The sequence below is a fragment of the Falco cherrug genome, chromosome Z (genome assembly GCF_023634085.1).
Source record: "Falco cherrug isolate bFalChe1 chromosome Z, bFalChe1.pri, whole genome shotgun sequence".
In the NCBI taxonomy this organism is placed as follows: Eukaryota; Metazoa; Chordata; class Aves; order Falconiformes; family Falconidae; genus Falco; species Falco cherrug.
In genome coordinates, this window is record NC_073720.1 from 57,528,440 (window position 1) to 57,816,797 (window position 288,358).

At 38.0% G+C, this 288,358-nt stretch overlaps 1 protein-coding gene and 1 long non-coding RNA gene across 4 annotated transcripts; both read right to left on the reverse strand.

The window, feature by feature from the left end:
• Positions 1-23,930: 23,930 nt before the first annotated feature.
• Positions 23,931-79,655, reverse strand: LOC129734778 (uncharacterized). Of its 3 annotated transcripts, none has more exons than XR_008730381.1 (5): positions 79,494-79,655; positions 52,918-53,014; positions 44,436-44,585; positions 30,102-30,205; positions 23,931-28,222 (listed from the first exon to the last, which is right to left on the reverse strand). It is a non-coding gene; the product is annotated as an uncharacterized LOC129734778 (long non-coding RNA). The 3 variants fall into 3 exon arrangements; XR_008730383.1 differs by having other exon boundaries at positions 23,931-28,510; XR_008730382.1 differs by lacking the exon at positions 52,918-53,014.
• A 10,014-nt stretch (positions 79,656-89,669) lies between these two features.
• ST8SIA4 (ST8 alpha-N-acetyl-neuraminide alpha-2,8-sialyltransferase 4) lies at positions 89,670-148,277 on the reverse strand. Its single transcript, XM_005446853.4, has 5 exons — positions 147,778-148,277; positions 143,124-143,255; positions 133,177-133,434; positions 120,155-120,448; positions 89,670-94,463 (listed from the first exon to the last, which is right to left on the reverse strand). Exons 1-5 carry the CDS (start codon positions 147,888-147,890, stop codon positions 94,181-94,183), a joined length of 1,080 nt encoding a protein of 359 aa, XP_005446910.1. The 5' UTR covers positions 147,891-148,277; the 3' UTR covers positions 89,670-94,180.
• Positions 148,278-288,358: the final 140,081 nt, after the last annotated feature.

A 288,358-nucleotide genomic window follows, 5' to 3' on the forward strand; every position in this document is an offset into this window, starting at 1 on the left:
TTTTAACAGTGGTGGATGTAGGCGCAGAAACTGCCAGTAACTCAACTACTTGGACAACAACTTACTCTGGGTTTTTTTGTTGTTGTTTTTTGGGGTTTTTTTCTGACCAAGTTGTTGCAGATTTAGTAGTTGTCTCTCTTGTGCTTTACTAGATGTCTCTTGATGTTCTACTTGGTAAAAGCTCTGTCTTCTCTACCTCCACCTTGCAGATCGTAGGTTGGTGCACCATACTGGCTCAATGAGGTTTGTGTGCACATTGAAAGTAAATGGCAGACAGAGCTTAAAAACCCCTGCGTGACAGATGAGAGAGGTGCTGATGTGTTGGTAGTGAGAAGAGGCCCAGAACAGACTTGCCAAACTTGGAGCAAATCTTGTAAGTTTTGCTGTAGATCATGCCTTCTTCATGCTTAAATCTTGATTTACAGTCCCTCTGTGGTTTATTAGTGTAGGTATGAATGGAGATACATTGATAACTTGCCATGTGTTAATGTTATGTGCATATAGGTGAAGGTGTATAGCGTAAATAAATCCTTGAGGATAATGTGGCAGATGGACCTGGACGGCATGTGCAAACAGGACCATTGTGTAAGTCATTGTCAAGTATTTTTGTAGGTGAATGCACCTGGGCAGGCAAGTTCATTTTACATAGACATAAGCACAGACAGCAGATAACATTTTCATTTCAAACCTAGTTTTGATGTGAAGGAACAATCTAGGCATGATGATTATACCTCATTACAATGTATTTCACTCCTTCTTAAGGAGCTCTAATTGAGATCAACCTTCTCAATAGCGTGTACTAAGGGGAGAAACAGTTTATTTACAAGCAATGTACACATTTAACTCTGGAATAACTACACTACTCACACTCTGCCTGGCAATATTTTTACTATACATTAATATTGATGTTTATTTAAAACAAACAAACTTATCGGAGCACTTAATTATATGCTTAATTTGCACAGATTTAACCTATGTCTAACACCTCTGGATTTAACCTATATCTAACACCTCTGCTTAGCTAAGATTTTGAAGCATAGTGAATTACAGTACTGGAATTCCAGTTTGGCTGGAAAAATCAAGTAACTGTACTTGATTGTACTACTGGAAAACCTTTACCTGTGGAAATATGCACGTAGGCATAATACCCAGTTCACATCATTAAATTATGTGTTAGTAGTAGTAAGCAAAATTTAACAAACCATGAAGTTTTGGCTCGCTCTGAAACAGATGTATTTAAATGATCACTTGCAATATACGAAGAACTTGCAAACCACTGTCATCATATGTTCAACAACAGACATTCAGCAGGTTAGATGCTTCAGTGTACCAAGAACAGGAGCAGTCATTCAACTTAAAAATTACAATTACATTTTTAATGGCAGTATGCAATATTGAAAATTCAACTATATGCTGTGCTATGTTGTCTTGTATTAAAGTAAAAAATTAATCATTTCACTAGGCAATCAAATTCATTTATATCTTAAAAAATAAACTCATTTGCTTGAAGGTTCTTGTTTGATATGAGTCTATGTTTAAGACAGATGTAAATCTTTACATGGATTTGATACCATCTGTTCCGAATAGTCTTTAATGTTACTAACCATAAGGGGTTTTTGGACCTTCTTCATGATCTTAATTTGGTTTTCCCTTTTTTGTGTTTTGCATTGCCTTAGAGTAACAATGGTCTGGTTTTACACACCTCTTTTCAATCTTGAATCCTTTTCAATAACATAGTTGATTTTTTAGTTGAGAACTGATTGTCAATATTGATATAGGCAACATTTCAAATAGAAGTTGTCCAACTCTTGTTAGCTTGTCTCACAGCTTGTGTGTATATGTGTCCACATTGCGTACGAAGTTGTTAAAAATAGCTCAAGTTACAATTAAGATCAAGTGCTTAAATGTTGGAAAGTATCACACATGTTTTCTGCACAACCTTAATTTAATTCTCGTGTATAAACATAATGATATTATCATTACTAAATATGTAACTTTTTTCCACAGGACTTTCTTTGCTTACTGCAGGGTGAAGAAACTCAGTTAATAAATAAGCTTTCAACACATTGTTTTCCTCACATATTTGTATGATTTAGGCCATATTCATGCACTGAAATATTTTTCTACACAAACAGTGACGACCTTCCTCAGCATTCTTCCAAGACACCCATGCCGATAGTGTCTTAGACTTTCAGATAAACAAAACCAAATAATTTTTCAGATACAGCAGAAGTTCTTATTCCCATTTTACAGATAGCGTACTGAGACTGTGAAACTCTGAAATGTTACTGATTTTAGTAAGCTTGCTCCAGTTAAAACAGCTAGAAATTATTTTTCGGGGTATTGAGGCATTTCACATGTTCTAAGTATGTTGTTTTATTCATCATTGTGTTGTAAGAACTGTTACAGATTAGAGCCAGAATCATAATTTGATCAATCAGAAAATGAGTAATACATAACTAGTGACAAACTGGACAAAATTCAATTTAAAATACTTGTTTAGCATCACCTGGAATACTCGGTGCCAGAGCCTGGAGTATAATCTCTTTTTGTAAAGTGTTTTTCAATTTTGTTTCCCTTTCTTATTCCTTTTAACCTTGTAGTAGAGCACATAGATCTTTAATCACCATGTATCCCTAATTCATTCCTTAAGCGTATTCCATCTGGTTTGCTGAATGAAGCAGAGTCCTTTGGGAAAAATGTAGTTAAGGACTGTATTGCAGTCCTTACTATGCACAAGTATGCACAAGGGGTCAACTTTCTTCTGCTGTGATTAAACAAAAGTTATTAGTCTTTGGAGAACTGGGGTAGTAATCAGGAGAAAAAAAAAACAGGATGAAGGGGGAACTGTTAAATTAAATTTGGGATTGTTTTGGAAGGGAATATTTTAGTAAAGACTCTTCTGAAGGAAAGGAGAATTCTTTGAGGGTGGAGGATGTGAGATGATGTGTTGAGAAGACCAGTCTCTGCAGAATGCTTTCTGCAGGTTTCAATTTACTTCATTCTCTAAGAGAAACTTATTCTGAGTTGATTTGCTTTGAGTAACCGGTTACAAAGCTGGATCTGTGAACTGCGTGTATTATCCATAATTCAAGTTATTGCTCAAGGATGACTGGACAGGAGTTTAGTGCTTGATAGACCGCAAGGCTGAAGGAAGCATTTATCTGACAGGAGTAAATTTTAAATTTGGTCTGCCTTACTCTGTTTTGTAATAGATTCATGTTAGCAATCTGTATGTGCTCTGTTTTGTAGATACCTGGTTTATTTCCTTCCCAAAAACTTGGATTTGGTTTTGTTCTTTACCTACAAAATGTTTCTAACAAGAAAGATAAATGTGCCTCAAACAGAATCAGGGATTTGCTACATATGGTTCAACATAAAGGGTTGAACATAAATATAATAACAGACCAGGAGCTTAGAAACTAAGCAGGTGAAGCAGACAAGGGATAATAGGCCAGAAGCAGCAGTGTCTTCATTTTACAGCTGCAAGATGTAGTGTCCACTGCTGACTGCCACAAACTGCATCAGATAGGGCAAATCATAAACTCTTCACTGGTGTAACCACTTCTGATCTTTCGCTCAAGAAAAGTGGGAGCGGAAGCTTTCCATTTATTTTTCTTATGAAGGAGTAATAAAAGGATATAACAACTTTTAAGAGTCAGTTTGTCAGTAAGTTGTCTTTTCTGAACTAGGGAAAGATGTGTCCCGTCTTACCATGTAACACAAATGAGGTGGTTGGACTTGGTTTCCTTTACGAAAAGGATTCTCTAACGAGTCTAGTTATGTGTTGATAAATGTTGAAACATAAGCATAAGAAGGGGTCATTTTTATGCTGAATGAGGAATTACTTTACCAGTAATGCCTAACCCAAGTAATGGGAACTCTGGGGATGGTGGGTTCCAGTGGGCAATGCAGAGCCTACCCACCATTTGTGCAATCCTTGGGCCAGACTAGAAGATGAGTTAGGGGACCAGCTGGTGGGCAGCGAGAGATTGCTCCAACATGTTGGTCATAGACATAACCACCAGTGTCTGAGGCAGAGAGGAGGATAAATTAATGCATCAGATTCCTATTTGCATGTCTGAGTTAGTCATACTGGGTTGAATGTGAACAGACTTGACGCTTTAGGAGGCTGATTCAGAGCAGCTGCAAGTGGAAAGCACTTGCAGCAAACCGAGAGGTGGCATTTGACTTGCAGCAGTCAGGGGTCCTGAGAAGAATTTGGATCCCTCAGCCACACAAAGGACAAACAATAAATTTCAGTTCCGCTTGGCTCTTCTGGGTCACAGCAGCTTCAGGAAGCAGAGGATGCCCAGGAATTAATGTCACCGGTGACTTAATCAGGAAGTTGAACTCCTAAAAAGGGGGGTGTATACATATCTCCACTTTGCAGATCAACCGAAATCTGTGGGAAAATTAAAACGCGTGTTTGATAATGTTTAGTTTGAGTCACTTAAATATTTAGCAATTTATGTTTGTTATTTGGTATCCAAAGTTTTCTTGCCTGAGTCTTTTCCTTCCTTTCCTTTAAACACGATTTAATTCTCTATGGGAATAAACATTTTTTTTCTCTCCTCATTCATTAAAAAAAAAAAAAAGTCCTTGTTTTCCTGTTATTCTGATGTGTAATGGCCTAGAAATTTTAGGGATCATCCTTAGCCGTTTACTTGGCCACAGGGTGGCAGCATTAAGCGTCAAGCCCGGGGCTCCCCACTTCGTAGGGTTCACCAGGAGCTGGAGCGAGGAGAACAGCAAACCCCAGATGCAGCTGTAGGGCTCTCAGTGCTTCCTTTTCATATGGAGTCTCAGTCCTTAAACAGAGTGTAAATTCTGACTACATGTTTGTTAACAAGCGGAGTCTTTGACAGATTGCTACAGCTTGACATCAGCACCCAAAAACAATGATGGAGTTAACTTTTGTTGAAAGAGGCAATAAATATGTATTCAAATGAAAGGCCTTTTTTTCAAGATGTCAAGGAGGAAATTAAATAGGATTCATAAGCAAACAGACTAGGAGAATGAGTTTTCCAAATTCAGTCCAGAATTCATGAGATGTTCTTTAGACCAATAAAGTATGACTCTACTTTTCTTCCTTTGAAGAAATATTGTTCTATCACATGACTCAAGTTTTATCAGTTAATGGAATATATTTAAGGTTCTTTGTTTCCTCTTTCTTCAAACAAGCCAGTAGTTGGGGTTTTTTTAGGCTTGCATTTGGACAACTGAAGGATGACAAGCCCCATTTATTGAAAATTTAAATACTGCTGAAAATTACGTATTTTTCTTGAATCTATTATGATTCTTCTGTTCTTTTAAAATCCTGGCAAGAATGGCACCCTGAGTTTTATTACAGTCTAACGATTTGGAATCCCGGTAAGAGTAACTTAAAGATCCCCTTAAACGCCCTGTAAATATTCACTTGAATCCTATTTTATGTAGTGTCCCTGCTGGCAGGAGTGATTTGTAACTGACCTGTAAAGGAAAGTGTATCTAAATAGAAGCACCAAAAGCCACAACTCTGCCACAATGTGCAGAACAGTATCCTGTATATTATGTTTTCTCAGATACCTTCATTGAAGCAGACTCAGTCAAATCTCCCAGCTATGAATTTTGAAAGACATAATTCTTTTCAGAAATAAAGACATTCTCACACAATTTGGATGGCTTTTCATCATGATATAAATGACTGTTTCACAACTTATAAAGCAATCATGCTTTCACATAAAATATTTAAAACACTGTCATTCTGACTTTTATAGAAAAACAAACTTCATTAATACTCATGTTCTCCTGAACATAGGAGAGGCAGTTTTATCCTTTGTCTGTCTATGAATTACATCTTTTTAATTTAACACATCACTTGCTTGGCTGTGTTAATATTATTTCTTTAAAGCAAGCTCCCTACTCCACAGTGTTACACCAAGAAAAATATTAAACGTACAGGAGAAAGTACCATATACAAAGTTGTTTCCGTCAAAACACCAAGGAGTATCTCTGTATGTTAACATTATGTCATATGTCCATATATGACCCATACATGTCCACTGAAGAAGATAAAGGTAAAGAACATGGAAAGGAAGTGTGTGAACTCCACTGGGGTAGGTACAACAGACTGATGTGTTGCTTGAGATCAGTTCAGTAGACAAATATCTCTGAAGAAACATAGCTTGATTTTTTTTTCAGTGGGTGGACAATTTAGCTCTATTTTTGTGTCATGAAAAATGAGAATAGTCAATATACTGTATATCTCATGGTAAATTCTGAGGTAGAAATGTAGGTCAAAGTAGAGGGTAGCAAACATAAAACAGCTTAATACAGTGGACATGTTCAAATATCTATTTTTGTAAGGAAAAAATTATATATGCAATTCTTCCCTGAAGTGATTTGTACTAGTACAAAAATGCATTTATTTTCCATGTTATTAATATTTCAGTTTTACAGTAGTTTCAGCATGGAAATTCATGTAGCTCAGTTTACAGTTTTGAAATGGAAAATGGAGGGTGAAGAAAATATATGAAGATGTGGACTTAGATCTGTGAATTTGCACTAGATAATATAATGTGGCTTTGACACAGAATCTTTACAGAAATTAGTAGATAATTGTCAGTAACAGGCTGAGTTGTGAGGGGTTTGTTAGCACTAAAACCCTAACGTTTTGTGATGCCCTTTCTCCAACTGTTGAGTAGACATGGCTGAATCTTGCCATAATAGTTACAAGTGACTATAAGTACTGCAGGGGTCTGGGTCTGGTTTAACCATTCTTTTTCAGGCTATTAAACCTTTCTCCATGTTGCAGCTGTGGATCTTTAATCAAGGTATTTATTTATCCAGATTGCATCTGAAATAACTAAAAAGAACTATGTAAAATTCAACGGATTATATACATCAGAAACATGGCCTTGAAGTTAAATATTTTTCACTGCTGCTTTGTAAAACACTTTTATTCACATATGATGTAATTTTTTATTGTTTTATAATCCTTTTTATTTACAAATATCGGTATTTTTAAAGACTGACTTATGTTGTACTGATTCCTTTTGTTTCCACTGTGATAGTAAACTGAATTAACGGAAATAATGTTGCAGGTGCTTTGTCATTCATTCATGTTAAGGTAGAGAAAAATGCATTCATATTCCAAATGGATGTGAAGAACTAAAATTAATCTTAACGACATCCTAGATCAGGATAGGAAAGTTAGAATCAAGTTTAAATTGGGATCATGATGAGATTAGACCTTCTGTAGGCTTGTTGTAAGTACATAAGGAAATAAATTTACAAGCAGTATTTTAGCATCTGGTGTCCTGCATCTCTTAAAATAAGGTTTTACAGTCACAGTTATGAAATATGTATTATCAAAGTCTTTTTCTTCTCAGTAGTGTCTAAATCTGAATGACCATGTCATTGTATCAAGATTCTAACAGTGCGCTCCTATTTAAAAATATCCACCCTTATCTTTTAAATACTGTGCTGTTGGTTTTAGTTTCCTGTTTGCTTTTGATCTGTGTTCATTATTGAGAACTTGCTTCATTTTATGTTTCCTCTGGTAAGATAGATCTTTGAGAGCTATCTATTTCTTTACCAAAGTGTTTCTCTTACAGTTGTGAGACCCCAAAAGACCAGTACCTTTCTTCAGTCAGGACAAGTAACCTCTTCCATTTCTTCTTCAGTTGCTGGCAGTTTGTTTGATATCTGATCTCCTATTATTCCTCTTCTTGTGTGAACTGCTTTTAAAAGAGCATTACTTTTATAAAAATGTACAGAGTAGAGTGTACTGATGGCTGTGCAACCCAAGACAGTGGCAGGAATTCACTGAGCACAGTAATAATTAATAAATGAATCATAATTTGAATACAGCTAGTGCTGTGTACAACTGTCATACACTAGCATTCTTGCATAGTGTGTAAGCTAGTATATGCTGCTGTTGTAATGCAGGATGTTAGCAATTATTGTAATGTGCTTGGTTATATTTCACACCAGAATATAATTTGGAAACATACCATTATGATATGCAGGTGATAACTACTTCTGTATAACACTGTAGTCTGCAAATGACCAAAGTTTGACTTGTTTGCATCTTAAAAGGCTGGAAAGAGAAATACAACTAAGCAATCAGGAAAAGTTAAGAACTGGAATCTGATTAATTGTAGAATCATAGAATATCTCAAGTTGGAAGGCACCCATAAGGATCATCAAGTCCAATGCCTTGCTTCTCACAGGACTACCTAAACCCAAACTAACCTAAGAGCATCATCCAGATGCTCCTTGGACTCTAACAGGCATGGTGCCATGATCACTTCCCTGGAGAGCCTGTTCCAGTGACAGACCACCTTCTTAATGAAGAGCCTTTTTCAGTGTCCAGTCTGAACTTCCCTTGACACAACTGCATATCATTTCCTTGTATCCTGTTGCTGGTCACCAGAGAGAAGAGATCACCACTTCCTCTTCAGCTGCCCAGCTTGAGGAAGGTCTAGATTTCAATGAGGTCACCCCTCAGCCTTCTGTTCTCCAAGCAGGAAATGGTCAAGACAAAAATGAAGGAACAAGAAAACAAAAATTAAGTGAGCATAGCAACATCTTTGACTGTACATTGCATTTTCAGTCCAGCATTTTGAGTTTCATTACCATTTTGAACTCAAAGATTACTGAAGCCTAAATGTTTTTTATTGGCACTGACATTCATTGTTAATTCATTGTTAATCCATTTCTAAACTGGGATTTCTGCTTCTCTCTTATCCTTTCACTTCTCAACGTTTAGCTGATCTTCAGCTTCTTTTACACCTTCATCACTGTTATCCTTTGGCCTATGGATTCTTGACTGTCTTCGGTGATCCTAACCTAACACCTAAATGCAATATACATGAGCAAGTGATGGGAAACTTAGGTATTTTGTGGGCTGTAAAACCACTATGTAATACTCAGCGTTGCATATGAGAAACCATGTAAGGGCAAGATGTTAAATCTGTGTCAATTCCTTTGAGTTGACAGGCTCTACAGTGCAGTAAAAATGCAAACTAAAATGGTTGTTATTGTAAAGACCACCTTCTTTCATCCTGTACCCAAAATAGACCACATTAATCGCTGTCATCACACAATTCATGGCTTCTTTTCAATTTCCTTAATTTAGGCCTCTCTTTCCATGAGAAACATGGTTAGACTGTTTGAGTAAGTAGAAGACATAGTTCTGGCAGAATGTAGGTGGAAGCTTTTGAAACTATTTCTGTAAGACTATTACCCTTTTATTTTGGACTGGTACATGAAGCGTACATGCAGCTGGGACTTCATTCTCCTCCTTTTTGGCTACACAGTAAACCAGGAAAAAAATCATGAGGGCAAGAGACAGTGTCAGCTTGGGTAGAGAAAAGCGAAGTTCCCAGATCCTTCAAGCACCTGAAAGTACAATACAGAGGAAAGAGGCTGGAGAAGTGCAAGGAGGGAAGATTTAGTGGAAGAGGGGAACCCTATGGCAATAAAACTGAAGTAGGAAAATAGAAATATCAAACAGAAGACTAAAGGGAAGATCAGCACCACTGGTTAAATTTTGTTACATGAAATGTATTGTGTTCTGTGGCCAAGTTGAAAACAAAGCAGGTAATGATTCCTGTAGTCAAGGTACACTGTGAATTCTGAGAACAGGCACAGAGCAGTCATTTTCCATCTCATTAGTTCTGATGTTTACTGTAAGCGATTTTTCGGGGTGCATCATTGCCGACGCCAAGCTTTGCTAATAGGTTTCAGGCAAGACCCAGGTGATGAAAACAGGAGGATGGTCATTTTTCATTCTTCCAGAGAAAGAAAAAGACAAAGAATCAACTAGAAAGGATGCAATGCTTTTGTTTCCTTAAAACACATTTTGAAAGATTTCATAAAAAAGAAACTGAAAGATTCAAAAGTTATTTGTATTTATTTAAATTGTATTTAGTATTTCTTACTCTCTTTCACTTTATTGCTGCATAAATTATTTTCTGTGTTTTAAAATCACACCATGTTCTTTGATGACCATTTCTTGCCTGACTTATTTGTGTCACTTTTCAGGGCTAGATTCTTAAAAGGATTTAAAATAAGCCTTGAACACAATTGCTATTCTCCTTATCTTAGTGCAACATCTAGTTCCATAAAATTGTTTCCCAGTTGGTGCCCATTCCTGCAAAGACACGAAATTGGGCATCCCCATTTTCAATCTTGAAGCCAGTGAACTACCCAAAGGGTTAATGATTCTATGCAGTATATCTCTGCACAGGCTCAGGTTCTGTGCAAAAGAGCATGAAGAGATGGTACGCCACCTCTCCGAGCCAGTAGCTCCCACGGAAGGTCAGGTGAATGGCTCCTGATCATGGCAACACAATAGGCAGAAGAGTCTGAGAGCTGTGGCAGGTTTCAATTGGGTTCAGGCAATGCCATGTGCTTTGTGAAGAATGTCTTGTCCCTTTCGTACTTCACCTATTTGGTTTTCCCAAGTCTTGTTTTGTCATGGCAGTATAGTCCATGAATCTACAGTGATAGGTGATACATTTTGTCTCTCAACACTTCAGCAGTTTGTCTGGCTCCTGTGCAAGCATACCTCTGTTCTCTCTGTTGGTACAAGCTAGGACAAGGTTTTAAACTAAAAGAGGCTAGATTTCAGTAAGATATAAGGAAGAAATTTTTTTTACAATGAGGTGGTAAGACACTGGAAGAGGTTGCCTAGAGAAGTTGTGAATGATCCATCACTGGAAGTGTTGGTCAGGTTAGAGGGGCTTTGCACAAAGTAATCTAGTGAAAGATGTCCCTGGCCCATGACAGGGGGGTTGGACAAGGTGATCTTTAAAGGCCCCTTGCAACCCAAACCGTTCTGTGATTCTATGATTCTAGGTTATGATAAAAACCATTGTTAAGTCAGCTGCTTCTCCAAGGAGGAAAGCATCAATTTTGTGACATATGTAGTCCTCTGAAAGAGAAGTTTCTTCCCAAAGAAAAGTCTCTCATATCTCAGGCAGTTGGCAGCTGTCTAAAATGAGGTCATTGCTATGTTTTAGGGAAAAAATAACGCTGGTCATGAATAGGCCTCAGTGTGCTTCTGTGCAGTAAACACACCCTCAGTGATCAGGTATGTACAGTGTTGCATAATAGCTGCAGTAGTGTATTGTTTTAATACACTTATGCTGGTGAACAGTTTTGGTTTTTGAAAAAAAACTTATTGCTGACTGTGTGACATGTAGGAAGATCACAAGCTGCCTATGCATTCTCGGTACAGAATTATAAATATGAGAATTGTCTCAGGTGTGAGTATGTCATGCCAACGTCACTGAATCTTCCCATATTTAATGTATTCATGCTATTACCAACTCAAGATGGATGGAATAGGAGATCTATACTTAGAGACAGTTAAAATTCCACACGAAGTGTTTTTTACACTTTCCATAGAAAATACAGTGTCTACATAGAAGGAGATGAATGAAGGACTTGAACTATGAACACATTTTCAGAACATTTCATTCAGCAAATTGCAGAACAAACTAGATTCTCATCAGTCATGTATTGTAGCTTTTAAATCAGCAAGGACCTAAAACAACATCAGATTAAATATTCTGTAGAAACATTTCTAGATACTGGAAGTTAATAACATATCATGTTACTAATGGCCCCTGTGTTCTGCTCAGTTTATATTCTCCAGACAATTTTAAGATGTAGTTCAGGAGTTAATATGGGACATAACAGCATGGTTGTGTTTCAAACAGGTATCTTGCATGTCTCAAAGTTTTGCATAAGGAAACAAAACCCAAAAAAACCCAAAAACCTAGTTTGATAGAAAATAAGTATGGGATCATAGGAGACATTTATCAAAATATTTCAGTATGGGGATGACTATGGAAGATCCAACTGTCAGAAACCAGTAGCCATCACTGCAGACTAAAAGTATTAGTTTGGAAATGTTGCTAGCCAAACATATAGTCTGTTGAAGGTAAATTGTTACATGGAAAAATTTTTATTTCAGCAAATCTGTCTTCTGGTTTTTAAAAATGTTGTATAACTCTTTATTTTCTTTCCAAGCAAAAACAGTCACACTTTTTTCAATTCCTGATATGAAGCAAAATTTCCAGGCTGAAGTAGGCATTTGTCCTTCCATTTTATGTCTTAATTTTGATTGAAATTTCATTTGAAATAAAGTCAAATATACAAATGTTGCAAAATTAATTTCAGTGAATTCTGAGAAATAATTTCAGAGCATATTTGCATCTGCAAAATGTCTACCTATTCCCGTTTTGTTCTAATTTGAAAGAACAATTGTTGTGCTATTGGAAATTTCCAAGGAGCATAAACGCCCTTGTGTAACCTGGTCTACATTTTTTTTATTTCCCCCCAACTCCACAGGTCTGTTTCTTTTTCATGAAGCACAAGCCTAGAAAAAGTTTTCATGAAATTAAATTACTGAAGGCAAATCTAAGGTTTTGCTTGCACGAGCTTGATCCTGTGGTTCCAATAAACCTGATTTTTACACCTCAAGCAAGACATTGTTGGGCTCAGCACAGCTGGTACTAGACTTTAAGAAAATTCTCATTCCCATTTAAGCACTTAAATAGCTGATGGATTTTCAGAAAAAAATCAGCTCTTGTTGTGATACTGATGGCCAGATTTTTAAGAGAGAAGTGAGACAGAGGTTTAACAAGCATGTCAGTCTAACAAAAGAACTTTTTATTAAAACCAATAATAGTCACTTTCATTCAAAAAATGTAGCTGTAGACCTTTTTATAGGTTGTCTTGAAGAGGTTTAGACAGACTCCCAGCTGAAAAGTGAATCATTAAACATGAAATACTGAAGTAGAGCTGAATAAGCAACCAAAATATGTGCTTGGCAGCAGAGATGTCTGGAATTATATTGTTTAGGGGTTGGGTTTTTTTCACTTCTCTTTCTCTCTGCTGCATCTGTCTGTGATGGGAGATGAGATGAGCAAATACTTACAGAAATACACAGTCAGAGCAGGGTAACACACACACAAAACCTCAGCTTCCTCCTCTTTACCCCAGTGCTGGCCACACAGCTACATCAGCTGTGGCCATTCAGTCAGTAATCGAAAGATGGAAGAGAGTACAGATGCTGGAAACCCCCCAGAAATGGGAAATATGAGGGCTGGCATTTCTTTGGCTGTGTGTCTGTTTACACACAGAAAGGGCATATTCTTTTTATAGTGATCTTTTTGCTCTCTGTCATTGGCCCTATTAATTTTGTGGGCAACACATCCCTTTGTAACATACCATTTGTACTTCCACATTTAGTGGCACTTCCTAGCACTTTTTGCAGATCCTGCTTAACTCATATTTTTTTGATCTGTTCTCTTGCTCTCCCTCCCTCCTCCTCTCAAAGGGTACAGCCCTTTTCTGTATTAGCACAACACCACCCTTCTTGGACAAAGCCAGTTGCATTATTCTTGAAAATAGGCTCTGTGACTATGCCAGCTTCTCAACCAAGAGGAAAAAACTGTGAACTTTTTTTGGAGTAGGTCAGATACATGAAGACCTGTTCAAACCTTTAGCAGGCTGTATTTACAGTATTTGTTTGGTTTGCAAAGGGTGGCTGTATTGCTGGCTCAAGCACACGCCTGAAGATTCTGTTGCCACAGTATGTCTCGCATGCAAAGAATAAACCTGTTCAGCAATTACATGGAAAGCTTCTGGGGGAAGTGTTGAGAATGGCTGTCCTATGGCTGGTTAAAGGAGTTAGGCGAACCTTGGGAGCTGGGAAAAAATGGCAACTCCTTCCTTTCTGCCCCACAAAAAGCCGACAGTATTTATTAGTTCCAGCCTTCCAAAGTGCTTGTATCATTTGATTACCTCTATTTACCTCTGTAATTCCCAGATTCTCCTACTGAGTCTTGCCAGTACTCTTCTTGCTCTTTGAATCTGACCTGAAAGTGAATATTGCTACAAAAGAATGTTTGCTATATGAAAATTCAACCTGAGTGACATTGGTGAGAAAGCTTGGTCAGACACTGGCTGCAACTGTGACTCATGTCTAAGAGCTACTAATTAAACACTCTAAAAATGCCAGATTACTTTCGCTACTTCATTGTGCCAATTCTTCAGGCAAACCTATCCCTCTTTCTTCTGTCATTTCAGGAGATGGAATTATTCTGCCATAGCAGATGAAGAGTGACACTGAATCTTATGACCTTATTTTAGTTGTTAAGTAGCAGAAATTAAGGTGCTAGGACACAAACTTTTGGTAAATAGACCAGAAGAAATGTCAGACATCAATGGACTACTTTCTGCCCCTACTGCAAAACCTTGGAGATTGTAGAAATTACTGTAGATTTACCTTTGTCATGTCTTGGAATGTGACCTAATAAATGCTTGTTTCCTCTCCAGGATAAGCCCAGCATAGTAATAATGAAAAAAAATGCCAAAAGCAGCAACTCTGTATGCTGATGTAATGAAGAATGGAATAGGAAGCTAAGAAATATATATAATTTCATAGTTTAAAAATCATTAGGGTTTTACTGAAAAGGAGTAAACATTCATCAGTTTGAAAGGGTGGCTGATTGCCTAAATTGTAAGTATAAGCTTTCTTCCAGCCTTCAGATGCTTAAAATTTCAACAGCATACATTGCTACAAAGTTTGTTAAATTAGCTATTTTGGATGCCAGCTTCTCAACCAAGAGGAAAAAACTGTGCTGTAAACTCTTTTTGGAGTAGGTCAGATACATGAAGACCTGTTCAAAACTTTAGCAGACTGTATTTACAGTATTTGCTTGGTTTGCAAAGAGATGTGGTATTATTTCTGCTCACCATTTTCCTATTTCCCTCTATCACAGTTAGTCACTTCATATAAAGCAATTGTGGTTTGTTTATAATTAAGTGGGAGAAGATGTTGGGTGCATGGATGGATGGATGGATGGATGAATGCATGGATTCATGTTTGAACTACCCTAGATGGAAATGGGAGTGTTTACCTGACTGCTCTCCAGGAGATTAGGGCACAGTGAGAGCCAGTTAGGTCCATGGGTGAACACCTTAAAATTGGAACTTTTCCAACCAGCAGAATTAACCTCAGAAGATGTCCGGCAAGTTTCATATTCTTTGGCATGAGAAAATGAGTACACATCTAAGTAGCAGCCCAATTTCACCAGGTCAGTTCCACCTACCATTTTACAAGCAGATTTTTGTGCTTGCATGGAACACCAGTAAAAAGGAACTGAATCTGCAGAACACCTTGTAGGCTCAGATCCAAAATCTGTAAAATATTGTCAAGAGCTTTGAGATGAAGGTCACATATGAAACATTCATGATACACTTTTACCTCACAAGAGTTGTCAGTGCTCTTTATAATCTGAAACATCTGATCAAAACAAAGAGGTGAGACAGGAATATGTGCTTTTTAGACATTTTTCTTCAGCTTTTATTGTCTTTCTGATTCATGTGCTCAAACACCTGTACCAGCTCACCTTCCAAAGTAATTTTGTTCTCAGAAATGAATACTTCTGACTGCATAGCTTAGATGCAGACTGAAAACTCTTTATGCAGTATATTGCATTTACACTTTCATCACTAGTCTGTTGTTTCCACAGGCAGATACTTCTAATGTAAAAAATAATGACAAGGCCTTATTGGCAATGCCTGCAGCAAGCTTACAGCACTAAGACAAATTTACAGATTTTTGTCAATTGCTGCAACCAGTCTGGCAAAGATAAATTACATATTTTTGCTGAATTACCTTTGTTTCACTAAGCAATACCTCTTTTACTTAATTTTTCATGGTGAACAAAACAACATGTCTCTAATATTTTATTATTTTCCAGGTGTTTTTCCTTGTTGATTTTGTAAAGCAGATGCTCAGATTATAATCCATCCATACATGCAATGGCTTTTCATGCTTCCCCAGGGTTTAAGCCCTTTTTATACCTGGTCTTTGTTGTCCTCTGCTTGGCTTGCCTTAGACAGGACGACTAGGGAACAAAGTGCTGCATAAGCAATTTTTTTTGGTATTCCGTGGCTTGTCATACATCCCCTTTAGGACTTCGTTTTATATTTCTCTCCAGCAGGAAACAGTAATAGGCTCTATAAATATAATTTTATAATGCATTCTATTTATTACACATCTCTAATGGAGCTGCATGTCGTACTTAGTTACTTCAGTGCACATGTTTAATAACCTTTCATATATTAGAGAACAAAGATTTGTCCATGACCCTTTACTCTTCACCATTGAGTTTAGTTACATTAGTAAGGCTGAAGATGATTCTGTATGTGAGCACATGTTCAAAATTGGACATGGGTGTTAAATATTCCTGTATTCATAAAAATTCTGAGTGTCTCAGCATTTTTTGTGGTCTGTAGCTGTTTTTAAAAGCAGAACAAGTCCTTTTTTAGATCATGTGTCTTGGAAAAGGGCAGTTTTGTGAGCAGTTTGAGGTAGGCAGGACTATCATATTTATTAGAAGTCCATATTCACAAAACCTGCAATTTAATGAGGAAAAAAACCCTCATATGAGTGAGAGGGCATGTAGAAATTCATAGTCTGCCAGATAATTATCCAGACATAACCATTACCCCTTTTCCCCTTTTTAGTTATATTACTTAAACACACATATACACCTACACTATGGCATTAAGTGAGTAGCTTTGTGTGTGAATATGCCACAGGAATTAAGACTACATCAGCAACATACATATTTCAGTGAGCTATAATTTCCACTACATTTGTAATTTTTTTTCTATTTCTCTTCAAGCAAATAAACTGGCACTTCATTTTATATACAGAAGGTCACAAAGAGCTCTCTCATATCCTGCCCAGTGTCCTTCTGGCACTGTTTCTGTAGTATTCAGGAGAAACATTGCTCCTCTCTTCCAAATTCAGTAAAGGCTTCACCTACTTGTTTGATGATTGATAAAAATTGAAAAATACCTGTAACTGCCAAATTCACATTCTACTTTCTGTTCCTGTTGGAACCTTTAATATGAGGAAGATTCAGCCGGAAAAAATAAGAAACATTCAAGGAAAGAAAAGGACAAGAGTCTCCATAAATTTTAACCTTGCAGATAATAGCCATTCTTGTCTTCTTTGAAGAATACTTTGTTTATTTATTTATTTATGATATATATTTTAAACTTCATCAAACACTTGAAACTGGATTTTGGTTTCTGAGCATGAGCTTCTCTTGGATAACATTCAAAATAAGGGTTTTAACAAAAATCTGACATACTGATGTCTCATCATGATGGAGAGTATTATAACTGTGGATCTACATTACCAAAAACTGTGATATTCCAAAATATGGTTTGGAAATAAAGCAATGCATAAAAAAAAAATAATAAATACACCTAGCAAATATTTTGTGCCACTGGATGGGCTGCAAAGATTGCTGTTATGCTTGATAGAATCCTGTTTCTAAGTGTTCTTAATTGTGTGTAAATTGTACCTTTTTCAGTCATCTTTTATTTTGTTTACAATTACTGTAAAGCTGAATAGTGTCTGTCATGCAGTTTCTTGATGCAAAAAATCATTCCCAGCAGAAAGACCGACCATTAACTGAAAAAATAACATCTCTGGTTTTCTTTGGCTCTCAGTTTGATTACACTGTATTGCAAAGGAAATATTATTGTAGATATAAATGTATTGTAAATGTATTGCTCCTGCTTTTAGCCTAGCTTTCCAAGGAAACAAACTTCATGACCACATTAGCTGCATGAGTACAAAAGTCTTTTTGCTAGCCCATTTCATCTAGATATGACAGAGAGAAAGAGAGTGAGAACACATTATCTTTCTATACATTAAAAAAAAAAAAAAGAAGAAGAAGAAGAGGCAGTCAAATAGAGAAGAAGGAAAACTACAAACTTAGCCTATTAAACTGAATACAATGTGTGCAGGAGTGATACATTGGAAACCAGTGTGTATTAGTTCCACTGAATATGGAATCGCTTTTTGCCTTTGGCCAAACTAGCAGTGTGAGTTCCTAAAAAACTGGCCAAGCTGTCATTATGTATGAAGCTTCCTCTACATAAATTGGGAAAACATTGTACGCAATACTCATATTGACTTTTGAGAGCACAGCAGGTATGCAGACATTTGAAGGAAGTTTTATTCCTGTGAAATTGTTAAACTGCCTGGTCCCGGCATTTTAGGGTTTGCATGTGATAAAAATCCCAATAGCTTTCGAGTTCCAAAATTCTTTCGAATTATAACTTTGTGTAAATATGACTTTTTTGAATTTTTTTTAGAGCCATACTTCCAATGTAATTAGTATTTAGTTAAGAAGATTCTTAAGAAGCAGAAGCAAATTATATACATTTTAATAAGTCACCATTCTCTGAAGTGGTCTGAACAAACGCATAAAACTTTTTGGAGAGGCTTGTACCTAACAAGTACTCAGTGACTGTTCATCTAAAAGGAAAGAACTGTTATCCAAATAGATTTGTGAGTGTGATAAAAGGCTGTCTTCTTAGTAGGCGATCTAGTATGGCAGAAGGATCATTTATTTCTGAAGTATTAGCTTGTATTTGGTCAAGAGCATAACATATATTGGGGGTACAGTAATACATAATATTAGCAGTATCGCGTGAGACCCTCAAATGGACTAGAATGGAATATTTTGGTTGGAAAGAAGATAAACCGACTGTCTGGTCTAACTGCCTGACCAATTCAGGGCTGACCAAAAGTTAAAGTATATTACTAAGGGCATTGTCCAAATGCCTCTTAAACACTGACCGGCTTGGGGCATTGACTACACCTCTCTAAGCCTGTTCCAGTGTTTGACCACCCTGTCGGTAAAGAAATGCTTCCTAATGTCCAGTCTAAACCCCCCCGGCACAGCTTTGAGCCATTCCCAGGCGTCCTGTCACTGATAGCAGGGAGAAGAGCTCAGCACCTCCCTCTCCTCTCCCCTCCCCCCGCCCCCCCGGCAGCTATAGAGAGCAATGAAGTCGCCCCCAGCCTCCCTGTCTCCAAACCAGACCACCCCAAAGCCCCCAGCTGCTCCTCACAGGCCATGCCTTCCAGCCCTCCCACCAGCTAGGCTGCCCTCCTCTGGGCACATTCAAGTACCCTGACATTATTTTTAAATTGTGGGGCCCAGAATTGCACGCAATACTCAAGGGGAGGCCACACTAATGCCAAGTACCGTGGGATATTCACCTCTTTGGACCGGCTGGTTATGCTGTGTTTGATGCATCCCAGGATGCAGAGGTTTGCCCTCTTGGCTGCCAGGGCTCACTGATGACTCATATTGAGCCTGTTGTCAGCCAGCATCCCCCAGATCCCTTTCTGCAGGGATGCTTTCCAGTCACTCCTCTCCCAATTTATACTTGTGTCCAACATTTCTCCATCCCAGGTGCAGAGTCTGGCAGTTGTTATTGTGAAATTTCATGATGTTGATAGTTGCCCAATGCTCCAATCTGTCTAGATCCCTCTGCAAGGTTTCTTGTCTCTCACAAGAGTGAACTGCACCTCCCAGTTTGGTATCATCAGCAAACTTGCTAATGGTGCGTGCATTCAACTCCTGCCTCCAGATCATTTATTAAAATATTGAACAGAGCTGCCTCTAGAACTGAACCCTAAGGAACAGCACTGGTGACTGATCAACAGCCAGATGTAGCTCCATTCACTACAACTTGTTGAGCCCTGCCATTCAGCAAGTTCATCACCCACTGCACCATGTACCTGCTCATCTCACAGTTGGACAACTTGTTCAGAAGGATGCTGTGAGCAACAGTACAAAAAGCCTTACTAAAATCCAGAGAAGCTACATCCAGGGCCTTTCCTTCTTTCACTAGGTGGTTGGTCTTATCCTAGAAGAATGTCAGATTAGCTAAACAGGACTTCCCCTTTGTGAACTCATGCTGACTGTGTCAGTGATTGCATTGGCCTTTAAATGCTTTTCAGTAGCACCCAGTATGATTTTCCCCGTAATTTTTCCAGATACTGAAGTTAGTCTAACAGATCTGTAGTTTCTTGGGTCTTCCTTCATGCCCTTTTTGTACATTAGAATAGTGTTGGCTGCCTTCCACTCAGCAGGGACCTCCCCAGCCTCCCAAGACCTCTGGTAGGTGAATGAGAGGGTTCATGCTGTAACATCTGCTAGATCCTTCAGTAGTCTAGGATAAATCCATCTGGCCCCATGGATTTATGAACATTCTACTGATGCAGCTGGCCCCTTACAATTTCAGTGCCCACAAATGGAAATTCATCATTCCTGTAGTCATGGCCCTTCAACTCAGAGGACCACACAGCCCAAGGTCTATCATGATTGTTAAAGACTGAGGCAAAAAAAGCACCAAATGCCTCTGCTTTATCTTCATCCCTATTTGACAGGTGACCATCTTCAACAAGTATTCGTTCAATTCTTTTTTTTTAGTCCTCTTCTTGTTATTAAGGTACTTCAGAAAGTCTTTGTTGCGTGATGCAACAGTAGTCAGTTTCAACTCTTGTTCAGCTTCAGTCTTTTGTGTCTTCTCCCTGCATATGTAAACCAGGGCTCTGTAATCTTCATGTGAAGTCTGACCTGTCTTCCAGAGATGGTACAATATTTTTTTTCCTCCTGATTTCCAAAAGGACTTCCCTATTCAGCCAAGCTGGTCTTCTGACCCACTTGCTTGAATTTTGAGACAATGGAATTGCCCTCTCCTGTGCTTTTAACATGTGGTTCTTAAAAACTGACTGGTACTTGTGGACTCCTAAGCCCTCAAAAGCAGATTCCCAGGGGATTCTGCTAACTTTTTTTCCCCTGAGAAGCCAAAGTAGGAAGTGAAACACCATACACAGAACAGAGGTTATCTTTTTGAAGTCTTTCAGCTGTAATGGTACAATAGGAAATGGAGATCCCTGCAACCAAAGGAATCTAGTCTCAACATGCCTGCCTTCAAATCTCACCTTCAGTGCCTGTTGTTAATTGCAGGAATGGCAGGGTTTAGTCTTACTAGTGTTAGGGTGGCACTGTGTCCACAAATGCCCATTTATGAAAAATACAGGTAGAAGCTAAACATACATTTTAAGTACTGAAAGTAGAGATGGTAGGGTCATATATACAGTGAACAAGAAGATAAACTCAGTAGCTGAAATTTCCTGTCTGCACAAACTCACTGACTACAGACCACACCCAGCATCTAAATTTTATTTTATGGCTGGACTAGGTTTTCTTGCCTTTTCCTTTCCAGTCCTGCTTTTTTCCTATGGTTTTAACTTTTCACATAGCTATCTAATTTTTTTCCACAGGAAGTAAATGATGGTGGTTCTGTCACTCTCCTGATACATTTTCCCAGTGCCAGCTGGCACTACTAGGAGATGGCAGCTGATTTCATGGTTCATTTTGCCTAAATTCACTTTCCAACCATTTCTTCATCTTACTATGACTTTCTCTGAGAGTGTGAAAAGCTCCATGGAATCAATGGTCTTTTCCATGTCTGACATACTTACAAGTTACTTCTAAACTTTTTTTTAGAGAAACCGAGTAGACTGAACTTTAATATCCTACATTTTTTTCCCAATATTTGCATTGTTTTTCCAGTTCTTTTTTGAAATTGTTTTTGGTGTTTCTACTTCATCTGAAATTGTAGATGCCAGAAGTAGAAACAATGTCCTAGCAGGAGTCTGTTCACACAGGCAAAAGCACTTTTCTCTATTTTTTTATTACACTGAGAATTCATGTTAAGTTTGTTACCTCTGATGGTCCCCTGGTTTTCAAAGGTATGTCTCACCTTAATTACGTAGTCTTTTATCTGTGTTCTAGTTATATTACCTTTAGCTGTACTAAATCCATTTAGCCTGTCTGGGACCATTTAACCAATCATTAATGGATTGACCATTCAGAACGTTCTAACGATATTGTTAACAGAAGTAATGCAGTGTCTCTACTGCAGCTGGTGATGGCTGTTTCTTAAAATGCTTTAACTACCTTCTATTTGACCTTTAGTGTATATGCTTATGTGAAAAACATCAGTGTTACAGGAACTGGTAGTAGACGAAATTCTAGTTAAACATGTATAGTAGATTACCAGAAAATGGTAATGCTTTTCATCTTCATTTTCATGGGACCAGCTTATCCAATGTAAGGCAGAAAGGAAAAGGAGAAAAAGTGGTCAGATCTAGCAGGTCCATTGAAGGACAGAAGGGGAAAAACAAGCTCTATAAAGATGCAAGCTTTCATGTACTTTTTGATTTTTCAGATTCATTGTGGTGATTCAGGAGACTAATTATCATTTTCAAACATGGATAATGAACACAACCTGGGCTGCTTTCTTGCACTGTAGCACTGCACAGCCTACATCCTTACACCTAAACTATTTTATCACCTAAACAAAATAGCAAGCTATCTATCGGAATTGGTATTGAGTCCTTTCTAACTCCTAAACTAGTCTGAGAATTTTCTAGGAGAGAGTTTCTGGTCCACTAAATTTGCCTGTAATCATTTTAACATTGTGAGGAATACCTTGTTGAGTTTTGGTACTTGCATACTACCTGCTTAATCTACAGCATATACTAAGTACCATTGAGCATCCAAATACCATGTCAACAAGGCAACAGCTAGAGCATAAAAGCCAACAGCTGGTAGCACTCTCTGGATATTTCCTCCGAACGGTGACTGTCAAAATCTTGCTCCCATGAGATATTCACAGACCACTGTGTGAGATTAATTGGCCCTGTCTGAACAAATACCAAGCAAGTATTTGTCATTATTCTTCTGGTCCAACACTGCCTTCATAGCACACCCTGCTGTAGTCAGGGGCTGGGCTAGAGATGTCCTGAGGCCTCTTCCAGCCTGAACTATCTGTCCTATTGATGCGGGAATTATTTACTTTAAAGAAAAGAAGAAAGAATTTTTAAAACAGAGGATGTTAATCAACCCTTACACATAGTTACCACACATGGCCTTGAGAGAAGGAATAGACACCATAAATACCTCAAGCTAAGAAGTAACAAGACAAGTTCAAGAACTAAAAGGTTAATAGGACCAAATAAGAAATTACTTGAATGATTTGTGAACTATCCTAATTGGCATACTAAAAGATCTACCCTTGAGCAAAGAAAGCCCCCTGCTAACAAAGCTCCCTCCCCACAGAACGTGTGTGGTATGGAGACAAGGCTCTTAGGAACCAATAAGTAATTGTAAACAGTTGTTCGAAGTGTGTGAAAAGTTTTACTGTGTGTTAAGAGGGGCTAGCTTTGTGGCCACCCAGCACCCATCTCTGCATAGACATGCAATGAACGAATATCTCCACTCTGTGTGGATCAGTGCTTGCACACCAAGTGAAGAACCTGGATTTGGGATAACTGTGATGCAGGTCCTAAAGCTCGGTATACCTAATTTTCCATAGGCTCACAGCATAAGGCACCATGGCTGCAGATGTGGAAGTATGACAAAGCCTCTACAGCAGTGCTTAGGTCTAAACCTGCGTCCTTTTTACTTCTTTACTTCCCAACTTGTTTTACAGCTATTCAATATGTTGATTCTTCTGTTAATTTAGACTATACTGACATCAATATGTTCATTATGTTTATCTGCCTTGTGTTCATCTGTGCTGCTAAAAGAAAAGAAACCAAAAATACCAAAACCAAAAACCTAGGCTGAACTTCTGGGACATATGCAGTATGCCATGTAGTGAATATGAATAAACAGAAAGCAACATGATGGGTTTGGTGTTTGGTTTTTTTAATGTAAGATAGTCTTCAAAGGTTTTCCTTTAATAATTTTCTGAATAACTACTGCTAGGTTTATAGTTCTATAAATCTAATTAGGCACAGACATTTACCAGCCAATGATTTTCACTTCACTTGCTCTGAATACATATCTACCCTATATAACTGTTATGTTATCTAATATAGCATAAATTATTTTTGTTGTTGACAATATCTAAGGTTTATTGCACAGTAGTATAAATAAACTGTAACTTTAAAAGATGTCATTCAACCAATTTCTCTTGAGAGCAAGAATTTTTGTTTCATAACCCAATATTTACTTATCATTTGATGATATAAATGGTTAAATATTAATTTCCTATATTCATCCTCTGAATTTAGCTCTGAAACCAGACAGGATCACTTCACACCTTCCATCACTCCTAACTTTAATAGGAAAATAATTTTTTTTACTAAAATGGCTAGCTCCATTTAAGTTGTCAAACAAAGCCTACATTGCAGTTATACGGCTTTGTATGACAGAAGCCCACTCCAAAAATCAGTTTGCACAGATTAAATTGATGTCTCCTGAAATGGAGTTTAAATCACAAATTAAATTACAGCACATCCATTGTACAAGTGACTAAAGGACAGGAAGCTAATTTAATACAGCTAGGCAGACATTTCTTCAAGTGAAAATATGGATGAGAGTCTGTTATTCACAACTGCTATGAAAAATCTGTGGTATGTTGTACTTATATTTTCTCTAGGAATCTGGAGGAAAGACTTTTTTTTTTTTTCTTCTTTGCTAGAAACAATAAGAAGAAGCTGTTAAAATCTGTCCAGTACTGACAGTTGTTCAAGCCCCAAAACACAGCAGGAAAATGAGCAGTCTCAGAAGCAGCATGGGTGGAGCTGGTCAGAATTTTTTTGCATAAATATGAGTTCTTTATTAAATGCCAAATTCAAAAGCAAAACCACTTCTATAAATGCAAATCATAACACAGGTTACGTTTCCTGTTTAGTTTGATAATAGGCTGCTTCTAGCTAGAAACAAGAAGTATGAACTCAGCCAAAAAGCCAAGAGAAAGCCAGCACAGGGAATTTAAAAGAAGAGTAGCATAATTAGATGGGTTTTATAAATACTGTTACATTAAATGCTTAATTATTTTTTATGGCATTGACAACTTAGTTTGTGAACAATTAACACAATGTTTTCTTACTTCTGATTATCAAGCAAAAAGTGTATATTTTTCATGGTTATAATAAGTTAACAAAGGACATATGCTGTTTGATCGTGCACAGTGTAATCTCTATAAAATTTTATTGATACAATAGATATAATTAAGTATTAGGATGACAGAAAAAGATTGTTTCCTAAAAGAATTAGAAGACAATTTGAAATATTCAATTTTCTTCTACTATGAGCAAGATTACACAGAAAAATGGAAGTTCCTAAAATAAACTGTTGCAGTCTGTTGCCATCCTCTCCAAAGGCAGCCCAAAAACCTGTCTAAACCCTCAGTTATTCAATATCTACATTACTGAGACATGTCACATGTTCCTTCCCAGTCACTCTTGATTGATTTTGTGTGTTTTGTTTAGTTTTATGGTTTATGCTACTATATCAAGGAGTTCAAAATATTGTTGATCATTTAGTTTTAGTTACAGTATTACTGGTTATTTTATAGATCTCTTATGCGTCGTCGTCTACTCACATAAGAGGAATTTATTGAAGAGGTGAAAACACAGCACTGTATCATGTAGCATCTTGCTATGATAACATATTTGATACGAATGTCACGGTGTCTATGAATTTCAGTGACATTATGAGTTTCCAGTTGTTTTAAATGCTTTATGGAAGATACAGTCGCATTGAAACTAATGTAATAAACACCAACATTTCTGCATTTCTGAAAGTGCAATTTTTTTCTATTCTTCTATACATGTGACAAATGTTTCAGCATGGAATGAACAGTCTCAACTTTTTATGTCACTAAAAGCTATGGGGATACTGCGAATACAAAGTACTTAAGATGACAGCCTTAGAAAAAGGTTATATTGAGGAAATATGGGAAATATATTGAACATATTCTGGGCTTGATTACAAACAGTGAAACATATAGTCTGGTTGTGTACAGAAGTGATTCCAGTGCCTTCATTAAATAACACCAGGTAAGGACAGCAGTAGTGATAATGATAGTCATTTAATATTCCAGATATCGATGTGGCTATCTGTTTCTGCTGCTGTTTACCCAAGCCTTATTTAGTCTGCAAACTGGAAACTTCCAGCTCTGTGAGACTAAACATGTTTATTCTGCTTCAAAGCCATCTTTTTGCTAAGTGTCTGGGCTGCTAAAAGGAGCAATTATTAACAGGAATAAAGCTACTAACAGTAAAATATTAACACTAATAGGAAGTTCTCCCAAGTTAATTAAGAGGATTATTCTAGGTATCTGTTCCTGAACATTACCTTGAACACATACATTGCAAAGCACTCAACATTACTTTCATGAAAATAAAACCAAGCTTAGATCAGGTACTTATAAAAACCCTAAATTGCTGGGTTCTTGAAGCATTTGACTGTGATGGTTTTCTAAAATATTTTGATTCCAACAAAAAAATCCCCATTTACCCTGGGTAAATATCCCACATATGCAACTACCAGACAGAAACTGTATTTGTTTCTGAGCTATGAAAGAAGTGATACATGAAGAAAAAGGTGTATTCTGTTTGATTTAGCTTCATTCCTTCTGTACAGAAAAAAAATCTGGTAGGGACTGGACCACATCAGCTTTCCAAGACAGAAATTATTTAAACAACTACCTGTCAAAACTGAACACAAGAAGTTCATTGAGATTTCAACAAAGCCCTTCTCACAAGCTGAAGGCATGAAAGGCAAAGACCGAATGTAGGATTTCTCATTTGGCCACTAAGAAATGCTATGTTTTTAATACAACCAGGATTTATCAGAGATGATTACCTTACTAATCTGTCATAAATTCCACTAGAAAACCATAATAATATTGGAACAAGACTACACCTGAAATATGACTTTCAACTAACACTGCACTGAAGTATGCACTTGTTTTCAAGAAAGGCTTTGTAAACTGTCAAACACTGGGGAATGTCTAGGTGCAATTTCAGTCTAACTTGCTGCCTGTAGATCTTTTAATATGTGGGTATTTTTTTCTTTTAGACAGCTTACAATTTGCGCATTATAAAAAAATCCAGACCTCTCAAAGATGTGTATCTTTTAGATGCCCACAAAGGCTTCCGTATGATTAAGAAGATGGAAGTGCTGAAGCTGTTTATTTGAGAAAGTGAGAGATAAGAGTCATATCTAAGCAATGGTAGCTTTTTTCTTTTTTAGGATATTTTTGCCATTGTTGGACTTTGATTATGATAGTTCTAAAACTCAACGGGAACTCAGTTTTGATTCTATTTTCAGCTACATTTTTAGATATAAAAGTCAACATCTCTTGACAAGTTTGTGTCAAGTTTCAGAGCTTTACGGAAGAAATGCACCCAATTCTTGCAGGAACACACCTACACAGAATCAGAGATGAAGCTTTCCAGAACAGTTCCACCTGATTTCCTCTGTCACTTTTTCTGCTTTTATTGTCCCAGTCCAGTTTTGCTCACTGTCTTCCATACAGCGATTTCTTTGCAAGATTGGATGCTTAAAGCACGTCATGGCTTAAGATTTTTTCTGCATGTCCCTCTCTGCCATGACATTGATTTACCCCCCAGCAAGAGAAAGTGGTTTTGAACAGTCTGCTATCCACTTTATATGCAGAATATCCAGATATATATTAGGCTTGTATAGCTGCTCCTTTAAGAACTCAGATTAGTTCATTTTAGAATTTAATCATTTCCCTGGGATTTGTGAAGGGGCTCAAGCTGTGACTGCATCATCAGATAGATGGTGTAGGGTGGCAAAATCAAACATGTACATTTGTCTGAAGTGGGAACTTAAAAATTGCCAACTTTCTGCCACACAGCCAGAAGATGAGAAGTCCTGGGAGACTAGCAGAGCCATAGGTTCTCAGAGCTCCTTTGATTGTTTTCAAACAAAATTTGTTTGGAATCTACTTTTTGTAAAATTTAAAAAAAATAGACAGGATGCAATATTAGTTGTCATACTCAGGATAAAGTAGTCATTCTTAAGACTTTCTTAGAGAAACATACCCTTCAATCAGTGCATATAAAGTCACAAATGTGATGGAAACTTGGATAACAACTGCTCACCACTTACCATAAACCCCCTAGATTAAGACATCAGATTTCAAAGGAAGTAATTTTCTACCTAGCATAAAATTAAAATTGATTGCCAGACATTTTGCCACAGGGTGTTGTGCCTGAAAAACATACGGACTTGAAAAACTTCAGGAAGCAAAAATCCATTGTTATGGGATAACTGTGGGAACACAAGAGCCATGGTAGAATTTCCAATGGGGAAATTTCTGAATTGTGTTTTCTGGAGGAAAAGAAAGTATTTCCTATACTTGCCTGTTTCTGCCTTCTTTCTCTATAGATCCAGTTGTTCACAGTGTCTGAGATGGCATACCTAAGCAGAAGTGGCTTTGGTCTTCTTTTCCTGAGGCTAGGCTGTCCCAGAAAGCACAAATTTGCTGTGAATTGCTGGAAACAGCAAGAAGCATGGAACTCAGATTTTGTTGCAAGTGTATCTACTTTTCATTGTAAAAGCATGAAGAAATTTTAGAATCTGTTGAGATCTATTATTGCTGCTCAGCTTTACACAGCTTTTTAATGTAGCTATGCCTGTGTTTAAAGCACACATTTAAATATCTTGTTAAAGTCAGGAGCAAACATAACCAGAGGCTCCAGTTCTCAGGATCCATAAGCTTTAGTTCAGGTTGAAATTTATCTCTTTATCTTCTTGTAGGAAACAAAAGAATGGAATAATGACTGAAATACAAAAAATAATTATGTTGAAAAGAATGAGGTCTTTACTTTTTCCTGTGAATATGTAATGCATATGTTTTTAATTATGGGCTAAACTTTCAAAGACTTTAACATATCAGGTGTCAGTCCTGTTTGTGTGATTCTACACCTGCACCTATATTTACAGCACTAGAATAAGAATATATATTAAAATATAACAATGTGCTTCATTTGTGTTAGTTAAGCATGAAAACTACTACAATATAAATTATCAGGTATATGATCCTTCACATATACTGATACTACATTTGCTAAAATATTGTTCCAAATTGGTTTGTTTTTTCGTTTTGTTTTGGGTTTTTTTTTGGGTTTTTTTGTTTGTTTGTTTGTTTGTTTGTTTGTTTTTAATTTCCTTCAAATAGCTTCAGTTTTGGTGTTTAAATTGAAGCAGTAAAAACAATTTTACACCTGGCACAGGGTTTTCCATTTTTGCTATATGATAAGGAAACTAAAGAATTAATTACTTCATTAAATATAAAAACCAGGGAAATTAATATTTAAATAATTATCAGTGTTTGATATTGTATGGTTGTGAAGAAACATATTAGTATAGCGGATATTACAGCAATTCTTGCGTTGATGGGCTTCATTAAAATATAATTGATTTCAGTAACCTTTACACTCCTCAGATCAAAAGCAATGGTATGTTACACGTTAGGATTCAGTACTTGTACATATCCAAAAGAAAAGGTTTCACTATTCTTATAAAAATACATTAAAATTACAGATTATTGAACATCCCTCATGCCCCCAAATATAAAGCCTAAACAGACAACCAAAAAACAATCCCCACCCCACCCAAAAAAAACAACCAACCAAAACCAAACCAGCTAACCAAAACCAGCTGGCTTCTATGCTTTCAATGCAACTTATTTTTAAAAAATTATTTTGGCTGTTTTTTCAATATCTGAAAGCATTTCTAGCACATCTTTAAATATAACCACAAAATACAATAGGACCTTAAATTAGACGTAGCAATATGTGAATAGTAATTGCATGGAAAATGGTACCTTGGCAATAAAACTACCTTAATTTTATAGCACCTTTGACAAATGATTCAGTTCATTGCACATATGGAGTGTATTAAACTTTCTCATTTTATCTTGCTTGGAGTAATTATAAAGAATGTACAGTCTGAAAACTAATTAAAGGGAAAGTCTATACAACACCAAAGGTTAATGAATTCTAAGCAGCATTCACAGATAAGTGTTGAAGGAGTTTTTCAAATATTTTATTTAATACATGTGGACACTGAATGCTTGCTCAAGTGCACTCTTGAGCCTAAGCCAAATATAGGATCTACATCCTGTGATACAGAAACACCTAGAAATCACAACAGTTCACGTGTGTTGATTTTTATTATCAGCTCTACAACTAACATCAGCAGTGACAATACTGGCAAGCACCTAAGCAATACCAGTGGAGCTTATTATATCACTTGTCCTGCAGCCATGCAACAAGCACATCTTCTCCTCGAATCCTGTCTTAGATCCAGCATTCTTGAACCCATGCTCGGACACATCAGGGGTGCAAGCTGTTTCTCTGAGACACTCACCTTGGATAAAGCCAAAAGGGTCAGAGCTTGGGCTGTGTCGATAACAAAACACTGTCAGGATAAGGCCTGGTGCTTCCCAGCCTGGTCATGTTTTCAGCCTTGTTCTAGAGAGAATGAAATGATTGTCACTCATGTAGAGATGACCATAGCAGCTGCAGCTAGAAACTGTCAGAGAGAAATAAGGGATCTGATCCTTATGACAGACGTAAGAGCACAGTAACATCACCAGCTGGTTTTGTGCAGAATTTTACACAGTGCATACAATTTGACATATTATCTCCTCTCAGAATAACAACAACAAGAATATATCCATGCATTTTACTGGTATATTTGCCACAAAGATTTTCTATGTAAACTATTTTTAACTATCAGAATTATGTTACACAAATACAAATCCAAAAGATTTTAAAAAGACAACTTAAAAATCCAATAAGATTTCTTTGTTGTTTTTATGGAAGGACAAAAATTATTTTCTTTTAATGTGTAAAGAGTTTCTTGTTTCTTTTAATTTTGGTGTGTTTTAACTCGAAATAGGGAAGAGATTTTATACATATGACGTCTTAGTCATGCCATATAAATAAGAAATAACAGAGGGTTTAGAGAAGTTCTTGGAGCTGCCTTTGAGCAAATCAAATGACTAGGGGAGGATGACAACACACTCTTAACACTTGTTTTATCTTTCTGTGTAATCTTGCTTTTAGCAGGAGTGCACTTTTAAAAAAGACCTCCTAACATAACTGAATGCCAAGATGAAAACAAGACAGAACATGCATTCTGTTAAATGCGCCTACGTGGCTCCAGCCACTGGTGGTCATTCACTCCTTGGAACCAGAGTGGAGCTAGTCTGACATAAACCCCTGAAATGCATGTAGTATTGACAGTGGGGTGTCAGTGACAATTTTTTTTTTCTTTACAAATGCACTCCTATTTACTAAGGTGAACATAAGCTTAGAAGACTACATTTAAAGTCTTGCAACAGTAAAATGCGTTGTAAGCTGTGGATATGCAGAAACTTTCAAAAGGTTGTATGTGTTGGGTTTTCCTGATGTACAGAAACATAGCATCAGCCTACTCTCATGGATCAAGCAAGTCATCTCCCTGAGGGCAAAATATGACAACACCAATAGAATAGCTACACTATCTCAATTAGATGCTGAATAGTTACTCTTTGCTGAAGTAGAAGACAGCATCCAGGAGGGCTCTTTTCTGCCTTATAAGGGATTGGAACCAAAACTTTGATTGCTCCAGAGAATACACTGCAATGGTGTTTTGAAAGCTCTGTTAATTAACTAACTTAACAAAAATGTGAACCATGTAAGAAGTCAATTAAGTGGAATTGATGTGCATAATCTTTAGTTATGCCAACCTTTCTTTTTTTACCAAGCTCACCAAGTGCATCAACACATTTCCCGCAGACTGCATACAGACGAGCAGCATTTTATAATTTTTTTTGGCTGCACTTTAAAAAATTATTTGGTTCTTGTAGTTCCCCCAAAACTTTTCACAGCAATGCTCATTCTTAGTGAGTGTCTGCTTCTCTGAAAGAGAACAGGCTTTGGAAATTAAAAGGAAATATATGACGGAGAGCTGCCTGAATATCAGAACGTATGTAGAGACTGAGTGATACACTGCAGACATGGTTACAGATACATGTGAAATGGTTTGAAACACTGTTTACCAACAGCTATTCAGAAATGTCACTCACTAGAGGTGACAGTGCCCCCCCCCCCCCGCCCCAGATAAGGTACCACAAGGGCTCTGATGTGAGTGTGCAGTCCCTCCACACCACTTGCACTGAGCCCTCCCCTCTGGTTCATTTGATCAGCTCACCTGGGGGATCGGGAAGTGCAAGCAGGGGGTCCATAACAAACAGCTGAAGGAACAGAGGGGAGAGAGGTTCAGATATGCTATTTCAGCTGTTTCCAGTGTCAATGCGTAACACCTGGAGGGAAGTTTCTTGATACTGAAAGAGGATTTAGAAATGCTTTACTCTTCCTCATTGTCAAGAGTGACGGCTTGTTTTCTTGCCCATTTGATGCTCAGTGAATCCTTGTATCAGGCAGTGACTCAGGTATCTCTCTTTCCTTATTCAGAAAATGCCTTAAAAAAGATCCAGGAGGTGTCCTCCTCCCTGGCCTGCTCAATGCCCCATGCAAAACGGGAACTTGGCACAACTCTAGACTTCAACGCATGTCACCAAGGTGGTTTTCATACCAATCACACAGAAAGAGCCTCTGTCATGTTCAGGTGCAGAAGGCAAAGCAAGAGTGAGAGTTGGGGATGCAGAGAGGAAACTGTGGATTCAAATTTTCAGAAGAAGAAATGGCAAAGGTGAAATGGTAGAGAAGTTAAGTATTGGTTAAAAGCGTTCCTGTTGCTGCCAGAAGTGTTTTCAGAGAAAGCCCAGGCATAAACAGTTAACTTCAGAAGGGAGCTCAGGACTTTAAGTGCTAAACATCCTCTGAGGTTGAAGTGGTGCTAATCTGGAGATAGACAGGACTGCGGTCAGATCTTGTTCTCCAGGGTTTTTGTTTGTCCAAATTAACCTCTCATTTTCTGCTGCTGGCTGTTGTGGACCACCTTCTGAGACATTTATGTTGCCTGAATAATCTAGCAGCCTTCTACAATTAAGTAACTACACCAGTAGACAAGCAAATATCTATGGAATTCATCTACATAAACTGTAAGACCTTTGATACACTCTCCCCACAACACTTATCTTTGAATTGGAAAGATATGGGTTTGATGCATGTTAGATAGGTAAGGAACTGTCTGGATGGCCAAGTCCAAAGTGTTACAGTCCATGGTTCAATGTCCAAGTGGAAACCAGTAACTAGTGTCCCTCAAGGGTCTGTATTGGGAACAATGCTAATTACTATCTTCATCAGTCACATAGACAGTGGGATTGAGTGCTCCCTCAGCAGGTTTGAAGATGACACCAAACTAAGTGGTGCAGTGGATTTACTTTAGGGAAGGGATACCATCCAGAAGGACATTGACAGCCTTGAGGAGTGGGCCCATGTGAACCTCATGAAGTTCAACAAGGCCAAATGCAAGGTCCTGCCACCTGGGTTAGGGCAATCACCAATATTGATATAGACTGGGGGATAAACTGATTGAGAGCCATCCTGCAGACAAGAACTTAGGAATACAAGTGGATGAAAAACAGGACAACAACCAGCAATGTACAATGTGTGCTTGCAGCCCAGAAAAGCAATCACATCCTGGTCTGCATAAAAGGCATGGCCAGCAGGCCAAGTGGGGTGATTCTGTCCCTCTGCTGTGCTCCCTTGGAGAATCCACTTGTATATTGCATCTAGCTCTGGGGTGCCCAGTACAAGAAAGACTTGGACCTGTTGAAGTGGTTCAAAGGAGGGCAACGAGAATGATCAGAGGGCTGGAACACCTCTCCTATGAAGAAAGGCTGACAGAGTTGTGATTGTTCATCCTGAAGAAGGCTCTGGGGAAACCTTATTGCAGCCTTTCAACATGTAGAGGGGGCTTATAAGAAAGGCAGAGAGAGACTTTTTACCAAGACCTGTAGTGAGAGGACAAGGGGCAATGCTTTTAAACTAAAAGAGGTTAGGTTTAATTTGGATGTAAGGGAGAATTTTTTTTACAATGAGTAGTGAGACACTGGAACAGATTTCCCAGAGAAGCTGTGGATGCCCCACCGCTGGAAGTGTTCAAGGTCAGGTGCGAGTGGAGTGATCGGTTCCAGTGAATTATGTCCCCGCCCATGGCAGAGTGGGCTGAACAAGGTGATCTCCAAAGGTCCCACCCAACCCAAACCATTCTGTGACTCTGTGACTGTCTTTTCATGTACACAGATAGGGCCTATAAGCAGGATCAGGTACAATTTCTCCTGAAAGCAGAGCATCCTAATGGTATCTAAAATGGACCACATAAAAGATTGATCTACTAACTAACTAAATATTCTATGCAATATACGGGTTTTTTCTATTTCAGTTTTAATCCAAATTAAGTCCCCTGCCATGAGTCACTAAATGAGTAATGTTCCCAGTTATCCAAATTTTCCATGTATTTTCATGTTTTGATGTCCCCAAATCTTTCCAGACAAATGAGCTAGTCCAGTAATGCATCCTTTCCAGGGAGTCATATTTCCCTGAGTTCCATTCACAACTTCATGTGCATGAGCTTGATCTGCAGCATTGGGAGTCTAGTAGGACATAAAGAAAAAGCTGTAATGAAATGCAAGGCATCATGCAAGCACTCTTTTGGTCTTTTTTGTTAGCTGAATGTCTACTGAGAATTTAGACCATATAACATTTTAATAACTTCAATGTTATTATGATCAGGATGTATTTCTAACTAATGCATGAGAACAGAGATTACTTAATTACCTGTCCATCATTATTTGCAACAACAGGGTCAAAGTGACCACTTTCTGCTGCTATTAGTCACACTCATACCAGTCCTGTGCATTATTGATTTATAAGCTAGTGTAATATTTTTAATCCTTTGTACCACCTGTATTTAAAATGTCTGATTATAATTTTGATAGTGCCTTCTCAATTATTGGATAACAATAGTATGATTAATTAAATTGTATGATTATTACCATTTATAATATAATCTGGAAGATATACTGCTTTTAAAATGGAACCGTATCTTGTCAGTTTTGCATGATCTTGTGTAACTGTTCTGTTACAGCTCAATGATACTTAATTATTCTAGCTAAATATGTAATTTTTAAAGGCTACATTTGACAAAGTGTCATGAATCAGCTTTATCCTTTTAAATACAAGAATAAAATTCAAAAAGCCCAGCAGCTGCAATGTTTCATATGACCATGTAGTTTTATGGCATAGGTGGTTTAACAGAAACATGTCACACCCTCTAATGTAAATAAGCCTAATATATTTCAGCATTTCAGTGTTCTAGCCACACAGTAAAAGAAGTCAAGGCCTCTTGGTAGAACAGGGTTCTTGACAATAGATTTTAATTTCTTTGATCTTCACGCATCTGGCAACTCTTGTTGAAGATTTTGAGGATGCTTTATTCTCCCTTCCTGCTCTCTTCCATCACACCAGAAAACAACCTTTCTGGATACTAAAAGTACAGTGTACTTCCAGGCGGTCCAGTGATCAATAGCTCTTTTAGGTAGATAATAAGATGCTGTTAATAGTTCCTCAACTGTCTGCTAAAAAGATTTACAATAGCTTTGCAGAGTGAACTAAGGAGAAATGTGAAATAGAAATGAAAACATCAGTCAGACTTCATCACATGCCTTTCTCTAAAGTTTCATTCTCCAACAGTGTGAATCCTGGACTAATTCTTACGATTTCTAAGAGAAATCTTTTGTCTGTCTGTGTCCTACTGTGGGTATCAATATCAATACAACTGATTTCTTTAAGTAAATCTTAGCACTGAAATTTTTGTCAAATTGAAGTTTCAAAATGTTTTCCCTGTAGTTTGTGAAATCATATATTCGGAGTCTTCAGATAACCACAAGGTATATTATGATGGTTTTGTATTGTAAAAGCTTCACAAATTTTGTGGTAATGACCGCTATCTAAAATACACCTATAAGATCTGGTTTAAATAGAGATGTTAGAGCAGTCAGATAGAAAAAAATAAAAATAGAAAGCACTTAGGCTATAAATGTCTTGGTTACATTGGAGGGATAAAAATATTATTGCCAATATTGGATATTACTTGTGGGTATTGGAAAGAATTGAAAACTTTCCCACTATACTGTGCAAAGTAGTCCTGCAAAGATGTCGTATATAACACCCAGAGTGCTGGAACAGATTGAAAGACTGGACCATTGTCAACAGCATACTTATGGGTTGTTTTGCTCTGCAGTTTTTATTACTCACTGTCAGGAATAGCAAGGCAAAATGTATGTACTTATATACAGTCCACCTCTATTAGAGAGGGCAAAAATAATTTGTTCAGTTATTTATTTGTTTAATAAGGATTCAATGAACTATAAGCAGAGGTTTGAATGAACAAAATCACCACTTTTCAGAGGATCAGCACAGGACCTACACAACAGTTAAGATCATGTCAATGGTCTTTAAATGGGATTAATACAGATTTAGCGCTGCCATAGAGAAATTGTTTTTTCCATTTGCCTTGTATCTTCTTATTTGTGCTGCTGAAAAGCTCTAATACAGTGTCTGTTTTGATATGCAAACTATTTTGTGTAATTGCAAAGGCCAAAATTATCAGAGAGGCAACAACATTTAGATTGTTTTGAATGTCACAGCACATTTCAAATTGCAGTCCATCATGGCTGTAAAGTCTATCTATGTAACTTTTGAATTTAATTTTAAAATTAAGAATAACTTTTTTTTTGGTTTCACCCAATATATAATTTAACTAGGGAAATGACTAACAGACCTAGGAAAAGTAATTTCTAATAATTCATTAAATTTTAAGTAATTGTGTTTGAACATCTTTGTTTAGAAAATAAAAGAAGAATCTACATACAATGATCTATGACAGATTAATGCAGTGATGGTATGATGTCTTGTGAAGTTCACCATAATGATGAAATAGACTCAGTGGAAGAACAATGCTGTCTAAATAATGAAAGATTGGATCTGAAATCTAGTTTTGCAGGCCACTGTAAATTATTACATGAGATATTTGTCTGATAAACATTTGCAGGTAACAATAATACTGAGACTTTCCAAGAAAGTAATTGAAAGCACTTTCAAAGGAAGCTCAGTGAAAGCGTTCCTGCAAAGTCTTTGCCAGTAAGTAGGTAAGTGATCACACTGAGGTGATTACCTGCCACAACAATTTCTTTAATTTGAAGCTCCACCCATTTCCTTGGCACTACTCATGAGTTTAAAAGCAACCAAAACTGTTGCAAAAGGATTTTAAGAAGACAAGCTCTGCATATATTTTCACTGAAATATTCATTTCACTGTAATTCTCCCAAGCTCCCCAAAGCTGGATGGTCAGACTTTCTCTGTGGAAGAAACAATTCAAATAATGTATTTCCACTGCTCTGCAAAACAAGGATGAATCAAATATTTTAAAATCTTTCTATATATTTCAAAATCTGTTACCTTTGAAACACATGCACCTTTCTTGTTCATCTACATGTGGACTAAAGTCAAAAGAACATGTGAGGTGCAGTTTGCACTTTAAAGCTCTGTTTCCATAAATTGGTACAGGGCAGGTATTTTGCACAAAATGCAAAGCTCTTAATTTGCTTATTCTGTTTCAAAACATGAGAGCCTTTTTTTTTCTGAAAGATGGACTTTCCTGGAAATAGCTGAAATGTGAATTGTAACCAGCCAGTACCAGTTTGAAATTGGAATGAGAGGACTGGGTGCTATAGTTTTGCTCCAGTTTTTACAGAGACAAAGACATTCAAGCAGTGTTTTGCTTCTCCAGTTCTTTTGCACACTAAATGAGGACAGACATTTTGATTTTACAATGCATTATGCAGTTTCCTAACTAGATTCCTTTTTTCTTTTCTTTTCACCTGCCTATATTTTGTATTGCTGAAACGCTGTGGAATAGCTTTGCTTCTGTATCATACTTTGGTTCTGACTTTGAGAAAAACTTGATGATTTACTGGCTGATAGTTAGGATACAAAACAACAGGCAAGAGGGGCATCAAAGAAATACACAGATGTCTTCATTAAAGATTTTTAAATCTGTAAATATGTGATAACATTAATTATCCTGACTTAAAATTATATTCAAAAGGTATTTATGAATACTCTCCTGCCAACCACTGCATAATCTACAACTTGAAAGACATGCAGAAACCAAGTGCATTTTCTGCCTGATGCACAGGAACGTATGTTTTTTGTGTGCAAATGCTGATAAACGGACTAATGTATGTTGCAAACAATAGAGGTGTTGCAAAACATAGAGAACATGTGGTTATATGTTGTGTTAAAAAAGAATAATCACAAAGGCAAATGAATCCAGTGCTTAGGGATTTTTTCTGATTTCTTAGCTAGGATTTAAGTTTGTCCAGGACAAAACAATGGTGAGCTGCAGTCATAAAAAACCCCTGTGGCTATCTAAATGCCTCTCTAGGCTCTGTATGCTGGTTTTTGGTCTGTACATTAGTGTCCACCATTCCTTTTACTCCTTGTTGCCTGGCATAAGCAGCTCTCTGGGTTTCAATGAGAGCTAAGTGTGACAGATTACGCTGTCTGAAAGGTACAAGTCTGGGACACCAGTAGAGCTGCACTCTCTGTGTTGACTGACTTCTGGTATGGGGATTGCTCACACAGTGCTGTATCATGTAGACTTGCTCCTTTTCCAGTGCTCGTTTCAGGGACGCCTGACCTCTTGATTGCACCTGTGCATGCAGTGAGGTGGCAGACCACCAGCACAGACAGTAGGAGACCTGACTCTCATTCTCCGCTTTCAGCTCTGTCTGAGGCATGGTGAGTACTTTGTTCACTTCATTTCTTTCCATCCAAATGTTTAAGACTGAATAGGAGCTGAGAACCACTGCTCTGCTGACATGGAGCAGAGCACAGAATAAATATTCACTGAAATCAGTGGGTTTGGATGAGAACTTAAGGACATGCTTGAACCTTTTTAAGTTTGTGGCCAGCCATACATTTTTCCTAAATAGGCATCACTGTAATCAGGTTTTGCAATGTCATTGTTTCACAGCAAATTGGCACCACTAAGCTGTAAAAACTGTGGTAGCAAAAACCCTTTTGTGGATATTGCGACAAAAATGTCAACTTTCCTCCCTTAACATTCAGATGTGGAAAAACAAAGCCAAATGCTTACATTATAGAAATTCTGGGTCATGCATACACACACTTGCAAAACTCTGAAGACAACCTCTAATTCCATGCTAACTAGCTATATGAAGACAAAAATAGTGTTTTCTGCTGGGAGCTTACAAGGTCTTTTTATGTTTTATTTTTCTATAAAGGACTGGAAAGAATTAATGGAAGGAAAAGATCTGTAGTATCAGGTAAGTCTTCATTATTGAATCTCACAAGCCTCAGAATTGCATAGGATGAGGTGTTTCTTCCCATTTACCCCAGCAGTTATTATTGTAAAAAATAGATCTCTAAGTGCTTGGTAGTGAAGACACTGCTTCACTGTGTTGGTTTTCTTTTCTCTTCTCTGAAACGCAGACATGAAGGTCAGATGCCAATTCTGGATAAACAATTTTTCGTATTTATTTTTTATCAGCATCCTCTAGAATCTTGGCAGACAAGCAGTTTTGTTGGTGGCACCAGACTTGTCCTTTGGTGCAGCTACTGTTAACAGCCTGAGTAATCTCATCCTCTTAACCAAAGTTGTTTAGTGACAAGTGCTTCTCTGTCAGGGAATTCACCATGTTTCCTTCTGTGCATCAACTTTCTCAGAATACTCTGTGATATGGAAAATGCCAGAAACTGCTAGAACTTCATGACCAGCATGACCTCATATAAAACCATTTAATCCCTACCACTTTATTAGCATATGTTTGTGAACTTCTCTTTCTCCTCATTCTTTACAAATCTCACATGAAAACAATCCTTTTTGCCCTTCAAATGATTTTAATTCTTTATCTCAAACTTTGTTTATCAGTTCACACAGAAAAACAGGTTGTGAAACATTTGGTACAGAACTTGCCTGAAAGAATCGCTGTGAAATGTTTTCATGTATTATCAAAACTGCAGGCTCATTTTTTGCCCATTCCACCTCAATAAATGCTTCCATTTTGCATCAGAGATCATGCTACATATATCACATTACACCTGCTTGTGAGATACTACTGACTGTGCCATATTAATAAGGGAAGATATCTTGGGCCTATTAACTTATTTTGCTCTGAGTAACTCAATTCTAACATAATTTATTCATAATTCATCTTGGAGAGTAAGTAATCTTTGGTTTTACTAACCTTAGAAATCCCACACAGTCCTGGGATCATGGCAAATATTTAGCAATCATTAAACCATGAACCAAATGAGTGGAAATAATCTGTTAGCCTCTGTTGCCACAACTTTGCTGTTGGAGGAGGAAGAAGGGGGAGATGCAGGGTACTGGCAAGTTCCCAGTCACCCTGTAGAGGAAAATACAAAATACATTTCTGAAACCTTGGGTTTAGTGGCAAGCAATTATTAACTTGTAGACAGATTGAGAAGTGGATACTGAATTAAATATGAATTGGCTCTTTCCTGCTGAATAGATAAAAGTTTTTTAAAATAAGTTGATAGTTTTTGCTTTCAAGTGCTGTGAATTAACCTGTCATAAGCACTTGGGACAGCTGTCAGCATTAGTTGGTGCTTTGGAGATGCAGGAAGGAAAAAACACATCTGTACATGTGTGTGTGCAAGATTAATGAGATGGCAAGCCAGTTATGTCTAATAAATATCAGAAATACCAAACCTGGCAATTACTTGCATGGTTGCATTCTCAAAATCCAAACCAATAATTTTTCTACAAGGAAAAAACAGAAAACATTTACAGTGGAACCAGGAGTTTAGGAATTTTTTAGAACGCATTCAGTTAATATGACTAATATTGATCATGTAGTCACCAGTAAGCACTAAGCTACTATGCAGAAAGTGGGGGTTTCCTCTTGCATCTTTACTGGCTTTATAAAAGAGAATTGAGCCATCAGTGTGCATTTTAAGACACGACTTAGGTGCTTTACTCTGCAGGGAATTTTTGACTGTGAATCCCCATACTAGATAGCTATGTCTCACACTTTTAATTCAGGAAGAAAGAAGCAGGAAGACCTCATGCAAGTGTTTAAGTGTTGTGGAAAACATGATAAGTAAGTATTGGATGGGTCATCCTGTAATTTTGTAACCCACAATTAGATTGAATGCATGTTGCTTAAAATATATTATGTAAACTGTCCCTTTCTCTATGTACCTCTCACTGTCCCTCATGCCTTTTGAGAATTACTTCTGAGAAAACATCTATTTCCCCAGTTTTTCAGCAAGCTAAGGAATTTTCCATACCTATTTCTATGAAAAAAATAAAAATAATAAAAATAATAATAATAAAAAAATTGTATATCTTTCCGTCTTTCGCTGCAGCAATATAATCAGAACAATAATTCAGGAGCACAGAGAGACTGAAACACCCCTCCAAGACTATTGCCACATTTAACCATACATCACACTATGCCATAGAAAAATGGATTATGCAAAACTTTTTCCTTTCTTGGCTACATCTACAGGAAAATGAAGCACATAACTTGCACTCATTGCTGGAACCCAGCTATTATTAGCAATGCCCAGGCAGGTTTACATGGGACCCTGGCAGAAAACCCCAGGCCCAGATCGCTCTTTTGTTTCCACCTCTGTCAAAGGACATCACCAAGAAATTTTGTTTTATTGTCAACACAGATGAGGACTTCTTGGACTTCATCCCAGCCATATTCCCAGTCTGGTCACAAGGAAAGAACATGCCTGGGCTCAGCAGCACATAGTTGCACAAGATCCCATACCATAACAAAAGAACAAGCAGGAGGGCAGGATTCAGCTGCCTATAAACAGGTTTCTTGTGCCACTGGAGAGTCCGTGAGGAGTGAGAGTCATTTGTGTGGCCTGGCAGACATGGTACAGGCCTTGAAGGTCTTTAATGACAGGTCAGGTCTGCAGTGACAGCTCAAGGCCAGGCAAAATATCTTATATTGCCTGTAATGACAATGGGTACATGTTTAGTTAATTGAATGCTGCCAGATATATCTAGAAGGCACAGTGCAGCATCATTCATAGATACTGATCAGAACCTGAAAGCAGTACAGTTCTTTTGTTATGGTATTCCATCTCTGATGCATTGTAGAGAAAGGTGATTAACTTGCCTGTGGTGATGGGGCTGCTTTACTTATGGCGCTGGAAGTGAATAGACCAGAGCTGGCTTAGGCAATGGCATAGCACTGCACTGGGCAGTGGTACAGGAATGACACATCCGGAGTTGCTATTCAGTACATACCCAGGAAGGGAGAAGATGGATTGGGTTATTGAAAAGTATTTCACTTAACATAGGTTAGGAAGCTATTGCTTCATGATTGCTGTGCAGAAAATTAAACAGGCTAAATCACACATATGAACCACATGAAACTGATAAAATTACATGAAAAAAATTACACAGACTTCTTTCTGTAGGGTGTCACTGTGTCAGAGCTTCAATATTTATAACTTCTTCAAGCCACACTCTGAGAAGTGCTGAGCAGAAGCATGTTCTCCTAAAGCCAGAGTGAATCACAAAATTCAAGAATATGCCATTTGGATTCTGATACCGAGTATCAAGGCCTTTACATATTCTTGGGTACTCGAGGACAGCTCTTTTCATCACTGAAGCCTGAATATGCAGAGTTGAAGCCCCTACATCATCTACTCCAATTCCAACACTGTTAAAATGTCAGTTCAACCCCCTACTTTCTAAGCAATTCTTTAATCTCTAAGCACAAGGCCTCTGAAATCTGTTACTGAAAGTCAGGCTCCTTAGAACTGCCTAAAACATTTCATACATAGGTAAAACTTCTTCAGTAGCTTAAAAAGTGGAATAAGAGCACTTGAGTGATGCAGGATTTGAAAGAAACAACTCAACATTTGTAAATCCTCACATAATTACACTTTAAAAGAGAAGCTGGATATTTGTAAGTACAAAAGTTTTCATTCGTAATTAAGATTCCAGCAAATGCAGATTCCTGAGATATAATGGCAACGCAAACAACCATGGCAGTGAACCACTTTGGTACACAGAAACAAGGAGTAGTTCCTCAGTGAATTAAAATAAACAGCACAGGTGAAAGACTTAGTGTTTTTGTTTTTCCTAGCAGCCCAGCAGAGAAATGCATTTTTTTTAAAGTAGAGCAGTGACAAGTGAGCCTTGGAGCCCCAGCTCCCAGTTAAAGGAACCCTGCAGCAGCCAGGAAGAAAGCTCCTTCTGGATAAACAATGGAGTTCAGCTTGAAGCAGTGTTTTATGAAGATGGGTCATCAAACCACCAGCTTTTCCCCTGATTTTTAAACACCTGCCAGCAGCCAGCCAGTGTCCCATCATGGCTTACCACGCTAGTCTCTGAAGACTTACAGAGACTTGCAGCCTCTCTTAGCAATTTTTTTTTTTTTTAACACACATCCAAACAACAAAAAAGAACTCATGCCATGTTTTTCATTTTTCATATTTCCTATCTCTGCATCATGTACTCCAACTTCTCCCAAATGCAAGTGCTCGCTGCCCAGAACAGCACAGGATTTGTAGACCAACAGCTGATGTGCAACAGAGATGTCTTGCAACTCTGCCATGGAATACATGGCTGTGGGTACTGGCAGCTCCCCCTCAGCAGTAGCGTTTGCTCTGAAGCCAGTTCTGCTTCACAAACTGCCCTGGAGCCAGCTGCAGACTATGCCACTGACTGCCATGGTACCACCAGTGGTTTGAGAGCCATGCTAGTCACAGCTGTGATTGTGTGACATTTTTCTAAACAGGAGATTGAGACTTGTCAATTACTTTCTAATGAGCTTAACACCATTTTGTTGACATATTTACATTTTATGTCTTTCCTTTCCTCATTCTAATGAGGAAAATCAAATTTATAATTTTAAATTAATCATTTAACATAGTATCACACGACTTTCTGGATTTAATGCTTTGCTTAAAATGACCCAATCTTATTCTCTGATTCCTTTTTAGCTATATGCTATCCATATGAACTTTAAAAATATATGTGAGAGTACTCAAAATAGAGGTAAGATGTAGAGAATAATTGTCCATTTTGTGACTCATCTTTGACTCTGAATTCTAGTATTTTTAGCAGATTTTTCTAGATTTCTTTTCCTTAGGTTTTTTTTTCATTGCTCCTAATTATACTTTTTGAAGCACGTTTCATAAGGCTTTTATATAAAGTCTTGTCTTTTATATTTTAGTAGGAATGGTGTCCCAGTAGCTCATTTTTTGATATAAAATATCCATATGTTTGTGGCAGAGCTAAACAGTATAATGAAAAATTATAATTGTACCTCAAAATATCCTGTGCATTCCTTGTCACAAAGCAAATGCCAGCTCTGAGATCCTTTGGTGCAGGTATCTTGTGCCTTTATTGCACAAAACCAGGCCTTGCTAGAAATGGAAAAATCTGCATACATGGTGCTTAGTGTGTCCAAGACTACATCTTAACTGCATGGCTCTCATAAGCCTTTCTTACTCAGGCCTCTGTCACATACCCCAAACACATTACTCTTCCACCTCACATACATTCCACTGAGTTTACCATCTAAAGAGACACCCTAAGTCTTTGTGTACTATGAAACCTGGTCATTTCATCTAGTCCTATTTTTCATGGGGTTTACTGACCAAGAGTCAAGTTTTTGATCCTTTTGTAGAAGGGAGCCTGAATATATATCTGAATATATACCTGGGAATGGCTGTCCTGAAGGCGCCACGGCTGTTGCTTTAGATAGATTTAGCAGCATCATATGTATCAGTCACAGGCACGGATGACTTGTTGGCTCATGAAAACAAGCATTCTTGCCAGGATCACACAGGGTTTTGGCTGACTGGTGAGCTGTTGACAAATGGAGAGAATCAATTAACAGGCAAGAATGACTATTACTGTGAAGATCGTGTCAGCCTGTTACAGTTTGGGTATGGATGTTGCAAAACCAACTAAACAAACTCCACATGTGCCATGCTGTGCTTCCCCAAGTTTCCCACTCTGTAGGCACCCACTCTTCAACACTGTCATCCTGAGGATACAGCTGGAGGACATTGGACCAAATGAATACTATATAGCTATTCTTAAATTGACACATACACACATTGTATCATTCCAAAAGAAAAACAAAACAAAACTATCTTTCCTTGTCATTCCTTTCTTTGACCCTACAACCTTTCAAAACACATTCAACTTATTTCCTTCATTCTTACTTCTCTTCTAAAACCTTCTAGAACAAGGAAAAAAAACCACCCTTGTCCTTTCTGCCCCTGGCATGCTTTTGCAGCCCTGAAAATACTTTGCTTTCCTCTATTTAAAACTAGAGGAAAATGTGGGATTTTTTCCTCCATTCCAATCCAAAACACAGTAAGATTTACTCCACCCAGTGCTGCCCTTTTCCAACTATCCTGCACGGATTTTTACTGTTCTAGGAATCATAGCTAGATATCCTGCTAGTTAGTTATCTAGCCTTCATGCTCTTTTATCCACTTGCTATACTTTTTTTTTCCTTTTTTGCTATCCTATGTATGCATCCAGCATTGGCTAAATGGTCATGGCCACACACACCAGCCCCTGCCTTTGGACCTGAATAGTCCTGAGCCGGTCTTTCTTTGCTTAGCCATTTTAGTATGTCCTAGGGCAAGTTAATAAAACAAATGAAGTTACTGCAGGCAAAAGAGCAGAACACAGCTAAAGTAAAATGTATATCTTTATTGGATAAGGAGTGCTAAATGAGAAAATTCTGGTACTGAAGTAAAAAATAGAAGACTTTCTGTCCAACAGATAAAAAGAATAGGTCAAGGAGGAAAATAACGATCATAGCAGTGAAAATCCTGGATAAATGAGCAAGAAAGGGAAGCTATTAATAGAAATATAACCAACCATGAAATGAGTGATATCAAAAAACCTGTGGAACAAGAAATACAAACCTCTGTGGGATTCTGTAAACTGTAATAGAAATTTTTTTGCAACATAGCCCAGGAAATTGATCTATTGTATCATGGATCCATCCATACTGGATCCATTCCCAGCAGACAGAAGCCCTCTGTCCAAAGGTTACCAGGGTAGCTCTTGGCTAAGTAGGGGAATCATGAGAATAATCAGGAGGTTTGGTAGTGTGGGAATGACATTGCAATGCAGTGTTTTCTGTCTATTCCTGACCCTTCTTTGCTGGGAATCCTCATAGCGGCCTTCACCATAGATAATGGCAGGACCTGGTGTCCAGTCTGCTCTACAGCACCTGTCATCAAATACTTCTTAGCTCTCCCTTAGTGCTGTCTCATTGGCATCAGGGCCAATGCCTTGTCATTTGAAGAATCTGGGGCAAAGAGAGCAAGCATGTCTTTACTAGTGCCTGGAAACTCACAATATTCAGCTCTGTTGCCCATATCAGTCTTCCCAATAACCATTCATGTGCCAGCACCCTTTTAAGGGTATGCCTGAAGATGCCAAAACACTGGGAAGGTGTTTTAGAACATTACTTTTTTAATTATTATTTTCCTTGGCTCTGAAGAGGCAGCAGTGAGACTGCAGCTCTTTAGGGAATTTGGCCATGAACATTATCTTAGAAGATCTGCAAGAGACAGATAAGGGATGTGGTTGTGAATAACACTGTAAAAAGTTGGTAAAAGTACTTGAAACTCTTATGGATTGGCTGTCTATCAAGTATGGTATAATTTGAAGGGAGGGAAACGGATAAACTGTTAAAACTTAGCACAGTGGTAGATGAAAAAAAGACTAAAGGCAAAAATCCACCTCTAAACCTATGCTCTACATTTATGTAAATAAGATCTAGGCACAGACAGTGAAAGGAGAACCTCACCCAGCTGACAGCACAACCTCGTGTTACCACCCTACCCCTGCCTGGCCTGCTGGACTAAGGTGCTTCTGACTCCTGACACAAGAACTTTTTAGAACTGGCAAGTTTCCAGTCTCATGGACAGGTTCTGCCCTTCCTCAGTAACAATGAGCAAATTATCACCAAAATCCTGAACCAGGGGTCCTCACACTTTTTAACCAGGGGCCAGCGCGGATGCAGTGGCAGGCAGCCATCTGCGGCTGCTTGGATTCCCCCCCCAACCCCCGGCGGGGGGGGCTGGGGGGTTCTGTAAATACCGGGGGCCGTATCCAGCCCACGGGCCATAGTTTGAGGACCCCTGTCCTGAACAGAGAGAAAAGAAACAGGTAAACACCTGCAGTGTGCTTACCAGTGGCTTCAGCCCTTATTGCCCCATGTGGAGAGTGAGACAAGGCATGCAGTTAGGACTGGAACAGCCTGTTTTATACTAGTATCATGACTTTCAATAAAACTATAGCAAAGGGAACCCAGAAATACATTTATTACATTTTGGGGCAGATCATGGACTGCAATTGTGGGGCAACACCTATGTCCTTTAGGAAGAATACAGCTTGTGACTGCCTATTGCCCTGACATAAGATAGGCAGACCCATTAGAACATGACTATATTTTTGAAGCATGATAATTTTACTAACATGTCTCAGGCAGACACCTCGGGAGTGAGCAAAACAACAGGGAAAATCAGCACATGCCAAACCTAATGGTATTTCATTTCCCTTAATGGAAAATGCAGCTTTTACTGACACAGTGTGTCCTGATGCTGTCCGGAAAAAAAAAAAAAAAAATCATCCTTTTGCAGTGGAGTTCAATAAATGAAGGAATCATGCTTTCTCATTTTTGCAAAGGACATTTGTAAGTTAATCGTGGTAGAATGATGTGTGTCAACACAGAAGCCAAGATAGTTAGGAAATACTACTGGCTGATGCCAAAATGAGATTAAATGTGTAAAATTGGCAATGTCAGGGTACAGATTACTGAGGCACCACAGGGAAATGTGAAGACAGAGAAAACAATTTAGATAAATATACAGAATCTTAAAGAAAAAGTCTTCTCAGATCCAATGCCTATCCTTGTTGGTTGCACTCGCCTTTTTTTCTTTTATTTTCTTCATATGCCAAACTCTTCCATGCAAAACTTTCAGCATGTTACCCTTTCAAATCCTAAAGAACATAGTCTTTTGCTTTTTAATAAAATACATCAGTATTTAAGAATAGTAAACCAAGAATGTGTATTAATTTTAACATAGATCATTCAGGACACTTCACACATTTAATCAAGTAACTAACATAGAGGCAAGCTACTGCCCTAATAGAAAAGGCCAATAGCACACTGATATCAGATGCAATTAAACAAATTTAAGACATGTCTGCTGGTTAACAGTAGTACACAGCAGGAATGCTAGAGAAACAGCATGCCTCTGTGACTACAAGTAGAAATGCTTGGATGTGGTTAAACACATAAGGAAATCACTGACAAATAAGGAAATTGAGGATTGCTTTCTCAGATGATAAAAACCAGGGTACAGCAAACACTGTGAATCTGACCCATGTATTTAGCTTACAATTGTTTTATTTTTGGAAAGATAAAAATAAAGAATGCACAACAAAGATACTCATGTAGAAATATAACCTTAATATTGTGTTGTATCAAGCATCATATTGTAGTTACTCTTTTCAATAAAATGTAATCAGCTTGACATTTATTCAGCATTGTTCTAACCAAGTACTTATTAGAGCAGATTCATTTAAGTCTTGTGCAGAAACTGACTTCCTTTTGTAATTGCTAATTATTATTTCCATTTTTGGAAGGATTTGCTGTTCATGGTATTTTTCCTCAGCAACATGTCACTTCTTATTATAACTATTTCCTTTGACTATTTAATTAAGTATAATTGATATTCATGAAAAAAGATTAAACTGCACTGTAGGATAAATAAGACAACTAATATTTTCAAGAGCATCTTAATCCAAATTCTAAAAAGAGTTTCAAAACCTATTACTTCCAAAGAGATTAGGTACATAAGCTTCTACTTGCATTTGGCAGTAGTAGTTTTCAGACATATGTAAGAATCAAAATGCAGAAATACAGAGAAGGGCTTTAGGGGCAAATGGAACATGCATTGATTAGAAATTAGAAGCAGGCCACATATCCAGAATTACACTGGGAAAGCTGCTCACAACCTGAACTGAAATTATGTGTCTGAGTTCTGGCTTGTAGATTCCAAGTATTAGAACCCTATTAGAACCAGAGTTCTCTATAAAAAAATCCAAGTCAGGGAGAAGCTGACCTGTCTATTTCTTTATTTCATATGATTTGAAACCAATGAGTTATGAAAACATTGTAAGGAAGCATCTTACAATGCTTCTTTATGTTTTATACATTTTATTGGAATAGCAAATAATATTCGACTTCTGTTCCTCTAAACAAAATTAGTCATATATCACTCTTCCTGGACATTAAAGTAATTATGGATGTGAATATATCACATAAAAATATTTGATAAATTTCTTCCTTGTTCTCATTTATTTTCAGGTAAGCATTTCTTATAAGCCCTTTATTGTGTTTAGAATTAGAATGAGGCTAGATACTTCCATTTGAATTATACTGTATATATAGTACTGGTACTGTCAAAGGCTAAAATAAGGTTCCCTGAGTACAGAATTCTTCAAACTGATTTTTAAATGTTATCTTAATCTCAAACACTGTTTTTTCTCCTTGCAAACAGTTCTTTCTTTTTTATAGCAGCAGCCACAAAAATCAATGGAAGTGACTTATACTACAATTATAGACAATCGTATTATCCCTTTAAAGACTTCCCTAAAAGTACACCTTTGCCATGACCTGTACAAAAGTGTTTTCAATAGTAGCCAGGCATGTATTAAAGCAAATGTGACTGTAAGACCTCCTGCTGATGTTGCCTCAGAGGAGTTGTAGATGGTGTCTTTCCATGTAGAAAGTTAACAAACTCTTGCATCCACACAAGTGTGTGAAAGCCTAGTATGCCTGACGTGATAAGCTAATAAAAGTTTCTGGCTTCTATGGCAGTATAAACAGAAAAACTGATTCTGCATTTTACAGCCAATCCTCGGTGAGAGATAGAAGCCTTCAAACAGCACGGTCTGACAGAAAGGGAGTGTGTAGTACTTTCCAAGCAAAGGCGCTTTCCAGATGGATTAAAAAGAAATACTGTTGCTAGACAGACAATGAGTTATCTGTAACTCATCTTTTCACCTTAGAAAGCTGGATAGATGATGAAAAAATTTCAATATAAAACTTCTGGGAAATGTTTGCCCAAGGAGGAATTTCAGCTTACCAAAGGCATGTTTGACAGGTATCATCTAAAAAACCTTTGTCATTGTAGAGGAAAGAGAAGACTAACTCCAAAAAACTTTGGAATAACTTAAGTTATGATGAAAAAAACACTTAAAAATAACCAGTCTAAGGTATGGCAGCCATAAAGTCATAGCATTTGAGGCCAAGACAAATATCATTCTTCTTGGTGCTGCAACCAATTCAACAATACACAAAGATAAAAGTAATTTTCATTTACTTGAAGTATATTTCCCAGAAAATATGGCACATTTAGATCAGAAAATAGCAAGAGAGAGAGAACCTATCACATTCATGTCATAGTAACTTCTTAGTTCTCAAACCTTTTTTGTATCTCTGTTCTATCCTGTATCCAGTTTTTCATCACCTTTTAAAAAACATGCATCAGAATGGGCCAGTCTCATCAATTCATCTTCAGGATTAATTTCTTCCTTGCTTTTACTTCCATGCCATGTTAATAGACGAGCACTCTTATAATTTAATTGTGCACTCTAGCTATTAAAGTATTACTCAAAACCAATCCATCAGGTAGATTTCATTGAACATTTGCTACTTTGGTTTTATTATATAGCTTTATGTACCTTTGAGTCAGTGTGTTACATGGTCAAATAACTTATGACATCCATATATATCTATTTGCCTTTCTTGATTAAATCTGTTATCTCAGCAAAGAAAAAAATTAGACTTGTTTGAGAAAATCCATTTTCCATATAACGGTATCAGCTGAATTAAATTTGTATCCTTCAAACTGTTTATGAAATTATTATTGCAAGAGATTTTTCATTTCTTGTGTAAATTTCTTTAGCCCATCATTATTTAGATCAACATTTTGGGGTGTTTTATGGGGTTTTGTGTTTTGCTTTTTTTTCTTCAAAGTCAGCATAATGTTAGCATTCTCCTTTCTTAGAGGTTTTTTACTGTCTTTTAGAACTCTTAGGTGCCAATTTCAATTATGTAAAAAAAGTTTTTATTCCTTTGACACCAAAGTACTTTCCCAAATGATTAATAAACTTCATATCTTTCTGTGATAAAGTCAAATCATCCTCATTCATAAATATTTACTGGAGAAAATATCTATTTTTTTAACAGTATTTTCAACCTTCCCCTTCTGCCTAATACATTTGAATACAGCAAAACTCCAAAAATCCTTCTTCCCCTTATCTGGCTATGGAGGTTTAGCTGAAAAATCCTTACCTGCCCTAGTAACTTTCTTTATTTCAGAACTCATCTGTACCAGTTACCATTGCATATTCATTATATACTTCACATTAATTATATATTAAATTATGATAAATTATACAATATTGCTTTTAAATTTCTAATTCAATTCACAGCTAATGAGAGATGGCTTATCACCGAAGTTTCTTGATTTCCTATTGAGGCGAGCTGACATCAACATGCATTGTAGGTGTTTTCAGCAGGCACTTTGCCTTTACTTTGTTCTCTTAAGAATGCAGGAACAGGAATTAGGAATTCAGAACTGAGCCTATTTTTGAAGAAGACAATATGAACTGATGGAGTGATTAAACAGCTATGATGCAAAAGAGTAATTCAAACAGCTGGAGAAAGCCAACCCAGGAATGCACATGGCTGATATCCTCTTCTTTTATGCACAGGCTGATCTCATGAAGCTGCTCTAAGTAGTAGCTCTGGCTGAAAGTCTGCAAGTATTTACAAGATGATTTAAAGAAAGCAGAAAAATAAATTACTAAAAAAAATTATGATCTCCATACATTGGTTGGTGGAGTTAATAGAAGATGAAGAAAATTATATTATGAGTCAGCAAAGCTGAAATGTAAGTAATGTAGAAGACCTACATTCTCCAGAATAGAGATTTTCCAGAATAAACTGGAGTCTTTGAATGGCAAATGCTTAAACGAATGAAACAACAATGATTGAAAGTAGATGGATTAGAAAATGAAAGCAGGAGAAACAATTTGTCCTTCTGGCTTGCATGAAGGAAAGGGGAAAATAAGAACAGAAGAATTAACAGATATCTCTTTAAAGAAATGTTTTTACAAAATTCTATGGCTGCATCCTTTGTCATGCAAAGAACAGTGAGCAGAGCACCTGGTGGCCTCCACAGAGCAATGATAATAAAAGTTCCTTAATTATAGTAATACAGATAAGCAGTTACAGCTGGCTAGACTAAATAAAAGTCTGATTTATAATTCAGATAAGTATTGCTATTCCTTGATTGCAGTATGAAAATACAAAGGAAGCAGAATCCATAGAAACTGAGAGGAAGCTTTGGGATTATAAAATTGAGTGCTTGTTTTATCCTGCTAAACTTGAAATTGATACGCATGAAACCAGACTGTTTCTTTTATAGTACAGAAAGATTATCAGTCTTGATTTACACCAGAAAGGAATAAACAAGATTACCACTAAATGGAAGGAGCGATATCCTGAACGTCCCAGCATACTGTTTTATAGTCCTCACAAAAGTGAAGAGTCTGCAAGGCCCACTCTCAGGATTACCTCTAGATTTTATTGAGATGGTTTAAATGACAGTTTAATAGATAACACTCATGCAGGACAGAACTGCCTTTTGCATTCTTTCATCTGATTTAACATCTAATATTTTTTACATTATGATTCTCCTTTCTTAAATACCTCTCCGCTGTAGGGGTGGTAGGAAAGGGTGCATACCTGGCGTACATTTCAGTGGGCTCCTGAACTCCTACAGGCTGTGCACATGCACACATATCTGCACACACATATGCCTATACATGCACAATCACTACAAGCACTCACACTACACACACACACAGAGTCTCTTTCATGCACAATGTCTAGCACTAGTTTGAGACAAAACATGCAGTGAGGTGTTGTGGGCTGAATCCCACAAGCTCAGGCACTCACCATTCAATATACTCACTGGAGAGAAGGAGATTAATTTACAAGGCTACCATGTAAAAAAGGGATTTGATCCACAGCCAGTTGTTGGATCATTTTGAAAAAGCAAATGATGACACAATTGCCCATACTTACCTAAATGTGTGACACAGACACCAGCTACTGGAAGCAAGTTTTGCCACTGAGCTTCAACCTTACAGAGGAACTTTCCTTAAGTGTTTTTATCAGGCATCTAGGAGGGAGAGAGAATTTCAGCATGTCCACCTTTTCAGCATTTCCTCTTAGGCATATTAAGGATTTTGATGCTCAGTGTGCTGGTTTCTGTGAATGCATTTTTGAGTGTCTGAATATACCCTGCTTGCTGTGGGGAATGTAGTCATTTGAGGTCAACACTGTGATTTTGACTTCTAAGAAAGAAGTCTAACTTGGAGGCATGAGAGTAGAAAGCATCACAACATCTGATCCCCTCTTGGCATTTGACCAGAGAGCTTCACAAACATATAGAGTGGTAATTATTAAGCTGTTTTAACAGCCTCTCAGCCCAGCCTCTTGTATGTTCACAAGCTGTCTATTAGTCTTATTGGGTAGTGTTACCTGTTTCAAGTATAGGTATTCCCATTTGCAACTACATTTATGTACGATTTCTGTCTAAGAATGATGCAAGTTGAGCAAAATATTTTTGCCTTAACAATAGCTATGGACTAAATATTTCATAAATATTCCGTATTGCTGTTTCTCCTGAGGAATTCCCTGGTAGGGTGTTAATGGAAAGAGCATCTTTCACTGTGGTAACTGGGAATGCCCATGTGGATAAAGCAGCTGGGAACATGATCAGATTCTCCCAGGCTAGTTCTTCAGAGACATGTCTCTAAGCAACTTATTGTGAGCTTTATCCTGGCATGGAACCAGGTACTGCACTTGTATTCCCTAGCTTGATGCTTTATCATATGTTAAGCCTCCCCTACGTGGCAAGTAATATAATAGTCATTAATAATCTCTTCTTCTGCTTTCTGTGTTCACAATAAATTGCTGCAAGTCTTCCTGATAACCTTAGAAAAATAGAAGAGATCAATTATATGCAAAGTATTTTAAAATGACAAGTCCAAGCTGTGGTGGCAGAATGGAATTATAGCACCTCAAAGGCTGGTGTAAAGGTTTGGAGGTTTTTTTAAAGAAGAATGAGAAAGCAAATTAACAGTCATGCAAGTGAAAGTGTCTGCCAATTACAATCTCCCTTGCATTCCTGCACACACTGGATTTTGCTAGAACCCCACATCTCTAAACAGATAAGCAGACTGAAAGTATCAAAGAGCTGGACGGCCTTTAGAAGGACATGTAGCAACTTGTATCCCTTGATGGGCCAGGAGAAGATCACAAAGTAAAAGGAATCACCTTATTTACAAATAATTGTCACTTCTAGATGTACAAAGCAGACTAAAATGGCTGTATAGACATGATCATTGCAGCAAGGATAGAACAAACTGGAAGACCAGCACAGCTGGGTTGTGTGGGAAAGTGCCCAAAGGCCTAAAGGAAACCTTGGAAAACACACTCCTTCAGAATGCATTTTTTGCATATTAGCAAGTGTAATACACCACAGCTAGACTGCAAAATGCAGAGCCTATTAGCAAGCATGCAGTCAGTTTTGGAAAAGAGAAAACCAAGATGGTGAAGTCTTTATGGGACAGTATAGGTTTAACTCAAATTTTAGAATTTGTGAATCAGATTACCATGCACACACTGTAACAAATATCACTCTGCACTGTTTGTCAAAACCTTGAGTATTTTTGTAGGGTATAATTTTAAAAAATCGGAATTCTATGATTTGCGTTTTCAGTCATCCAAATGTTCTTGAGCAGTTTTGGAGTTTCGCACCATACTAGTTAGGGTATAAGGCTCAACAGACCCTCAACCTTTGGTAGCATCCTGTCACACAAACCACAAAATCTGGAAGCACTGTGATAGACAGCATTCACAGGGAAGCACTGCTTCCTCTGTAAGTAATTTACTATGCTGATTTTAAAACGTACATGATATGCTACAGAGACAGTGTTTGTTCGTGTCAGTTCATGTTTTATGCATTACCTTCTCTTTAGGCAGAACACTAAAGCTGATGGTTCAGTTATTTACATTCAAACACTGAATTTTCTGTAGACAACATACTGCTGCTTTTGTGCTCCAAGTACAGCTATCATATAAGGATATTAACAGACTATTGAGACAGGAGTTTTAGCAGTAATAATTTCAATAAAATGGAAGAAAAAGTTAAACTTACATTATCATGATCCGGTCCTAGAAGACACTGAGGAAATGCATTAGACACACACCAGCTATTTTAATTACCATTTTTAAAGCTTCACTAGTTCTTTTATCCTTTGTGCTTAATAAGCTTTCATAATAGTTTTGTATTATCTCCAAATTAAATTTTTGTTCTCTATTTTTTTGTAGAAGCTATGAAGTAACTAAAATACTTTTTTCCCAATATACAACTGTTTTAAAAAAAAATTCTTAACATCTCCTTACCATGATGTTGTTTGTCTGAATAGCTCATAAACAAGAAGAACCTCTTCCACAGGACCAGTATTTCTCATTTATTTATCTTCAGCTATGAATACAAGTAAAAATGTGTTGATATTCTAAACTACTGAGGAATTCAGAGTTTATGAGCTAATGCCTTGAGAAGAGGTCAGGATCCTGCAATATTCAAATAGTCATAATACTAATCTGAGATGACATGAATCCTTCTATGCTTGATAAAATCCTTCACAGCACTTGTATTTCATGTGCTTTTTCCAAAACCTGCTCAACAACAAAGGCAGAACCTTGCACTAGAGATTTTCTCCCAGGTATACTGCTCTTTAAATGGGAAGGCGTGTTTCAAAAAAAATTTTAAACATTAAAATGTTAAGTAAAAAATGCTAATGAAGAACATGTATGTTGAAGTAGACTTTGGTTTCAGGGTTAAATAATGAGTAATTGCTAGTTTCTGGCGGTACTGCTATTACATTGCGTAAGTCACAAGTAAATTTGTAAGCTCACCATAACGTCACTTCTTTAAAAGACATTATTCAAGACTTATCCAGCATCACTGAGATCAACAGTAAGATTTTAGTGGATTCCCAAAGTACTGCAAGTGCTTCAAATGTCTTCAAGCAAACCTCAGAAAAAAATACTACCCATAATTAAATAGTTTAGAAAGCAGTTTCACTGAGGTGTATGGTCATGGGTCTTCTGCCCAGCATAACAAGGGATAAATAGTAGAACACATATATTACAGTCAAGGAAGTAGAAGTCCGTCTAACACAGTGGGGTTTATTATGTTGGTTTCATCTCATAATTGTTTGTGGGGATTTGTGAAAACATAATCTCCCTTGCCAAAGTTATTGTTTCATTTTTTTTCTAAAAACATCTGGTAAAATCTAAAACTATCCCACTTACATATCATAAGCACAGCCACAATGCACACCATATATGGACCTAAAAATAGAAGAGCATTAAAGTAAAATAATGTAAATGTCTGCCAGGTTGAATGAAAGCCTACAAGAAGCATACAAATGCCTTTACTGCTTTACCTATCCATTCAAATTTTGATGCAAAAAATGACTTAGATGCTAACAGCTCTGATTTGAGCATTCCCAAATGGGGTAAACATCTAGGACCTTTGCCCCATCTAAAATTGTTTGAGCTTCACAGGCAGTATGTTCTTCCCATCCTGATACATTATGAAGAACCTACTCCATTGGATGGACTGATACTTAATATGATTTGGTTTCTGTATAGCAAAGGAGCATTGCTACTTTGGTTTAAAACACATATACATGAGAAGCGTGTAAGGGTTGGTCCAAAGAGAACGATATTGTCTCAACATTGCCAACAGAGACCTGGAGATGGAATGTGGTCCTCATGGACACCAAGACACAAAGACCCTGGGAAAAAGAACTGCATGGTATGAGGAGTACTATGCCATTCCCTGCTACCTGGGACTGAAAGGAACAACTACACCCTGGGAAGAAGAACTGCACAGTACGAGGAGTACTATGCTGTTCCCTGCTACCTCGGACTGAAAGGAACAGCTATGATAAAGCTGCATAGCCACTGTCCAGAAGATGGATCACAACCACTGTCGTAGCAACAAACCAGAAAAACTTGAACTTCAGGTGAACTTTCTTCATTATAATATCATTCCAATACAAAAACACACCTCCCAGTCTGGAGCTACCCACCTCTAAGGCAAACCACGCCTCAGGCACTCCTCTTTGGACATGTGTGGTAACCTTGCTCGAGAAGGTGGAGACTGGCAACAATCCATGGGCCAGAGAAGGAACAAGGTGTGTCGCTTGGCATAAAAGATGGGTCCTTAGCAACTGAACTTTGGAGATCTTCCCCACCAAGGATCACAATGATCGGAAGGACAGGTGGGACACTGCCTGCAGCTGGGACCATAGGGATGCCTTGGACTTGTGGTGGTAGCTATAATCCTCTTTTATATTTTTTTTTTCTTTTTACTTTACCTTTTTTTTCCCTTCTTGTTACTCTACTATCGCACGCCGCTTTATGGGCAAAAAATAAAACAGTTGCACTGTTTGATCAAAGCATAACTCCTTGGTGTGGTTGCCTTGATTTTTGCACTTCAAGATCATATTAAATGAACCATCATGAGTCCACTGAGTGGACCGTGACAAAGGGCTTGCCTGTTTTCTGCCTATTAATGCAGAAAAGACTCACCCAAGAAATAAGACACTTTAATAATTGGCCTGATAGGTGGCAGATTTACCTGTTTTCCAGTGATCCATCTGGAAGCTGCAATCCAGAATACAATAATAGAATTATTTAAGTTGGAAAAGACCTTTGAGATCATCAAGTCCAACTGTTAACCCAGGACTGCCAAGTCCATCACTAAACCATGTCCCTGAGCACCACATCTATGTGTTTTATAAACACCTCCAGGGATGGTGGTTCCACCACCTTCCTGGGCAGCCTGTTCCAATGCTTCACCACCCTTTCCATGAAGAAATTTTCCCTAATATCCAATCTAAACCTTCCCTGGTGTAACTTGAGGATGTTTCCTCTCATCCTGCTGCTTGTTTTCTGGGAGAAGAGACCAACCCCCACCTACCTGAAGCCTCCTTCCAGGTAGTTGTAGAAAGCAATAAGGTTCCCCCTGACTATCCTCCAGACTAAAAAAACCCTGTTCCTTTAGCCGTTCCTCATGAGGCTTGTTCTCCAGACCCTTCACCAGCTTCATTGCCCTTCTCTGGGCATGTTCCAGAACCTCTACATTCCTCTTGAAGTGAGGAGCCCAAAACTGAACATGATGTTTGAGGTGCAGCTTCATTGGGGCCAAGAACAAGGAGGACAATCACTTCCCTAGCCCTGCTGGCCACACTACTTCTGATACAGGCCAGGATGCTACTGGCCTTCTTGACCACCTGGGCACAGTGCTGGCTCATGTTCAGCCACTGTCAACCAGCACCCCCAGGCCCTTTCCCACCAGGCCCTTTCCAGCCGCTCTGCCCCAGCCTGTAGCGCTGCGTGGGGTTGTTGTGACCCAAGCGCAGGACACGGCACTTCTCCTTGTTGAATCTGATACAATTGGCCTTGGCCCATCAGTCCAGCCTGTCCAGATGCCCCTGCAGAGCATTCCTTCCCTCAAGCGGATCAATAATCACCCTCAACTTGGTGTTGTCTAGAAACTCACTGAGGGTGTGCTTGATCCCCTTGCCCAGATCATTAATAAAGATATTAAACAGGACTGACCCCATTACTGAGCCCTGGGGAACACCACTGGTGACTGGTCACCAGCTGGATGTAACTCCATTCACTGTCACTCTTCTCTTTGGGCTTGGCCAGCCAGCTTGCCTTTCACCCAGCACAGAGCACACCTGTCTAAGCCACGAGCAGCCAGTTTCTCCAGGAGGATGCTGTGGGAGATGGCGTCAAAGGCTTTGCTAAGGTCCAGGTAGACAACATCCACAGCCTTTCCCTCATCTACTACGTGGGTCATCCTGTCATAGAAGATCAGGCTTGTCAAGCAGGACCTACCTTTCATAACCCCATGCTGGCTGGGCCTGATCCCCCGGTTATCCTGTACCTGCCGTGTGATGGTGCTCAGGATATCTGCTCCTGGCACTGGGCGAAGGCCGGGCTGACAGGCCTGTAGTTTCCTGAATCCTCCCTCCTGCCCTTCTTTTAGATGGGGAATAACATCTGGAGCTGCTTATAGACTATATTACAGGCCTATGAAAAAACTTGCAAGAGCAAACTTTACTGTGAATACCTTTGCTAGCCAGGTAGCACCCATCCCTCCTTCCATAATTCTTTCATTCTAAATTAGGAAGACTTTGCATAAAAAACAGAAATAGTGAGGAAGAAATAAAACAAGACTGAAAACATACATTAGGCTTTCTTTAGGACAGCTTCACAACAGTGGTAGAAATGCTAGTGTCTGCTTCAATATTCTTTGGCATTTTTTGCTTCCATCTTCATTCATCTCCTGCATGAAGTCTATGAAGAGGACAGAAAGGTTTCAGTAGCACCCACTGACATCACTACAATATGGGCATAACAGCCATAAATAATAAAGGCCATTTCATGCCATTTTAGATCCCCTATTACTATGCTTTATTCCTGTATAATGCGTAGTTTTAGGGATAACATTCCAAGCGATGCTGTCACCTTGAGTAGCAAAATACTCTAAGACCTTAGAGCACAAAAGAGCAGGATTATAGCTGGACTGATTTGTGGGTACAAAGAGCACTGATCAGGCTGTCCACAAAGTCCCACTGACTTCATTGTCCTCTTTTCTATTTTTACAATGTGTATGATTTTCTTTTTTCTAATTCAGAAGATGGCTCAACAAAACCCCTATCCCTGAGTTTGATGTTCAGAACTATTTCATAGCCTGCCTCAAAAATGAAGTCATGTTCCAGAAAAGTGAAGTACAGCACTTAACCAAATATACCCGAATCCATGCCAAGATAGATTTCATGTCTACAAAATTTAGGTCCTTGGCTACTGTGGCAGCAGTGAAAAACTGTCATATTTAAACCGTTGTTTCTCCAACATGGTCAGAATAAAATATAGAATGATATATCCAAGGAGTACCTCTAGCCTTTATTATGTCTCTTCCTAAATGGAAATGGAATAAATGTGGCCTGAGACTATTTTAGTCTTTCTTGATTATCACATGCTGGTATTACTGCAGTCAGAAACACTTAGCTTTAAAACAGTAAGCCCTCAGAGGAGCAACAGCAAAGGGAGGTTTGTTTTAAAAGGCCCTTAAAAAGAACTGTAATTATTTGTCATTAAATCTTTTTCACTATCTTTCTCTTAGATGAAAGCTTTTAAAATCCCGTTCTCTGGAAAATGAATATTCATGTAACTGAAATAACAGCTAGAACTACCAGGAGTGAAACTTGTGTGTTATCTTTTTTCTTTTTGATTTTCTAAATTCAAAATGTAACAGATTGTCAAAGTCAAGGAACACATGCACTAACTTTTTCAGTTAATTGGATCTTTCTTGTGACAAACAGAAGTGTCTGGCAAGCTTTTTTTTTGTGTGTGTGTGTGTGCATTGAGAAATGGAAACAGCAACAGTAATGATAACTTTTCAGTAAAAACAAGAACTTAAATAACAAGATGAAGCATTTTGCTAATGTTGAAATTGCCATTGTTTCCAAAATGGTACTTCTTTTTCCTGTTTTGAATGTTCTGCTCACTGTCACTTTGTTGGCATTATCGTATAAATAATAATACACACAATGCAGAAATCAGAAAAAAATATCAAACATTATAACATGATCTGGAGTTTCTTGTGAGAAATGTCTTACTTTCTTCCAGAGTTCCATTGTGTAAGAAACATTTTCTATTTTGAAACCAGAAGTGCCAACTATACTGTCATCCCTCAGGATTTTTTGTTTTTATTCTGAGCTGAAAAATTCACTTTCCGTATATACACATATAACCATAGATAAGTATAGATATAAATTTGTGGACTTCTCAACTTCTTTCTTTCTTGGTGTTTGAGATTCTGCCTGATGGATCATCTAGCTGAGGAATGAGGGAGGAAGGCAGGCTCAGTGACAAAGGGAGAGACTGCAGATTTTATGCCAGGGGAATACAGCTTGCAACAAAGTTCCTTTAATCCTGGCGTAGTTACCCTTGGCTGACATGCAGTGACATGAAATTTTTCCAATTTTATGAATTTTTTGTCAAAATGCAGCTGGTCAGCAACCCCTGCTGTGGGAAGGCTGGAATGGTGAGGTGGGAATGGAGCCCAAGGGGCCCTATAGTATACACAAGTGGTACAATGTTGTCCTGCAGTGTACAGTTATCTTGAAACCTACACCACCTTTGGTGCTGCAGTTCCCTTCCTGGGGAGTGGGACTGTAAGGCTTAGCACATACGGAGCCACATAGACCTGCAAGCCTCCTTTGAAGGTAGCTGACAGCAGTACTAAGTCTTCTGCTCTGGGAGAAGAGCTCTACAAGGAGGTGAAACAAATGTCTTCAAGTGTTGTGCAAGAGAAGGGGATGGTGTGGTCCTGTCTAGCTGTACCTGTAAGCATGGTAACATTAGGTTATGTGATATAAGCTCATGTGCACACCGGCAGAGGAGCAGAGAAACAGCAGGTGTGGAAGAAAGAACAGTGGGTGTGGAAGCCCAAGAACACTTTGCCTTGCCTACTCCAGGCCCATCACAGGACTCATCAGCCCATCAAATGTCCATCTTCACAAGCCCAGAAGAGCTCAGAGGCACAAATAAAAGTGGGAACCCAAAGTAAGGACTCAGAAAGGACACCCTGTCTTAGCCCCTCCCAAAGCCGTCCCAGGAGACCCCGAGCTGCATTGTCATGGTTTGAAACCCTTCAAGATGACTCAACTCCAGAGCACCTTTCAGACTGAATGGTCACTGCCTAAGGGAAATAGGACACAGTATGCCATGCAGAGGAAGAGCATTTTAGGACAAGAAAACTTATGGGATGTGTAGAGTGGAACCACGGAGAAAGGGGTGGATTGAAGTGATTTCAGAGGAACGAGAGTGGGAAAGTAGAGGAATAAGGTGATTAAAAAGGTTAGTTGTGTGTAAATATTTTGCTGGTCAGTAGACCTGTCTAGCCATGCCATGTACCTGAGTAATGCAGTCCATTCTACCTTCTCTGTAGAATTAAAACGTGGAGCTGCAGCAACTTCAACTCTCTTGGGCTGTCAGATCTGGCATGACAGATTTTCCTCCTAACTACCAACTACAGTGATATATGTGAGATCAAAGGCATATATGCGAGGTTCACTTTCCTGTGGATGAAACAGTGTCTTGTGGGTGGCTTACACAAGAGCTGAGGTTTGGGACTGTTGAGCACAGGAATTGTTCCTGCTTACACCCATGCTAAGGAACAACACGATGCATATCCTCTGGCAAAATAAGGACAACTACACTAAGAAACCTACTCTATCGGAAACATTTACATGCTGGGTCAAAGGTTCAAAACAAAGATTCAAAACAAAATAAATGAATTCACAATATTTGACAAACCTAGGAAATTACAGAAGGTAACATGAATGTATCTTTTCCTCTAAAATGGGACAGGGAGGACTGTACTGGTCTCATGAGTTACTCTGTATCTTAGACAGCAAATAATTTATGTAATCCATCTCTTCCATTCACCATGTCATGTAAACAGGTGTCTCTTCTTTCCAGAGTTGACCAAACTAAAAATGTTTAGTGCCTTCCCTAAACTCCTGTTGTTTGTCCAGGAGAGACAGTTGCTCTTCCACAGTCTACCAGCAAGAGATAAAAACGGCTGACTGTGCAGATTAAGAAACAAAGGATATACCCTAGAAGATTATATAAAGCAAGAGAAAATTACAATACCTGAGCTCATCTAACAGATTGCTGCTGCTGGAAATTGCTGCTGTTAGATTGGTTTAAAGGATGTAATGTAATTTTATCCCCAATGAAATACATGTGTAGTAGCAATAAAGCTCACCAAATGTCCTCAGTTAAATCATTGTATCCAAATATATAACAGAAATGTGAGTCAGGGAGAATGGCATTTCATACAATGCATAGCTTGGATTTGTTTAACTTTATTCTAATACTTAAAAGAGACTGGCTTTGTCAGATTTAACAGAGTTTTCAGACACAGGAAAGACCGATACTTTTTTTGTATGTGTGTGTGTTAGGATTTTATTCAGTTTCCTTTCATGAGGAAAAATAGTTTACTGACTAGATCTTAACCTTAATTCAGTACCTTTATGGGTTGCAGACCAACCTCTGAAGTAAGTTTCAGGAGTTTTCATCATTTAGCTCATTTTTTCTCATTACTAAACATATATGGATACATAGAAAAAGAAACAACAAAATGCTCAGAGCACTTAGCATTACTGCCTGCCACTATTTAATTTTATGCAGCACGAAGTTCTTACGTTAAGTATGCTTGTGGATTTCGTAAGCTCTGTAGAACACAATGCTGTTTCAGAACTGAGCTTTATGGGGATATAAATGTTAACTAATAAGGTGATTGTTATATTCTTGGGGAAATTCTACATCTTGTTCTTCCTTTTTTTTATGGTGAATTAGTTCTACGTATATGCTCAAAACATGGTGAACAATGACTAAATAATTTCTAGAAATATATCAATGGACACTTCTATTTTAAAATAATTTCAATCATACTATAAAATAATTGACAGTAGTGGTAAATAAACAAAAGGTTATAAAGAACAAAGCAAGAATCATTCTTCACTTTGCATGGTATCTTAACATACATTTAGGAACAAGCATAAATAATGGATGTAGTAGTCTTTGTCAGAGCTAGTACAACATTCAAAGCAGAAAAAAAATCGAACACGTCACTGAAAGACTCCACCCCAAAGCAGTAAGCAGGGATCAAAAGCTCCCTACCTCTGCAATAAGCAAGGATCAAAAGCTGCTAATTCAGATACCACATGGCATCACTTTTAGTTAGTAACTCCAACCATGGTTTCTCTTTGGAAGAATTTGGTATTTATGAATACCTAACTTCAGAGCTGAGACACCAGGTTTATTCCTCCTCAGGGACTTCCACAGAATTCTTCAAAACAAAATAAGTGTTCAATTGTTTTGCTCTGATAGCATGAATAGCGTAAAAATTTAATTTTTAATCACATAGGCCTAGCCTAAAGATCACTTCTTTCCACTATTTTTTCTGATTATTTCTTGTTTCTGTCCGTAAAAACTGTTTCAAAGATTTTATGAACAATATCTAGAAAGGAGATGTCCTCACAGGCACAGCTTTAATGTCGTCATCCCTTTCCTCTTCCTGGTGTATAATCTGCCCGATTTTCTTTCCTGTTCTTTGTGTGTTCAGAGAGCCAATGATTAATATCTTCTCCCCCCTCCCCCCATTAGACTTCTCATATTTTCACTTATATTTCCATTACCCAAACAAATCTAAAAGTAAACGTGACCCTTTTTGGTTAGTTTGAGTAAACAGAAGTAATTTTTTTTTTTCTAAATCAGGTAAAAGTAGTTCTTTACAACACATCTCTCACTCATATTAATGTATATTTCTTAGGCATCAGTTATGTAATAAGTTAACAGTTTTCGTGGTTTAATTTTACACAGAGAAAGCCCTGCTCATGTAAGACAGCATAGACATAGTAGCACAGCTTGTAAAGTAAGATCCAAGTATCTTCTTTAGATGAGGAATATTTGATTTTGCAACACTGAGTATATATGAAAATAATAATAAAGTCTATTTCTAGGAAAAATTTCTTTAACTAGTTGTTATAGTGCTTCTATAACAGTTTTCATCCAAATAACAGTTTTATTTCATAGTTTTAATCAATATTTCACAGTATAGAACATGTGTATTCTACCTCTGCCAAGACTAGATCATAAACTAGAGGAATTTTTCTTCATTCTTACTACTCCCTAGTCAGCACAAAATATACTTTTTTATTTCATAAGGAAAGACCGTTTTCTCTGCTGAACCTACAGCTACTGATCTGATTGAGTTTTTACCCTGAAAGATACACTGTTTTAAAATAACATTTCATCTTCTTTTCAAAGTAAGGCCACCTGTCCTTTACTTTTACCTTCTACATTTAGAAAGCAACATCAAACTCTATGAGAAAAACATAAAAAAACTATGGAATTATTTTTGTTAAATATGCTGAAGAATTCTTAGTTACCCATATTTTTTTAACCCAATTTATAGTTAGACCAAAGATTACTCCTACTGAGAAGTCAAGTTTACAGCATCTTGGGGCTTCTTTACACACGCTGGTATGAACCCTGCCAAAGTTCTACTGCTGTTACAGCACAGCACATTTCAAAAGTTTTCTCAAGCCCCACAGATTTAAGTAAGAATAATTTTCGTAAGCTTAAGATGAAAAAAACCCCATGATCTTACTCTAAGATAACATGTGTTTTCAATATCAGATTAAATTTCCAAATGCAAACTCTTGCATTGCACGAAACCACCCTTCACCACACTGGTGTTTCCACATTATTCAGATAAGCTCTCGTCCAGGAAGTGAAAGAAAGAGAGAGACTCTCATTTCTGCTATATATCAGCGTGGAAAGATGTTTGCAATCTCGTCGAAACTGTTGACTTCTCCCTTTCATCTCTTTTTCTTCTGTTCCAGGAGAGTCAAATGGGACAGAAATGAAAAGTGTGTCAGTGGGAGAGTACAGACAGAGGCGTTAACCTCAGGTAGGGTAAAACATCCTTTTTTTCAGCAAAGCTCACAGATCTCTGTGAACATACCCAGGCTGAAGGACTGCTCTGTGTTGAGTAAAAATGCCAGAGAGAAGTGACCACTTAACTCACAAGGGACATGCTTGCTAAAGTTCAAATAATTGCCCTAGTAATTGACTAACAGTGCTGTAGACGATGGACAGCTAATGAAGTACCTGCTGTCTGACAGCCAATATCATAAAATGCTTCCTTTTTCATCTCAGTCTACACATCAGGGGCTTCTACACTCTTGAGGAAGAAAGGGAGATAAAACTTAGAGAGAAAAAAAATGGGATTAAATAACTGAGAACTCATAACGTATAAAGTAATAAATTGGTACCGCCTTGTAAGTAAATAAAAATGCTGCGGGAAATATCATATGCAATTCAGTTAGGTTTTATGTATATTTATATGTGTGTTTATTTAATATATACATATTTTGTTCAAAAGTTTAGTATTATATATACATATAATATCTATGTATGTATATTTTTAAACCTATGAAACAAAATAGGTGTAAATGCACATTCTTAATTAGCACAGCAAGAAACTAATTCCATGTCAGTTGGGAATTAGCAAAATTAAAAACTTCCAGGCTCAAAATAGAAAATTATGTAAAGACTCTTCTGTGTTGTAGAGAACCTGATCTGAAACAGTATCATCAGCAGGAAGACAACACTTCCCTAGTATGTCAGTTTCCTGAAGTTAAAGAAAATTAAATAACTTCATAGTTATCCTGTGTACTGTTGGGGGTCCTATGACTCCCTAGCAGACGGGTAGGAGAAAAAGCAGAAAAGCAGACCTCAGAAACCCAGTCAAGGAGTCATGGATTAAAAAAAATGAATAAACAGCAGGACATCAAAGCAAACAGATTCCACTTGGTCGCATCGTTATTTGCCATTGTAAGGGCAGAGAAACAAACCTCTGCACTTACAGGAAGTGGACATTTCCCAGTTCCCCAGAACTTCCCCTTTTTTCTTGGGGTATCAATGCTTTACAGGCCTGTCAACTAAGGTTTTATCTTATTCCATCTTAACTCTGTTTTGGGAGGTATCTATACCCTCCATATCCAAAGCTAAGCTCTGAGGCAGCCATGCTGGGGGTTGTAGAATAACATATGTCCTGCTTAGGCAGCCATTCATCCTTATCACATTCAATATTTAAAAATGTGTTATTTCTAGATTTTGAGGGTCTGTAGATTTGCAGAAATGGAACAGTCACACTTTGAAAGTTAACATCTTTGGTTACAGATGCTTGTGCAAGTCTCTGTTACAGTACTAAATTCATGCATGTACAGTCAAATGCTGAGCTGACGAAGTATAAATAGGAACTCGTCACAGAAAACAGAACAATCCTTGGACCAAAAAGTAAATGCTACTGGTTTTAAGTTTTTGTTTGCACTGTCTGCTTTTGAACATATTTGCTGCTTATCCATGTGTGAATAAAATGCAACAGCTTGTGAACAAACAAGGATTTTATGCAATTCGTAAAGGTTTTTGAACCTTTGTTTCATTCTTTTTGTGATACAAGGTGAGGCCAAGGTGATGATGACCTCTTTCTGTTTTGCTGCAGATGTGTTAAAAGGCTTTGGAGACTTTAGAGTATCAATAAGTTTTCAGTACCATGAGGGTGAACATATTTTGTTTCTCACATACACAGTCTACAATGCTGCCATTCATCTCAAGAAAGGTCCTTTCTCCCTCCATCTGTTTTGGCTCATGCACACACAAAATTCATAGTAATTCTGAAGGAAGGGGAAAAGCCTCCATTAAATATTGCTAATACCTCATTCTGTTGTTGTGTGATGTAGCCCCTGCTATATTCTTTTATCTTCATTTGGCCTTTTAGAAACTGCATTTCTTCTGACATTATAATCAACCATATTCAGTCTTAGTCAAGAAATACACATTTCCCCCAGCCAAAGATTTTTAAAGTCTCCGGAGCTGCATATACCAGTCTTCAGACAAGTCATAGTAGGAGCCTGTGAACAAACAGGGACCATTTAAAGCATTTAGACGTGTGACATAGCTGCTTTGTTCCTGGTTACATATGTGAAGTGCCCAATAACATCCTGGTTACACACTGTTCTAGATTATAGCAATGCAATATGGAATAATATACACCAGTTATTGAGGTGTCCATTCTGATACACCTAGGCATGCTTGCTACCTGTTTTATTATTTCCAGTGGTGAGTTGGATGATGTCAACAATTTTTGCTGAGATCAGTGTTTCTTAAGGCAGCTCTTAAGTCCTTTCCACTTCTGCTATCAGCACACTGACAGCAACTTGGCTAATGCTTTGACTGATGGTCATTTCCTAGCAGTTAGATACAGGATCCCTCTTCTTCCCAAATAGCTTGTTCCCTTTAATAACATCAGCTTGCTCCTTAGATCCCAATGTTCGTTACAGCTCCGCAGCAGAAGTTAAATGATCCCAAGTCAAATCAGTGCAAAATAGCTGAAATCAGATCATCAGCAGGAGCAAACTCGAGGATTAGCTGGCACTCTTCCAGTCAACCTAAGCTGAGTACTCAGCTGAGTAAGCAACATGATCATTTGCAAAGTTAAAGTAGTCATAAACAAGGAGAATAATGATATCTTTACGTTTCAGACACACCTGAACTTTTAATACATCATCATCTGCTAGAAATTCGAGACTTTATTAATTTATGTTGCTATTACTTCTCTGTTGTTGTAGCCAGTGAGTAAAATCGGGCTGAAGACTGGTTTCTTCTTTTCTAGATACGCTGGTAAAGAAAGAAAAAGATAGATCCTGAACACTGTTATTTTGCCCTCTAAACCATAACTTGTTGCCACAAAGACTTATTTAAAGAAAAAACCAAACATGTAAAGGCTAAAATAGGGAAGGAGAGAAGGAGAAAAGGAGAGAAAGAAAGGAAGAAAGAAAGAAGGAAAGAAAGACAGAGACAGAGAAAGAAAGGAAGAAAAAGAAAAGAAAGAGAAGGGAGAGAGATTTGTAAGGGAAAGAAGCACAAGATTTTTATTTAAAAAGTAATGAAAAAAAAATAATATACCTAATCATAGACTGCCTTTATATGACATCACCTACATATCTAATTAAACAAAATCAGCTACAGCTGTTTTAAATAGGTCATCATTAAACAAAAAGATTGTAGATGAGAAAATAATTCTCTACATATATTGGCAGAATATAGTTTTTCAATTCATGGTATTGTCTGGATAACAATAATAGCAAGACAAAGAACTCATTTTTTAAATAATCTGGAGTTTTTCTTTGTTTCTTAGAGCTCACACTATCATTTAAATAAAGTCTTGTTTGCAATTATCCCACAGAAAGAAATTAATTTGTTCTAACAAAGAGGCAGGCAAAGTCCAAACTGTTTACTTTGTAAATACCATTCACCCTAAACTAAAGGTAAAAAAGCAACTTACTTAGGTGAATTTTATATTTCATTACTTTTGTGTGAGCTATTTAAAGTATATTGCATTGACAACATTGATCTGAAGACACAACAAAATGCAAATGTCATTTTTAAAATAAAAGAGACTTTTACAGGTATTATAAGTAAGTATTCGGATTTTGTTTTTAAATCTCAGATGTATATATTTAGAAGTTTCTTATCAAATAAGATTTAATCAATGTCATGAGCTGAGGGACACAGCAAGGAGATCCAAGGTTTTCTACATCCTTTATTGACTAAAATTCACAAAGCAGAAACCAAATCATCAGATGTCAAGGACTGAATGTGCAAATTAGCTGCTATTCATATAGTCCAGTCTCAGCTGAGACAGTCAGCTGCAAAGCAGCATACGGTCTGCAAATATGAACTTGTTGTAGGCAAGTAAAAGAATAATGAATAGTAAAGTAGAAAATCAAAGACCAGAGCATCACACTTCTAAAAACTGCAATGCATTGCTTCTCAATATCCCAGTATTTTTGTTTTGCTTGTCTTAACATGTCTAAGTCTGTATGTTTACTATGCTTACAATTTCCTGAACAAAATCCATACATCAAGTTTTTCAGATGCTGAGAGACAGGATGGATTTTACAAAAATAATGTTCCTTATTGTGAGGTTGCTGGGTGGAGGGAAGGAGAGATATAGATCCCTATGATCAAGAATTTGGAACTGGTGGGAGAACAGCATCCAGAGAAAATCTGTTTCTGAGGCAGGAAGGGAGAGAAAAAGGGAAGCAGGGCTGGAGGTGGGGTGGGAGACAGAGCATGATGGAGATAGGGTCAGGGACAAAAGGGTGTGTGGGAGAAAAAGGGAGTGAGAAATAGTGAAAGGGGCAGTGTGCAAGAGAGAAAAGAGGGAAAGATAGAGGAAGAGAAGGAGGGAGAAAAGAAAGATTGGGAGTAGGTAGAAAGTGTGTGTGATGGAGAGTGATGAAGAGAGGAGAAGAGACAACTTGTTTTCACTTTATCTTAGTATGACCAAGAATGTTTTCTAACATCTAATGAAAAGTAGACATAACTTCTGAAGGAAAAACTTTGTTTCCTGTCATAACTTTTCCTATTTTGCTAAATTGGATCTCATCTTCATTTTAAAAATCTCTCTCAAAGCCAAAACTTTACCCCTTTAAGCTGTCAGTGTCAACCAGCTGTAATGACAACTCTTAACACCAACTGCAAGATACTTTAAAGGAACTGGTCTGCCCTGGCAGAGACTAGTAGTTTTGGACTAGTTTACTGCAAAGCTGTGAGATCAGATTACTTCCAAAACTGCATTTCTGCTGGTAAGCAGGTCAGTGAGTCCAAGGTGCCAGACAGGGAGCTTAATCTCTCTGCCACAACTGCTGCTGTGAAATATTGAGTAGCTATTTTGTGTTCTGCTCCTTCCGGAGCTGTGATCTACTAAGCACAAGAGCAGTATTTCTGTAAAATAAGTATATCTGAGGGTCATTCAGTATTAAGCTGGGATGAGAAGAATCAGCAGTTTTATTACAATTTGAACCAGAGTACAGAAGCAAAGAACAAGCAAGCAAGCAAAATAAATAAATAAATAAATATCCCCACAGACAAATTCCCAGCCCACCCCCCATTTGTCACCTTCCAAAGAGTCAGGCTGCAAAAGGCAGTTCATTATATGCACTGTGTGCACTAAATAAAATCATCTTTTCTAGCCACTGATTAAAATGAAGACAGTATTTTAATAGGGTGAATCAGCTGCAGCACTTCAGCTGGGCTACGACTGCTGTATTTGAAAGACTTTGATTTGGCTAATCACAGCTGTTTTTCTGGGATGCTACCGACAGACTCCAAGCAGAACAAATTCATTCCTTATGGTGCCTTGCAACACACAATGTGGAACAATATGAACGGAGGCCTGAAAAATGTGATCAATATGGAATTAAGTTGCCAGAACAACTGGACAACCTGCAGGTGAGCAACAGATGTGAAGGGTTATTGAGTGCTCCCTGGTGAGCTGTCACTAGTTCTGAATGAGTGACCCTGAATTAAATGCTCATTCAATAATTTTCATTACTGTGATTTGTATACTCTTTTCGAAAGATTTCTCTGATCTCATTTTACAATATTTACTAGGCTGCAGCATGCAAAACACCCTGAAAATTATAAAGGAATCATATTCTGCTTTGATCCATTCCTATGTCAGAAAATAGTTAGTAAAGAATAAAAATGAGACAGTTTCTTTACCAATATTCACCATCACCTTCCTTCATCTTTGCAAGCTGGTGCACAGGATACTCTAGGAAGAAGTCTTCCCAAATACAACTGTACTACTACTCTCCATGTCAATCCATCACACTGAAGTGGCCAGGATGCAAGAGGCACATGATGCTCTTGCAGTAAAGCCTAGTTCACTGCCTGTAGCTACTCCGCTCAGCATTGCTTTAACTTCCTCTTCTTTATGTTACCGGCAGGGGAAAGGAAAAGGGTGTGGTGGTACAACGGGGGCTATGACAATATCTTATCACTAGAATCTTGCATCATACTGGCCAGAACAACAGGCACAAAATAAATCCCACATGGGACTAACTGTCATCTTTTTTTTTTTTTCTTTTTTTTTTTTCTATATATTATTTTAGCCAAATTTCCAGTCAGGAGAAAAATATTTTTAAGAATAAATATTTTCACTCAAGCAATAAGAAGCACCAAGTCATGATGCATTCCTATGATTTTTACTACAAAACATGGTTAGTTTAAAAGCTACATGAATGCCTGTGGTGTATAAACATATTACACACTCATCTGCCAAACAGCATGTTAACCTGAGGGTATTTAATGACATCAGTGTTTACTCCTGCCTCATCCAGGCACTTTTCAGAAGATATTAGCCCTCTCAGGTTACCAGCACCAAGCACTGTCCCTGTTAAGTGCATCCATGTCCAAAGTAATTCATATTGTGCATAGACAAATCAAGGATTTTGCTAGAATTTGACTAGGTCTCTGCATGCAGCTACCTCGGCTTGTAGCTCTCTATTATGTTTGGCTGATATCAGGAAAAAAAATCAGGTGCTAAGTTTTCCACAGTGGTTCCCAAGTGGTTTTCTGCAGAGTGACCACAGATCACAGGATTTCTTTTCTTGTAACAGTTCAGTGGCTGACAGGCCTCCCAAGGCCATTTCAGCTCAGCACACCTGAGCTCAGAGACTACTCCAATGTTGCTGAGGGGCCACTCCATGGATCAGGGAACACACAGACAGACAAATCCAACTTTGCAGTTTGTCTCTTTTATCAAGCAAACTAAAGATGCCATATATTTGAAAGTTATTGTCTTCTGAAAATTTGCATAAACGTTCCATGCATATTTTACAGAAAAACTGACAAAACACATTTAGAGAAAAGTGTTATTGAAAAGCTGAATCGGGTTTTTTTGGGAAAAAAGTATATGCAGGCCAATTAACTTAGTGATATAACAAGTTACAAAAATAATGATAACAATGTTATCTGCTTTTCAAGGACAATATTTGTGGAACTACAAACAGAATATCGTTTTAGATGAGAGACCTATTAAACAGCTTTTTGTTTTCTTTATGATCTTTAGAATAACAGGAGAAGTTACAATTTCCTCAGTGATGACTGCTAAAAATATATGTAACATATTAAAACTATATTTTTGTCTTTTGCTTGTGGGTTTGCATAGTTTCTTGAAAAACAATCAAACATGTACATCTTACTCCCTGCCATCTTCCCTTACTTACTCATGTATGAAGTGAGGTTTTACAATAATACGTTTAATAACACATATAAACACATCCCCCACACTCCTTTTGTTGGTATTCAGTTAAGTACTTCTTTGTCACTTTGTTCTTTAAATCCTGGGACAAATGAGAAGCACACTGGAGTAGTTGATACTTTACAGTTCCTTAAAACCAGGCTTTATTTCAAGTAGCACTTCAGTAAGGAGCTCCCTTTCTGTTGGATTTGAAACATAGAAATATGTTAGTGGATTAGGTTTTTTACACAGCTTGTACTAAAATCTGTCCTAAAATCTGGGGAAAAAAGCATATACATTAAAAAGTACATAGATTTTACCTAAAATATGCATACATGGCCAGAAGGTATGTTTACAATCCTGAAGTAGGGTAGCTGAACTACTACAACAGAAGTAAGAGTGTTAAATTCAACTTCCTGAAGATATTTTACTCTAAATATTGCTACCACAAGCACTTCTCTATCAGCAAGCTGATACATATCTCCATTGATAAGCTCTCTGTTGCAACCCTCCCAGAAGGTGGAGAGGACACTTTAATTGTCTAAAGCTAAAAATCTAAACACTTTCCAACCAAAACCCAAAAAATTGCATCTTTCCTCCTACTGGGTAGAGATCCATACTGCCTAACAAATAGAGTATATACTGCTTAGACAGCTCTGGAGATCTTTTGTTCTGCAGCTCAGCACACACTGGGAAAACAAGTTAATGATAGCTTAAATAAATTTGCTTGGCCAATTTTTGTCTGCAGACAGTCGGACTTGGGTCAGAGAAAGACAGCCAAACACTGGAAAAGAAGAGGGTTAAAGTCTAGGGCAAATGAGGTCTTAAAGAAACCCTCATTCAGTGTAGCAACTTCAGTTACTACAAGGTACTTACTCAGTTACTACAATAGTAACTGAGTAGTTTGCCCCTCAGGTGCATCTTAGGCACTCTTGGCATGATACAGAGGTAGGCAGCTTGTTTTCATGCTTTGGATCATGCTCTCAGGATGAACTATGTCATTTTTAGGTATTTCAGTACATAAATTGCAAAGTACATAGGTGCTCAAGATTTTGCCTACAGTCGTGTCACATTCTCACTGAAAAAGGTTTCCCTTCAGCTACACGGAGTTTGACTGCTGAAGAACTAAAGGATTTGGTGCTGCATTCTAGATCCTACACTGTGACAATGTTCTTGTTTCTTTTCCCTATCATTGTTAAGAATAATGCCACCATCCTTTGAATATCCAAAGAACAACTACCTTTATAAAGAAGTTTGTTTATTTTTTGCACACAAGCAGTACAAAATATACTTGTATGTCTTCACATATATCTCTGTATTTTCACAGGGTAAAAAAGGGTAGAAGATTTTCTGCCTTACAAATTTAATTCTTTTGGTGCTGAAAGTACCTGTCAGTAAGGGGATCCTACTTAGCAGATGTTAATTTCATCTGATTTCATAGATAGAAATAAATGAGTATACAGAATTTTCTGAGTTCCTTTTAGTTATCTTCTAAAACTTTGAACCAAAACTTTCATCAGCTTTCTTCTGTGAAGCAGCATCTGAGGACATGATCATATGAAAATTGTTTTGCCCATATTTTGAGATAAACAGGAGTCTGCAGAAAATAAAAATATGTTGAGTTCTGTTAGCATGTCTTGAAACTAAATTATGAATTCTGCTAAGAAGCAGAAGATAGTACAATAGCAATGGATCTAATCTAATGGAATAAAATAGGTTTAGGCTCAACACCATACACTCAGTGCACTCAGAAAGTGGGCTGCAATCTCCAATGAAGTAATTCCTTGAGTCTCTCTCATATTTGTTACCTATGTATTACTGCGGTTCCATCTCTCTGAATATTTTCTACCTTACAAATTTAATTCTCTTGGTGCTGAAAGCTTTTACCCACAGTAGAAGCTGTTGTAAGATCTCAATGCTTAGCACATCACTGGAGTGAGACCACAACTCCCCATGTTTCCCACAGAACTCTCAAGATGCAAGAACTCACAAAGCTATTTGGAAAAAATATCAACTGTCATTATTCATTCTCATTAAAAAACATATAGTGTCAAATATATATATTTTTAAATGGTGATAACTTTTCTAAACAGCTGAAGATTATGGTTGCCTCTGTTCTAGGATGTTCAGTACAAGTGATTTTGAAAAATCTGTATTTTTATTCGGAAATGCCTCACGTAGCAAATTCTGAAAAGGAGAGCCTTTGAAACTTGAATACTAAAATTCTGTGACTGGTTCTTTCAAGAACATTTTACCTTGAATGTCTGGAGTATACAACTACCACAAGTCTGCCTGAATGTCAAAAGTTTTCTTAATACTAGTTTAGCACAAGCTTTCACTTTATACTGTAAGAGTGAAGCAGAACAGACTTTGTTAAGGTCTAAACCTCATGGAAATCTTGCTATGATTGACATATTTTTCTAGGGAAAATAAACACGACCATTCACTGTTCTAGGCAAGTATACATGTGAAATGATAACACTTGAAAGAAAAGAAGAATGAAAAGAAAAGACAGAGCCCTGGGAATTAATGTAAAAGTGACTGCAACTTTACACGTGAATGAAGATAAACACGTTTTACATTATGGGCACTTCTGTCATTCTCAGCAAATGATGAATAACTTTGCTGGTTTTTTTCTGCTAACTGTTTAACTCCAATAACTATGAGAGAATTTGTTTTAAAAGCATGAGGTACCCAAAAAACAGGGACTGAACCAGACATTTGGAGAATATCAAAAAGGTTACATTAATTTCTTACTTTATACAATTAAAAAAGAGATGAGCCTGCCATCATCTTTATTTCACATACATTTGTTATCTAAACGGATGGCTTAACATATTGGTCTTTCACTGAAGAAATCTTTTGTGTAGGCTTACCTCATTTGAATATAAGGAGCCTGAAAATTTTAAATCATTGACCAGCTAATCCTTGCCTACTCTGGGAAAGTCAAGGGACCGTTGAAGATTTTGTTGACTTTTCAGCATTAAATATTACTTTTGAAGAGATGTTCCATCATTTATCAGGCAACATGATAAATTTCATAGTGGTAATATGCTAACTAGACTTGAAACAACTTACAGAGCTTCTGCTGTCCCAGGTTGCTAGGGCTTTTCTTTTGGAGATAGTCATCCGCACCTCTGATTTACCTCTCTGGCTGAAGCATTATCAGGAACATACATCTGGAACTGCATCACAGACCAGGTCAGATACCCATGCAAGTAGTGTCCTGCCTGGCAGTGCAAGTTACTCCAAACATCCAAAGTAGTAACCAGATGCTTTAAAACATTAGTCCCGAGCTTCCAGTAACTTCTGCGCAATAATAATGCTCAAGTAATATCCCATGCTCTTTTGTAAACCTAGTTTATATCCAGGTAAACTCAAGAGGACAGTCCATTGCTTAAGGACTTTGGGCAATTTTTTTTAAATGAAAGGGCAAGAACCTGGCCACTGAAAAATAAAATAATTCCCTACCCATTTCTTCTTCATATATCACACATGGTTGAAAAAAACCTCAACAACAAAACAACTTTTTACTCTTATGTATACATATGCAAATTAAGAACACATTGAATAAGTATGCTTCCTAAGCACTCTAAAATGAAGCTCAAGCCTTTTTTGTGTGTGGAAACAGCTTTAAAAACTAGTATGTGGTCCTAGCAGTTGTGTTGTGATATCCCTAACAAAGAAATGCTACATCTGCTAATTTGTGTTTTGGTTTTCTCTCTTTTACCCCATTATCTTCAGCCTTCTTTTTAGCTTCAATAGTCATCTTAAAGCAGTTCAATCAAAACTGGCATATTTCATGATTATAAGTGTTCTACAAAGCCAACAGCATTTCTTCTGTGCTTTCTTAACCAAAGATTAATAAAACATGAGAAATGTTGTATTACACATAAAACATAATCATTAACACCATAACATCTTTGGTCTAGAAGTTTTTTCTAATCTAGATTTATTGGAAATTTTCCATTAAAATGCTATACTTCCTTCCCCTACACACCCCATGTTAAATTCAACAAATACAGCTTTGAAAGGCATTCAGATGACTTGTTTTTCCAGTTCTAGGATGAAAATTCTGGGGAAAAAAGGAGGAAAAGAAACCACTCCACAAATGTTATGTCAGCGGTACTTTAAAGGTGGGATACCATAGTCTGCTCTTAAGCTTATGGCCATGCTCACTCCCAGTCCTGTGTGTAACCATGTAGCCCAGTAAAAACTGGATTAACACTGCTAGTAACAAGCCACACATTTCGTGCTGAGTCTGCAGCGCCTCAGGACTGAGGCTTGTCACAGGCTTACCCTGACTGAGTTTTCTTGACTTGCCTGCAGCTTTGTTTTGCCTAGTTTAGCTGTGACAGCAATTCTTCTAACTGACAAGCTGTTTATGGCTAATTTATTCTATTATTTTTCTTTGTATGGCACAGCAAAGTTTTTTTGTATTGATAGTAACAAGCAGTCATCCTATGTAGCATGGGATACTATTTTGACACTTCAAGTAGAGAAGCAGAGGTCTGGTAGAATACCAGAAGCTTTGTAAAGTGGAGGCATAGGGTGGGCTATAGGACAGTGGCTTGAAAGATGAGGCACAGGCTTGGCCCTAGAGACCCCACAGCACTAAACAACTCGCCAGCAGTCAGTTAAAAAATGCAGACTTGTAGCTGGAAATAAAAGCTGATTTTAAGTAACAAAGAAGTGGGGTGCAACATACACAAATGTATCTAAAGTATGTATATAGTAAATTTGGGCATAACATGGAGCTGCAGACTAATGAAGAAAAAGCAAGATGTAAAGATATGATACTGAACATAAAAATGACCCCAACTGGATCCTAGAGTGAGAGAGAGAGATTCCTCCTGGCAAAAGACACTGGATGTTGACAACTTCCCACAACTCACAATGAACCATGAGAGTGACTCCACTGACATCAGGACCAAATGGAGCAGAGGAAAGATAAGCATAGCACCAGGGGAAAAAAACGGCAAACAACAACCAAAAAAACCCCAAACCAAAACCCAGAAACTGTGTATATTACAATTACATTGTATTATTGCTAAGACTTTTTCCCCCTGTATTCTAACTGTATTACTATTCTTTTTCTGTAATAATTAGATCTAGACTAATAATGATTCTTGAATTACATTGTCCGGCTTTCAGTGATACCAATAATAATTTCTTGGATTTATATGTAAAGCATGTTTCCTCTTTGCCCATAAACAAGATTTTGAAAGTAATTTATGTATTGGCTTGACATTTTGCCATCACATTTCTCAGCTGAATGAAGGTTCAGGAAATTCAGCCAGCAGTGAAAATGTCCCCAGGAGACTAGAAATATGAGAACAATTAAATGGGAACTACATAGGCAAAGGAAGGCAAAAAAATGTTTTTGGGAAGCCCCAACCGTTGTCGAGACTTAATTTTTTCATAAAATTTCCTGTTTCTATAGATACTGCACGATTCTTTTTTTACACCGTCTATCGAGAAATCTGAGTTATTGTGTAAAAGGGACGTTCTTAGAGCTGGTAAATCAAAATTATGTCTATCATATGTTCCAGTCATGAGCACTAACCTTGGTTTGCTTTCTCCTCACACTCATGATCTGATCATAAGATTACTTTGAGCACTGAAACAGGCCATTTTTTTTCTATAGGAGTGAAAGACAGACCAGAAGAATAGAGAGCTGGTCAAACGGTCACCACAATATAACTTGGCGCACTTTGTACAGCATTGGTAAGTGGCCTGGCTGATAAATGGGAGATGTAACCTTCGCATCTAAAGCAGGTTAATGTGAACTGAAATATGCTCTAAGGATCATTGCTTGGAAATGTTCCTCCCTTTTGAGGTATTTTCAAATCTCCAGCCCACTGACTCAGTTCTTTTTATTTTTTCTTTCTTTTTTCTTTTCCCCAGTGCTTATAGCCAAAAATGCCATCGCCATCAGGCAAAAGATATTTGTCACTGCACCTACCAGTCTCAGTATTTCATAATATCTCAGATTTGTTAAAAAAATACCCAGAGAAGGAAGACTGATTTTCTGTCACATTTATTTCCTGTCAGACTGCTACAGACATCCAAACTGTCCTCAAGAGAAAAATTCATTTAACTCCTTTCCATCTCAAAGCTTTTGGTAGTACTGCAGTAATGTAAAACAGTTTCAGCTTCATCCCTTGTACTTCAAGTCTGTATGAAACTTTGTGCCATAGGCAGTGAACTGTCTCACAGAGCACGCAAGACTAGAAGTGGTTTTTGGTTACTGGTTTTCTGAATTATTTCTATACTGAGGTCAATAATGCTTCATTATTTAAAAACCATATCCCAGAAAAGACCACAAGAAAGCCATCACTGTCTTACCTAAGCTTTTTGCTAGAACTTTACAGAGGCAAAGACAATGGTGCTCAAATTTAAAGGAATTTTTCTTTCTTAAGTTTCAATTTTGCTTACTTCTTTGTCCAGAATCATTGGTAAATGAACAAAAATTACTGGTGCTGAACAAGCTGATTTTCCTCTCCCAATAAAAATACATCCATTGTCTTAATACAAGACAAAAAATAACTCAGGTTAGGTAAAGGGGCTAACAGGTATTTCCAGGTAACACACAGTTCCATGATCCTAAAGCAAACCTGCATTTCCTTTAGAGCCTACTTCCTTGGTGAGGCAGCTGCCAGCTTCCTCGGCTGCACACTTTTAGCCTCTTGCAGGAGCATCTTTCCATCACCAGGGAACTGCTGGGCAATGCTGACTGGACTGCTGTTCCTCTTGGACACAGTCTGCAGGTGCTCTCACACAGGTCCTGCCTGTGCCAGCCAGTGTGGGTGCAGCACAGAATGCTTACCTGGTTCTCTTGCAAAGAGGAAGCTCCCAGCATTCACTCCAACTTCAAAGCTTCTTCTTCCCTGGACTAAAGCTATATAAGGCATCCCTTAATCGGCCCACACGTCCATACAGCACTCCAGCCAGAAACTTCTTAGCTCTTTAAAATAAGGAAGTTTTGGACTAGTTCTGAAAAGTAAAAAGAAAAAAGTAAAAGCAAACTCCTTGCTTCAGGCCTTTAGATCCTCCTTTAGTTATTCATATCTCCCTACTAGATTCAGAAGAGTATTTCTTCCAGAGAGGTCCTGGTCTTCCCAGCTACGACACTTATCCATCCCTAGTGTATACGCCAGACTACTTAACCACCCTCCCTGCTAAAATCATATTACTTCTTTCATGCTAGAATCTGTCTGGCTTCAGTTCTGGCCACTGACTTCTTTCAAACCCTTTTTTCTACCTTTACTTCCCAGCACTTTTGCTGTATATCTATATATACTATATATATATAGTATCTCCTCTTGATTATTTCTGCATCCTGCTGGGTTTTCATACTGGTAGATAAAAAAAATGAACATTCGTTTGCTTTTTTGCTGTTTAGCACATACAGCATCAGAAAACAATCTAGCTATGAGCTGCCTCTAACTCCTCATTCCTGGCTTGCTGCAGGAAAGCTTTTAAGGTAAGAGGAGAGCCTGATAACAATCACCAGTGACACAGAGGTCCTGCTCCAGAGCTCACTCAGTTTTTAATCCTAGCTGTTACTTAAGACTAAAAGGTAGGTTTTGTTTAAAAAAAAAAGAAAGAATGACTGACAATACATGGTTATATATATATATAATACATGAATAGAATCACCATTGTGCTTTGTCAATGCTAGCTAAAGCTCAGAAAAAAGTGTTTTGTCTTGCTTTTTCATTTCAATAGACAGGTGTAACATTGTGAGTTGTAACTAGCGTAATCTTCAAGGACCAGTAAACTGAAGGTAAAACCAGAGATGTTTATAAAGCTTCTGCATTGATGAACCTCATTTAAATAACTTAACTTTCAAACAGCTTCAGTACCTTAAATAACAGTAATGGCTTTATTTTGCTGCTACTGTGAAACATACTCACACAGACAGTATATGCTAGAAGCACTTTAAAAAGCCACTCCTCTGTCACTCCCCTCCACCAGCCCCAAATCTCCTCAGATCAAAACTGACCACCAGCAGCTGCAACCCTGTCCCTTGCCTCACACCTATGAGGATGTTCTTGCAGCAGGGCTGTCCTAGCTGCTGGAAGGGGACATTTGCACAACTGACTGCACTCTGACTTACACAGCATCAGCAGCAGGGTCACACTATTGACATCAGCTTTCTAAGCACACACTGCCTCTACCTCTTGTTGCCTTTACAGTCCTCATAATTTTTTCATTAACTCATTATTACTGACTGCTTCTCCTGGACAAAGTTTCCTTTTACGTACTTATTTTTGCCATTGTTTTCAGTCTTTATTTCAGAATGCCTTTCCTAAGGCAGCAAAACCTCTATTGTTTGATTATATATATATATATATATATATATATATATACACAAATAGTAGCTACTCGTGACATCTGCCAAACATCACATCTTGGTCACTTTGCTCTTGCTGTATCTGCTTCCCATCCACACTCCAGGCTGACTGCAATGCAGTGGCCACAACATGTTCTAATTTCACTGTCTCCAGATGATACATTTCTGCTGGAAGGAAATATTTCAATTTATCCTACACACCACAAGACAGAAGCTGCAAATACACTGTTGGCCCAAATCAAATTAGAAAACAAAGTATGTTTCTCAAATATCCACACTAAATGTTTGGATGTTTTGTGTGTGAGATGATACACTGACAGCTACTGGTTTTCTAAGGAAAAACTGGTTTCACCAGCACAAGAAACTTGCAAACATCTAAAATCTCAACCACTTCTCTGCGCATATTTTATATGCTGTAGGATAAGTCAAGACCGTGACTCAGGTGACCCTGAGGACTTACCTCAGTCATCAAGCAACAGAAGTGTAAGCATCTTCCATATTACCTGAGCATAAGAAAATCAGGGGACAGCAATCCTGCCTACAGCATTATCAGAAAGTAAGCCGGCGACATACATAGGCGGATAGTCTAAAGTAATCACACCTACCCAATGAGGTTTTTTGCTCTGTTGTCTGCATAATATAATACATCTACTTTCTATCTGGCCTCTCTTTCACTTTAGATTTTGTCTCCATCATAAGAGAAGGAAAAGAGAAGCATTCAGGAGAGTTCTTTGCCAGCTGCATCATCAACCACTGCAACAGTGAGATCAGTAACAAGTGAGGGAATAATCCACAGTTCTGATATATCACATGAGCTCAGTCTGAAGTCACATACATTATGGCTCTTTCCTGATTTACAATGCATTCTGCATTCAAAAGTAACAAATTTTGCCTTCTGCCAATGTGAAGTTTGGTCAAAATTTTTACTGATCAGCTTTATTGCTTCAAATGCATTTAACTGATTTGGATGGTCAGCAATATTTCTATACTTCATAAATCAAGTAAATATCTATCTGCATGTATTATCTATCCCACCCTGTGAAATATTTACTACTTTTGTCAAGGCAACTCAAGAAGAATTGGCTTAAATTAACACCTGTATGCTTCTCTTCTACAGCTAAGCAGAACAGTGCTACTGCAAACCAGAGTTTTTTTCAGAGCCACAGTCCTGCATACTGTGTCCTGCCAGAAGGTACTGTCACCTCCTGTGAAGTCCAAAGACTGATATAACAACTGAATCATTTGCCATAGATCTTTTACTGTTTCTTTCACACTGTCTGCACGTTTAACCTTCCTTTCCAGAATTTCGACCTTCAAGTAGGAAACTGTGTCTGTATGGTAACTAATGGTAGATTGCTCAGAGTTACTGACTTCTTGCCCCATGTTACATAATTTTCACATTGATACGCTCTCCTGCCTAGCAAGGTGGAACTGAGGACCTTGCGAGGATGGAGTGATTGCCCTGTGACAAAAGATTGGCTGCACACTGGTTTTTTTTCCCAGTTTACCAGGTTTCCACTAATATTCCTCTTAATGGTTGTGGTTATGTATAGGATATAGACCTTCTAAGTTCTGTAACATTTATCAAAGAAGCAAGCAAACAGAAAAACCAAAACCAAACACCTTCATTAAAACAGTACAGTGTTTTCTTAGCAAAATACCCCATACAATGAAGTCAGAGCACCATCTTCAAACTTTCCATTATAAATTTTCACTAACTAGAAGTATTGCTATAGCAGATTAGATCCTCTGCTTAGTGACCAAGATGCCATTTAGATGTGTACTATAAAAAATAGAAGGGCATTCATTTTTGCTACTGCTTTTCTGTCTTTCTGTTGTCTTCCACTATGGCAGCAAATATCTGAAACTGAAATTTATCAACACTTTGCTGTATAGTAGTTATAAAAAATAACTAGTTATAAAAAATAGTTTATACAAGCTATTTCTATGCCAAATAATTACAAACTAATTTTCTATTGCTATGTGCTATTCATATAACCCCACAAATAAACAGGATACAGAGATGAAAAATCTTTCTTTCTTTAGAGCGCTACTGGTTATCAAACCACAAAGTTCTCTTTTTCATATAACTGCTTGCAACAGAAAATTGGAGAAAATCCAAATCATCATCTTTTTTGGACATAAGTCTTTGCCTGCAAGCTGGCTGCCAGACTTATTGGTCTATTTAGCTCTGAAAACAAAGATCAAAACAAAGTCATATGTTTTTAATAGATTTTCCATGAATTGACACATTTCCAAAATATGAAAGTAACCAATACACAAGTGTACTTAGAATCACTTGCTTCATCATAATAACCTAAAGCTGGAAGCCATGCTAAGTCTATACAAATATAATCTGGTCTAGTGAAGCACAAGAAACTAGGAACAAAATTCTCCTGGACTGCAAAACAACTCTCATACTTGGAAAGCAAGTTACTCTCCCTATCAGGAATTGTGCATCATCTTTCCAAACTTTGTCATACACACCAGATAAGAAGCTACTAAAATTAAAGGGAAAGAATATGCACTGGATTTCTACTTACTTGCCTTTGTGTCATAACTGATACTCCAGTAAGGGGTTTCAAATACTAGCAGTAGTAGTAGAGACTAGGAACTAGTATTTACTTCTATTGAGAAAATAAATTTTCTTTAGGTATTTTTCTGTCCTATCTACAGCCACATAGCTCTGTCTTTACCTACAGCTCATTTCAGCCTGGTTTGCTAAGGCAGTAAGGCTTATATGATGCCATCACTTACCTGTCAGTTCATCTTAATAACTTAGCCAGTGAGTCCAGCACAGGCTCATGGAGGAGATTAAGGGACAAAAGCATCTTTCGTATGAAGAAAAGCTGAAACAGCTGGGACTGTTCAGTCTGAAGAAGGCTCAGGGAGGTCTCATCAATGTGTATAAATACCTGATGGCTGGGAATGAAGAAAAGGGAGCCAGACTCTTCTCGGTAGTGCACACTGACAGGACAAGAGGCAATGAGCACAAATTAAAAGCTGGAAAATCCATTTGAAGACAAGAAAATGCTTTTTTTACTGTGAGGGTGGTCAAATACAGGACCAGGCTGACCAGAGTGGTTGAGGACTCTCCATCTTTGGAGGCTTTCAAAACCCAACATGGTCCTGAACAAGCTGATCTAGCTGACCCAGCTTGAGCAGCAGGATTTGGACTGAATGATCTCAAGAGGCCCCTTCCAAGCTTCTCTGATTCTGTACTAATGCCTTGATCAAATTCAGCCACATTCACTAGGAAAGTAGCTGTCTTAGACATCTAAAATTCCTAAAACATTTGGGAAATAAAGTACTTACAAAGAGAGTGAACACTGCTGCTGCAGCAAAGACAAGTAGCACTCTGCACTCCCTCAGCAGCAACAGTCCACTCCCTGAATGGGACGCGGGTTTGTGAGCATGGGCATATTAGTTGCATAGCTGCAAACTGGCATCACAGGCACCTTTACTTGCCTGGCTTGTGAGCTTCTCCCACCTTTGCAAGACAGGTCCTCTGTCCCATGCTGTAATGGGAGGGATGTGAGATTATTGGAAGAGGACAGTGACAGGAGTCTGGAAGACCCTGGAAGTGGAAAGGTGGAAGGTGGAAAAGCAGGGATGCAGCTGGCATGGGAGTAGCTAAGGTTACTTGAGGACATAACTTTGTGTACAATCAGGCTTTACATGTTGTACTACTCATAAGGGTGGCTTCTCTGATGAACAGACTTAGACCTACTACAGCACTGAATGCTGTTTGTGTATCACTCAGCACTCTTCTATGCACTGTGAAAGCAGACCAGAGAGCATTACCATGATGCACTGCTTAGGCTACTCCAACCTTCTCATAAAAAAAGCAATTCATCCACATGGAGTACCATACTGCAATAGCTATTCTTCTTCCAAACTGGTGTAGTCCTGCATAACACTTCCTCAGGCTTCTAATAGTCTGTCTCAATACATAGATTTAGGAGTGTGCTTAAACTTGCCAATGGTTCAGCAGGAGTTAAGAACAGAGAGGTTGGAGAGCAAATGGACAACTCTGGAGAGGAAATGGTGAATGCCATGCAGTTGAGCATTCAGGAGAGGGGCATTTGAAAGCATCTGCTGTTATTTTATTACTATTTTTTTTCTTGGTATCTTCCTGTGTCATAGCATCATTAACCTTCATTTTGCTTTCCTGCAGTCAGAGGATTATATAGGAAAACAATGTGAGAACTGGCTGCTCAGCACTGTTCTTGAACTTACTGAACCTGAAGCTGTTTATCATTAGTGCCATGAAGCAATGGATGAGACAAGGATTTGAATGCTCCAGAACATTCTGATGCTTCTGAGTCATCAAGGTGGGTCTGAGAAACTTGATAGTAAAACCTAGCAGATTAGTTGCATTAAATAGCATCTGTCAGTCTCTGAAAGGAACAGCTACTGAGAGTAATGTTCATGAGGTAATAGGGAAGCAGAACACTATCTGGACAGCACAGCTAGCTCATCAAGGTGTTTGGGGTTTTTTTGTTGTTGTTGTTGGGCTTTTTTTTTGTTAAGGTACTGTTTGAAAGGTATGCACCAGTAAACAGAGAACTTACATCTGCCTACCAGCTACCATCCGGGGAGACAGCCCTTCTGTATTAGCAAAACACTTTGTGAGACTGAATTCCCTTTGCCAGGATTTCAGAGATCAAATGATTACTTAACTTGAGACAAGAAAACCACTAGAAAAAGCATATATGTCCTTAAAGAATGTTACAGATACACGTTCAGGATAATGGTGACTATTTGGAAGGATTCCTTCTGTATATAGAGCAAATTTTCAGACAGTGAGGGCTTTGGCTGACTCTCCATGCCCATTCTGATGCTGGGATGAATTACTTTCCCAGCTTTACTTTGGTCTGTGGTTTAACTCCTGGATTGCATCCCAGTGTGTTAATAAGCTTTCTTAAGGCGGGAGGATTTCCAGGAATGCCTTTCAGTGTCCATTAGAAGGGGACTATATTTAAAGACAGGAGTTGAACTTTACTTCAGTAAGGCTCACAATTGTTCCCTGTAGTTATCCACACACTGACATGATAGTAACACTCAGAGCTGAGTAACAGAAGATTATTAATAATAAATTAATAATAAAGACCTACAAAATGGTCTTGTCCTGATGAGAAATACAACGGTCCCACGTAAGCTGTTCTGGAAGAACTGGAAGGATTCTTTTATGAAACATAAAAATCTGCATTCATCCTCAGATACACAATCCAAAATGCTATCACTTAGTCAAAATATACTATTTTGATATTTATTTTTCTATTGAGCAAATAAAGAGCAGAGAGACTGAAAAATGTTTACATTATATTTAGAAATATCCATACATGTAGTTTTGATATTTTGAGTCCTAGCACAGCAGCTTGCCATTCTTGCCTGGAAATGTTTTGGTTTGTAATATTTGCCTGAGCTTTATAGAAGTTGTATTTTGGGCCAGTGTCTGCATTTTCCACTCTGGGATAGAAAGGCAGTCTTCACACTGCCTGTCATAACGGAGAAGTCATGAGATGCCCCCTGGCTTTTCAACAGAGGCTGCTCCTTGGTGCACCGCAGGACACCCTAGTCCATAGAGAAGAAAGAGGACAAAAAATCCCATCTAATTCTAGACTGTAATTTTAATAGCAACAAAGTGAAGGCTGTGGTTTTATTCTGAGTTCTTGATGTGCAGGTAATATCTGACATGTCTATAGACCTGTTTTTTCTCTTTCTTTCAAAAGACTAAATCCCATTTTATTTTAAAGACACTCTGTGCTGAACAGAATCAGCTCCACTATTTCCACTCAAATTATGGCAATGTAAAATGAGTGGAAAAAGGTGAGAATACCCAGAGTATATGTATACAACAGTCTAGAGAACATGAAATGACCGTGAGGACACTAAGGCTGACCTGTAATCAGCCTTTTAATGGGAGATGTTTCCTGTGCTCTAAAACAATGGAAGAGCATTGAGATTCAGGCAATGATGTCTCCTTTAGGGTGGACCATTCTCATTCCATCTTTCTCACTGCACTTCCCTTGGAATACCTTTTAGTCTACAGAAAAAGAAGTATTTTTCTTTGAGACCACAGCCTCACTACTGTGCTGACTAGCTACCTGTGCAGTTTGGCTGGCCCTGTTATCACCTGAGTGCCATAAAGGGACAACTAAATTACACTACCTCTGGCAGTACTCCTTTGAGAAGCAGTCTTTCATATTGTTGATCAGGTTTCTTAATGCTTAGAAGCAGCACTCGAATCATATCAAATATCTTTAAAGTTTTGCAATAAGAAATGGTGAAATTATCTCCTTGATTTATACATGTACTTATTTTGGGGCATAAAAATCAAACAGAAGGTAAGAAGGCATAAATAATAGAATACATAAAGGTGGGCTCACAAGGCTGCTTGTAAAGGCTGCAGGAGAAAGCACAGCTGAATATTGCTGCTGTAAGCAGATCTTCATTACAGTGCAAGAATTTTTCATGGCACAGTTACTGATTATCAATGATATTCTTATATGCTGTAGTAAGTAATCAAAAGACAGTGCTTTCCCAATAAAAATGGATGGCAATTTAAAATAATCTAATTGATACTACATAGGTATAAGTAGGATTCAGCAAAACATGGTCTCTTGTGCATTGCCATGAAAAAAGAACACAGCTCAGCAAAGTATGGACTGCCACAGCATTTCCAAATACACATGTTTCAACAGTGTGTGAAGACTGAATGTACAACTATCAAATAAAAACATCAAATTCATTAGGGGAAAAGTTGGTAATTTTTTATAGTTTCTATCATCAGGGTGGAGTTGTGTATTTGCTTTTGCAGTATGGCTGGTAAAGGTTTAGAAAGCTGTTGTTGATTGAAATATGATACTGATTAATAGGCATTAAAGCATAGTGTATGTTTTTTGCATTATTATGTATGATCTAATATTTCTTTTTTTTTTTTTTTTTTTTTTAATTCTGAAGTGTCTACAGAAACTAATGCTGGCCCTCACTGGGTAAGTTTTGCAATATTGTATCAAACGGGCATTACAAGCAGCTCCCGATCCCGTCCGGGGCGGCTCCTGCCCAGGCCGAGGGACGCGGGTGGCGTCACCCCGCTGGCAGGGCAGCCAGGAGTGGCGCCGAGTGACGTCGCGGTGACACCCCGGGGGCACACACACCCCGGGGGCACACACACCCCGGGGGCACACACACACTGGGGGCACACATACACACCCACACCCCGGGGGCACACACGCACCCACACTCCAGGGGTGCACACGCACACCCCCACCCCCACCCCCCGGGGGTGCACACACAGGGCACCCCCCCACACCCCCCCGCACGGAGGGCAGCGCCCCCGGCCCAGCCCCAGCCTGCAGGGGCTCACGCACACACGCGCACACACGCCCCCCCCCCTCCCCCAACGGGCTGGGACCCGCCGTCCTGCCCCGGGCACCGGCCCGAGCCCCTCGCCTGCCTCGCTCGCGCCGGGGACCCCCAGCAGCCGGCGCGGGGACACGCGCCGCTCCTGCCCCACGGCCGCGGGTTGAAGCCCCCGCCGGCTCCAGCCACGGGCACCGGATCACGGAGCCCTTCAGGCTGCAGAAGACCTTGAAGACCAAGTCCAGCTGCCAACCTGCCAAGGCCACCCCTCAGCGTCCCGAAGTGCCACACGTGCGCTCTTAAAACCTCCAGGTGTGGTGACGCGGCCCCTTCCCTGGGCAGCCTGGTCCGGGGCTTGACAACCCTTCAGCAAGGCAGTATTTCCTCATCCGACCCAAACCTCCCGTGGGCAACTTGTCCTGTCACTTGTACCCCCCCCCAGCCCCGTTGCAGGTGCTCGCAGCGGGTGACTGGGCGCCCCGGCCTGTTCCAGCACCCGCCAGGGCCAGGGCTGCCCACGGCCCGGGCTGAGCCCAGCAGCCGGCACCCGCTGCCCCGGCGCCAGGCCCGCCGCTGGCACGGAGGCCTCGCAGCGCCACACGCACGGGACAGAAAGGTGAAGCAGAGAGGTGGCTGAGAAAAGATTTAATGGGGAGTTAGGAGAGACTGCGGCCATGGGGCGCAGGGCTCAGCCAGACAAGCATACTGACCTGCCACAACTTACACACGACCAGCCCCTTTTCTGTCTGTTCCTCTGTTCTTCCTCCCCTGCACATTGCCTGTCAGTTTGCACATTCCCACCCACTCCCTGTCACCATCCTGGACCCTCAGGTGTGCATCCTCATCAGTTCAAAGTCCCCTTGGCCTGCAGTTGCTTGATAGCTGTTCAATTACTGTGACTAACAAGGTTGGCTTCCTGTCTTTGCCTCCATTATTATTTGCCTGTCAGGCTTGTGTCTCTGTATACTTCATTGCTTCCCCCTTTTCCTTAGTACCCCATTTGAATAAACACACCTGCACTCCACATTTAGTGCGACCAATCAGTTTTGGTTCTTACCGCGGCCTCCCGTACAATTTGTCCGTCAGGTTTGTGTCTTTCTTTGTGTTCTTGTTTATGGCTTCCTCCTTTTTTTAATATCCCCCTTTTGTGTTGAGAAAGTCCTTGACCGGACACCTTAAAGAGGCAGACACTCCTCTTCCACATAGCCTTACAACTAGCGCACAATTGAAAAATATTATCATAACTGTGTTACAAAGGAATATGGAACAGAATATAGCAGAAAAAAAACAAAAAAAATTTCTTTATTTTACACTTATACAAATAAGAAACAATCCCCATAGCTGTACTTGAAATAATATTAACAGTGTCAAACATGACAATCCTGACAGAATACATATCAATACTTTAAACCACAGAAATTGTATTACATATGCTCAGTAGCAATAGTACTGTGCAGGAATGAAGCTTTCTGTAAACGCTCTTTGTTTTATCTACATTTAGAACAATTGTGCTTTACCCTACACAAAGTAACAGTGCTCTTAAAAATAAATAATGTGCAATTTCAGAGTTATATCCTGAAATATGCTAATCTAGATCCCCATCTGAATCCTGGACATACCTCTCCCAGGAAAGTCACTGTAAAGAGTGCTCAGCACTTTGCTGGATCAAACACTAAAAAAGTTACTGAATGCACACCTGCTTTTCTTCAAATTGCAGTCAATTAGGTAAAAGGTGCTGACCTCAAGCACAGGTTGCTTATATTGTTTAACAAAAGAATTGTACAGTCTTTTTTACACATCAGATTGTGTAAACCAGCCAAGGTTTGAAAGGTTCAGTAGATCTTGTACCTGGAGAGTAGCTCAGAGCTGTGGGAGAAAACTGTCCCCAAAGCTGAAAACTTAACAATCAAATATATTTATCTATTATTTTTATGAAATATGAAGGACTCTCTGCTTCAGAAACATTAACATGTACATTAATAAACATTTTACAATAAAATTATTGAATGAAATCAAGTTGTTCAATGTAAAGCTGCCATAAGATTCAGAAAAATACACACTGCTGTCTTTCCCAGTTCTTATTTTTAACATACATTTAGGAACCATAGCCGTCAATTGATATGACTGATATGAGGATAAATTTGAGAAATGCTAAACTGATGGCCATTCCTCAGTTGTTCCTCACCAGGGCAGATATCATTACAATATCAGGGATCCTTTTTCTTTTTATGCAATCTACTTCACATTAGTTGTTGATAGTGTTGGATGATAAAAGTGGTAAGTATAATAAAGCCTGTTTATCTGACCTATGCCGTAGGCAGGACAGGAGGTATGAATGTACATAAAACAGCAGAAATCATCCAAGGCAGCTACGGAGGCTTGAGCTGTTGACTCCTGTCCAGTGAAGACCACGAGGTGAAATTTTTTCCACTATAAAATTCCTATACAGCAACTATGACTTTGGTGCTATGCCCCCAGTCACCCTTAGGGAAAAAGATGCGTTTTTTTAATTCAGGAGCTAGGGTGCCTCAATGGAAACGCACAAAGAGCCCCAGGGTAATACAGAGCCAGGAGGCAGAAAGGAAAGGTAAGTCAGGGTGTCTGCAGTAAGTCCACTGCTATAGCTTCCCAGCAGTGAGAGGGCTAACAACGAAGGCCATGTAGACTAACAGGAAAACCTCTGGGTATGTCCCACCTCAGATCACCCTAAAGTAACCAGCAACTCAAAACAGACATAAGCTTTAGGGCACACAGATACTACACAAGAGCAACAGAGTAAAATGACTCCTAGTGCTTGTGAAAACCTGTAGTGTCAAACACTACAACTGCTACTTGCCTCAGAGGATGGTTTAAAACCTACCACTCGCTACTACATCACAGTTCAGTTCAGAATAAGGCTGAGGCAGGTGAGGCGGTAGATGGGTTAGTGAGGAATCCTGACCATAAAAAGCCATGAGACCATGGCTCATGGTGCCAGTATGCAGTACTGAAAGCAGAAAGCCTGCAGGAGATGAGGTTAAGGCCCAGTTTTGAGAAGGTATTGCCAAACACTGTTGTCATGGAAGTAGGTGCTACTGTCATGTTTTATGCCAAAGGAAGTCAGACAAACCTTGCCCTGCATCACTCCGTTCTGTCAGATTTCACAATATGGTAAAAATTTGGACTCCATGGCTTGTGTACTAAAGCTAACTTCACTTGCAGAGAATCAAATGTGAAGCTTGCAAAAGAGGCTCAGGCAAATTTTTCTTCATCTGCTGACTTCTAAACACAAACTTTCTCATCTATTTTCCTATTTACATCTCATTATTTTAACTTTTTCAATTATACAAGTAATTTTTTTTGTTTACTACAGCAAAGAGTGTCTCTGTCTATTTTGCTCTGAGTGAAATAATCAATTGGTATATTAAAACCTTCCTTGAAGTGAAAAAAATCATCTGTCAGTTAACATTTTAGTCTACTTGAATTCCCTTTTTGTTGATGGCCTGACACTAAATGGATGAAAAGACATTCCCAGAAGAAAAGATAAAGCTAAACAAATGCTTCTCTGAGCTTCTGTGAGACTGGCAAATGTGAATTCTTTATCTCAACAGACATTCTGTTAATGTATATGAAATAAGTTTTAAAAGATCAACAGCAGCAAAACCCTGACAAAAAGAATAGGAATATGCCCACCTTTCATCAAGGAAATAACCTTGTATTAAACTGCAAGTTCACACAGCACACATATAACACCCTCTGGCTTAGCAACAATAAAATAAATATATACCAGTCTGTATTGCTGTTTAGTTCCTCGTGATTCCTTGGTTTCAGTGGTGATCATGTTAGGACCACACCCCACACCTTAGCATAAAGCCAAAGTAAACTGTACCGGGCAGGAGAGAGTGGTGAATAAGGGAAGACAGCAGTGTCTTAGATATAGCAGAATGACTTTCTATTTCTCATTAAGTTTTGGCAAAACTGTCTGCAAGGCAGTGATTTAGCTACTAAATTTGCATAATCACAGATGAAATACATGTGAACTTAAGAGGAAAAATTGGTAATAAATGGCACTTTGAGCTAGTAAATGTTTGAGTGCTGTGCTACATATGAAATTGCTTAAGTTAGTTCAGAATTCGATAGAAACACTAAATACCATATTCAGAGATGAGGACCTAACGTAGAGCTGAAAACAAAAATACCAATATATTGTATCTGCATGCTTCCTCCTTAGCCTAGCCTGGCAGGAAAATGATGGAACCATGGTAGTGCTGTTCTTCATTCACTTGCTCCAACAGCACTAGAACATACCATGTGCAGACAGGTTTTGTATCTTTGTATATGCTGCATTGACAGTCCACCCTCTCCTACCTTCCAGTAATTTCTTGTTCTCTTTTCTGAAAAAAGAGAGTGAAAGAATTCTTGGTTTCATGGATAAACAAGAATGATGCTTAGAGAAATCACTGTGAGACAATGCAGATCTGTTATTTCCGTCAATTACGCGTCAGCTGATACAAAAGAGGTATATTAGAGAGATATCATCCAACACCATTAGAAATTTAAGTTTTAAAAGAACTGTTTGATCTACAGTTATTTTATTTTCCATTTAATTGGCTAGGTCTTTTCTTTTTTTTCTTTTTCTTTTTCTTTAGATGTGTTCCAATGCCACCTGAGCTCTTTTAGACTTTGTGTTTTCCTTTCAATCAGGAATAAAAATTGTATCTATATGTATTTGAATGTATGAAAGTTTCTTTACTCCTGCAGATTTTTCTGAAGAATTAAATTCTATATGCAAAGTCAGTAAAGAAGTTTTGTTTTGAGATGCTTAATTCAAAGATTTAAATAACATAAAGAATATGTTCCCTTCAGCAGCAAAGAAACATCATACTAAATCTACACCATTTCTTCAAGGGAAGGAAAAAATGTGTGCAAGAGTAATCTTTGGTACCAAAAATAAGGGCACCTTCTTGTACGTCTTCAAATCTGAACTCTATAGAAAAAAAAAAAAATTCTTCAAAAATGCATCAAAATGATGTCTGAGTGGTTCCATGTAGTGGTATTAACAGTGGTAGCTAGAAAAATGATTGGGTCATTAAGGGTTGTGTGACAGCAGGACACAACACAATAATAATTGATGAAATATTTGATGTTTCCCTTCACCCTCCCACCCTTATGATTTTTTTTCCTAAGACAATTCCGTAAGATATACACTATTAATTACTCATAACATCCTCAAAATCCTTTAAGGGCTCCAACACTTAAAAGCAACAAAACCCAACGAACAGCAATAAGAAAAACAGCAACAAAAGCTGAGGTTATAATACAAGATCAGAAACGGTCCTCTGACTGAAGGCATTTACTGATTTGTTTGATCTTATGGACTTCACTTTCTCTACTCAATTGCATCATGACCTTTTCTGCCAAAGCCTGGTTTATTTGCTCAAGAAAATGTTCCATCCACTGGGGACTTCTGTGGGCTGTCAGACCACATTGGCAAGTCAGCAGTAAGCAGGCTGTATTTTTCTTCTTTAATTCATGATGAATGTGTCACTGGATCCTGTAAACACTACTGAGTATACATTCAAGCTTTGTTCTTAGTGAAAGTGGCACTTACTTGAACCCTTGCAGTCAAGATCTCTTGTTATATAGCACTTTACAGGTATAATAGCTGGTTATGTACTTCTAATAAAATTCCTTTTTCCGATGGCTTAGTGGGTATCGAAACATATCCTCACTGGGATCCCATTGCCATTCCACAACATCTTTATGATGAAGTGTGTGTTCTGTACTTCTTATTGTACTTTACATGTGCTTTATTGCTGTACGCATTTCCCTGTTGTTAGTTTAAGTGCTCCCCTGTTATGTAATACATACAACGTTTTAAACTCTAATGGCATCCTATGAGGACTGGCATTAGAAAAGTACCGATACTTCAGATCATCATAATAATGATACTTCACTGGCTTTCCATGTAAATCCTTTGGGAATGGCCAAAATCCATACAGGTGAATTTCATCACAAAATCTGGTGGCAAGTGTATACATAAGGAGACCAGTGCTGGGTCGTTTAATGTGAACCTTGTTTGTCAGCCAATAGCTGCAAAGAAAGAAAAAATACATTAAGAAACTCTCATACAACTTGATGCAAATAAATCCTGAAACTTAATTTTATCTATTATGCCATTCATTTTAACACTATAAAAAAGGAAAATTTCCTTCTTCCTTCTAAACTAAGGTAATAAATTATGTTTAAATACAGTAAAAATATGAACTGTTTTAACACACCTTTATTCCACCTAGAAGAAAAGTGAAACACACACAGTAGTGAAGAAAAGCTGGCCAACTAACGTTCTTAGATCAGGCTTTAACCCTAACAAGAAGTCACGATGCCTGCTAATGCTAGAAAACTGCAGTTAACCTCCTCAGCCAGATCACGGAACAGACTTCTGCCATAAACTTTGACCTCTTGCAGTATCCAATTCACCTCAAGTCAGCCCTGCACTGAATACTTGATTGGCCTAGTGATTACTTCACAGTTTGCTTGTCTAAAGAGAAAGTAAATATAAGTAATAAACACAACACATTAAGAATGTAATTTTCAGAAGTAAACAGAAGTGAAGATTTAATTACTTTGCTTGTGATTAAGTACTTAAAGCTTCCTGGTTGCTAACAGCAGTCTCCACACAAGCAAAATCTTACGTTAATAATTTTAGAAAGGTTTTGCTTTGTACTCAACAGTTCACAAATCCAACTGAAGCTATGGGACAGTTTTCCTGAATCAGTTGGGTTTAGAAGCTGCAGAGGTTTTTTTCAAAGAGGCAAATGGTGGATAGGTGCAGAAGGAACATGGGAACTGAATTCCAGCACATAGCTCACATTGGTACCTTCAAAATCTGCCAACAACATTGTTTTGCATAGTCATTCCTTAAAATCAAAATTTCATTAAAACGGTGTGAGCCTGTTACTGGTAAAACACTTCTGCCAAGCCTGATTCAACGGAAAGATTGTTAGTACTTTATAGAAATAAAAAGGGGTATTTAGAAACTTAAACCTAGTCATTCTACTGGTCAAACTGGGGGAAGAGGTGGCTGGCAAGTAAGGGAGGTAAGCAAATCATTACATAGCGTTACCACACAAACCCAAATCACTGCACTGTACTACTATATTCTTTGTCCGTGATAGTCTGTGAATTGTTTCTACCATAGCCTAGACATGAAGTCAAGGCAGGTAAGCCTCATCAGATCAGAGTTAGCCTTGTGTTAAACAGAGTTACAATAAAACCAGATTTCTTCAATGGCATTTAGTGGTGTACCAGAAGGAAAACCCCACCCCTCACTATGAGGCAGGATAGCAAACCCACGTCTTTTAAAACTTAAAACATCTTAAAAGCGTCAGATGCTGTGCAACATTAAACATGAGCATCCCATTGAAACTGGCCTTTTCAGTTTGTCTTGGTTTCAGCCGGGAGAGAGTCAATTTTCTTCTTAGTAGCTAGTGCTGTGTTGTGTTTTGGCTCGGATGTGAGAACAGTGTTGGTAGGACACTGATGTTTTAGTTGTTGCTGGGTGATGTTTATACTAAATCAAGGACTTTTCAGTTCCTTGGGCCCTGCCAGCAAGAGGGCTGGGGGGGCACAGAAAATTGGGAGGAGACGCAGCCAGGACAGGTGACACAAGCTAGCCAAAGAGGTATTCCATACCATATGACATCATGCTGAGTATATAAACTGGGGGAAGAAGGGGGAAGGGGGGAGACATTTGGCATTATAGCTTTTGTCTTCCCAAATAGCCATTATGCGTGATGGAGTCCTGTTCCCTGGGGATGGCTGAGCACCTGCCTGCCCATGGGAAGCGGTGAATGAATTCCTTGTTTTGCTTTGCTTGCATGCGCGGCTTTTGCTTTACCCTTTTTTCCCCACCTTTCCATTTTGTTATTGTTATTATTGTTAGTATATTATTATTGTTATTATTGTTGGTCTTTACCTCTTTATTCTGTTTAAATTATTAAATTGTTCTTATCTGAACCCTTGAGTTTTACATTCCTTTCCAATTCTCCTCCCCATCCCTCTGAATGAGGGGGAGTGGGCAACTGGCTGCGTGGTGCTGGGTTGCTGGCCAGGGTTAAACCATGACACAGTTTCACTCCTTGCCAAAACTACAGGGCCTAAAGGCTCATGTTTTTGAATCACAGATATATGCATGTGAAAGATTTTTTTTTTTTTTTTTTTTGCATTGTACTCAGTTTCCTTTTTGAAAGCTGAAGGACTCTGCAAACAGGAAGGAGTTCTAGGCTGGGTGATTGCTTCTCCAAAGCCAACCAAGGGAATGACTCAGATTTTTGTTTGGCTGTAAAAATAGCATGGTAAAAAGCATATTTAAGAAGCAAATGCAATCAGGAATGGTTACATGTACAAATGGCAAACGTATTTCATATAACTTTTTCATTGTTTTCATAAACCTGAGTTTTCAGACAGAGGTTTCCGAGATAAGTTTCTAAGTAGTCTGCTTCCTACTCTGAGAAACTACAACATTTTAAAACAAGACAAGCCAAAGGAGAGACTCCAATTCCAGAAGATTTTTTAAAAAATGTTTGCTTATAAAGAAGTTACTGAAGAAACAAACCTGACCACTTTTAGTACTTCATAACATAGATACAGCGAAACAGATTAAACATGAAAGCTAATTTTTTTTTCTAGAAACTGGTATTTGTCTCTTCAAAAGTTGGTACTGGCTATAATCACACACAGTCAGTCATCTACATGAGCGTCTCTAGCCAAACAGCAACCAAACCTAATGCATCTGGTACTACAGGGACAGGACACAACTACCATCCCAGCTGAATTTTATCATTCCGGGGATAGGATGATCAAGGCACAGAGTGAAATGAATAGTAAATAAGCAGCTCTAAAATATCTGAAAAGGACACTACATCTTCTTACGTAAGAGTTTCTATAGAAGATTAAGTATGTAATGAACGAGCAAGATGTAATGAAGAGTCTCACAATTTCAGAACATAAACACAAATCTTTTCTTCTGCTTGTCATATTCAGATATCACACAAAACAGAAGTTTAACTGTTTGGTTTCTCTTAAAGATGAAAAAAATATCCAAATTCTGTACTCAAAATATAGTACTTGCTGTGCTTCCTATAAAATTTTTGCAACTTGGGATCAATTCTATTTCAGATGAAAAAACACAAGTAATGCAATGAATGAAACAGTTAAGACACATTCAGTGCTCCAGGCTGAAGCTTCCTGCAGACCATCTGATCTCTGCAAATCTCTGGCTCCTAGCCTCTGATTGAATTGATAGTCCTCTTTGTGTGGTGTAACAAGTCTTTGTGATTTGGGCTAAAACACATACATGATCTTCTTAATCACTCAAGTAGCTACTCTAATATGAAACTTAGCTAAGGCTGATTTTTAGATAGACTGATGCTGTAAATGTTGCAACCAATGACCATTTTTGCACCTGCTTTCAGTTTCTGAAGTTTTGTTATAGCTTCAGTTTTAAGCCTAAAGATACCATTCTTACCTGTTTGTCTGGGATGCGCTCATTTTCTGTCTAAGATTACAATGTGAGGGAAGCAACTTCACAGACATCTAAAAGGGAATCTCTGGTTTCTCATAACTAATCTCTAGATCTTCACCCATACCAATTCCTGATTTTCAGACTGGATAGAGAAGTAAGTTTAACTGACAAAGGAATAGGTGCATCTTGCCGTGTTAGAAAATGAAGTCTGCTACTTAATAAGCATGACTATTAAGCCCTTAAGTGGAAGGCTGTGGCCACACAGTGGACCAGTACAGTGCTTCAGTCACTTGTTCTCTTGGCAGCAGTGCTAAACCAACTCTTGTGGGGCCACGCTGCGAAACAGACCACTGGATTTACCCAATGTGCCAACATGTTAACACAATTCATTTCCGTAACGTTGGTAACTTGAAGTTGCGTGGCTTGAAATCTCACTTCATATTACTTTTAATTACATGACTGATGGTAACTTAGTGAAGACACTGGTAATATATTACCTTCAGCTTAATACTCAGAAGGCAAAAATCCTCCAGTGGTAAGGAAAAAATTCAGCATCACTAAACATGAAAAAAAAGCATGCAAAAACAGAGTATGTTGAACTATCTGAAATGAAAGGAAGGCCAGTACAGTACTTAGTTAATGTAGACAGGTTCATGTATGCAATTTTTATAAAATTACATTTAATTCTCAGGTTTGTAACAGGTAACCAAAACCAGCACAATGCACTGTAAGACTAAAAGACACCCTGCTGATAGCAAGGGGCCACTAAAACTCTCTCTTTCATGAAAAGAAGGTATGCTCAAGCAGGTACTGGTTCTTCTAATGATGCCCTTCTGCTGCTACTCCTTTCTTCTGATATCATCCTGTCTATTTTCACGTCAGCTCCTCATCCCAAATCCAAGCATTTTTGTCCCCAAAACCTTTTTACCTGCCTCAGACATATTATGTAGTAAGTCATGGCCACACACCTTAGACCTTCTCTTTCAGCCAGTCCAATATAGATCTCTTTTCCACAATCCTTTCTTTTTTTACTGGGCGTACACACTTCAAAGATATTTCACGTGATTTTAGAATTTGGAACAGTGCATGTTTCACCGTAAGTTACATATAAAAGTGAAAATAATCAAAGACATATTTCAGTATTTCTGTTAAGACTGGAGATAAGTACTGTTCATAATGGATTTGTGCCAGTGTTATTTTAATACTTTTTGATGTTTTAGGCATAAAGAAAATGGTTTTTTCCTTCCTTTTTAATGGTATTATCTTACTGAAATGTAAGGCTTACAGGTAGTTCCACAGCATAAGTAAAAAGACTTGAATGTTTTAATATTCTGTATGTATAAATGCAATCATCTTTATTTTTACCAAGATAATAATAAAAACTAGGGTAAAAGAGAAAGACTTCTTTGTTAGATAAAATAATTTTATTTTAAATTGAGACATGGGTATAAAAGCTATACAACTCAGTGGTGAGTTTTATGAGAATCACAGGATCATTCAAGTTTAAAGGGACATCAGCAGATCTGTAGCCCAACCTCCTTCTCAGAGCAGGTTCCCTCAGCCACTGCTGACAGGGCCCACACTGCAACCCAGCTACCTCTGCAGCCCCCAGATCAACTTGCTGCAGCTGGCCATGATCCTTCCTGTACTGGGGGGGCCAAAACAGGGCACAGTACTCCAGATGTGGTCTAACAACTGCTGAGTAAAGGGGGTGGCAGGACTGGTGCGGAAATCACTTTCCTCACGTGACCGGCTATGCTTTTGTCAATACAGCCCCAGATATTTTTGGCCTTTTGCTACCAAGGAGCACTGATGGCTTGTGCTTTTGCTGCCTGCCAAGATGCCCAGGTTCCATCCAACAGAGCTGACCCCAGCTCCTTAGTCAGCCCCCAGCCTGCACTGCTGCAAGGGTCAACCCTTTCCAGGTGTGGGACTCCACATGTGTCCTTGCTGAATTACATCAGGCTTCTGTTGGCCTATGCATCCACCCAATCATCCAGCTAGACTATGACCCCTCTAGTTGTCCAGTCATCCAGATGACAACATCCCAACCTGGATACAAGAATACTGTAGGAGACAGTGCTGAAAGCCTTGCTACCGCTGAGGTGTATGCCACCCTGTGCTCTCTCCTCACAAAGTGTTAGGATGTTTATAAAATGCTCAGTTATTTTACCAGCTAAACTTAGTAGAAGTGTACAACTGTCTCTTCACAAAGCAAGTCCATTTTAAAAGAAGCTTATCTTTGGCAGGTAAAATCGTGTTCTGTTCCTATTCACACCGACAACAGATTCTAATTGCTACTGTTAGAAACAAAGATTGTAACATTTTCTGGTGGAAGCTAATTTTTGTACCACTACAAGCAAGCTAAAACCCATGGCGTCTTTGTAAAATATTTCAGTTTCCTACTATCTAGGAGAAAAACTGGTTTGAAAACTATCATCAGTAGCCACTAGTAGTTCTCCACCAACAGAAAGCTGCACATACCACAGGTGGAAAGTAGAGAGTAAGAGTGAAAATACAAAATAAGCCTGACTGATTTGAGATGGGGGAAGATACAATCTAACGATCAGGAAGTCTAAGTTATGCAGAAAATTGCCTGCAAAGGCTGGCAAAAACTCTTCAGAGATGCATGTGGAGGTTAGAACTGTTTGCAAACTGCAAATGAGTCAACAGGGCAAACTACAGATACCTTTATTGTAACATGTTTCTAATCTGAGGTATTTGCATGCAAGTTCTTGACATCCCAGGAGCTGCAAGAAGGCTTTCCACTCCAAGTAAATTGATGGAGAAACTGGAAAAGTTCTTTGCCAGGAACCTCCAGTCCCACACTTGCTGTACCTCCATCAGAATCAATGGCATGACATTGGGAGACTAAGAATTAAAGAGTTTGTTTCTGTTGATGGCAACTAACTCTCAGTCTACTTGAGCTTTCTACATATACATCTAAGTATATTTCTGGTGGGATTTTTTAACATTTTATTGTGTCCTTCAGTCCCCACAGGTGTTCATCTTTTCTTAACATCTCCTGACCTCAAACTATTTAAGTCAACCTTGCATGAAAGAAATCTGAAATAAAGTGAAACCGAATGAAGAACAGAGTGTGAGCAGAATATAATATAAAACATTCCTTCTTTCATCAGGAGTAACCTTCTAGCAAAACGACTGCTCCCAGTCACTAATAAAACACTTCAATAGTTACAACAGATTCTTTCAGGGTTCTGAAACAGTTACAATGCAGTACAAGTTATGAATCAGGTGTACTGTACATTGGTCTTAAGGCTACTATCAGCAGTAAATTGATGTGATTTGTAAAGATCTAGAAAAATTAAAGAAACTAAGAAGGTATTTTTCTACTCATACTCCTATCCTTCAATACTTGAAAACTGTACAAAAAGCAATTAAAGATGTAAAAGTCTGCTCTGATGAATATGAGATATACCAACTTTTTTGCATCCACAATCACTGTTAAAAGATTGCTTTGATATTTACATTTGTCTTACTGTTTACAAAACCTCAGTATTTTGGCCTTTAAAAAATACTGAACCTGTTCCTCCCAGGTCAAAATATCACCTATGGTTTAACCTACAATCAAAATAACAAGACTTTCACCTATATCTAGCAGGAAACCTTTACATTTATAAAATTTGAATGTACTATCAACATGATTGCAGAAGAAATGTTAATTGAATAGAAAGTTGCTACCAGATAATGACTTCTTGCAGCTGAACTGACAAAAATTAAATTAAAATAAACATATAAAAACATAGACATCTGTTTTTAAAATAGTTGATGTTAAAATGATCTTCTGACAGGACTCTATTACAATGACTAATGCAACAATGGATGCTGATCATTATTACATTAAATGGATACTGGGGAATTCCAGTGACAGTCATCTGCTCTGCTACTGTGGAATAGATGACTTCTCACCAGATTAAAACAGAGATGTGCTTTCCCAAGGCTGTACTCAAAATCTTATGTGTCGTCTCAGACAAGGAAAACCTTCTATGATGAGCTACATTAAAATATCAGATAATTTAGCATACCTAACTTCTTTATTTGCTGTATCTACAAATTCCATAGAATTTCCAAGTATAAATGAGATTAGAATCTGGTTGTGTATATTTCAATGGAGTTTTAACTCACATCTCTCAACAGGCCTGACTCTGAAGAAACATTTAAGTTATAATCCTGAACAGCTCCAGAAGATTATATACCAAGAACTGAGTGGCAAGCTGATCTCAAAGTAAACCCACTCATACACATTTGCCAGTCACTGAAAATCTGTTCCTTCAACAGCTATTACAAGGCAAGAGTATTTTTTGAAAGAGCTTTCTGTTAAATCCTATATGGTATTTGAAAGGTTGAAGTATTAGCATTAATAAGAAGATAGGGGGAAAAGATTATGAGAACAAAGACAAAACATTTCAGTGTTACTCAAGAGTGTGTCAGTGGGAGAAGCTAGAGGATGTATACTGTCTTGACTACATTCAAAAAAATACAGGATAAGACACAGAGTAAAGCAACATTGGCTATCAGAAGAATGAAGTACCTTCTGTATGAGGACAGAGTAAATTCATAGCTTGCAAAAGACAACTAAGAGCGTGTATGCCAGAAAGCTCCAAAATTATGTAGTGTGTAAAGAAAGCAAACAGGGACTTAATAACTACTTTAACAGAAGCACTGTAACATAAAAACTATGGACCTATTGGAGTTACTCAGTGGCAGGTCTAAAATAAACAGATGAAAGTACTTTATTATACAACACACCATTGAACAGTGGAACTACTTGCAACAGGAGGTTTACGATGACAACAGCCAACTGAATAAAAAGATACAAATTGTTGAAGTTCACAAACACAGCGGTGCAGATGAAGCTCCTTCTCTTGGGTTTGATAAGCAGCTGGCCATGGGAGCACATATCACAGGGTAAACACTTGACATTTCCTCTGTTTCTAACTTTTCTTCTAAGCCTCTGTGCTGGTACCTGGCACACATAAGACCACAGCCTAGACAGGAATCTACTTAAACTAGCCACTTCCACCTTCTGAGTCAGCATCTGCTTTCTCAAGAAGGTGTTAGCTCAAATACCTTACTCAAACTCAGAGAGAATAAAGAATTTGCTTGTGCTTTTGTGTCTTCAGTGGGATTAATCACATTAACGATATGAACAACCCTTCAACTGGCCCCCTCAATTTATGTAAATGTATTAATTAAACATGCAATACTCATCCTTTTCTTACTGAGATATGCCTTGGGCAGGAGGCTGCACAAGGAATCTAGAGTGTGAAAGTATTAAAGAAGGAACAATAACAGAGTGTGACAGCCAGCACAGAAACACTGTTGAGTATTTGCACTAAGATCTACTTCACAGTTTTCAATGTACAATATTTTGAAATGGCATACACAAAATCCATTGACTTAAAAGGAATAATGTACTTTACGAAGAGCTGAAACTCCTCAAAATTGTCATTTGCTTTTTAGCAAACTTAATTCACTACTTCAGTGTTAAGGGTTGTGGGTTTTTTTGTTTGTTTGGGGTTTCCTTCCTTTACCCTGTAAATTACACCGTCAAGTAAATTCAAATGCTTGCTTAAAAAGCACATTTCAAGGACCACTCAAAGAGACTGGACTCTGCCTGGCAATCTTCCTTAGAAAGAGAAAGAAAAGATCAGTGATACCAGCGGTGAACAGAGTCACGTTACATACCTTGCACTACCACAGCTAAATCAAAGCATGGCCAGCAGGCTGTAATTCAGTGTCAGTGCTACCACAGAGAATTTTAACCAGTGTAAGCACAGTCCTTACCGGCTATGGCAAAATAATTTAGAATATGTTATAGCTCACTTTCGCCTATCTTAAAATAAAACGGTTCAGTTTCCCTGCTGTAGGAGACTATTCTGCTTTGCACCATTGCTCTAGCATGATCTGCTCCAAAAGCTGCTTTAATAAACTTTTGGAAAATCACCTCAATAGGAAGAAGATCTGCTAAAGATAAAGAAGTATCAAAATATAGCATAACATTGCCCTTCTATTAACAGCGAATTAGGAAACACAACTTGCTAAAGTTAAGACCAGCTAAGCCTATGAACTCTTTTTTCATACATAAAGATTTTGAAGCAAGGAAGCAAGGAGATGGATTGGAGGAAGATAGAAATCACCATCAGATTGGAAATGGCACAAGAATATTTTATGGGTTTTAACTACCTTTGCCTTCACAACTGATTTTCTATTCAGTAAAATAAGACAACCTACCAAACTCTTTCACACACAGAAACATATGTACAGGTGGGAGAAATAAGGCAAAAGAGAGAGTGAAAGTATGGAAAAATGACAGACAAAAGAAAATGTGTAGTGTATAGAAAAAACGGCATTTCCTAACTGCAAAATGAGAAGACAAGTCATAGAAGACAGGTATTTTACTTCACTGAGATGTTCAGTTTCAAGATGCAAGCTAAACTTGTATTTTGACTCACAATCATGCTGTGCCTGTTTTTGAAGCAGAACTCTGTCCCTCTGCTAATGGAAAAGCTCTGCCCCGAGCAGTGATAATTGCTGGGAAACCATCCTATCCTCTCCGTTCATCTTCTGGGGCTCCTTTCCCTTTCAAAGGTGGCATGAGACAGCACGGCAGCTCCCTGCTGCTGGCACATTTCATGGACGGAGTGGCTGATCCAGACCAACTGTGATGGCAGGCTGGTTTCCTAAGCAGAAATTTGGTCTGTGGCATCAGCAGGGTTGATACCAGAGGTCAGACTCCAGCTGAAGGGTGGAGACACAAGCCTACACTGGGACCTCACCTACTACTGCTGGAGCTAAACCTGAGAAATCAGAACCCAAGAGTGTCTGATCTCACCTGGCCCACAGGGGCAGTATTAACAGGCAGAGGCCGGGCAGGGATAAATAAGCAGTCTGCTTTCTACCAGCCATATTTGTTCCTGAAAGAGCCTTTATTTATGTCTTAGAGTAGCTATTCAAGCCTCTGAAAGGCTACTGAAGTAGGCTCTTGACAGTAAACCTTCATAATGGCTTCAGTCAGCAAAGATACACAGCCATAAAATAAATTTGACTCAAGTCCTGCATAGTAACAACAAATCCTCTAATAAATAGAAAATGATAATTTTCCCACTGCATGACTATTAAATATCTATTATATGATGCAAATTGTACAGATTAACTTCTGTTATATCTGAAATATAAGTAATTTTGAATTTTAGTTTCAGTTGAAAAAATACACACCCATGTAATTGGAATAATATGTAAAACAACATAACTACATGTTCATGTTAATCTTGAACTTACATGCTTTGTCAAGCACCTAGGCACTGCATCTACGCATTTCTTTAAACACCTTCAGGGATGGTGATCCCACCACTTCCCTGAGCAGCCTGTTCCACTGCTTCACCATCCTTTCAGTAAAGAATTTTTTCCTAATATCCAATCTACACCTCCCTTGGCATAACTCGAGGCTGTTTCCTCTCATCCTGCTGTTTGTTAACTGGGAGAAGAGACCAATCCCCACCTGCCTGCAGCCTCCTCTCAGGTCGTTGTGGAAATCAGTAAGGTCTCCCCTGAGTATCCTCCAGACTAAACAACCCCAGTTCCCTCAGCTGCTCCTCTTAAGACCTGTGCTCCAGACCCTTCACCAGCTTTGCTGCCCTTCTCTGGACATGCTGCAGCACCTCTACGTCCCTCTTGATGTGAGGAGCCCAAAACTGAGCACAGGATTCGAGGTGTGGCTTCACCAGGGCCACGTACAGGCTATCACTTCCCTGGTCCTGCTGGCCACATTATTTCAGATATGAGCCAGGATGCTACTGGCCTTCTTGGCCACCTGGGCACACTGCGGGCTCATGTTCAGCCGGCTGTCAACAAACACTCCCAGGTCCTTTTCTGCTCCTTGTCCCTGTCTTCCAGCTCAGGGGGCTGAGTACCCAGAGGGAAGCTGGTTTTGTTATTAAAGACAGAGGCAAAGGAAGCATGAAGTACCTCAGCCTTTTCCTCACCCTTTGTGGTAATGTTCCTCACTGCATCCAATAAAGGTTGACTATTATCCTTGGTCCTCCTTCTGTTTCTTATGCATTTTTAAAAACATATTTTATTATCTTTTATGTCAGTGGCAGCCTGAGTTCTAGCTTGACTTTCGTCTCTCTAATCTTCGCCCTGCATAACCTTGTGACATCCTTGTGGTCCTTCAGAGCTGCCAGTCCCTTCTTCCAAAGGTGGGAAACACTCCTTTTTATCCTGAGTTCCAGCCAAAGCTCTCTGTTCAGCCAGGCCAGTCTTGTCTCCCACTGGCTCATCTTTTGACACATGGGGACTGCCTGCTTCTGCACCTTTAACACTGCCTTCTTGAAGAATGTCCAGCCTTCCTGGACCTTTGGCCCTTCAGAAGTGTCTCCCAAGCCACTGTCAATCAGGCTCTTAAACAGGCCAAAGTCGGCCCTCCAGAAGTCCAAGGCAGCAGTTCTGCTGACACTCCTCCTTACTTCTCTGAGATCACTTTGTGATTGCTATGCCCAAGATATCCTCCAGCCACCACATCACCCAGAAGCCTTTCCCTGTTTGCAAACATCAGGTGTAAACATCGGGGCTGGTTATCTTCCACACACTCCAGAAACCTCCTAAACTGTTTCCTCTCTGCTGTGTTGTATTTCTAGCGGACATCTGGTAGGTTGATGTCCCCCACAAGAACAAGGGCTAGCAATCTTGAGACTTCTCCCAGCTGCTTGTAAATGTATTTCTGTGACAGAAAAAATCCTAACTAATTTTCTCTCTTTTCAAAGCAATGCAAATGCTGTCATGTTCAGTAAAAAAAGAAAGAAAAAATATACGAGGAATAAGAAGAAAACAGTGATCCCACTATGTATATTAAGGAACTAGAAACACAGTAATGGAATTCCCTACTTGAACTGTTAAATTCTGTCTTTGTCACTTCAGAAAACCCTGGAAGAAGTTATCTGCTCCCCAGAACATCTATTACAGAGGTATGTATTCTTGAGATGCCATTTTCTAACACCTTACATCAGCTGTTAACTCCACCCTAAAAATGAGAAAAAGACACAACTATGGGACATTCTGCTGTGGAGTATATTCTGTGTTTCTTGACTAGGGGGTTATGTATAAAGATGATCCCAGGATAAGGACTATGCCCTGTACCATGGAGCATTTCATTAATGGCACTGGTACTGAAACTGACATCGAAAAATGTAGCCTAAAATGTACCTTGTGAACTTAAGAATATGTTCAGCATGTTCTTTGCTCGGTTGATGGATAAACAGGTTAAAACTGCTTTCAGCTTGTGCCCCACTTCCCTTGACAGCTGAAGTCAATAATGTCTAACATCAGCTCTGGATAGATACAGTAAAACAACATGTTCGATGCTATTACTCATTAGACTAACTTCAATTATACAGAAGAAAATCTGACCCCTTTTGATTTATTCAGTGCAATCTGAAGTCTCCCTTTTAGAGATTATTATATAAAATGTCCATTAAAGGCCCTTAAATTTGGTCAATGCAATGAACTAGAGCAGATTAATCAGATATAAAAGCTATTGATTTTACCATAATAAATCCCACAGCAGTCACTGAATTAACCAACTATAAGAACCAGACATCATACAAATAAAAGTAAACTACTTCAGTAGAGTAAGCGGGCAGAAGTTACTCCTTAGGATAAAGATTACATAAAATCTTTAACAGTTAAAAAGCATTCACTGAAGCATTTGCAAGCATGTGTTGAAGAACCTGACTGAACAGAAGCAATTTGCTGCATCACAACTTAATGTGGAGCTCAAAAGTGAGAGATTGCCTTACAAAGGCTATTAAGTATGAAAAGCACGCCCTGCCACACCAAGGACCAGCACCTTTAAAGAATGACTATTGCTCACTTTTCACATCCCATTAAGCCCTAGCTTCAGTGCAAACAACGCCAACCAAAATGCCAATTAGTAGCAATGAAATGTGTTTGGAGTTCTGCCAAGCCCACCAACTGGTTTCACAAGGACACACGACATGCAACACACCAAGAAAAAAAACTGCTTTCGGTCAGTGCTGCATTTGGTCAGAAACAAATATATGATCCTTATGCGAGAAGCTGCAGATCCCACTACTGATTTTACAAGCAGTAACTTCCTAACAGAAATTACTGTGGTTTTCAAGTAAAGAGATTAATGGCTGTTTTTTCTCCAGAAAGATTTCCTGTCTTTAGCTTGCTTGCCTCCAAGATTTGCTGATATGACAGCCTTCTGCATCAATTTCTCCCTTCTACTACATATTTCAGAAAGGACTACAGAGAAATATGACAAAAGGCTTTGCTAGGATTGGCTAGTATTTGCCAAAAAATTTAGAGATGTGTCCTCTCCATTGTGTAACTTATTTTATTTCTGTGAGTTTTATGCACTTTAAAATGTATCAATAGAGGCATACAGCAGGTAGCTGACCACCATTATAAAGAAAAGAGGAATTATGACAATCCCAAAATAAATCAGCTAGCCAGTTCACTAAATTGTAAAATTACAATAAAGAAATAATAAAAGAAAAAAGGTTGTGTGAATGCATATTAAAAATTATTTTTAAAGGAAAAGAAATACTTGTCACTTCCTTGATTAAAGCCTTTAAGCAAAAACTGAACTGTCTTACCATTACTTATTATGCTAAAAGTCATGGTACATTGCCAGTGGCTTTACTAAGTTACCATCAGCCATGTAATTAACAGTAATTTGAAGTGAGATCTTCAGTCTAAATTCAAGCTACTCAACTTCAAGTCATCAATGTTATAGAAATGAAGTATGTTTACACATTGGCACATTTCCCAGATATTTTGTGCCCGGAACTTGCTTTGCATGTTACAAACAAGTTTATAGAAATTGAAAACAAAACCAGAAAGACAGATTTCCTCTTCTCTTTGATCTGTTTCAGAGGATAATCATCATACCAAAATAACAACAATGGCTTAGCAATCCCACCAGGAGTTCTCAGGCAAATTTTGCACTCTACAACAGCCCTTCTGCATTACCCTCGTCATTGACGAGCCTACTGTTCTCTGAATGGATTCAGTAGAAAAAGGACAGATGTTCGCTACTAACAACTTCAGAGAGCTCAGATTTCCAAATGCATGAGCCAAATCTTTCTCTACTCAAATCCTCTCAAACCCATCCTTCTCACTCCCCAGAATTCGTTCAGTTCACCTTCTAATTGACTCCACAGCCAGCCAGCATCTTTTGTGTGGATCTATTCCCATTGTGAAAAGTCCCTGGGGACTCAGAGACACCCACAAACTACTGAAAATCAATTCCTGTATGAAAACCCATGACAACCCCCTTGCAGGTAACAGAAATCCCAAGTGCCATCAGCAGTCTGCAGGTTAAGCCCTGCATCTGTTTCCAGTGCCAGCTTACAGCAGTCCCCTACAGCTGGCCACACTGCACCATCTCCTTGGCACAGTCTCCACAGCACAGCGCACAGCTACACTTGTGAGATTTCATCCAGCCATGCAGCTTCCCAGCTCGTGCAGGCATGCGTACCTCACTGTTCAGAGAGAACACACTGCTGCACTGAGGGAGGGGTTCCCTCCTTGATCCTGTCTTTGTCAGCCCTCAGGATTTTGCTTTAGTGATTTTAAAATGACTGCTAGCTCTTGAAAGGAAGAGAAAAAGAAACACACTATTTTCTGAAAGCTTTTTGTCATCGAGAGCTATAGTCTGTAGCCTCACTTCTCACTGTTGCATCTTCTTCTATACTCTAATCTTACAGATTAAAGGTGAGAAAGGAATGTTCATGACAAACATGAGTTTTTCAAACAGTTTGCAAAGCCCACAAGATAGATCATACATTATAGGAGCAGCCTGGAACAAACTGGATACTGCCCTCTTAGCCCTCCTGTACGTTACATTTCACCTGAAGCTAAAGATTTTGATAGAAGCATAAGTTGTGCCACCTGTTGGTTTCAATATGACTAATACACACATTACCTCCTCTCTGCCAACACTTCTGGTGAGTATGCCCACATTTATACTGAAAAATAAAACATAAAATAACCCTCACGAGCTTTCAAAATGTTCTGACACCAGCAGCTGCACTTGTTCTCAGAAGGGTCTTATGTCAGATCCTTTCATAGGTCGTCCTTGCTTGCAACTTGTAAAAGAAAATGATGTCTCATTCTGGTTGGAAATTCTCCTATATCCCACTGTTTGCCAATTACAGTACAACTATGTTTAAAATGAAGCGGCAAGTTCTAGCAATAACTTTTTCTAAGTCAACCTTCTTTGACTAATTTACTAAAAATATGCTTCAAAAATGCAAATGATTACTCTTGTTCCCACTAAATACAGAATGAAAAATGTAAATAAGCTGCTTCCACAGCGCTCATGAGGTATATCAACTATTCTTTCAATACAGAAATATTGTTTAAAAAAAGGTTGAAGTAAAAGTAATGACTTTTTACACTTTAGAAGTAGTGGTTATTTTCTTAATTTTTCCTGTGGCTCATTAGTTCACTTGTTGAAAACTGAAGGAAAAATCTCAAAAAAGGACTTAAATACAGCAATCTCACTTTATTAAAATCACAATGTGAATCCATACACAACATTAATCTCCCACACATGTATAGACATGCCCTTGAGCCTATACATGAGCGTAAGAACAGCAGGACACCTAAGAACAGGATTCACAGGAGAATCTCTGCTCAAAGAGATGTATAAAACAGAATGCACAGAAGGGCAGAGATTTCAGACTAGCCTGGTAAGGAAATGAGGACTGGTGAGAGATTTAAATGTCATTCCATCCAAAATGCAGACACCTAGCAGCTAACTCAGCTATGGTACCCCTTCCAGCATCACAGAGGCAGAATCCAGACCCATTGCCTGATGAATCAGTTGTTTTCTTTCAAAACATGTTCTGTGCTTAAAACATCACCAGGTATGACAGCACTGACCTAACCACAAGGCCTCTTTTATCTTGCAAGTATCTGAAATACAGTAATGCTCACCCCTTTTCCTGCCTTCTAACTCAAGTCTCTTAATTCTCTGATGCAAACTGGAACAGGCTAGTAGGCTCTCCTTAGTCTCTGAAAAGCTTGTACTCGGCTGATGTAGCGAATACTCACAAAAATTCCTTCCCTCTCACATGGTGGGATGACACTGGCCAGCAGCTGAGCACCCACAAAGCTGCGCTCTCAGTCCTTGCTCCCTCTTGGGTGGGACAGTCGAGAGAACAGGAAGAACAAAAGCAAGAAACCTAACGGATGAAGATAACTGGCAGCTTACTAGGTGAATAAAAAGGCAGGGGGGAGGAACCAATTGCTCACCACCACCCACAAGCAAACCAAGGCCCACCTCATCTCACAGCAGCAGCCACCCTGGAAGACATTCCCCTAGGTTCTTCTGCTACCGCAGTCCTATTACTGGCTGAGCATGATGCTGTAAAGTATGGCATTTTGCTTCGGTCGGGCCAGGTCAGCTGTCCTGGCTCTGTGCCCTCACAGCTTTTTACCCACTACCAACCTACTCACTGGTGGAGACGAGTGAGACATGGAGAACACTTTGAGGCTGTGCAAGCACTTTTTCAGCAACAGCCAAAACATTGGCATGTTAATAACAGTTTTACCCACAAGTCTAAAACACAGCACCTGCATTTTGGCACAGGACTGTTACGAAGAAAGTTCACTCCATCCCAGCCAGAACCAGTACACCTCAGAAAGAGAAATGAACAGGAGCTTTTCTCCTGCACAGCAGAGAAATACTCTAAATCCTGGGCTCCTTGTGTAAAAGGAAGAGACAGACTCCTTCCCCATAGGCAGCATTTGGGAGGAAGGTAGCCATTAGCCTTGGCATAAAATGCCCAAATGCTACTCAGTGCTTCTGACCAAAGCACTTAAGCCTTTCTCCATATATGAACAAAAACACAGGGACTTCAAACAAACCCATTAAAGCATTTTTGGAAGAAGCTTGTGTGCAAGAAAAAGTGAGGCTACAGAAGATACTAGGACAAACTGCTCATTCCTATACTGGCACCACTGTAAGGATTGTCTCAGTGTATTATTTCACTGAAGGACTGGACTGTTTATTCATTTTCAAAACTAACCCAGCGACCTGGAGTATAAGGTAACTGACAGCACCTGGTAGCACCACCTTTCATCTGTTATGATCACCTGTGCAGAAAACAATGCCATACTCTCTTCCTGATCTAACTCTGCTAACACCAATGTAGCAGCTAGAAACAGAAGATAAACAAAAGGAACAATCACAGGAATCCATTTGTGTCTTCTCTCTTGGTTTAGGCTTTTTGTTTTGTCCTACCACCACATCCCCCAAAGACATAACAAAAGAGCAAAAGAGAAAACCTCAGTCTCAGATTTTATTTTTCTAACTTTTCTCTTTTCCTCTCTATTTTTATTATTTTTTCCAGATGAAGGAATCAATTTGGAAAAAACGTTTAACAAATACATTTAGAACTAATAGAATTTTTCATATAACATGGTATCATAATGATTCTCCACTGAAAGTTTCAGATCCAAAGGCATTTTTAGCCAGATGGTAGTGAGCAAAAAGCTAGGAAGGGACACAGTCAAGACAGCTGACCTGAACTGACCAAAAGGAAATGTCATACCATACAGCATATAAAGCTGTAGCTTTGTTTGCTTATTTCCATGTCACCTCAGTAACTAATTAAGCATTTGAAGAAATCTGTTACTGGCTGGATGCTCAATACAACTGCTCCTCATCACAATAGTTCAACGAGATCAAAGCTAAATGGACGTGTCTTTGGAAGCTCTTACAATCAGAACAAAAAATAGAAGAATCAAAATTATTGTAAGGTTTACTTTAGAAACATAACTTTAAAAAACGAAGGAAATCAGGCAAATTCCTCATGTACATGTATCACACTGAATCAACAGACAGCTCACCTCACAGGTCTAAACAAATTGAGAAGCTACATTTCATCCTATTGGTACTATCTGCCCAACATGACTCTATGGACTTTAGTCCCCTCTGTACTTTGGTTGTCAAAGAAAGACTATAAAAACAGTTTCTGGTTTGCTTCTCAACTGCACAGCTCGAATCTTCATTACAAGAAGTTACATACAGTAAAATGAGAATTAATTTTGCACATTTTTATAGTTTTCAGAAACACAGAAATTAACAGATTTTATGTAAGGGAATATAAAATAAATAAAAACCCTAACATTGAAAAATAATAGTAGCAACACAGTTTTCAAAATAAATGTGTCGCAAATACACTTTTTGTATTTACTACATGTTATTTATTCCCTGCTTAGCTGCTAACAGTCATTAGCTTTAGGTACAGTGCTGTTGCTCATGGCAGATAAACTAAGCAGCAAAGCTTGAAAATGGGTGATTTCATTACTGTTTTTCTTATGACTAGTTCTGTTTGCTCTCATCTAGTTGAAACCTGAAATCCAAACTTAGAAGAGTAAGTTTTACAATTCTTAAGTATATATGTTGCTGACAATCAGGAACAAAGGAGATGCCACAGCAAAAGAAACAGAAAAAACACCCACCCAAACCAAAGAATTTTATTATCAAAAGGTAAGGTTCTTTCCCTACAATCATGACCAGGTTTTCATGGCCTACTTGCAGAATGGACCAGGCAATGTAAAATATCAAAAGCAGTTTAGTGCATATTCAGTTTCCTCCTTGTGTCCTCCTCTACTCCAACCATTTGCTCCCATCACAAATGCTCTCCTTTCTACCAAAAAGTGACGTATCTTGTGACAGACCTTGCTAAATCTTCCTGAAACACAATAAAATAGGAGATACTGTGCAGAGGAAATAAAAGCTCATCCTGAGAAACAGATGAGGAGGCACACTCATGAGGTGCACAGATCCTGCAGCCCCAGTAATTAGCGGCTAGGCCGGAAGATCAACTGTGGAGTGTAGCCACTTCAGGAATGGAAGAACCACCTCCTGCTCTCCTATTAGGACAGGATCCTGAGATCTGAACAGGTTCACACAACAGATTAAGTTCTGAACAAAAAAAAGTGGCATCCCATTTGTTTGTATAACTTACCAAACAAGGCCAGCTCTACTGATGTTATGCAGGAGCACAAGGATACAGTAATACAGAACTCCTGTTTTAAGATCCACATATATGAAGAATGGGACTGTACTCCACTGAAAAGTAGGGAAACATGATTCTTTTTTCTCCTAATACTTTGCATATTTATATGACATGATGCAAAATACATGATCATTTTATATTAAGTATAGTATTATATTTTTAGCTTAATGGCCACTTTTTACGTTGCTTTCTACAGTAATTATTTATTCATCCATGCACTCCAAAATGTCTTTTCTGCAGAAATGTATTTTAGCATAAGGAGAAAAGTCTGTTAGCAGTAAGGAAAAGAAACAGAAGTGTTTACAATGTAGATTGCTCCCAGCAATTGTTTCTTTATTAGCACAGAGCTGCTGAAGAACTATTTGATTTCTGCATGTTTGAGTTTCTCCAAGTATTTTTTCTGTAATTCCCTTAGCAAAGGACTCTGGAGCCATGGTGAAGTTGTGTAAAAGGTCACTACATGCAAACAACAGCTGTTTGCTTTCACTAATAAAAAGACTGCACTGAAAAGCGACCATAAATAGGCACAGCATACTCTTTACACAGGGAAAACAGATTTCAGTGGGAATTCTGCCATGTTTAATGCAGGATCAACTCTAATACTGCTCTTTTTGCAGGCAGTATCAAGGAGGAAACAAGCTGAGCACAGGCAAATCCCACAGGATGTCCACATGACTGTTCCATACCCAGAAGACAGGAAGGAATCATGTGAAGCGATTTATATTTTTGCTGAGTGACTAGTAGTTCATGAGATGGCTCCAATAGGAAAGACAGCCAAGAAAACATTCCTACACACAAAGATGAGCGTGAGAATTTTGTTTTGTGGTGTTGGGAGAGGAAACATGAGAAAAAATTCTCAGAAAACTACTGTATTGTGAAAGACCGCATTGCTTGGCAGTGCGGGGAGATGGTGTTCTGCCTCTTCAGCAGCTACCTACAGATACTCGCCAGAGAAGCGGGAGAGCAGCAGCTGTGCAAGGCTCTCGGAGTTAACTCTGGCCTCCACCTAAAGTACCAAAAACATGCTTAAGTCTCAGGAGCCCTATCTACTCCCTCCAGGGAACTGCAAGGCAGGACCCATAGCAGAAAGCATCTGCTGATGCTACTTTCAGGTCTGGTTGTTTGCCACCAGTGGAAGCACACACCAAGATGCGGACTCTGATCCCAGCAGGCTCAGTTCCTGTTTGCCTGCCTTTCCACCCACTTCCCACTAGCATGCTGCTGCTGAGGGTCTCTGTGCAGACACTGTCCACACATCAAGGCTTATCATCTCACTTTGAAAATATTTTTTAAAGTAATCCTAATGAAATAATTCAGTATTAAACCTCAAGCCCATTAATAAATCAAAGTTTCTGAAATTTGTTGTTAAATTCAATTGGGGGCGGGGAGAAAAATAGTTGTGTGGTTTGCTTATTATAATGACTTTATAATTAACCTTCCTGACAGTGGCATTAGAAAACAAATACATCCTTTAATCAATTAAGCTCTTCATTTATAGATTTTAGTTCCATCTTGAGCTTTGTTATATGTATTGATTACCTCAATTATTTTGTCAGTAGTAAGTGCACAATTATATAAAAAGTTCCATAAACCAGCCTTTAGAAACACTTTGTGAAAACAATCATGCAGCTGCCCCCAAATTACTTTCCAAATCCCATATTCTAACTTGAAATACAAACTCACTGATCAAGAAGTACAAAAGCAAAATAAAGAAAATGAAAAAATCTAATCCTACTGAAGTAAAACATTTGACTCCAACAGCCACTTACAATGTAGTACTGATTATAAGAGTAGTTACCATGTTGGACTTAGTATTTACAAAATCTGTTCCTGAAACTTCAAATGCCTGAGATTCTAGAGAAGTGGCCATCACTCACAGAGGTTAAATAAGGCATCAAATCTGCGTAAGAGAGATTTATTTTCAATACCACATTACCTTTTTTATGACCCCCAAAAAAGTAGTTTTTCAAAATGATCTCAGAATATAGTCATTATGCTGCTGTCTGACCAAAATCAACTCCCAAATACTATGTGCTGCTCAGAAAGTGTCTTTCATTAAAAGAGGAAAAATAGGAGTGAGAATTTCAGCACCATATGTGATTGCAGCAAAACTGCCCTGTTTTTACATAAAACAGTACATAGTAATACAGAATCTGGCCTCACTAGATCAGAAAAGAAGTCTAAGAAGGTTAATTTTCTGTCTTTAGAAACTGCCTATGCCTTCTGCTTTAAAAACTGATGAAGGAAAAGCCAATTTTGCCTGAACAATTTAGCAGTGTGATACACACAAAAAGGAACTGAGACAATACTTTGCAAACTTTGTGGCCATGAGCCTGCACCCTTCAGCATTAAATATCTCTATTAGTACTTAATATGTCAGGTTAGAATTATGAACTTTACTTTATTGATGACTAGTTACTAATTGATTTAGCCCATAATATACCACATTTCTACATTTTTACTAAAATTTTAGGTGGATTAATTCAAAGAACTCCTGATACCAATTTAAAAAAATGGGAATTTGTTTATTCTTCAAAAAAAGATGACTTTATAAATGTAACTTTTTAGGATAGACACTTCTCTTTCTATGCAGTTTTCAGGCCTTAGCAGAGCGTTTTATATTTTTAGATTATGAAGTCATGTAGTTGCAATATAGTATGTTGAAGTTTCAAATAAAAGCCTCATTTCAACCAGCTGAATGATATGGATATGGTATAGCCCTGTGGTATACCACATCTACAGGTGGTATAGGAAAAACAGCACGGGTGCATAAGTCTTCCAAAACAACTTAATGGAATTTTTCAGCTTATTAAACATAAAATTGCACCTTTTATTTGTCTCCATAAGAATATGCTTTCAAATTGAGGATAGTTCTTTAGTAGACCCTCCTGGTATTTATGCGTTTGGCATGGTCTAACAAAAATCTCACTGTGTTTAAGTCGTTATGAATTTGGGAGGGTTTCAAGATACAAAAAGCAACATAAGACCCACACTGACTTTCTTGACTGATTCTCTTATCATTAAAGTCTAACTTAAACCAGCTGTAACTACCTTCATATAAATTATTATTTAATGCAAAATTATGCGTATTCAAATAAAGAGTAAAGACAGAATGCTTTGGAATTACCAACCAAAAACCAGAATCAAAAGTAGTGAGTACTTACTTGTATGGAGTTTAAGAGGAGTTTGGGGATGTGAGAAGTATTAATACAGCACAGTGACTGTAAATGCTACATTCCCATGTGCCTGCTCTAAACTTTCGTAGCTTTTAATGAAAATCATTGAGTTACATTCAAGCACAAAGATGCAACTACCTGAGAATGCTCACAATATACGAAAGTTGCAGATGCAAGTAGCTTCCTTGTGTAAAGTCAGACAGCCTACAAAACCCACCTTCTTGCAGTTCAGCTTTCATTATCACGTTTTCATCAATAAATCAAACTCCATCTCCCTGCTACAGCTTAAGAGGCTGAAAGAAGCAGCATAAGCCTTGCATTCTCACAGTCTTGCACATATGTTTAGGCACCTATAAAGAAGATTAGGTGCTCTGCATGGGTCTTACTATGTGTTTTAAGGTGCAGGTTTTGTGGGTGGATTTCCTGTTTTTTGCTTGACATTCAACAGCAATCATTCTGTTTATTTTACCCTTTCTGTTTTGCAGCACCACAGGCCTCCACTAGGTCATCAATTAACATAGTCACAAAGACATACTTGCAAGCAGAGAGCTTGCAAAAGCATCAAATATACAAACAAATATATATATCAAAACAAATACACAAAAATAGTTCAGATTCATAAAACAAGGAGAATTTTATAGCAGTTCCTTTTAGGCAGTCCCTTCAGAGGTCATAAATCACTGGTTTACACTGAATTTGAAATAAACATGAGCACAATAGATAGAATACAGAATTATGAAGATTTTCCTTACAACTAAATATGTAAGTAGCACACACAATTTTAAGTGGCAGCTGACTGAGCTGTCCATTAGTTTCAAACTGAAGTTAGCAGTTTTAACTTGCTTGAACTTCCCCAGGTCTTACTGTTCAAAATGGACTGATTTGATAATCAGGTTATGCAGCTTTAAAATTTACTTTATTTTTTAAGTTACTTACTTATTTGTAGAAGATACTAATTTTTAGCTCAGGTACATTTTAATTTAATCACAATTTTTTCTTATTAATTTCTCATACTACCATGGTATTCCATTTAACATATAAACCTAACAGATCTTGAGAGATGCAATTCAACCTGTGAAGAGAAGACACTTTTTCCCTAGATTTAATGCTGCTATAATACAACTTCATTATTATGGCCTGGTGTTTTAAGACTGCCATCTAAGAAACCTAAAGAATGTTTGTTCCAAATGTATTACTGCTAACTTTATAATTTCCAAACTTGACTCACAAAGACATATTCACCTCAGGCACCTCACTTTGTAAAGTCAAGAGTTAGACCAAAGATAAAAATTTATCTTTGGTCTAACAAGATAAATTCTTGTTTTGTTCTTACTCAAATTACAAAAAGGAACAGTAAAGACATCATGATATTTGGCTAATTCCCATAAGAACAAAAAAAAAAAAGAAAGAAAGGTGATTAAACAAGATTTTAAGTGGATGACCTAAAGTTTAGAGCACAGATTCAATAACCTGACAAGTCTGTGCAGTCATATCAGATGACCCTTGCTAGGTACAATCTGAAATACAGTATTAGTCTAATTTTCAAAACCAATTCTGATGGTGGAGCTTTTGTTGCCTTTCTTTCAGAGAGACAATGTAGGTGCTAATTCTTTTTTTAAGACAAAGCTGCCTAAAGGACCTTCAAGTCAGCCAACTGAAAGACTGCACATTCTGAATTACCATTCACAACTGATAATTTTGCCCAGATTTAGCAGATGGAAATGAGAACAGCTGTTTGTAAACTGGTTTGTAAACCACCACACCCATCTAAGTGTTATAGGCATTTTGAACACTTGAAAATGCAAAACAATCAGGGCCCATAAATAGCTAAATTGTAACTGTATAACAAAACAACCATCTGAACAACTGCGGAAACTGAGCAACTCCTAAAAATTTAAAGGATTTCCAAATTCCAAAAGGGAACATACCAGGTTTTTTTCCAGTGCCAGAAGCATACCACATGATACAGCCATTAATCTATTTGAAACATGGCAGAAGGAGAAAAGCACATTCAGAAGTCCCACTGTCCTGAAGAACAACATATTCTAGGTTTTGCTCTCATACGCTCATGCCAGACTGGGGTAACATTTCAAACATCCCCTCTAAGCTTATCTCTGCTGCTGTAACAGTAACAACTCTTCAGGCAGATACACAATCTGTGTACAAACTGGTGTACAAGCCTATTCCAATACTTTAAAAGGCATCTCCCCAAACCCCACAAACAGATACCATAGTTAAGGAACGCAAGCAGAATATTATCATACTGTCATAAATCACTGCACAGATACTGCATTGCCATCATCTTCTGAATGTTTTTTACGTATAGCCCTATATATCCTTACTTGTAGTGACAAAGAAATTGGAGCCTTCACCTGAGAGTCTCGTTTAGTATGGGATTAAAAAAAGTCTGCACAAATCATGGATGCATTTTATTTAACACCTGGTTACATTAATGTTTGAAGTGATTCTGATCAATGTTTTTTAATTGCCCAAGCATCTGGCCAAATTCAAAAGATTGCTACAAAATCCTAGACGTTTTAGGAAGAAGCTCATTATTTTCACATCTGCCAGACTTCATTATTTACATGGTTGTTACTTTAGCGCCTATGCTATTTAAATTATATCTATCTCCACAGTCTTCCCTAAAAGAAGACATGTAGCACTTTCAATGTCCTCTGATTTGATGACTCAACAGATATCCTCTGAATTCAGACTACTTTTTCATTAATTTATCACTATAATGATATTTTAAAAAATTGTATTAAAAGTGAAAAGTTGTTGTGCTAATGCATTTCAGTTTTTTGTACTACAGCAGGCTAAATAAGTAGATGACATTGATTACCAAACAAACTCACTTTATCATAAATGCAATCCATTAGAACAATAATGGAAACACCACACTCCTTTCAATGTTTAACATTAGCTTTTTTCTGTCTGCCAAGAGTTCTAGTTATGAGCTTCATTGTGCCAAGGACAGACCAGTCTTTTCCAGACACTTACCCTCTGACAGCATGAATAAGTCTCAGTGATGGATAGGCGGTTCGCACTCTCAATTTATTCTTAAGGATTAATGCATTAACCCACTCCACATGCTTCTCTCCACCTTTGACCATGAAAGCAGGGATCCAAAGGACACTGTCATTCAGCATGGATAGTCTATGCACAAATTTTTCTCTGTCACTCTCATTCCGAAAGCCTCCAAATGCTCTTTGTACAACTGATGGGTTCATGGTAATAAAATCAGATTTAGTTCCCACATCGGCAGCAAACTCCACCACAGGAGCTAGATTGCACCTGAAGAGGAAAAAATTAATGGAAAAATGAAAATAAATATGAAACATTAACTCAGAAAAATGTGTGCATGAAGGGAAAGCTGAAAATGAACATGCAAGCTTTTTTCAATTTAACATGAGAAATAAATACTAGTGGTAATAGGTGTGATTAGACATAGCATTTTACCCAACTTAAGGCACTCATTAGACACATTTTCAAAAAGCATTAAATGTACACAATGCTGTGAGAAAAAAAAAGTTCTTTGTACATTTGAAAACCATGTCATCATGCTTTAAAATGCACTGACAGCTAAAGTAGCACTTAGGAAGAAGAGTATGCTTCCTAAGACCTGTTACCTTTCATCTGCGTTCGTTTGTCAACATGTTACCAACAGTTCACACTCTTAAAGGAAGCCATGCCAGTCAATTAAGGTATAATTTATACAGGTCATTGCATTATTTATTTTTTTTACAATAGAGGATTGAAATATCATTGACAAAAAAACTTTACTCCATACTAAATGATTTTTTTTTTATATTAGCACTACAGCTGATTGGATGTCTTGAAATTTAGTATTTTCATTTCATTTAGAAATGAAATTTTGGGAAAAAAGTATTAAACTTTCCTCAACGTCTGTTTAATTTTGCAACAACTTTGTGCCTTTTTCCTAGGCTTGACAAAAAGGTCTCATCAGGCCTCTCTTCAGCAGTTTTCTACCTCAGTTATATAAATACATACATATGTATATATCTATCTATAAAAAAATCACAGAGGGGCAGTGTTCTCCACGGGCAGCACTGGATGCAGATGACAAAACACAGTTCAGAAATTAATTAGGACTTCAGTCATCAGTATGGTCTGACTGAAACAAATAACCTCTACAACATCCTCAGTGATTTAGCCTGTAGCTGGTATGCCCCCAAATAAGTATCCTGTCACAACAGTATTTTCACAGTTTATTAAACTGCTCTGTTGAGGTGAAGGATGCTAAGAAGCAATGTCAGAATTGGGTCCTTCAAAACATTTGCATGTTATTATATTCCTAATATAAACAGTATTCTATTAGTTCTGCAATTTTTTCTGTTACAGTAAACTTTTTACTTAAGCTTATCCTTTAGCATCTTCTAATGGCCAGATCTCCAATGTCGTATAAAATTAACTGAAGTCAGCAAGGCAATATAGATTAACACCAACGGATGACATGACCTAGTCCTAAGTTCTTCAGAACATTTTCATTCTGTAATTATCAACTAAAGAAACGGTCCTATCTTCTCCAGAAAGAAATGTTCTGAAGACTGTAAAGCCTATACATTCTTCAGAGATAAAGCTGCCCAAGTTTCCAATATGTGGGCAGCTGTAAGTGTTCTTAGGGAACAGATTTACATTCTTCACTGTCTTTACACATCTATTCCACAAACCATCTGCATGTATTACAGGATGCTAAGAGTAATATCTTTTAGAAAATGGTAGTTAGGGCACAAGAAAAACACACTGATTTCAATATTGGCCTTGAAAATTGTTTCTAAAAATCTTAATGCATGAACCTGTCACCTGGAACTGTCAAAAGTCTGATGTCACATACAATCTAGAAAAAAAGTATCCAACCAAGGACGTAAAATTAACCAAACAAATTCACTAAATTAATTACCACTGCTCTTGAAAATACCTCTTTCAGGGACAGACTGAAAGTATGAAGGAGTATTGCACAGCAGTGTTTTTTTTGGCAGTCACACACATGCGCATGAAAACATCTATTACTTACAAACATAAGATAGAGCTTGACATTGCAAATCCTGCCATGTCCAACTTTGAGAAGCACCGATGTACCAACACCACCTTGTTGGAAAAGCTGTAAGCCACATGCAAAATGTGCACATATAACATAGGCCCTATGGTCCTAACATGATTACATGTCTTTTGACAGCGCCTTTCTAATCTACCAAAAGCATCAGCGCCTGAATCTTAAAAGTGTATATAGTTTGAAACTAGCATATAAATGTAATTTCACCCAAATACTGAAAAAAATCACCACAGGCATACCAAATACAAGTTATGCGTACCTTACATGCCATTACTGCTTCACTAGTAATATACTTCATATCAAATACAGTATTTTATAAAGGTATACAGCGTATGCAATATAAATTCTTAACACACTGCATATTCAGATTTTTCAAGTGTAACTTCAGAGAGTTATGAGTAATCCAAATGCACACAGTAACAGTAAGGTTATCTATGAACAGTTACTTTAGAATATTAGCCACATTTTTAAACCTTTAGTGTCTCAAATCAGACACCTAATTATAACATTAAAGGCAGGTAAGGCATTTTGCTTTCCAAACAGTAAGCACCTCTTAACCTTTCATCTTTTAAAAACTCAATTACATAAATATGGATTAGTAGCTGTGCTGGTTTGAAATAATGTGGTAAGTACATGTGCACTTTGAAAGGCTCTGTTTTCAAAGAAGTAACTAGATGCTGTTAGCAGTAAGATTGTTATTTTAGTAGAACATGAATACAAGACCCACTCTGCACATATTTCTAGCTCTGTTAAGAAAATAAACATTGCTAAAGTAGCTGTAGTTGACCAAGTTATAAACATATTACCTTACTAAGCCCCTTCTCATTTTCTTTAGAGGTTACTTCCTTCAAAGAAATTATTCTAGTGCTTGTTAAATTGGAAGTGTTAACACTGAGTATTTATGTATTCACAGAAATGGAAAATTAAACACACCTGCCAAAACCCATCAATTAAAATCAGCATATTCTTCAGTAGGGAGTAAATCGAGCACTTATGTCAGGAGTGTTTCTCCATGAGTTCAAGAGTTTATGTGCTAGTGACAAACGGTAATACTTAGCCTAAACTGCTAGTAACAGCTAATTATTTCCAGTTTGAGTTCAAGAAAATTTTATACAAAGGTATCACAGAATTAATCATAGGATAGTTTGGGTTGGAAGGGACCTTTAAAGGTCATCTAGTCCAACCCCCTGCAATGAGCAGAGACATCTCCAACTAGATCAGGTTGCTCAGAGCCCTGTCCAACCTGACCTTGAATGTTTCCAGGGACAGGGCATCTACCACCTCTCTGGGCACCCTATTGTTGTGTTTCACCACTCTCGTTGCAAAAAATTTCTTCTCTGTACCTAGTTTAAATCTACCCGCTTTTAGTTTAAAACCGTTACCCCTTGTCCTATCACAAAGGTCCCGCTAAAATATTTGTCTCAATCTTTCTTACATGTTTCAGGGCTAGTAAAACTAGCTATGGCATATTTGCATATAGACCTGACTATGTGTAAATAATTTTTGTTACCTGTTTCAGAGTTTTTGTCTTAACATCTTATGCATCTTTATGCTATGGCCACAGTTTCATACAGTTGGAATTTTTAAGTCTGTTTTATTAGCCAATGTCAATAATCTCCTATCAATTTGAGGGGCTCTTTCAAGAAAACTTCATATTCAGAGACACACATAAACAAGTACTTATTTTAAGTCAAATTAAGAAGCCTGTTATCTGAACAGCTTTGAAATAGCAATGCCCTTGTTATAGTCTTTAGTTCTAGCTCATTTGTCGCAAGGCACGGAATGCTAAATATACCCTTAACAGTGATCAGGAGGGGCAGGGGACTGCACCACTAGCTTTACCTAGGAATCTGTACACAACAAATGAAACCATGCTTTTAAGTTGTTATTGCTATATCAGATCCAGCAGGAAGAAGACTAATTTAGTGAGCTTCCTCTCTCTCACATGCCACATTACTGATACATTGCGACTATACGAATGCTTAAAATATCACTCCAAAACATATTTTTCTGTAACGTACCATCATCTTCCATTCATTCTATAAAAACTTCAGTGTCACCTGCAAGTTAGTTAACCTGCAAGTAAGCAGGCTGATGGTCAAAGCTGAGGACAAACTTACTATGAGGTGACTAACGCTGAGGATATATGAACACTTTGTAATTAACAGTCACAGACAGCACTGAAGATTGATGACCAATTAAGCAAACAGCTGTAAATATAAGCACTGAGAATATACATCACATTCACCAAGGTCTGTAAACCTCTTTCTGCTGAGCCTAAGCTATTGACTGCTTCCAGAAAAAATGATGAAATGCAGCTTGCCCTAGCAAAAAGTTTTGCAAAATAATGGTTTCCATTAGTTCCTCTTTTTTCTTTTTTTTTTCCCCCCATAAAAATTCACTATAAGTGTATTCTTTGAAACTAACAAGCTAGTGGCTATTCTATGTATTTTTGTTTAATCAGAAGCTCTAGCTCCTTCTTTTTTTCCCTTGCACTAAGCTAGCGAATAACAAGAGTCTTTATTTGCTCCCTTATTTCTAAGCACGATCTACAGCAGAAGTGTTCAGGAACTGTTCTAATGAGACAAAGCCTGGTACGTCTGGGAGAGGGGTTTAGGAAAAAAACCCAAAACTATGTAAGTGGGATACTACCAATCACAGATTATGAATGTATCATATGCAACAATATATAAGGTGTTTCTACTGCTGCAGACCTCGTTTTTCCCATGACATCAGCCCAGACAACATCCAAAATCCCAGCACAGCCATTTCAACAGGGTAGTTAGTCTAAACTTACTATCAGGCATCAATTACACCATTTAGATAATCAGTAAGTTTACAGGGCCACGTAATTTACATACTATTGATATATATTCATGATACTCAATTGCAAATATATATAGAGAAAATATTCACAGGAAAAATGCAGAGGTTCCCACACACAAGCTTGCAGTGTGACAGCAACAGATTTAACAGGAACATGCACCACAATGCTATCACTAAAGAGATCTGCTGTAAATGGAAAAAATTAGTTCACATCTGAAATACCACATAATATTTGGGTATCTGTAGAAATAACCGAGATGCTAAGACACAGACTAAAAAATCTCAGTGACTGCAATCCTGCTTCTTCCACAACCATGTGTTGCATATGTGAGTTACAGTGGGATATATTCAGAAAAAGTGTGAGGAAAAAAGAACCAGACAGCCAAAGGCTGGGCTTGCATGCCATGAGAAAAAACTGAAGAATGGAGTAAGCACTTTTATATCACATTTACACCAAAGTAACCAATACTGGGTCTGCTGTGACACCTTTATGGCCCAAACACATCCATAACATGCTTAGTCTTTTAGAGAGCAGAGCTTAACAAAGAAAATAATGATATCATATTCACAAAATAGACTCAAATGAGAAGTCAGTTATTCCACAGAGCTTCAGTTGAACATGTTTGGTCACTAATAAGTTTACAGCTCATGTATATGCATGTAAATGTCCAATACATAATATGCATAGGCCATATATCGGTATTTTCACGTTAATTTTATTTAAAAGCCATAAAAATTTGCTTGAGTAAAAGCGAGTACTGTTTCCACTTTATTTGACACTAAGAACTGAAAGAATATTCCTCATACAGTAACAATACAAGAATTGGCCATGAATCTGTATAATTGTTAATCCTTTAACAATCTACGCACTTAAGGTTTACAGGTTAGAATAAATATTTAGAAACCACTCCAAAGCCTAAGCTGCACAAAAGTGCCGTAAAGACATGCTTTGTTTCATTTATATCTTCTCCTTGTAGAGCAAAGCCAAAAATATCCACCACACAATATTACCAACATGCACTCTGATAAGCCAAAAATGAAAATTAGATTGTTGTTGGAAGACGTAATATTAAACCTCTCTGAAATATAAGGCATTATCTAAACTAGTAGCAATAACGCGCACTCTTTCCTCAATTGCCTGAAAGCTTTTATATTCAGGTTTCTATGCAGATTCCTGTAAGAATCAAAACTGCAATCTTGAATTCAATGATTCTTGTCATTTTAAGAAACACTTGGATATTAAAGTAAAATTCAAGGCTTAAGGACTTAGGAGGAAGAAAAAAAAAAAAAAAAGTTGAGTTCAAGGCAGCAGACAACCTAACAGTTGGAGTATTCTCTACCTAGTCAACTTGCAGGAAGCACATCACCCTAGTAGTGCCTGTGTATACCAAGCACATCATTTCATCCCGAAGTTCAAACGAAGGTGTGCTGCACCACTGTCATAACTTTCACATATGCATACACCCAAAAAAGGCATATGTATAAAAAAACCCATGCACAAACCTCATATCTTCCCCTGCCAAATCTAATGATTAGCAAAATGTATGGATTCTCTCATGTTCTGTATACTTGTTTGGCTGAAGATAAAACTAAAATTGCTTCAAATTAACTGTAGGGATCTGGATTAGCAGGGAATCCTCTGACATATCCCACTTCACCCCAGGTCCTTATCCTCTGCATGGCACAATGAAGAATGTCTCATGACAGCTGCAAGCTGTGTAGAGGCTCAGGTACAAAATAATTATGTATTCTATTCACACACAAGCATCACAACTGTCTTTTAAAATGTGCCATGTAAAATATACCATTATTGACCTGATACCCCTTTTATAACACGTCTACAAGAATCCTGAATTTATGATTGATTTAACTTTAGTTTGAAGATGGGATTTTTGTATCATGACCTGCTAATAAACTTCATTACTTCTTGTTGCCCAATCGACAATCTGTACTGATAATTATTAAATTCATTCTTCCTAGCATCTTCCTTAACACCAGTGACTGAAATGCAAGTTATCCTCAACTGACACAGCACAATGAAGTGACAGAAAAGTTACGTTATTTTAGAAACAGTGGCAAAACACATTATCTACCTCTTTATTGTGACTCCTTGCCGCAACATTACCCATGAATTAAGAGTTTCACTGCTCTTTCCAATACTATTACTTTCACACCAAAACAATTTCTATCACTGAAAGTTTGTAAAAAACCAAACAAAACCAAAAAACTTTACAGCAGTGAAATACTGAGAATATCTTAATGTAAGAAAACCTGAGAAATGGATCTACATCTTTGCCTTTTCACATGAAAATACCTTTAAACATTACTGTCTGTAAACAGCATATTCTACAGGGCAATTACCAAAATGCTACAGAAGTGTTACTATTCTGGTATAGAAAACTTTGAAACAGTTAGTTCTGCAACACCATGAGGATAGAAAGGGTTAAAAAAGTTGCATTATCATTTCAAAAAATTCAGGCAAAATCACTGTTTTTATTGTTTTGGAGAAGCACTTTTGGGTCATGAGTTTGGAATGTAGAAAAAAAGCTGTAGCTTGAGCACTCAAAACCAGAGAACAGGAAAAAAGGCAATGTTTAGCCTAAGACTGTTCTGGTCATCATCACACTACTTAATCAAAATGCTCAGTCAATGAACAAATGGATTAGTTGAGCCTTCCTGAATTTGAAACTGTTCAGAAAACTACTAAATTAAAAGCTCTTATTATCAACAATAAGAGCAAGCAACTTTGAAATAATTTTATTCTTTTACCTCAGGGTAATTATATAAAGAGTCAGGCTAACCCTATATGCTTGACATTTGGATGCTGACAGGCAACTATTTAAGAAAACACTGGAATCTTTTGACTATTTCTATATGGGTTTACAGAAGTCACTCCTTATTGATGTTTCCTAAGCCTTGTAAACTTAGGTCTTTAAATCTCCCCTATCATCTACCTGAGAATTAGCTTTGGAAGCTGCACCGAAGTGGGACTTATAAATGGCTATGAAGCATTCCCAATACTGTGGCTCACCAGCGTAGGTATCACCAGGTGCTATGTACTGACTGAGCACGAGATTCAGCTTCATAAGAAGACATCTCTGTATCAGCTCACGCCCCATGACAGGCTGTGCCTGGAGTAGTGGTCATACAAGGAACCTTCCAGCAGCTGAAGACATCACGAAGTGAAGCCAAAAAGGGAAAACGTGGCCACAAGAAGCCAGGCCTTCTCCAAGATCGTCCTGAGGTGGAGGCTACTCATGTCTAACTTGACTGGAAACACAAAACAGATACACTGGCACTCCCCCTTTGTCAGGCGCCCAAATCACTGAGCAAGAACAGCTGAAGATGATGGCTTTCTCTTTCTTCTGCTTTCATTTAATGTTTGAATGTAGTGTAACAACTTGTAGGAAGAGACAGAGGGCAAAAATAGAGCTGCCACATCTGAGAGCTGAAAAATATCTAATGAGCTAGTCATAATGTATTCAAATGCTATTTTTAAGGGAAGAATGATGTTTAAAATAAGTCCGTTAAATTAGCAACTTCACTTTCAACAGATGTGCTTGCTCTGAGCATCCAGTTTTACTGGCACAATGGTTATGCTCCAAGCAAGGTGTACTGAATAAATAATTGAATAGAAAAGCTTATACAAATTACTACAAAAAAAAATTAGAACATAAGTACATTAATATCTTAATTTTTTTCATTCAAGCAAATGATTGTCTTTCCACATCAAAGATGAAGGAACAATACAGAAGAAAGAAGCTACTCCATCACTTCTTGTTTACATATTAATATTAGCAGATAAATTTAAATTGTTCTTCTGAAATAAGTAACCACACCTCCATGTGGAGGTCAGGAAGTCTGTCCTTTTTTTCTTCCTGAACAGATACACTGTCTTCTGCTCATATCACAATTGCCTGCCCACAAAACCAAGATGTCAGGGAGGAAGTCAAACAGTTTATCCTCCTTTTTGCATAGGATAAAAGAGGATAAAACAAATTTATGAAAGGACTGTGAGTTTTTTCCATGTCAACGTCACTAACCCCAAGAATTGCCAAGTCAAAAAATGAAAGTCAAAGGACACTGGAAAAATAAGAGTTGCATTTGCCCACCAAAATTTAATCACCAATGATGGCAAAAATATTCATCTTGACTCCTACATGCTGACAGAGTTAGCAGAAAAACACTCCAATGGGAGAAATAAGCATTGTAACATATAAACTAGACACTTCAAAGAAAGAAGCAATTAATATCCTCTCACGGCTGCTCCTTGCCAGGGAAGCCCTAAGCTAGTCAAACAGCTTCACTGAACAGGCCTGTTCTTCATATGGTCCCACTGAAACGAAAAGGACTTTTCCAGGAGTAGTGTCACCATGAGAAAACCCACAAGATTATTTACTGGTTTGGGGGTTTTTTTGGCTGGTTGTTTTTTAACCAAATAACTCCAAAACTCTGCTTGGCCTCTGCTTTTGAATAGCTCCCATCATGAATGCTGAATTCCATTAATTTGAAAAAAAAAACCCCAGAAAATGTTTCTTCTGATCTTTAGCATTGCTCAAACTCTGAGCCCAAAGCCAAACTGAATTCTTTTTGGTAGTTATTGGCTGCCGGGAAGTAATTCCAGGAACGTGAAAGTTGTTACTTGGAATGTTTAGTTTTGTTGTTTTACATTCACCCAAAATGCAGTTGTATTTTTCAGGAAGTCCTATGTAACTATGCATTTTAAAACGCAGCACTTAATACAAGAAGTTCATCTGTTCTGTAAGATGTTAACAGCCAACACAGCCCTGGCATGAGAATTTCAGCATGAGAAAGTGTAGAAAATGGGGGAATAAGACTTACTGCATTTAAATTTCACAGGCAGTGAATATCATATATCTGACCCAACAACTAGAGGAACAGCTGAAATCACTACCATGCAAAACCCAGCTTCTGCAACAGCACTTGGCCATTTATACATTTTAAATGCAGTCTGGTTGATTATCTCATATTTTCATTCTAATTTATTTTATGGAATCAGATTTTTGAAAGCTTCAGAGCCTTTCTGAGTATGGTATCAAAACGTAGCATGGTTTAGCTCACCACTACAAATACAGCAAAGGTACAAGGATCAATAGTCACTCAACAGGGTGTAAAAATGAGAGTTAAAAAGCAAAGGAATATGGGAAACAGGAAATAGTTTATAGTCAGCATAGGGTTATTTTTAATAGGAAAGAGTCTCCTTGCTTCCCGTTTCAACTAGATGGGTCACATTTTCTGTCAAAACAGGCATGACTTCACTAAACTTGTGCAACTAATCCATTTTACCCTAGAAGAAGGTATGTCCCTAGACTCCTGATTTCTGATGCCATGAGAACAAAGTAAGGCCTTATGTGATCAAGTCATTAAAACCAAGCCACTTTAAAATGTTCAGTAAATACAGTAAATCTGCTTATGCTGACAAGATATCACTGTGTTTGTAAAAAAAGACCCTTATTTATGCACTTGCAGAGATGCCTAAAGAAGAATTGTTTGCTGACAGAATTGTATGTTGGCTTGCAGGCGTGCTTATTATTTCACTGTAGTTTAGCTACCTTTTTTCAAACATTTTCCATAATAGAAGTACTCTAATTATCCAGTGTCTCTGTTGGATCAATGTTCTTTGAGAGGCATTATTATACAGAAGGCACTGAATATGCTGCAATGTCTCAAAGGAAGATGAAAGTTATTAGTAACTTTGGACGACTTTCAAAGACAACGACAGATAACTACCACTTCAATAATTTAAGTTTGGTAGTTATTTCTGTTCTTCTTTATCCTTAAAGCATATATTCTGTGTCTTTATCAGTTATTACTAACATCTTCATACCACCTTTATAGGAGCACTAAAATTCAGGATACTGAGTATATTATAGTAATGCAAATACTGCTCTATGTCTGCTGTGTCCTCTTCATTTTCACAGATCTTCACTATCAGTTTTATCATTAAATAAATGGTATTGTTGGTGTTAGATATAACACTAGAAATGCTGCTCTAAGACACAGTTCTTGAAAACACACGCTTTCTTTTCAGATCTCAAAAAGAACATATGCTACTATCAAAATCAACTGGATAATATATTCAACCAAAATAGAACGACATACTTGTCACAGCACATAGGCATAACGCACTCAGCATCAGGAGATTCTACAAAGATGTTCATCAGCTTATACACCTAGCTGCACACAGTACATAAACTGCTTTTCAGAACACGATCCGGTGGTGAGTAGAATGAATGCATTTTACTTTTAGAGAAATCAGCTGAAGGCAAAGAGAGTAAGAGTGTCACTGTACATTTTAGCACAAGAATTCTAACAGCAATAGACATGAGCAATTGCCAACTATGCTGGTACCATTAGATCACATGATTACGTATCATGTTGCATACAATTTTTTTTTTTAAGAGGAAGAGAAGGAATGTAGGAAACTAATTGAAAAATGCTTTGCCTTTTTAACTCAAAATACGAATGAATTCATTGCTATTTCCTTTGAACAGATGTTATGCACCTATGCACCAACCCAGATATAAATAAATGATTACCGTAGTTTAACCTATGAGATAATCTGTGAACTTTGAAATGTTTTAACTTTGATTTCTAAATCCAAAAATTTCACTGTATTAAAACTCTCCATAGGCTGCAGGATCAAGTATTCTATTCCCAGAAGCTTATAAAAATTATTATACACAATATTGTCAGACTAACTAGTTGTTGCACTGATCACTTTAGTCATACACGGTATGAGAGATGTTTCTCCAGTCTAAATAACTGATTAGCGACATCAATTCCTTGATGTTCCTATTAAGCTTCGTCATTCTTCATTCATAAACAAACCTTATAATATTATCTTTACTTCATGTGACTTTAATTAGTTAAAATCTCCTATCTGAAACCATCATTTAGTTTCATGGCTAGTTAAAAAACAGGGAAGAGCATAAAGATGACTTCAAAGAAATTCAGCCTATGATTTAAGAAAGGTATGTAGCTTGCCTTCTGAAAGAAAATTTTCATCCAGAAAATCCAGTCTCTAAATTTTTCTGTAGTACTGTTAAATGAATCACATTTAAACTCTGAGAGATAAGAAAAGCATGTCAATGGATTTTTTTGGTTCTTTCTGCAATAAGGATGCTAATTTGGAAGACAAGAGGTACAAGGAAAATGAGAGTGGTGTGTTATTGTTTCCATTACCACTTCCTAGTATACCTTCCAAATAAAATACAACTTTTATGTCTGTATCTTGTTTCAGTTTACATACTGAAAAACTGCAATTGTTCTTTTCCATATCCTTTTGATATTTTTTGTCACCATCTTTCTTCAAGGTGAGAAAAGAAAAAGCAAGTAACTCATAATTATGACTATTTCTGTAATGTTTTCTCTCACTGCCCTTCTGTTTTCTGCCCTTTCACTCTTCTCAAACCAAACCAATTGAAACTTCTGCTTCAAAAGCAAAAGGACCTCTCTCTTGCCCAGCCTTCTCTATACCCATATAATGACAGGCTGTCAAATGAAGCCCGCTATTCCTCTTTATTTCACATTGATATGTGAACAAAAAATATTCTATTGTGCCTGTTTGAAGACTGAATAAAAAGTGAAGCATATCAACATTTTTGCCTAAAACTTTTCAATGCAATCTGAAGGGATTTAGATGTGTGACTTCCAATTACCTTAATGGCAGCCATCTGGGCTCAACATCAACACATGACACTGAATTTTTACCCTACAAGGAATGCAGTAATTTACAATAGGCCATATTTCTTGGCCAAGAATCAAGAAAGAATTGTTTTGACAGAGAAAACATTGTGCATTTATTCTACCAGGGCCTCCATAAGAATATTTATTTTGTCTGGCATGAAAACAACAAACAGCAAGAATAAGTAGCACAAACCTCTCTCCTCTGGCCCTTGTTTTACTTTCACTGTAAAAATAGTTTTCATGTCAACAATAACGGCATGTATTTAAATTTGGGGAATCACACAATGCAAGATACCGTTTCAGATTAATTTCAGATAATGCCCGAAATACATATCTCAGATTAAAATATTTCTCCCATCTTTCCTCCAAGAGACATAGCAGGCTGTATCTTCAACAGCAGATGAAAACTCACCTTATAACAAAGTCATGGCTATCAATCTCTCTTCCACATCCGCTGTCCAGAAGGATGCCAGAATTCCCAACAACTGCACAGGTTTTAAATCGGCGATTCTTCATCGGGGAAACTTCAGGGAGAAGGCTGTGCAAATCCTGAGAAATGTTTAGGGTGCGACGTCTGTCCAGTACATAATGGATTACGTCTCCTGGCTTGAAGCTGCTTTTGACCACTGAGACATCTCGTTCAGCATCCAAGAATCGAAGAATGTTCTTTCTGGGTTGACGGAAAAATGCAGAGATAAAACCCAACTCACTGCTCATGTGGAGTTTATCTAATAGTAACACAGACTGAGCACAGTACGACATAAAGTAGAGGGTAGATAGCGTTAAACAGGCTAAGGTTGTTTCCCATGCTCTACGATGGAGTTAAAGCAAAGCTGTTAGGATTGAGTTCAAATCTTGGTTACAATAGAATATGTAAATACTACAGCGATAGAGCTTAATGACTTCCTATAGACAAAGGCACTGAGAGACCAAGGGAAGATAACTTTGGAAATCAGAAGGCATCCTATTTTGAGTATTTTTACAAAATTTTGGAGTAAACACATATTTGAAAAAGGACCAGAGCAGTTTGTTTCTATAGAAACATAGTTAAATATATGAGATATTTATGATTTAGGAAATAAATGCTTCACTACAATCTCATCTCTCACAGATCAGCTTTTTTCAGAAAGGGCGTGTTTTCTTATAGATTCTTATTTCACCATAAGAATAACATAAGAAGTTTAACTTGCTCCTAGTTGACTGAAGTTCAGCCAAAGTTATCCTAATTAACTTGAAATAAGAACACCCACACAGTCTTTTGTACCAATTTAAATAAAATCAGCTTTAAAACATACAGCAAATTAAATTACTGCAGCTGAGGGGCTAATGAAGCTATTAGCTGAATTCATAGAAACACTTATGAACTCCATCGTTGCTTTAAATCACGTTAGTGCAATATTCGATCTTGCTTCTTTGCAATTAATTGTTTAAACTATTACCCAGGTTCAGACACATACGACTAAGATATGAGGGTTTAACAAGCTACCACAGGTCAAGTGAACTATGGTAATTAAACAGTTGTGTACTCTCAGTGCACAGCAAGTAACAGGTGAAGAATGACTGTTTAAACGTCAGCTGAAGACATTAAGTCATGGTAATTGAACCTCCTTAGAGGGGTGGGGGCATGCATCTAAAAACTGACACTTTCAGCACATAAGTTCAAAAAAAATGCTTCTAATGACTGCCACTATGTAATGCCCAATACCTGCACTGGGCAGTGCTGAGCAGTTTTCTGTACACACTCATCCTTGGCATAAAAAGCTGGAAAGGACTCCAGGCCAGAGCTGCAGGAACCACTAGTAGCTCAGGACTGCAGCTGAGCAAAGCCTTACCAGCTTGTGTCCATCCCTACTCTGCAAAGCACATACCTTCATGAAAAGGCATAAATATCACCTCTGAACCTAAGCCTATACTTAAGTACAATACACTTACGGAACAGATGGCAAGTGCCGAGCTGGGGCAGGGTGTTCACTACATTATAATTTGAATACAAACTTTTGCCTCTGCAACTCTAGCAAGACAAGAAGAAAAACAGTAACTTAATACTTTCCACTGCTGTCAGCAGGTAAGGTGGAATTTAAAACAGAACAGACATTTCATTGAGTAAGAGAATGCTATTTTTACATAATAAGTTTCTAGAGCAGAACTTCCTTAGAGTAGATCAAAACAGGAAAAGGTAACTAGAGATGCCACTCAAGCAGCTGTAACATGCACTCAGAGACATAAAGGGGAAATAATCGCTCCTAAGTGAGAAGGGATGAACTACAGGAAAACCATGCTCACCACCCAGCTCTTGTGTCACTGCCTCAGCAGGGAAGAGTATGTCCAAACCTTGCAACCAGTGACACAAAATAGCCTGGAACTGACCTTAAAAGCCATAGGGGAAGTGAAAAATGATAGAAATATTCAAGTGTTTCCTGTCATTTCTTAAACTAGGATAAACAAAAAAAAAAGAAATGAAAGTATGTTTTGGACTGTTACAGCTGTCACGTGTGAATGGAGCAGCATCAGAGCAAAGAGCTTGTGCTGAGGCATATGAGGGACTCAGAATAAAAGAGCAAGAAAGTGTTAAAATCCTGAGTGTCTAAAGCTTTTGGTAAGGCCAGGCAAGGTATTTCTGTAAAAGAAAGAAGACTCTACTTCAGCCTGCAAGCTGAATGGGCATAGAATCTCCATCAGTTTGATAAGTTCTTTTTGTAGGTACTCTGCAACAGATAGTAAATCACTACAAAAGGAGAAAGAGGAAGAAAGGAGGACTTTCCAAAGGAGTATTAAAAATTACTAAAATTCTTCATTACCTAAGAACAGAGCTACCAGAGCTGTGGCTATAAAGGACAAGATGAATGCATCAAGTTACCAGTAGCATCAGACAAGCTATCTAAAGACTCATTTCACATGCGCTCGTAACGTGAGAATGATTGACCACAAAGTCGTCTCAAGAAGCAAAAGTAATTATGTGAAACATACAGAAACCTAGGTCTCTGACTAAAAAGTCATATGTGATCACCAGAAGATTCGCTTTAGTAGTTTAAAGTACCCATCCCTGATAACTAGAATGAATGGGCCCAATACTGTTTCTGTTAGCAAATAGCAATATCTGTGTGTGAATAGAACATCTTGTGTATTATTTTAAAACATAAAAGGAAGACAGTGAAGGTATACAAACAGTGCCAATAAAGTATAAGTGCCTTGGCTTCCATTATTAATTTGGTACTTACAGTCAAATTTCATTTATCACACTATGTGCTTACATACCCTCACAGAAGTCCTCCAAAGGGTTAAGTGGACCTGAATGAGATTCAGATAATCAACCACTTATTTAACAGAGCTGAAAAATCCAAATATCTAAGGAATTTAATTTTCAATAAAATTTTGAGATGGACAAAAGTCACTGAATCATAGTATCTTCTCACATTATTTAAAAATGTTTTCTTATCTGCAGTTGTCAGTAGCATATCCAATTAAATGTATGCACAGGTATTACAGTACACATAAGAATCCTTGTATAAGACGTGTAATAATGCTAACATTAAAGTATTTTAATCAATTCATCTGACTCTCCAGAGATCTTTTAATACTGAAAGAAATACGATAAAGAATGCAGAGTTCATGCTACAGTTTTAAGTTCCTCTGTGCTACTGACTCATCTGTACCATGGGGATAGTGGTACTTCCCACTTTCACATAAGTGCTGAGAGAAAAAAAAAATATATTAGGGGATATGACAAAAACTGAAAGAACATACATGAGTGTCTCAGTCTTGATGCTGGTTAATAATAAGAACTTGTTTAAACCTCTGTTCTGTGCCACAAAGAGCACTGAAAATAGCACAAGGTTATTCTGATTAAACAGACATGACAAAATAATTTAAAGAAAGTGCCAAACCACACTCAGCTACATATAAAATTCAAAAGTAAGGTCAGTTAGAGAAAGGAAAAAAACAGAATAATTTTTTGTAAACCTTAAAGCAAAGGTGTTCTGCAACCTTAAGCTAAAATGTGTAAAGAAACTTTTATTTGAGGGGATCTTCAGGTTTTGTTTTGATGAATAAAACCGGGATGTGGCCTGAGCCCTTTGTGGGCAGGTGGGGCAGATGTGTCTCACTTATCCGAAGCCAAGCAGCTGCTTGCAACATGTTTACATGACTTGCAGAAATATGGTGTCCAAATTGTGGCTGACCTAGGTTTTTTCTTTGATAAATATTATGAACATCTGGTTGTGGTTAAGTACCAACTACAACTCCTGGTTACCTGATAAGTACATGTTACAGACATCACTGTTTCTGAACAGCTTTCCAGGTGACAGAAATATGTATTGCTCTGGGGCAACACGGTGACATTTTTCTACATATGTACATTTTCTGGTTTTATTTTGTACCATAGTCTCTGTACTACACAACTATTCTCTAATGGCAAACTCTCCTTCATCTGCCCCAAAACTGTGTGGATTAAGGGAAGAAATAAATTGCTTGAACATTTGACTTTTAAGAACACAAGTAGACATATTTTTAGACATCGTCAGGATCACTGAAATATGGCCTCCAACAATTTCACCTGGGAAAATCACTCCTTTTGAGCAAGGCAGTGGCAGAAATCCTCACTGCTGGAGCACCTGGACTTGTCCGGACCCCCTGCGAGGGGAAGTCCTTGAAGGGCATTCTCAGTACCCAGGAAGCTGGGCTAGCTCACCAGCCACCACATTATGGAAACAGAGACAAAGCGATTACCTCATCCACAGTCTGCCCCCACTGAAGGTGTGCCTTCACCTACACCACCTTCAGCCCACGTTTAGCTAATATATTGCTTATAGCCTCCCTTGGTGGGGGCTCAGCAAACACCCCACGCCATCCACACTGGTGCTTCCCTAGCCTCAGCGGCAGCACAGCATTGCTCACGCCAGCTCAGATCTTCCCCACAGCAAGTGAAGCCTGTTCTTGTTCCTTGTACCCTGCCTGTACAAGGCAGAATATTCCTTAGTCTTGCCAACAGCCTTTGTTCACCTGCGGCTAAGAAGTCATCCACCTTTGTTATAAACTTCTGGTTTTTAATTGGACAGGTCATGTGTTGCAGATCTCTGGCCTCTCTCGCTCCTCTCCTGCAGGCCTTCTCTATTCACACAGGTCTTTACACCACTCGATTTTCCAACCCTAGCAAGGCCTGGCACTGCTTCGCACAGCCCAGCTGGAAGGCAGAAGGCAGCTCTCAGCCTTTGAAATCACCAAGGGCTACAACCCAGGCAAAGCATTTTGCCAGCTAAACTACAATTAAAAAGCAAAACGGAACAGGAGCAGTGTGGTAACACAAGGTCACAGCCTGCCCTTGTGGAGGGCTACAGCCCCTGCTGCTGCTGGCCGCCTGGGGCTGCCCCGGGGAACCACGAGTGTTTGCACCTGTGCTGGGTTTGGCTGAAAGGGAGTTTTAAGAACGCATCTTCAAGGAAAGCAGCTTTTAGAATCTTAGAACAGTCTGGGTTGGAAGGGGATTTTAGAGGTCATCTAGTCCAGCCCTGACTCAGATTTGTTAAAAACACACTTAACTGCAACTAACCACAGAAAGGTTCCTGGCATTCCCCAGCCCACGGAGGACCACAAAAACAGAAGTGCCACATTATGGAGGTTGTTCTCTGGCTCTCTCCCCATTCCACCCCTCCTCGTGCTCCTCACTCCACTCCCCCTTGACCAGAAAGGTCACCTCAGCAGCTGGAGCAGTATCAGTAGGTGAAGCAGTACTAATCAGGCACAAACCTTCAGTGGGGATGCAAAAGGGAAAGAAGCCTTTTAAATAGTCTGTGACTCAACTACTGTTTAAGTATGAAGGCTGGCCAGATGTCAGCTTTCACGAAGTTAAGCAAGTTGGAGTCCAAAGAAAGGAGTCAAAGAAGTTAATCATCCCAACTGAAGCTGACTTTTCAGTTGAGGCAAGGGTCTCAGGAGGCAAAAACCCTCAAGGTTTATTATGACTAAACCAGACTAAAAAGCAGCAGTTTGCATGTCTTAGAGACACATAACTTCTGAAGGAAACCAGGTAACTGACCCCAAAATGTTGCTCCAAATGCTTCAGAGCAATTCTACTGCTACATTGTCAGTTTGGTATTTACTGATTGCATTTCATGGTCTTGGAGCTATTTCATGTTAACTTGAAAGACAGAAGAATGATAACAATCTGAACCTTTCTAGAAAGGAAGTTGAATTTTTTTTCATTATTAGGCTGTTAATATCTTACAAGTTCTCATACTTTTCTGACAGGAAATTCCCACTCATCAAGTTCTCTGTCACACTGCAAACAGATAAATACATCCTCAAGACCTTTTTTTTCTTCCCATTTTGCCTTCTTGCAATACAAAATCTTCATCTGCTCCTTCCAATGTAAACCTCCACATTTAATTAAAAATAAGTGGAAGAAGTCACACACTGAGACATCAGACTGTAGTTCATTTCACACAGGTCACAGATGCGCTGGCACCAGTCCTATGCAAAAGGCTTCCTGAGACAGATTTGTGCCACCTCAGCCACATCTCTTATTTCTGCAAGTATGAAAAACTGAAATTTCTTAATATTCACAACTGGAAAACCTTCACATTGCTACAGAGAGTAGAAAGGACTTAAGACATAAAACCTTGCAAACAGTGGATTCTCTCTCTTCATGACTGAAATAATTCACACAGAAAGGGAGCCAAGCAAACAGTCTTCTTCCCTTAGGCACAGAAATTACCAATTATCCTTAAAAAAAGTTGTCAGCAATCAGAAGGTGGTATCAGACAGGAAAAAAATCACTCTTCCACTAGACCAGTCATGACTGGCAAGGCAGAAAATTTGCTACAGTCTCAAATAATTAACAATATCCATCATTTCCACCTCAGTCACAGAAAAACTAGCTCTTTCTTCTAATGCCTGCTTAACATCTCCAAAGGGCTGCTGACCTACCAAGGAGCTTCTACACTCCCAAGACTGCCTCTTCTGGCTGCAAAGTCCTACAGAGCATCTTGTGACACCGCAAACCCAGTGGAAGCTTTTCATCCTCCCATGGGGTCATGATAAAGGAGCTTTTTCTCTCACTGACTCCTATCTGAGCCTTGCCTTGTGGAGAATTCATAGGACCTTCAAGGCTGATGGACTGATCACTAACCTGAGCAAAAATTAGACAGCCAGAGACAATGCCCATGGTCAACAAGGCACATAGCAAAGCATAATATTCTAGCTGCAAGGCAAACAGGTCCAGGCATACCACTGATCAACAGTCCTCACACAAAGGAAAACTGACTATGAAATATTTTCTGTGTTTTAAAATTGCTAACGTGGGTGTCAAGCCAACGTTAAGACACAAAAGTAGCTGCCATTTATGGGTGGTTAAGTTTTATGAAACATCTTTATACTGTACAGTAATGGTTTCACAAATTATTTTTCCACTGCTAAGAACTGATAACTTTTTATACATTATTCAGCTGTCTTTTTGTTTCCCTCTAACCATTACCTGCTATGGTCAACCTCACACCGCAAGACCCCCCCTTGCTCTTGTTAACAGTTGCAATAATTAGAGTATGAATCATCTTCATGGTCTACACAGTGCATGTAACGTACTTCGGAGAGCTGAGCAGTTAGTTTAACCACGAAAACATTCTAGGACATTGCTAGACATATTTGAAGTTAGTCCTGATAGGTCTGTAAATGTAAAAATATTTACGGCTAAGATGCTTCTTACTGCTGTGACAGGGAAGAAAGGTGTATATAGCAAACTGCCTGTAAAAATGAAAGAAGAATGCACATTGTTTAATCAGCATCAGACTGGAACACTTATTACAAGGGGCTGCATGTGGCTTACACAGGGAAAAGCATGCCGAACTCCCTCCCTCACTGCAGAGTATCGTAACTGAATATGCAAGGTATGTTAGCAAAGAGGATTTCTGAAAAGAGTAAGACTGGCGTAGTGCCGATTCCTTTCATGTACTTTATGTCATGTTTTAGCCCTCAGTCACATTAATCTAAATCAATAGTTTAGTGAAAACACCTGCTCTCTGCTCTAGTGTCCATGATAGTATCTATTTTATCTTAAAACAAGACTAATAATGTGGGCATCTAAATGACCTCAACTTCATGCTCTCTACTGTACAGAAAATACACTGATAAAGTGGAACCCTTACTGCTCAAACCAGTGTGTAAGGTACATTATTTTCTTCACTGTACTAGTGAGATCAAAAAAAATGCTTCACTGTACAATTTTTTTTAAAACACCATATCATGATGCTTCTTAAGTGTCCATTAGTAATTTACAAAATGAAAGAACTTCCCCCCCCCAGTCAACAGTAAGGAAAAACCTGATTTTGAAACTCATTATCTTAGTACACTGAGATGATACACATGTAGTAACAGGCTTAAAAATAAAAACTAAAAGCATCCTCTACTCTTCTACCTCTTTGTCTGAATGATGTATTTTGCTTTTGAAATGGGTGAAAGATGAGCATAACCCAAGCTTTATTTTCCTCTCAGTTTTAATCAGAAACTCATTTTAGTAATTGTATTTGTTTACTGTTTGGCTTGAACATCAAGGTGTATTGAATTTAAATGGTTCTGAAATACAACAGTTTTTCAACAAAATGACTGAAAAGAGTTACCTGCCTCTACTTGTAGTCACTCAGTGGCTTCCAAAACAGTTTACTTCACAAGCAGAACAGCATACTATTTTCTCTAATTGTCAGAACTATAAGCTATGATTTGAAATTTCAACAGTACTCTTCTGAAGTTATTCAGTACTTCTCCAACTTAAAAGTTGTCAGTTATATGCATACACATTTTAAATACTGTTACTGAGAAAGAAAAATCTGCTTATCTTTCCTAGAGTAACTTGGAGCAGAACTTAGCCTTTACGGAAGAACCATACTGGTCAAACAGACTGCATGTGAATAGCTGGTCCTGGAAGAAACTCCATTCCAGAAGTGCACCTCAGCTGCATTTTAGGGTGATCACCAGGTCTTCGCCAGCAGGAAACCCAGGCACCTGGGGAGCAGCCAAGTGCCCAAGGGTCCCTTAGTCCAGGCAGTCAGGAAGTGGGGACTCCACAGAGCGTTTGCCAGGCAGCTGAGATACAGATAGAGGCTTCAGAGTATTAATTTGCTGCCTGCCCAAACCCTGCCATGCTTTCCATCCCTGACACTGTTGCTTGGCTTTTGCAGCAGGGCTGTGCTACAGCCATCATAGCACAAGACTTCCAGAAGACCAATCCTTTACTACAGCTCTGTACCATTTCTGAGCTACTCGTACCTTCTGCATATTTTAGAATTGGGGATATAACCCAGCAGTCATTTAAAAAAAACAACCCTAAGGTTCCTCATTCAGAGAGGACATGCTTTCATACATGGAAACATTGCCTGTTCCAGGGTTTTGTAAGCTGTCCTTTAATAAAAGGAAAAAAGTAGAAAGGGAAATGACATAGAAACCACATTTGATTTAAATCAAATCCTTATTCAAAATCTTAAAATTCAGAAAATAGTCTGCTCTGCTATGCAATCGCTCCTAAAACCAGTTATTTTCTATCATTTTTCACAGAATGTGACACTCCTAAGCCCTCCACACTGCCAGCCCACAGTCCACACACATCTCCCACTGGCCACCCTCCTGATCAAGACAGGGAAGATACGATGACATTACAACACACTAAGAAGATTCTACTTCCTCCTCTCTCAGGCCCCAAGGCGAGTAGACCCACAGTAACTACTAAAACACATTAGAACTATCACTCATTTTAACTCTACTGCTGTGTTTTCCCCCTCAACATGAGCCTAAGGTTCTTTTTGGCCCCTCTGACTTCAGGAAAGAAAACTGCGTAAGATAAGGGTATTGTCAGTGTCTGACCTTGCGACTTGGACCAGCCACAGAGAGGGTTGGATATGCAGCACCTGACATCCTAGCTCTCGACTCCTACATCTAAGCTGTCTGCCTGAGCTCCCTTTGTAGTTAAAGGAGAAAAATTGGTATGTTCAGGGTACTTCCACCTGTTCTATTTCAGACCTTTAGGACAAGAGAAAATCATGTTCTAAAACTGCCAGTTTCTTACCACTGACTGCAAGAGAGTTCTAGGCAACCAGCTCAAATGTAGACTTGCATACTGTAGACACTGACTGCTTGGGTCTGACTGACACAGCCAGATGAAAGTATTTTATTTATTCTGATGAAGGATGATTTGACTTTGGAGTCTAATGTAATTTAGTTGCATTTAACACTGAACCCTAAATACGTACAGTTATAAAACACCCACCTGCAACTGTAAATCAAATTAATCTTTTCCAGACCAGAGGAATTATAGGCAACACAAAATGAAAATAATTGTAGGTAATATGAAATTAAATGCTTTTTATTTAAGACACTTACCTTATTTCCAGTACCAAAGAAGTATTGATTTTCCAACCTTCTACAGCATGCTGGAAGATTGAGGAGCCACCCTTTCGAATTATCTTATCAGAGCTATTGATCATTGATCTACTCAAACTCAGTTCACCATCTCTGCAATGCAATATAGAAAACACACAATTATATCAAGGCTACGTAAGTAATTTAAATCACAAGTACCAGTGATATATCCTTTTATTGTAAAGAAAAAGAAGCAAACGTCTCTGCTTGCCAAAGCAAATAAACTGTACCCGTGAGGAATCTATGGCACACCTATATGTGATACTTGAATACACCATTTAAAAGCTTAAATATGTTTATATTTCTAATGAAACAACCATACAAAAAATTATAATAAACTGCAAATTCTGAACCTGGTTCAAAGTCCAGTATGTTTGTAAGGCAGTTTCTGCATTTCTATGTTCCAAATTTCCAGTACTAAACTAAGAATTAAGGGTTAACTTTCTAGCCCTCACCCAGCAATTGCTCATGTTCTACCATAATGGCCCAACAGACTCCCTTTGCCTCCTATTGATACCACAGGACTTTCATGAAAGGAATTCTATATTTTAACAGCACGCAGAACACGAAATTTGCTCAGGACTTCCTGAAACTTGTGTATGCACATATCAGAACAACCCGAGTTGTCTTATCCTTCTTGTCAATCTTACCATAGTCATAAGTTTTGGTAAGGTAGCATTAAAAAACAGAAAAATATAGTATGCTGTGAATGATGACCAATGAACATCTCATGAGGTATCATAATGTTACCAGTCACAATGATATTACCCAACAGGGTCACACAAATGTGACAGAGAAGCTATAACACTGCAAGCACAACTTAAGGTGATAGGTCTAAAATCTAGTTTCATCTCTGTATGTTCTTATTATCTTCCATAATGTTCCATTTAGGTGCCAAAGAAACGTTCAGCTGCGTTCAAACATAGCTGTTAATCATAACTATTTCAACATTGTTGATATAGTAACATTCTACCATGCTGCATGTCTTGTATCCAGGAGTACATACAAATAGAAATCTCTTTATCTGTTAAATAAGCATGCTCTGAAGTACTGCCAATAGCAACAGCTTTACTTAGCTTGCAAACAGAACTTTTGACCACTTGTCATTCGACCAACAAAATGGAAAAGATGTGAGACTGTAAGCGTTCTAGGGACTCGCTTGTTTTCCTGTGGCTGCAAGCTCTTAAAACAATTGTATCCCAGCCCTTAGCAAGAGCTCCAGCAACCTTAGTGCTGTGTACATGTGTGTGTATATATATATGTATGGTAAGTATTATTATTTGGTAAATCATATAGCAGACTAAACTCAAACTAACCTGCAATGGGACACCGATTACACTAAATTAACAAAACTGGCAACTGTAGTCACTTGCAAAAAGCTCTATGATTGCAAAAGCCCCTGTAACTAATACACCAGTATTATACACTTCATCAAAAACAATCCACCGTTACTAACAACGCTCTCCCTCCCTCATCCCTTCTCACCCAACACACTGCAGCACCGACTCCACACTGACTAATAGCTAAGGCTGCCACCTACCGAAAAACTTACAACCTCAAGCAATCGAGCACCGCCTGTATGCAAATTATCCAAATCACACTAAGGTGAGGGCACGGGAGGATGCTTGCTGCATTAAGTCCCTAAATCCAATAACCAGAATATAGTTAATATTTTTTGCTATCTTAAAATGTTTTATTCTTACAAATTTTCCATGATGGTTGTAGATTTATGTATTACACATTTTCCTGCAAACCTTTTCTAGATGCATAGAGTGTATGCATCTAAAGGAAAATTACCAAAATACATCCAGGTAAAGTACTCAGCCTAAAAGTACTTCAGAGATGTCTCCAGTTTATGCTAGGTTAAACATTATCCAGTAGACAATTTAACAGTGACACAGCTGACAAAACCTGGCAACAAAATATGTTGCCAACACCTAAAGCACTGCAGCATTTGAATTGTCCTTGTCTTCCATGGTCACAATTTACATCTGCAGCGAGGTACAGAGATGGAACACTACATGTTAAATCATGTCCTCATGAGCAAAAAGACAGTCCTTGGCACTTTGTGTTAAAGTTCTGTTATGAACACAGACGTGCTCACTTACATGCTCCTCTTCCCTTTATTGGTATTGTTTTATTTAATTTTCACTTAAAGTAACATCAAATAAACTAAGACATAAAAAGCTAAATTTACTCCAGAAAATTCTTCATTGTGCAACCAACTGTGAAATAGATATGGGCTACTTTGTATCTTCTAGAATCACTGAAAATCCTATCCAAGGTAAATGAAACAACTGCCACAGTGTGACAGCAACTTGTAGCTGACAATGTCAAGCCTCACTCTGAATTACCTTCCTCTGTTTGGTCACCAAGGTGGTGCTAGTAAGACCATCTCTTCTCCTGAAGACAATTCATTAAGTATAAATAACTGTCTTCACGCATATTCCATATCAGTAGAAAGTAACACTGTTTAAGAAACACTGCATTTCACATGTGTGTTTCATTACTTGCTTAACCTTTAAAAGGACATTACTCTCTAGCTAAAGAAGGTCATGCTTTTGCAATTACTGTCCTAGCAAACTTTGTTATAAGAACACAGCCTATGTAAGGTTTATCACATACTTTAGAACTGCACACACTCCATTTTGGAACGCCTGGTATTTACCTGCGGTGTCACTAACAGCCATAAAATGGGCCACTTTGCAAGTTCACAGTTCTATATTACTGGTACTGCTGGAAGTAAACCACGGAAAACTGACTTTGCTTGCTCACATGGCCAGTCAAAAATAACCAAATGGCATGAGCCCAGGAGAAAGGCAAGCATAACATGAATAGTGACAGCAGATACTAGTAGTACACATTGTTTTTTTTCATTACTGCTTCACACAGTAATGGACGAGATGACAGGCAGGAAAAAGAAAATATTCCAATATCCTCAGCCAAAGTGAGTAGCACCATATTGCACAAGAGGTCTCACCGATACCAAAGAAGTAGAGATATCACTAAATGACCTGGCAGAAATACATCACAGCTGTATTTTACAGTGTTATTAAGGACATAAGTATTTATTACTAAATACACTTATTTTCCTTCATGTAGTATTAAATCATCAGTTTATTTTAACACCTCTGAAACAGTGTCAAACAATGTATCGTAAGCTGGAGGGGGCTTTCTTTTTGCAAATATATATGGACTCTACCTAGTGACTAACTTCCGAATCATTTTAGAAACTACCTCTAGTCTGACAGGAAGGAGTACATAAGAAACATGGGTATCCTTAATGCTGACTCTCCCTCACACATCTGTTTTCACATTTATTTTTGCACACCTCCAACCCAAAAATTGCAAACTTCTGTACATCTCATACAGCATCTTCGCAGAAACTGGGCTTACACCAGGGTTGAACAAGAGGGAGAGTTACCAGCAAGTTGGGAAAATCTTTAATACCAAGGGAAACAAACACCACATCATTAAACATGCAGACAGGCAGGAGAGAGGCCACCGCTGCCCAGCGGCACCCAGCTGCCAGGGGAAGAGGGGATGCCCCTTCTGCCTTGAACTCTGGGGACTGCGGTCTAAGTAGGTTGTAACTGCCCCAGCTTCCTCCAGGCACTTACGGCCTCCTTATGCCTCCTCCTCAAATTAAGGCAAGGGCTTACACCACAGGACGAGAAACTGCTGTGAACGCCTCTGCCCCCAGTCAATCTGCACAAGCACAGAAAGTTTGAGCCCTCTCCCAGACTCTGCTGATTTCACTACGCCACCACGGAATTTATGCATCCCTCCTGTGAAAACAAAACATTACACTCCTCCAAGGAGAAATAGGCTTGGCTGAAAACCCAACACCTTCACGGGATAGTTGCAAGTTGGGAGAAAAATAAGGCATACAGGCATGCACGTATACAAACACAATGTGCAAGAAAGAGAAAGCTAAGGTGCAAACAGAAGAAGGGCAAGGGGCTTTCTGCCTTTTATTTCCAACCGAAGACCGGCAGGAGCGGGAAAATACGTAACGGGAGGTCGCAGCCGAGGGACAAGAGTTCCCAGCGGAGGAGCCTTGGAGCGAAGGGGGATGCCCTGCACACTCTCGGATCCCCGAGGCGCACCGAAGTTAAGGGCAGCTCTCGGGCAAACTTCGAGGACGGAGGCAGGGCTCTCTGGAGCTGCCAGCGGCAGCGCACCCCGGGCGGGCCGGCCTCCCCCGGGCTCCTAAAGAAGGAAACCGGCTGCAGCACGCACCATCCCGCCGCCCGCGGGCAGCCCAACCTCCCCCGCCCGCCCCGCTGCCGGCGCTGGGGGGTAGCAGCACCGGCCGCGACCCAGTCCCCGGGCACCCCCCCGCCCGCCCCCGTCCCCCTCGCCCCACGCCCGCAGCCGCGGAGCTTCGCCAGCCGAAACCCGCGCGTAACCCGTCCCGCAGCGGTACCCCTCCCCCCGCCGAGCACCGAGAGCGCCAAGCCGCGATAGCACCGCAGGGGAGCGGGGTCACGGCCTGGGGGGCTCGAAGACCCGGGTGGGGCTGCGGAGAAGACCTCGAGCAGCGACACCGCCCCGCCGCTCCCCGCCCCCCCCCACCCCGAGAAGCCCTCCCGGCGCGCCTCCCCGCAATTACCCGGCGAGAGGTGCCTCCTGGCGCTCCTCCGTCCGCGCTATTTCTTTCGTCTTGTAAAAGATGAGGAGGAGACTGATCGTGCACACAGTCCACCTCTTCCTGACGGAACGCATGTCTTCTGCGAAACGCGGTCCCCCTCCCCCTTTTCCTTTGTTTGTCAGGGGTGTGCAGAAAACAACTCCACACGCGGCACAAATTGCCAAAAACACTGTAAATTTCTTCTTTCGAAATAATTAAAAAAAAAAAAAAAAGTCAGGCGGGTGCAGACGCCGGGGGTTGTTTGTCGTTGAGTTTGTCCGTCTTTCACCCTGTCCGCCCCTGCCCGCTCGGTTCGCAGGCGGCGGCCCTGCCCCTCGGCCGGGGGAGCAAGTCCGTGGCGCCGCCGCTGCGCGCCCGCCGAGCCCAGCCGCGCCGCGCCGCGCTCCTGCCGCCGCTGCTCCGCTCCGGCCCCGGCCCCGCTGCAGCCCCGTTGCGATCGTGGCGGTGCCGACGGCCCAGGGGCGACGCTGGCACCTCCCTCCTCGCGGCGGGGCGGTGGCGGGCGGCGCGCGGCCAATGGGCGCCGCGCGGGGGCGGCACCTGGCGCCGGGCCGCGACCGCCGGCAGCGCGCAGAGCCGGCGGCGTGGGGGCGCGCAGCGCGCGAGCGGCACTCGCCGGGCCCAGGCTGGGGGCGCCCCCTCTGCCCCCGCTGTGTTCGGGGGGGGCGCCTTCTCCCCCGGGGGCGCGCTGTACCCCGGCGCCTGCCGGGTGTCACAAAGTCTGGGGGAAAGCCCGCGAGCGCGCTGCCACTGAAGGGAAACGGCGCGCTCCCTTCCTGGGAAGAGAAGGATTTGGTTAATTTGGTTGATTTGGTTAATTCGGGGTCTTTTTTATTATCCCCCCCGCCCCGTCGGTGGGCGGTTGGAACTTGGAAGGGGCACGGCAGGTTTCCCCCAGCCTCAGAGCACCGTCGGGAGACCTGCTGCGGGAGAATGCTGGCGGGGGGAAGGAGGGGGGCAGGGCCGCTGCCCCCACGGCTGGGGGGGTGGCCCCACCCCCCCGTGGCCCCCCGCCGCGCCACGCCGCCTCTTCCGTCAGTCGACACGGTCACAGCATGGTCGGTACTTTCCTGCTTCTGCTGCGACCATTTCTCCGAAATGCACAAAGAGAACTCCGAAGCCCAAAGCAAAACAGAAACTTTACAACGTGTAACGCACAGTGCCGTACCCGCTTCGCGCAGTGTTGCTTTGTCCCCTCCGGAGTGACCAGGAGGTCCCGGGCGACCCTGACCCCGCGTGACCGCGACCCGCCCGCAGCCCGTCGGTTCGCAGGTGCGGAGCAGCTCGGGCTCCCGGCAGCGCTCTGCTCCCACGGGGACTAGGGTGTGTGTGACAAATGCAGTGTGGGTGACAGAACCTTCCCTGCGTCTGTTTGCTCTGGTAGGCAGGCTCCACAGCCGCGTGGTACAGAGCTTTCACGGCAAGGTGCAGGCAAATTTGCAGATAAGCTTCATACTTACCGTACTTCTCTCCTGAGAAAGTATTCCCTCATAGGCATTAAAAGTGAAGAAAGGTTAGAGAAATCCTGGAGAATATCAGGGCTGGTAACAGTTATGTCCTAAAACTCAATTTTGTTTAATAGGAAAGATTTAATTCAGCCTCAATGGAATGGAAACCGCAGTTTCCTTCCAGACACGCCAGCTCAAGCTGTGATTTCTGTGCTCTTCTCTGCTGTGGCTCTGATAACCTAGTCTTAGAAAGTGACCTCTAAACAGCAGCAGCAGGAACAGGAGGAAACCCTGTTCCATCTGTGAGCGTGAACTTCAGATTTCACTTGGTACGTTCATGTCAGACAGTCTCTTCTAGAACAAAGGTGGGTTCAATGCAAAACCCTATTAATTACCATTGTAAAAAATGCATCACTTGTTCAGTTTCAAAGTTAGGATTCCTTCACTCTTCTTGTTAGACCTGTTGAACATCTGTAGTACTCTTTTTTAATACATTATACTACTTTTGTATATTAGATTATTTTTATAGTTAGATGGGGTCATCAGCAACAGATACTGAAAATGTGTGCAGAGGGTCCCTAATTCACCCACCTTCAGTGGTGGTTTTACTGGGTTCTACCCACAACTACCAACGGCAGCTTGCAGTATCAGTTAGCCACAGCAGCTTTTGGTTTCGTGCCAGGTCATGTGCATGTTCAGAAAGCAGTGTGCCTTCATCTTCTTCCCCACTTCGTGCCGCGCTTCCTTCCCACTGAAACTTAAAACCCAACTCCCCTGCTGCTTCACAGGGACTACCTCATGGGAGGCACCTTGCCCAGAAGTGCATTTTTCTCTCTGTGCTTAGCCTACTTGCAACCAGCTTGACTGAAACAGACCTCCACCATCTAGAGGGTCCAAAAAACCTGACTCCAAACTGATCCTATGTACCAGTAGCCACAGCAGCCTCATCCAGGCAAGCAGACACTTTTGGGAGTTTTTTATGTCTGTGTGGTTTTAAATACCATCAGCAGTTCAAGCATGTGCTCTGTGATGCTCCCCGCACCCTTGAGGAAACTATTTGATATTATAACTACAAGCTCTAAACCATCAAGGCTCCAAAACTTTTATTCAGTTATTAAAATGTAAACCTGCCAGTTTACACTTGAGTAAAATATGGAAAAAAACCCAATTCTCAAAAGCACACATTAATAATCTGTTGCCATCTTCCTAAAAATTCATGCCTGTCATTCTACTGCCATGAAAACACACTGCTGGGTCAGGAGAGGTCTATGGTGCCTCAGAGGTAACCCAGTGCATCCCCTGTCACAAGGCAGGATTTGGGTTATCACTTTACTTACCTGACTGTATCACCTAACCTGTTCTTCAAGACTGCTGTTGGCAACTCCACCACCTATCGTCTCCATCGATTTGATCCTGCAGTGATTCACTGTCGTCACCTTCTGCACATGCTGTTCTAAGCTCTGAGGTTATCTGTGTAGCGGGGTCCTGGAGTCACCAGAGCTGCTTAAAAGTTGATGGAGGGCAAGTTCCCAACTTGTTCAGTGCTCTTTCAAATAAGCCCTGATCTGCATTTCAGAAATAGCCTTACAGCTGTGACTACAGTGAGGAAAACCTCTCTCAGAGCTGTTCCAATGAGTTTCCCCCTCCTAAAATAGTCTTACTCTCTAGTTCTGTGATATACTCAAGTAATAAGCAGATGCATATAGTATGTAGCATATATATAACATAATTGAGCTGGGGGTACATATCATTTGAAATGACAAAGTTTATTATAACACAAAATGAGTTTACTGTATAGAGAATTTAAACATTCATATAGGAGTTCACCAGCTCCTTTAATTACCTTTCTTTAATGTGTCATCAACAGCACTTCATAACTCTTAACAAGCTATCTAAATTATGCTTTGAAATTATTTCCTCTTTCTCATACAAACTAGTGATATTTAAATAATGAATAGAGTTTGTATCAAATAATATGGTTTATTTTATATGAATTACAGGAATGGTTTAGCTCTGTGAACCCAGAAATATGTTCAGTGAGTCCTATTTCATGGCAGCTGGTGATGACAGTAAAATTTCTTTCATGAAGACTACTGGAGGAGCAAAAATGTGAATAATAAAAATAATCATACATTTAAGTGTTTCAAATTTCAGAGTGCTAATTAGTTCCTAAGGCAAAGAGTTCTTGAAAGGCTGCATTTCATGCTGCAGAAAGTAGCTAGAAACTTGAAACATTTACATTTGTTAAAACATATTACCATATAAAGTCCTTTTTGCATTAAGAATATTTCATGTTGTGTGTGGGTGCCCATAAATACATTCTGACTGAATTCTGTCATTATTACTGAGAGTAGAGAAACACTAGAAGAGATTGACTGGGGAAGCAGTAATGTTTCCATTACTGGGTGGATGTCTTTATGACCAAGTTACACAAATCTTTGGATTCTTAACTCAAGGTAGAAGGATGGATGACATAACATTTTCAGCTCCCTTCTAATTATTTTTTATATTTAATTTTAATGTAAATCTGCTCAAATTACAGCGACTAGAGCTTTCAGATTCTTATATAATAACATTTAACAGAATACTCAATATTGTGGAAAGGTCATGTGTTTGCACGTGCTTCTGTTTCAGAAACCGGCATAGCTGATGCTTTATTCTTGCATTTACTTAACACTTTTAACTCTGGTTTAGTCCTATGCAATGTGTTTCATAGTATAAATTATTCAAAGTTTTTTGTAAAAAAGAAACACTTGTTAAAACAATGAATGATTCTTTGAGAAATTTTAAGTATTGCTACTTACCTCTGTTTTCATACAGATAGAAATATCCTTGAACATTTTCAGCAATGGCTCAAGCAGAGACACCTGTCATCCCTATTGTTTGCTTAATGTTAATGTGCATGGAACACTAATACTTTGCAGGAATACTCTTACAGCCAAACTTTTGAGTATCTTCTATGCTTGTCTTTATCATCATCCCTGCATACTTTTGTTAAAATGCCCTCTGAAATATAATTTACTTGCAAATGTATGAAAGTTTAGTCGTGTATTACATTTTTTTAGCATTATTGGTATTGCAAATACCATTTCAAATGCATCAGCTTTATACTGTAACAACTTTTCTATAGGCAACAGAATTAAAGATGATGCCATGAACTGCATTTTTGTATAGTTGTTCCACTGTATAGGACTCAAGATTTGGGTTGATGGTGCTTAAATTTCACTTCATGTTCAGAGACACAAAAAACTGGTCATAATCCGTATTCCCTTTCCTTTTGTGACTAATGTGCAGTGATGACTTAGTGTTTGCAATCCCCTTGCAAAACCACCACAAGATCAGTAATGTGGAGACAGCTGCAAAAAGCTTACCAGAGTCTCTCAGTCATTTCTTTGTGTGTGTGATAGGGAGGGAACAACTTTTTCTTTAGAAGAAATGCTACAGCAATTCCTTAGAAAGCATTGGCACTAAATCCCAATGAAGCCATATTCTCTGTTTTACGTTCTTTTGAGCAGTAAGGTATTTATCCAGTGCAGAGGTCCCCAGATGAAGTTGCAGCATAACAGCAAGGTAGAATGTTTAATTTAGGAGCACACACTGTTGTGTTTAATGCACTGCAGTCTTCTCTGATCCAGGCACACTTTTTTATCGTAGTAAAATATAAAATAAACTACATTAAGATTTCAAGGAGAGTGATCATGCAGATATAGCGGCCAACGAAAAAGAAGACATAGTTAGTTGTCATGATCTCCTCCCTACTTTTGTGACATGGGCTATTGCAAATATAATACAATGCAAAAAATTTTGCAAATTGCAAACCCATAGATGTTGGTCATAAATATGCAATTTTTCTGCTAATTCAAAATGGCTATCAGCTAGTATGTCTTTCAGGAAGGCTAAAACCTCACTGCTTTACATCAAAATGGATAGCACATTCCTAGAGGCTGTATGTGTGAAATTTACTAATGATGAGCTGCACTATTTCCTATACTTTCCCAGTGAGGCTCAAGACAGTCTGCCCATAAGGAAAATAATCATCCGGTAGTTTTCCCAGTTGGGATGAAAAGAAAGAATGAGGGAACAGAAATAAGGATTACAAAACACTGGGAAACTAGCAAAAGAAAGAAGAGGAAGTAGATGCAGAAGAAGGATGGGGATGAAGAGGTTAAGGGGGTGGGAATTGGAAGAGAGGGAAATGGCTGTATCTTGTCTGATAAAAGAAATGGGAGAAAAAGGTTCAGAGAAGGTACAATAAACTATTTGAATGAAGGAGCATGACTAACTCAGGCCTACTGAAGAAGCTGAGGTAAGAAATGCACACAGTTGTGTCTCGATTTGTCCTTTTGTCTTGATTTGTCCTTCCTTTGAGAATAAAACCAATGTCTCCCTTGCTTAAATATGCCTAAGCCTGTGTTCAGGACCTAAGTTCACTGTTCAGATACAATTCTGTTACGAAATCTGAAGCATATATCATTCTAGAAGACAAAGCATGGTTCAGCTAGGGTACTGCTCTTTGCTTAAGAGTTTCTTTTTGGTGAAATGAAAGAAAGTCAAGAAAATCTGTAGCCATATTTCCATCTTTGCCATATAATGATCTGTAAATCACAAACACAATTAAAACATAGCTAGATAAATGATGACAGCTCCAGAAAGCACTCCATTCTGATTTCACCAAACCTCCAACTCCTTTCCTCATAAGGCATCTTTTCCTTCAGGCTCTGAACCTAGGCCTAGTGGTTTAAGTATTCCCAGTTGTGACTGCTGGGGGTTAATCAAGAAAACCTTCCCTACTGTCCAGCACCACCAAACTTTCCTTATGAGTCATGGGAAATTACTAAGAGTTTAAAAGGACTACAGACACCTTCTTACAATGTTAATTGAGCTGTCCATATTGCAGAAGTGGAGGTGAAGAAAGACATGGCCGTATGTTAGCATTTGGTTAGTCCAAATTTTTGTGCTTGCTCATGCCTGCAGTGAAACCTTAGTCCAAAGTGGTTCCTCTTAGGAGTTAAGGTTGGGGCGGGAGGTCAGGGTTGCGGTTAGGGTTTAGAGTTGTTGAGATTATGGTTACAGTCATTAGAGTTTAGGCCTATGGTTGGAGTGTTAGGGTTAGGTGTTAGGGGCTAGGTGTTCCAGGTTAGGGTAAGGTTTAGGGGTTATGGTTAGGGTTAGGTTTCAGTTGCTGTGTTGAGTCTGTTCTGTTTTGAGGTGGCCTCTGATCAGTCATCCCAGTAGAGTCCTTTACTACCTGGGATATCAGGAAGACCCCAAACTTTTATTGTTTTTGTATTGCTCCTGTATGGTGTTTCCAGCAGGTCTCCTGAGAAAGGAAGTGAGATCAGGCACAGGCAGATCATCTCTGCTCTTGCATACTCATTCAACATGGCAGAGGAATTCCAGGCTGGTTTAGAACAAGTTCAGATTTATATTTCCCCCTATGCTTTAAGCAAGCTTCTAGAGCTGAAAGACCCAGGATCACAGCAAGGTGAATTTAGGTTTCCACACAGCCCAGACCCACACAAAACACAGCAGTAAAGTACTTACTCAAAAGTAGCGTTGATTCAGTCTGCCTGAAATTTTAAGTCCTGCTCTCTGCTAAGAAGCAGTAGGCAAGCACAAGACTTGGAACAGCATAATTAATTGCAGTTAAGACTTGTCAGCACACCTGCTATGAGATTACTCTTCAGTTGCTACTGCAGAAATGAAGTTTAAGGAAGTATCTGAAAAACATAGTAATACTTGCTTTGCATCTGTCGATGTAAAGCTTGCACTTTGGGGTTCTTTTTCCTCCAAGTGAATAGTCATGGTTATAAAAGCAATTAACTCATTATTGCTTGCAGGATAATACATTACCTAAACATATTCTAGTGAAAATATAATATGAGAGACTAGTGCTTGAATTTTCCATGTCTGAGAACTGCAAAGAGATTTTCTGAGAAGCTAGGTGATGGATTTGTGAGGTTCTACTATATGTTAATAACTTTGAATGGCCACCCAGTGAGAACCATCATTTAACTAGAGTTCCCAGCAGGATACCCACCTAAGTTATATGGATTTGGAGGTGGGGAAAAAAACTTCTTGTCTGAATTCAAAGCACAGAAGGAGCCATTCACTCTTTGGGAACTAATTAATATTTTTATTATTGCTATTTTTAATTTTGCTTAATTTAAGTGTAGCTAAACTGTATATAAATAGATACTACAAAATTGCCTTTTATTCCTTTGTGTTAGATAAAGTCATAAAAAAGAGCTTCCCATATGCCGTCAGCTATATTTTCTTACTTACCTCTTTGACAATAACACTTTGAGACATTTGCTGAGATCAAGACTAGAGCTTGTGCATGTTTTTTCACTTTTTTTCTAATTGAAAAACTGTAATTTAACAATTACTTTTATGATGGCATTGTAAGCTTCAACAAAAGGAAATCTCCATGTCCAAAACTAAATTTCTGGTCTGTGGGAGAGGTAGGACCTACCAATAATTTAATCTGTTCCACACTCACCTGGCATACAAAGGATTTGAACACAAATCTCTGTTAGAGGTGTTTTTTGGCTGTCTTCATCAGCAGGTTGGGCAGATGAACAAGAAGTAACTTTCTGTTGACAGCTAAGGTAACTCAACATAATCTCATATTTGCTCCAGACAAAAGCATGCATGCAGACTGTTGCTGTATAACAATCAACAGACACAGCAAGTTCACAGTACACCATCCGCTCTGGTAACTTGTTTGTGAAGCTGTACTCTCAGCCTGCATTGCTGTCATCAGGTTCATCTGATAAGACAGGTTTCAGTGACTGTATGAGTGAGCGTAAGAAGCTTATACCATTGCCTAGTGCTTGATACAGGAGAAAATCCCTGTCCACCACATTTCAATTAAGGTCTTGGAGCAGTAGCCTCTTCAGGGCAAGTCATTCTCTAAAATGCAATAATATCCCCTTTTGGGTAGTAGTAGTAGTAGTAGTAGTAGTATTTCTTTGCAAACTAGGATTAGTTATTCTGCAGATGATGAGAGTCCTAGGTATTTAAATTCTCATGGGAAAGCCCACCTCAGAAATTACAGTCCACACAAAAGACACTGGTACCAACCAGGGTTAAAAAAAAAAAAAAAACAGAAGAAAATGAGATTTTCCGTCTTTCACCCAGGTCAGTGGGCAGACGTGTGAAGCAGATCTAAGACTGAGTTTCTGACTCTGCTGAAGTAGATGTTAAAACTGTGATTGACTTCAACAGGGTTAGGCTATCACTTCAGCTTTCCTGCCTTTCAGTCCTATACTCAAAATAGGAAGCCACTAAAGGTAACAAGAACATGTGAAGAAATACATCCCCTAATTTTACTTAGTGTATTTCACTAAATATTATCTTTTAGGCTAAAAATTTTTTACAATTACAAAATGTATCCCATAGATATTGCACTAGTAATTTAATCCTATTACTTGTAGTCTGCTCAGAGACAGTATAGAGGGAAATATTTTTTTCCATATTTGATGACTCAGAAAAGTATACAAAATCTTAACCAGTCACAGTTACAGAAGTCCTTTAGAAGCTTTTCAATGTTAAGAAATTTTTCATCTGAGGAATTTAAGCACTGTATCAACTTCAGAGACTTTAGACGTTAAAAATGTGATTTGTGTTAAAGACAGATAACCTTTTATTTTTGCTTAGAATAATTTATGTTTTAGTGTTCTTTAAAGGAAATCACATCACCAAATTAAAAATAGCTATTTTTGATGGAAATGAATAGCACAATGACTATTTTCGCAGTTCAGAGAAATGCTGTGGAGAGTAAATTTGATTTACCAAGCTTATCACAGACTGTGAACTTTAACATTAAAGAGAAAAGAAGTCTGGGTTTGAAATCACTGGTTCAGCCCTGACTGAAATAATGTGTGAAGGAGAGGAATATATTATACACATCCACATATATTTGTAATGTGCTGTAAGTCACAAGTTGTAAATATTCTCTAACTACAGAGGAAGGAACTAATCTGAGTCGGAAATGCTTGAACAGGAAATCACCACCTACCTGGGCAGACTTTTGAGAACTTATTTTTATGTCTATTTTGGCTGACTAGAAAGTGTGAAAATTTGTCTTGGTCCTAGGCTAGACAAAAGTGATAATTAATATAGATTTGTGCCCAGAAACAGCTCACGTGAAATGATTTTGCTCAGCTGCTGCAGAGTGCTGTCATCTGGCTGTGTGCTCTCAATGGAGAATTGCCACAGTGCAAAGCACAGATGTGCCACATCTAGGTCTCTGCTTCCCCTCCACATCCTTGGCTCAAAATAAAAAAATACCAAGCAGAGGGACAAGGAGGCAGAATAGAGCTGTAGCGTACTGTGGCAGTCCTCCCCCAGCAATGACTGAAAATTGCTTTGGAGACAGGTCCTACCAGCCTAGGCTCTGGTACAGAGTGCGGAAATATGGTGTGTTCTCTAGATGAGGAAGGCCTTAGGAGCCCTTTTTGTTAATAAAACTACGATATGATGAGGTTCAGGTGGTACTTTCTTTCCCAAAATCAATGGCTTGCAGGTTTTATATTATAATGCGGTTGTATCTCTCAGTATGAGTGTATTGACACAGTTTTCGTAAGCACCTGTGATGTGTTACCCTGTTTTGACCACACCACTGCAAATGGGCTGTAACAGCACCTTTCTCAGAATCTTTGTCTAGACAACTTAATGCTAGATGTGTCTCACCTCCAGGACTCCTCTTAGCATTTCTGTCAGCATCTCAGATTATCAGGATTTGAGCTGTACATCTTGCAAAGCAGCATTCTTAGGGCAATGATTTTAGAATTCAGGCTGATGATTTTCAAGAAAAACGTGCTTATTTGCAGGGAACTGGGTACTTTTACAGTCTGAGTAAGCAAGGAAGTTGGTGATGAATGAGCTCGGGCTTGCTGTGAAACATCTTTTTTTTCTAGGTTAACTTTTATCCCAGCTGTGCTATTCTGTTGTATTCCCCCAGGAAATTCTTTCTGTAGGGTAACCCAAAAAGCAATTTGAGGAAATGGACTCTCTCCAGATGAAACACTGTTGTTCACAGACCTCTTTCTCCCCTGACAGATCCTACACCACACAAACACACTTTTTTGTCTTCAATAGATAGTCTTTTCTGGCAGGCTATTAATTCTTTGGCTTTGTGTACAGAATGTTTTGTCCTTTGTTCTGACTCTTCAAGTCTAGTTAATTACCCCCTGCATTGCCTATTTGTTTTGCTTTGTCTGCTGTACAGCATAGGAAATTTTTCTAACAAACTGAATTGTATGTCATTTTCTTTGTTTCATCTTTAGATTTTACCTTACTGATGGCTTCCTAAATGCTGGGAAATGTCTTCAAACTCCTGTAAAATTAATTTGATCTTTTACCATTCGAGTGAAAGTAGCATTTTCGTAAGGTGAAGCTTTTATAACTATGCTAAAGAATACTGCTTAACAGTAGAGTCCTGTATTTAGGCATAGCTGTTCCATTCCACCAGAGAGATGAAAGTAGAAGTAAAAATACTACTTTTCAGCTTGCTTTGCAGCGGTCCTTTTCTTTAGCCACATTGTACATGCTCTGTAGGTGCTGACCAGCCCATGCAAACACTGCTGCATTTCTTGCATTTTCTTTTCCATGTGCCAAGTAATGCCCTAATTTGCTGGCTGTCACAGCTTGTGTATCTTTATTTGCTTGTTTCTGATATTTACACCTCTGGATCAGAATTTTATTGTTTAAGCCAACTTGAACTTACAATCCTTGTATCAAAGCACTGTTCATTCTTATCTCCCAAGTTTCTTTTTGATCCAGTAAGTTCTAGTAGGTTTCATCTATCTGCCTTTTTAAGGGGTTGCTCTATATTCCAGCTATTATCATCTCTCTCAGGAAGGATTCATTTTATTCAATTAAGACTGCAAGACTTCTTTGTCGTTTCAGTCATTTTTTACTTTTCAGTTAAATACTATCACTTTGGTATGTTCCCTATTCATATTAAGTAAAGCAGACCTTCAATTTCTGTCTCAGGTCTTGAGGGAACATTAACGGAAACCAGCACTTCAGTCAGTCCCCTATAATTACTACGCTTAGAGCTCTGCTGGAACACTTACCTGCCCTCTGCTTCCAGCCACTGTGTTTCTACGTGTCCTGTGGGAATGAGCAGCCGGTCCAAGGCTGCTTGCCTATTCTCATTGCTGTGGTTTAACCCCAGCCAGCAGATGAACACCACACAGCTGCTCCCTCCCTCCCTCCCTCCCTCCCTCCCCAGTGGGATGGGGGAGAGAATCGGAAGGGTGAGAGTGAGACAGCTCATGAGCAGAGATACAGTTTAATAGGTAAAGCAAAAGGCATGCACCCAAGCAAAGCAAAACAAGGAATTAATTTACTGCCTCTCCATTGTCAAGCAGGTATTCAGCCATCTCCAGGAAAGCAGGGCTGCATCATGCATAGTGCTAACTTGGGAAGACAAACACCATCAGTGTGAATGTACCCCTCTTCCTTCTTGCCTCAGCTTGTATGCTGAGCATGGCCTCATATGGTATGGAATATCCCTGTGGCGAGTTTGGGTCAGCTGTCTCGGCTGTGTCCCCTCGCAACTTCTTGAGCTTCTCCAGCCTTGATGTTGGCAGGGCTGAGAAGCTGAAAAGCCCTTAACTTAGTATAATTATTACTTAGCAGCAACTGAAAACATCAGTGTGTTACCAAGATTATTCTCATACTAAATTCAAACTGCAGCATTGTACCAGTTGTTAAGAAAAAAATTAACTCTATCCCAGCTGAAACCAGGACAGTTAGCCAGTGAAAGAAGTCTGCCAGTCCTCTGTAACTTGTGTTCATGATATCCTTCCTTAGAGTTTCTATATTGTAGAAGTGAAACAATTTAAAAGCAGAGTTCCTGATTGAAGTGGTACCTACCTTTCTGCAGTTGGTCTTCTGAATTGTTTAAATGAGGTTGAAATGGGAGGGGAGGTCTCACAGCTGCAGCCAAAGTGAGTATCTTGGCTTTTTCCACCTTCTAAAAAGAAATGGAAGGTAGTAAAAAAAAATCAGCTCCCTTGATCTTTTAAACTTGCTTCAGTTCCCAGTGATGTCCTTCAGTACCCAAACAAGGCAACCTTTTGCATGCCTTTCTCACCAAGTGTCTGGGCTGTGAAACTAAGGAGATCTGTAGGAGTAGATGCTTAATTCAGCAGTTTTCAGTAGCAGAGGTAACACCTTATGCCATGAGACATTTGACAAAGCCCAGCAAATTAGATTTTTTCCTCTTGCTATCACTTTGTATGTAACATTTCCATAACACGGTTTGAAAAAGAAAACAAACACTTAGCAAAAGTGAAGTAAAGCCTCCACAGTCTCTCCCACCTCTGTCAGTCTGAGCCTCTGTAAAGCTTTTGTTTTCTTCCTGAAGCAAAGCATAGTGTAAAAAAATTGGATGTGTGAAATCCTACACATTTAAAGATCCAGGAACCCATGATGTATTGCACCAGGAGCAGGGAAAAATGCTAGACTGTTACTCAAAATTAAAAGAATTCTTTGATCCGTTTATAAAAGGTTGGTTTTGGGGAAGCTGCAAGATGCCCTGTGCAACTGCAGACCCATCTTTCTACAAGCCTGTAATATAGCTAAGTCATATATATTTGAATATCCCAATCAGAAGTTAGTTAGTGACCACGTTCTGCATGATGTAAAAGGCAACATACAAAGATAGCGTGAGGAAAGAGATTTACTCTGGAAATCCCACCATCTCCAGGGCCAGTGAAGAGTGTGCTTCACAAATGCTTTTGTTAGCAGGAAGAGGAAGAAATAAACTCCATCTAATTAAACATAAAAAGCACAGAAAAAAACATAGAAGGGTAAGTCAGTGACTGAAACAAGCTGTCTGTGCAATGAATGGGACAGTTTCCAAAGCAAAATACTGAGGCTGCAGGACGATGCAATAGATCACATAATCAGTAACAGCAACATTAAGAACATGTGCTATTCAAAAAAAGGTTACTAATGAAAAAAGCAAAAATTTTGAGGTTGGTAGTGGTGCTGAGTCAGTTGTTTCTCAGGACTTGTAGCTATACAAGAATACGTCCTACCGTTAACTCATTTATTACAGCAGACTAAATAACAAGAGATAGGTTTCAAATAAAGACAGTAAAAAGTATTTGAAGAAAAGGTAATCACCAGAGACTGACCAGTCAAAAGGAGAAAATGGAGATCTCAATTTTGCAAAACATTAAGAAAAAATTATCCCATTGTTCTTAATTTAAAGCATGTGTGTTGTCTTAAAATGGTACTATGCATGCACATGAGCCCGTTTTAAGAAGTTTTGGACTCACTCAGGGTTCTCAGGGTTTTACAGAGCTAAGAGTTAAAGTTCTCTTTTTCCTGGATGCATTTGGCTTTTTGATAGCAGGCTGAGTTATTTTATCACTCAGGACTCCAAATGTTTTAACATTTTAGGGAAAATAATAGCTTGCTAGAACAGAATCCATTCCAATAATTTTTACCCTTGGTAGACATAAATCATTTTGCTTCACGAAAGATTGAGGACAATGCACCATTTGAAAATAATTTTTTTGAGGGAAATACCTTACACAAAATTATCTGTAATCTGCCTATGTTATCTTTGACCTATCCATTCTCCTGTTAAGTATTATTTTTATATATACTAAAGCACAGATTTACTTTGGTTGTAACAATTTTATCTGAGCAGTAACTGAATCTTTAAAGACTGACATGGTTGGAATATTACCCTGGTCATCTCCTTTTTCTCCCCTCACTTTTTAGGATTCTCAGGCAAGCGTCTCAAGGCATTTCAACCTAAAGGCAATTAGATTCATTTGAATAAAATAATAAGGGAGGAAAAAACTTACCACCACTCCTCTGTATACAGGCAATGGTTACTAAAGGGACTTTTTAGAAATCATTTCATCATGACTTGCTTTGTGGACACACTTACTAATCTCTAGGCATTAGATTAGCAGCATATTTGTGGACATGTAAACATCTACCAGACACTACAGTTAAATTTTATATATTGACCAGTGCTTGCAAGCCCTTTATATGGAGTGATTCGTGTGTTCTTTACTGCTGTTTATAGTTGGCCTATGAAAAATACAACAGCTGCTGTCTTCTCTTGCAATTCAGAGTGGTGTGTGAGGTACTTCTTCAGACAGGACTCTACCATACTTTGCAGGCAGCAGAGAAAGTCAGACATATTTCATCATTGGTAGGGGATGTTCTCACGATATTTGGCTGTGCTTACAAAATACCAAGTGCTTAAAGGAAGACAGACCCAAGCATTGTGCTGCAGTATGTAGTAGACTGCATTTCCCCCTGTATTACGGTAGGAATTACATTCATAATAATTTGTTTATATTTCTGGATAGGGCTTTTTTTAACCGCAAAAAGTTTGGAAGGATTTCCAACTAAAGTACCCTATTTACGATACTGTTTAGTTCTTACAAATATTATTTCTGTGCTTCTATGTTTTCTTCAGATTCATTCTAATTTTTTGGTACATTTAAGAACAGATGGAGATGCTTTTAAAATGGCATAGCTTTATTAACAATGTAAAATTACTAACAGGGTGCATATGTGGTCTAATATTTATAGAAATAAATACAGATTAAGGACAAGTGCCAAATATAGGAGGGTTTGGGGTGTTAAAATCCATAATCAAGTTGTGTGTTTGGAAAATAAAAAAATCATCTAATGCATACATTGGAATAAACAGCAACCTACAGTCATCACATTATTTTCAAAGGCTTTGAATCCTTTGGAAGGATTTAAAGAAGGACAAGATATACTCTCGTGGTGCAGATGTGTAAACATTCTTTATTACTAAAAAAGAAAGCTGTAACAATCTGTTGAGTTAATATATTAAGAAGTTAAAATGCCAAAGCAGAGCAGCACACAGCCAACATTACAGAAGCTGGTTCAGTCTGTGCCCACTCCTACCACACGATCAGCCAAGGGCAGAACTAATTCATATCTGCCTTGGATTTTACATTAATGCAATCCTAAGCACCTACTTGTCAGCCCTGGTCAACTTGTGGTGCCATGCTTTGGATGTTGGGGCCTGGATTAAAGACTGAGGGGTGAATAATGCTTTAAAGCTATATTCTTGCATCTTAATTTCAGCAAAATTTCTGCTAATGAGGAAATGCGATCCAAATATTACGTTTATGTTAATCCCATCATCTAACTATAGATTCAAAATGCAAAAAAACCCAAAATAGACTGGGTATGTTGACAGTACTACAGGAGGATGATTTACAAATGCAATACTGCATGTTATTTGAACAGTTTCCAAGAAACCATACTTGAAAGCATCTGTATGTCAGACCCTAAAAATCAAGAGAAATAGCTCACCTTCTAGTATGTGAATAAACTACAATCCTGGCAGTTAAATATACCTGAGCTCTGAGTAATAACTCAGAAAACTACAACTGGCTGAATTTTAAAGTGTCCAGTTGTCTAGTAACTCCACATTTAGGTGGAATGTAAACATGATGTTTGAACAGTTAAATGTTTGAACTTTTCTGCCAAAAATAACTACTACATCCTTACATATACTAGTTCTAAGTCTACCACACATATCTTATTTTCAATCTAGTTCTAAAGCATTTTGGCTTCTTGTGAAATTCTATTTTGTTTTTTGGGTTTGATTACTTACACAATTTATTTTGATTGCTTGCACAATTGTTTGCTTTTTTTCCTGTGTAGACCTAATTCAGAGAATTATTTACATCATAACAGTTTTCTCAAAGGGATACTTTTTTCAGTCAAGACCAGAAAAAAGCAGAAAAAAAATGTACTTATTGAACTGCTCAATTCTTTAATACCATCCCTCCCTGATTTCAACATGCCTTCTATACATATAGTATTAATTTTAGACTGATAATGAGGATTCACCATGTCAATAAATTGCAACCTTATACTAATATACTAAAAGATTACGTATATCTGCAGATGACGTTCTTATTCTTTGAAGTAGTAAAACAGGCAAGGGAGAAACATCTCTCCATTTCTCAGCTTCAGCTGACTAATAACTGCAAAAAAGACGTTCTATTCTTTTTTTCAATCACAGACTTACTGGACTGAAGAGACTTCTGGTAGGTCATATCATCCAGACAGCATTTAATCTCTGATGTTCAAAGAGAAAACAGAAGAAAAAGAAAGAAGAAAAACAACAAAAAAAGGTATATATTCTTGACTCCACTAATAAATTTCAACTTATATGTAAATTCCAAATTATGTGAAATTTCTATTTTTTTCAACAGAAATTCTCTTTAATGTCATATGACCTGTAAGGTTCTCCTTTTCTGTGCTAAAAATGCTGTAAATAATTTCTTCTTTTCTTGTAATTCTGGAAAAATGTCAATGTGTACACATTGACAAATGGAATGACAGGGTTATTTTAAACCTTAGCTGAGAATCAGCTAATGAAATTAGTGCTTTGCAAAGTCTACTTCCAATAAAAGAGAGAAAAAAATAAGTTTATTCTTGCAGTAAAGTTAAAATACTATCACTTTGTCTCGAACATGAGTAAAACAGGCCAATCATTTTTAGAGTTTGTCAGGGCCTTAGTTATTCCTAGCTTTTATAATAATAAGATCTCAAAGGGCAGAACTGCTAAACATGAAGTAAGATTGTTGGGACCTATTTTGCCTTTCATTTATGTGAAAATAATTCCAACTTTTCTGAATTTATTTCTAGAATTATGACATTATTGAAGTATTAGGGGAGCAATTTTAAATACACAGCCTCAGGACTAGAGGAAAATATATAATGTAAAAGGGATAAACTTGCAGCTAGAATGATTCAGCCTCTGGAGTCTGTCTTTTCTGGTAAATTATCAGTTTTACCCATTACAAAGCTTTTCTCTAAATGACCTACACTGAATATGAGATGGAGTCAGATCTTTAAATAACTAGTTCAGCCAATCTGAATACACCTAATTTATCCAAATTAGTATATTTTTTTTTTCTTCTTTTCCTATTCCAGGCATGGTTCTCACTCCTTTGCCTCCAGTGCCATTTGGCCTATCCAGTGCACATGGTTAGAAAATGGAAAGCTACCACACAAAAACCTTTAGCACTGGATTGTATAAAAAACAGAAACAACAAAAACCACAACGCTTTGCTATTCAGCTGCATGTAGCTAGCTCCCTTTGAAATAAAGTAGACACTTACCAGACTTTTTTCCCAGCTACATGGAGATCTGAGATTGGGTGAGAGTGTTGCCACTAATGAATACATTAGAAAAACTGAGATCTGTCATTACTTACCAAGCTAATTGTCTATAAAGTAATATTTTAAACTTCATAATAATAATTTTTATAAATGTTATACAATTCTCATTTTAAAAACTGCATTAACTTCCAAGACAATGAAGTACAAGGAGACTGAGTGCAGTAAAGCATCTGTTCAAGAGTTGCAGTTTGAGAGGATGCATTCATGATACAACTTAATTGCTTTAATATAACAACATGTCATAAATTTAATGTATTCCAGTTAATGCTTTCCTTACAGTTTCATTGAAAGTTACTACTATAGGAGCATGGCATGCATATTGAACATTAAACCTATTTATGTCTGGAGCTCAGGGTCAGATATGTGATAACTGCTGGAGCTAATAAAAATATTTTGGAGGGAAAGTTATATTCTATGCAATTTCCGTTTTTTTTTGTTTTTTTTTTTTCATTCTGTAGAGAAAAAAACGTTTCATACAAATTTAGAAATTTTCAGTTTGGGAATGTTATCATAATGTCTGTCTGATGGGAATCTATTTGTCACTGGTCAGTGACATTTGACTATTTGACTATTATCCCACATAGTCAAAATCTGCTGACTTGGACAGTGAGTGCCTTCTATGTGATACCATACTCTATCTTCCTTGATCAGTGTGATACAGACTGAAAGTCTGTTTCTGTTATTCCATGAAAGATGTAGTCCAATTGAAATAATAATTTTAAAAATATATAAAAATAATTTACAGGTACTTTCAATGATGGAGTAATTTTTAATTGGAATTTTCTTCAGTGTTAGTCCACAAATGGGGGTGTTAATTTCTCTGCCAGAGAGCTAATAGTTTTTCATTAGCACATAGGTTTTATAAAGGAAATTTACAAAAAGGTTTTTGTAAAGGAATCCAAAATCCTTTCAGGGACCAAAATTTTTTTTTGATTGCAAACATTCAATTGTCTCAAACCAGAATGTTGTAGTCTGTTATTTAGAAAGGCTGTTTAGAAATCATACAAATGAAATCTCCAAACAATAAAAATACCATTTCATAAAATAAGGGTAGGGGAAACGAACAAATGACAAGCTGGCAGTGGCAGAAGAGAGAAGAAAATATAATTCCACTGACTCCCCTGGTAGAAGAATGAGTGAAAGGTCAAAAGCCTGTCTTAAGAAAAATTAAGCTACAGAGAAGGAAAAAAAAAAAAAAAAAGCTTGGCATTGAATTTCCTGAACTGAGCCTTAATAACAAAAAGCCTGTGAGGAATCAGTTACTAAAGGAGAAACAAACACTACAGATAAGATTTCTGGAACATAAAATCAATGTCTGCAGAAACAGAAAGCATGCAGGCAGAGAGAAAACATGAAGGACTATAATGTCAAACATCTTGCAGTAAACGAATGTAGAGTAACAGAAGATGAAAAATGCAGTAAAAAGAACAAGATCATAATGCAGTTACAAAGGTAAGGTGGTTTTCTCTCAAAGAAAACCGCATTAATTATAATTTCCAAAGCAGAAAAATTAGTCATGGTCTGGGAGCTTAATGGTTTTAAGCTGCATCTAAGCCACAAAATCAATAATGGTATGAACTGAGCAGCTGTAATTACAAGATCAGTTATCAGCTTAAAAAAGCCTTTCACACTGAAACCAACCATTTTATCTATAAAAATGACAGGCATCAATGCCAAGACTGGTGAGCACAACTATAGCAAATATTAGGGGAAAATCATAGAATCCTAGAATCATACAGTGGTTTGAGTTGGAAGGGACCTTAAAGATCATGTAGTTCCAACCCCCATGCCATGGGCCGGTACACCTTCTGCTAGATCAGGTTGCTCAAAAATGTGATGTAAATTGCCACAGCCAGGATTCCAGACGTATAAGAGCAGTGCATCTGATCTCTGGACTTGCTTCAGAAGAGCTCTGCCCACACAAGCATGGATGTATGTTCCCAGTTAGTTCCAGGACAAAACCATAGATTTAAGAGAAAGCAGCTTTGTATGCTCCATGAACATAGAAAACCATCGTCCAAAGAACCAGTGTCAAGGAATGATTTCCAGTTTGCTGTAGAGCTTACCAGAATGGTATTGTAATCCAAAGAGAAATCTTTATGTGCACATATTATGCAATGTAGCTACACAGCTGGCACAGTTAGTGTGCAGAGGTAAGTAAACAGTTTAACAAGAACACAGGTGATAACCACAGCATGAGGCTTCCATTCTTACTATTTTTGTCTGCCGTTAACTGACAGGAAGCCTCACAGTTACAAGACAAACATCAAATAACTGGAAAGCATATATGTGCTTTATGTACTTTAGGAAGACTACAGCTTTTGTTCTATTACATGCATATTATACATGTCCACACTTTCTCTCATGATGGAGTTAATATTGCTGCCAACCATTAGAAGTTAGAGAATGCAGCCTTGAATTGTAAATCAAAATGCGCATTTCACTGTTGTCATAAGTGTTGGTGCTACCAAAAAATCGAGCAGATTGGTCATCTCCCTGAAATGGCATATTTAATAATGATAAACTTAGTGTATTTCAATGGAAACAGTGTATTAGCAACCAAATGAATACAACAGCTGAGCCAGTTCACATGTTCAGCAGTAACTGCACACTACTTGGGCTATGCAAAAGTAAATAATGTAAGAAAATGGCAGGTATTTTCAATTTATATGGTTTCATCAACTCGTTTGGTTGACAAAAAGCTAAAAATTAAAGGCAAAACTAAAGGTATGCATTCTCAGTTTACTTTCAAGTTCCAGGTTATCTTGTGGAAATGCGAGTTAGGAATACAGAAGACACCAACAGACATCTAACTGTCAGAGGAAAATACTACATGTTAGAAAGAACATGTTTTCAACACATGCTACGATTATCAGCGAGCTCAACAGTTCATCAGCTCTGAAATTACTCAGAAAAAAAGGGTGGATGTGTTTGGGATTTACTAAGAATAAGGTATAAGTGTCTGGAGTGCAGCTGTCTGAATGGAAGGTGTTGAAAAACTCTTTAATGCTGAGTAATAATTAGAGGGATAAAACCTATGAAAGCAACAAGGAAGAGGAGTCCAAAGTAGATAAGGTGAGCTGAGCTTTATTTGTGCCATAAAAGATAAAAAGCATGGGCAGAAGAGACTTAACTCCCTTTTTGCTATCTTGTTTATAAGATATACATTCATCAACCATCAGACCAAATACTGAAAAATAAACTGAAGCCTACCACTGCAGTCACTACTGTATCTACAAACACATCCAAAATGGAAATAAAATGTGCCATGACAGATCATTTGCAGAGAAGCAAATAGAAGCTTGGAAATATTCTCAGGTATGGCTGGCTCCTCAGCATAGTTTCATTAATTGTCTGATTTCACAGGAAGTGTGGTGATTTACAGTAGTGTCAGAGGCCAATACTCTGACCAGGTTCATTTAGATATTCCTGTGTGGAGGGGTATGTTTAATATCAAATTGACTTAACTGAAGATAGTGGATGTTACATGGGATTTCTGATCTAGTGGAGTGATACAAAATATGCTCAAAACACAATATAAATGCAAGTTACTTTTAGCAAGATACAGCAATTGCAATACACAGTCTCAGTAGCAATGTGATTGCCATTACTGCTCTCATCCATGCTCACAATCACAGTGCTCGGTCTCTCCAGTCACCAGGAAGGCATACATAGGTTGAAGCCAGCTCAAGCCCACTGCTCTCTTCAAAATTCTTTTGCTAGTTGTCTGATTTTTATACTCTTAAGTTGCACTGAGCCTCATATTCACTTCCCCTGCCCTGTGCTGGTCTGGCTGAGACAATAAGACTTTCACACTGTTTACCTAAAAAAAAAAAAGCCACACTCCAGTTTCTTTTGTGTTGAAATAAAGTCAGGTTCTTTGTAACAGCTGTGGTCAGTCACACTTGTGCATTATTCCCTGAGCTTCACCTGCACATTGCCCTTGCCCATCTCCTCTGAGCCTGCTTCCATGGTAGGGGTTTATTGGTCAGCAGCAAGTAGCTGTAGAGCTGGTACTGAAATTTTATTGTCATACTGCCCTCTCTTGAAGTTTCTGTAGGGGGAAAAAAAGTAATGAAAATAAAATGCAAAACTAAGGTGTGCAACTTATCAACAGGAGAAAGAGAAAAGGAACTAAAACTGGAAGACTATTTTCACTAGTATATATATACTTGAATAGAATTAGGTCAGGTCAGGTTACTACCTATTTGAATTTAAAGACTGTTGTATAGGTTCAGACCACTGGCCCATAGTTTGCCTTCAGCAGTGTCCTGCAATGCCTGTTCTCTAAGGCAAGCACAAAGTGATTCATCTGCTGGCATACCTTCCCAGGAATCAGTGGTTTCATGACATCCTGAGTCAGGTGATTGCATTTAATAGTCCTTACCTTCCATTAATTTGCCTAGTGTTTTCTTCAGATTCGTTTACACTTTTGGCCTCTACAACCTTCTCTGGAAATTAATTCCACAGTTTAATAGTAATATTAAACACACTGTGAAAAAACATTTTCCCTTTAAAAAAGGCCAGGAAAAAAAACTACTGCCTGCTCATTTCAGTGTATGCCTGCAGTTTTTGTGCTAAAATAAGTAATGAACAGGCTATTGTTACCTTGTCCTTAACATACATGATTTTGCAGGGACCTGTCACCTCTTGCTTTAGCATTTGCTTTTCCAGGTTGAAAAGTCCTAGCCTGGTTAGTTTCTTTTCCTGGAAAAAACATGCCATAACTTCAATGATCCTTATTACCCTTCTCTGTATTTTTGTACTTCAGTATTTTCAAAGAGGATTACAAGACCTGCCTGCATATGGTGTTTAAAATGTGACAGTACAATAGTGATATTTTCCTGGATTATTCTTTGGTTTTCCCTAACATTTCCTAGGTTTTTGGACAGAACATTGAGCTGCCCACTACCATTCCTGGCTGGCAAATATGCCCTTTAATCTAGAGCTCATTGTCAAAGCAGCGTCCATGGTGTTTTATCTTGTGTTCATCGTTGTGCATTTATCAGCTCTGCATTTTATGTGCCATGTTATTTATTCTGTAGTCAGCTGGTATTTACGGCCATTTGTAGAGATTTTAATTTTGTCTTTTCTGAAAAATTTTGAGGCAGCATCCAGTTTAGTCCCTGTAGTGGGTGCAGGTGCACAGGTGCTGGCAGTAGGTGCTGCAGGGGTGACCCCTGTGAGAAGAGGCTGGGGTTGCCCTGTGCCAGACACATGCAGTTCCAGCTGGCTTCAGTGGACCTCCTGCATGGCACAGTTGAGCCCCTTGGCTGAGGTGGTGGTGCCTTTGTGGAAAGATATTCAAGGAAGGTCAAAAAATGCTGGAGAAAGAGAGGAGGAAGAAACGAAGCAGGAGTTAGGAACAATGGCAGGAGCACTATGGTCAGAGAAGGAGAGGAGTCTCCATGGCAGAGCAGGTCATCCCCCAAGGGGACTGCAGCTTCTGGAGGACCCAAAACAGCACAGAAGAAAACTGTGAGAAACAAAAGGAAGCAGAGAGACTGTTACATCCTGACCCCAAACATGCTGTGCTGCTCACAGCATCATTGATGGGACTGTTTGTATCACCCGTGCTATTAACAGAGATGATGTAAGGACTCCAGTGAAACTGAGGCTGGGAATATGGAAGGTGTTTTTCTCCATATGTGTCTTTATGTTTTTGTTTCCCAGTACCCCAAACAGTAACTAAATATATGAATTTGCAATAAATTTAAAGTCAAGCCTATTCTTCCCTCTACAGCAATTGTTAAACAATCTCCCTGCCTTTATTTTGACTCAAGAGTTTTCTCAATCCTGTTTTACTATTGCCTCCCCTGCCCACAGAGCAGGGGCCTGGGCAACAAGCAAGCACCTGAGTAGGGGCTTTGCTGCCAGCCGAGGCCAACTCACCATACTTGGCTGACTTTAAACTTCCTTCAAAGATCTTATTCACTTAAAGTCTGGATTGAAATGTCAGAGACAGGTGGGACAGCACCCAGGGAACATCCTGTTGTGAAAACTGACTGTACATTTTCAGCTTTATAATGGCTCCTAAATGATTGTTAAGACATAAGAAGATTGTCTTTTTATCCTATGAAAGGTAGGTTTTTTCTTGTGTCTTTAGTGATGGATATGTTAAAATTTGCTTGAATATAGGAGCAGTACATCTTCTGGATCCTCCTTAATTACAATGAATTCCCCTCCTTTTTTGCTATAATTTCAAACCATTTGCCTAATATGGAATCCAGACTCAACAATGTATTGCTCCATGATCCTCCTAAAGCACTTTTTGAGGTTGGTTAATATAGTTTTGTTTCTGTTCTGGTACTGAGGCTTCATGAAACAACAGTTGCATACTACAGCTAATAATTTTGCAGTTTCATATTTGAGTTTCTTTCCTACTTTTGAGTGACTCTTCTGCTTTGGATACTGGGGATTTGTTACTGTGTATTTCAGTGATTAGATGAGTTTACTTAATTTCATTCATTAGATGGTGGCATTGATGAGGTGCCATTGCCTGTTTAGTTTGGGACAATACCTTAGGCTTTGCTCATAAAAAGTGGTTCCAGGGTGAGAAATTGCATGGCAGCTCTGATGCCTGTACCTCTCCTCCATTTAGCAATCCACTCTTTAATGCAACATAATCTAGAGTGGAGAAACATTAGGTTAGTTAGACCATGCAGCCCACAATATTCAATAACGCAAAGATGCATGTCAGCACACTTCTGCAGGACGCAGCCCACCCCTGGGTTAAGTGGGTGGACAGTTCTGTTCACTGTAAAGCTGAGGGAACATGTCCTGCATTCCCAGTTCCAATGTAGGCTCCAAACATCCTGTAAGGAAAGAAATATAGCCCTGTATTCTGTGGAGGACAGAAATGAAAATTCTCATCCTTCTTCCACAGAAGAACAATGAAATACTAGTGATATGTTGTCTTTAAAAGCTGATAAGCACAGAGCTTAGTGGAGTCAACAGACAATATACCCACACAGATAAAAGGCAAGCCTGACCTCAAGTTATCAACAGTCAGAGCACTGGAGCATACATGTTATTTTAAAATGGACCTAAACTTGCTCCCTCATTTATCAAACCTGGCTGAATCAAGTCAGACAGTCCCTAAGAAGAGCATTAAGGACCATTCTCAGAAGGACTCTGTACCTGTCAAAAAGGATTGGGACAGTCTTATGGTCAGCCCAGGCCTGTTCAAGCATACAGAGCCAGTAAGAGCTAAAAACAAGAAATGTAAATGGGAAAGGGGAAAGGAAAATAATCTGACATAAACAAACCTGATTTAAAGCTTTATACTCAATTCACAGGGCAGCCTTATTGAATAATGCCAGTACTAAATTCTCATTTACTACCTTCAGATCAGGATTCCTCTGTAGTGACTGTCCATCCAAATAAAAGACAGACAGCATCTGATCTTACTCTGCACAATATACTTTTCTATATACTTTATACAGTCTTAGTATTCTCTTCCAGAATAACCACTCTAACTTCATCTTGCTACCTACACAACAGATTATTTACATGCAGGAGTTACATTAAAAATAAATAGGTGTTGCTAATATAAAAATGCACTTAGCTAAAATCAATAAGTAGAGATTACCAGCCCTGCTGTGGACACTGCTGAAAACTATGACAACGGAAAATGCAAGAAGATAAGAAAGCCTGTAGCATCAAATAAAGGGTTATACTTATTTGGGAGGAATCTACTCTAGAGAAAAATATTTATAGTGTTAACATTTAAGATATTTGTAAAATAAAATCTTTAATGCCTGTACTCCAAAACAAACTCCTTCAAACATAGCAAAATCTCATGTCCCTCTTTAAGGTCGTAACTGGTTTGGTTCCAAATACCTATATATCATCATTTCCCGTGACCTGCCTGTTTTCTGCACTTTCAACCCAACACCATGCAGGATATGTTCCTATTTCCAGACCAGCTCTGAAGCTTAAAAGCTATATGGCTATCTAGATATGTACACACATACATACAGATATACATATATCTCACATTGCATTCACACACACATGTATATATATATATATAATTATATATGACGTCTTAATTTTTTTGCACACAAAAAGTACTGGAGCCAAAATGGAAACGGGTACCTTGTGACTCCTTGTAGTCACTTAAAAAGAGGAGACATACCTGTCTTTGGTGGATTAGAAGGCTCTGTGGAGATTTTGACAAATGCTTCCTTCTTTCTGTTTCATTTTAAGCATACAAATTGTAACACATAAATGGGGCAAAAAGTGCTGCTGTATTCATTAAGAGTTTGGGTGATTATCTTAAACCCAACTAGGTACAAGTTGCCTCATATGAAGGAAACTCACTTTTGAAGCTGTCACTGGGTGTACAGTTTCCAAAGCAAGGCAGGTAAGAGCATCATTATTTGCAGATTTATGATTTACAAAGGACATTTTTAAACTAAGTGAAGTATCAGGAAACCACGTTCCCCATAAGTTAGACATTGACACCATTCTGATGCTGATATCCATTTTTAGAGTTACATCAAGAATTATTTTCTGTAAAGCTGATTGGGAATTTTCAGCCTGTTCTCAAACTTGATTACATTCCTATGCCAAATTAAGTACAATGTAACCATTTGCTGTCTATTTTATTATTTCCTTGTTGATTCTTACACTTAACAAGTTAAAAATTAAACCAGTGATTTCAATGCTTAGAGAATGCAAGGGGCTTGTAATGAACGTTCCTTTGAGGTAAAGACAACAAATAACAGATGCAGTAACTGTGAGAGTGATCCCCTGCAGTGATGATGTACAATGTATTTGAAAGGAGATTAAAAAACATGTTTAAAGACTTGCAATTTAATTCTCATTCAGTCCAAATCCCTCTGAAATTATCTCTTGATAAAGAAATCAAAGTCCACAATGTTCTATTGCAGAGCAAAGATTTTTTAATAAAAGCTCCTTCAACAATTCCCGTTTACCAGTCAAAAATCAGAACAGTGTAATGTTTTATGACATGTAACATGATATTTTTAAAAAAATGAATGTCATTCCCTGCACAATTTATTTTGTGTATGTAAACCTAAGTTTCACATCCCCAAAATAATGTAAAAATGTCTTCTGAAGTGCTTTTTTGGTAGTTGCCTGGTTTTTTATTTTGTTTTTGTTTGTTTGTTTGTTTTGTTGGGTGGGTGGGCTTTTGTGTTGTTTTCTCTTAGCAACCTAGTACAAGATGTAAGGCAGTTTATCTTTTGTCTGTCTATGGGAATATATCTACATGCTTACCTCTCAAAGAAAATTAACTGAATGATCAAGCTACCAGAGCTTATGATAGTCAAGTTGTGTTAACCAATTAGTTTAGGACCAAAACATAATCTGTCAGAAAAACAGCTTCCAGCAGCACTTTCACTGCCTTTATCAACTCACAGTTGTCATAAAGAAGCAATGTCTGTCATTGCAGCAAAACTACTGAAAAAATTCTATCATTATTGAGATAATATTTTTATTTTTCCCAAGGTAAGCAGTCTAGACCTAGGGAAGATCACCATTAAGTTTCTTGCCTCTTAATTTAGTTCCAATAATGTTAGGACAGGTAAAATATGTTATTTATTCCATATTTTTTTCCTATGTCATTCAGTGTGTCCTGGTCTCATAGGATAATGGAACGAATGACGTGTTTAGTATGAGAATGGAGCAAGGGAAAAGCTAAGTTCTAGTTAAAATAACTGGCCACTGCCCCGGAGTGCTAGATCCTGCCCTTCCCTTGGCCCTAGGGCTCCTTCCTATAAGGACCACCTTATTTCCTGGGAAATGTAATTAAAATAATGTGTCTATGCCAGTGCAAAATATAGCCAAATTCCCAGCTATTTCCCATGCATTGAGAAAGCTAGCATCATACCTTGTAGGGCTTGGCATGGGCTAGCTAAGACTTTGTCAGTGCCAAGGAGACAGCACAAGCCAGAGACCAGTCACAGCAGGTGGCAGGGGTGGGGGTGGGGGGCACCCTGGTTATTTTTGAAAGGGGAGAAGGAAAGCAAAGTGATCAGAGAGCTCTGGAAATAGGATTATAAACCCCATATACATAGACTCTGATTTGCAATGTCAAGCACTTATGGAAGTCACCGCTAAAGTCACCAGGAGTTGTACTTTTAATATATGTACAGAACTCTGGTCCTAACACTTTGACCTTGGTAGCTAATGTTGTGGCCAATTGTGATATCACTCCCTCACCTCCAAGTTATGCTGTGAAAATAGTTAATTAGCATTGAAATCATAAGGGTAAATACTACAGCAATTTCAAGAGTTGGTTATCAACATTGTTCCCAGAGCACAGTTTGAACAGGAGATCATTAAGTGAAGAGTATCTACCGCTAACAGTGAACGAAGCAGGAGGTCCTGTGGAAAATACAATATAGTGCACTCAGCCAGGCAAACTAAGTTTCCATAGTCAATACTCATTCTGCTGTTTCTTAACTTTCAAGTAACTAATTCTGAGATCCCATTAATTCTTTTTTAACAATTTTGTGTTTGTTTAATAAGCTAGCATACTACAACTAATATACTAACTTAACTAAAGACATGCCAGCTTGAGAAAAGCCTGTGGTCAGCCACATATGCACTCTGCAATTGTAATTCAGTTTATCCAATTTACTGGGTACTTAGTTCCACTAAAAATGCTCATTTCTTGTAATTATTTCAATATATGAGAATGCATAAGCAATAGAACTCATGCATTATATATAAATCTATACCTATTCAGCCAAAGAAACCTGAAGAAGTTAAGCTTTACTCACAACTGTAAGATCAAATTAATTTTTATTTAAATAGAAGCATTTACTTCCCAAATTAGTTACAGATAATCAACAGTGACAGAAAGAAAAGGAAGGTAGAACTTTATCTTAACTAAAAATATATTTGTTTAGGAAAAAAATAAATTTCTTGCAAAGCAACAAGATTTAATACAGAGATAGAAATACTTTTAAGATGTCTCTCATAAAATAATTTCAAGGAAAAAAATAATAAATGCTCACTTACTAAATCAGCCACTACCTTCAATAGCTGAAAGCCTAAGCAAATAAAAAGACTGGACTGTATTGCCCCACTAAATATCAAGCAATACTCTACTGTGATGTTTTCCTTGAAATGTGATGGCATAGGCCACTTTCCATTTTAAATTAGTTTTAGACCAGATTCAATAATATTCAACTGTTGAATCATAGGCAAAAAGACTTCAAAAGGGAAAAAATATTGTGTCACAAAGAGAACCAAATGTAAAATTAGAAGTCATAATTCATAGGGGAGGGGAAGCACAAAAACAGAAAAAGAGGAAAAAAAAAAAAAAAGAGAGGAAAACCAAAAAAGAAAAAACCCTAGAAGAAGGGCAAAAATAAAAAGGACAAAAGAGGAAAGAAAAGAAAAAAATGAAGAAAGAATACTAGTACAAGAATGGAATAAGTGTCCTAACTGTTAGAGCTTGTTTAAGTGTTTTTTTATTTATTTTCACATGCTGGATAAAGTTTTTAATCCTTAACTGAGAAAAAAATTTGTTACAACTGAAAACCTTCTTCATTAAAAAGTCAATCAAAATACAGAAGTTCCACTTGGCCAGATATGAGGTTTCATTTTTTTCATTCCACGACATATAAATACTGAAGAATGTCTCACAAAATGAAATTTCAAAAGCCAGTTTTCAAATTGCAATTTCTGTTTTATTTCAGAATATTTGCATGGTTATGTTTTACGACATCAAGATCCACGCAAAATTTTAAATGCTAATAATTTTCAACTGTTGAATCATTTCAGTACATATATAAAATTTTTGCAGTATTATAATGATTATATGTTAATATATTAACTTTTATTACATCCATGTTAGTTTAATTATATGACCTACTAAAACAACTTCTCTTTCAGAACTGTGCCACCAAAGAAAAATACCTTAAAATAAATTAAAACCAAAAGCCAAACAAAATTCAAAAACATTCCAGCATCAACTGCAAAGATTACAATAGGTTCTTTGAAATCTGTTCCCTTGAAAAGTTTTTGAATAAAATTGAGACAATTTCACAAAATTATATTAGAACAGATTCTCCAAGGAGAAAGAAATTGTTTTGTTAACTTGTTTCTAGCTAGCTTTGAGGAGCATAAGGTAAGACCTATGGCAGTAGTCTACTGAAAGGCATCTTTCATGCATAATTTGACATTAAGCGAAATAGTCAGGTTTACCTTTAGTATTTGTCTTCTGCTAACTGTTTATTAGCTGAGATCTTTAAGTCCAGTGGGCAGAAACATTTTTCCACAGGGCATTCTTTCCTCATGTAATCCTTGTGAGAAGCATCTAAAGGAGCTGTAATTAGAAGTGTTTCTGTAAGGAACTGTCAAATAATGAGGATTGTGGGCTCGGTCTCTTGGTCATTCCTGGCCAGGCTTTGCCTCCTTTTGTGGAGGCTTTGATAGCCTCTGTGCTCGGTGCTCTAACAAGCTTTACTTCATGACAACCCCTTCCTTCAGATCAACAAATGATGAATCTATTTATAGTAATCAGTTTCAGCAAAGGGATTCAAGCAAGAGCCACCCCTTGACCACTAAGCTGCTGATCAGAAGCTGTGATCCATACACTATGAATGTATCGCCAGCCACTCTTTCTAAGAACAGATGGAGAATCATAATTTCCTGCAGTGCTATTGTTGTCTGCTTTTGGAAATAAAGTACCCCCTTTCATACAGCACTTACTGTTTAAAGCTCTCACCCAAACAACAAGACCTGGACTGAATTCCCTCCTCACCCTGGGGAGTTCAGACAGACCCTCCTAGCCCTTGTGGCAATGCTCTGACAAATTTGCTCTGATTGACAAAAGCCCTTGCTGAAACTGTCATCACACAAAATTGATTATACAGAGTCCCAGGAGGACACACCCAAAAGTATATCAAAAGCTAATCCGTGTGTCCAAGAGAATGATTCTATACTTAGATACTCACTTAAAATTCCACTTTAAGCAGCGTTCCTTGGATCTGATGCTAGCTTTTGTAATTAGATTGAACATTTTGTATAGCTGAGGTGTAGCTTTCTTCTATACGAAACACTCTGAGTACATTTTTAACTCCACTTCTGACCCCATAAACTCTCTTTCCTACATGTATTAGAAGGCAGGTTTATTTCACTGAAGTCTATGGAGCGCACCAGACTCAAAAGTGGTATTAGGGAGATTTCAGGGCTCAGTTATAAATGGGAGCATGCCTGCTGCTCAGTCTGGCCATAAAGACCACAGAAGTGAATGACCTTTGGTTGTAGAATGGTACTTCCAAAGTTCTTCTGACAGAAAACCATAACTCATTTCAAAAAACCAAATAAAACAAGAGTTCTGTATTAACTTATTTGGTTATCAAGCTTGATAATACTGCAATTCCACAAAGAAGACAGTGTTCTTGGAATGGGTTTTCAAGGTCCAAAGTTAATTTAAAAAAGACAGATAGACAGACTTTAATTTATATTGAAGATTCACATTGTATTCCACCCACTTCATGCTTTCCACCAAGTCAAAAAACTCTTGTGAGTTAAAACCAGACTGAATTACAACAAAAGTAAGTATCACATTCATCTATCAAAATTATTAACATTTATACAGCTTTATTTCCTTTTATAAAAAAGTTCAACTCAGGTTGCTATTTTCAGGTAACATTCCAGAATTTCTTTCCTGTTAAATTTCTTTCAGTACTATTTAAAATGAAGTAAGTTAATTTTGTATTTCTGTAAAGCTACACAGACTTTTAAAATTTATTTTCACTCTTTTCAGGCTCAGATGTTCTATTTTTTTCAGCCAAAGTAGGAAGTTTTGGTTTTCTTATAATGATATACATTACCCTGTTTGCTTTCCACGATTACTATTTGTGTAGAAGCTGGCAGATAATGACAGTTTAAAAAAAAGTTAATTCAGTGGTTCTCCAAGGCTTCAAGTTTGGGGCTTTTCCTAGTAACTCTGCTACTCTATAGATGTAGAGACAAAAATCTGGTATTTAAAGATTCCTCAGCATTGCCGTGTGGCTATAAGGCTCCTTCCTTACCCTTCAGCCAAAAAGATGGTTACAAACTTTTCAAACAAATTTTCCTAGTCCACCAGAAAATGCTAGCGTAGTTTATCTAGTAGTGAACATATTTAAGCCTCAGCAAAATCCTACTGATTAATGGAGAACTAGTCAAGCACATGAAAAAAAGATCCCAGGATCAGAGCATTCCTTTTGTTTTGTTTTGAGTTTGCTTTTTTGTTTTTAAAATGAGATTTTACACTAAATCTTCATATCCTAGATAAGTATCCTAATCATCAAATTGCTGGTTATATTACTGGAGAACAGTGGAGCATGTTCATATTTTGTGTTTACTACTGAGTTCATCCACTAACTACTCTAGCTTCTTAAAATCTGAATAGTACTTTAGGATTGGAAAAGCTATCCTTACCTGTAGTTTTCCAAGCTAAAATTCTTTTTCTGAATACTTTTTAATTTGCCATACATTTCAATAACACCTGGATTATAGAAATTTCTTGCAAAATGCCAAAGCTAGAAAGGCACTTTTTTGTTCAGAACAGAACTCAAATTTCACTTTGATGAGATTTTGATTTTTTTTATTTATTTTGATTTTTCATTATGATGATTAGAAGTGACTTTTCATTTCACAAGGACAGGATTTTCTGTATGCATTAAAAATAAATATGCATAAATCATTTTCAAGAACAGTGAGGTGTGTTTAACCACTTACATTTTTTCACTATTTCTTTTCCAGTTTTAAGCCCATTAACCCATCAGCAAGCGTATATTAACTTGGTAAAACACTATGACTAACTGAAGAGACCGCCACTTAGAAAAAAGCTGAAGAACAAGCTTAATTCCAACTATGCACTGAAATTAGAAGGATTTAAGCAGATAAATGTACTGCTAATCCTAGGATTATGTCACTGAAGACCCAAAATGTATATAAAAGCCAATCAGCTTTCTTCCCACCCGTACCTGCCCATAAATACAAATTATCTAATTAGTGCTATTGTTTTAACCACGCTAAATGCAATCATATATGTTAGGGTCTTGGGCAGACTCTTGGAATTTTCATTTCCTTGCTGTGTCACAGACTTCTGCAAAAATCAATTGTGCCCAAATAGTCCAAAGACTATTTATTTGCCTGTCACATCACAACATCAAACATCCTTGAGAATATCAGCTTTGCAGAAGCAGTAGCAAATGGAAAAAACCAACACAATGATGCACAGTCACGTTAAAAATACTACAGATTGGATGATGCTGAAGTGGGGACAATTTAGTGAAGCATGTACAAATAAGTTAGAATATTTTTGATTTTATACCACAGATTAACAGTACACATATAAAGAACAATATAGCTCCACATTCTTGATTTCAATGTCAAGATCAGAAAAAAAGAGAAAATAACTGTATTCAACAGTATAGCAGGGCATGTTGTTCCATTATTGGGAATATGCAACTGGGGAACACATTCAGAAATGCATACGTAAAAATGCTTGTATAAATCCAGTGATTTATATCTTTATAAACTTCAGTCATCTGAAGAAAACCTAAGTTCGAGTCTAGAAAAGCCAGACACAAGGTTTAACATATATTTTCGAGCAGGCACTGTCAGGAATACTAAATACAGCAATGGTTATTAATGTTCAAGTAGCAGGGTAGTAATAAACCCCACCTGCAGTTTAGATGACTGCTTGGTAGCTATTGCAGTGTCTCTGGGAACTGTGACAATTCATCTACTCTGCCTCAGTTTCCCCATGTAGTAGCCCAAACTTGCTATAAAGATTGCTAGGTTCTCAAACCAAAATGCTACAAGGAACCAACTGAATCTTCTACAAGGAAAAGAGAAAAAGCTTTTATTATGGTAACCAACTCTTTTATGAAATTATTATGTTTGTAATTAAAAATAAATATTTATTCTATCTAGTCTCTTAACAACCTCATTACTGGTCTGCCCTCAGGTGAAATAACATCCCTCAAACTGTTCAGCTTTCTGTTATTAACAAATTAAGATAAAGTTTAATCAAATCTGGCTAAGCCCATTCCCTTATACCAGAGTGTTCAAACTTCCAGTAGCAATTTCTTACATTGCTTGGGAAAGTTAAAGTGAGATATTTTGGTTCTTCTTGTGTTGCCCCTGTCGTCTCAGGACTTTTCATTGCTGATCTCTTCTCTTTTAAAGGACTCAGGCATATTTTGAACTGTCACTGGACCCAAACCAAGCACCTCTCATTCTGTACCCTGTCTACAGCCCTGTTTCCAGGGCTGCTAAGGAATCCCAACATAGGAAGCTGAATCTAATTCAGCTTTGCATCCATTACACAATACCACCATACTAATTTTCAAGAGCTGAATGTTTAGTTCAATTCATTGGATTAGTTCAATTCAAAGTGAAGTAGTTTCCTTTCTGTGATTATAGATGTTTTCATATTTAATTCCAAGGACAATTTTTCCCTGGGGGGAAAATTTTGCACCATTTTACTCTCTTGAGAAGGTGTGACAAATTGCAGTAAGATTCCGATTTGTGTTCTGCTGCTAAATATTCAGAATATACTGGAAACTCACTAACTACGTTAGGAGACTAAGACAGGACCATTACCTAGCACTGAGACCAGCTAGCAATGAACAACCTGTGCCTGCACTATTAAACTATCTTTTAAAAGGTGTCAGAACTGCCTGCTAAAAACGTTCTTCTACCCACAACTATCTGCTAACAAATACACAGAAAGACAAGGGAAAGCCCTAGCTGACACAGTCCCAAAATAAACAAAGAAATAAATAATGACAGGGATTTTTCTAACAGTTTAATAGCAGAGAGGATTGAATTCTATTGCCTGGGAGCTTTCCCAATCACTATTTAACATGCTAGTATAGACATAGCTATAATGTCTTGAGTACTGTCAACCCTGCTACATCTCCTCAAGCAGGTCTGCCTACTTTGGAGAGCATACAATGACTAATGTTATGCTTTAAAAATTGTAATGCATTACTATTTCTTCATATCAGTCAGACCATTAAATGTCCACCTGGCAGCATCTAAGCTAGATTTATTCTCTGAACAGAAGCAATGCCTTAAATTCCTGTATGATATCCTTCAAGGTCTGAAAGACTGATTAATTCTTTTATGCTTTGCAGAGGTAGAGGAGTTTACAGATCCTCTAAGAAATGCTTTTGCAGCAACCTTCTAGGTTAAAGAAGGGTAGCTGTTGCTAATGTTTTTTGTCTCAGTAAGTAGTTCAGAATAATTTTCTAAACAAATTATGAAATACAGGTCATTTTTTCCTCCAGAACTTCTCTGGAGAGAGATGGAACTGTAGCAGAAGCAACTGTAGCTGTTAGCATTAAAGGAAGTGAAAACGCTGCCAATATCAGCATAAAAACCTGCTGGCACTCTAAAAAGTTTTCTAGAAGTACCTGTCAGAAGAGAAGACTCCAGAGGCTGAAAAAGGATGGTGGAAAGAGAAGAAGAGAGTTTATTGCTGCTATCATTAGCCTTAGGAGTAAAAGCAGCACCTGAGTATACTTAAAAACAGGGTATCTACATTGTGTGTTAGCAGGTTGTATAAGACCTCTGCAGTGACTTCAGATGCACTCCCTAGGTACTAAAGCAATGAGAAACTCTCACAGCTGGAGATAAACAGGACAAAGTAACCAATACCAAGCAGCTGGAAGGATGTTGGAAAATGTGTGAATCTGTTTAAATCTACTTGAGGCATCTCTACACTGGACTGCAGCACAGACTTCAAGTCTGCGCTGCACACATGCAGCATTCAGGTTTTTATCTCAACTAATTGCCCTCTCAAGAAGACAAGTGGAGTCTTTAGTTATGACAACTGTTCTATTCCACCCAAAAGGCTTTTTCTGCCTCTGGTACATCAAAGTGATCCTGCGCCACCTGTAGTTTGAAAGAGAGTGCTGCAACTGGATGCTTTCTCCTTGACATGGCTACCAGATGTGTTAACACTTCTTGGGAAATAACAGTGATTTAAGGAACAGGTGAAATGATTGATTTTTGTGTTAAGTGGCAGGTTAAAGTGAACATATTGTGCCTATAATAAAGTCTGTAAAAGTTTTAACTACAATCCATATATGGGTTCCACTGTATTCCCATAGTGGAAAAAGAGTTGGGGGGAGAAAGAAGTATGATAAAACTACTTTTAGCAGCTCTTTCCTATGAGAAAGCTTCACGTGAATCCCAGAAGAGAAACACATTTATCTGTGGGAGCAAAAATAGTAATTCATGGGCTTATGTCAAGGTTTATGTCAAGTAAAACCAATTGCTAACTGATGAGAAGAGAAAGCCTACCTTAAAATGAAAATGTGCAATCCTAACCCCTGTCTAATAGGACTTTATTCATAGCCAGAAGTCAAGATCTTCTAACAATCAGAAGAAAAACTGAATAGCCCTAAACCTTGTGCATTGGCTTCCAGGCAGTTGTCACACAGTAATCTATCCAAGAAAAACACCAGTAAGCCCTGAGTAACCCAGTCAATAAATACTGAAGTAGAATGACAAGAGTAAACTTATTTTTACTTCACCATCCTTCATCTGTATGTCATTCAACAATATTTCTCTAACTCGAGCTTTAAAAAGAGTTTTTACAATCCGACTGAAAGAACTGAAATGGGCTACATGTTTTGTTGGACTGTTATTCAGGAGTCATATCTGTTATCTGTCAAAAATGCAGTATGGAGCAGGCCAACACTATCCTGAGATGACAATAACTTTTTTTCAATACCTGTCTAAGAAAAGAGAACAGAAGAATAATCATAACCTGTCACTGAATACAAAACAACCTGTCCATGTTAAAATCCAGATTTGAATGAGATATAGGAAAGGTATCAATACAAGACGTGATTATTATAGTATCAATAATACTGCAACTTAGACTGGGTATCACTTGACAAGAATCTAAAAATGCTAAAGGAATAACATGACAGAAAGAAAGCTAAAAAACCTACATTACACTATGGGATAAATTGACTTATATAACTTGTAGCTGTAAGGCTAAACAGAACATATGCTTGTTACCAATGCATTCCTTTAATATAAATAGTAAAATGAATCATTTGTTCATTTTCTGTACCTTTTAGAGCGAATAGCAGACTATGACTCTTTTGTATCTACTAGAAGCAGACACTGGGTACACAGAAAACATGCTTGATTTTTATGAGATTTTAGGAACTTAAGGATGTAGGAAAATATTCTCAAATGCTTGTCTCTCAGTTCTTGATTTCAAAATACTCTTTCTTTTCTTTTTTTCTTTTAAAGTTTTTCATGTTATCTTTGACATTGCTCAGCTATAAAATGACAAGTCTTTGTCTGTTGTCATACAGGAATCAGAAATTTATGTGCTGCAAGCTCAGTCTTAGTTTTATTTTGGCTGTGGTTATACTGTGAACAAAGTTAAGCTCCTCTTCCTGGTTACTAGCACCACTATGCAGGTATCCAAATGCTGAATTTCACATGACCAAAGCCTACTTGTGTTTATTTGCATCATTGGTAATCTAGATGGAAACTCTAGTCCAGGGGTCCTCACACTTTTTAACCAGGGGCCGGCGCGGATGCAGTGGCAGGCAGCCATCTGCGGCGGCTTGGTTTCCCCCCCCAAGCCCCAGCGGTGGGGGCGCGGGGGTCTGTAAATACCGGGGGCCGGATTGAGGACCCTGGGGGGCCATACCCAGCCCACGGGCCGCAGTTTGAGGACCCCTGCCCTAGTCCTTGTGACAGTAGGATAACCACAAAGTAACTGCCCAGGCCATCACAGCTGCCCAGCATTTGCAGGCTTCCAGGAATCTGATTTAAAGTTTACGTCTTAAAGGACAGAAAACAGATAAAACCTTAGCAAAAAAGTTTATAAATCAAGTATACTTAAGAAAGAAAGCATAAAAGAATATAGATTATTTTGAGAACAAATATATTGATGTATTGATATATTTACAGCTCTGCCTGCTCCTGACATGCCATAGATAAGGTCAGTAGTACAGCTGTGCAGGGTAAAACTCACCTCGTCACCAGTCCTCTGGCACATAGGCAGTAATACTCATTTCACCCTGTCACTTCAGATTTCTGCAGGGCATGTCCCATTTGAGCTGCCAAAAATGGCCAACCAAAAACGTCAAGCAGCTTCCAGCCACCTTGAGCTCTGCATTCCTCAATCTGGCAACCAAAGCTGCTGGTCCAGCCAGCCTTATTGTTGGGTGGCAACACTCCTTGTAATAGATAATTTGTTTTGGATACAAAGGTGTCTTTATAGCAGATGATGATTTAAACAACAGATGGTAGAAAACTCAGCAAAAACATGGTATGAGATAATGAAGTTGATGCCAATTTAATTTAGATATTATCTGTGATAGAAAAATGATTTTGTGTAATCATTTTTATAATGTATATATAACTATAAATCAATTACTAACAAGGGGATTTTTTTGCTGCATAATAGTGGATAGACACATTTAGTATAAATTCTCTTTGACTTAAAGCATTAGCAACCACATATTGCTCTTAGAAAATTCATCTGTTTCTAAGACCAGGACACTTGATTTCTAGCTCTACAGTGTAGTATTTTAATACAGATATATTGGGCAGTGGTTTGATTTATGACCATCACAGCTTCTGCTGCTGAGAGTCCCCAGTTAGACCAGAATACCATTATTTGGTTGGCATTCTCTTCTGGGATAGGATTCCAGGATAACTTATCCCATAGAAATAACAAGTTGTTGCTGCAAACTCCATTGAACTTGGGAACACTTTGCAGTGTTGGACATTAATACAGCTGTGCTAGCAGAGTCCATCTGGAATGATCACCTAGACCTGAGCTTTCCATCATCTCTCTGGAAAAAGGTGGCAGTCTGAAAAGTACTTTTGTCCCATACACTTCGACTTAGAACTCTTGTGCATTGTTAAAATCAGGGACCAGATTAATTTCAAGTGATGTTAAATTCAACTCATCAGTGTTACAGTTCATTATATAGCACTTAATTTGCAACATCATTCTGGACATCTTGAAAATGCAGGAGAATCTTGTTTGGTTTGCACTGTCTTGTTTCTTTTTGGGGGGAAAGAGGGTGAAGATGAGAAGAAATTATGTTGAAAAGCTACTTTCGATAGTGGGAGCTAAGGTGATTAGTTCCTACATGCATATGAATTTCATAGTTAGTCATATAGTTCTGAACTATTGACATTCTAACAGTTCTGCAGAAAAAAATCTCTTTTTAGAGATCAAAAGCCCAGAAGTCTTCAAGGGAGCCAAATACATGTTTTTTCAGTTTCTCTATCTCCTGGGTCTGAACAAAATTGAAGTGTCATATTTCATCAAGAGAAAAATGCCAGACAATCTGAAAATAACTCAACCTTTTTTATTTCTTTTCTATTATTTTTTATATAAAAAAATTAAATATCTGACAAAGATGTCAGTCAGCCTCAGACAAGTAAGTCTACTTTCTCACAGAGAAAGGAAAATTGCAACACAGGGCTTCTACTAAGAAACTGCATGTTCCCCACCGCCAACATTTACTTCTGTAAAAAATGCTTCTATGAAAAATGCTAATCTGATAGGCAGGCAGTGCAGCGGGTTGTGGCAAACCTAATCACTAGAAAATTCATCAGTTTGGTTATGACAAGATCAATCTGCTAAACAAGAAAACAACCCCCCCAACACAGGAGCCACAGAACATGAGAGGAGTCCAGTGATCAGTTTCTGGCAGTGGCCAGCCTTGTAGAGCAAAGTACGAGATGCTTGTGGAGCAATCTTTGAACTTACAGTGTAAGCTGTATTTTTCTGGCAGTTTTCTTCAGTTACCTAATGATTTCTTTACCTTCTGTATCAAAATCCCTGTGATTTTTCCTACCCAACACAATTCTTGATGTTCTAATTACTTTATAAATATCTACTCATTTGACTCTAGCCATCTTGTGGGAAATTAATTAATGAAAGTAAATAATTATGCATTAGATAATGAAGGATTTATTTGCATAATTCCTACGCTTCCCCTTTCTGTTTCATTAGGTGTTCTTGGTACCTGCATTCTGTGGAAAGGAAAGTGGAAACTGCTGAACTAGCTACTCTGTATTGCTTGCTGTTTCAGATGACTTTCACATATGTATACATTTATATGTCTGCTTATGTATATACATTTGTCCTGTTGAAGCTGATAATAAGCATGGGAAAGAAAGGGAAAAGGATACATTACCTCATATTTACATCAGCATAAGACTGTGCAAACAGGCAGTTATGGCTGAGAAAAGAAATCCCGCAGGTTCACAATGCACTTTCTGTTCTATTGTTTTTTCTTATGCTTCATCTCTGAAATACAGTGGGTTTAGTGCTGTCATACTTAAGAAGTACACGTATGTTTGCAAGCAAACTTTGAAAAAATAAAAAACAGTAAGATCCCCTTTTAAAGGCCAAAAACATTGTGCAAATTGATCACTAAAATGTTTTTTAGAAGTCCTTCAGACACTTCCACTTATTATTGTGACTTTACTACAAAAACATTTGAAGCATGATATGGATTTAGAGGGACACTGCTTCTTCACAGTGACACCAATGAGTGTGGTGTGCACTGCACCAGTAGTGAGCTACTTTCCTGTCTGCTACAATGCCAGCATTCATATCTGGAGGATCTAATGTGCTGTAGTCCTAATGCTATTTATATCACAGCAACTTAATCACATAGTTTTCTTATCAGGCACCTAAAGACTTTTGAAAATTTGTCTGTAAGAGGCTCTTAAGCCTCAATCTTATTTTCAAAATTGACTTAGTTATTTGAAATCTAAGTTCCTTTGGCATGCAATGAGACAAGGCACAAAGACTAACATAAAATATTGAGGAGAGAATAGGAACAAATGTCTGAAAGTTTGGTATCATAACTCATGATGCTATTTTAAAGATAAGGAAGCCATAAAAAGAGGATTGGGGAATTTAGGGAGGAAATGAAACCTCAAAATCCATGGTATCGTTTGTTTATAGTAACATTGCTCTCCTGACTTCACTTCAAATACCTTATTCCCAAACAGGGAATATGCATGTATTATACCATTTTTAAAACTGCAAGTAGATTCACCTCTACTCCTCTCAGTTTGAAATGTTAACACATGTATTTCTGAGGTTTGGCATCTGTTCACCCTATTTGTTTTTTTCATGCAAATTTGTTTGTGCACACACATACAAGACTGAAAAGATTAAAACTAAAATTAATATGTTGACCTACAATCAGTACTCAACTGCATTTCTCTATATAGTGCCTTCCATTCCTCCTACTCACTCACTATTGCAAAATGTGGCTAAATGCAAGGATAGTGGTCTGTCACATCAGAAAATTATGCTTACAGAAGAAATACTCTGCAAGAGACACTGGTGGAATAAACCATCCAAGAAGAGCAATTAGCTAGTGACAAATGATTTTTGGTGTGCCAAGAAACAGTCATTCTCTCAGCTAACATGGGAACTCCAACACAATGCTGGCAGCTGCTATATAAAAGCAGAAAATTTGAAATTTTCTCTGCTGAATAAATATAAGATATTAGGTATACATTTTTCAGTGTGCATCTGTGCCTAAGGAGATCTTTAAACTCACTGTAAGCATTTATCAACACTTTTTTTCAAATTCCCTTACCTTCAGAAAGTGTTTGATTCCATCCTAAAATAAGAATCTATGCTGAAGAGTAGAGCTGCTTTCTGGAGGTGCCTTGCTAGAGAAGAAATCCAGGTAACTGGATCAAGCTGGGCACCTGACTTCTACACAGTTGTTAAGTGATTATAGTTCTAAAGGATTAATATATTTTTTTCCTTCTTTTACACTTGGGAACTATCATAGTCAATACAAAGCACTTCGCAAAAAGTGCACTAAATTTTATACCTTTCTGTGCAACAACAGGATTAGTTGCACCACTGAACTGCCAATCACTGACATCTCTGCAGAATCACTGAAATCATTTAAAGTAATTGGTTTCTACAAGTGTAAGGGAAGGCATAACTCACAAGTCTTTATTTTTGGTGATATAGTCCAGAAGAAGGTAAGCATGGACTTCTTTTCACAACCTAAGATACGCCTGTATGGCATTAAACATTGAAACAATACTTTTGAAAAATGAGAAAGAATTCAGTTCAGCTATATCAATGAGACTGCTCATTTGAACAGTTGTTTGCAGGTTAGTGGCTTTGTTATAATTCTTACCAATTTCTATGCTATTCCATGCCTTAAACCTTGACCAGACTGTCTATATACACACACATAAATACTGTTCAAAACTAAGTGGAAGCCTGAATTTATAGTGGCTGGCACATATTCATTTTAAAATCTACTGGTTTTCATTCCTCCGTCATAATTGTATTTCTTAGGCTGGGAAGCTAAGTGAAAAACTAGAAATAAATGACCAAATTTGATGTTGCTTACTGTGGTGTGTTGACCTTGGCTGGCTGCCCGATTCCCACCCAGCTGCTCTGTCATTCCTCCTTCGCAACAGGATAGTGGAATTTAATTAAATGAAAAAAATCTCACAGGTCGATATAAAGACAGGGAGGTCACTTACTGATTACCATCATGGGCAAAACAGACTCAGCTTATGGAATATTAATTTAATGTATTGCTAGTTAAAATAGATTTGGATGGTGAGAAACAAAGACAAAACCTACAACACCTTCCCCATACTCTCCCACTTTTTCCCAAACTCAGCTCTTTCATTCCAGTCTCCTCTACCAAGCAACATAGTGGGGTGGGGAATGGGGTTTGTGGTCACTCCATAACAGTTCTTTCCTGCTGCTCTTTCCCCCTCACACTTTTTCCCTTGTGCAGAGCAGGTCCTGTTCGTGAGCTGCAGCTTCTTTCATGGAATATTCACCTGCTGCTCCAATTAGTCCTCCATGGGCTGCAGTGAGACAAACTGTTTCACTCTGCTCTGGCGCCTGGGGCACCCCCTGCCACTCCTGACCTTGGTGACTGCAGGGCTGTTTCTCACACTGTTTTTCCTCACTCCTTTCTCTGCTGTGCAGTGTTTTGCCCTTTCTCTAATGTTTTCCCAGAGGCACCACCACCTTGACTGAGGGGCTAAACTGTAGCGGGTCTGTTGGAGAAAGCTGGAACCAGCAGTGTCTGGCACTGGAGAGCCCCAATCTCTCCCCACAGAGGCCACACCTGCAGCCCCCAGCTGCCATTACCTGGGCACCTACACCCCATACCTGCATCTACTTCTAGTAGGCAGTAGGAATGCAAAATCCTTGACTGAGGGGCTAAACTGTAGCGGGTCTGTTGGAGAAAGCTGGAACCAGCAGTGTCTGGCACTGGAGAGCCCCAATCTCTCCCCACAGAGGCCACACCTGCAGCCCCCAGCTGCCATTACCTGGGCACCTACACCCCATACCTGCATCTACTTCTAGTAGGCAGTAGGAATGCAAAATGATGGAAATCTCTACAAAGAGAGCTAATATTAACGGGGCCTCTTGGTGTTGTTGCCAACAACTTGTGTAAGACAGACTAAATGCACAAAATTTCTGCCTTGCAAAAAGGTTTTAGTTATAATACCTCTTTACTTTCTAAGTCGAAAATGGTGACTCCAAACCACAGAAATGTGAAGAGCTACCATGTCTCTCCCCTTGTGGGATCATACATAATCTTGGACTGGTATGTAGAGCTCGAAGGACTGCAAAGGGATCTTGCTGAGATTGTGTTATGCATCTTCAGTAAGAAAACATAGATTGTCTATAGCTATGCAAGAGATGTCTAGGCTTCAGGAAGCTCACAGCCCTTGCAAAAAGAAAATTAAAATGAAGACAAATGATGCATTATAGGTATAATTTGCTAAGTAGAATAACTGCATGAGTACTTTACTTGTGTCATAATACCAGTCTCCCTCCTTGGCTTTCCTTAATTAACTGTAGAGAAAAGTTGTTGGGGTTTGGAGAGTTGAGTAGCTAGTATGTCCATATGTCAAACTGCTGCACATTGCTAATGTTACAGATACTCTGTGTAAATATTAAAATAATTAAGACTGCTCCTTACAACAGAATTCAAAGCTGGTGGGTGTTTCCAACAACACCAAGCTGTCTATAGCAGCAACTGTACTGTCAGGAGAGAATTCAATGTGCTTGCACCTCAACGTATTGTAGCACCCAAAGATGCATTTTGATATCCTGACCAGAAGAACAGGCAGGCAAAATGCCACACAGCAGCTAAAAATGCACTATTATTTCTTTCCTCTTCCTCAAGATTCAAAATCTCCAGGAACAGAATTGGCACCTCTGTTTCATGTACTTGTTTGCTAAAAATTACTTCAAAGATTATCCAACAACAGAAAGCAGGAATGTCCTTTGCTGTATTATTTGTTTATTTTTTCCTTCCTGGGTAATTCAGAAGCTATCATCATTCATAAGCAAAATCCTGATATATTTCACCACAGTCTAAAGGGTGATTATATGATGTATTTTTCTGTCCCAACAAGCAATGTGATAGACTAAATTCAATCTGAAGAGTATGCATTGCTTTTGCTGTTGGTATTTACTCACAGACTTCTTCAATGTATCCATCTTCCATGCTTAATGGGCATACATAAAATAAATACAGGAATATATGATTTGCCTTGCCATGGTACAAGCATTTTATTTGCAAAAAGACTTATCTGAAATGTATGTACAGTCTGGGGTTGTGTGTAAATACATGCATGTGTACATTTAGTGAGGTATGACATATCACATTGTTTTCCAAGTTCTAATATGATCCAGAAGCTGTTTCAACACTCACTTACCTACCAGAATAAATTTATTTGGATCAATATGGTGGTATGTGATGGTACCTTCAGCCATCATTGGAATAAAGTGCACATTAGAAGCATTAGTATCACAAAATAAAAGAACTTAGATCAGTACAACCAAGCATAAATTTCAGTGGCGACAACAGCTGCATTAGAAGCACAGTATCCCAGGACATTGTTTAAAGGATCACAACAACATAGAGGAGAAGCTTTCAGGTCAGTTGTAAAAGACCTGAGCATATTTCCAGCGTTTTCTGTTACCCACTGAAAGCAAATGTTGTTCTCAAGCAAAGTTACTCTAAACAAAGTAATTATCCTATGTAATTTAACTTCTGTCCTTCTACAAACTGACCAAGGCAAATCAAGCTTAATCTTCAGTGAGTGTTGTCCTGTCCCCATGTCAACTATCATTAGCTGCTTCAGCTGACACTGTAAAACAACTCAGGTCCATTTACTGTTTATAAGATGTGACATTGATGATTAGTCTACTGTTTCCAATTTCAGCATGCATCAGCCTGTGCCATGCACTGATTTCAGAGTACAGAGGAATAAATGAAGAGGGTTGTGTATCTCTCCAACAATACAAAGTAATATGTAAAACATATAAAATAAATGGAGAGAGATAGATCTAGGGCATAATGAAACTTTACAATCTATTTTATACTGAACTGGAGCCCATACAAGTACTGAAATGAAACATTCTGTTCTCAGCTTATTTTAGTGACTACTTGACTTTTGAAATAGATTTTCAGACCTTTTTCTCTGAGTGTTCTGTGAAAATGTTCTTGTGATAGTATTTGGTAGTTTAGGCTATATGCTCAGGAATTCCTGCTTCCTCTGTGAAAGAAAAAGGCATGTGGTGTATGTGGTGCACAATCATTTCTACTGCACAGTAATTTAGAAGCTGCAGGTTCAGCAATTTAGAAGCTGTGGGTTTCAGAGATTTTGAAGACAGTATCTTCCTAATGCCATGTGTCACAACATTAAGAAACCAGTACTGAAAAGAGTTCAGAGACTGTATATGTGAAAGGAAAAAAAAATATATCTGTGGGGGAAAAAAGACAATTCCAAAGGCCCAGACTAGTCTTGTAATTAGTGGTCTCAGGACACCAATCAATGTAAGCTCTTCAGCAATGCTCTGTGAATATTCTTGAACAAGAAGAAATGCTAGAAAAGGAATATTTCAATACGCAGTCTGAATCTGAAGCCTCCAGAGATCTGCTTTTGTTGTGAAATGCAGTTTATGTCAATGAAGACAGGCCACTGTTTTGTCTCATTGGTCAGTAGGAAGCAGGCAGGATTTACAGCTATTACTGACAAAATCATCAAACAAGGAAGTAGTTTTGTCAGTATTTTGTAAAGCCTGGAAAAGAAGGAAAATCACAACTGCTGGTAAACTCTATCATAAAGTAACCTAGAGTATTCTCTACATAGAAGACACAGAAACTCCAGATTTGTTTCCAGTTCCAGCTCCTGGGATCCCTGTGCACTCCCTGCCTGGCCAGCTTAATTGTCCTTGTAACTGACATGGAGATTAAATTAAACTGCAGAAGAGGTATAATCAAAATTCAGTCAGCTAGCAAAGTCTCTCCTTTGTCCTCATACTGGCCTGATGGTAACACACATTTCATGAAAACATGCTAATTGGAGAAGAAAGTACATTTCTTCTCTTCTTTTGTTTGCTAAGTTTTAGTAACACACCCCTGGAAGCAGACATACATGCTGGATGTAGTGTTACTGAGGAATTAAAAGAGGAAAAAGGTGGTTGTCTCCCACAGGAAGCTGTGGGTCAAGTATGTGGAACCAACCTTATGCTTTTCCTTTTTTAAAAAATAAAAATTTGCAGGACTTCTATGAAAGAAGCAGCAAACTAGTAGGACAATTTTAAAGATGTCAGTGCATTTAGTATTCTGGTTGGCATCCAGATCTGTCAAAGGGATCTTATCACAGTATCACCTTCCTATATGTCATGTTGATGCAGGAAATCTCTGATTCCTGTAGAAGTAGGAACACATTTCCTCCATAGCACCTGGAATATGATGGCACAGTATGTAGGTAGAAATCATTGTTAAGAATGATACTTACTTGGAAGACTCAGAAAATAATTATGTCCTTTATATATTTCCAGTGTATCTTATTGATGCTATACTTTTGGCAGGGTATTCACGTGTTTTTAACATGAAAATACTAATGCTTAGTACAAATTTTTGGGCTATTTGCCATGCAGCATTTCTCTTCATCATGCAATCCTTTAGTACATAAGAGTTGCCGGCATTTATGAACAGCACTGGAGGAGCTGATGATTAACGGTGAGACATACTATGCCACAATTTTTCTTTCTAATGAATCAAAGTGAGTCCTTGCAAGTGCATCTAATTTGATCCTCCTTTGTTCTTTATTACATTTCACAAATATCCTCAAAAAATAGATGCTAATTATTAGACAAAAAGAACTTAGGAGCAATTTTTATTCGTAATTAATAGAAAGATTGTTTTCATTTTTCACAAAAAGTGCTTTCTGGACATATGCAAAATTAATCAAAGTATAGCTACATCTTTAAATATATTAAAAATATAAATCAGACATAGCCTATGGTTCCATAAGTTATTCCTATAGAGGCCATTTCTGTCAATTCTGATGTAATTTCCTGTGTAACACAGAACAATGCAGTAAAGGAAAGAAATTTCAAATTTCTACTGTATAGGTTTCCATCTAGATAGCATGACACAAGTCATATCAGAGAGAAGAGCAGTCAGCAAGCAGAAGTTATCTGGAGTCACCTACCACAGCTATTAAAACTTCTCACAGCAAACTGATGCTTAATGCCCCTTCTTCTAGCATTAGTTTGTGAGAGCAATAGGTTAATTTTAAGTTAAAACCAAGCACTTAGCACCTACAGACAGAAGTAATTCTCTTTAATTGAGTTTTCATAACAAGCCTACTAGGTTGAAAATCATAGAATCATAGAATCATTTAGATCTTTAAGATCATTGACCCCAACCATAAATGTAACACTGCCAAGTCCACCATTAAATTGTTTCCCTAAGTGTCACATTTATATATCCATATATAAATACCTCCAAGGATGATGATTCAGCCATTTCCCTGAGCAGCCTGTTTCAATGCTTAATAATGATAGCCCTTTCAGTAGCGAATTTTTTCCTAATATCCAATATAAGCCCCTCCTGGTGCAAGTTGAGGTCATTTTATCTCATCTGTTTGCTTGTTATCTGGGAGAAGAACTGACACCCACCTTGCTACAGCCACCTTTCAGGTAGTTGTAGAGAGCAGTAAGGTCCCCCTGAGCCTCCTCCAGACTCAACAATCCCAGTTTCCTCAGCTGCTCCTCATAAGACTTGTTCTCCAGACCGTTCACCAGCTTCACTGCCCTTCTCTGGACACGCTGTAGCACCTCTATGTCTGTCTTGTAGTGAGTGGCCCAAAACGAAACACAAGATTCAAGGTGCAGCCTTGCCACTGCCAAGTTCAAGGGGATGATCACTTCCCCATCCTGCTGGCCACACTATTTCAGACACAAGCCAGGATGCTAGTAGCCTTCTTGGTCCCCTGGGCACACTGCTGGCTCCTGCCCAGCCGGCCGTCACCCAGCACCCCCAGGCCCTTTCCCACCAGGCACTTTCCAGCCGCTCTGCCCCAGCCTGTAGCGCTGCGTGGGGCTGGTGTGACCCAAGGGCAGGACCCGGCACTGAGCCCTGTTGAGCCTCACACAATTGGCCTGGGCCCATCGCTCCAGCCTGCCCAGGTCCCTCTGCAGAGCCCGGCTGCCCTCAGGCAGATCAGTAATCACCCCCAGCTTGGTGTTGTCTAGAAGCTTACTGAGAGTTTGCTTAAGACCCTCATCCAGATCATTGATAAGATATTCAACAGAACTGGCCCCAGTGCTAAGCCCTGGGGAACACCTCTTGTAACCAGCTGCCAACTGGATTTAACTCCATCCACCACCACTCTCTGGGCTCAGACATCCAGCCAGTATTTTACCCAGCAAAGGGTGCACCTGTCCAAGCCATGCGCAGCCAGTTACTCCAGGAGAAGGCTTTACTAAAATCTAGGTAAACAACATCCACAGCCTTTCCCCCATCCACTAGGTTGGTCGTCTTGTCCCAAAAGGAGATCAGGTTTGTCAAGCAGGTCCTGCCTTTCATAAACCTGTGCTGGCTGACCTGATCACATCGTTTTTCTGTCTCTGCTGGGTAGCAGTACTCCAGGTGATCTGCTCCATAACCTTCCCAGCAGAGGCCAGACTGACAGGCCTGTAGTTACCTGGATCCTCCTTCTGTACCTTCTTGTAAATGGGCATCACATTTGCTAACCTCCAATTAGCTGGGACCTGACGGATTACCCAGGACTGGTGACAAATGATGGAGAGTGGCCTGGTGAGCTCCTCCACTAGCTCCTTCAGTGCCCTCGGGTGGATCCCATCTGGCCTGACAGACTTCTATATGTCTAAGTGGTGTTGCAAGTCACTGACCATTCTCCCCATGGATTATGGGAGCTTCATTCAGTTCCCCATCCCTATCTTCCAGCTCAGGGGGCTGGGTACCCTGAGAACAACTGGTCTTACCATTAAAGAATAAGGCAAAGAAGGCATTAAGCACTTCAGTGTTTTCCTTATCCCTTGTCACTACGTTTCCCCACACACCTAATAAAGGATGGAGAGTGTCCTTAGCCTTTCTGTTGTTGGTAATATATTTGTAGAAACACTTTTTATTGTCTTTTATAACAGTAACAAGTTTAAGTTCTAGTGGGGCTTTGGCCTTTCTAATTTTCTCCCTGTATAACCTCATAACATCCTTATAGTCCTCCAGAGTTGCCTGTCACCTCTTCCAAAGGTAGTAAACTCTCTTTTTCCCTCTGAATTCCAGTGAAAGTTCTCTGTTCAGCCAGGCCGGTCTTCTTCCCTGCTGGTTCATTTTTTGGCACATGGGGATGGCCTGCTCCTGTGCCTTTAAGATTTCTTTCTTGAAGAATGTCCAGCCTTCCTGGACTCTTGGCTCTTCAGAACTATCTCCAAGGGGACTCTGTCAACCAGGCCCCTAAACAGGCCAAAGTCTGCCCAGCCGAAGTCCAAGGCAGCGGTTCTGCTGACTTCCCTCCTTCCTTCTCTAAGAAACAAAAACTCTAGCATTTTGTGATAGCTGTGTCCAAGATGGCCTCCAGCCATCACATCACCCACAAGTGCTTCTCTGTTTGCAAACAACAGGTCCAGCAGGACATCTTCCTTAGTCGGCTCACTTACCAGCTGTGTTAGGAAGTATCTTCCACACACTCCAGGAACCTCCTAGACTTTTCCTCTCCATTGTGTTGTATTTCCAGTGGACACCTGGTAGGCTGAAGCCCCCCATGAGAACAAGGGCTAGCGATCTTGAGACTTCTCCCAGTTGCTTGTAGAATGTTTTGTCCATCTCTTCACTCTGGTTGGGTGGTCAATAACAGATTCCCACCATGATATCTGCCTTGTTGGTCTTCCCCTGCTTCTTACCCATAAACAGTCAACAATGTCACCATCATCAAGCTCTAGACAGTCGACACACTCCCTGACATACGCGGCTGCCCCACTGCCCCTCCTCCCTTGACTATCTCTTTTAAAGGGTTTATAGCCACCTACTGCAGCACTCCAGTTGTGCAAGTCATCCCACTCTGTTTCTGTCATGACAACTATGTCATAGTTTTCCCACTACACAGTGGCTTCCAGCTCCTCCTGTTTGTTGCCCATGGTGTGTGCATTGGTGTAGATACACTTCATTTGGACTGTTGACCCCACCAGTTTGGGGGGGGGATAACCTTTAATTCCTATTCTTAGGTGCTTCTGTGGTTTCTAACACATCAATAACTTGTGAGGGTTGCAGGGTGGGGAAGTAGTTTCATGATCTTTCTTTATAACACTTGTAATAAAGACTTACTTATTTAAAATTAGATACTAGAAGGTGCTATTCTTTATTATGGGCAACAAAAGCTATCTTCTCTTTTGCATTCCACTTAACTGGCAGTCATGGCAGGGTAAACATGGAGCCTTTCCATTAAGGTGGAATTTTAAGAAATGTAAAAACTTGACAATATACACAATATTCACAGCTGTGTGAAATAAGAGTTTAAGGATTTATCACTGTAATAAACTGTAGAAACATGAAGAAACAAAAGCAAGCAGAGTAAGGAATGCCTAGTTATGATTGGCCATGCTGTAAGTGTTTAGCAGGAACATTCCGGACAGCATGAGATCAGTGACAGATAACATAATTACTCCAGAGAATTGTACTATAGCTACTCCAAAGAAGCCTTTTGTAATCAGCTAGTCTGACTTCCAGTTCAACAGAAGTTCTAGGTCTCCATTAATTAATCATTGCGGAACAACAACAATATGAAAGGAGAAACCAGGACCTAAGGTTTAGACAGAGAAAGATATGTGAAGTCTCTCGTATCTGGGTTCATGAGCTTTATAAAAGCAGTTCATAATTTTAATTTAGCTTGCTTTACATTTGAATGATAGCATCTTACTGTAGCTTTGTTTGCTGGACTGAAAAGTCTGTGATTACTACATTTATGCTGGTTATTAAAGCATCTACAAATAAGTAATTGAAAATAAGTAATTGGAATAATTAAATAAATAAGTAGTTGGAACATATTTAGTTCCCCTCCTCCCTAATCATTAGTATGGTTCTTGCTAAATATTCTTCAGGTGAATGAGAGCTTGCAGAATTTGTGGGCATCTGAACTGGCATATTACTTCAGAATAAGTTGTGCTTGTGCTAGCTTTTAAGCTTTTACTCAAGATTCATGTTACTATGTCTAAAAAGTACATTAATAACTTCTGATCACATGGTTGTACCAAGGTTTTACATTTATTTGATTATCCTTGTGTCCTCCAACTTAATTTAGGAGCACTTCATACTAATTTAGAATCCTACAATTCAAGTCAACAGAAACTACTTTACTTCCTGATGTATCATGAGTATTGATATAAAAATGGATATTGTGTGCTTGTATTCGAATTACCTAGTAGTCCAGATCCCCCATTGTATTCTTAATTTTTAAAATTTTCTCTCAGTAGCTCTGTGTATTGGGAAAACCTTTATTTTATTGATTTTATGCTTTCTTCTAAGCCACTGATAAAAAACTAAACAATGCTGGAGCAAGAACAAAGCTGTATGAAACCTACCCACTTCACAGTCACTGCTAGCTTATACTTGCGTTTTGAAATCCACCAAACTCGGTCTGTTTAAGATATTGTACCATTTTGGTGTCTTCTTGGAAACACTACCTTAGGCCTGCCTCCTAGATGTCTATGATTATTATTTAATTTATTTCTTTGTTAAGTAATCCTTTAAGATAATCAAGATAAGATAAAGACCTCTGTTTTCATAGAAAAAAGATCCCAACATTAAGCAGTGTTAACTGAATTGTCTTCTGATTACTCTTTCTGAGTTAAGTTTCATATTAGTTCACTGTTTCTGTAAGGATTGTTGTCACACGTAGAAGTCCATACCTGAATATTTTTGGTTAATATTTTCCTCTCCCTTTGAGACTACTCCAGTGCCCATGATTTATTAATGATCCAGCTAAGCAACTCTTCAAAGCTTCCTTAGAAGTTGTAGCTTAACATCCATCTCAGTTCTTATTGCAAATTCAAAGTGTTACAAAAGCTACTCTTCATTCACAACAAGAACATAATGTGCTCTTAATAATTGTTAGGTCTGCCTTTCCCTCAGAAATTTCTCAATAGTATCATTAAGAGGTCTTTAGTTTCTTGCATAATTTCTAGAAAGAGAAATCAATTGTTTCATTCCCAGATGCCAGTATCATCTTTGAAATTTTACTTCCCTTGTCAATGTACAGAAGTTTTAGCTTCTAATTTATATTTATGAAGAACAATCTCCTTTTACTTTCAAGTGTAATGTGTCTCTTTCATGTTTTAGGAATTATTACACTTCTCTCTGCCAGTTTATGTTCTTAAGCCTGTGTGACATTCTCCAAAACTGTGGGTTTTATGCATCTTATGAAATATCCATTAGCAAATGTCACATAGGTATGTTACAATACATGTATAATATATCTTGTTTATATTTTTCTCTAAGGTGATGTGGCTCATCATTACTTTCAGACTTGTGAGACTAGGCATTTTAAATTAAAAATGTACAAATACATATGCCTTAATTTTTCATCTTTATATTATATTAAATTTCATTATTATACTGTGCTAATACTATATTATAATAATTACAACTAAGTCAGGCCAACTTGTAAACAATTTACTGCTAACGTTTACCCTTCCTGCCAGTTTCTTTTGCATGACAAGTATAATATTCGATTTCCCCAACAGCACTTCTTGAATGACAAATTGCTATATCTTTGCCAGTGCATACATATGTGTGTCTGTTGTTAAAAATTTGATATTTTAACGTTATTAGCAAGAAACCTCTAGCTTACATCAGCCAGACTGAGTTCACAGTCTGAACTTACACATAAGTCTCCTCAGAACATTTTAAACAGATTCAGAATCAGTTAGTAATTCTGTCTTTAGTATGATATTGTGGTAGCTGGCAGAGAAGAAATGAAGCTTATCTTTTACATTATCTGTTGAATGATTAACTCATTCAAGAACTCTTCTGTCCAAGCTACCTGTCCTGCCAAAAGAAAAAAACCAAAGCAAACCTTTTTTTACATTCAATGTCATTCCCTCTCCTATCTTGATGAGAGAGCTGTTTTCTTTAAAACAAAAAGAAAAAAATTGAAAGGTGAAAAACAACATGAAATGAGATCTAATGGGACTTGTGCATACTGGACACTCTGTGAAGAAATTAAATAAATAGATTAAGTTATAAAGTAGAATTTTGTTCTACTGTTCCTCCCTAAACTGGAAATATTTTTAATTGCATAAAAATTTCAATAGCATCTGTGTCTACATTATTCTCAAAAATGAAAGTAGGAGAAAAATTACTTGTTAGCTACACATAGTTTTCCCATAGAAAGATACCTTTCCCAATGTAAGTAAACAAACATATCTAACTTGTGTTAATCTTAAGTTTAAAATACAGCATTTTAATAGTTAATTCAATCAACAGGTTGAAACCACACAGAATACTTAGTCATGGATGAAGAATTCCAAGAAAAGCAGTCATTGATAGTCATGATTGTTTACTCTAGTCCATTAGTGTTGTCTAAAGTAAACTGACCACTTTGTGCTTGAGAAATGTACAATTCTCTCCAAAAGACAATTTGAAATGCAGGCTGATTCCTTCCATCAGTGACTGTTTGCTGCCTGAGATGATGAAGCTGGGACTATAGCCCTCACTGGAACCCACATAAGGAAATGCTATCATTTAAAATATGTATCTGATTGTGGACTACAGCTAGCCAAAGTGTGAAGAAACACACATTAATAATCGTGCACATGTAAGAATCAAATTGTATTAATCCATATTCATGTAAAGTAAACAAAAACAATATTTAAAAAACATAAATTGCAGAATAGATGACCTCACTACTGTTGGCATAATATACACAGCTACCTACACCTGTGAAGAAGTAAGGAAACAACTGCTGTCATAGCTGCATGGCTCCTTTTCTTTGGCTGCAAAGAAATGGGCAAACAACTCAAAAGAGGGTGGGCCAGCATTTTCTGAGAACCACCAAACTCACAGTTACCTCAGAAGATAACTAAGAGCTTGTTAAGTCTTGCTCAAACTTACATAAGATCAGTCACACAGCTATCCTCAACTACCATAAATATCAGCTTTCCTCGAACTTATTTTTTCACCAAAGCTGAGGATGTGTTTTTCAGCGTATCTTGTGTGCAAGAAAAAGGTATATATTTTAAAATGTTAAGTATAGTAACAGTGATTTCTTATAATAGGAAATTAAGCCCAGAAAGGCTGTGGATGCCCCATCACTGGAAGTGTGCAAGACCAAGTCGGATATGATGTTGAGCAACCTGGTCTTGTGAAAGGTGTGTCTGCCCATTGCAGAGCGGTTGCTACTAGACGGTCATTAAGGACCCTTTCAACCCAAACCATTCTATGAAACTATGATGATTCTGTTATTATTTAGAACTCAGAACTGCATTGTTGCATGTCTGTTTATAGCTAGAGGGGGGAGATACAACACAAAAGGAGAATGATGGCCAATCTGAAGATAGGAAGGTATTATTGTGAAAGAAATAAGTGATGCATTGTTTAGCTGTCATTGCACAAACAACATGAACAAAACATAAGTCAAGAGATATTTTAAGCATTACCAATGACACTTTGACTAACAGCTGTGAAACTGCTAAGAAATATATGTATGTTTACAGATATGTTGTTCTTCTTACATGATGGATTGACTAGAAGAAAAGAGAGACAGACAGAAACATATGACAGCACTTCAATAGCACTTCCATTTGTATGGTTCTCTTTCATTTTCTGAAAATGTTTGTTCAGCGTGAAGGGGAATGCAGTCATAAAGGGATGCTCCATGATCTGTGTCCTAATCAGCTTATTCTTATGAGGAGTTATAGCACCATTATAACCACAGGCTTGGACTCCATAAAAGTAAGCAAGTAGGATTTACCTGAAATAAAAATCACAAAGCAATGTAACAACTTTCACTAAAATTTCAGTGTAGTGTTAACTTATTCTTTGACAGTATCCGGATTCATACAGTGGAGAAGTAGGTTTCCAACACAAAGTATCACTGACCTGAAAAGACTTTCAGATGAGATGCAAAACAGAGATCATTTATCTGTAGCTATTACCATTTCAGTGGCAAATTTTGTGCATGGGGTTGCCATCACTACAATCATTAACACCTTTTAGTTTCGTTAGTCACATGCTGACTGAATTGTGTCCCTTTATTTTCAACTGCATGTAAAGCTTCTAAACTTTTGGCTCTGAACCATCATGAAACTGTTTTTATACAGCTGTTGCTTTTCTTCTTAGAAGTTGGTGTAGTGTAGTGGTGGGCAAAGTGATTTACTGCAAAGTATCTTTTGGGGTAAAAGGCCATATATAGTGTGTGGATAGAAATTTGCGGTTTCTTGCCCTGCAAGACCTGGGATGCCAAAGTACCTGCTGTCAGATGAACACCAAATTAATTTTTCCTGAGACTTTCCACTATTTTATGCTAGACAGCTTTGGAAGGTATATAACCATGGATATTGAAATGAGATGTTTTAAGCACAATATATGTATATTACTGTCTAGAGCTGTCCTTTTTGTTAGCAAGTATTTATTACTTTGTTCTATATAACATACATTCTACAAGACAATGAATAAAAATCAAAACATATCAACTACATAGAAAAAATCTGATAGGTCTTTATGAGTGCTTTTCAGAATTATTGTGTTCTGGGAGATGTATTCTGGCTTCCGACTTTTTTTTTTCAGAGAAAAAAATATCCATTACTTCCCAACTCTATCTATGACCATCTTGTAAGACAGTAATGTATGCAAACAAAATAGCTCTAAAAACATGGAGAACCCAACAACTGGAAACCAATACCTGTACTGTCCCTGGGAACATGCAGGAATTACATTCAGATTCCAAGACACTAGTGCCAAGTACCTACATCTCTACTAACAAGCAAGCTGTTGCCTCTCTGAGTGTCTACAGTACGCAAGACCACAAAGACAGTCTTTCAAAATATGTATGACAGCAAAAGGATAGCAATTTACACATAAGACATAGTTAGCAAAAAGCCATTAACTTTGATAAAGCTATTCAATTGTCTGAAAACAACAGGGCGTCTGACAGTCCAGGAATCTAAAAGATGTGTAGCAAGCATATATCATCAGTTAGAGAAGTAAAAGCAATAATTACTGCATCTTCAGTTCCTTTATTCGTTTCAGTCTTGGCTCCTTCCACTGAAGAACTCTCCTTGACTGTCTACTCACTGTTTTACCCTGGAAGGTACCCAAACAGACACTTGACACCACCACTTCAAGAACTTCTATCCTGTGCTTTAAGTCATGCTCAACCAAAACTGGGCCCTGACTTTACAAAAAAACCCAAAAGATTACAGCCGTTTTCCCTCAATGGTTACTCTCAAGCCAAATTTTCATAGAGAATGAAATTTCATTTAAATAAGCCAAAATTTGAACTGAAGATACTCAAACATTTTTTTTTCACATGGAGCAGAAGATCCTTAATGAATAGAACACACCTGAAAAGCCAAGGAGTAGACTCTTTCTTCTGCCTTGGACAACATGTTCTTCAGAAGAGGAAAATATCTATCAGTGTTGCAATATTGACAATATTTCCCTTATTCCACTGGGCTTACCACTGTCACATCTATTACATGTCATATTACATCTACTGAATTATAAGATACAAGCATCATACACAAGCAGTTCATTTTACCTACCAGACACAAGTAACATGAACCAAGATCTTCTGCTGTATTTTCTCTTAGACCTACATTTCCACAGGTGTTTGTTGTTTTACAAACAGTATATTATTCATCTGAGTTACAGTCTCAGTGTGTGGGAAACTACCATACAAACATTGTTCTTTTCTGTCGTACAATTATCTGTCAGAGTTGCCTTTTGTGAAATATACTATGGAATTTAGTTCATTAGTCGAGCATCCTCTTGATGTCAGATGTCAGTGATGTGTCTTAATAATAAATCTAGTATAAAGCCATATCCAGAGAGGAATATTCTATTAGTGAGTCCATTAGAAAGCACTTCTATTTGGTTCTCTAGAGAACATCCCAGTTAACATTGATAACATGTTGTATAAAGTAATTATTATAATTGTATGTTTTAAAATAATATTAAATAATAACAAAGAAGAAAATCAAACAAAGGTATTTAAAGTATAAACAGGACATATAGCTTTTTATGTTAACTTAAAATTACATGGAACATGAAAGGCAAAACCACTCACAGCTTAACCAAAATCAAGCTCCTATAACTTTTGTCCGTACCAGTCACTTCACTGTATGAAGATTCACTGATTTCATTGTAGGTCTGCATAAGCAACAGGATTAATATGTGGCCTTTCTGACAAAAAAAAAGCTCTTTGGCACATTTCCATTAAATTTCATCTTTGAACTATTTTTGGAAACAGGCCACAAATACAAGCCTGCAAGACAACCTCATCTCAAAAGTTTTCTGGTTTCTTAGTTTTCGTAAGGAACATTTTTATTTTTTTTATGTTCAGGGTGGTGGAACACCAAACAGGTTATCCAGAGAGGTGGTAGATGCCCCATTCCTAGAAACATTCAAGATCAGGTTAGACAAGACTCCGAGCAACCTGATGTGGTTGAAGATGTCCCTGCTCACTGCAGGGGGGTTGGACTAGATGACCTTTAATGAGCCCTTCCAGCCCAAACCATTCTTTGATTCTGTGAAAAGTATTAAAGTAAGGCTAAATGTCTCCAAAACCTGACAAATTAAATATTGCAGTGAAATGTATCTTTCCACTTAACTATAAATGGTAGAAAAGAAAAGAGTAGAATACATGGACATTTGTAAGTAAAAGAGTGAGAAAGAGTGCCCAGCAGATCATTTGTGTCACACTTTCTAACTAGGCAAACTTAGATACCAGGTTACTTATTATTTTTCAGTTCAGTTTTCTTCTCTACATTTTTAACGTCAATCAACAGCTTTTTCTTTTCCTTGTTTTTTGCTTGGATAACAACAACTTTGCATACAATTTTGAAAATAAAGTCGGAAGAAGATTAATGAGGGAAGATTGCAACAGACTCCTAGTGTCCCTGCACTGGATAATGGGGTGTTCTGTTGAAACCATTAGCTAGCAATGATGGAGCTAATGATAAAGCAAGAGCTTGTGGGGCAAATCAGTTCTGTGCTCACTCAAATTAATAAGCCCAGAAAAAATGTCTGCACTGCACCAATGCAGTCATATGGTTTTCAAGACTTCAGGTAGTATCACTGTGTACAGCACTGTGTTCTGCCAAGGGATGTAGTAGCTCAGGTTGGTAATAGCTTAGTCATCTTCTGCACTATTCAGGGATGTAAACTCACCTGCATTCACAAGCTTTCTTAGTTCTGCCCTTCACTAAAATGTTGCCTGAAAATAGCTTTGACAAACACTGTAAGCAGATGTAATTAATGCTCTGAGGAGATCCTTAAGATCCTAAATAGAGTAACAGACAGTGACCTCTTTGTAATTTAATTGAAAGGAAACTAATTTCAGTCCTGAAACATGGTCAGGCTAGGGCTGCAAGGTAAAGATAAAGACCCTAAATGGCTATTGAGGTTTTTTCCTTACACAAGATATTATTGAGATATTTTTATATAAATGTAAGAATCTTTAATGAGAAATGGAGAAGAGAATAAAAGCTTATGTTTCCTTACAAGATTATATGTTTTTATAGCTTAAAGAAAATACAGACTATATCAATACATAAAAAGATTCAGGAAAAAAATATTTGGAATCAGTCAAGCAAACAATTTAACATACGTTTTGAAAATCTTCCAGTGCAAATTTGTACTTTTTCAACTTTTTTGTTGCAACACAAAACAGTATTTGGTGAAATGGTAAAATTATTTAATTCCTCCCTCAGCTGAACTGAGCTTTTGTATTATAACTTTATATAGTTACTTATTTTTCCTTCCTTTCCTATCTTAAGCAATAAAATGATCGCTAGAATGTGTCATAGTAACCAATATATAAAAATATTGTCCAATACATCTGAATTTCCAATATATTATAACCACTAAGGATTTTGTATTTTACTATAAAATCATGAGTGCCTTCCAGTTCCTAACAGCTGATTATTATTCATCTGCTTTATGTTCTTTTCCACTATATTACTGGAAATTCTTTGCTCAATGAAACATTATCTCCAGTACAAAAATCTGTATTAAGATATTAACCATTATAATTAAGCTGCACTACTGCCACCACTAGGCAAGAATACTGAATACCTCTGTAGTGAAAAGCAGGGTAAAAAAATTTTTCCTGCAAAAGATGGAAATAAAAGGTACGAGTGTCTCAGCAAATACTTTGAGAATCAGGGGGGTGTGTGTGTGTGTGTGTGTTGGGCGGAGGGCAAAGGACTGGCATTCAAACTACTGACTTACCCTGTAAACATTATTCCTTGGTACTGTTACAACAATTAAGACCTTGCTTTTCCAACAAGGAGCCTTCAAAGATCATCAGAACACAAGGAGCTTGCCCAGCACGAAAGTGTCCATTAACCTGCTTTTCTGCCAAGTCAAGATAAAGTGTAACAACCTGGGCAAAATTTTAATCAGAACTTGCTCTTATTGCCTGACCTTTACACAGAAACTTGAAATTGCTGAAGGATCTTTAGCATTTCAATGTTCTATTAATCTTCTCTCCCATGCAACTCCTTTGCCATAGTGACAAGGACTACCTTCAAGCTAGCTATTCCTTTAACATTGTATTACTGCCAGATATGTGGTATACTGTATGCAATATATGGTACGTTGCATGCCAAATGCTCTATGAAATAGTAATATATTGAGCATACAAATAAATTAGTATGACATATTAGTATGTATGACATAGCAAATAATCCAGACATGACTACTGAAGGCCTACAGAGTGTGGGTTGGAGTTGGGATTTTGTACAAGCCTCTCTGCAGCTATATTTTTTCACGCAGAGCATAGGAGCTCCATAAGAAACTTCCAGGATCCTGTCCTATGCTATTGCAAGAAAACATGTAATTTACTCCCAGTTGTGTCAGCTCTGTTTTACAATGAACTCAGTTTTCCTTCTGTGGAACTCCTCTTGGAGAGAAGCGCAGTACTGGTGGAGTCAAGGCACCTTGCTGTGGCTCCTGCATTGCCTATCTGGGCTGCATTCACAGCCTGGGCTGAAGATTCTCCCTGGGTGTATTTCCTACAAAGAGACATCCATTACCCAAAGTTAAGGATTCAAGAATGACACCAATTGAGTCAGTTGTATGACTCTGCTCCACTCCATCATTTATTGTGACTGCCTACAGGACCTGAGGTAGACACTTGGCATTGAGCTTTGACTTACTGAACCTCACTGCTCTGATGGTGACAACAGCCTGTCAGGAGAACTCAGAACAGGAACAGAAATCCTCTTCAGATTTAAAGTCTCAGAACCTTTGCAATACTGTTTCCCACCCATTTTGTTCTTTTATCTCACCTCCCACCAATAATGAGAGGGAATTGGTGACCTAGTAAATTAATTTTGGAAAAATATTTTATCTACTGCAGCTGTGCATGCAGAAGTTTACCTGCCATAAATGAAAAGCAGAGCCACTTAATGAGACAAAAGATACCAGGTATAGGGAAGAATAAGAAAGCTGCCAATACTATCTGGCTTTGACATGTATGTCACAGGGTGAAGCCTGTAGAAATGTTATCACTCAAAAACTGAAACTTTGATTACATCTGCTTTGCTCTTGCTCATTAGATGATTCCAGTCTGTGTTGGAAACCCAAAGAAAGCACAGGCAATTGTTAGGGGGGTGGTATACCTGAAAGGCTGGACTGCATCTGTTCTGCTCTTAATGAAATTAGGTATGTGCTGGAGAGAAACACTAAGATCAGATTAAGAGTTTTATATTAATTTGGGGTGGGAGGACAGAAGATGGCGGTCATCCAGATAATACTGGTTTTAAATAAAGAGAATGTCAAAGAGGCTGTCACCAAGGATTGAAACACTTTGACTAGCTGGAGCACACGCCCTGTTCCCCCAAGTCCATGGTGCTGGGCAGAGCTGGACTGGTGGCCTCAGCGGGTGTAATTGTGTCCTCTACAGAACATGTACGTGTGTGGTACAACAGAGACCTTGGAATAGAAATTGCTATCCACCCACTATACCCATCCCACTTACTAAATAAATGCTGGATTTCATTTCACTTGGTGTTGTGGTTCTTCTGGCTACCCCACACTAAATTCCCCCAAGACAACATGAGCTACTGAACACCTTGACAGATCAGTATCAAGTGAAAGCTTAAAATAAATGGAGTAAGCTGACACTGAATGCTGTACAACCCACTCATCACTGCTGATTGAAATACTCTTGCACACTTAGTCTTATGTACTATTATTTCCTGAAAACGTAAAATCTCTTGAAGCTTTGCTGAGATACAGCTTTACATAACATTTTGACTGTCAGAACCATGTAAATGTACTTTTTCAAGTTCTTTTTGCTCAGAAGTGATTTGTCTTTTTTTTTTTTTTTTTTTTTTTTTTTTAAATAGCCTGCATGCATAGCACTGTCTCTCACAGTGTAAGAAAAAATATTTCCAACTACATGTTTTGGTTTCCAGCTCAGGCACTCCTATCTGGTTTTTGTACCCTTTCATTATCCTTTTGCCCTTTTTTCCTCTGGATCATCAGAAATTATGTTCTCTATCCCATCTTCTTCCTTCAGGCAAAGCACTCAATGTCATTGTAACACTGTGAAGCATCCAACATACAGCAGTGCGCCGGTAATTTCACCAAGCATGTATTTTAAAGGACTGCAAGTAAAGTTTTGTCTTCAACAGACAACTTGACTTCCTGCTCATGCTGGTAGCAGTGGACTCTTACGTTACGTCAATAATCCACAAAGGATCTGAGGCTCTTCAAGGACATCTCCCATTGTCATGTCAAAGAACAAAGATAACTTCCATGGGGTCGGACAAAGTTTTTCAGACAGATTATTATCTGCCCAAAACTGTTTGGAAAGTTCCACTGAATTTTGAAAATATGCTTTGAAATACTGGTGCTCAGGGAAGATCCTGAAAACTTGAACTTCCCACAAATCCTTTTCTTTATGACCATATAATGATAGAAAACACCAGTATGATTTTTAAGAAAGCTGCAGCTACAACTTATATGAGTAAATTCCTCAGGCCTTTGACTGTGTTACTAGAGCCATTTCTGTTTGTCAGACCAAAATTAGTCAATATTATATTTGATTTTATAACAATTTGATAATAAAATACTTTGTCTTCCTTGTGTCAGAGTTTGTTGTGAATATTTAACCATTTAGAAGGAAAATTTTTGTGGATCTCCTAGTTGGTCTAAGCATCTATCTATATAAATAGCTTTGTTTCAGGTATGTAGCATTTTTTATGTATTTTTAACCTTTAATTTAATTTAGAGATAGAAACATAATATAAAGAGTATTATTTCAATTAAGAGCTGTGGGATAGAGAAGACTGATCTGACTTATTAATAAACTTTATTCAGAAAACAGCACATGAAAACTACTGAGTTTGCGCAATGAAGATGAAGGCAGAACTTTCAATTTCATTTAATCAGATTTTCTAAAGGTCAAAAATCATTTGCCTACAGTAATTAATACACACACCCATGGAAATAATGTCTGATTTCTTCAGCTCTTTAATTTATACTTATTTTCAGCAAATAAGCCCTTGCAGTGCATAAATAAGTTCAAGATGCTAGACATGGTATACATGCAAGAGGTACACATGCAAGAGATCCATCTTGGATTTTAGCAACCATGCCAATTTCTGTCAAATGCCTTATCATGACAGGGAGAGATGCATAGACATATCCAGGGACTCTAATCCATTACCTAGTTTCTTTGTGACTGATAATCAGTTACTACCTCCGTTACATGATGCTTCCCTGTAAAGACCTTCCAATGATCCAAGTATAATGAGTTTTATAGATTACACACACTCATATGTGCATCCACATATTAACAAGTGTTTGTATAATATTTATTTGAAGTCTGTGGTGGGTTGGCCCTGGCCAGCAGCCAGTGCTGGCTGCTTGCTCACTTCCCACCCACACACAGCAAGAAAGCAGAGACAACAAGGAGAGCAGAAGTGCAAAAACTTGTGGGTCAAGATAAAGACAGTTTAATAGGGGAAGAAAAGAGGATAACAACAAGCAATGCAAAGGAAATCACTCACCACCTCCCACAAGCAGACTGTTGCCCAGCCAGTCTCTCAGCAACTGCCACCTTGGAAGCCAAAAACTCCCCTTCTCACTCTGTTCCAGGTTTTAACATTTGTATGGCACAGAATACCTCTTTGAGTCAGCTGTCCCAGGTGCATCCCTTCCTAGCTCCTTGCCCATCTCCAGCCTGCTCGCTGGGGCAAGATGGGGCCTGATGGCAGCACAGAAAAAACAAAAAGCCTTGATGGCATGCAAATACTGCTCTGCAATAGGCAAAATATCAGTGTGTTACACTGGTTTAGTCACAGATCCACAGCACAGCAACCATATGGGCTGCTATGAAGAAAGTTAACACTATCCCAGCCAGACACAGTACTCAGCTACATTGGTAGTCTCTTCTGGACTACTAGTCCTAAGGCATAGTACCAAGTGAAGAGTCCACATGGTGTAGAGGAAATAGAGAAAGCAGGGTAATTAGAAACAAACAGAAAATTGCCTGTTAAGTACACAGGCAGTCTGGACTCTTGGTGAAACCCTAACAGAAAATAACATCCTCATTGGTTGCTGTGAATGCATCAAGAATCAGAAGTAAATACAGCCCACAAACCTACATTACTGTAGCCAAAGACATTTAATTTGCAACAGACCCCAAATGATAAAGACATACTGAAGTTACATTTTACAAAGTCTTACTAGTGGAATAAAGCCTCTTCTCTCTGTTTTGGTTTAGCTCCAGCTGGTAACTAAGCCCCAGGCAGCCACTTGCTCGCTCGCTCCCCAGTGGGATGGGTGAGAGGATCAGAAAAGTAAAAATGAGAAAACTCATGGGTTGAGTCAAAGCCAGTTTAATAGGCAAAGCAAAAACTGTGCACACAAGCACAGCAAACCAAGGAATTCATTCACCACTTCCCATGAACAAGCGGGTGCTCAGCCATCCCCAGGAAAACAGGACTCCATCACGCGTAATGATTACTTGGGAAGACAAACACCATAACACCAAACATCCCCTCCCTCTTTCCCAGTTTATATACTCAGCATGAAGTTCTGTGGTATGGAATAGCCTTTTGGCTAGCTTGGGTCTCCTGTCCTGGCTGTGTCCCCCCCCAGCTCCCCATGCCCCCCGAGCCCTGGCAGGGCCTGAGAAACTGAAATGTCCTTGGTTTAGTATAAATATCACCCAGCAAATCAGTGTGCTGTCAGTATTGCTCTCACATAAGAGCCAAAACACAGCACTGCACCAGCTACTAAGAAGAAAATTAACTCTGTCCCAGCTGAAAACAGAACATTCTCTATGAAATTGTTGGCCACTGAGAAATACGAACCATGCAGTATTATCCCTGTCACCACAGGGTGTGCCACAAAACTGGAAGCTGCATTCTCCCCAGGTAGCTCCAGCAGTAATTAAGGAATATTGCAAAATTCAGTCAGGTCTGAAATGCTTAAATAAATGGTTCTGGGATCAATATTATGTATAGCAGAGGGCAGGCACCTTGCTGAATATTCAAATATTTTATAAAAACACACCAAAAAAAATGAAAAAGATTACAGGACAGCACTCATTATTTGTCATAATGAGTACAGCCCTGGGAATCTAGATTTCCAGCTGCTACCCACTAATTCAGATGTCCTATTGCACTGCTGGTTAGAGCCAGACTGTCCTTCTATCAGTAGGTTAATTGAGAGACACAGCGCATAATGTGAATAAAAATCATCTAGGAAACATTATGATCAGTCAGTTACCCAGTCTAAGAAGGTTTTAATTCTAGGTTTGAGCTGGGGAATGCATGATCATTAGAGAAGAATTCAGAATATAAAAAAGTGTCTCTTTCTCTCTTTCTTTAACATAAACTTACAGAAATACACCCACTTCCAGAACATACAAATACATGTTCTGTGTCATACCTAGAGAAAGTACAGTTTGGATCTTCACGTGTCAAGCGTTCACAGAGACAATTCATGTGATATGAACATCAATAACAACAACAAAGCACCACTAAAAACTGTTTTCTTACAATAATATGTCAAGTAGTATCAACTGCAAAACAAGATCAGACAGTGTAATGAATAAATATATTTACATTTGAAATATATTTACTGTGATGTAATTATTAGTGGCTAAGCAGGTATCTGTTTAGTCTCTGGTCATAAAAGAAGAGCTATTCAGTAAGACTTCTTTGCCTTTTCACAGGCTTCTCTGAAGAGCAGCACAGAGTAAGTGTTGGTATTAATCCACATAATTCTTCTAAAAATATTAACAATTTACCTAGCTCTGCAAGAACCTTGGGTTGTTCAGACAAACCTGCCCTTGATTACATTTGTTATATGCTTGAAAATATGGGTCTGACCTCTGAAACCTCTGTGTTTCTGTTCACCAACAATAACAAGCAGGATATCATTCAGTTGTAAGAATACTGTGAGGATGGCTTCACTCTGGTCCTGCAACACTACCAGGATGATTTTATAAATATGTTGATAAAACCTTATGTGGCTTTACAATTAGTGAAAAAGTATAGTGTATATATAAAAACACACACTGCTGCAATAATCTAAAAATGTTATTTTCCTTTCAAAGGTTCCATTTTTAAAAACAACAGAATCCTACTTATTTCTAAAAATACATAAATTGCAACATTTTACAGTTACTATGCAGCAGTTAAAAATTCATACCCAGTGGAAAAAGATACATAAAAAAATAGAAAAGCACTAGAACCAAAATCAACATATGGACAGATTAATCATTCCAATTCTACTACTAAAATTATTCTCATAGTTATCTAAACCTGTACCATAATTTTTTGATATCTCAGAATATTTTTCTTTCATAATACTTACCACGGACTTGATATACAAAATGTAATGACAGCCGTGCATTTAGTAGAAAATGCAGCCTTTATGGTTTGTGATTTTAAAATACGGTATTTTCCACTGTAAGTTTGTGTCCCCCCCCTTTTTTTTTTTAATTTTTAATTTATATTGGTTTTGAGTAGAGATTTATTTTTCTTGTGGTGAAAAAAAAAACCTGGTAGGGAACAAGTTCATATTAATCAAAAGATAGGGTTATGATTTCCTGACCATATTTGACTTTTTTAAAATCCTCAGCTGTTTCAATTTTGGGTATACCTATCAGAGCACAGGGAACAAAATTTATGATCTCTGCTCTTCTCAACAACAGAAATAAAATGAAATATGAAAATGTAAGATAATACATTCAAAGTCATATACTTCTTAGCACCAAAATGACTTTCCAAGTATGAATGCAGACCTGCTGAAGCTGAAGATATAAACCCATACTGATAGGGGGTAGAAGAGAGGTCATACAGCATGCAGTGACTTCTTAGAAAAGCAAAACCCAAATCTTTTCTAGGCAGTAGCTCTAGCACCAGAGATTTAAACTGACAGAAAATCACCAGTGTCCAGTTGTTTAAGCAGGCTACAATTCTGTTTGCTGAATGTGTCTCTCAAAGTGAATGTTTTGGGTTTTGGGTTTTTTTGAGATTTTATGCAAAAATTTTTGGGAAAACCAAAACTACAGGAGAGCAGAAATCCTTCAACCATGTTAAAAACAAGATCTTATCAGTGAGAGCAAATTATGTTTTGGTTTTGAAGAACATAGCTGAACTTTGGCAGGGAATGGCAGCTGCAGTAGAATTGTGTTTTCTAGTGCCAAGAACATGCCTAAAATTTCACCAAAAAAGCTTAGTGCATGCATATGCTGATTACAGAACTGCCAGACTCCTGCAGCTAATTATTTGGGAGATTCAAATCATACTGGACGCGATACTGGGCAGACACAAGCTAGGCAGTTCTGCCATCACATTTACCAAGACCTGCAACTCCAAGACATGAGAAACACCAACGATGAAACTTAGAGCAAGGTGTCTGATTCTACCCTGTTCCTAGGACTTCATCTGTTGATGGAAAATTGTATATTCACAGCAACTATAACAAGAACAAGGCCTGACTGGAAACATTGTTTCTGTTAAAGCATGTAAATATTCCTGCAGGGGATTTCATTGCAACTAGCAGCAAAACAATAGTTTGGGAATGGAGCACTGCTGTACTTTATGAATAAAGAAATAGCATGTAAATGTATAGAGAGAAATTGTTTTTTTATTTATAAGGTAAAATAGGAAATTGAGATCTCCAGTACTCCATGCAAGCTGTTCAAAATCCTTTTTGCAAGAATTTTTGCTTTTCTTGCTTCAGGGCAAAAAGTGATTGCTCTTCGAGATCATAAACCTGCTCTGGTAAAGAAAAGTGTTGTGTATCTAATGGTTTTATTTCAGACAAGTTTCACATTGTTAAGCATTTTGTTCACTGATGTAGGAAAGATGCTATACATTAGATGAACCGTTACAACACTGTAGTTTACATGTTCTTGACTGTTGTGCATGATAAGAATTTATTCAGCCATGGCTTTTGTGATTGACCTTTGACCAATAAAAGGCATATTTTAAATGCTATTCAGACCTGAAATCTCTACCAGGTAGTTTTGGTACCCCAATTGTGTTTAAAGAACTGACAGCATTTCTGCTGCTCAGAGTTTTGAAAAATGGAAATCTTTTTAATGCACTCAACCAACTTCTTCCTTTACAGGGATTAGCTCTCAGATTCAGATTGGGCACAAGATTAATAAAAAGCTGAGTGGGTGACTACTGGAAAAAAATTTCAAAAGTGATTACAACAATGAAATGAACTTTCCTTCATTTGCATCACACTCAAGATTTCATGGTGTTTCAGCTGTTCTATAAAACTTTGAAGAGTTTCTCATAAGCAACACCTACTACTATCACTCAATTCGTGTACCCACTAGACAGTTCAGGGAATCAGAACTGAGTGTAATAAAATTCAGTAAGAGCTGTTGGGCTAATGTAATTTCATAAAGCTTCTGTAATACAAGGCATAACCATCTTTGAGCTAGATTTATCTCTATTCCCCCCTCCCACCACCAAAAAAAAACTATGGAAATGAGTGAGGTGCCCATGTTTCCACCATTAAAGTTTCCCAGATGCTGATATAGCAGAAGCACTGCTATATGAATCCATATGAAAGCAGGCGGCCCGGTACTTAAGCCCTGGTGAGGTTCACAGTGCAGTCATTTTCTCGACTGTCTGGGGCTCAGGCTGCTGCTTGTATTCTGAAAACACTTCCTAAACAAAGCCATGCACAAATTCAGGCAGGAGAACATGTCATTGTCATTCTGTCTTCTGCACAGCAGTTACATCTTTTTTCTAGAGGCATGTTGAAATCTGTCTTCCATCTGCTCACTGTTGGCAGGAGGCGATTCTGTGCTTCCTGTCAAAGCTAGGAAAACTACAATTGTGTCTTCTGCAGCTACTTTATCACATGTAAATATTTAAATATTTTAGTGATAAGAGGTAAAAAAGAGACATTGATGTAAAGCTGCTCTCTTGCAAGGAACCTAGAGTTCACACCAAAATTCCTTTTCTACTGAAGACAATGTTAGCTTGATTACAACTTTAAAAAAGTATTGCTGTTCATGAGTGGGACTGACAGGCATGCCTGAGGTAGTACATAAATGCTTCTTCAAAGAGAGGCTGATTTAAGCAAATCTTCACAAATTTAGCCCTATAGCTTACTTTTTTATTTTCTTGTAATTTTTCTACAAATATGCAGTGAAATTAAATAGTCTATAAGAATTGGCTAAAGTTTTCTGATTGTGATCACATACTTGCAGCTTTTATTAACCTGAAGCTTACAGACTGAAACAGTCACATCAACATAGAAATATACATACCATAAGAATGAACTACCATTGACCTAGCCTGAAAAGCTTAACTGGGATCTAGCCTGCTAAACCTTGCATATATCTTTTGTGATATATACAATCCCAGATAACTAACACATTTGTTTAAATGGAAGGTATTGAAAAGAAAAACCTTTGAAGAAAAATGGACTATATTTCTTGAATATATTTCTAGCTTAAAATTGCTGCAGTTGTATTACTGATGATACTATGGATAAAGGCATGTGAATCAGGATATGTGAGCTTTCACTCAAGATTCTGCCCAAAACCTTGTGTGCAACTTTATCCTGTAAATATTCCCAGCTTGTAAAGTGGGATGGTAATGTTAGGATTACAGCAATGTTACAAGACTCATTTTATTAACATTGTAAGGAACTTTTAAGATTCTTAGATGAAAAAGTACAAAAGACTTTTTTATTCCTTTAGCTGAACTGTAGCCTAAATTATGCTAGCTAGTGATTCTCAAAGTCACTTGAGAGAGGCAAGTGAAAACAGGAACAGTGCCCTCTCCAAACAGAGTATTATCAAAACAGAATTTCTGCATTTTAGAGACACTAGAGAAAAAAAGACAAGTTATATGTCATCCATGTTGCTATCTCAGCTCATATTTTCTATGTTCAGGAATATGCATATGTATGAAATCTCACAGCCATCTAGGCTTTCAGGTCAGAATAATGAATGTCTCCAGAATATTAAGTCTTAGTCAGCAGAACTCATTTGTGGCCAACTTCTATGTTTCTACAATATAGAACTCTTATGGCAGTCTCATCACTGTCCTGAAAAATAAAGATGAAATCCAAGCTCCACTAAAGACAGTAAAAGTTACATTATTATCTTCAATGAAACAGGCTATCAGACAAAATTTTGATGCCTCAATGCATAGCTAATAAAAAGATGCATGCCAAGTATCACATGAATTCAGCAAGTACAGGCTTCAGCATATTATTTACTTTGGGTTTGTTTTTGTTTATTTCTACAACGTTCCCTTCAAATAATTGTGAAAAAAATTCCTGCAATCAGATTTAAAGCTGCAGATACAAATGCTGTGGAGTTTCATATTTACAATAATATCATATTAGGAATACTTATTTGCTTATCTGTAGCATTACTTGAGGTCAGGAAACAAAAATAAAATGCATAAAAACATAATAAAAAAAATTGTGCACATTTCTATTAGTTGCAATCAGACATTAATGTAGAAATGAATGTGCAATATGATTAATTTTAAAGCAATTTCAGCAATTAGCAGAGTTTAAGCCATCACTATTTTAGCCTGTTCAGATATGAATTTGAAAGTACTGATATATAGTGTACACACACCTCTTCGTTATTACCTATCAGTGTCATGTCGTAATCATATATGGAGGTCTACGACATCCTGACTCATGTGCCCCAGAGAAGAAAAAATACCTTTTTTCTATTTCTGCAAAGCTGAACATCCTTAAGACCAGCTATGAATTTAAAAAAAGTTAATATATTTAAGGCTATAGCTAGCAGCTACCCAAAACATCAAAAAGATTTCTTATCCCTGAAGGTCTTACAATGTGACATTTTGTAAATGAAGCATGCTATAATTCCAGAGAAGAACTGTAATTCTGGATCATTGTGAAGAGTTCAACTTATTGTGTACATTTTCTGTCTGCATTTTGAGGAAGTTTTATAGAATGTCATATTTCTGAAATTCATTTCAGGAGGTTGTAAGACATTAACAAACAGATATAGAACTATTTTTATGGAGACTGATATGATGTGTAAATGTTGCTGTGAAGAATAACACTGCCCATTAAGAATTCCTTGTAATAATCAGTATCATATGAATTAAGCAAAGGAAAAAATTAGCCAGAAGGACTGATTGAATAACTCACTTTAAGTAAGAGATCAGACAAAAATAATGGTTTTGAAACCTTGCTTGGCTGTGAATTATTAAATGTTGGGACATAATTTTAGCACTTCATTTGCTATCATCCTAAATAATACGTGTGTAATTTTGTATCACAGATCAGTGAATGCCATTATTCATATCATGTGACTAGTTGAGAACTGGCATGATAGTATTGTTCACTAGGTAAATTATTTGACAGAAAATATGCTGTGGTTTTTTTGAAATTTTTGGTACTTTATTTCTTCCTTATCATGTCCAAATAAAAAGATGAGTTTTATAAAATGGTTGTAAGAAACTCACTCCTGTGAGAATTTATGACAGCTATCTGCAGTACTTTGTCACACAAATAAATATTTGTTTATCCAAATACTTATGCATCAATATTATGAATGTATTTGTGTTTGCATATGATTGCTTGTCTATTAGAACTGTCCTTGAATGCTGAGAGTTGCATCATAAAATATAATGGACAAGTTAATAGGACAAACAGTGGGTCACAGATAATTATGCTCTGGAGTTCTTGATAGTGGAATTTATTACCTGGTGGAAGAAGGAACACTTCTTACTTTGCTTCAGATAGTTTGACAAAATGGCTTCTCACCAAATCCAAAACACAGGATTAAAGAAAATACTGAAGCCTTAAAATACTGATACAAATATAAAATTAGCTAAATCTGTGATCAGCATACCAACACTTAGAGGTGGAGAGATGGAGCACACTTCACAGCTTCTACAATGAGATGGGTTTATCTGGGCTGGGAGGAACCTGTGATTAAGTTGGAGATTAAGATATAAACGAACACTGCCTGTAAAATGCGAAGCAATCCTTTTTCTGTATTCAGTGGCAGTATGGTCTCAGTTGCAGTACAGTTTCCAGTTTGGGGTGTAACAATTCAAGAACATTAAGACACTAATGAAGAAGCTCCAGAAAATATCAAAGAGAATGTGTGGACGTTTAAGAAAAATGAGATGGAAGAAAAGCTGGAAGTTGTTTAATTTGAAAAAAATGAAGACCAGAAAGCATAAAACTGTGGCCTTAAAAGACTAAGAAGCAAAGAAGAAAAGTACAATATATTCTCCATGTCCAGAGCGGACAGAACAAGAAGTAATGGCCTTCAGTTGCAATAAGGGGGATTTAGTTTCAGTATTGCAGAAGACATTCAATGGTGCAGTGGAGAACAAGTAGAATAGTGTAGGGAAAGCAAATAGGTTACAAAGATTAGACTCTGTAAGCCTCTATCCGAAATTGATCCTAATTTGAGGTAGGACCATGGATTAGATGGTTGATCTTCTGAACACCCTTCAGCAATAGAATACATTTCTGTGATGCAGGACCAGATGAGAGGAAGTATATGTCTATAGTCCTTTGTTATTGTAACTACTGGCTCTACAGTCTGACAGGAGGAAAAAAACAAATATAACTTGCTTACTGAAATGCCTGCTTGAAGTTTTCTCAGTCTTCTGTCATAAAAAATTCTTATTTTTTATGCTTATAGAAGCCAAAAATATTTGGGTTTATTAAATAATGGTAAGTAAACATTAGCCTACAGAAAACTGAAAAATATAGAGCCAGAAAATAAATTTCAGGAAGCAGCTTAGCTGGGTAGCAGACTGCATGAACTACTATGATTCATGGACTTCCCTATTATCAATTTCTTCTCTTCAGTTACCTAGACTATCATAGGAAATGATATTATCAAAAGGGGAATATTTTGTGAAAAACATCCTTTATGGTTCAAGGCAATTTTCAAACAGTAAGTCTGTGGCTGATTTATTCAGAAAGGTGTGATACTAGTCATTAAAGAAATCTTCAGCAACTGGAAGCAGTGGAGATTAATAAGAAACAAAACAAAGTTTACTGAAAGTGTAAAAAGCAAAAATTTCTACCTTTATTTTTGAACAAGAATGTGGGAAGAGTTGAAAACAAAATCATTACATGGCTAAGCCTGTAAGAACTGTAACCAGATAAAATCTTTTAAAAGTTTAATGTGTCCTGAAAAGTGACATTAAAAAATAAGAATGCAACCCATATCACCCTTGTTAACAGCAATCAAGCATTTCAGAACAATTAAATTAATCAACAATTCCAGTTACCAGTGTAAGAATTACAGGAGGTTATCTGCCATATGACTGTGAGGAACCAATGCCAATGGACAAAAAAAAAAAAACCAAACCAAACCAAACAAAAAAAAAGATTAATGTCATGTTTGGCAAGACTCTAAATGTAACAGGAAATAAATAGCATTATTGCCAATCATTTATGAGTTTTGCAGCATAAATCCCATTACAAAAATTTTAAGTTTGAGAATAAATACAAAAATTCAAAACTGTTGCTTATGAAACAAAGCCACAAAACAATGTTCCCAGATAGGAATGTTATTTCTGCTTTAGACATAACAATTGCATTTAAATATAGATTCCTAGCATGTGAATCTCTATTTAACATTTACATCTCCATATCTGAAGCTTTGCTAATGACTCACCAGGAAAAGACTCACCAGAAAATCTGCAAACTTTCTCATTTAGCAGTAGCAAACATGCTGTAGTAGCTAATGCCACATAAGATGTCTTCAACTTACTTCTTAAATTTGGGGAATAAAAAGAAACAAGAGAAACTGGACTCGACACCAATGTGGATGCCTCACATGCAGTAGTATTCATCTGACCTGTATTGCAATGATAACCTTTTCAAGAAATGCTAGTGCTTGTGCACAAAAAAAATAGTAATTACTATTAATACAAATAATAAGATTTTCAGCAGATAAGGACTGAGAAGGGATAGGAATTACCACAGGTAAAATTAATAAGCTTGCAAATACTTAGTACTGGTAGCTACCTGGAGAAACCAGAGAGCTGGAAAACCAGAAACAACTCATGAAGGAATATTTCAGGTGAAAGATTTATTATTAAAATGTGCTTATTAATTTAGACATCCTAAGAATAAAAACGAACTGAGAATTTTGCATTGTTTATCAAAATGTTGCTGAACAGAATGTTGGTAGCAGAGATGCAAAGATTAATTCATGTTGCTGATATGTGAATTCATAAAATCAATGTCTTAGGATTTTTGTACAGGAACACACAGACTTAAGTGCAACTGCCAACTGTCACGGAAGTCCACACATTGGCATTAAATTCAGGAGAGAACAAGTTAAGTTACAGACAAACAAAACATTATCATGGTGAAGAGGATAACCCCTTCTTAGTACACAGGTGGATGGATCTGTCTTAGTTTTAACAAAATTGCTCTGCTGCAGAACACAAGTTATTCACATTTTTCAGCATAGTGGGAGCTCATAGCAGGACAGCCCAAGACATACTCATTTGCAACAAGGTACTGTTTTATAGTCCTGTACACTACAAAGAACAAGATAGATCTTTCATTCAAAACATACTTGTGAATCTTCATCAGCAGAAGTAGTGGGCCATTTTGTAAAGGCTGAAAAACTTGACATGGGACTGTGTCCTGCTGGAGTCCCTTATTCTAATAGTTATTTCCTCCTGCAGTGAGTAATGAGTCAAATATATATTCAAAGCACATTTATTTATTCTGTCTCTGAGTGAAGAGACCACAAAATAATGCATGCTCACCATTTAATTGGTTAATAAACATAGATGAAGGTTGCCACTGTCAGTGCCAGCTGTTTTGAGTTTCTGTAATTCACCAAACATAAATACCTGTGTACAGTCTGTAAACTCATACTTACAAATGCAAATTTTTAAAATAGTATACCAACTCCAGTCTGAGGAGAAGGAAAGGGTTGGAGGTGCATAGGATACCCCAAGCAATCAAAAGTCATAGTTCAAAGACATAATAAATGGTTCTTGATAAGCACAATGGGAAACACTAGTGTCTCCTCCAAGACATATCTGACTGTCAATAAGCCGAAATGAACCCAGACCATATAGATAGATAGATAGATAGATAGATAGATAGATACACACATACACACACACACGCACACACATACACACAGTCCAACCTGTATATAGGCAAGGGGGCACTTCCACTCAATGGTCCCCATCAGAAATGCAGCTGAAAGCCACCTGTGCTGGCTTTGCATGGAGCCTGTTATGCCTACCAGCACGTATTAGTGCCTGTGCTTCCCAGTAAAAAAAAACCTGGACAACTGGAGTCATGCTGCCTTGGAGGCAGCAAGCATAGCATTGTTTACAAAGTGCTGCACTTTGGACAGGGAACTGCCGCTCCACCCACAGCATTTTCTGTAACTGAGATAAACTGTGGATAGCTAGAAGCTGACTGTACTTACTCTGGACGGTAATATTTGACCCTGGATACTGCAGGTGACAGTAAACATGAATACTTTCACACATAAAAAGCTTTATAGATTGAAGATCTATATTCAGTTCCTATATATTCACTTCCCTATCTGCTTGGGAAGGTCCTATAAATTTTATAGTTATCATGAAAGGTGCTGAATTATAAAGGAAATAGGAAATCCACAGGTGCAATTAGACTTTCCTTCTTCTCCACTCTATACCAAGGTTATCTGTTACAGTTCAATTCAATTACTACTACATGCAACAAGTTACCCCGCAGCTGGACAGGTACTAATGTATTTTACATTTCTGTCTTTGAGCTTTTAAATCCAGGAAGCTTTGCTCAGATATTTTTACTGTGTGGCTGAATCTTCTCATGTACTGTCTTATGCCTCCATATGGCAGCCCTGAAAGATGTTCAAAAGATGCATATTTCACAGGTCTCTTAAAATTCTTCTAATAGAGATCAGTGAGATTTTGTACTCCCCAAAGAAACTGACTAGTAATAGAAGTTATTCATCTGTAAATATGGATGATCTAATCCAAGTAAGGAAAAAAGGCCATGAAATGACGTGCGTCATGAAGCACGGTCACCTATAGACTTTCACTACATTTCTTTCTCTCTGAACAGCTATTTTCCAAAGGGACACAGATTTTGGTTATCACTGAAGTTTTAAAGCAGCTTCATAAAATGAATGAATTTATTAAATATGGTGTGTAGATTCACCTGCTAGGCTTAGATTTAGTACAGCATATAACTGTGCTTTTATGTTGTGGTTATTGGTTGAGAGGCAATGGAAAAACAGGGAAACAGTTTGGGAAGCATCTGTATTTGCAAACAACTTAGATACACCTTGAGTTTTGAACAGATGATTATTGTATTTTATGACTCACTGTACTGTGTCTTAACACACCAGAAGCCACTGTAGGATATTATAATTAAAATTTGCATAACAAATTTAGGGTCTGCAATAATACAGCAATGTTAAAAGGAATGAGATTGTTCACAGTGCAACATTCTGCTTTCTAAGAAGTTTCCATTTTGGATGAACCTAACGGTAGGTACCTGCTATCACTTTCGCAAAGTGGTTTACCAGCTGAAAAAGAAAAGCCAATAAGGGCTAAGTGCCTCAGAACCTTTGCCTGTCCTGACACAGTCTGCCTAAAATTATGTTGTCTCTCCAGGGTAGTACCTGTAGCTTAAGCTCCTTCTACTTTCACAAGGAATAAGAAAGGAATGATTTTCTGGCTCCTTTGACTATGTTTCCCAACTTGCTCCACCTAACTATCTTTTTGCAGGTGACAAATTTCTCCTGTCACCAGTAAATGCAGCTAGACCTTGCAAATTCTATGCTGCCATCAAGACCATTTATATTCCAGACTATGCATAAAGGGGGGAAAACTGTATCACTACAAAAATCGCCACAGGACATTAGATGCAGCAGCAGCTTCTCAAAAGTCAAAATGAACTTTGAGTTACTTGTTTATGATGATATTGTCCTTACCATGACAGAGATTTCAGTAGGGTAAAATCTGAAAGCATCCAGGTAACAGATATTTCAAAGCTTTTGCACGTATTGCTTTGCAACCAAAGCTACCCCCCTGCCCCTTCCCCTCTTACTAAAAACTGTAACCAGGAAAACCCTCCAAACCAAATGACAGCCTAGAAAGCCGACACTGGTTTGTTGCAGCGCTGGGTGCAGGGGGGATCTTTCCTCCTAACTTGCCCGCCGAGTTACTCGAGGGCACACATTACACACAGCAGAGTGCTTGCACATTCACAGTACGTGAAATATTCGTTCTCATTCACACCCAAGGTTGGTTGCAAGTTTCTCGCTTCTAATGCAAACTGGTGCGCAGCCTCAGACAGCGCTGCTGAAGGTTTTTCCCAACTACGCAGGCTCCCCAAGGGGGGGTTGCCCTCTCTCAGGAGGGGGAGCTATCAGAGTTGGAGGTTGTGATCTCCCACTACCACAACCACCTTTGTCCTACTTTCAACTAATTTCCTGTGGGTGGCAACACCTTATCAGCTTGTCTCCTCCTGCGGCCAGAACTTTCTCAGTTGTAGGCTTCTTTCTGCATGACTCAGATAGCAGCGTTCTTATCATGATCGGCTCTCCATTTGCCGAGGTTGATTCCCTTGGTCAGAAGTCCTTTCATTCGTCAGTTTTCGTGACTGGAGAGGGTGGGTACTTGGGAGGGTGGGTCATTTAAGGACTTGAGAATTTGTGCACATTCTTATTTAACTAAATCAGAGTTTGGTAATTTGGGAATTTAAGCGACAGCCCCACAGAAGGGAGCAGAAGATACTTAATGGAGCTCTTATTTTCATGGAAAATCCACCATTAAATACACAAATACAAACTAATACTTGCAAAGCAATCACAGTTGGATAAGAAGTTATTTCATTCCTTTGTTTAGGATAAGTGAAGTCAGCTTTCATTTTCTTAAGGATCACTAAAAAATATGTTTGTAGACTATAAATCTCATCTGGGGAAGACTCCATCACAATACTACAGTACTCTCAGTTGTCCTGTAAGATTGAATTCCTGCATGAACAATGTGTCGTCACCTCTGCCCCAAAGGATTCAAACATCAGTATATCAGTTGCTATGCTCACCAGTGTTAGGAAGTTTACTTTTAGTAGTTGTCCTGTCACCAAAATTGGGAATAAAACCTCTTAATACCAGTGTAGTATTAAGAAGCAGGCACTCCTTTATTGTAGCACTGGGGACATGGGGGATGGCTCTGTCTACATGTCCACTTTAGCATCAAAATTCAAGCGTTTTTATACACTTTTTCAGTCAAGTCATTGTTACATAAGTTCTTTTACATAAAAATGCATACTATGCTCACTCTCAAATGTAGCCTTTACATTGATTGGTTTCACTCATCACACAGTCTCATCAATATTCCAATCTTACTATAATCTTTGGTCAAATCTACTTAGCTCTGTTGATTGGAATCCTTGATATTAAAATCAAAATGGGAAGGGTAAGGGGATTTCCAAGCAGCATAACTGGTGTTCTTTGTACATAACTAGTATCCATGCTGTTCTCCTTAGTTTCTTAAAACAAAACAGAAAAATCCAGGAACTACCTAGTGAGTGGTAGGTTATCTATGATTACCTGTTTCAAACTTAACAATCCCATTTCAAACTTAATACTTCTATAGATACTAAAACAGAACATATTGTTTCTATAGTTATACAATACACTGCACACCTTCTATTACTATACCCATTCTATCAAACTTATCTTTTTATATTTCTATATTAAATCTCATTTGATTTCAAATATTTGTAACAGTCTTATTCATTCCAGCTTCTACTGTTTGCTTCTACCCAACCCATTACCATTGTGATTCATCTTCCACTTCAGTTGCATAGCTGTTCTCACTTAATGAGAACATTAAAATTGTTGGTGTGTAGGGAGAATAAAAAAAAATAAATAATCTAATTATTGGTTTTCACCTTTTTTCCCCAAAGCAGTTACAAATTTTGGCCAGATTGCAAAATGGGCTGTCTTATTGTGGACAACTATCACAAGCATCTGCTATCAAACTATAATTCAGTAATCCAGGACGCATATTTTAAAGAGAGTTGGTAGCTTCATACAATTGTAATTCTATCATGAAGAGCAGACAAACTGCATTAGGAGAAAAATTATTTATCTCTACATTCCACAATTCAGTTTGCTTCAAACTAGCTGTATTTGTGCCAATTTGGCCACCAACCTGGAGTTATAAGTATTTTTTTGCCTTGCAGTTTCACAAGCAAAGGTCACCTCTTCTGATAATGTGGTGAATTGTGTGTAATTGTTGATTTTCATGAAAGATAAAGTTATACATATGATATCTCACAGAAAAAAATACACAGCACTCACAGCTGGTTTTAAGAAATTGTCAACATCATATCGCAAGTAAGTCAGCTATAAAATCTTTGGGGGATATGAAACATGTCAAATATATCAATGAGAGTTCACAGCTGTTCACATTTAACATAGCTTCTTAATCATTGCTTCAAGCATCTCTATGTGGCACTTAAAATATTTTTAAATAATCCAGGGAGCCACAGAGCTACTTTTGAGAGACAGTGACTAAATCACAGCACACAAACCACAAGGTGGTCTTATAAAAAAAAAATCAGGAGTAAGAAAACTCCTTAACACCAGCACAGCATTAAGAAGCAAACATTCTTTATTGCAGCGCTGGATCCATGGGAGGTCATTCCACCTAACATGCATGCTGTATGATTCATTCAATGAAAATTATATAGTCCACACTTATGTTTATGCATTGTATTTATCAGAGAAATCATACACACTCATTCAACAGGCAGTACTATGTTAATTAAGCTTTGCACATGCTCCTTACAGGTATCTCTGAGTCTTCTAAGGGGTTTCAAACAATAGTTGACCCTACAGTTATAGCTGACCGATCACTGAACCTTAATTTCCATCCCTTATATGGAGACCCCAAGAAGAGTCCAAATTTGTTTCATTAGTTACCTATACAACGGTCTCCTCAGTGATCATAAGTTTTCAATTACTCTTTCCCTTTTACCATAAAATCACACAACTAAGGCTGGTTAGCAGTCTGACCATAATGATCTGAAACAAACAATATAGTTGCAAAGCTGAAACAGACTATGTAAGAAATACAGTTACAAAACTAAAACAAATTATATAAGAAATATAGATGCAAAGCTAAAACAGACTAATACATGGTAACAGTCTTACCTATACACATCAAGATTTTCACAAAGAGCAAAACAGAATGGACAGGAAAAAACAAAATCAACAGCATTCTTTCCCCTTTCCAATCAAACCACATTAATTGCTAGCTCAAGCAAGCAAGCAGAAAGACAGAAATTATTGATTTGTGAGAGAGTCTGTCAGAAAGGGGCTTCAGGACATAATATGAAATCAAGGCAACTATGACCCTGTGCCAAACAGAAGCAATTACCAAAGAATCCTTATGTACTGTGTCAAATGAATAGGTTATTTGAGACATAAAGGATGTGAGACTTTTTTGTGACACTGGTGGAATAAGAAGGTTTGGAAAGCTAATATAGCAGACTTAGTTACTTCCTGTCTGTCTCTGCAATTTCTTGATATTTCAGTACAAGAAACCTTTCTAAGGATATTTAATGAACAGCCCTTTAAAGGAAAGGATTAGGATAGAGGCATTTAGTATATATATTGAAATATTAATACAATTTAAATTAAAAATGCCACAGCTGTATTAAAAGACTCAGCAAACTTTGGGACTATTTATTCCAAAGAGTATCCTGAAGCAGTATATCTTCTACAGGTAAACCCCTGCATATGTAGTTGTTAAATAATGATTTCAAAAGAGCATGGAAGACACTTCCTAGCACTCAAGAATCCCATTGAATTTCCAATTATATAATTACCCATCAAGATATTTTACTGTGACTGGTATTTTACTAACTACATGGACCAAGACAGTGAATGTTAAAGATCAAAAACCCCCAATCTAATATTGCCATTGTCTTAAATGTATTTAGATTTTCTTCCATCTAATCATTGGGAACAGCTGAAAATAGCTTCTGTGAACAGGGTAATCTATGATGTAGTTTCCATATTCTGTATCAAGAATGTAATTTAGGCCTTAAATACAGGTTTATCAACATGCTAAAATCTCCTAGGCTGACAGCAATTTCCATCCCATTGAATGCACAATGATCCTTTTTGTAGTCTGGAAAAGAAGCCATATGTCAAAGGTATATAAAATGGAAAATGAATAAAGGAATGTAGTGATCAGCAAAGACAAAGCTGATATGGTCAAGTACTTGTGTCTACTACATGTAAGTGTTAAGACTAAAAATGCAAACCCAGACTTAGAGCCATGACAAATCCTTCAACTTTAGAGATCAGATAGCCTCTTACGGTCATGAATGTGCCTCTTAACCATTTAGAAATTTCATAAGGGAGAATCAGTGATCAGAAAGATTAACTCTACACTGCCTAGAACTGAATGAATGGCAGAACATCATTAGACAATATTAATGATGGAGTGCCTCACCACAGAAATAGTAACTCTTGAAATACACATTTTAGAAAAAAGAAGTTTTAAAAGGAGCATGTTAAAGACAAATAAAATTGGAAAGGTTTCTAAGTGTGAGTTGCAATAAACTCTGAAAAACAAACAATAACTACCCTTAGAAATCACCAATTAATATCATAATGAATTCTGCTTCATTTTCCAAGATTAGCTATTAAATAATAATTGAATACACCATTATAACTTCAAGAGTTCAGCAATGCTTTTTATGCACTACCCATATTATTAAGACTATTTGAATGCATTATTAAAGCATGTTTTCTTTTTATTGTGCTTATTCTTAGAAACACTGATGTCTGTGGCTGAAGAAATGAACAGACAGAAATCCCATGTTTAGTATATAAACATCATTCCTTTGTGTGTCTCACAGTGACACAGCTCTTCTCTCTACCATGTACCCTGCATGCTTTTAAATGTACTTTACACAGATCCAGTGAGAGAAATAATCGAAGAATCAACACACTAAGGATTTAGTAATGGCCTATAAAAGTTATTAAATCAGGCTGCAGCAAGACACTTGTTTATTGCATGTCTGCACAGAGGTGGCAAATTCACAAAGCTAACACACCTCTTAACACATTCTAAAACCTTTTATACACTTTGAACAATTGGTGATAATTGCATTTAGTCACACATAATTCTCACTGGTTTTTACAGTCTCGTTTTCATTTAAATGTACAGCATTATTTTATTTCACTGCACATGTTCTGTGGGGAGGGGGCTTTGTTAGCAGGGGGCTTTGTTAGAAAGTGGATCTTTTAGTATGCTAATTAGGATAGCTCACACATAGTTCAAGTAATTTTCTGTTTGGTTTCATTAACCATTTAGTTCTCCTTAAGTTTATCTTTTTGTGCCCTGCTTGACATATTTATGGTGTCTGTTCGTTCTCCCAAGGCCATGTACAGTTAACTGTTCATAAGGATTAACTAACATCCACTATTTTTCAAATTCTTTCTTGGTTTTTCACTGTAGATATTTACATATTTCTTTTTTTTCCTTTCTATTTTTCTTCTTCAAAGTTAACAATTCTTGTATCAAATCCCCTCTTTGAGACTGTGTAAGGGAAGAGTTTATATTTTACCCTTATATTAGTCTCATCTTTTCATTAATTGGTCCACACGAGATCAAATGACATTTCCATGTATGCTGAATTAATACACATATGTATACAAATATTAGAACAACCACACATTAACTTATTCCTTTGTCATGCTAGTATAGAAAATCTAAAAACAAGGTCAAACTAATGTGCAATAACAGAGCTTTAATTGTTTCTAGAAAGTTTTTTAATGGCTTTCATGCTTGTTAGACAAGCATAAGTTATTTTGCTGATAGTTTAAAATACCATCTCTCTGTAACGTCTCAGATCATCAGAGGAGTATTCAGAATTGGGATCAGATGCTGGAGGAGTGAGAGCTCCATTTCGGTGTTTCAGGAAAGAGGTGTACTTGGGTCATTTAAAAAAGGTTGTTTATGGTTATTCTGGGAGTCAGAGGGGGAAAAAAGAGCAATCATTACCAGAACACGTCTGAGTATAGATACAGTGAAGAACTTGTTATGGCAATAGGCCGACTTATTTTGTAGGAACTCTTATCAGTCCTTCTAAGATCCTATGATTTCAGATAGTGGCAAAAGAATGATTTAATCATTTTTGTTAACTAATACCACATATTCAAAACACTTATGTCTGACGCTTGTCTCATCACCAGCTCACAATAACAAAACCACACTCATTTCCAGCAGGAAATCCACAACTTTGTAAAATTTGTAAAATCCATCAGGTGAGCTGGGGGGATAATTTCAGAATGTCTGGGCTATTGGAAGTTTGTCACATTTCAATTTTCTTAGAAATACTCTTGGAAGAGAACAAACAGAAGACAGGTGTCACTGGAAATATCTTGATTCATTGATGCCATTTGATGTCACCCCAGTATCAGCAGGATTCAGGAAGGGTCTAGCACCAGCTATCTCAGCAATGCAGGCATACCAGCTGCAACAGGAGTAGGTGTGCAGGCAGGACAGAGATGACAGCACTGCTGGGGGTATAAAGCATGCATACGTGGCCATGTTCTATTTTTCTTGCTCTGGCAAAAATTATGAATGATTAAATGTAATCATTTTGGCTGCTGTTTCAAATGGGTCCAAGCTGATAACCCGTAGTATTAGTGTGACATATAATTTAAGGATTATGAAACATGCAAGCAACACTATAACAGAACAGTTCAGTATTATTACAAGCTTTCTAAAAGATAGTAAGTGTCAAGATTAAGTTACATATGTTCTTCCATGATTCAGTATCTATCTCTACATCTCTAGGTCCAACTGCTCTCCCCACAGAAGTCTGCCCTTCTTCAAGGAGATCAGCAAAGGGTTTGCTTTGCATCTTCACTCTATATATACAGAACTGATGTCATGGTAATTCCCTTCCACAAGTTACTTTTCAACGTGAGACTTTTCAAAAAGGGTATATGTAGACGAGGGGGCATTACAGATATTTGATTAATTAGACTGGTAACTGGAGTCAAGTAATTAAGTGGGCATTACAGTCTCATTACCATCGCTAAATAAATTGGGAAGATTAAAAAAGCATATAACACATAAGACAAAATGGATTATAATAAAACCACTAAGACTTGCTCTCGGGCATTAATATGTAGTTGTTTGGAATAAATGGTGAATGTTCCTTTCCTGATCATTAAAATGCAATATATTTTACTAAAGATCAACAAATAGGATGTTTGCTTTATCTAACAGACTTTTTAATATGGAAATTTCAATATTTTACTAAAAAGAATATTAGAAATATAAACTGTAATGCATAAATGTAAGGATTACAAAATATTTATATTTACACAAACTAGTTTGTAGAAACAGAGTACTAGAGAAAGAAAGCTTTTTAAAGGCCTCATGAATGAATAGTCAGAAATAACTAAGATCAACATGAGGATATATCTATTTTGACTATGATCAGAAAACTCCAAAACAACATACAAGACGTCACTAATAAAAGCTCTGTATGAGTAGCTTAACAAAGTCGATATACTGATTATAACTGTGTCTTGAAAAACACATTGGAGGAGAGAGTGAAAATTGATAAAGATATATATTCTGCCACTGTCCAATCAATGTTCTTGATCATTTGGCTATTCATTATTTCTTATACAGCCGTAGTGTAAGCGAGAATATCTGACAAATTAAAGCTGCCTAATTTTAGTTTGGAAGTAAGGGATTGAAAAACACCGCCTTCAGATTCATAAAAACTTTAACACACACACACCCCCCCCCATTAATTCATTTTTATACACTAATAGATTTCCTACTTTAAACTATACATTTTCTTTGAAGCTTCTAGGACCTGAGTGACTGTTCTTGATTGCAAGTGCTTCTGTTGGGTGGATATCATATGGCTGCTATATGGATCCATCTATAGTACATAATGGATTGCATCTTTGATTAAATACAGCAAAAGCTTTCTTTTTATTATGTTACAGTCACCCTCATAATCCGTAACTTCTCCTTTTGAAATTAAAGCACAATATCTTGCAGATGCACATCTCAGAACAGGTTGCTTCATTTTCAAGTGAGATTTGGCAGGGGCAAAATGCTAAGAATCCAACTCCTTTAGTGTAAGGTCCTTAGTCTCTCTGTAGTCTTAATGACTGTTGTATTCTCCTGTGAGGTTATTCTGAGAAATTTCAAAATTTGAATGATTGTGTCTAATGATTTCCAGTAACTGAATAACCAGAAAATCACATATGTTACCAGCTCAGCTTTTAAAATTATTATGTTGGTATTCTACTTTTTTAGTTAGTATCTCATATATAAACAGGCTGTATATATTCAGCTGACGTCAACATTTTTCAGTATTTAAGCTTAATCCATCCTATATGACATGATTCAGATGGGTAAAATGAGTTCCTTTCCAGGGACTTTCCTTCTCTGTCTCTCATGAAATTGTACAGGGTGCCTTCACCAGTGGTTTAAATTGCAGTAAACTTCGAACTTTATCAAAACTGGATAACAGTAATTAGCTTGCCATTGATAGGCAAAATTAATCCCACACCTGTGGACAAGGGAGGTAGGCCATAAAAGTTGCTGAAGGGATAAATCCAGGGAAGCAACAATTCTGAAAAGATTTATGGGTCAGTGCTATGCTGCAGTGAGGTTGGCTAAAGCATTCTCCAGCTGTATAAACAGAGCAGGTTTTACCTCTGTATATCAACATGATGAAAAGTATACTGGAAAAGTGTCAGTTCTGGTGTTCATTCCTTTAAAAAAATCTTGGAAAATTGCAAAGGTTGTAGAAAAGAGGTACAGAAATTATTTGAGCTTTGGGGAAAGCCTTATAGCAAAAATCTTTAAGAGTTTAATATAATAACCTTACAAATAATATTAAGTGAATGAAAGATTCAAAAATTATAATAATCTGTAGTGTCTTCAAAGATGGAAAATCTCAGATGCTTGATGATGTATTCTTAAGAAGAACTAATGGCTTGATATCAGAACCAGTTACATTTGCATCAGAAAAAAATGTATATCCTTTTCTAAAACAAGGATCATTGACCTCTGCAAGATCCCAGCAAAGGAAGCAATTGGTTGTTTGCTCCTACACTTTACTTCTCCAGCTAGAGTGGACCTATTCTGAAAGAATTTTTAGTCTTCTAACATAAGTAGTAAAACATCCCCATTCTCACAGCCTTCAGTTCAGTCTATTTTTTCACTGTTTTTTTCTTTCCCTTTGCCATTTTTTCACACTTCTGTTTTACATGAATCACTAGCCTCTTCCTGCTCACTCCTATTCATTCCTTTTATATTCTTACTTGTTCACTTCAGGATACATATCTGATCAAACTCATCCTCTTTTTGACTGCAACATTGAAAACCATACCATAATTTCCTTTCTGGTCACCCTCCCTTCACATACACAAATAATTCCTTTCCCTGATTGCCAGATCAAGTAAGATCATTCAGACTTCCTTCTTACATAGCTTCCTTAGAAATTTGATATGTTTCACCATATTTCAACACATTGCCATATAGTTACATTCTCACATGATTAGCAGTGAAGTCTTATCAGATGAGCAGTGAAGTCTTATCAGATGGTCTCATAAAGTCATGAGCTGGCAGTAGAAAATGTGACACAGTGCAGGAAACGTCACTATGAGACACTGTCTTTTCTCATGCTAATTTAAGTCACGTATGAGACCAATGGTTTTAAATACGAGATGCTTACCACAACAAAATCTCACTTTCCCTCCACCTAACTCTTGCTACAGTTCCACCTTTGACAGAACGCCTGCTGCTTTTTTTATCCACACACCATGAAGCTGTTGTCACAAGCTTCACTGCTGTAGACGCAGGGCCTGTTTTTCTCTTCCCTGAGGTCTCCTATTTCCAAGTTCTTGTGATTTAATAAGCTGCTTCCCTGTCACCTTGCTTAGCCTGTGCACATTTACACTGACAAAGCCTGCCACACAAGTGGGTTTTGCCTCAGTTTCCTGGAAGTTTTCATTCCTTTGAGCTTCCCCAAACACAGTCCCTTCCCCTCATTCATTCTCTCTCTGTAAATCACATCTCCCTCCCCAGCTTTACCCCACCCTCACCCATGTCCCTACTTTCCAAAAAGATCTATTTTCTTCTACCCCAATACTGAGGCTGCAAGTGTGGTCAAAGAAGGATGACCAAAAGCTTCTTGCTACTTCTGTCCCCACTGTAGCTAGGAGAAAAACTGCTGTCACGTGAAATGATTTAGAGAAGAGGCATGGTGAGTTTTAGTGACTGAGAGAATTCTTATTTCATTCTGTGACGTGTGAGTATCTGTTCTTAAAGGACAGCTAAAAAGGCAAGAGCTGAAATGAAGACTAAAACTTAACACCTTGCAACATCTACAATGCTTTTACCCTTTCGAGGGAGAAGCAGAAACTGTTGTGTTGCAGAGGGAGTAACAGTGTCAGAAAAGCCAGTAATTATTTCAATACTTCAGCATAATCCCCAAGTATGAGTGCAGACAATTTCTTTGGATCCAACCCACAACTTTGCATATTGGGAGGGGGGGATTTATCAAATTCCTTTCCCTTTCCCATCCTCCCTAGCAAGTGATATTGTGGGTGGGAGTGGCAGGGAGGATCCTCTCCTTCTCACACAACGAGGCACCTTGTAATTGCTTTAGTAAAGAGCAGGGACTGTGGCAGTTAATGTTCATGGGAGTTACCTAGTAAATTTATTTTAGATAGCATTCTCATTTTATGTGTTATGCTTTCTTCCTCATTGGCAGAAATTAATCTCTGGCTTTTCTGCAAAAAGCTTCTCCTGGTAGCTGGAGAAAACAGTGAGCTTTGGCCAGGTGAGAGGTCAGTGAGGTATCTCAGTGGAGAGAAGTATAGGGACTAGTTCTCCTTGTAATGGCCTAAAGCACTGGGTGGTTGAGTTTGTGCCAGGTGGTTTGATATACCTAACTCTGAGAAAGATGTCTGATAAAAAAACCCCAAAAAACCAACAAAAAAACCCCAACCAAACAAAAAACCCCCCAAAAACCCAAAAAACACCCCAACTTGGTTAAAATCATGTTTGAATATTTGGCTTGGCAAAAGTATGTGTTTCCAACAATGGGGGTCCAACTTTCCCAGGGGTCTGAGACATTGCAAATTTTTTCCTCTGATGTGTAATTTAAGCTCTGCACTGAACGATGCTTTACATCAGAAGCATATCACTGACCAAATAGGAAGTGAAACACAGATAAGAACCTGAGACATATCGAGGGAAACTGTGGCTCTCAGCACTTGATCCAGTCCATTTTTCAGCACTACTACATTTTTGTGACCATCCTTATACTTTAGAGGAAATAACGGGGCCTTTTTTCATTCATGTCTGTAGTGGGTCTCTGAGTGTTGTAAAACATTCCTGTGAAAGAAGGAGAAAGGGAAAGGTGTGATATATATTCAAATCTGTGTACTTTCACATTTTAGACCTTGAACTTTGGTAAGGCATGAGGATGAGGGTTATTATAGCTGGCAGATGATATACCCCTGCTGTGTTTCTTTTGCAGTGCAGATGCTGCTGGCACACAATGGTTGTGGTCAGTATGCGCTTTCAAAGTAACAGCTAACTCATTCATATTGATGAAAATGACCTAATTTTGCCAGTCTTTCCCAAGGATTTGGAAGCTGTAAAACACATGGATTAAAGCATCTTGTCAGTTCTTTCAATTAATCAATTGGCTATCTAATAAATTTACTTTAGTTATCATCCCTGCTCTATGTACTCTGCATCTTTGCTATACTAATATTATGATAATACAATTTTACTCTTGTTTGGTGAAAATTGCAGCAAATAATACTGATTGAATTCCTGTATATACTCCAGCTCCCACTGTAGTAGGAAGCATCATTATTTACTACCAGTGAACTTAATTACTGTAGTGTGTGTACAAGTCTTCAGTTACCTTATTTTCTAATCTTTCCTTGGAACACTGTACAATAAAAGAGTACTCAACACATTTAATCGGTGTTATCCATCAGAATATGTATAATGGAAAAATAAATAAAGTATACTCCACAAAACCTTCTTTTTGAACTACATTTACTTTCACAGCCCAGTAAGTTCCAAAACAGAGAGGTGACAGTTGAATGACTTTGAAACTTCTCCTGGAAAGCACTACTGCTGAATATCAAGCTAGAGGACTGAATCTGCATTTACAGAAAATGTCAGATAACATTTAGGAAAAATCAAGGAAATTGTGTTTTGGCTGGGTATTAGTAAGCAAAGTGGAGACAAGGGTAGAAAAAGTAAAGGTTGTTCTTTCTAGGCAATATAATGAAACAGTATTTATACTATTTTGATACAACTAAACCACTTGTCTTAGTACTGGTTTACACAACACTTTTCAAATACCTTAACCAGTATCAGTAGTTATGTGGTTACACTGATATATTTGCTGTAGCATTTCAAGCTCTAGAACCTTATATTACTTTCCATAATTTAAAAAATATCAAAAACATCACTGGAAAGTGTGTTCATGAGCCATTAGAACTTGAATCTGTGCAAGGTGTTATGAAACTTTTGGATAAAGTGTGCTGCATCTATTTCAGATGTGGAAATGTTCAGCTATATTGTATCCCTTATGTCAGTATCTTCATATTGGTTTTGATTTTCCCTTTCAATACCAGAGAACTAAGCAGCATTTAAAGAGGGTCAACAATGTTATAATTTATCAAAAATAAAGATTTATCATGTCAGATATTCTATGTACAACATAGCTTCTATTACATTGTTTAATAGACAGATGTATATATGAAATCCCATGTTAGATGTTACTGAAAATGTCAGACTAAAGGATATATTACTGCCTTCTGGTCTTAGATACTATAAATTATTCATTAAGTTCTGTTTCATACCTATGAAGAATCAGCAATTATTTCAATAATTTTAATAATTTAGAGCCTTCTAGCAGTGCAGATTAAAAGTTGAATATAAGTAATTAAAAAAAAAAAAAAAAAGATAAAATATCTCTTGATTTGAGACATTTGGTATCTTTTCCTTCCACAAAAGAGGAAACAACTTCTATAATGGACGTAGTATAAGACATAACTATGCCATGCTCAGAACAAAATCCTGCACAGTGGAAAAACCTAGTATCTCCTGAGAAAGGTAAAGGAAAAGAGACAACAAGAGACAACCTCTGGAGAGATTGTATACTGGCTCGTAATAGTCAAGATTTCAGCTACTGTGTCCAGGGGAAAAGAAATATTGCAATGGCTTTTTGGCTCGCAAAAAGAAACTGCTGTATGTATATATATGAATAGATAGATCGATAGATAGATAGATCTCTAGAATAAACTACTGTATTGTAGATTTACAGTCTAATTGTGGGGGATTATTGTTTTAAAGTGACATTCCGCTGGAGAGAAATCGTTACCTGACTTTCTTAAAGAAAGTAATGTTTAACTGGGAAGCCAACACTAGCCAGTTTCTTAGGTTAAGGACTGGATTTTCACCCGCTTTAGCATTTCATTACTGCTGTTAACCAGAACCTTTTCTGTGGTCTAGGGATTAAACCAACTATGTCATTCTACTAATTCTTTTGAAAAAGGTAACCCCTCTCCTTTACCTGCTTTTGCATATTGATTAAGATTGATCCTTCCTTATTTGTTAAAATTGTTTGGTCCATCATATTTTTAAAGAATAATCGGGTTTTAATCAGCTGCTTGAGGAATAAGTAATAATGCTCAGAGAAGTAAAGGAAAGCAGATGCAGTTCTAAACTCAAGGTCAGAGGATGAAGTGCAGGGTTAACCACAAATTTCATTCCAATAAAAGCAGAAAAGGGAACAGGCCTTTCTTATCTTCTTTGAATGTTCTGTGGACAACTGTTGTCAAAGATTAACCTTGTCCTCTGACTTACCTACCACTCCTAATCTCTTATTAAACAACTGCTAGGACTGGGCCGCCAGCTGACATGAAATGATTTATCACCTTAGATGATTTACATGGTATGACTACAGCTTGAATCATCATAAAGAATAATCAGCCCTTTTGAAAGAGGAAAGAAAAATTGCAATGATATTGAACTTAAATATATAAAACAATTTTGTGTGGCTTTCATTTCTCATCAGGCAGTCTTCTTCATCTTTGCCTTCCTCTAGATCATTACTGTAGGTGAACATAACCAGAGTAGAACGTTAATACTGATACTTCTCTGGCAAGAAACGGACTTCTAAGGGGACACTGTATGAGTGAGGCTGTAGGGTTTATCCCAAAGTTTGGGATCTTCAGCATGTTTATTACTAGCATACTTTCTTGGTCAATACTCATCACTTTTCTTCATCTCCCTTGAAAGAGAAACCCATGCTTAACATTTATTATTTTTTCCCCCCATACATCTTCACAAACATACCTTATGTGTGGCTTCAAGGTCTTATTGTTCATCACTATACCACAGCTCTGGACACACTCTCCATTCAGTCTCTCCTCTCTTACCTGCTAATAATGAAAAACATGCATCAGGAAACAGAAATGCAGTTTTTCATACATCTTTACAAATAAGACATGGTGTCTGCCTAATTCTCTTCAGATTTTTCTGCATGCCTTTGTAACAAGATCTGTTGGTATTTTCATCTTTGCCCAAATCTTGCTGTAAAAAATATATATCTGAAACGTTACTCATTGTTTTTCACCTTTTCAAATAGCATTTGCCAACATACAGAATGTCATCTGGTGGCACAAGAATAGATAGGTGCTTCAGAACAAATTCCTGCTCTGAGCAAAGCTGAACTAATGGCAATAGTATCTGATCTCAGCAGCCTTACTGGCCATTGTTGACTGATGCAGCAGATGAGATGTTGAATTTAAACATCAAAATATACAACATTTCTCAGACTATGTTGGAAGGAAGTATCTTTCTAATAGAGTAATTAAACTTTTAATCTTTTTTTCCCCCTCTAAAATTAATTTGGTAAAATTTTAGCTTTGAATTTCACTCATCTCACCTCTTTCCTGCCCCAAATTATTTTTGTTTTATGTGTTTTAACTGTTTTTTTTTTTATTATTTATTTTATGTCTGAAGAAAAATCCTTCCCTTCATGTCTTTTTATTTTTCATCTTTAGTTTTTGTCAAAGTTAGTGTCTTCCCCTTGCCATTGTTCTTGGTTATTTGTGTTCATTCTTTCTTAGTGCGTCTTCTGTGTTCCTACTTGTCTGGTTTGTGTCCTAATGTCCTTATTGATCATTTTGCTCATCTTTTCCCAAAGACCAAAATGAATTTCAGGTGCTGACCCTCACTAAATAATTTGCCTGTTATGTGTCCCTCATATTTCACAAATGTTGTTCTCTGCTGACTTCTGCTTTCAAATAATGGTTGTCCCTTAATTTCACACCATGTATTAGGTATACAGAAAATCCAGCTCCCATAAGGCTGCCTCTCTTCATCTCTTAGAACCCAACAGATCATTAGGAGAAGATTAGCACTACCGTCTTTGTGAATTAGATAAGGACTTTTGTGAATCTTGACTTCTGTGCAGAAGATGAGAAGAAAATCCACCCCACCTATGGCTGCACTGAGGTTTTGGTAAACTGAAATTTCTGAAATTTATCTGTGATTGCCCTAGTGTAGGTGTTTTCCATTCCTTAATGCAACCTTTCTGTGAAGTAAGATACCATTAAAGAAATTTAGCATTGGTACTGGTACCATCATGACAGCTAAAATGTGTTGGTTTTTTCTATGTTAAAAACCAAATCTATAAATGCAAATTTTTCTGACTTTCTGAAAAAAGCATATTGATGTTGAACAAAACTTAAGCATGATGAGCTTACAAATTCTCATTCTTTTGCACTTTTTTTGGGCCAGTTGCTTGAGATATAATGGAAGCCTTATAGCTGAGAAAAGAATGTTAATGCTCATCTCTCTAGAATATTTATTAAAATAATAAAATTAGGTAAAGCCGGAAGATGAGACTTGACAGGATCATCACAAAAGCAGAGTAAAAATCATACATGCATTTTTCTCTGAATATATGTTTTCTTATAAAACTTTCTTGAGTACCAGCTGACATTTTACCAGTGTCTCCACTTTGAAACTGCTGGGTGCTGATGAGTCAAATAATTGTTTTTGGCTCTCAACGCTCATCCATAGTGAGGAATTATTCATATGCTGTCATTTAGTTTGTGAAGAATGACATATCTCCATGTGGCATGAACTAAAAATAATATAGCTTAGATGATATAGATTTGTCTTGCTCATTTGATAGAATTTTTAAATTGTATGAATTTATGTTGCACTGAATATCTTATGAGGGCTCCCTTTTGCAGAATCATCTACAGCATTTCAAACTCTTCTAATTGAAACACTTCAGATCCCTTATGTCTGAGTGAAAAACCAGAGCAATGGAGGCCTTGATTTTGGTACTGTATCTATCTGTGCAGGGACCGGACTACCTGGCAAGATTTTTGAAGACCTGGCATAGCATGAAGTGGTCACTTCTGGAGGGACCAATTTTGTAGGGAAACTCCTGAGTTTGTAGCTTCATCTCTCTGTACCAGCCAAGGATTTCTGTCCTGGACCAGGACACCTGAGGACAGTTAAATCACCTTTTTTCCAGACTGTAATTCCTCAAGCAAAAGTAAGTCCAGTCTGGTATTCCACTGAGCTGCTTTGGGATGACGCTGTGCAAGGATCAAAACAAATTTCTAAGGAAACTTCAAATCATAGCGATAACAGAATTTAAGTGCCAAGGTCTAATGCATTGTACATCCCAACTTTTCCCAACATTCCTCACCTGCAGAACTGTATATCCTTGTTTTCCCTTCCTTTGCACCCACTATGAGAAGCCCTCACGTTTCTTTTGGTAATCAAAAGCAATCTTGTGGAAATGCAAGGAAAAATGGGGAGTGGGGGTGGAATACATTTTGGAACTGCATAATGGCCAAAGAAAATAAACAAATGCCATTTAATCAAAGCAACTAGCTCTAAATATCTAGACAGATTTTAGATTTAGAGTTAGAAACAACTGGATCTAAATATCTAAAGACAAAGATTTCTGAAATAGAAATCTTGGTAAAGTAAATATCCTAGACTTGTGCCAAATTCTTCTTAAAGACAGAAGAAGATGAGGAAACAGTTGAGAGGTTGAAGACTGCTAAAACTGTTTGAATAATTTCAAAAAAGCTTTATCTATTAATGTACTTTCTCCACTACAAGAAATTCTCCAAGTCAAGCTCTAAGTTGAATTATGTAGCAGTATTATAAATGCAGTACAATAGCTGTGAAAGAGAACACCCACGTCATATCAAAGCAAAAACCTTGCACAAACTGACAAATGCAGAATTAAACTTAAGCCAGGAAGCAAACAAAAAAATACAAAAGTAAAAAGAAAAGAAATTATTATAAGATGTTAAATAAATAAACAAATTTTAGAATGTGTAATTTAAACAAATGCTTCTTTAAAACTAAAAATACTTCTGCAGAGAAGTTTCCCTTCAATGGAAATATCCATGCACATTATTAATTTCACCATTCCAGGTAAATTATTTTTTTAAAAGCAAAAAAATAATTCCGTTTAAATTTTACTGTGATGGGCTGGAATATAAACAGACTATATAATCTCCACTTTAACATAACACAACAGCATATAGTTTGGCTATACTAACTTACACAGAAATACAAAACCAACAATGCAATAAAATAAAGAGGAGAAGAAAATTTTACAATTTTAACAGTAAAAAAGTTACTGTTAAAATCCCCCTCCTAAAGTCTATGGGATTCTGTAAACACTTGTTTTATTATTTCAGTTTACCTAATTTTAGACACCTATGTGTAAAATTTTTTTCTGTGTGACCATGTTCAAACTGTCCAACCCCTTAAGCAACCTGTGCTTGGTGCTCCATCAGCCTTGCAATGAAAGAAGAGTTTCTTGATGTTCAAACGGAACCTCCTGTGTTTCAGTTTGTACCCATTACTTCTGGTACTGCCACTGGGCACCCCTGCAAAAAGTGTGGCTCTGTCTTCTTTACACCCTCCCTTCAGGTATTTGTGCACATGAATAATTTCTTCCCTGAACTTTCTCTTCTCCAGGATGAACAGTCACAGCTCTCTCAGCTTTTCTGCATGAGAGAGATGCTCCAGTCCCTTCGCCGTCTTAGAAGCCCTTCACTGGACTCTCTCCAATATGTCCATGTGTGGTAGATTGACCTTGGCTTCATGCCAGGTGCCCACCAAGCCACTCTATTACTCCCCTTAGCAGAACAGGGTAGGGAAGAAAATAAGATGGAAAAAAAACCCTTGTGGGTCAAGATAAAGGCAGTTTAATGAAGCAATAGTGAAAGTCATGCATGCACGGAAGTAAAGAAAAACAAAACATATTTTTCTCTACTTCCCATCAGCAGGAGAAGTTTGGCCAGTTCATGGGAAGCAGGGCTTCAGTATGTGTAGCATACAAACTTACATATGTACAAGCACCATAAATAATGAATGCCCCACATCTTCCTCTTCCTTTCTCTTAGCTTTTTCATCTAAGCAGACATCATATGGTATGGAATATCCCACTGGTCATTTTGGGTTAGCTGTCCTGGCTGTATCTCATCTCAAGATCTTGCCCACCCCCAGCCTACTGGTGAGGGGCGACAGGGAAGGTTGGAGAGGCAGCCTTGGTGCTGTGCAAATGCTGCTCGGCAGTAACCAAAACACTGGTGTGTTACCACCACCTTTCTAGCTGCTCATACAAGCACAGGGCTGCTATGGAGCTCAGCCAGCCCCAATACACCATGTATTTTGTACTGAGGAGCCCAGACCTGGACACAGCACTCCAGGTATGGCCTCACCAGTGCTGAGGGGAAGGATCACCCCTGCTGACCTTCTGGCAATGCTGTTATTGCAACCCAGGATACCATCAGCCTTCTTTGTGTCAAGGGCACATCGTAGGCTCATGTTCATCCTGGTGTCCACCAGGATGACCCCAGGTCCTGATCTGCAAAGCTGCTTCCCAGCTGGGTGGGGCCCAAGTATATACTGGTGCCTGGGATTATTCCTCCCCACGCGCAGAGCTTTGCACTTCGCCTTGTTGAACTTAATGGGATTTGTTGGCCCACTTCTCCAGCCTATCCAGGTCCCTCTGAATGGCAACATGACCCTCTGGTATATTATCTGCTACTCCCAGTTTGGTGTCATCAGCACACTTGCCGAGGGTGCACTCTACCTCATCGAGATCATTCATGAAGATTTTAAACAGGATTGGACCCAGTACCAACCCCTGGGGTACACTGCTGGCCACTGGCCTCTAACTAGACTTTGGGCTCCATTGCCCAGCTGTTCAGCCAGTTTTCAGTCTACTTCATTGCCTGCTCATCTAGCCTATACGTCAACAGCTTCTCCATGAAGATCTTACACGATACAGAACCATAGGCCTTACTGAAGTTCAGGTAGACAATAACCACTGGTCTGACTTTGTCTACCACGCCAGTCATTTCAACATAAAAGTTTATCAGGTTGGGCAAGCATGGCTTCCCCTTGGTGAAGCTATGTTGACGAGTCCTGATGACTTTCATGTCCTTCATGTGCCTAGAAATGGTTTCCAGGATTAGCTGCTCTATCACTTTCCCGGGATTCAAATTAAGTCTAATTGTCCTGTAATTCCCTGGGTCCTCCTTACTGCTGTTTTTGAAGACAGGAGTGACATTTGCTTTACTGCTGTCCTTGGGCACCTCTCTCAGTCACTATAATCATTCAAAGATTATTAAGAGTGGTGGCCTTGCAATACCATCAGCTGTTCATGGGGTGCAACCCATCAGGGGCCATGGACTTATTTATGTACATCCAATTTGCCTAAATGTTCCCTGATTTGATCCTCCTCTACCAAGGGTACGTCTGCCTTGTTTCAGCCTTTCTCTCCTTCCTTTCTCTGGGACCTGAGATGCCCAAAGCCTGGTCTTTCTTGTAAAGACTGAAGCAAAGAAGGCATTAACTACTTCAGCTTTTTCCATATCCTGTGTCACAAGGTCTCCTGCATCTTTCAGCAGTGTGCCCACATTTGCCCTGGCTTTCCTTTTGCCATCTGTGTACTTACAGAAGCCCTTCTTATTGCCTTCACTTTCCTCATCAGATTCAATTCAAGCTGGATTTTGGCTTCCATAACTGTGCCTCTGTATGCTCAGCCAATGTTTCTGAATTCCTCCCAGATTACGCACCTACTATATGTTTCCTTTCTCAGTCCAAGTTTTTCCAGGACTCCTTTGTCATCCACACAGGTCTCCTGGCAATTTTGCCTGACTTCTTACTCATTGGGATGGAGCTTTCTTGAGCTTGGAGGAGGTAATCCTTGAATATTAACCAGATGTCTTAGGCCCATCTTCTGTCTATGGCCTTATCCCATAGGATTCCTCCAAGCAGCTCTTGAAGAGGCCAAAGTCTATCCTCCTGAAGTCCAGGATTTTGAGCTTGCTTTTCACCCTCCTTTCTGCCCTCAGGATCCCGAACTCCACCATCTCATGGTCCCTGCAGATAACACTACCTTTTACCTTCACATCCCCAGTGAACCCCTCCCTGTTGGTATGAGGTATGGCAGAGCACTTCTCATAACTTCTGTATCACTCAAGCTGGGAAGTTGTCATTGATGCACCTCAGAAAGATCCTGGGTGGCTTATGCCATGCTGTGCTGTCACTTCAGAAGGTATTGTAGTGGTTGAAGCTTCCATTGAGGACCAGGGCCTGTGAACATGAAACTACTTCTAGCTGTCTGTAGTAGGTCTCAATCCCTTGTTCTTCCTGGTCAAGCAGCCTATGGCAGACACACAGTACAATGTCACCCAGACATTGGATGCTCTTTAAAGAGCTCTTTAATCCTTACCATAGGATCTCAGTTGGCTTATCATAGCTCTCAGCTCATCATGCTTCATAATCTTATGGAATTTATTCAGAAGCAGAGAATCTGATAAACATGAACAGAACTTATCAGGTTTACTAAATCTTCCACTGAGATTTAGACTGATTTTGGTTTGTTTGTTTGTTTGAATACTGTGGTTCATACACTTCCTAGTGAACGCTGAGTGATACGTCGTTGTGTTGTTATTATCTACTTCAGGGCTAATGATTTCATTAATCCAGTGAATAACCTAGTGCTTCTTTAGAAAACACAAAACAAAACAAAAAATACCACCTGGAAAACTGGCATTTGAAGTTTGAATATGAAAATGTTTTTTTGGATAAATCCTTGATGTTCTTTTTGGGGAGAGCTATTACAAGCCCCAACACACAGGGTATGCAATGCAAGTTTAAGTCAAAAGAAAGGATAATACAAACATCTGTAGGCTAAAAGTTTTACTGAACTGTTGCTTTGAGACTATGGTTCAAAATTTCTCTTACCTATATCCCAATTCTCAACTATTTTCTGCTCTACATAAATTTAAAAAGTAGTGCAGTGAATAACCTAAGAAAAAGGAAAAAAACAAGTATCTTGTGTTTAATTATTTACTAGAGCAGGCAATAAAGTCACTGTGGAATAAACTTGGAGAAGAATTTGGCCAAATGTGATTTCTAAGTTAAAGGATATTGGGGAATTTCCATTAAAACTTCAGTATCAATAAATAAAACATGGCAAGGAAATACACTGCAGAAAATCAGAAATCACAAAGAAAGAAACAAAAAATATTAATGGAAACACAATATAGAAGAAAAATTATTAGATTAGATCAGAATATATTCTTTGACGTGCCTAGAGGACACAAGGTGTATTGATGCTTGAGAGAAAGGCCTTGTGGAAGGCAAATCTACTCTAACTTAAGTAAAATTCATGGATTTACAAGGAAGCTAAACCATTTTGTTGTATGATTTGTCCAAAGAAGCTACAATTTTCAAGCTTGGGAGTAAAAATTTTAAGTATTGACGTGCTTTATCTATGATGTAAATATATAGTCTGATTAAAAAATTGAGCGATTCACTTGGAAGTATTAATTTTGTGGGTTTCAGTTTGTCTTTGCAATAAAAATGTCTATAAACCCTACTTTATAGAATAAAAGCTTACATTATTACTTAAGGAGGTGTCTCAAGGATTTGGGATTGTCCTGGTTTTGGCTGGTTTTCTTCATAGTAGCTGGTATAGTACTATGTTTTGCATTTAGGATGAGAATAATGCTGGTAACACTGATGTTTTTAGTTGTTGCAGAGCAGTGCTTACACTAAGTCAAGGACTTTGCAGCTTCTCATGCTGCCCTGACAGCAAGAAGGTTGGGGGTGCACAAGAAGCTGGGAGGGGGTACAGCCAGGACAGCTGACCTAAACTGGCTAAAGAGATATTCCATATCATATTATGTCATGTTTAGCATATAAACTAGAGGAAAGCTATATAAACTAGGGGAAAACTGGCTGGGGGGCTGCTGGTCTGGACCAGGCTGGGTGTTGGTTTGATAATGGTGAGCAATAGTTTTTTTATTTGCATTACTTGTTTTTCTTGGGTTTTATTTCTCTCTCTTGTTGTTTTCCTTTTAATATTATTAGTATTAGTATTTCTCAGTCATTAAACTGTTCTTATCTCAACACACCAGTTTTCTTATTTTTACCCTTCTGATTCTTTCCCCGATCCCACGGGGGTAAGGGGTTGGGTGGGGGTGAGCAAGCAGCTGTGTAGTGCCTAGTTGCTGGCTGCGTTTAAACCACCACAGGGATTTTAGAAAAAAATCTCATTGGGCCTTGTGGGACTTGAAATACAAGTATGATGCTAAGCTTAAGGGCATAAAGGTAAACCCAGCATTTTAATCCTGAGTCCTAGCCTGAAAAGTCTTTATCATGACCTTCTATAGTAAAACTAAATTAACAATTGACAGGCTTTGAAACTAAAAGTTCACAGGCAGAATGCTACATATGAAATCTATCCAGTCTGTTGAGAATATTTAAAAGCAAAACATCTTTATAATAGGAACATGAACATTTTTGTACTATCTTATGATCTAGGATATGAATACCCAAGGGAAAGAGAAGAAAAAAAAAAAAAAGAATAGTCTTAACTGTAAAATGAATGAAAGAATTATGTCATAGATCCAAATGTTTTATAGCTCTTGATTTATGAGGTGTTTGAATGTTGATTAATTTGGCTAGGCATGAATTTCCTGTCCTAATAAGATGCTGGCAAACAATGGTCAGAAAAATGAAAATCTTGAAATAACCATAGGATCATCATAAAAAAAGAATTCCACATAATTAGCAAAGATTATGATTGTCAGCTTAGATAAAAGGAGCATATAGAAGAAGATAAACCAATACAAGTTACATCTCAAATATTTGTAATACTAAGAAAAAACATGCTGATAACAAATTTATGTTGTGGGGTTGTTACTTCACATATAAGTCAAATGTGTTAACTTAGGAGGCACATCATAGGGGCATCTTAACTTGAATTAAAATTGGCAAGTGCAATACCAATGTGAGCAATGATATTTGCTTAACTAAAATATTGTTTCCCATTAACTTCTTACATTCTAGAAGGCAGGTTTTCCTAAACCAGGTCTTCCTGAACAGTAAATCCTTTTTTAAAATAGCTATTGCGGGCACTGAAGCATAAAAAACATGTTTTCCATGTCCATCTGAGGAAGTTTATATCTCCTTTTTTAGTAAGCTGAACTCAAAAGAATACCATAATACATTCTTAAATTACATTCATTCAAAAGGCCCATCAAATCTGGGAGGACCTTTCTGCTAAGACAAAGTCAGAGCTATGCTTGAGCCTTAAAATTTACTTTTTCATGAGAATGTAAACATTCACACACAGAAAAATAATACTTTACAATGAAATGAACAAAATGTAGGATCAGCAGAAATGATCATTAAAAGTGAAATTATCATGATTTTAATTTTTTTTCTAACTAGATATCACAAAGCTGTGTTTAGTAAGAGACAGCTGTAGAAAGGTAGTTTGACAGAAACCTACCTGCTAAATGCCACTAGATGAAACTTAGGCATAATATTGAGAGTCTTTCTCTTAAACTTTCAAAGCTGTACAAACAATACCATATATAGACAAATTCTTCCCATGCAATGCTGTGGCTCATCCTGATGGCAGACTATCCCTTAATGTGATAAACAAAACAACTAGCAAGCCAAAGATCCCAGTTTAAAGGTCTTATCTTCACGTATGGATGTTGATTAAAGGCTTCCTAGCATTCTCTTTGGGTGAAAGGCAACAATAGTATTCTGTGTAATATTTCTAACAACACTGTCTTGCAGGCAACAAGCATGGAGTGTATTTCAGTGGAGGCACAAGGGGTTGCTGTTCATTTTGAAGTACATTTTCACAGATATCGAAGAAGCAAAGTGAAAAGTTGAGCTTGTTTTTTCTAAGCTAGTAATTCGTCTTCCCAAGGAAAAGATATTGATTTGCTTACTGCAAGTCATCATTGTTTAAAAGCAACATTTTCAAAAAATGTCTTGGATCATCTTTGTGCTTGAAAGGAAATACACATACATAATACAAAAATTTCTGTTTTACCCTACCTAACAAACAGGGATAGACATCTTCTAGTGGATATACCCAAGTCTTGATTCAATTGGAATAACTCCTTTGTTACTGGATTTAAAAAGACATGTAGGTAACAGAAAGTTTGCATTATTTTTCTAACACCTCATCTTTGTTCTCACGTAGAGATGAACATTTTCTGGTCACGGTATGCCTTAATCCCTCTACTTTTTACCTTTACATGGAGAATCTTTATCTATAAAGTGTTTTGCAGTAGTAAAATTATAATGACTATATAGTAAAGTTTAAGTGTGCAATGTGAATTGTTTTGTTAGTCTTCTAGCAAAAAAAGTAATCATCTCATTGATTTTATAGTGAAAAACAATGTGAAGTTTAAGGGAACAGATTTGTTTTTATTTTAAGTTTGCAACTTTCATAAAGCATTAATTCTTCCAGTATTTGCCAGATCCCAATACTGAAAGAACATAGGATGTCTCTGATTTCTAGAAGATCAACATAGTGGCAGGACACTTCTTTTCACAGTGCCAAAATGAGGATGGGACTGGAACTGGCTGATAGTAATTCAACTCCTTGGAATAAACTTTGCTTATTCTTCAGTATCTGCTACTATCATAATTGCTGTATGTGACAACCTGTCATCTCCCTGAAAAAAAACCCAAAACAAACAAACAAACAAACAAAACAACCAAAAAAACCAACAACAAACAAAAACCATCCAAACAAAAACCACCACCACAGCACCAAGTGCTTACCTTAGCTAACCTTTTCTGGGAAGCTGCTGCAGTAGCAATGGTGGAATGGCCACATGAGAACTCGCATTCACATAGAAGACTGTAGTCCTGTCCTATAGTCATCATGTATGCACCTCAAAGCCACGGGTAATTTCTATCTGGCCACTGCTTTTTCCTTCTAAACAGAATTTAGAGCTGGAATAATAATCTGATACTAAGTTCCTTTTAAAGAAATTATTGTGTCATTCTTCTACAGTCTTCCTCCTCCTCCCCTACCACCCCCCTAAGAAAAAAATCCCAGAACCCCTCACAACAATAAGATCCACTATTAACTTGCTTACATAGCAGCTTCACTATAGTAAAAATAATTCAAAAAGCACATATCTTCCTGGTAGAACACTGGGTAAAGCTGAAATACACTAGAATAATTCACCTTTTCTGCATTGTTCAGTGTTATGAAACCTACTGCTAGGTATTGCGCATCTTAGTGAATTCTTCCAGCCTGTTTCGCAGCAGAACCTGATCAAAATCCCCTGAGTCTCAGTTATCTTATTGGATGGCAGGACTAGTAACTTCCTAAAGCCCTCACACCCTTTAGCACACGCTTTAATTGATCCAATCCCAGTTAATCTAATCTGTACTGTATTCATAAGGAGTGGGTGGACTACATAATTTCTTAATTTTCTTTTGTCCAGTGAACAATAGTTTTGGAGAATGTGTTTGCAGAAGCACATTCTTTTCTTATTCTCACTTCAAGTACATGACTTGCAGCAAAATACATCCCGTGAGACATAGTTGCTAAGGGAGCCACGGGACTGTAAAATAAAACTGCTTCAACCTGGCTTTTCAGAGGTGCTTTTCAGAGCACCTGTGACACCCTCTGGGCTAATGTCAAGCACTCCCTAATACCTTGGGATGGGATGTGCAATAATGCCGCTCTGGTTTTTTGGGTGAGAATGATGTTATGATTTTTGATCATCATTCTTAACTTGAACTCTGGGGTTTTTTAAACCAGCTACCAGAAGAAACCACAGATGATGCTCTGCAGCAGTGTCACGTGGCCCAGAAGGCAAAAAACCATACAAAAATACTTGGTCAAAATTGTCTTTATTCTAAATACTACCACTCTTTATTTTAAATTACTAACCTAATGAACCTAAATACATATATGGATATGTTCATAAGGCTAGGAAGAACTTTTCCATTTCACTTTCCTCTAACTTTCATAAGAATTGCAGGATTACAGGAATTTTTTTAAATGGTACCACTCATTTAAGCAACAGACTCCTAAACACAGGCACTTGAAGTAATTTTAATGAACCTGTATGTGATTTTACAAACATACAGACAGATAAACAGATGTTTTCAAATGTGTTGGGAGAAGTTCCACAAAGTCATGACCTGAGTAAGCATTTTACATTCTTCATCAAATATTTTCTGTAAATATTTTAGACAATCTTTAATGTAGCCAGACCATAAAAACTACCACAATACTGTGAAGAATAATGATCTGCTCTTAAACTATCATGTTTGCCTCCACAGGAAGGCATAAACTCTTACTTACATTCATAACTACGATGGTATAATATGAACAAAAAATTTTATCTAATAACATTTTATACCTTGAAGTATTAATATATAAACCCCTTTTACCCTTACTGAATAGAGCTGAAGTTACTCCTCTTAGTTGCCTGCATTTACAATGGGATTTGTCAATATAATATTCCACAATTAAGTGTTCATTAGATCAATTTCAACTTAACAAGGAAATACTATTTCTCCTTTATTGAAAATATGTTGGCTTTTGATTTCTTTTAGTGAATGAAGGAGTATTGTTTTTCTTATACATCAGTCAGGTTTTTTTACTTCTAGACTCAAAATTTTCGATGTGCAACTCAGTATTGTTATGTTATGACATTCTTTCATAGACATATACTGTTATTTTCACTACCTATTTTGGCCTTCTTATTAGACCTTTTGCTTATTATCTGTTTAGACATCTTTTAAATCATAGATACGACTTCAAGTGATTTAATTTAATCATCCTTAAATAGTCTGTCCAATCTTAGATTAGCCTTTAAAACCTCCACAGCAGTGAAGGTGGATGAGTCATCCTTAGCGATGCCAAAGACTGTTGTTTAAAAAAAGAGAATAAACTTTTTTCTGAAAATTACATTCTGTTCCTTCACCAGATTTGGAAAGAACCCAAATGAGTCTTGGACCAGACACTCAGCTACTAGATGGCTAAAATAGGATGACTTTCCTCTCCAATCTGTGACTAGATAACACTGAAATATTACTAGTAGTATTTTAATACTGGGATGCATCAAAGATTTATATAAAGACATTTATCTTTGCAATACTCTCTTCCCCTCTTAATGTCAAAGTATCATCATAATCTCTCTCAAAGGGCTGAAATTAAAGCATCAGCTTTCCTTTCCAGAAGTTATCCTGAATTCACTTTCCCCTATGTTTTAGCCCAGGGCCTCAGCTCAAGCAAAAAGAAGGCAAGTATGAAGAACAACGTAGTCAATGGCAAAGACTTGTGCTGTCAAGAGCATTACAGGGCAGAACATGGTTGGACCTCTCACACATCTGCCTGGAAGTTAATACTAAAGGCTATAATTCTGGATGTACCTAAGCAGGATGATAGAAATGTACTTGGAAGGAAAACTGAATAAAGCAAATGCATTAGGAATTTTCAGAATGGTATTTAGCTCTTATAAGACTCTTGTATGTACTAATGAGGATGATTATGGACATGTCAGGTATTTTATTTGCCCAATTCCACATTCTGAAGCAGTGTGATCCTTGCTTTTAAATGAAAAAGTCCAAATAATTGCAAACACTTTTTGTGTAAACTTTGTTCAATATTGTGTAGACTTGATCCACTTAAAATACAGATTTCCTTTTTCTGTGCACAGCTATCTTCCAAGGTAGGTTCCGACTGGATGGATGATTGCTTCTTCTCAAACAATTCTTCCTGCTTAAGTAGGCTCTAGGTCAGCCAGCAGTTCATTTGACTTTTAGATTAAGAGAGTCTAGGAGTTGTTTCCCCAAATTACAGTGCTGACTCTTTAGCCACAGAATAGCAATACCTAACTGTATACTTTCAAATATTAAAATTTTCTTTGTTACATGAAGTGTAATACTTCTGAAAGACAAGTTCTGCTGATTCTAGTTCTCCCTTCATCTCAGTTTACTGTAAGCTCTTTGGAATAACAAACACCCAGGAACAGCCACTGTCAGATATACTAGCCATTTTCCTCATCGTTACTATCTGTTTTTTGCAAACTGTGAAGTGTAACTTTGAACCAGACTTAGTATTGCCCTGCACCTTCAGAAGCTTTTAATCCCAGAAGCTTTTAATTATGATTTGCATAAGACAGCTACAAAAGTTTTATTCTAGGTCTTGCATGCTTCTTGGAATTAACTCAGAGGAAGAAGGTCTCTTTTATCCAACCTCTGAGTGAACATGAACCTCCAGACAGCACATCCAGTTCTAATCACATGTGAAAGTATACATGATTATTTACTTTCTTATGTGCTTCTTAAAGTCAGCTATCAAGTACTGGGAGTCGGGGAGCTGTTTAGGTTTTACAGATATATATAATAGAAAATCTTTTCTAAAGGCTCTCTCAAACAAAAACACACATAAATGAGATCTCTCAGAGCTTTGAGCAATTCTTCCCTTAAATATTTCTGCTATACAATCTTTAGCCCTACTTTATTTTTACTAGACTTCCTTCCATATCGCAGTCCTTTATTTTTATGGCCCACGGCATTCTTTAAAGAAATGATCTACAGTATTAAACCCATTCATCTGACTCCTCTGTTTCTTCTGAAGTTTCAAATGAGCTAAAATTCCCTGGGTTTTCTCCTCAGAAAGTTGTTTTTCTGGTGTGTGTTCCTGGTTAATTTCAAAAATTAATTTAGTTCTACCTTTCTTCATTCTCTGTATTTTTTCATGGTGTTTTCTTCATCAAAAACACTTCATCTCACACTCAAACCTCATTTCTTTTTGTGCTTATAAACATGATAGAAGTTTGTTCCACTAGCTAGATCTTCATCCTTGATGATCTTCTCACCTGGTTAACAAGATTAAACTTTTAGGTAACAATTTTCAAGTAGCAAACTTGGATTAGAGGACAAGAGTGGCCATTTAAGTGCTTTGAAAATGCTTTAATTATTCATATTAATTTAATAAGAAATGAGATTGGTTTCCAAGTCAGAACTCTGTCTACTCAAACATTTTCCTATCTGCAAGCAATTCTAGGACCCTAGCTAAAAACAAATACAAAATCAAAGAGTTAGCAAATATCTTGGGCTATTCTCAAATATTCACTATGGAATCAGCTGTAAGCAGGACTCAGCTGTAAAGAGAACCATCAAGAAGTACTATGCAATCATCGCTCATCTGGTTCAATGCAAAGTTGGCCATGTTAAGTTAGATTAAACAGCTGATTAGTTGATATAGCAGGTGTATTCCAAAGTGGTTAAAGTCTGGTAACATGGGCCATGCTAGCATCCAGTTGATATAGGGAAATCAGGAGCTATGAGACAAGAATAACTTCAAATGGCACAACTATTTACAAAAGTAAACACAAGTCAGAACAGATATTCACCCAGAGAACTGATAAAAATGGAGTAAATCTTGTTAAAGAACAATACTAGGCCTACTATTATGGACTGCATTATTTGCTAGTTGTAAAAGCATCCTGAATGGATGCCTATTTATTAACAAAAGCAGCAACACCACGACATACATCTAGTACATCCTATCTGATTAAAGTGCCTTTCTAACAAGTGGAGTGCTGTCAGAGTAAGCCAATGTACACAACACTGGAAGCTAATCGTTCAGCAACAGAACATTGTTAGCCAGTAGTAGTATTATAAACACCAGAAATTCAAACTGAAAATGAGATGGAACCCTGAAAGCCACAGATAGTGAAAGTTTAGATGGAATATTAAAACTTTGAGTGAAGATAATGCAGTAGATCAAATTTATGCTTTCCGATATTTATTCTCCATTTTGGTCAAATACGTCTATAATAAAAAGTGCAAGTGTAAATGAAGAGTTCAGTTTCAAATTTCACTGCTTGCTTGACTTTGAAAATGTCCCTAAGATCATATATTCAAAATTTTCTGCTTGACTAAGCTGAGAGCCTAGGACTTCTGAAATCTTTTATGGAAGATTTTCAGCACATTGGAAAAAATGTAACATTAATTAGTATCCTTAAAATTATTAGTGTCTTAAAAAAATCTATAATTCAGTTTTAAGGACTCCTGCTGTCAGTATCTGGCATGTGATGCAGAGCACTAACAATTGCAGTGGTTCATATAAGGATATCTGGAAGGAAAGTGTGTCTGCTCTTTCAAGGGCATGTGGTCAAGGACCTTTTCAATGTAAAAAGGGGATATTAAGAGAGGGAGGAAGCCATAAACAAGAACACCAGGAGGCCCAAGCCTGTCAGACAAGAGATAAGCGAGGCAGTGATAAGAACAAACTTGATCAGCCACACTAATTGCTTAGGAATGTTAATTTTTAAGTACAATTATCTGACTAAGAACCTTAAGGAAAGGGAGAGAGAGAAAGGCTCAGAAACATAAAACCTGACCAATTAGTGTTAATGAAAATAACGGGAAAAAAACTGGAAAAAAAATAATTGCAGCAATTGATGGACTATCAAGCAACTGCAGGCCAAGGGGACTTTGAACTGATGAGGATGCACACCTGAGGGTCCAGGATGGTGACGGGGAGTGGGTGGGAATGTGCAAACTGACAGGCAATGTGCAGGGGAGGAAGAACAGAGGAACAGACAGAAAAGGGGCTGGTCGTGTGTAAGTTGTGGCAGGTCAGTATGCTTGTCTGGCTGAGCCCTGCGCCCCATGGCCGCAGTCTCTCCTAACTCCCCATTAAATCTTTTCTCAGCCACCTCTCTGCTTCACCTTTCTGTCCCGTGCGTGTGGCGCTGCGAGGCCTCCGTGCCAGCGGCGGGCCTGGCGCCGGGGCAGCGGGTGCCGGCTGCTGGGCTCAGCCCGGGCCGTGGGCAGCCCTGGCCCTGGCGGGTGCTGGAACAGGCCGGGGCGCCCAGTCACCCGCTGCGAGCACCTGCAACGGGGCTGGGGGGGGGTACAAGTGACAGGACAAGTTGCCCACGGGAGGTTTGGGTCGGATGAGGAAATACTGCCTTGCTGAAGGGTTGTCAAGCCCCGGACCAGGCTGCCCAGGGAAGGGGCCGCGTCACCACACCTGGAGGTTTTAAGAGCGCACGTGTGGCACTTCGGGACGCTGAGGGGTGGCCTTGGCAGGTTGGCAGCTGGACTTGGTCTTCAAGGTCTTCTGCAGCCTGAAGGGCTCCGTGATCCGGTGCCCGTGGCTGGAGCCGGCGGGGGCTTTAACCCGCGGCCGTGGGGCAGGAGTGGCGCGTGTCCCCACGCCGGCTGCTGGGGGTCCCCGGCGCGAGCGAGGCAGGCGAGGGGTCTCAGCTGACATCCCTGAGCCGTTTCTGTGATGTTTGTTAGTGTCAGCCAGCTCCCAGCTGTCTATTTTTTATTTTCCCCTCCCTCTTTCGTCGGGCAGCAAGTTTCACGGTGTAGCATCGCACCCTGTGGGATGACCAAGCTGGCAGCACCCTCACAGGACAACACTTTGAACTTTGATTACAGGATCCCTGCGTTGGATCACCTCCAGCCAGTTTGTGGCATGAAATGAAAACTGTATTCTGCATTATTTTTAGTTCTTATTTTCTTACTCCTGTGGCTGGAAGAGCTCTACCATTCAGCACGTCAGCACTGCATGGGTTAGAATACTACACTCATGTACAACTTACGAATTCTTAACACCTGGATCTCAAATGACAAATGCAATGCTCACTTTTCAGTCCATGATCAGACATGAGAAACTTGTAAATAGGATAAACAATTGTTACATTCCAGTGGACTAGAATCAGGAGATCTGACCTCTTGGCCCTGCAGCAGGCTCCTCACATCGCTCAGGACAATCTTTTATTTCAGCTGAAGAGAGCTGTTTCTTCTGCTTGCACCTTTTTTTTTTTTTTTTCTGTTAACAGTTTTGCATGAGTTTTGTATTAGGACTGCTTTTTCCGTTCCATCTAGGCACAGACGGACAAATGAAAATAATAACATTTTAAAACTATATTGTTACAGGCCTAATATTGACTGATTGAACTTTCAATCAATAGGTGTATCAGCTGTTGAAACAGTCCATATGGCAAGTACATTGCTTGTACCTTTCACATTTCCCTTCCATTAATGTGCTTGTATTCGACTGTGCTCTGTGCTTCCACAGTCCTTCGCGTGTTTATAACATCTAGTGATGTGTTAAATTCACAATCAATTATTGTTATCAATGATTAACTGTAAAATAAAAAACAATGAAGAAGACTGCTCAAAAATTCTTGGACAAATAACAAAACACACACTCATACGGCTGTCATGGACAAAAGACTGTTTACTGATTTGGGGGGAATTTTAATCAATGAAAATTATTAATTAACATTTATCAATCACCAATTCTAGCACTGAAAGAAAAAAAAAACAATCACTTTGGGAAAACAACCCTTGCCTCTGTGAAACCTCTCCTCACCCTCTTTCCAGTCCTCAATCTGTTGCTGTAGGCTACCTAGTCTCTCCAGGGCAGCAACGGGCCCTGGGGCTCAGGTGTGGCAAAAACACTTTAATGACTTTTGAATTGTACTAAGATCATTCCAACAAATACAACCACCCACAAGTAAAGCTGTGTTTGAAAGCTTGTGCACAATGACAGCTGATCACTTTGTTTTAGGACCTCAGAAGTCAGGTCCTCAGCAGAACTCTAGCTTCTCTCACATCAGTTCTTATCCACTGCGCTGAATTCCCAGGTGAGGAGACACTTGCCTGTGGATCAGTGAAGCAGTCTGCTAAGCACGTGCACCCATCAGTGAATTGAAGAGTTCAAGATGTTGAGTACAGTAAATGGATAGATAATCCATAATATACAGCACAATAGAGAAACAGAAAATCACAAGAACACTAAGGTAGGACCACAAATTTAAGTAAAATTATAATGTAACTCAGAGTTTGCTTTCGCTAATCCTGAGAGCGAAGAAGGAATTCTGTTTGTAAATGCTTGGAGGTAATAATGTTGAGCAGTTTCCATCTGTTGTTAGTCACTAGCAATGTTTGATTTTCAGCAGCAATGTTCTTTTAGTATTCTGGGTCTGAGACTGTGTTAGACTTGGAAGCAGAGAGTCACAGTAATCAAATAAAACCCAATAATGGAAAGAATTATAATGAACATGGATTTTTGAAGACACAGAATGAGAAGTGAAAGGCCTTGTAAATATCACAGTTAACTCTGGGGCTTATCTGGCATGTGTCCAGTGAGTGTCCAGAACAACAGGAATACAGGTGTTAGTGAGGGTGCTTTGCTCACCTAATGAAAAGAACTTAATCCTAGTATTTCAGAAAACTGAGTGGGATTTTAACCAAAACAACTGCCATTAATATCTGTGGGAACAAATGACTGCATGAACTTTGCAAATGCTCTCTTTAGAGGTATTCAACATTTTAAAGATGGCAGAAAATAAAGGTTAATACATTAAAAGATAATATAATTGATGATATCACAAAATGCTGCACAATATGCGTAACTGAGTACTGTTTGGAAAAATCCTGGCCAGAAAATAAGTTAGCAAAATATTCTGATTGCCATCCAATTAGAAGGGCTAATGAGACAATCTTTCTAGTCTTAATGTGAAAACTGGAATATTGATTGAGATAGTATTCCCTATGGTATGTACAGACCAAACCGATAATATTTGAAAATTCTTTTTGCTTATGTCCTGAAAGTTTTATTTAACAAACAAACAAAAAACACCACAACTGCCCAAAAGCTTTCTCTGGAATAACATATATATCAAAGGTCTTTTTAAATACCATAGTCGCATTTGGTTTTGTTACAGCATTGTGTAGCAATGTTACTAAAAACAGATAAAATAGAAATGTTACAAAATTTTAACACCAAGAAAATCACTTTGAAGAACAAACTGAAGTAGAAAACAATAATTTCTAATTTTTCATCACAGTATTATGACTGTGAATGCTATCATTTTTGCACCATGAGTTTTACTGTTATAGGACTATATCTATTAACAATGCCAGATAAGTCAATTTACAGATGTGGATGTCTAAGCTGCTCTCCTGAGCAAAACACAGAACTATATTGCCTTCAACAATTTTACAGTGTGATGTATGAAGAATAAATAAATAAAGCATATTTATTTCACCTCTACTAGTGCTAATCTACATAAATCCATGCAAAATATTTATGAATACAGAACGTTGCAGCATTTTAAAAAAAGTCATTAAAATAAATGCAACAAAATGCTCTAAATCATGACTTCTTTATGAAAGCAAGGTTCTATCACATCCAAACCGAGACATAAAATGGTACTATCAGTAAAAGTGATGTGTTTACCCAAAGTATACTTTTAAAATTTAGTGCAGAGATAAAATATATTTGCTGGGAAACCTGTATGAAATGCACATTTGCCTGCTGGATAGCAGCAGAGAAAATAGATGTGTCTATACATTTGGCTTCTTACAGCAACTTGAATTGATCAACACACTATTTCTAAGTGGATCAGACTTTTTTTTACTTTAAGCTTAATGTAACATCAGTTGCTTTATGCTATTCTGTTGTATATTTACATGAAATTATATGGATACTATTTAATGGCATAGAAACCTAAGCAATAACTGATTCTCAAGTAAAAAAAAGAGAAAATTAAAAAGGAAAGTTAGGATCATTGATCTATTCAATTGTGAGTAGATAATACACAGAAAAATAATAGATAAAATGCAGATTAAATTATCATTTTTTACTTAGTATTACTGTTTAGCTTTTTGTTTATTATTTCCATGGTTTATATGCATTGATGCTTTTACACAAAGGTATATCAGATATGTTGGTTCTGTTCAAGGTCTCTTCTAAAAGAGACATGCTGAGCACAGAATATCCAAGCAGTCCTGTTGGACTTTTTTCATGTGTATTCTTATTGGGAAAAGCAACTAGCATAATGCTAACAAGCTAACGTAATGTATAAGACTGGCAAACGAAAAAGAACTAAAATGTACCCTTTCCTTTTCCTTTACTTTGCAAGAGAAAAAAAAATAAAAAGCCTAACACATAATTTTAGACTTATTACAAACACTTGAAAGACTTGTCCTGTGTGTCAGATATCTAAATTATTCTGGCTAGACCATTAACAAAGCCCTGGAGATTATTCAGGGTTGTTGGAAGGGGAAAGAACACCAGAATAGCTATGACACTTGGGAAGACAAAATTATTTTCTCTTTTTGGAGTGATTGTCTAATCTTTGAATGAATCAGTAGTTGTTTAGATTTGATGTTCCAATAGTAGAAGTGTTGAGCACCTTTCCAAATAATTTTTCCACTATCAAAGACAGGCTGGAGAACCACCCAGACATTTTCAGTACCAAAACACTGTGGGAGAGATCTAATATCTCCAGAGGGTATCAAGAAGATGATGCCTTTGTTTACCATTTTGGGTTTCTGTGTAGCAACCAAATTTTTCATCTTTTCCTTAGCCTGTTTGAAGGAAGATGATTACATGAGACGTATTTATTTGAGACAAAACAGGGATATATTCCAGAGCCTAGTACAAGAGTCTTTTGCATTTTATTTTGGTTAAAGAAATAGTTGTCTGGATGTTGTTTTTTTCTAGAAAAGTGTAACTTTTCAATAATATTCATTCATTCTTTATAGGGCATAAGGAGATTCTAGGGGTTAGATAGAAATAAACCAGACTCCTGGCACTGTATAGGCTTGGGTAAACAGGAAGGTAAGTACAATCCTCAAGCAAAACAACCTGTCCAGGAGTTGGTGAGAGTAGTTTATTCATTTGTTCTTTTCTCCAAGTTGATGGATTATTCTCATGTCTAGAACTCCTGTGTCACAGAAGTAAAATAGTAGCAAGTATATGCTATCCAAGACTTCCTAAGAACATGGGAAAGATGTATATGACCTTTATTCAAACCGTAACACCTATGACTAGAACATCTATCAGTTTTCACTCATGTAAAATCTCATAGAAATGCACAAACTAATGATCCTCATTCTAAAAATATTGTTTCTAAAAATCCTTCAATGTCTGCTTGACAACTTTTGATAAACATAAACTTTGGAATAAGTAACATAGCTAAATGACTATGGGATTGAACACAAAATTACACACACGCACACACACTCCCAGCCCAGTCCTCCTGTTGTTTATAGCCTTCTTCAGCTCTGCCTGACATTAAATTGTGATATTTTTGCAGCAATGAGAATATCTTTCTAGGTATTTATGAAGTGCCAAAAGTAGAAAGGTACCAATTTTAAATTAATCTCCAGGAAAAAAAACATCTACTGCCTGGGAGATCAGACACAAAATTGCTGTGTAGCATTACTGAAACAGTATTCAGGGAATTCAGCATGCCATTTGTGTCTCACAGGTCTCATGGACCACTAGTGCGTTGCAGGCAGAACTAAAGTTCTCCATGGCTATGAAGTATGAAGTACATTGTTAAACAGAAATAAATACTTTGCTTAGAGAGACACATACAGTTTTAGCCTCCAGCAATGAGAAAACTTAGATGTTCCCATCAGTTAATTAAAATTGATAATGTACTAATCATAGAATTACTTCCATACCTTCTGCTTATTTCCTGTAGTACAGTTCTAACAGTATCTCTTGTTCAGGATGTCAGATCATATTTAGAATCAAACTGAACACTGTAGAAGCAAACTTTAGTCATCTCAGATGTTGGAGAGGTAACTAGTACCAAAACCTTTGCCTAGTTTCACTACACACTCAGACTAAATAACACTGGGCAGATGGAAGGGAAGACGGAAAAAGGGAACAACATCCAAAAGGCTAATCTGTCATCAAAAGAGGACTAACGTTAAAGAGACATCTATAAAAAAGTGACTGCACATCAAGCACCTGTCTCTGTGTCTTGCAAAGTCAATCTTTAGGATAGATTATACAGGACATCCTTTTTACTGTAGGAAATGTTAAGTACATATTTACTTTTTCAGTAAGTTAAGCACCCAAGTGATGCTATTTAAACTACTGTATATATATGTGCACATAAACAATGCCACTTTCTCCATTACGCATCAAACAAGTGTGCTTCTGACTGGGTTATAGCTTGAGCTAAAAGTCTTCCATCTCAGTGTGCTTATAAACCTGACTCTTATTTGACTGATTATAATGGTCTCAAAAGAGGCTTGCAACCACAGTGTGTGCATGAGGGGAGCTTACACCGACCAGTGCATCAGTACAAAAACCTAAGCTGAAAGTTCTGTAAACATGGAATTCTTAGCCGCATGGACCCAGACTGTTTTCACAGTCTCAATAATACTCTTTTTTTATACAAAAAAATCCCACCAGAGATCAATAACTATGAACATGTTATATTAACCTCCCAGACCCACTTTTATGGCAAATCTGAATCTTATCACTAAATGTTTTAGTTTGCTTTTTTTCTTCTCATACTGGGCATAAAGGAAACCCTTTATGAACAGAGTTTACAGTGGCTGTAATGGATAAGAAGGTGTTGCAACTGTTTCATTATTCTATTTTGAAAAAAAATGAAGTCAGTTTTACCAGTCAAGGTGAAAATTCTGGCCATGAACTATAAATATGGCCTTGGAATAGACAGCTAATACAGGCTTAATGAGTTTGAGCTGGGTTAAGATCAGTCAGCTTTGGAGGGGTAAAGACAGATTAAAAATATATAAAGGAGGGGTTTTTAAAATCTGTTTCTACTTCATCATCTCACATTAATATAATACTAGTATTACCTGATCCTTGTGCTTAAAATAGCTCCATTGTATTTAAAGTATTATCCACATATGATTACTTCAGATTTCCTGTAAGAAGATTAGACCTGAGTATTACTGATTTTGAGTAGCAAAACCACTGGGTATACATAATGCAGCTTTTGTCTGTAGTTGAAACTGGAAAAACTATGCCCAAACAAAAAAAATCTGACTCACCAAACTGTTTTGACAGTCAAATTTTTTTAGCGTTGAAGCCTAAAGGGTCTGCACTCAAAGATAATGCAATAATCCCCAAAAGGAAGAGGCGTAAGCTTATCGAGTCAGCCTAACAGTTTTCTTTTGTACTGCTGTGTCAAATTTGGTGTCTGTAAAATGCCAGAGGACCTCAAAATTGTAAGGCTAGTAAGATGTTTGTACTACCATTGTTTCAGATGTTATATGGCATATCACAATAAACTAAACAAGGCGAGCAGAAAAAGCCAGAGTTGTCTAAGGAAGAAAGAGCAGACTAAAGAACACAATGGAAGTGTAAGCAGAACAGCAATTTGGCGTTATAAAACCTATATTTCAAAGAGATTTTCTGCTGTATTTTGTGTCTGGACAAGCCTAACAATACTTCACTCCCATCTTTACTGTACATGGAACCAATATACAATGGTAGTAACACAGAGAATAACAGAAGGAAAATAAAATAGGTTTTGGGGTTACTTTCATTCATTTCTATCCATTTATTACTCAATAACTAGGAACCAAGCAGCCAAATTTACAAAATAACTGAGACAGTGAATCTACACTGAAATCTCCTGACTTTTGCAGAACTAAATTTTTGGCTGATTTTTCTAATGATAGTACTTAATAGTGCTTTTTGTTTTCTTTCAGTTCTGTTTCTTTGTTTCCAATTTTATTACCAAATACTTAGCCTAGGTTTTATCTATGCCATGTCCTGATCTCCCCACTCACACACTGATCTTTAAAAGCATGCCTGTACATCTAGACAGAATAAAGCCAGGGAGACATCTCTCTTACACTGCAGCACTGATCATCCCTATAGCATTCCATGTTCCCTCACACTGTTTTTGTCTTTGACTGATAGTATTCACTGGGGCAATATCCAGACACGGTCTCAGGAACATGGGGACTGCTTGTAGTGGGAGTATGAACCTGACTGTGCCATTGCTACCACTACAACACTAGAGTGAGCTTTTCAGTCCTCAGAATCAATAATGCACTTTCCTGTCATATCCAGGCTAGAATACCATTAGAAAATGGAATACCTGTTGTTTCAGAATGTGTAAACCCCATTGCAATGGGGTTCTGAATCAGAACACATTTTAGATATCCTAACTTGAAAAACATGCACACACATTTATGTCTTCAGACTACAGGCACTATATGGGATTCAGAGGAGGCCACAATCTAAGTACTAGGTGGTATAGATGCATCTCTAACATTAGAAGACTATCAGCATAGACCCAGCCCAAGAGATCTGGCTAACTTCTGTTTCTTGTGAGTGATGAATCAAGAAACTGCAAGTTCATGTTTGAGAACCTCACATTCATGATGTGTTTGAGAGTTTTTTCTGGCAAGCTTTAAGTGCCATTTTGGCTACTGGAGAAACCAAATTCCTGAGTCAGTGGAGAGCAGATTCCCTTACTGGAGGCAGATTAATGTCGCACAGTGCCAGCAGGAGATAGTGAAGACAATCCAGGAAGCCCATATGATTAGGCACAAAGGCCCAGACCTACAGTCTTTCAAAGACACTTTCAAAGAAGGTGTCTAAGCAGCCATTTAACACTACAAAAAGGTAGGTAACAGGGAGAAAAAAGTTGGAATAGTTAAATGATGTAGATAGTCTGCTTGGAGACCAGGTAGCCTTGATGGTAAAACTAATTGTTTATTCATTGAAAACTATCTGCCTGGGTACTCTTCTACTACAAGTAAGAATCCACCTCTAAATCAAAAGGTGCTGGTGTGGAGCACTCTTAGGAATCAAGGATCAAAATGACTGTGCTCCTACATGGATTACCTAATTCAGATACCAATCTAAAAGTACTGTAGATGACATGAGATGAGAACTGGGCACTCAAACCTCTCTGCAAAATGCTAAATTGATAATAAACCAGTGTTCATAATTAGGGACAAGAACAGCAGGTAACAACCTTCAATGTCTCAATAATAGAAACATCCATCAGGCATAGGCCAGAGATCAGTTACGTAGCAGCTAATTTGGAATAGTCTACCTGTATTCATCTTTTTTCAAACAGTAGATCAATATCCTTTCAGTAATACCAGTGCATTTTGTCATCTGGTGTCTTTGATTATACAAGAATATTATTCTCATGTTGGTAAAATCCACCATGAACTGGCTAAAACATTAGAATAAAGATGAAAAGGACCTGATATATATTATCCTTAAATTTAAAAGTTTCTGAACTCAAATCCAGAGGCTGAACTTAGTAATAACTCCCCTTTTCACATTTATACAGTGACTAGTGCTCTGATTGTAAATGTGAGAGAAGCAACATCCAAGATAGGTAACTTATTAACAGGTCAGTTTAAAGCACAACATGCTAGAAAAAGACTTCTTCAACAGAATGAATCATTGTCCGTGGAAAGCTCTTAGGGTGTGCATCACATCAAGCTGACATTAGTGAATCTAGGAAAACAGTCTTCAGTGAAAGATGTTTCTGGAAATACTCTAACAAATCCTCAGGTAATGGTTCTATCATCAGCTGACTATCTCATCCATACAAGGCTGGGGACAGATCCAACTGCTGACATGAACCCTTTGAACAGTCAGGTTCAAGATCCTGCTCTGTCCAATCCACATAACAAAAGAGATGCCCAAACACAGAAAGTCTCTCTAATCTGGCTCATTTGCCCAGCAGCTATCCTTCAACAGTAAGCAATCAAGCATTTTCATAATTTAGACTTTGCTTTCAAACAGGGAAAAGTAATTCTAGTCCAAAGTAATATACAAGTTTAATTAGGCAAGGATTCTAAATAATGACATGCAATTTCTCTGTTTATAGACATTTCTAACAAAAAAGTATGCAGAGCTTACTGAAGAAGGAGCCTAAATTTCAAGTGCTGCATTGTAATTTGCCCTTTAGTCTAAGCTTTTTATTAACCTCTGGGTTGTAAATTATTAATGAACTGCTTGACACCAAATCACCAGTGATTTGAAAACTCTCTTGTAATACAAACTAATCTTATAATTTAATGTGATGTTTTCTCACATAACTCATTATATTTTTATACAACCCAATGTAGATTTCAATTTTATAGTAACTTGATCACTGAAACATCACAAAAGAATGTGCACTGTTCTTATTTGATAATTTGAGTATAAATGGCAAAAGAACAGTGATGAAAATAAAATCTATATAAGCACCTATTGTCACCGTGTACTGTTCATGTCAGTAGAATGGATAGTTATCATCAAACAGTAGTTGTGCAACATTATGTAATTAAGGGAAGGTTAATCAATAATTCCAAGAAGGAACTAAACCAAAAAATCTTGCAAAGCTGGATCTGAAACCAAGCTTGCCAAAAGAAGTTGAACTGTGGTCAAGACAAGTCCATATAGGGAAAGGTAACTGAGGTTCGTTTCTTGTTCAGCTGTAACTAGAGGGTCAACTACTGTTTGAGACCCCCAGAAATTTTCTAAAATACCTGTGAAGAGCATGTGTGATGCTTAATTAATATAGTATTTCCTATTAAATGAATATGTATGATTTTTCCAAGAAATATAATGCATAAAAATATGTTTGATCTGTATGATCTTGTCTGAATGAAACATATGGTATGCATTTTAGGTGGAATGATCCCCCATGCATCTAGTGTTGCAATAAAGGAATGCCAGCTTCTTGATGCTACATAGGTGTTAAGCAATTTTCTCATTCCCAATTTTGGTGACACTAACTTCAAGACCATGATATATTTTGATGTATTAATTGTCGCGTAGATCCTAGTTTCTAACCTTCTCAGTGGTTGCCTGTAATAAAAGAAATAGGAAAATATTTTAATCCAGTTTAGAAGAGTACGACAGAAAGGCCATTGGAAGGCATATCATATACATAATGTATATGTTAATACATTACACATTAATTTACATCGTGAAATATCAAAACCTTCAAAATTTATTTATTGAATCTTTATTACTCATGTTACTTATTTAATCTTCAATAAAACTGTTAAACTGATTTATTTGTTATGAGAAAAAGGTTTTTATATTCTCTTCAAACTATCAGGGTTTACGAACAAAATAAATTCCAGAGCTGTCTTTTCTCATCAACTAGATACTATATTGAGGAGTTTTACATTTAAGTTTTAAAGTTTAAATTATTGTAATGTTAAGAAAGAGAATGGGATTGAAAGGGAAATCTTAAAAAGACACTTGTAAATTTAAGAGATATACAATATCTGGGGAATGCTATTTGTTATAAAAAAACATACATGGTATCAAAAGGTGCTCTCAGCTTTTGTTAGTATTTGTACATTTCATTTGCTATAAAGGCCTTTTTTGTTCCATTTTCTTTCCTTAGAAAATTTTACAGAGAAAATAAGTGTTACATTGCAAGACTATACCAAGGTAGACAGTAATCTAGAAAATCAAGTACAGTGGCTAAAGATAGCTGAATATAAAATCCCAAAGTAGCATATAAAGTTATTTCATCTTCTGTTGTACAAGCAGAATAACACTGTAAAAAGATGGTCATAGGTTCCAGGAATCACAATTATTGGGATATTGAAAACCCAGATTTTTTTTTTTTTTAAGGGTCTAACACTACATATAATATTTTCTTTTTTCTTTTCTTTTTTCCCATTTCTCTTTCTTTTTATCTCTCAGCCAACAGTCTGGCCATAATCGCAGTCTCCAGTTTACTGTAAAGCAGCAGTTTCATACATTAAATACATGTAGAGCGTTAGGTAGATTTATGTTGCAAGTTTTAGATTTTCTGAAGCTTCCTTTCTGTTGCAGGATCAATCTACATCATCTGATAAGACAGCCCTAGAAGTTAGAGTTGCCAAGAATAAAAGTGTTTTTTTTTCCTAGCTTTGTAATTCTGTAACTAGTTTCAGCTCAAACAAGTTATTTAATCTGCAGATAAATAGGTTTACTCATCTGTAAAATGAAGAATTAGGAGTTTGGAAAGTGACATGAGCTCTCAGATAAAAGACTGTTTATGAAAACATTTAGTTGTTTCCTAGTCTATTTGTTACCCATGGTTTTCTTTAGCAACCATAGCTGAATTAAAAAAAAACCTCAGACAACAGGAATTCTGAAGATCAGTCATCCTGATTCTCTCAGTGCTGCCACTCAAGAGATGAAGCTGAACTTTTCTTGGAGGGGTAAAGCATCTTCTTCATATTATATAAATGTGAGCTCACAAGCTGCTAGAACTATGAAGGCCTTATTAGAAGATCAACATGGAGATAAAACCAGTAAGTAAACATAAGCTATATTTACAGACATATAAGACAATAGTAATATGAGATAAATATCTATATATATAAGAAAAAAATCACTGAAAAGTCAATTCAAATTGCAGAAAAAAATGCACTTTCAGTATTCACTGCTTTTTGAACTGCCATCCTCCTGATTTAGCAGCATAAAATATATATTATTGTCTTTAACCCATTAAAATTTGAAGTATAGCAAGAGTTTTATTTTGGTGCTCTCAATATATAGATGACATAGGCAACAGAAAATTATTGCCCTTGATATTAAGAAAGGAAAATTCTTTTTATCTGAGGGCAACAAAGACATGGAACACAGGCAGAAGCACATCTACACTTAGTGCACAAGTACTATAAAGCCCATTCAAATATCATACTATATATTCTTAAACAGTAAAGCACAACTTATTGAACCATCTCTTTATGTTTTTGGGTTTTTTTTTGCTTTAACAGTTTACCCATACAAAGGAACATGCAGAACTCCAAGAGTTTCAAATAAAATGCATGAACCATAGTTTTTCCAATTCTGAGTGTCAGTCTTGTACCATAATTGTCTTCAGCTGCGAAAATGAAACTTCATATCTAAGTTGTGATGAGCAATTACTGTAAGAATACAGTTCTAGTGATTTTGTTAGGTGATATGAAAAAGGTGGTATTACAACATTTTTAGTATTTTCAAAAAGAACATAATAAAATGTAACAGTATTAATCTGTAAACTTAAAACCACAAGTAGTAAGCATGTCATACACATTAAATGGGAACACATTTCTTTTCTGTGCAGCCTTTCCTCCATAGAAGTTAAGAAAGATGCATACCATAGGTGAAGTAACATTCCTTTGAGCAACAATAATTGAAAAAACCACAAAAAAAGCCCCACCAGCTGTTGGCCAAAGAATTCAAGTTTTGCAAAGGCATTAAATAAAAAAAATAAAATTAAACCAAAATTTAAAATTTTCCCTAAAACATTCAATCAGCATTCTAGAGTAGGCATGAGTTCTAGAGTAACATATGCTTTTGTTATAAGCTTGAATCTTTCAGCTCCCAAGACAAGGAAAGAAGCGATAAGAGATGGAAATATTTCTGTACTTCAAAAACAAGTAAAGGTGGTTACGGTTAAGATTGTGTACCAAAAGGTTTACTAGACATGTAACTGAATATCCTCTTCACAGTATCATAACTGTGGAACTTGGGTAACTATAAAAATATGATCAACTTTTAAAAAGTATGAAAAACTAAGTATTTTAGTAGCTGCCATGAGAATATCTGATCCTACAGTAGTATAAACAGCGACTAATTAGAAACACTTCTTAAGACTGTGGAGGGAATCACCAGCAATCACCAGTACCTTCTGCTGCACTGCTTGGAAGCTGTAACCTAAAGTTTTTTGGTAGTGAGCCTATGCATATGTCTATCAGTGTATGGTAAAGCATTCCTGGATAAATTAAATTAAAGTGTGATTTTCAAACACATTTTTGTTTGTGCTAAACATTTGTTTAATTTGTGTTAAATTGTTAAAAGCAAGTTCTTTTTTCTCCTATGATGAAGGGTCCTCATAGCACTTCACATTACCGATCCACCTGGAAATCAGCTATTGTCAAAAGAACCTCTCCACATAGATTTTTTTACTCACACTCATGATTCCTTCTTCACAGGCTGAATCTTGCATTTAATGCTGTTGCTTTAATGCATTTAATACATTAGCAAGCTTGCAGTCACTATACAGACAGATCCAAATTAAGACATACCTCCTACTTCTGAAGTGATGTTCTTCCCAGCAGAAGCCCATGTTCTGTACTGTATCTTATGTTAACCTTTTTTTAAAGCCATTCATATACCCAACATAAGGAAAGCAGGTAGGAGTAAAGCTGTGTGATATTTCCTTCCTGTTTTACAATACATGAAGCTTTGCAAGCAGAGCACCAGCCATTTCACACTATACTTCCTCCGTAACAGGCAAGGAACTACAAAATGAGCAGTGTAATAATTAGGACATATAAGTTTAAAGTCGGGCGTTTTGTGAGAGATAACTTCCTTAACATTTTTGTACTAGTTAATACAAAGCTGCCAATATTATAGCCAAAATAGAGTGAAAATGAGGGCTACAAGATAAGAGTAATGTAATTAAATCCTGCCAGCTGCCTCTTTGTATTTGTGGTATTAACAAGCTTTTTATATGAAGGCTGTATTTCTGAAGGTTTTAACGGGTGATTTGCACACTGTCTAGTCTGAGAAGTGACAGATAATAAATGAAGGTCCAGAGTCTTCCACTCTGTAAAATGCCAATTCAACTTCTGTCAGCAGGGATTAAATGACAAAGTCACTAATGGATTGTGCGTAAATTAACTGATATTGAAAAGCTGGATAAAAAGATAAAAGTTATCACACTACCCCCTCATCTGCAGAAAGACTTGATATACCAGAAGAAGTAGTTGATAATGAGCCACCCAGTAGTTTTGTCCTTTTAAACCAGACACATATTATTGACTGATTCTTTTTGGTTCCAAGTAGAAGATTCAGACTAGTCCAGATAAGTCTGGACTAGATAAGAGGAAAATGCAAAAATTCTGTTTCACCAAGTATCTGAAGATGAACTGTCAGGGTGGTGCTCTCTGCAGCATTGATCACAAAAGCAAGCTATAAGACAGTGAATCAAAAATTACAACTAAAACTCCAAGCTCAGAGATACAAACTCTACAGAAACACAACCCTCCAAAAAATGTGATGAGGAAGTCACATGTAATAATGACATCTACTGCCTACTGAAGACTCCCACAATGGTTTAAATTGCCTCGTCTGATTTTAACTACTGTGGTACCTATTGGCTCCTCCACTGAGCACGTAATTATAACTCTCTGCTACATGTCTTTTGCTATAAAACGAAATGTTGCTAATATATAACAGCAATAGCATTCAGTCTGCTTCATTGTGCTCATAATGTGAGTTCAAATAAAAAACTAAGCCTCTGAGAGCCAATGTGTTTAGACAATACAGAGGGAGCTCTTATTCTGTTATAGTCTCTGCTAAAATGAACAGATTAGAACAATACTTCTGTTACGTCTGTCATTTTAATACATAGCACTTCTTCAGCTGGAGGGATTCGAAGAAAAACTCCAAATGAGATTATCTTCAACCACTCCATTCTGTTTATATAGATAGGAGATACATACAAACATTAGAATATAAGGAATTAAACTCTGTCCCCTTTATCTGTGAGCTGCACTTTCCTTGATTGTTTTTTTTTTATTATTCTAGTATTTTACTATTCCAATATAATATTTATTTATCAACTTGTGCCTGTTACATCTGTGTATCTATGCATTTGTGGAGACCAAAATGAACTCAAGAGACGCTCTTGACTGTATAATGCAAGAAAGGAGGAATGTGTTATGAATTTATTTAAGTCCAGTGTCAAACCAGTCAGTATGAAATTGTCAGCTTTCTTCTGGTTTGTTTTTTTTTTTTTCAGACTTATTTGAAGAGTCTCTTCATTAAGCACTCTCATTAGAAATTATTCTGTTAAAAGTGATACACTAGTTTTTGTTGTTGTTGTTTTTAACAGAATTGACTCTTTTATTCCCACTTTTAAAAATACATATGAATAGTCTTACCTGGGCTTCAAAGTTGGAGATAGAAATCAGGGTCTAAGATTAGGAAGATTACTAACTTAGTTTGATAATAATGGAAGCAAGTTTTTTCCTAGTGGAGAAAATGGCAAGAAAATTGGCAAATTAGAGGTTTTTAAAAAATGAAATTAACATAGAATCAGCATGTGTTACAAAACAGACTTGGCATGTCTTACAATACGAGGGGACATTGTAAATGGAAGCAAGAGAAGAAATAAACAAGTTTCTCATTGTTAGACCTGTTCTGAAAATTGAATGCATCTTGGAGAACTCATAGAAATCTGGAGAAGGGAAAAATTACCTAGACACATTGCAGTATGAATGGACTGCTGGGAAAACAGGAGACTCAGTAGACAAAGCAGTGAGCAAAAGAGGAGGAAATGAAAGCTGAACAACGATGGCTGTACTGGTTGAGTTCACGGCTAGCAATCAAGTTCCATAGCGTTCCTAGGCAAAATACAGTCGGGCATTGTGATAAGCCATAAGTAGGAGGAAAGGAGGTTTTAAGCCCAATATATCATCCACGTCACTCACAGGAAGGACACTGATGTTTCGAACAGAACATAAAAAAAAAAAAAAAAAAAGGAATTAAATATATGCTGTAGCATTCCTGTAGGAATTGTCAAAAGTACACACCCTTTCTAAGGTTTTCCTTATTTTTGCTCTCCATGGTAGCATGTAAAGAGGCAGGTATTCTTGCAATCTAAAGTACCCCTGAGTTCTCCATTTTCATACATCATCAGTTGTTTTATCCAAAGTGCATAGGAATGAAATAAGCACACACCATCCAACTCTTCACTGATTTATTGTAGATCACTGTTATCACGAAGTCTGTTATATGAAATGAATGTTTTTATTTAATATTATTTGGCTGCTGGAGCATAACACTAGGTTATCTGCTTATATAAAATTCCTTACAGCTTTTCAAATGTCAGGCATGTGAACCTTTACTTCTGCACTGCCAAATGAATTAGTTGGACAAAACTAGTCTAAAAAGTTAGTGATAACTCTGAAAAGGTCATAGCGAGAGAGAAATACAACTGTATAAACATTAGTCATTCAGATTTGCTGTATAAATGATAAAATGTGTTTTGGCAGTTATTAAAAAATGCTGATACATTACTGGCCATCACTACATCTTCAACAAATGTGCTCACTAGTGATAAAAGGTCTACTTTAGTCCTATGTGATGCAATACAGATAACATAGACCTGTAGGTGTATAATATTCTACTGCCTAAGACAGAGTCCACACGTGATGCATTTTTGCATATCTACTTTAAAAATACACACACAGAGTGATGTTTTTCTATATTATTAATCCACAGAAGTTACAGAGCTGTGTGACTCCACACACTAGGCTTGTCTTTTTCAATGTTAACTTTTTTCGACTTAAACTTTAAGCTTTTGTAGTTTTGAAGCACTGAAGTCTTGAGAAGACTCATGAAGGTACTATGGAGAGAGACAAAAAAAGAAATATTTTTTCTTTTCTCTTTTTATAAAAGGTAATATTTGTCTTTCCTAGAATTGTACTGCAGTTAAATCCAGCAGATGATATCAAAAGGACAAGTGACAGACTTTGTACCACATCGTGTTTTATAATTTTAAAATGGAACCTGCTAGATATATCATTCTTGTGTGTTTGCATCTGTATATACTCACACCCCCCTGTTCCCCAAAGACAAGCATATGTGTGTTCACACATTAGTTTTATAAACTGTTTATATGTAGTGTTTAAATTATTTACATATATATACAGTGTTTAAATTATTTGTATATACATTTATGTATCTCCTATTCCCAGGAAATTGTCCAAAAAAGCTCCTCAAACACTGAGTTAAACAAAAGTAAGTCCGATGTCTAATGACAGGTTTACAGTGCAGGAAGGTGGCAAGTCCTCTTTTTACTAGGGGATGCATCAACAATGACTTCTGGTCACAGAAGATCTAAGAGGTTTGGGGGTTTTTGTTAATAAAATTCTAGTAATTTGTAAACTCAGGATCTCATTTCACTCTATATATTTTTATCTTCCCCTGTGAAATCATCACATTTATAACTGTTCAACAGTTCTTCAAAACATTTAGCTTTTTCCCTTGAACTTATAGGAAACACAAGCATTACATGACATGGCAGAAAAAGAAGAAAGCCTAAAGCCTAAGAAGTCTGTAGTCAACCCAGCAGAAGTATAAGAGTAAAAAATATAATTATGGTCTTCCAGACTCCATCCCTGGGCTATAAGTTCATTATTCCCCCAATAATGAAGTGATATGGAGAGGTTCAGAAAGTACAAAAAAAAGCAAGTCTCCTTTGGCCTTCTCTATAGCTGCTACGACTCCAGATTCCTAAGTTGTCTTTCAACTGTGATTCGCTGGATGGAAAACCCTGCTTTTGTCTCTGGATTTGTGATGGGGCATGTCTATTTTTTTTTTTCCACTCAGTCAATGTTGCTTTAAATATGTAGTTATTACAATAGTTGAATTCTAGTGAGGCAGAGGGTTTCTGAAAGATTGTCTTTTACAGGGAACCAACAGAGAATGATCCAGTGAAAATACAAAGGCAAAAGGAGATTGCTTGCTCAATTTATAATTAACCTGTGACATTGCTTGCCACAAGGTGTTGTGGACACTAAACTGACATGTGAATTTAAGGGGAGACTAAAAAAATCCATGAAATTGAAAATTATCATGGTTTCTTACCTACAAAAGGCAACTCTGTCTAGAAAATCCCTACAACAGGTTGAGAGAGTATTTTTGTGAAGGGCATCACTAATGTTTCTTGTGTTCCTCTACTATTCCCTCTTTAGCCAGGGTTGAAGGCAGTACCAGGTTACTCTTGTGTTCCAACATTGTGTTCAGGGAGAAGACTTTTTGAGGAACAGATCTGAGGATAAACATAGGAAGGAAATGCAGGAAAGAGCTGAGCTGTACTACACATAAATTTGAAGAGAAGTCTGTAGGGATTAAAACACAGCAAGAAAAAATGAGCTTAACAGAATTTGTATGAGGAAAAAACCCAACTCATTAAGAGTGCGGAAAGAATGAAAAAGGCTGTATAGAAGATTTTAAGTTAATTTTAACAAACCTGACTGTTGTGGATGGGAGAGATATCAAGGTGTCTGACAAACTGGGAAGGTCAGAATGGATGCTATAACACTTGCATCCAAAAGGAAGGAACATTACCTGTAACACAGGAACTGGAACCTTGACTGTTCATATCACAGAAACATCCAGAAGCTGTAAAAAAAAATAATCAGTGCTGGAGAGTAACATAAGAAAATCCTTCAGACCAGGCTTTTACTCTGACACACTCACAAAAAGAAAATTTTCTACTGTAGAAAGATGTCCAGCCATTCTTTTTCCTACTTATTGTATGCTTTGCATATCTCTTCTCAGTGTGATTATACAGGCCCAGCACACAGTGAATGATAAATAGCAGTAATAGTGTTTCTCCCTCTTCTGGGTCCCACAATACAACTGTAATCACTTTGGTAATGACTTACATCACCAGCCCATATCTGCCATTTTGTGCTTCTGGGAGGGAGTAGTGGTAGACTTTGATGACAAGACATGAATCCATGGTAGCTGGGGAAAAGTAAAACTGAAAACTGCAAAAGCATGTTAAAGTAGACAATGCTGTGAATAGACTTGTCTAGCCACAACAAGAGCTGGGTGCTAAGTTTGTTATATAAAGCTAAACTTGTGTGCAGATTGATTTGTTCAATTCAGTGTTTGTCAAAATGAACTCTGGTGTGAAAGTCTCTAACACATGAAAAGCTTGGATTAGACTGCTTGCACTGGCTAATCAAACAATGGAAGAGTAAAAGGTATTGGTCCAAAGCAATAAGCTGCACTGACAGAAAGGAACGGTATCTGGAGACTAAATTAATAGGAAAAAAGTCAGGGGTGACTATCACCATAAGAAGTTCTCTTTAAGAGGTAGCATCAATCATACTGAGAAAGAATTAAATAGAGAAGAACAAAGACTTTACAGATCTCATAAGCATACAGAAGTCAAGACAGGTCACTCTGGGAATAGCTGCTTCCAGAGAGATCACAAAGATAAAAGTACAAAATTGATCAGTCTTAGAACTTAAGGCAGCCACACTAGCACTTAAAAACACGAGTTCATCTCTAAGATTTGTTTTCTTCAAGTAGAGCAAAAAGCATCAAATGAAAAGTCAAGGCTATTGACCCACGTTAAAAGCTAACTTTAGGAGATATTAGCATAAGTCAGAGCCAGGGTTATGAGTAAAAGTGACAGAATGGAATTTTCACATATTTTACATGTTTAAGAGGACAGAAAAGTAATTTCAATAAGCACTTAAGAAGAACTCTGCTATGAAGATGACAACTCTTGACAGCTAAAGATAAAGAATACAATTAGAAACTTAGGTAAGTCTGAAGAAATTACATGATTAAGATGACCAGATTCAAAAGATACACATGCAAACTCCTTATGCTTCTGAACATAGATGAGAGTATTTCCCCTTTTTTGCACTGCCAGTAGGGTAGTTCATTGGTGCGAAGGAAGCACTTTTATTCCTGGCAAACACATTGTAACTGTAGGTCTTTGCTACCATTTAATGTGTAGCTAGAATTGCAAGTGTACATGAAGTAGACTCAAAACAAGTTCATCCGGGCACCACAGAAACAGGTAACTGTATAGAGTCAAGTATAAATGTCAACAAGTTCACCTCAGAAAACACTTTGGTAACCAAACTATGACTAACTTCACAATATGCCAAGGGAGATGAAACCCCCTCCAGGTATCTGGTGATGTTTTAAAAAATGAGATTCTTTTTAAAATAGAATCACACAATGCAATAGCTCCACAGACACCTGAAACACAGATTGGTTAGGTAAAAGAAGATATATTTGCCCTACAGAGAAGCATCTGATGAAAATTTCAGTCATAATGTGAATACACCCTACCTAGCCACCATCTCCAGTCCTCAAACAGCTTTTCAGTTGAAGCACAAAGATGGAAAGTTGGGGTTTTTTAGGAAGCATGAGCTCTCTGCATACTAAATAGCAACACACCAATACCTATGGAATTAATTTGAAAGTGTTAACCAGGTAAGGACTGGGTTAATTTTTTTTGTGCAACTTTAAATTAAAAAAAATGTATATTGATATAAAATTTCAATGTTTTTAATACATTTGTATGAACAGGTGGAAAAGCTTTTTTTCTGCAAAGAAACTTTACTTTTAGTTAGAAAGTTAAAATTGCTTATTATAATACCAAAAAACGTGAAATGAGCAAAATTGTATTAACAGGATTAAGAAAGTTATGACTAGCATTTGGACTTAATGATATCAACTAAGTATAAATGAGTTTTGGGAGGAAGTACACAGCTACCTGAAAGGTAAATAGATCTCTAATGTCTACACTGACATTCTTCAAAAGGGCTGATCTTCATAAATCAGAAGAGGAAAAATGCAGTGGTGAGGCATGCTTTCCCAGATGTCATAGTACTATTGATAATTACTTTTCTTCTTTCTATTATATTAATGTCATCACTGTTATTTATTCTCTCTGAAGGCCTGATAGTAAAGAGCTATATAAGAAAGGCCTTAAAACTCCCAGGAGAGAAGATAATAGAAGGCAGCTTTGGTCCTGGAAATGTATAATTAGAATCCCATTTTCTTTGAAAGCATTACAGGATTCAAATTTCAGTTTAAGTAGGATAAATCTAACCTTGCTGTATCTTCTGTTAAAAAAAGAAAAAGAATGACTTGTCAGTATTGAATAATAACAATGTATATCCAAACGACCAAAAAATGAAGTTTAGGCTGTATTCTGTTGCATACAATCACACAACTTTTAATTCTGGTTTGTCTGTTTATCAGCCTCATGTCACCGAGCTGGTTAAGAATCGCTAAATTTGCTGTGCTGTGAACTCTTTAGGGACATAGTTCTCATAAAGACAAGCAGTATACCATACCTAAAATAAGGCCAATTACTCTAAGAAAGGTATGTCCAACCTAGCAGTCATCTCATGTTCTGTTATTTCATCCTGTCAACTGGTACCTGTAGGACACTAATGTCGACAGCTTCGGGTACGAACACCGTACTGCAGAGAACTGCTGCTTTGTCAGTGTACAAATGTTTTGTGGAGAGGATTTGATTCTCCAGTGTTACAATCGTTTTGGCAGCTCACCTGCCCAGCTGCTGAGGTCCCTGTCCATGTAAGCTGTCAGGAGGTCCTCAGCTTCTAGTACCCTGAACTCCTTGGGTCTTCTCATAATTTGTCTGGTCAGCAGCTGAGGATGAGTGTTTCTGCAGTTTCACTGAAGAAACACTGACTAACTTTCCAGAACATCCATTACACTGATGAGAATCTAAGTACCCCTGAGACTTCAGACTAAACCCTCCAAGCTCCAGTGCTAACAAACTAGCCCTCATTCCTGGCTTACAGAGTTATGCCAGGCAGCTCACTACCAGTCTGAACAATGCCAGATCAGGGACTGGGAGTGCTAGCTCTCTATTTTGGGGATTTAATCTATCTGATAAACTGGATAATGCTCCCAGAGGTAGAGTGTCTCATAGGCCTATCCACTGTGAACAAGAGCATGAAATGTCACCACATCATTCCTTAACTGTGTTCAGGAAAATAATCCAGATGAGCAATCATTTTTCCAACCCAGAGTGTGTCTGCACACTTTCACATATCCCCTTGCTGAATCTGTTACTCCAGAGGCCTACATTACCTCTGTGTGATCACGTTTTAGAATGATATTGAGGTTCAAAAATAGTTGTCTCCCTTTTAGAAAGTATCCTGCCCTTTCTTTTGATGGTTGTTTACTCTCCAGATGGATAAATTTTAAAACAAAAGAAAATCCTAAAGTCATAGAATCACAGAATCGTTTAGATTGGAAAGACCTTTAAGATGATCAAGTCCAGCTGTTAACCTAGCACTGCCAAGTCCACCATGAAACCATGTCCCAAAGTGCCGCACCTACATATCTCCTAAATACCTCCAAGCGTGGTAACTCAACAATTTCCCTAAGCAGCCCGCTCCAGTGATTGACAACCCTTTTGGTGAATCAATATTTCCTGATGTCCAATCTAAACCTCCTCTGGTGCAACTTGAGGCCATTTCCTGTTGTCCTATGGCTTGTTACTTCTGTGAAGAGACCAGGATCCACCTTGCTATAACCTCCTTTCAGGTAGAGTATGCTGAGGTCTTCCCGATCCTTCTTTTCTCCAAACTAAACAATCTGAGTTCCCTCAGCTGCTCCTCATAGGCCAAAGTGTATTAAGGTTTTGGTCCTGGAAGATTTCTCACTTTTAAAACCAATGAAAATATAGTGGGTTTGGTTTTAGTCTCTCAGAGATAGGTGGCAACAGCCACATAAAATTAAAATCTGCCTCAGCTGATTGGATGTTTTATCTCTGGTGACATTTTTCTGTGATAAATACTGACATGTTTCCTTTGAGTTCACTGTCATCTTGACACTATTAATCATAGTCCAAACAGGTACCAGTAACAGACTTTTGAGCAACACTTGCAACTATTAGGAGGAAAACACTTTTCGCCAGCTATGTTGTTGAAGCCCTGGGCAGGTTTATAGGACTGACTGAGGTAACCCACAGCTGTGAATGAGCTAGAAAATTCTGGCAGGATACAGCTGTGTAGTACCAACAAAAATTGGTTGCTTCTGAAGATTAAAATGCATTTTTATAAATAAATGTTACTGGACATTTACTAAATAATGCATTCAGGACTGTTAAGTCACATCTCCACGCAAGACCTTTCTCATTTTATTTATCTATCCATGTTTGATTATCACCCTGGTCAACATCCTTGCATACTTTCTGAAAAATTTGGTGGTTTCTCCAGATACTGCCCAGAAAGTGCTGCACAATATTGGTTCTCATTATGCTTAGGAGAGTAGCCACAGCAAAAGACAGTATTTAGTAGCGGGAATTAAAAAGACAAGACAGCAAAACCTGACAATGGCATTAAATAGTTTTGACTGATTAATCTCAGGAAGTTTTATAAGGAGCACTATAAGGATTTAAAAGTAGCTGGTAAAGCATCGTATTGCAACAGATATTAAAGAATGCAAAGTACTCTACAGAAGAGGAAGAGTTTGAACTATTAATACAAACTGATGGTTTCTATGTAGCATAGTCAAGGAAAATGAGCTAGGAATCTCTCTGGAGAGCTCTAGTAAGATCCAGGGTCAACACGTACATGACTTCAAAAGGCAACTAGAAGACTACTGTGCATAAAGGTAAAACTTTTGAGTAAGTTATAATATCTTAATAAATATTTACTTAATTATGTTACCTAAATAAGACTATAAATACAGTTAAAGTTAAAGATTATTTTCTGCAGGCAAGGAAAGGACTAATTATCTTCCACAGAAATTAGTTTTCTAAGCTGAAGTGAAATAAATTACAGAAAATGTTCAGGGTACTATTACTACCAGCCCAACACTAAAAATCTGTGAGCTGATGCCCTGACCTCAAAAGTTTGTAAGACTTAGAATTTACTTACTTAAAAATACGATAAATATCTGGTCTCTTAATTTAAATAAAGTTTCAATTGTCATCTATTTGAATAATTGAAATTAGGGCTTTAATACAAAAAATATAAGACTTACATAAAATCATATATTTAGCAAAACCAGAAACAGATTAACTATTCCAGGAAAATGAATCCTAAGATACAAGCACATTAAAGCTGAACTATTTCAATTTAGTTATCTTTTGTTTGAGAAACAGAATGGGAAAATAGTAATTTGTCAAGACTCTTGCTTCTTGACTGGTACTACGTAATTATATTCTAAAACTAATGTAATTTTGTACAAGTTATAACAATTATATTCTAGAGTTTTATTAACAAAAAGGAATAGAAAATAATACAGAAATCCTGAAATAAACAAACTAACTTCATTACTTCATCCCATTTTTCAAACCGTTGTCACAAAGCAGATGTAAGGAAAACATAAGTAAGATGGAAAGATAAAATTCATCAATTCCTTCAGGTGTAAAGAAAGAATCACAGAGACAGGGGGACACCTTCCTTGAAATTAAACTTTTAAACAATAACAAACTTTTTTTCATTACAGAAAGCCAACTTGGTGAACGGTTACATAAGTCAGTATGTGACAAAAAGCTACAAGTTACTGTGAGGATAGGTGTACAATATGTCCTGACAGACTTAACAAGAAAAAGTCCACATTCTTAGGGCTTTCACAGATCTCATGTCTAAAAAAGGTCTCTTACAGCTCAAAAGTCTTTCAAAATCTGAACGTAAAACTAAATTGCACATATGTGTGTATGAATGTGCATACAAACACGCAAAATTAGAATACATAAAAAGCTCCACTTCATGTCATTTATTTGCATTAATCACTTAATTTAAGAATGTTGTAGTGATAAAGAGTTTTCATGCAATCCAGGCATGAACTGAAGAACACAATATCCAAAGCATAAAAAGTTAAAATAGCAAGACACAAACCAGAAGAGGCAGCAAGGGAACTGTCAGCTGGACCAATTTGAAGAGATTCAAAGAAGTACTGGATTAATAAACTTAGAATTTTTCTTCATTTTCAGGTTTTTCTTAATTTTGGGGTTCTTTTTCTCCTGTAAGAATTTTTTTATTCCTATTTCTTAAATACCTGATCATAAACCGTACCTTTTTTCTTCTGTTTTTTTTTTTTTATTGTATTACTTTTGTTCTAGAATACTTCTCAAATGTATTTGAAGAACTTAGCAGCAGAAAGCTGAAAGCTGCAAATGGCAAACCTGAACCCTAATAATACCAAACTGTGTATATGACAGAAATAGAGAAATATCTCAGAGCAGATCTTTTTTCCAGACACGTAAGCCACCACTTATCTAGTATCCCTAACAGCAGAAAAAAGCCTCACTCCAGTACTTGTAATTATACCAAAAGGGGAAAAATAGTTTGAACTTCCATTTACTTAATGAAGGAGAAAAACCCACCCCAAAACAATAAAAGATATAGGGGGGAGGGGGGGGGGGGGGGAGCAAAACAAAACAAACACACTTAAAATTTGAACCACAGAACAATTAGAGCCTTATTTTTAAAAATAGAGGTGAAAGCTGCACTTAATTTTACAACTCCAATACAGTTGCCATGAAATTACAAACTCTGCTCCACACCTCCATGTCTAGGCACATCTGTCCACTAAATGCTTGATCATGCAACCAAGTAGAAATCAGACCAGAGTTTCAACTTTCAGTATCAAAGGTAAAGTCGCAAAAGAATTCTGCTGCTGCTGCAAGTTGTAAAAGCTGTCTGAAGCTTTTTCTCTGATTTTTTTTCCCTGACATTATAAAATGCAGATCAGAGAAACAAAATCCTGCCTTGCAAGTATCCACACCTGGCACACTAGAAAGCTGTGCAATGTGAGGATATATACACACATACATGTTTACTTTTCTTTCCCTAGTTCTCTGCTTCCTTTTCTCTTTACTGCTGTAGAAATAGTGATTAACTGTTGAGAGGATGCTTGTTGCTAAGCAAGCTCTCATTTGCCTGTACTGGTCACAGGCCAGTACAGTCAGTACAGTACAGCAGAGCCTGGCCGTGGCGTCTCCACTGTGCTCCACCCTCCACTACTCCCCTAGGATAGCAGTTTGTATGGTTTTAGGGAACTGTGGTGATGTAAATTCTGTGCATGCCAACCGTTTGACAGTGGCAATCGTATTTTTCCCTAAAGGGCTGTTAAAATATTAGATCTGTAATTCTCCCCTCCAAGCAATTTCACAACATTATCCACCCTGTGACTATGGTCACTCAAGCTTCACTACATTTGGGACTAATCTGGAATGTCAAGTACAAGCAAATCTTGGGGAACTAGCGAGTGAGTTAACGTTTTCATCATAAACCAACGTATAACATACAATGCAAATGTAAAAGCATAGCACAACATGGTGAGCATTAATAAAACAACAACAGGATGCAACATTTTGTTAAAGCATCCTGTAGTCGTGGGTGAGTATCCGAAAAGAGTATCCCACTGTTCATGTCCTCCGTCTTTCTTAACTCTTTCCAGTAATTGATGTATTTCTTCACCATCATGATGGACAGTAATCAAAATCTTTTGTCCATTTTCTTGGGCCTCTTTCAGCAGTCACTTCAAATCATCATGTTGTAGCAATTTTTTCACCAATGTGGTGTTCATTCCAATAGGGATAGGCAATAAATCGTCAATCAGCGTATAGCTAGTTTGCAGTAACTGGTGAGATGTAACAGGAGCTAAATAATTGAAATCATATCCTACAAACACAAAGGTTCAAGTAATTATTAATATCTATAGCTATATCATCTATGAATACAAAACTACAAGGAGATCTCATGCGAATGCACCCTTTCCCAATATATAAAAGCACAGTGTTGGGGGCATCACCAAGAAGTATCTCAAAATGGCAAACATTTTGTTTAGTGTCAAGACAAATGTCTTGTGCTTTAATGGTATTGCTTTCACAAATAAATCCTTGTTGTCCTCATACATGCATCAACATCAACAGTTTGGCATTTGTTACCATTCTTTTTCACCCCCACTCTGTGCTCAATTGAATATAGTATCATTCCGTTGTGATTCAATCAAAGTGCAATGATCGCATTACATATTGTTAAAACAAAAGCAGTGGCGTTAGTCTCAATGGGATCATAAGTGAAATTGACTAGATACCACCAGGACTGAAATTTCTTCCCAAATTCAATTGCATTGTCCCATATTACTTTTCGAATTTTGGTGGGCCTGGTGCCCTCTTCACCTTCCCTTACAATTGTAGCGGATGTTGATTACACCCAAAGCTGGGCTTGGATACAGCTGAGCACTATAGAAATATTGTTTTGGACCAGATCAAGTGCATTTGCAATTAGCTGATGGTCCTTTTCATTCGTTTCTTCCCATTGAGGTAACATATTTGATAAAAGCCATTGGTGATTTCCCAAGGCCGGCAGGGAGGATCTTAGAGGGTGTTTCAATCTATTTAAAACACCAGTGGTTGTGACTAGTTTGTTGGCAAGTACTTCACCATACATACCATTTAAAACTCGCAATCTTATTCCTAAAATACCAGACACATCTCTCTTCAGTCGTTGTGGGGAGGCAAGGCTTTGTTCATGTAACCATGCGTACCATCCTGCATAGGATGTACCCAGAAATGGTAAGCAGGTGGGTTTGATGGCAGAAATATTAATCTGCATTGATAGTTCCACTCATTTGAGAGGGTATGTTGGGTTAAGCAATATTTTTTCTTGCCATGTATTTTTGATAGCATAAGGGCCAATATTAAATACATAAGGAAATAGACTTACAGGTGTTTGGATACATCCCCAAAAATCTGCTGAGTCTTAGGTTCTGCGTATTTCTTAGTAGAAGGAGATGTCATTGTGCCAATCTTGAATTTAAAGGACAGCCCCATGCTGTTTTGTGCCCAGAGGCAGACCACAAAGACTGGTTAGACCAAGGTAAAATTGCACCAGCAGTCCAGTTTTTCCGTAACACAGGTTTTTTTCTAACTCTTCTTAATTTTTAGTTTGGTTACTGAGATTTGAGTTACTCGGTAAGTAGGTCCATTCATTACCCTCCACCCTACCTTTATTTCTTGTCCCACCTTCCCCAACAACCGTGGAAGTTTATCTATGCTATCCCAGTTCTGCTCATTTTCCAAATACACTTCCATCCCATGCATAACCACCATTAATAAGTTTAAATCCTTGTTAGCATTTGATCCCATGTGGCCTGTATATTTTATATGAGTTTGAGACCAGGGCCAATCTGCATCCTCTTGATTGTAAATCAAGGAGAACTGTGTTGTCAAGGTAAAGAAAATAACCCAAATCTATGTCATTTTCAAAATTCAGGTTTCCAGATAATCATACACAGTGGTAACAATATTACAGCTAAAATCAGAGACAATACTCCTTGTACACATTCAAGTTCGCCATAGGCTTCTGTCCATGTGCAGTTCATGTCTACATGTTGTTCATTCAGGAGTTACTGTAAGACAAAAGATAGGAAATGCTCGGTGCAACCGGCTGGATTGATTAACATGAGGGTAAAATGCAACGAGTGCCGATTCAATGTATTTTCCCAGAGCAATCTCTAGCTTCCCAGGCATAGCGGTTTTAAGGGGTGACTAGTACCATTGGTACTATTCCAATTTGAGGCATTTTCACTGATATGGGTTGTCCAACATAAAACCCAGTAGGGTATTCCCCAGGTTTGGTGCTGACCTTTGGGACATTTGTGTTAGCAAATATGGAAAAGGCTTTCATTTTTGGGCTACCATCTCCACTCCATCTGTTATTTATTTGATAGATGGCATTAGACAGTTGCAGATGCCACCCAGATTCATAAGCCTTAGCAAATCTTTTTACCAAACCATTAGTTTGTTCAACAATGCCATTGGCCTGAGGATAGTATGGGGTGTGGAATACCCACTGGATCCCTTCTTCCTTGGCCCATTCCTGTACTACAGTAGCTGTAAAATGTATCCTATTGTCACTCTGAATTTCCTCTGGAAGGAAAAGTGTACTGAACCACTCCTTAAGTCCCTTCAATGTGTTTTCTCCAGTTGAAGATGTAAATTCAGTTGTCATAGTGAGGCCAGAAATTACTTCCACTCCCACTAGGACAAATTTCTCTCCACCTGATGGCCACAGTGGACCAGTATAATCAATCTGCCAGGTGTGCCACAATGTCTTCTCGTCCCGAATGTGTAAAGGGGGTGCTTTGCTTGGATGGTCCCTGTCAAGTTGCAGCTGACATTGTGAACAGTAAGTCACTACCTGCTTACATAGTTTGACTGATATAGTCCTTCATCAGGCAATACTTTCCCAATATAAGTCAGCTCATCCTGTGTGGCCTCACTTGACATGTAATGACATTCGAGCAAGTGCTCCCATTCTGGATCATCATTTATGATATCAATCTTCTGCAGGCGTGTTAGACTGTCTATCTGTTGATTAAACTGAGAAGTCATTGAACCTGATCGATCATGTCCTTTAACCCAGCCAATGTGCAATGCCCTTTGTTCTTCTGTTTCTAACAGTTGCTTCCAGCTGTCCATTTGCCAAACTGGGACTCTGTTCACCTGCCAGTTGTTGGCTGCTCAGTGACCTATCCATTCAGTAGCTCCTTTAAAAACAGCATATGAATCTGTATAAATATAAGTTACCCCGTGTTGTGCAGCTAGTAACACCGTTCTGAGCTCTCCTACTTGTGCACTTCCCTTACCTGTTTCACTTAACCTTTCCCCTGTGTCTATTTCCAATGTCACAGCTTTATAATGCCATTCATTATCCTTTTTATAAGATGATGCACCGGTAAACCATACTCCCTTGAGGTCACTGTCTTCTTTTAGTAAAGGTGCTTCCTGAATTGGGGAAGGTTTGCTCAGTGTTGGTTGTAACAACAATGTACCATCTATGTCTTTTTGTAGCTTAGATATCTTAATGTTACCTTCAGTAATTGGCATGATTTCATTACTGTCTTCCAGATAAGCATACCATTTACGAACTGTAGGTTTCTGAGCAATACCTGCAGGTGGGGTTGTACCCTTGCGGACTACATCTAAGAGACAAAAAGGTCGTTGGACAACCACATTCTGTCCTCTCCTTAGTTGTTCTACTTGTTTCACTGCTCGCACCAGAGATAACAAACCTTTCTTAAGATCCTAATACCTCCTTTCAGTATCACTGAAAGAATAAGAGCTAAATTCCAGTGGTCTTTCCAGCTCCTCTGGCCCCTTCCGCCACAGGTTGCAGTGGGAGCCGTGCTTACCGAACCCCCATTCTACATGGATAGGATCAGTTGGACGGATAGGACCAAGCTGCTGGAATACTCCCAGTTCCTTTACTAATAACTCCAGTGCATTTGTATGCTGTTCAGTTCATTCCCGTGATTTCCCCTTTTTTAACAAATTATATAAGGGGCAAGCAATAAGAGAAAAACTAGGAATATGTTTACACCAACAGCACAATGTTCCCAAGATCTCCTGTAACTCTTGCACTCCTGTAACATGCTAGTGGGGTTCTGTCTATGCTCTATTTTTTCCAGAGTATTTGGAGGAACAGAAGCAGCTCCTCTGATACACCAGACTCCAAGGAATTCAATTTCCTGTGATGGTCCTTGGCACTTTGATTCTGGAACTTCCAGTCCCAGTTCAGTGAGTGTGTTCCTGTTTTCCATTGTTTCTTTCACCCTTTCTTTGTCATCTCCCCCTACCGGAACATTATCAATAGATTGATACACTGTGATACTCAGTGGTATGAGGATCTTTGCTAAAACTTTAGCCAGAGCATTGTAAGCAATAGTTGGGGAGTGTTTGCATCCTTGTGGAAATCTGTTGTAAACATACTGAGTCCCTTTCCAGGTAAAAGCAAACTGGGTTTTATCCTGGTCAAGGAGCAGAATCATGAAAAACATACCTTTAACATCTAAAGCAGCCATCCAAGTATGGGATGCTCTTTGTATCTGTGTTACCAGTTCAGCAATACTGGGCACTGCTGCAGTTAAAGGAGAAGTGTTACAATTAATTTTCTGTAATCAATAGTCAGGCGCTATTGTCTGTTAGGCTTCCTGACAGGCCAAACTGGAGAATTGTATGGAGAGTGGGCTTGAGTGATGATACCTCTCTTTTCCAAGTCTGCCACCACCCTTTCAATCCCTGAGTCTGCTGCTGATGGCAAGGGGTATTGTTTCACATTGGTTACTGGAGAGTGAGGGAGAGGTATGGATGACTGCAACAGATAAATTAATTTCACTGTTCCATTTCTCTCCCACATCCTTTCAGAAGTTATGTGGAGGACCCCATCATCTTCCTCATCTCCTATCCCTGGAGCAGCAAAACTCCACAGAGTACCATCAGGCATTTCCCAACGCCAACCGAATAACAGATCAAATACCAGGATATTAGTATCAACTGACCAAACCAATACTTCAGAACAGGTCATTTGTTTTCCTCCAGGTAGCCATAAATTATTTTTTGCCACTGAGCTTTCTTTAACTATGCCTTCTATTCCTGTATATTTCACTTTGCTGTGGCCAGATTGTATGTTCAATGCCCTGGCTGTTTCATTAGTAACTGCTGATGTTTGGGCTCTAGTGTCCATTAAAAAGTCCACAAAAATTTTTCTGGGTCCAGTTGGAATACTAAGAAAAGGTTCAAAGTATTTTCCATAGAGACAATACATTGGTTGTATCCACTGGGTAGGGTGGCTCATTGCCCTCCCCGGGGATAGGAGGTTTTTTGCTGAGGCTCTGACAGATCAATCAAGTTAGATTCTGGTGCAGAAGGCACAACACTATCATGATCGGGAGGTTCTTTGGTTGGATGTCTTACCCCAACTGAAGTATTTTTCCTAGTTAAGGATTGGACCAGCGCATGAAGGTCTTCCTTAAAGATACCATGCAGGAGTCATTCAGGTATCCCCAAGACCAGAGCTTTACACCATAATTCATTTCACTCTCTGTCAGATCTAAACCTTCCATCAGATTTAGGGTTTTTAATATTTATTCAATCAGATTTGGAGTTTTTAATGTGGACCTGGTAGATCCTCCAGTTAGGGTCAGGGAGCTTTTCACCGGTTGGCCTAGCCCAGCTAATTTGGTGCCCATAATTGTCTAATTTCTGTACATATTCATTCTAGGTGGGTATACTGTCACGCTGACTCCAACCTTGAAG

Coding starts and splice junctions, on each gene's coding strand:
- ST8SIA4 (XM_005446853.4), bottom strand. CDS start 147,890: ATGCGTTCCGTCAGGAAGAGGTGGACTGTGTGCACGATCAGTCTCCTC. Junction 143,256..147,777: donor CAGGAGGCACCTCTCGCCGG/GTAATTGCGGGG, acceptor ATTGCATTGCAG/AGATGGTGAACTGAGTTTGA. Junction 94,464..120,154: donor CTTATTCATGCTGTCAGAGG/GTAAGTGTCTGG, acceptor CTTTCTTTGCAG/CTATTGGCTGACAAACAAGG.